This window comes from Phyllobates terribilis, unplaced genomic scaffold, assembly GCF_046119375.1.
Source record: "Phyllobates terribilis strain yellow unplaced genomic scaffold, ASM4611937v1 Scaffold_3__8_contigs__length_932513732, whole genome shotgun sequence".
In the NCBI taxonomy this organism is placed as follows: Eukaryota; Metazoa; Chordata; class Amphibia; order Anura; family Dendrobatidae; genus Phyllobates; species Phyllobates terribilis.
This window is the reverse complement of record NW_027362763.1, coordinates 330,908,161-331,196,518: the sequence shown is the minus strand read 5'-3', so window position 1 is coordinate 331,196,518 and position 288,358 is coordinate 330,908,161. Positions and strand designations below refer to the sequence as shown.

Sequence of the window (288,358 nt, the reverse complement as noted above, 5' to 3'; positions counted from 1 at the left end):
CAAAAGATACTGGCAAATTCCCCTGTCCAAAGAGGCCAAGGAGAAGACTGCTTTCTTGACGTCAGATGGATGTTATCAATACATCAGGATGCTGTTTGGGTTGCAGGGAGCTCCGGCCACCTTCCAGTGTGCCATGGACCGGATCTTAGCACTCCACAAAAAGTATGCATCTTGGCAAAGTTCAAGCCATACTTGATGCTCTAAGGAAGGCGGGCTTTACCATCAACCCAAAAAAATGTGCTATGGGGATGGAGGAAGAGAAAGTATCTGGGCTATGTGGTTGGTAGTGAGGAAATAAAACCACAAATAAATAAGGTCGAGGCGATCCTGAACTGGCCACAGCCCCTCTCGAAGAAGTAGGTAAGGGCATTTCTAGGCATCGTGGGCTACTATTGAAGATTTGTCCCTAACTTTGCCCTGATAGCAGCCCCGCTGATGGATCTTCTGAAAAGGACGAAGTCGGCTATGGCTAAGTGGTCCTCGGAAGCTGAGGCAGCCTTTCAGGAACTAAAACTGGCACTTTATAAACAGCCAGTCTTGATGGCGCCTAATTTCTCCAAAGAGTTTGTGGTCCAGACGGACGCATCGGTTGTAGGGCTGGGGGCAGTCTTGTCCCAGGAGATTAATGGAGAGGAACATCCTGTAATGTACCTCAGTCGGAAGCTGTCCATGTGTGAGAAGAACTACTCCATAGTGGAAAAAGAATGTTTGGCCATCAAGTGGGCGTTGGACACTGAGGTATTACCTGTTAGGTAGAAGGTTCAGGTTAGTTTTGGACTCTGCCCCACTGAGGTGAATGCGAGAAAAGAAGGTGAACAATGCCCGAGTAACAAGGTGGATCCTAGCCCTACAAGATTTTAGCTTTCAGTTGGAGCATAGGCCTGGGAAACAACATGGGAATGCTGATGCCCTATCAAGGGTCTATTGTATGTTGGCAGAAGGTGTCAAGCCCCTCGGCTTTGAGCAGAGGGGGGGTATGTAAGGTTGCAGCTGGAAAGGTTGTGGATGGGAGGTATGTGTCCCTGAGGTGCCAAGCTTCAGTGATGTAGGACCCGAAGAAGCAGGCTCCAGCACATAGTGCTGAGAGATAGTTAATGGGCCCAGATTATAGGGCCGGGTTTTACGAGCAGCTGAAAGAGCTGGGTGGGATCAGCTGCTCACTTACCTCCAGTCCAGGTTTTTGAATGTCCTGATTTAAGGCAGCTGGGTCTGTCCCAGTCTGTCTGTGTGTTGTGCAAGGTGAGCAGGCTTGCATGTGCTGCTCAGACCTTGCTGAAGGCAGAGAAAGGCATCAGCATTTAAATGGCTGAGGCCGTGCTGTATGTGGACTTGTTATTTTGTGTTTTGTTATACCTTTTTGGAACCTGAAAGAGGCTGTGATATTTTTGTTTCCTGCCTGGTTTATGGACATTTAATAAACCACCAGTTTGTTTGAACCTGCGGACTGCATCCCTGTGTGAGCCAGCACCTACCTCAGAGCTGACCCCTTACATATATATATATATATATATATATATATATATATTCAGTATATGTGGTACACATACATTTATATATATACATATGTATTTTCTTTCATCTGCAGAAAATTCAGTTAGAGACTATCAAATTAGAGTGACAAAATAAAATCTGTGTGCGTCATACCGGTAATATGTCAAGATGATGTCATTTGTTTGAGTTTATGTCAGCTGTAATATGAAGTGTTTCTAAGCATCTAGAAATAAATATCATTTTTTCTTCACTTTGAGCCTTCTGGATAGATAGGGCCAAAAGTGCATAGTTGTTCAAAGTGAAGTTACAGTACAAAACCACTCTGGTCCAGACATGTGTAGTAAGAGTACAGTGTACACCATATTCCCCTACTGTGTGTTACCAGGCATTGATAACTACTAGAGATGATCAAATTGATTCAATGTAAATCGAATTTGAGTTGAATTTTATGAAAATTTGCATGTCCCTCCAAATTCAAACAATTTGTAATTCTATTTGAGAAAATTGTCAAAAAATGTCTGCCGCTTTTTTACACATTGCAGAAGTTTGCATCAGATAAGGAAGGTTGACATGACCTTTGGTGTAACCAAATGAGCTTCCCCATAGTACCTTGACGCTATCATATCACATGGTATAACGCAGTAGGCACTATCTGCATAAAAGTCTTAGCAGCATGATTTTATCAGCCATTTTAGGATGTTTTTAAAATAGTGAGTTTGCCAGAGCATACAGCTCAACAATAAAGATAGTAAGTGAAAGCTAAAAATGTTGGATAAACAGTACAGACAATATGTTGAATAACTACAGCAGTGAAGAAGATGATAGAATAAATCCGCAAATAATACAGAGTGTCATAGATGAAATTGTAAAATCTATAAGCCATTTCATAGTTGAGAGTGAATATTGAAGCAAGGTTAAAGCACTCCTGATGATCCCAGTGCAGGGGGACCCCCCTGATGTGAACAGATAATTTAAGAGGATTATCTGATAGATCACAGACCAGGCACGGCTGACAAAAAGGAATTTTGGGATATGGCAGATTTATGGCCGGTAGCAATAACATGATGATGCTATCCATGCCATGTCTGCTATCTATAGAAAGGTAAACTCGTGATAATAAACATGACAGTAATATCTTTGGCCTGGGACTTCCTGGGCCGAAGATATTGTGGAAGTTGGGGATCCCATAATTCTCTAAAAGAACTAGCCACATCCCTGACCAGCCGTGCTATGAGTCACCGGAGGGGAGGAATGTGGTCGTGACTTGTCTTAATAAAATCAAATGCCAAACTATGATACTTGTCAGTCCTGGGAAACATAGTGCGCTGTGGTTCTGTACCATTAACCCCCCAAAAACGAAGAGCTCCCCTTCAAAAGAGATAGAGCCAACCCTGTGACATCAGGTTTAGTACATTTCTATCCTTTTTATTTTATATAATTGTATATACGGTATTGTTTTGTCCATTTTGTAACATCTTTGTATATTTTTATAAACACTGCCTACTTTTTGGATTAAATATGTAAAAATGTAATAGTTTCATTCCTCTTGCTTTATAAACCACATCCTTGAAGGAATATGCTCTCTCTGACAGGTGTCCAATCAGCCTTATAAATGATTGGTGGTGGCAGCTAGTTCCTTTGTTATTGTGCAGTTTGGCAGTTACTGTACTGGGGTATATAAATATATAGTCCATGCGCTGGAATCGGATGTGTATATACTATATGCTCACCGTGAGTTCCGCAATAACTTGCCTAGTAGTGAAAACAGCCGCGGCCTTGTCCATCACTCATCAGTCAATTGCATAATTGTCCTGACGATTGGGGCGACCGACTGTGTTCCCCTGACAAATTGGTACCAGCTGGGAGATCTATGTGATTCATCCTGGTGTGTCCTTGACACAGAGAGTTAATAGATAGCTGAATAGAGAAATATGAGAGGTGTTCGCTGCAGTAGGGCCAGAGTAAGTGTTGATCAGTGATATGGTATAGCTGGCATTTGTCCATCTGCATTTAAGTTACAATTGTACATTTTTTTCTTCATTCTTAAAGTGAGTCTGTCACCAGAATTTCATCACTAAACTACTGTATTTATATGAGCATGTAGCTCTTTCAAAGTCAAGTCCAGCAATACCTTTACATGGCCATTCCTCCATTACTAAGAAATCAGTGTATAAGTTAATATGCAAATGAAGCTGTACATCTGAAGCCTCTATCACTTCAGTTCCACCTCATTCTGCTTGTCTGATGGCTCCTTTGCTGAAGAGCATAGAGGCAGCATATCAATTTAAAAGCAGATTTTTCAGTAACAGGTGAACGGACTGGCCATTTAAAAGAATTGCTGGACTTTTCTCTGAAATAGCTACATGCACATATAGATAGTTTGGGGAGTGAAATCCTGATGACAAATCCTCTTTATACAATTAAAAGCAGAAGCAAGGCAGCACAATAGTCTATACAGAAAAAAATATCTGAAATCAGTGTCAGATGGTGTGCTTGCTTGTCACAAGTGACTGTACTGAGTTTTTGCACTTTTTGTGCAATCGTTTTTGTGAAGGAAGAATAATTGCTTTTAAAATGTAAAAACTAAACTCTCCAAAATTCAGACAATTGCAAACAATTATTAGGTGTTTTTGCACATCTGTTTTACTAGTCAAATTTTACATGTCACAGTAAGGCCATATTCACACGTTCAGTATTTGGTCAGTATGTTACATCAGTATTTGTAAACCGGAGGCAGCGCATGCGCAGATTGAGTTCTTGAGAGACGAGATCTCAACTCCCAAGATCTCAATCGGGAAAATGGCCACCAGAGCATGCGGCGCATGTGCAGAAGCCCTCCGCAGGACAATGTATGGGAGAGGGGACCTCCGCTCACCGCTGACTTCTTCGGAGAGGACGGGGCCCACAACATCGCTCCACTCCTGCTGCAGCCACCGTCAACCTCCTGAATCTGTGACCCTGCTCCACCGACGACCAGGTAAAATACCTTACCTCGCATTATAACTGGCACCCCCTTTTTCCTCCCAAATTTGGGGGGGAAGTGAGTCTTATAATCCAAAAAATACAGTATCTACCAGATCAGAAGTGATTAAGGGGGATAATTTTTGGATGATTTTTTAATTAAAAAAATGTCATAAATCTGTCAGTGTTCTGTTACTAACTTGTCTGTTAGCTACTACCAGATTACTATTCTCTTCTATGGTGAGGTCACTTTGACATTACCAAGGTTGTGTTTACATTAGAGATTGAAATGGGATGAATACAGTCCTAGAAGATTTCAGAGTGTTATACGCATCTCTTCATGGTAATTAGATTACTTGCAATTTCTGGTAAATCAAATGAAAAAAAAAATTATCAGAATCTGGCAAATTCAAATTTCCAAAGATTTGTCTTTCGGCATCTCTAATAACTACTATGGCTGTTTGTGTCAGGTAGAACAAAGGCAATTTTCTTTTTAAACGGCCTTCACCTCACCTGTTTCTTTACTGCTATCTAGTAAAATAAGCATCTTTTATTTAGAGGGTGAGGGACAGCATGCACATCCACACAGTCCCCGCGAAATGTAGTTTAGGGGACACTATAATACAGTAAACATGTAAGTTTTAATTACATCATGCAAGCATTCCATCAAAAGATACCGAGCCCTGGTGAAACAAAGGGTCCCAGTCTGGAATAATTCAAGGCTGTGAATATGTAATAAGACTCATTAATTCAATTGCAGAAAAATAATATTCCAATTTCATTTGGCAATTAGGGTGCCTTTTTGTGTTGCCATCAAATCATTTTCTTTTTGTCCTATCAGGGTATGTTCACATGATGTATTTTAAACTCTGGAGAACCAGTCGAGTTTTTCAAGCCGAAGCAACTTCAGGAAACTCTGGTATTTCTTTTGCTTTTTGTGTAGGCTTTTTTTTATCACTTCTTGAGCCATTTTCCAACAGTTTTGGCCACTAGCGATTATTTTGGAGGGCTTTATCTTATTTGGATTGTTTTTGTGATGTCTTTTTAACTGTTATTTTCCAGTTGTTTTTTTCACTCCATTGAATAATGAAGAAATTGGTAGTGTTTTTTTAAGCAAAAACGATGGCAAACTGCTCGAATATATGCCTAGGTATATTTTGAGCTTTCCCATGACTTGTATTGTAACGTAGAAAGCAGCTTCTGAGCAGAAAACGCCAGAAGAATGGAATATTTGCACTGTTAGTTGTTTTTACATAAAAAATTATGTTGATTCTTTTTAGCACTTTCTGATAGGATTTTCAGTACGTCTGCCTGAAAAAGTCGTTATGTGCACATACACTTACTGTAAAATTGTGTCAAAATGGCACGTTTTGGGGCAAATTGCAGCAAAATTCTGGCATTTCGGAGTTGAATCTGCTTCCTCACAATTTCATGGTAATTGCAGAAGAAAACCCAATTTAACTGCAGCATGTGAATGTATCCTCATAGCTTCACCTGCTGTACAGATGGGCATTGTATCTGATTTATAAATATTTAATAATAATAATAATAATTATGGTCTTTAGGGATTTATCATTTCTATATTAGAATGAAGTTGACCATAGTTACCTGTAATTTGGCTGATTTATAATAAACATGGACTCTGCTTCACTTCTTGGTTATTTTAACCGCTTCCCGACCGCCCACTGTAGATAAACGTCCGCGCTGCCTGGGCTCTGTGCAGCGCGGAAATTTAAAAACGGTGGGTGGTCTCGCAGTGCTCAGGACCCCCAGGGTCCTGCAAGCGCTGTGAGAGCGGTGCAGAGCGTTAGCTCTGACGGGGAACATCATTGGGACCTGATTAGATCAGGTCCCAGTGATGTTAACCCTTTGCTGTCTTCTATATGCCGCGATCTATAGTGATCGCGGCATATAGAAGACAGCAGGAGGAGAGGGGGTCGTCCACTTACCTCTCCGACGACCCCTTGATTGCTTTCAGGACCTGGGGTTGCTATGGCAGTTGGAGGTCACATGACCGCCTCCAGCTCTGCCATATATGGTGTCCTTCCTGTCTGGCTTCAGCCTGTAGCTGATGCCAGACAGGAGACTGTGAAACAGTCGGTGAAGATCTCATATAATGTAATACATGTCTATTACATTACATGAGATCAGGGATCAGAAAAATAAAAATTAATGTCCCATACAGGGACTAAGTAAAAATGTAAAAAAAAGTAAAAAAAAATGTTTGAAACTGTTAAAAAAAAAATACAAAATAAATAAAAATAAATAAATAAAATATTAAACCGATAAATCCATATATTTATGCAAAAATAAAAAAAAAGTACACATATTTGGTATTGCCGCGTCCGAAACAACCCGAGCTATAAAACTATCACACTAATTAACTCCTTATATGTACACCGTAATAAAATAAATAAAAAACGGAGCAAAAAACTATGCTTTTTCCTCATATCGCCAAACAAAAAGTGGAAAAAAATGCGACCAAAAAGGAAAATGGAAATAGAAATGGTACCGCTGAAAACGTCATCTTGTTCCGCAAAAATCAAGCCGCTATACAGCTCCATCAGCCAAAAAATAAAAAAGTTATACCTCTCAGAATAAAACAATGCAAAAAAAATATTTTTTCTATAAAATTGTTTTATTGTGTAAAAGCGCCAAAACATAAAAACATATACAGTAAGTGTAGTATCGCTGTAAACGTACTGACCCAAAGAATAAAGCTGCCTGATCACTTTTACCACACGCAGAACGGCATAAAAAAAAACCTCAAAAAACAATTCCTTAATTGTTGTTTTTTGTTAATTTAACCTCCCAAAAAACGGAATAGAAAGCGATCAAAAAATGTCACGTACCCACAAATGGTACCAATAAAAATGTCAACTCGTCCCGCAAAAAACAAGCCATCACATGACTCTGTCGGCCGAAATATGGAAAAATTATAGCTCTCAAAATATGGCGATGCAAAAACAAGATTTTGCAAAAAAAAAAGCGTCTTAGTGTGTGACTGCTGTCAGTCATAAAAACCCGATATAAATCTGGTATCTCTGTAATCGCACCGACCCGAAGAATAAAGTAATCTAATCAGTTATATCACACTAGGAACGGCGTAAAAAATAAATAAAACCAATTCTTCACCTGCTACTGATTTGTTTATTATGTCTCCCAAAGATCACAGTATGGCTCGGCACACATTTATCCTGCGCTCTGCGCTGAGCACTTACGCCAGAGTTTCCATGTAAATTTCTGAAATATGTGATTCAGCCGGAACCCATGACGGAAGATTCCCTGTAATGAGGCAGATATAGGCCACTGTGGATGCCGTCTGGCCTGTGATCCCACGGTGTAATTTGTTTTAGGCGTGCATAAAAGTGCGGTTGGCCACAGTTTTGTGCACTTCTGAAAAAAAGGACACCGCTAAACAGAGGCCAGACGGAGTCCAGAGTAACTCTGCTGCCTCATTACAGTGAATGGATCCTGCAGGGGTTTCATCTGAATTACATCACTTGGAAATTTAGATGTAAGTGCTCAGCCTAGAGCGCCGGATAAATGTTACGTAAAATGTTCCCAATAAAAGCTTCAACTCAGTCCTCAAAAAAAGCTAGTCCCCACTCAGGTCCGTCATCTGTTAAAAATATAAGGGACTTCCAAGTTACTGGTAGCAGAAAGGCTCTGGAAAAGCGAAATGGCCCTTGCCCCCCAAAAGAAATTCAAAAAATTTTGTGCTCCCAAATCCAAATGCCTATTATACAATAATTTGTTCTCCAATTGTCAAATAGCGCTCGGTCCCCCCCAGATCTCGCTGTATGGCTGAGCGGTACGATACAGCCACATATGGGGTATTGCCACTTTTAGAAGAAATTGTGTGACACATTTCGGCACCATTTTTACCCATTGCCCTGTGTGAAAATGTAAAATCTGAGGGTAAAACATTTTTTTGTGGTAAAAATATAATTATGCTTTTTTCACTGCCCAATGGTATAAATTTAAAAAATAAAAAATACTCACTACTTCCCTAGATGAATTCCTTGAGAGGTGTAGTTTACAAAATGGGGTCACTTGTGGGGGTTTCTGCTGTTTCGGCATGTCATAGACTCTTCAAATGTGACATGGTGTCTGCTGCCTATCCCAGCCAACATAGCGCTCCTTTATCTTCCGAACCCTGCCGTACACCAAAGCAGTGGTTTCCCCCCACATATGGGGTATCGGCGTGTTCAGGAGAAATTGAGCAACAAATTTCATGGTGCAATTTATCCTGTTACCCTTATGATAGTACAAAATTAGGGAAAGGAAAACATTTTTTGTGGGAAAAATGTGAAAATTTTATTTTTATGGCTCAATATTATAAACTTCTGTGAAGCAGCTGGGGGTGCAAGGTGCTCACCACATATCTAGATAAGTTCCCTAAGGGGTCTAGTTTCCAAAATGGTGTCACTTGTGGGGGGTTTCCACTGTTTAGGCACATCAGGGGCTCCCCAAATGCAACATGGCATCCGCTAATTATTCAAACAAATTTTACATTCAAAAAGTCAAATGGCGCTCCTTCCCTTCCGAGCCCCGCCGTGCGCCCAAACAGTGGTTTGCCTCCACATATGGGGTATCGGCGTGTTCAGGAGAAATTGCTCAACAAATTTCATGGTGCAATTTATCCTATTACCCTTATGATAATGCAAAATTAAGGGATGAAAAACGTTTTTGCGGGAAAAATGTGAAAATTTTATTTTTACAGCTGATTATTATAAACTTCTGTGAAGCACGTTGGGGTTCAAGGTGCTCACCACACATCTAGATATGTTCCCTAAGGGGTCTAGTTTCCAAAATGGTGTCACTTGTGGGGGGTTTCCACTGTTTAGTCACATCAGGAGCTCTCCAAACGCAACATGGTGTCTGCTAATTATTCAGACAAATTTTACATTCAAAAAGTCTAATGGCGCTCCTTCCTTTCCGAGCCCTGCCGTGCGCCCAAACAGTGGTTTTCCCTCACATATGGGGTATCAGCACGCTCAAGAGAAATTGCACAAAAAATTTTGGGGTCCATTTTTTCCTGTTACCCCTGTGAAAATAAAAAAAATTGGGTCTAAAGTAACATTTTTGTGAAAAAAGTTAAATGTTATTTTTTTTCTTCCACATTCCAAAAATTACTGTGAAGCACCTGAAGGGTTAATAAAGTTCTTCAATGTGGTTTTGGGCACCTTGAGGGGTGCAGTTTTTAGAACAGTGTCACTTTTGGGTATTTTCTGTCATAAAGACCCCTCAAAGTGACTTCAAATATGATGTGGTCCCTAAAAAAATGTTTTTGTAAATTTTGTTGGAAAAATGAGAAATCGCTGGTCAACTTTTAACCCTTATAGCTCCCTAACAAAAAAAAATTTTGGTTCCAAAATTGTGCTGATGTAAAGTAGACATGTGAGAAATGTTATTTATTAAGTATTTTGTGTGACATATCTCTCTGATTTAAGGGCATGAAAATTCAAAGTTTGAAAATTGCTAAATTTTCAAAATTTTCGCCAAATTCCCGATTTTTTTCACAAATAAACGCATGTGATATCAAAGAAATTTTACCACTATCATGAAGTACAATATGTCACGAAAAAACATTCTCAGAATCAGGGGGATCCGTTGAAGCGTTCCAGAGTAATTGCTTCATAAAGTGACAGTGGTCAGAATTGAAAAAATTGGCCCGGTCACGAAGGCAAAAACAGGCTCTGGCGCGAAGTGGTTAAGCAGTCCGGCTAAACACGGATTGATTTGATCTTGAACTGATCAGCAATCTGGTATGTTGCGGTGGAAGCTGTTTTATGAAGGGCAATACACTGAAAAGTGATTTCTCTTGTGGAAATAAGTAAATATTATTCTTGTACCTCGTGACTGTTTTTCTCACACTATATTTAGAAATTGAACAGCATTCCAGAGTCTTACAGGTTTGCCTCAAATACAGGTTTTTTTTTTAATATTCAAGATCCAAAAAACACTGTATAAACCTTATTCCTTGTAAGCAATGTTTAAGGTCAGGGATCCTTCATCAGGCAGGGAATCATGAGGGTCTTTGTGAGGAGGCGCCAAAGTGTTGTCCCCTGTGGCTTTAACATAAACCTACACTTGAGACAAACCTGTAAGACTCTGCAGTGCTGCTCAGTTTTTCTGTATATTTGGATACTTGGATGATCAGTAGCCAGCTCCCCGTGAAAGTACATCCATACCCTACAAGTATTCAGTAGGAGATGTGCTGTCTGGAATTGTGTTACATCAATCTGTTCTCGGATTGAACAGGCTCTTCAGAATGTTTGACCGGTAATTATAGGAAACCTTTTCCAGACCAATACACTATTGCCATAAGGGGCAAGATCCATAAAGACCAACGTCTTGAAATTCTAGTTCTTGGGTACCACAATATATCATGATTTGGGAGAATACATGGCATGAAGACATTGGCAGTAATAAGTGTCCCATCAAGGACTTGAGAACAATACGTATTCACCAGTATACAGAAAAAACTATAGCTATTATGGTAGGAACCTGATCAGCAACAACAATGCTTGAGGCTTTCAGGTTGCTAATATCAAAAGATTATTCTGTATATCATTTCTAAAATCTTCACATTTGTAACCTTTCCTTTCATCATCCTGAATACAATACTCAATCGTTTTGATTTTGTATGGACAGTAACAGTGGGTAAGTGAAGAGAACTTTTGGTACATCACTTCTTCTCTTAGCTAACAGGATTATTTATTTTACTCCCTTATATAGCGCCATTAATTCCACAGTGCTTTACAGACATTATCATCACTGTCCCCATTGGGGCTCACAATCTAAATTCCCTCTCAATATGTCTTTGGAGTGTGGGAGGAAACTGGAGAACCCAGAGGAAACGCACGCAAACACGGGGAGGACATACAAACTCCTTGTAGATGTTGTCCTTGGTGCGATTTGAGCTGAGGACCCCGGCGTTGCACAGCTATAGTATACTAACCACTGAGCCCCCGTGCTGCCCGGGAACACATTTGTGCAAATCCTAATCTAGTTGGACCAGCACTGACATCTAACATAGGGTGAACAAAGACATAAGTAATACTCCTAACACTATCTATATTTCTACCAAACTGTCTAATTTTTTGATCCATGATGATGTATTCAGCATATTACTGTATTCACTTTGTCTTTTTAAGATTTGTCAACTACATCCTGTAATTAAACACCAACAAAGGTAAAGAGGATAGTGAGTTACACAAAGGAAGTACAGTCTTAAAATAAAGATCAGTGGAAAATCTCTAAAAAATGATGTAAGAGAAACTTAGGCAGGGATTGGAGTGCGGAGGCTGGAGCAGGGTCTATAAAATCTCTCCCAGAACAAGCTCAAGAAGCAAGGATTAGACAGGAGGAGGAGGAGACAGAAACACACTGAACAGACAGAAACTTTCAATCAGTTAAATTCCATTCAAGGTAAGCAGAAGAGGGATTAGTAATATGCCACATGAGTTTATGTTCTTTATGACATGCCTGCCAAATGCCTGACTTTTCTTATCATTATTAAATTATATTATCATAATAAAAATAAATTATCTAAAAATAAAACTTAACTCACTCTGTATTATCGATTAGTTCAATTATTATGGCTATTCTGATAATCATTATCAAAAGCTATAAATAAATGAAATGAATAAAAATGAAAAATAATCGAATTACACAAAATGTATATGACATAATACATTTATATTAAAATTGTTGAAAAAATGAAAGCTATATATTAAAAAGCATACTATATTTGTAATTGATTTATGTTGCTTGTAAAAAATAAAAAAATGTTTTGCTTTGCTTATTGTAGATTCCTAGAAAGCGCAGGCTTCGGCATTTAGGTATAAATCCACATCTGTTAAGTGCTTGTAGTATTTATTCAAGTTTTTGTAAATCAATCTTAATAAGACACATATTCTCAATACAAAGTACACATAGAGAAAAATGTACAAATATAGTTTATGTATATTATAAATATATGTTCTACATATTCTAGTATATTCTTTTTTCACATAGCATAATATTCAATAAACATCTGATAACGGGCAATCTGCTGAATACCTGCGCAGGTATTTCTGTCTTGGGAACATAGAGATATTAAATGAAGCTCATAAAATATCAATAGTTTATGGAGAACACAAGATAGCAATGACTCCATCCTTCACTCTTTTAAATTCTACACCTTTTATATAAAATAAGTTATGATGAAAATAATTCATGTTGTTATAATAATTTGTTTTATTGTAGATACACTATAACATTGTATAGCACACTGAATGCATAGTTTTATTAAATACCTTGAAAACAATATATTTTATCTAAAGGAAAATTAACAGATGCATTTAGTGTAATATTTAAATGTAAGCATATTAAAAAAAATTAACATTACTATCTCACTTATTTTGTCATGCTTGTGTATTGTATGTCTAACAACCAAATTATTATTATATTTTTAATAATAATAATTTTAATTTGACATTTATAGTGATTATCAAAACAGTTATTGGGATATAAGTACTATTATTTTCCAACAACAGGGGTCATTTATTAATCTATTTTTCGTTCTGACAATTCTTCTTTATTGTGCTGCCTCTAAATGTGCAATGGGAGATTTGTCAATACATGTGCATTGGGAAGTGAAGTAAGTCTCCCCGACAATCAATCAGGATGCTGCTTTCATTTTACAGAGAGCATTTGGAAAATGAGTGCTGTGATCTGATTAGCTGCTATAAGTAACTGACTTTCATTTAGGCTACATTCATATCTGGCAGATATGCTGTGGATTTTACCTGTGGACATAGACAGGTAGAATCTACAGCAGATTTTTTAATATGTATCCTGTACATTCTGTTTTGGATTTTTTCCACTAACTTCAATGGGAAATAAAAATCTACAATTGAATCCATGAATAATCTTTTACTAATTGCTTTGGCTTAGGCTAGGGTCACACAAGCGTATATTCTCTCATCAGAGAGAATATCAGAGTTTGATCAGAGTATCAGCATAGTGTGATCCGATTGTCTCGGATGAGGAGTAGATGAAGAAAAAAAATTCTCAATCTTCTCCATTCTCCGTGGAAATCGGACTGCACTCAGATGTCATCTGAGTGCAGTCTGATGTTTTTCATTGACTCGCATGGCTGAGTGTGCTCTAAATATCGGATCAAACTTGAGCCTGCTGTGATTTTTTTCCCCAGACCGGCTCTGTTCAAGAAAAAAATCTAACATGTGCAAGGCCCCATAGTATAGCATTGGTCCGAGTGAGATTGAATGTTTTGTGGGATTGCACTCGCACCAATAATACAGACATCTGCACAAACCTTACCCTTGTATCCGTATATGCAAATGCAAATTAAATGCAGAGGCAACTCCACATTAAAATCTCTGACAATTCAGTGATGATTTTGACTTGATTTGTCTTGGAAATAATCTGCAGCCAATATATCTGAATTGACCACGTCTCTCCCATAATGAATTATTGTTTGTAGAACATCTCTAGGCTTTTACATATGTGCCCTTTTATTCTGGCAGAAAAACTGCTGTACATATGTTCTTGCAGGAGTGACTATAGGGTGCTAGTAGCATTCTTCATTTAGAAACACTGTAAGTATGACATACAACTGGTTAACTATAAATGATCAGAATATAATTTAATATTTTAATAAATAATTTGCATTAAAAACTTCAAGATATTTAAATGTGTGACAAATGTAAAACATTATGTCATTTTATTTTTCAAAGATGTGAGCAGGTAGAATGCTTTTTATGTCATATCAAAAACAGAATGATGTTAATGCCTAAGTAAAAAAATAAGTCAAATTGGAATTTGTTATGCCAGTAATCCAAATTTATGTCAGTGTACATATTAATTTAAATGGGTCAAGAGTAAAAGAATCAAGACCTGCAGTAAATCATCTGTAGTGGAAAAAAAAGTATAGGTTAAAATTATCCCAAGGACCAAGGATTTTTTTATTCTTGCTCTTTCATTTTTCCCTTCAATTCTTCCAAGATCCATAACTTTTTTATTTTTTGGTCAACATAGATGTATAAGGTCTTATTTTTTCTTTTGAATAACATCATCCATTTTACAATATAACATAATGAAAAAGTTGGAAACAACCCAAGTGGGATGAAATAGTGAAAAAAATACATTTCCACTATTTTCTGGTTTCATTTTTAAGGCACTGAATGTGTGGTCAAAATGAACTGGAAACATGATTGTCCAATGCAGTCCGATTATGATCATACTAAATAAGAATTGACTTTTTCCTGTTTAAGTAATGAAAAAAAAAATTCTGAATATTGTAGAAAAAAAATGTTTTGCTTTCTGTTGCCATTTTACAAAAACCCGTAATATTTTTATTTTGCTGTTGATAGAGATGAATGAGGGTTTGATGAGGTGACCAAAAAAAACACAATGGTGTTTTTATTTTATTTCTCTTTACTGCATTTATTGATCAGGTTAATTTATTCCATATTTTAAAAAATAGGACTTTTCTAGACTCAAATATACCAAATGTGTTCTTTTTATTTATTCTTAACAGGGGAAAAGGAGGGTGATTTTTATTTTTTTTATTTTTTAGTGTCACTAAATTGAACATGGTTTTAACACATTAATTGTTCTCATTGGTGCTGAAAAAAATAAATAATATATACATACATATATATATATATATATATGTATGTGTGTGTGTGTGTATATATATATATACGTATATGTACATATATAGAGTATATGTGTGTGTGTGTGTAGTGTATATATATATATATATATATAAATATATATATATATATATATATATATATATACACATGTACATAAACATCATGCAAATCTCTTCTCTGGCACTGTGGGTATAAGGGTGATACATAACATATAACATATATCCTAATCAGTGGTACTTGCAGGAATATTTACTGTTGCAGATATCATTAAGAAAAAGGTGCTGAGAAGCCACAAATTTCATCCTGGGTAAAATGTGCACCTATAGCCACAGAATAAATTGATATGCTCTGGATCTCAAATCCCCAACTCGTGTCCATTTACGCTGAAGATATTTGGCTGCGTGTGCATGACATTTCTTAAACTCTCATGCACTTTCCTAGCACTGCAAAATGCAGCGAACTTTTCAAAAGCAACTATGCAGTGGAAAATCCATTGTGTTTTTGCGCAGTGGGAACCTGGCTTTAAACTTTTTAAAAAGAAGGTCTGAAATGCTTAAGTTTTGCATTAAAGGTTCTGTTGCAGTTAGGGAGGCTGCAGGCGATCGTATGAGAAATAATCCGAGTTTCACCCAGAAAACTTGAATTTTTTGTAATTTACATGTGACATCCATGTGATGTCCGTGTGCGGTTTGTTTTCATACAACTACATTAAAAAATGTACATGATTAAATACCGTTTTAGTCTTGATGGCAGATTGATTTAGGGAAGTCTAATTACTAATGTTTAGGTAGAATTATGATCAGTACTCTGGATAAAAAATGACAGACAGATTATCCCAATCTTATTATATCAAGGATGCCGTCAGCCACATCAATGGGTGTTCCCCAACACTTTATAGGACCACGTCAACAAGGTCGACACATAGTGAAACATTTGGGCAGCCTGTAAAATGTTTTTTTTTTCTTGACCCTATTATGCTGATTCGATCTTCTTCACTGTAGTAAGGAGTCAGGTTATATTTGATATATTACACTATACCTTAGTATGCCTTTAATGTTCTAAGGAAAACATTATACAGAATACTAGTATACATTTGTTTTCCATGAGGTCATTAGTGGCCTCATTCAGATAAAGCCTTGTTTTAAAATGTTGTTTGTATAATAGAAAGCATAAATCTCTGTTAATGTTAAAGGGGTTTTCCAGGTACAACAATAATGTTTTTCTGTGCCTATAGTGAGGTCAGCAGCCCCATTATCTTTATTTTACAGACTACATTTACCATGATGCATTGCATCACATGCATCTCTATCTCCCATCCTCACTGCCTACCCACTGCATTTAGTTAGCTGTTTTTGAGACGGCTATACAGTCTAAACATGGGAAAACCAGAGTGTGAACCACTCTCACATGCCTGTGCCCTATCATCCTCCTTCACGGCCTCACTCAATTACAGCCCCCTCAGTGCTTTAGCACTGTTTCCATTCACCCTCTCATCTTCTGCAGTTTCCCCCTCTCTTTCTCAACTATGTACCCTAGTTGAGTTTTCACCAGCCTGCTCCAATCTCCACTGCATCCAGCCTTTCCCTATCCAGCAGCCAGCTCCGATCTCCTCTGCATAGAACCTCCCCCTCTTTTTCAGCAGCTAGCTCCAATCACTACTACGTCCAGCCTTATCCTTCTGCTCAGAAGCCAGTTCCAATCTCCTCTACATCCAACCTCCCCCTTACTCCTCAGCAGCCAGTTCCTATCTCCACTGCATCCAGCCTTCCCCTCCTTTTAAGCAGCCAGTTCCTATCTCCACTGCATCCAGCCTTATCCTTCTGCTCATCACCCAACTCTGATCTCCACTACATTCAACTTCTTCACTCCTAAGCAGCCTGCTCTGATCTCCTCTGTATCCAGCCACCCCCTCCTTCTAAGAAGGCAGCTCCGATCTCCTCTGTATCCAGCCACCCCCACCTTCTAAGAAGGCAGCTCCAATCTCCTCTGCATCCAGCCCCCCCTCCTCAGCAGCCAGCTACAATCTCCTCTGCATCCAGCCTCCCTCCCCTCCTTCTCAGCAGCCAGCTCTGATCTCTACATCCAGCCTCCTCCTTGCTCCTCAGCAACCAGCTCCGATCTCCTCTGCATCCAGTCTCCCACCTCATCTAAGCAGCCTGCTCCGATCTCCTCTGCATCCAGTCTCCCACCTCATTTAAGCAGCCTGCTCTGATCTCTGCATCCAGTCTCTCACCTCATCTAAGCAGCCTGCTCTGATCTCCTCTGCATCCAGCCTCCCCCTCCTTCTAAGTAGCCAGCTCTGATCTCATCTGCATCCAGCCTCCCCCTTCTACTCAGCAGCCAGCTTTGATCTCCACATCAAGGCCCCTCCCAGCAACTTCTCAGCAGCCTGCTCCAATCTCCTCTGCATCCAGTCTCCCCCTTCTTCTAAGCAGGCTGTATTGATCTCCTCTGCATTCAGCCTCCCCCTCCTTCTCAGCAGCCAGCTCCCATCTCCTCAGCATCCAGCCCCCCTCTTTCTCAGCAGATTTCGTCATTCTCCTCTACATCCAGACTCTACTTTTGTTCTCAGCAGTCTTCTCTGTCCTCTGCATCCAGCTTCCCACAACTCAGCAGCTTTTTCCGTTCTCCTCTATATCCAGCCTCCTCCTCAGCAGCTGGCTCCAATCTCCTGTAAATCCAGCCTTTCCCTTCCTTCCTTCTGCACCCAGCTTCCCACAACTCAGCAGCCTGCTTAATACTCCTCTAACCAGTCTCCTTCTCTTTCTCAGCATCCAGCTCTTATTTTTTCTGCATCCTGCTTCCCTTCCCTTCACTTTGTCAGTAGCCTGCTCCAATCTCCTCTGCAACCAGCCTCCCCCTCCTTCTCAGCAGCCTGCTCCGATCTCCTCTGCATCCCGCCTCCCCCTCCTTCTCAGCGGCCTGCTCCGATCTCCTCTGCATCCCGCCTCCCCCTCCTTCTCAGCGGCCTGCTCCGATCTCCTCTGCATCCAGCCTCCCCCTCCTTCTCAGCGGCCTGCTCCGATCTCTACTGCCTCCCGCCTCCCCCTCCTTCTCAGCAGCCTGCTCCGATCTCCTCTGCATCCCGCCTCCCCCTCCTTCTCAGCAGCCTGCTCCGATCTCTACTGCCTCCCGCCTCTCCCTCCTTCTCAGCGGCCTGCTCCGATCTCCTCTGCATCCCGCCTCCCCCTCCTTCTCAACAGCCAACTCCGATCTCCACTGCATCCAGCCTCCCCCTCCTTCTCAGCGGCCTGCTCCGATCTCCTCTGCATCCCGCCTCCCCCTCCTTCTCAACAGCCAACTCCGATCTCCACTGCATCCAGCCTCCCCCTCCTTCTCAGCTGCCTGCTCCGATCTCTACTGCCTCCCGCCTCCCCCTCCTTCTCAGCTGCCTGCTCCGATCTCCTCTGCATCCCGCCTCCCCCTCCTTCTCAGTGGCCTGCTCCGATCTCTACTGCCTCCCGCCTCCCCCTCCTCAGCGGCCTGCTCCGATCTCCTCTGCATCCCGCCTCCCCCTCCTTCTCAACAGCCAACTCCGATCTCCACTGCATCCAGCCTCCCCCTCCTTCTCAGCTGCCTGCTCCGATCTCTACTGCATCCAGCCTCCCCCTCCTTCTCAGCAGTCAACTTTGTTCTCCTCTGAATCCAGCTTCCCACAACTCAGGAGCCAGCTATGTTGCCTCTTCATCCAGCCTACTAGCTCCTTCTTATCAGCCAGTTCCAAACTGGAATAATGAGTCACATACTTATATGCTGATCTGATTCATGCTCCTATCTCTACTTGTCTCTCCCACTCTTGCATTTGTACACATGGAGATCAACCTATGTCATCACTGCTCTGAGAGCTCCTGGATAAGCCTCACCCCCTGTATTCTGAGCTGAGCATGAGTGATATACTATGTTCCCCTCAAAGCAGAGGCAGGGAATTTCTGTACTCTGAACAGTTTGTAGCAGTAAGTGAGCATCTACCACACGTGGCAGGTCAGGAACACGCGAGAACCTTAACAGCTGGTAAATTATGAAGTTTCTTTATTTGTCAGAGGCTTTGCAATAAACTGTGTCAGAATCATTAGGCGAGTGAGTATTATGACCATATTATCATTTTTATGTATATTTTCCAAATCCAATATGTATAAACTTGAATGCTTATTGGTTTGAAGCAGATCAGGTGATGTGTATTTGTGTAATGTGAGGCTGTGACCTAAAGTTATCAATGCCCTTTATCAAGTTGTGCAAAAAGAGTTACAAGAGGGATGCTGCACTCTTGAAATTGCTTAAATATTGGGGTGTGACCACAGAGCCATTAAAATGTTTGTTGCAAATATTCAACAGGGTCGTAAAAAATGTGTTGAGATAAAAAGACACACATTAAATGCCAAAGACTTGAGGAAAATCAAATGTGAAGTAACCAGGAGCCTATTATTCTTCAGTGCTGTCATATTCCAAGACTGCAATCTTCCTGGCGTGCCCATAAGTAGAAGGTGCTCTGTGCTTAGAGACATGGCCAAGGTAAGAAGGCTGAAACACAACCTCAACTCAACAAGACACAGAAGTTGAAACGTCAAGACTGAGCCAAGAAGTGGAGTACTTTGATGCATGCGATGGAGCATAGTCCTGCATAAGATCATGGTTGTCTTGAATGACTTTTTCCTGAACCACTGCTTGAAGAAAGTGTCTTCTAAAAACTGACAGTAGGTTTTTGGAGTTGATTTTGAGTCCATCTTGATTTTGAGTCCAGCTCAAGTTTAATAATACCAGCCCATAGAATGACACCATCTCCACCTTGCTAGCATCTGAGTCAAAGTGAAAGTCTGTGCCCCTTAGGCTATGTTCACACATCATGTTTTTTTCAGCGTTCATTTTCTGCAGCAAAACCTGATCTCTTGCCAGGAGGTTGTTCAGGATTTTTGTTGCTGTTGTTTTGCTTTTTTGTGGTGCGTTTTTTCATTATTTTTCTCACTGTCCTTTTGTCTCTGTTATGCATGTACATAAAGTTCAGTAGAAAAAAAAAATCTCATTCCTGAATATTTTCATAAAAAAAGGCATCGAAAACCGCTGAAAAAAACATAATGTGTGAACATAGGTCAGATATTTTTTTGCCCAGTCTTGACATTTTAATTTATGTGTCTTGTTCAGTGGTGAAATTTCAGCCTCCTTACCATGACCATGTATCTGAGCACTGAGCACCTCGTACTTCTGAACATTCCAGGGAGGTTGCAGTTCTGGAATAGGACAGCACTGGAGGATAATGGCTTCCTGGTCGCTTCACATTTGATTCTACTTAAAGGAGTATTCCAGGGTGATAAAAAAAATTGTACTGCCTCTGCCTTCATACACTATGAAGATGAGATTGTCAGTGTAATTCCATGTTACAGAATCTGCTCCTTCACTGCTCATCCCTCCTGTCTGGGTCATTATATCATACACACAGCTCCCCCCCCCCCGCCCTGTAAGGAACATCCAGCCTGAGAAGAGGTGGTGTGGCCTGCTCCCTGCTAGTAGCCCTGCAGACAGGGAAACATTAGCAGCTGGCTACTAAAAGCCAGGAGACGGAGGCCACACCCCCACCGCATCCCCTCACCTTGGACTGCAGAGAGCCATTATTAGGGGGCTGGTGTGACAGAAGCTACTTTTCACTGCACCCCTCCTTCTGGGACATTATTATTACTATGCATCTCCCCGCTGTTATCAGCCAGTCTCCTGATAATAGCTGTTTCTCTGCAGAGAACAGGGAGAGTGTTCACTCCCCCTCTTCTCAGACTGGCTGTTCCTATCAGGAACACTTGTATATGATGTAATGACCAAGACGGAAGGGGGAGCGCTGAGGGAGCAGATCCTGTCACACGGAATTACAAGGGTTATAAAGATCATAAAACTGCACTGACCATCTCATCTTTATAGTATATGAGTGCAGGGACAGTACAATAATCTCCCTGGATTACCCTTTTAAGTCTTTAGCAATTGTAAAGTACTGCCGAGTGGTAGTTATGACTGAGCTGTTGTCCCATCATGCTCTGGCACTTTACAGTACAAATGTGTGGGATCTGGCTGGGTGTTGATGTTGTTGTGTGGGCCTTGTGCCCGTGCAGGCCACCTTTAGCCAATGGTATTGGTTGGCCATGACTTCCACAGATCAATGAAGGAGACTTCTGTGCAAACATGGGAACTTTACTGAACTTAATAAGGGTTATGTACAAGGAATAGCGAGTACACAGTCTTAAGCACGTTTCATTCACAGCAAGAAGCCTTTTCACAGACAGGAAGTCGGAAGGCCACTCTGTCTTTCCTGTGAGTTCCTGTCTCCTTCTAGCTATGGATCACCCTTTGGCAGCACTGCACACTTGATGCTCTCCAACTTCTAACTGACTCTATTCAGGAAGTAATCTGTTTTCCTGGCATTAGCCCCTTCCACTGTGGGCCAGTCCCAATCATTAACTGTATCATAAGTCTCCCTGTCTCTGCCAGCAGCTACCTGTGTCTGGGCAGACTACAGCTTCATTCTAAAAATATAAAACATCTCTATACACTAAGCCTATTACACTTATAATGCTTATCCTATACTAGCACATCCTGTACTGTACATTGCTTACATTACTACATACATTACATAGGCAAACATCTTACACTTCACATGACACAATATGTACACAAGACGCAGGACATTGTTCAGATTAAATTTCACATTATACACAGCACTCATGTCATCAAGGGGGAGCAGGGCAATATGTCCATCTCCTTACACAATTAATGTTTTTTTTTCTCAATATGGCTTTTTCGACCCTGTTAACTATTTGCTGCAAAACTTTTGATGGTTCTATGATCACGTCCCCATATCTTAGCAATTTAAGAGTGCAGCATCCCTCTGTAAAAACTTGTAACAATTTTTTACTTTTCAGAGTCGGTTAAATCTCTTTTTTGGCTTTAGCTGAGGAGAATAAGCTGCCTAACAATTCTGCACACCTTGATAAAACGTATTGTCTCCTTAGGCCTCACCCTCCCTCATTGCACAAATACACATCACCTGATCTGCTTCAAATCAATAGGCATTCAGGTTTATACTGCTGGGAGTTGGAAAATGATGATGTGGTCAAAATACTCACTTGCCAAATAATTCTGCACACAATGTAGTTTAATAATCTACACACCCAGACATCCCATTTAAAACCCTCGTCTCACATAGCGAGATCGCTAGCGAGATCGCTGCTGTGTCACGGTTTTGGTGACGCAACAGCGACCTCACCAGCGATGTTGCTGTGTGTGACACTTTGCAGCGATCAGGCCCCTGCTGTGAGGTCGCTGATCGCTGCAAAGTGTCCTGGACCATTTTTTGGTCGTTGCCCTCCCGCTGGTCAGCACACATCACTGTGTGTGACCAGTGGGACCAGCGATCAGGCTGGTAACCATGATAAACAGAGGGTTACTAGGGGCACACGCGCACTTAGTAACCCGCTGTTTATCATGGTTACCACTCTGCTACGGTGAGGGGTAACCTCCCGCTCCCCGTAGCAGAGTGGTAACCATGATAAACAGCGGGTTACTAGGTGCACGTGTGCCCCTAGTAACCCGCTGTTTATCATGGTTACCAGCCTGCTCCTGCTTAAGCTGCAGGCTGGTAACCCGGAGCAGGACATCGTGGAAAGATGTCCTGCCAGCTCACCAGCGATCACTTAGCGATACACCTGCGATACTGGCCAGGTCACATCGTTGTCGGGATCGCTGGTGCATCGTTATGTGAGACGGTACCTTAAGAGACTATGTGGAGATAGAGAACTGCCATACTTAATGTGAGGGGAGTGAAGTGATAAATACTAAACACATTGAATGCACTTCTTAACCCCTTAGTGACCAAGCTAATTTTGACCTTAATGACCAGGCCATGACATCTTGTGCTCCATGATAGTGGTAAAATTTGTTAAATATGACTTGCGTTTATTTGTGAAAATATTGCAATTTCGACTACAATGTAAAAAAAAAAATCACAATTTTCAAACTTTCAATCTTTATATCCTTAAATCAATTAGTCATGCTGTAAAAACAATTAAAAACATTTCCCATATGTCTATTTTACATCTGCATCATTTTTCAAATGTCATTTTATTTTGTTAGGATGTTAGAGGGTTTAAAAGTTTAGCAGCAATTTTTCATTTTTTCAACAAATTTACAAAAACTGTTTCTTTATGAACCTATTCAGATTTCAATGGACATTGAGGGGCCTATATATTGGAAATTCCTCAAAAGTGATACCATTTTAAAAACCGCACCCCTCAAATACTTAAAAAAAAAACAGTTGTCAGGAAAAAAAATTTGACCAAGTGGAATGAAAAAAAAAATAAATAAAATTTTTACCTCTAAAATGTTGCTTTTGTCCCAATTTTTTCACCTTTGCAAGAGGTAACATCAAAAAGTGGACCCCACAGTTTGTTATCCACTTTCTTTCGAGCACAGCGATACCCTACATGTAGTCAAAAAGTTTTGTTTGGACAAACGGCATGGCTCGGAGCGGAAGGAGCACCATTTGAATTTTGGAACACAAATTGGCTGCCTAAGGTGCTTAAACAGCAAGATACCCCCCACAATTTACCCTATTTTGGTAAATACACCCCTCAAGGATTTAATTCAGGGGTATAGTGAGGATTTTAAACCCAAAGCTACTACACAGAATTTGATAACGCTAGGTCGTCATATTTAATATGTTGTCATTAGTCTTGAGCGCAAGTGCTCGCTGCTCGAGTTTGTATCTGGTATTCGGGAATGCACCAAGTATAGCGGGTGCTCGAGTGACATGCTCGAATCCCCACCCCGCATGTTTTGTGGCTGTTAGACACCCAAAAAAAACATGCAGGGATTACCCATGTATGGCAGGCAATCCCTGCAAGTATTCTTTGGCTGTCTAACAGCCACAAAACATGCGGGGTGGGTCTTGAGCATGTCACTCTAGCAGCAAGCACTTGCTCTCAACACTAGTCGTCATGTTGTCATGATTTTTTTTTAACTTTTGAAAAAATCCTAGGCCAAATCCTAACCCTAAGACCAACCCTAATCCTAAGGCTGTGTGCCCACAATCTGGAGCAACTGTGGGTTTGATGCTGCAGATTTATGCAGCGTCAAACCGGCAGCGGGCAGATGTTACAGAATAGTGGATGGAATTTGTAGAAATCCCATGTCCACTATGCGTCTGCGGCAGATCGCAGTATGTCAATCTCTCCTGCGGGTCCGCATGTGGGCTTTCCCCATAGACCTAACCTCTATGAGGAAAGTCTGTATGTGAAAAAAAAAATATTCATTGAATAATGGCGATCACATGATTGGGGACTGTAAAAACTGGCTTTGATCATGTTCTCCAGGGTCTCAGCTACCACTGAACTCTGGGGGGTGCTATTCCCTTATTCCTGATCACCATTTTAAAACAGCGATGAGGGAATAAGGCCCCTTAGCGGCCACCGTTTTAATGCGTATCGGCGGTTGTTAAGTTGTTGATGGGGTTGTCCAGTGAAAACAAGTTATCAGTTACCCACAGGATAGTTGTTGACTTACTGATCATAGGGGTCTAACCTTTTGTACCCAAACTAGTTAACAGAATGGGGAATTTGTATCCCTGACTGTGAATTTTCATCCCCGTTACAATATGAAGCAGCAGGTCAGGTATCCAGCAACAGCTCCATTCATTCTCTAAGGTGCTGCCGGAAAAAGCCGAGCACAGCCCTTGACAGCCCTATAGGAAATGAGTGGAACAGTGGTCGAACGTGCACACTGCTCCTTTCAAAAGGAAAGTGCCCCATTCTGCCACTTGGTGCGGGACCCGGTGGTCGGACCCCACTGATCAATAAGTTATCACCTAACTTGTGAATAGTTGGTAACTTTATTTCACTAGACACACACATATGTACAGTATATACAGTGGGGAAAATAAATATTTCATACACTGCCGATTTTGCAAGTTTTCCCACCTACAAAGAATTGAGAGGTCTGTAATTTTTATCTTAGGTGCACTTCAACTGTGAGAGCCAGAATTCTAAAAACAAATCTGGAAAATCACATTTTTACATACTTAATTTGCATTTTATTGCATGAAATAAGTATTTGATACAATAGAAAAACAGAAGTTAACATTTGGTACAGAAACCTTTGTTTGCAATTACAGAGGTCAGATCTTTCTTGTAGTTCTTGACCACATTTGCACACACTGCAGCAGGGATTTTGGCCCACTCCTCCATGCAGATTTTCTTCCGATCTTTCAGGTTTCAGGGCTGTCGTTGGGCAACATTGAGTTTCAGCTTTCTCAAAATATTTTCTATTGAGTTCAGGTCTGGAGACTGGCTAGGTCACTCCATGACCTTGAAATGCTTCTTACGGAACCACTACTTAGTTGCCCTGGCTGAGTGTTTCGGGTCAATGTCAAGCTGGAATACCCAGCCCAACCCATCTTTCATGCTCTTACTGAGGGAAGTCCAATGCAGTGCACCTTCAAAACAGTGTAGTCGTCCTGACCCGTTTGCAGAAAAGCACCCCCACAGTGTGACGTTTCCCCCACCATGCTTCATGGTTGTGATGGTGTTCTTGGGGTTATACTCATCCTTCTTCTTCCTCCAAACACGATGAGTGGAGTTGATACCAAAAGTTCTATTTTGGTCTAATCTGACCACATGACCTTCTTCTGTGCCTCCTTTGGACATTCAAGATGGTCATTGGTGAACTTCAAACTGACCTGGATAGAGTGTTACTAACGATAATGTTTGAGCCTTTGATTCCAGCTCTCTTCAGGTCATTGACTAGGCCCTCCCATGTATTTCTGGGCTGATTCCTGAATTTCTCAAAATCATCCTTACCACACGAGGCAAGATCTTGCGTGGAGCCCCAGACCAAGCAAGATTGACAGTCATCTTCTGTTTCTTCCATTTCCTACTAATTGTGCCAATAGTTGTTACCTTCTCACCAAGCTGCTTGCCTATAGTTCTGTAGGCCATCCCAGCCTTGTGCATGTCTACAATTTTGTTCCTGGTGTCCTCAGACAACTCTTTGGTCTTGGCCTTGGTGGAGAGGTAGGAGTGTGATTGATGGAGTGTGCGGACAGGTGTCTTTTATACAGGTAGCAAGTGCAAACAGGTGCAATTAATACAGGTAATGAGTGCAGAGTAGGAGGGCTTCTTAAAGAAAAACTAACAAATCTGTGAGAGCTAGAATTCTTGCTGGTTGGTAGGCGATCCAATACTTATTTCATGTAAAAAAATGCATTTTAATTATTTAAAAATCATACAATGTGATTTTCTGTTTTTTATTTTTAGATTCTGTCTCTCGCAGTTGAAGTATAACTACGATAAAAATTACAGACTTCTCCATTCTTTGTACAGTGGGGAAAAAAAGTATTTAGTCAGCCACCAATTGTGCAAGTTCTACCACTTTAAAAAATTTCTTTCCAAATCAGACAATGTGATTTTCCAGATTTGTTTTCTCATATTGTCTCTCATAGTTGATGTCTACCTATGATGTCAATTACAGGCCTCTCTCATCTTTTTAAGTGGGAGAACTTGCACAATTGGTGGCTGACTAAATACTTTTTTGCCCCACTGTAGGTGGGAAAACTTGCAAAATCAGCAGTGTATCAAATATTTATTTTCCCCATGTGTGGGTATATGTATATATATACTGTGTGTATATATATATATATATATATATATATATATATATATTGTAAGGTAGCACTAGTCATCATAATGGGGGATACTCGCTGCACCGGGTAAATTAAGCACACGTGCAATGTCCTTCCGGTATTTTCTCAATACAGCAGTTTATTGCACTTCATAAACCGCATATCACACAGTCCTTCTTAGTTTATCACCGGCATGTTTACACACTTAACATCCGGGAGTCTCTCAAATAGCAGACAGGCCCAATTGGCCCAAGTTACAGCCTTCAGCAAGGTAATACTATAGCAATGTCTATATAAGTGTCCATATAACAAAGTGTAACCTTTGCCGGGTTTAGTTGCTGCAGTCCATTTAATCTGCCATCACTGTGGCTTTAAGACTTTCCCAGGTGGGGGTCTCTAGCCGTCGTCCCGTCTAAGGCTACTGGAATGTTTCACTCACACACATCCAGTCTGCGCCTTTCCGGACTCTTCACCAAGCCGCTGCCTTCCAAGGCCACTGGCATCTACACAAGATCCAGCCTCGACCTTTCAAGCTGCCAGGCTTCACTGTATCACGGTGTCCCACACACATGGGGAACAGGCCTCATGCCTCTCACCGAACACACCTGTCTCCCATCAAGCAGGGTTTATATATCCATCCCGTGCACACACACACACACAGACAGGACCTTGCCGATGTCACAGTCATGTGATCAGACAGACATTCTGTGCGCGCAGGACCTGTGCTATGTCACAGTCATGTGACCAGTCACCTGAGGGGGAAGGTACATGGTCAGGTAAAACACATCCTGGACCATTACCGTAATGCCAGCAAGTCGCTGCATTACAATATATATATATATATATATATATATATATATACACACACTGGGTGAAATAAGTATTGAACACGTCACCAGTTACCTTAATAAATATATTTCTAAAGGTGCTATTGCAAGGAAATTATCGCCAGATGTTGGTAACATCCCATCAAATACACACAGGCAAAGAAGTCATACCATAGATGTCTATAAATTAAGTTATGTGTATGAATAGCCAGGGTCTCTCCCATTTAGCTAGTGACTTGACAAGGCTAGGGCTTTCTGTTCATGAGTTTAGTTTGGTGCTGTACAACATGTGGAAAGCAATAAAAACTGTACGTGTTTGGACGTTGCCTGTGTAAACACTACCTAATGCCTAATGTCTACCAGAGAGAGTGAACTCCTACTATATATACAGTACAGACCAAAAGTTTGGACACACCTTCTCATTTTAAGATTTTTCTGTATTTTCATGACTGAAAATTGCATATTCACACTGAAGGCATCAGAACTACGAATTAACACATGTGGAATTATATACTTAATAAAAAAGTGTGAAACAACTGAAAAATATGTCTTATATTCTAGGTTCTTCAAAGTAGCCACCTTTTGCTTTGATGACTGCTTTGCACACTCTTGGCATTCTGTTGATGAGCTTCAAGAGGTAGTCAACAGAAATGGTCTTCCAACAATCTTGAAGGAGTTCCCAGAGATGCTTAGCACTTTTTGACCCTTTTGCCTTCACTCTGCTTTCTAGCTCACCCCAAACCATCTCGATTGGGTTCAGGTCTGGTGACTGTGGAGGCCAGGTCATCTGGCGTAGCACCCCACAACTCTCACTCTTGGTCAAATAGCCCTTGCATACCCTGGAGGTGTGTTTGGGGTCATTGTCCTGTTGAAAAATGAATGATGATCCAACTAAACGCAAACTGGATGGAATAGCATGCCGCTGCAAGATGCTGTGGTAGCCATGCTGGTTCAGTATGCCTTCAATTTTGAATAAATTCCCAACAGTGTCACCAGCAAAGCACCCCACCATCACACCTCCTCCTCCATGCTTCACGGTGGGAACCAGGCATGTAGAATCCATCCGTTCACCTTTTCTGCGTCGCACAAAGACACGGTGGTTGGAAAAAAAGATCTCAAATTTGGACTCATCAGACCAAAGCACAGATTTCCACTGGTCTAATGTTCATTCCTTGTGTTCTTTAGCCCAAACAAGTCTCTTCTGCTTGTTGCCTGTCCTTAGCAGTGGTTTCCTAGCAGCTATTTTACCATGAAGGCCTGCTGCACAAAGTCTCCTCTTAACAGTTGTTGTAGAGATGTGTCTGCTGCTAGAACTCTGTGTGGCATTGACCTGGTCTTTAATCTGAGCTGCTGTTAACCTGCAATTTCTGAGGCTGGTGACTCGGATAAACTTATCCTCAGAAGCAGAGGTGACTCTTGGTCTTCCTTTCCTGGGGCAGTTCTCATGTGAACCAGTTTCTTTGTAGTGCTTGATGGTTTTTGCAACTGCACTTGGGGACACTTTCAAAGTTTGCCCAATTTTTTGGACTGACTGACCTTCATTTCTTAAAGTAATGATGGCCACTCATTTTTCTTTACTTAGCTGCTTTTTTCTTGCCATAATACAAATTCTAACAGTCTATTCAGTAGGACTATCAGCTGTGTATCCACCAGACTTCTGCACAACACAACTGATGGTCCCAACCCCATTTATAAGGCAAGAAATCACACTTATTAAACCTGACAGGGCACACCTGTGAAGTGAAAACCATTTCCGGTGACTACCTCTTGAAGCTCATCAAGAGAATGCCAAGAGTGTACAAAGCAGTTATCAAAGCAAAAGGTGGCTACTTTGAAGAACCTAGAATATAAGACATATTTTCAGTTGTTTCACTTTTTTGTTAAGTATATAATTCCACATGTGTTAATTCATAGTTTTGATGCCTTCAGTGTGAATGTACAATTTTCATAATCATGAAAATACATAAAAATCTTTAAATAAGAAGGTGTGTCCAAACTTTTGGTCTGTACTGTATATATATATATATATATATACATATATATATATATATATATATATATATATGTGTAATACATGACGCTCTATTTTTTTCCTTTTTTTAGGCGAAAATGTACCTATTTAATTTTCTCCATACATATAAGAATCACCTTACTTCTCCAATGCATCATTTAAGCCATTATAACTAAATAAAAGGACAGGCGCTACTTATCAGTTGCTTAAGTATTTTGTTTTTCTCCTTGACTGCCCTTGATTTTGACATCTTTGGAAGCCCTCTGGTTCTGGCTGACACATTGAATTGGATTTTCAAATTCTGCTTTGTACTATTTTCATCAGAGTATTTAAAATCCTAGCAGTCTGAAATAAGCTATCCAGAGATCCTAGCAGCAAAGGCCAATCGTCCCTACAGGTTTCACAGATAAAGAAACAGGGCTTTTGGGGCTTTGGTTTCACTTTTTTTTTTTGCTTGTACTTTATATGACTAAAAGTTTAAAAATAGTCTTTAGCAGAAAAATATCATTAATTGTGTTGCAGTAAAAATAACCAGCAAGTTATGTATGAAATGTGTACCTTTTTATTAGCCATTACTGATTTCCAGACATAGAGAATAAATATTTTGTGGTCTGCTCACCTCACTGTGACTCATTCCTTTACAGTAAATGGAAACATGGTAGGTACATCACTCGGAAGGACTTTAGGGCTTTTTTCTGTTTCTCTTGTAAATGTTGCGTATTATAGAAAGCTATTTCCATTAAACTAGTTTCCCAAATGTTCCATTTGTTTAGCTGTTGCAAAATTATCAAGAAATTATAATAAGGACATATTGAAAGATCATCCTAAATATTTTATACCAAATGGTAATGTTTAACTTGAAAAATTTTAAAAATATGCAAATAAGTTTAATAACATATATTTCGATTTATTTTCTTTCCACTATATTGTATTTGGTTACGCTTCATAAGTAGTAGCATCAGCTTGATTTTTCAAAATTATTGAAAATTCTTACATATACTGTAGCACAACTTAAGAATAGGTTATTGTAGGTACATCTTTGTGTTGTTAAAATAAGCAATACATATTGTCAGTGATACATATACTGTCGACTAATATATCTCCTGACCATAAGCACAAACTTAAACACTCGGCTAAGAATGCATGTTCATTTTCATAATGCCGGTCAAAGCCAGCTTCAAATACAATTACCTGCAACAGTGGTAGAAGATTTCAGTTTCAGTAGTTCCCAAACATGGAGCTCTCCATGTAAATGTTAAAAGCAAAAATGTACTCTAAAACTATTAATTTTTTTTATGATAGGTCATACCTAAAATGTAAAAGCAGATTGATGGGGTTTGGGGTTCTATGAACCCCACAGATCACTCAAAAATGTTGAGCTTCTGCCTGAGTGTGTGCACAAAGTGATGTATGGGCTCATTATAAAATCTTTGAGCCTGTACTCCACTCTGCACAGGCTCATATACTTTCTAACAATCTTTCTAGCGAGCTCTATGTGCTCACTTATTGGAGATCAGAGCATTTTTGCCTGCTGAGTAGCACACTGCAATGCAGCTTTTAAGTGACCTGTGGGGGGTTTCAGGTCCCACACCCCACCAATCTGCTAGACATTAGGTAGTACCTATCATTTAAAAAAATAAATGATAGGTACGTCTTAAAAATCCTGTATATGCTACATATGCAGGATTTTTTTTTTATTTGAGATATAGACCTTTGTGAAATATTTAGAAAAATAACTTCTTGTTAAGGAAAAGGAAATTTCTTGGAAACAGGGAACAGATAAGTAAAAGGTTTGCATTGTGTACAACCTATACCACTTTGCAAACATCTTAAAGGGTAACCATACATTCAAGTAACTTTTTAAAATAAACTGTCCTGTGTGAGAGTACATGAGGAATTGTATTATATCTGGCCATTATATGACTTATAAGCTGCATTTTTACCAGTTTTCTCCTCTGCAGGCTCTTTTTCTAATGTGCAATCCACTCTGAGCTAGTGGGTGTAGAATAACAGCTATGATGTCTGCCATTCACAGTACGCAGTCAGGAATTCTTGCTCTTCATTCCTTTTTTAGTACAGAAAGCAGCAGAGGCATTAAAAAACTACACAGCAGAACTGATCAGTGTAGATACAAATTCAACATTGGGGTGAGGGAAAAGACTTGTTGTTTTTTGTGTTTGACTTTGTGCTTGTTTTTTCACTCTGCTCCTTTCTCCTCCTCCCTCCTCCCCTCTCCATAGAGTATCAAGGGCTTTGGCACATAATACCACAGTGAGATGGTAGTCTGTCTTGTCTGAGCAATGCAAATTTGAGCTGTTGTTTTAGAGCGGATGGTGAGTTCAGGGGAAGGAGGGAGAACAAGAAATGTCATAATTGTGTAAGGAAGCAGATTTTTCTGATAAGATATATTACAAGTCGTTATATTTGTCTGTCCAATTAATTTATACAAAGTTTATAGAAAGTACAATTCCCATTTAATATGCAGAGTTCAGTTGACTGAGGAATAGACAATAGATGTTCACTCTTTTGCGCAAATGGATTTTTTCTTCAGATGTTAATATCTTCATCTTTGAGAGTCCTATAATATGCAACTATGCCTGTTACCATTACATATTGAAATCATAAAATTTATTATATCACAATTAGGCTTCTATATTTTATTACTAACATCAAATCCTTTTACAGTGCTGTCATTTATCTTGATATTCATATTTTTTCTGCCTTGCTATGGAAGAAGTATGTAACCCAGTCTGTTTGCTAATGTTTCTGTTTTAGTTGGAAAAGCAACAAAGGTTTAACACATTGTAAATGATGATTAGGACTCGGAGGACAGATCCATAAATGGTTTTGCTCTTAACAGGAACATAATCACGTGTAATATACACAGGAGCAAAATTCTGTAATATAAACTGACTTGTGGCATTCTCTGAAACATCCTATTCTTGTGGATATTTTATCTTTCATGCTACACCTTATTGATATATATATCCAGAACTTCATTAGGTACATTGTAATGAAAAAAACATCCCAACCCATCTAGGGTCCCAAATATAGGGAAAGTCATTGTTTGTGCCACTCTATAAGATATGAATGCAAAAACGAGCCGAAACAGGAGTTTTGTGGCAAAAAAAGTAACAATACAGTTTATTAAACACATATGACAGATGACATGATAAAAAAGGACGACGAGACAGCCAAACTGGGCAGCTTTATAATACAAAGCTGATATAATATCCAATATAAATAACAATATGGCTAAGGTGCGATTGTGCCAATCTCAAATGAGATAAAGTGTATGCATTGCACAGAACATTTGTCAAAAAGTAAACGGCTTAATAACCATAAGAAATAGTCATGTGGTACGCATAACACAGGAATTGAAGAAAACTACAATTCATTGTTCGACATCCTAATATTGCACTCTTACCCATTAGCAGTAATAAAGGTGCCCAGCAGAAAAGATCCCCAACGCGCGTTTCACTTGGTGTTTTTACAGCTTTCTCAGGAGGAATGCTTATAGGACCTTCCATGCCCATTTAAATACCTTCTAAGACCTGCAGTCATGTGACCAGAATGCATCAATGATGCCCCGGTCTATCAGCGCATGCGTATTGAGCCGTGTGCGTCAACCACATCCCCCACGGCCGTCAAGTCGAACCCCGCATGTCAGGTAGACCAGAACGCGTTGCATGACTCCCAGATGCCAGGGGTGATGCGTGAACGCCGGACAGCCCAGCACACACGCGCACACTGAGAGAAGTAACAGTATAATATTTATTAGTACATATGAAAACATAATATTCACATAGAGTAGTATTCTTCAATCCAGACATAATGATGTAGATTTGTAGCTTGAATGATAGTAATATTAATCACAGTGCACATAGATATCGAGGCTATGTAAGAAAGGATACACAACAAGACAAGGACCACATTAGTTAAAAAATAAACCATAAAATGATATAAAAATGCCAAGGGGTCAAGCCTATTACAGAAACGGGGTGAAATTTAGTGCGTCATTAAGGCCATCTAGGGTCATAGTTTATCATGTCATCTGTCATATGTGTTTAATAAAGTGTTTTGTTACTTTTTTTGCCACAAAACCTTATTGTTATATTTATATGCCCAAAAATAATAAATTATACTTAATAGAAAAAATAGATATAATTACAGTAACTTTTTTTATCTGATCAAATGCTTTAACACTTTAACTGGAGACTCAAAAGTCAGATTGACATAGTGATCAGATTCTTAAGAGGTTTCTTTTGAATCGAATCTCAATTTTTGGTGCAACAATTTGACCAGTCACGTCATCACAAATGAATGATGTGAACCAGACCTAAATCTTGTTGAACTTCTTTATAGTCATTGTAATTTACACTGTTCACTATAGTTCTGGAGAACTTCTTGTGTGAGCAGCAAATTGCAAAAAGCAAAGGGCTAATACATCGCTCCATCTAAAGTCAGAACAGGTCACACGGTAGGATCTCCCCAAAAATCCTGAAATAGCCTTAAAGTCCTAAAATATTTTTCCCCTAAATCACCTTTAACCTCAGCATTTTGTTTTGGGCGCCAGGGTGAGGAAAAAGGAGGCAGCAAATGATACCACTTCCAAATTCTGCACGAGTCTAATTTCAACCACTTAATCAAGTGTCTTTTGTAAGGCAGGTGCTATGGTTTATTTTTGTTAGTATACCATATCCTATTTTTAGAAATTCAGTCTTTTGGATGAATAAACCCAAGCAAGCACATTAAGCCATATTAAATGTGTGTATTTAGGCAGCCCGTTTATTTTTATATCCTCACGTCCAAATAATCAGGATGTGGTCATCGAAGGGACGATAGAGTCTCTTTATACTTGCATGCATACAGACATATTCTAAAGCTATTCATGGTTTCTCTATTGTAGGAGGAAAGAGAGCATTTGTAAGAATCAGACACACCAAAGCTAAATACATAGCAAAGGCATGCTTTAATGTGGCATTCCTAATGATCATTCACATGCTGGTTAATATTTGTTTTATAATACACAGAGTGAGCTATATAATAAGCCAAACAGTTATTTTATTAAAAAAAAACTATGTACAATTGTTACAAGCTCAAGCTATTTAATTAAAGGTAATTTGTTGCGGTAAAAGAATCAACCATCCTTAGCCGTCTACATGGGCATGCATAGAAACAAAATACACATACTTGGTATTGTTACATCACTAATAGTGATGAGCGAGCACTGAAATGCTCGGGTACTCGTTGCTCGAGTTGAGAATATTGGAATGCTCGAGTGCTCGACCCGAGCAACGAGCCCAATGTAAGTCTATGGGAAACTCGAACATTTTTCCCGGCGCCCCCCCGGAGGTCTGCAGGGGGCCTAGAAATTGCCGAAATTGATGGGAACAGTGCTCAAATGACATGGGATCAGCATGGGGAAGACTGGATGCATTTCTGACTCCCAGGTCACTGCTGTGAATAATGTTGTCAGAGTATTACACCACTTTTACAGACTCACCATAAAACATACAAAAACAAACCAAAATTGATTTTCCTGGGAAAAATGTTAAGGAACATCCTTTCCAGGGTAATGACTTGTATATAAGGCAAAATAAATAACCAAAAACAAAAATGCTCCTCCACACCTTGGGATATGTTCACACGTAGCGTTTGTGATGCGTTTTTGCACTTTTGCATTGCTTTCAACAGCGAAAAATACATTCACCAGTAAATGTCATTTTAACATTTTACTACCTTATCTTCCCATGTGGTGTGCGAGACATGATCAGACACATCCTGTTTCATTTATGAAGGAGGGACTCTGGAAGTCACAAAGACTATTTTTATAGGGCCATCATGCGGTCCTTACTATTCTTAAAGGGCCAGCAGTCGGCCCTCACTATTGTTAGAGAGTCATCAGCCAGCTATGCTTTGTTGTTCCCATTATTAAAGAGTGGGTCTCCTATACTGTTATTGCATATGCAGTGCCTGCAAGGGCTGCCAAAAATTTGGACGCACCCCAATACACCTTTGAAGAGACAGAGGAGAGCCTCAGTAAAAAAAATGTTCCCATTTATAAACGAGTGGGCCTCCTATAGTGGTAATGCCCAGGCAGTGACTGAAAGGGCTGCACAAATTTGGGAAAATTATCAATACCAATTTAAAGACACATAGAGGTGTGCCTTTGTAATAAAATGTTCCCATTAGAAAGGAGCAGTTCTGCTATACAGTTATTGCGTATGAAGTGACTACAACGGCTGCCTAAATTTGGGAAAAACCCCAATACCAATTTAAAGACACATAGAGGAGGGCCTCCGCAACAGCATATTCCTATTAGAAAGGAGCATTTCTGCTATACAGTTTAGCGTATGCAGTGAGTACAACGGCTGCCTAAATTTGGGAAATACCCCAATACCCCTTTGAAGACACATAGAGGTGGGTCTTAGTAACAAAATGTTCTCATTAGAAAGGAGCGGTTCTGCTATACAGTTATTGCGTATGCAGTGACTACAAAGGCTGCCTAAATTTTGGAACTATCCCAATACCAATTTAAAGACACATAGCGGTGGGCCTCAGTAACAAAATGTTCCCATTATACAGGAGCGGGTCTCCTATACTGTTCTTGCGTATGCAGTGACTGCAACGGCTGCCAAAAATTTGGACGCACTCCAATGCCCCTTGGAAGAGACGTAGAGGAGGGCCTTATTAAAAAAAAATTCCCATTATTAGGAAGTGGGTCTCCCATACTGTTATTGCCAATGCAGCGAATGCAAGGGTTGCCAAAGATTTGGAGGCACTCCAATGCCCCTTTCAAGAGATGTAGATATGGTAGATATAGTGGCGATATGGTGGTGGAGGATGAGGAGAAGGAGGAGGACAACAGCAAATAGACAAAATCAGGAAGCGTATACCCATGTATGGGAGTGAAGAGGTGCATAGGAATAGAGCTCCCAAAAAAAAGACACTGGATTTGAGTTTATGTTACGCTGCTATCATTCTGTGGTGTTGAGAAGTCTGGCCCAATCCAGCCCTTGTTCATTTTGATAAGAGTCAGCCTGTCAGCAATATCTGTTGATAGGCGGATGAGCCTATCAGTTATAATTCCCCCGGCGGCGCTAAAAACCCCCTCTGACAAAACGCTAGCGGAAGGGCAGGCCAGGACCTCCAAGACGTAGAGAGCCAGTTCATGCCATGTGTCCATCTTGAAGACCCAATAATTATAACGCGCAGAGGAATCATGGAGGACATTGGTACGGTTGGCAAGGTACTCCTTCAGCATCTTCGTAAAATTATCACTCCTTGTGAGACTACCCCGCGCATCAGGGCCTGTGTGATGGGAGGGTCTGAGAAAACTGTCCCAGAACCTTGACAGTGTTCCCCTGCCTCTGCTGGATCGTATTTGTGTCTCTCTCTCCTGTACTCCTTGGTTGTTCAAGGACGTGCGACCAGTGCCGCCAGCATTTTCAGATGGGAATTTTTTTAATAATTCCGCAACAAGGACCTTCTGGTACTGCCCCATTTTTGTAGACCTTTCCGCCTCAGGAATAAGAGATATAAAGTTCTCCTTGTAGCGTGGGTCTAGAAGTGTCACCAAGCAGTAATGTCTGTCACCCAAAATTTGGAGAACGCGAGGGTCACTGGAAAGGCAGCGTAACATAAACTCAGCCATGTGTGCCAAACTGCTAACAAGCAAGACTTCTGTGTCCCCACCAAAAGGACATGCTCTCCTCCTCATCCTCCTCATTCTCCCTCTCCTCAGGGAGGTACTCAGTAAGGGTAATTTTTTTCAGACCAAGCAGAGGGAAAAATTATGGAATCACTCAATTCTGAGGAAAAAAATATGGAATCACCCAGTAAATTTTCATTTCCAAAACTAACACCTGCATCAAATTAGATCTGCTCGTTAGTCTTCATCTAAAAAGGAGTGATCACACCTTGGAGAGCTGTTGCACAAAGTGGACTGACATGAATCATGGCTCCAACACGAGAGATGTCAATTGAAACAAAGGAGAGGATTATCAAACTCTTAAAAGAAGGTAAATCATCACGCAATGTTGCAAAAGATGTTGGTTGTTCACAGTCAGCTGTGTCTAAAATCTGGACCAAATACAAACAACATGGGAAGGTTGTTAAAGGCAAACATGCTGGTAGACCAAGGAAGACATCAAAGCTTTAAGACCGGAAACTTAAAGCAATATGTCTCCAAAACAGGAAATGCACAACAAAACAAATGAGGAACGAATGGGAGGAAACTGGAGTCAATGTCTGTGACCAAACTGTAAGAAACCGCCTAAAGGAAATGGGATTTACATACAGAAAAGCTAAACATAGGCCATCATCAACACCTAAACAGAAAAAACAAGGTTACAATGGGCTAAGGAAAAGCAATCGTGGACTGTGGATGACTGGATGAAAGTCATATTCAGTGATGAATCGCGAATCTGCATTGGGCAAGGTGATGATGCTGGAACTTTTGTTTGGTGCCGTTCCAATGAGATTTATAAAGATGACTGCATGAAGAGAACATGCAAATTTCCACAGTCATTGATGATATGGGGCTGCATGTCAGGTAAAGGCACTGGGGAGATGGCTGTCATTACATCTTCAATAAATGCCCAAGTTTACATTGATATTTTGGACAGTTTTCTTATCCCATGAATTGAAAGGATGTTTGGGGATGATGACATCATTTTTCAAGATGATAATGCATCCTGCCATGGAGCAAAAACTGTGAAAACATTCCTTGAAAGAAGACACATAAGGTCAATGTCATGGCCTGCAAATAGTCCGAATCTCAATCCAATTGAAATCTTTGGTGGAAGTTGAAGAAAATGATCCATGACAAGGCTCCAACCTGCAAAGCTGATCTGGCAACAGTAATCAGAGAAAGTTGGAGCCAGATTGATGAAGAGTACTGTTTGTCAATCATTAAGTCCATGCCTCAGAGACTGCAAGCTGTTATTAAAGCCAGAGGTGGTGCAACAAAATACTAATGATATATTGGTGTGTTCTTTTGTGTGTTTGCTTTTCATGATTCCATAATTTTTTCCTCAGAATTGAGTGATTCCATATTTTTTTCACTCTGCTTGGTCTGAAAAAAATTACCCTTTCTGAGTACCACATTTTTAATTTTGATTTCTTTTAGTGTTTCTTAAAGCCCTAAAGTTGCCATTTGAAATGACTTTAGTTTTGTGCCATGTCTGTGATCTGCTTTTTTTCAACAACATTAAACAACTGAATGAACATCCTCCGAGCCCGGTGATTCCATAATTTTTGCCAGGGGTTGTAGTACTAATAAAAGCTTCATCTCAACCCACAGAAGACAGCACCAACTCAGGTCTATCATCTGTCAATGGAAAAATAGGCAGTTTCCATGTTCTTGGTGGCACAAAGGCTCTGGAAAAGGGACATGGATCCAACCCAAAAAATCCAGCAAATTCTGCTCTCCCAAATCCAAATGCACCCATCTCTTCTAAAACCTACAGTATGCCTAAACCACAGTGAGAATCCACATGTTTGACATTAATGTAAAAGCCACTGCACAGTTAAATATGTGGGGTGCATATTTCCAGAAGTAAAAACTGGACACAATATATTGGACACTAAGCTGGGATATTTGCAATTTTAACACTGCAACAAATTGCATGCTTACTTCTGAAAAACACCGGTAAAGTCAAAATAGTGACTTCCCCCTATATGAATTCCCAGAGTGGTGCAATTTCCTAATGGGGTCACTAAATGGAGGGTTTGTTATGTTATGGCATCTAAAGGAAGCCTTCAAACTTTTCCAGGAAAATTTTTGCTTCAAAAGTTAAATAGCTCTACTTTCTAATGGGCCCTGCCTTGTACCCAAAACAGTACCGTACAACCATGTATGGAGTATTGCTGCATTTGGCAAAAAATGCTTAATAAAATAGGACCCCAATTTCATGTATACCCTTTGTAAAAATGAAAAATGTAATGTTAAAATAACATTCTATCGGTAAACTATTTATTTTCATGGCCCAATGGTACAAAATTCTGTGAAATACCTGTCATGTCAACATGGTCACTACACCCCTAGATGAGTTCTTTGCAGGTTGTAGTTTGTAGAATTTGGTCAGTTTTGGGGGTTTTATTACTTTGGCACTACTGTCAATGTGCCATGGCACCCACAAACCATTATAGCAAAATTTGCACTCAAATGGCACTCCTTTCTAATCACACTAATAATGAATATGAAAAATGTGGGTCATAAACAACATTTTGGTGGAAAAAATGCATTTTTTTATTTTTTTATTTCCATGAATCACCTATGAGTTCAAAATTCTCACCCCACCCTTAGGTAAATTCCTTGAGAGGTGCAGTTTCCAAAATGGGGTTACATGTAGGGTTTTTTCTGTCTTTTACCCTAGGAGCTCTACAAATGCAACATGGTGCCCAAAATATATTACATGCAAATTTGCACCCCAGAAATCAAATAGCACTCCTTGCCTTCCAAGCTCTGTCATGTTCCCAAACAGTAGTTTCTGACCAGATATGAGACATCAGCATACTCAGGAGAATTTGCACAACAATTTGTAATGTCGATTTTCTACTATTAACACTTGTGAAAATTAAACATTTGAGACCAAAGCAACATTTTAATAGAAAACAAATATAATTTTTAATTTCTTCCTTCCATTTTATGCTAATTCACGTGAAGCACATGAAGGGTTAACAAACTTCCTAAATGCTTTGATGGGTGCAGTTTTAAAATGAGGTCTTGTTCGGGTGTTTTTTTTTTACATAAAGGCCCCTCAAAATCACTTCAAAAGTGAAGTGGCCCCTAAAAAATAGGTTTTGTAAATGTCACTTAAAAAATGAAAAATTTCTGCAAAACTTTGAAGCCTTCCGACATTTAAAAAAAAAAAGAATTTAAAAGATGATGCTGATATGAAGTAGACATATAATAAATATTACTTATTAACTATTTTGTTATGAATTTACTATCTGTTTTGTGGCAATAAAAAGTAAGAGTTCAAAAATTGCTAATTTTTCTACATTTTCCTCAAATTTCAGATATTTTAAAAATAAAAATCATATCAACCCAAAATTCCCACTAAATAAAGTAGAAAATTAGTCAGAGAAGGAGGACCATGTTTTATAGATATTAATAGAGATAGCTGTGGTCCGAACAGCCCACAGTGTGAGTATTAGGTTAAAGATGATAGATTGTAAAGTACATAATTCTTAGAGCGCACCTGTCAGCAGGATTGTGCTTTGTAAACCACATACACTGTCAGCTGGGTGACATTACGCTGAGTAAAATGATACCTTTGTTGATTAAATCCGTCGAGTGGTTCTTTTATAATCTTTATTTTCATTTCTGGCATAATGATACGCTGGTGCACTGGTGCTCTCATTATGTATTCATGTATTCCTATCTCTGCCTTGTGACAGGTCACTGTGCTTTCAGTGACCTGCCTACTATTTTAAATACTGACTTTGCGTGACCAAGTGAAATTTACATTTCCCAAAATGGCCGCCGCCGCTAGCACATGCGTAGTAGCATATCTCGTTTTCCAAGAAATGCTACTGCACACGGGCATGTGCCATTTTGCTGGAGGAAAATGACTTTGTCTACAGCAATATGACGCCACGCGTGTGCAGTAGCATCTCTTGGCAACGAAGAAATGCTACTGCACAAGCAAGGGCAGCAGTGGGCATATTGCTGCAGGCAAATTTCTTTTTCCTCCAGCAACATGGCGTCTCTAGCGGTGCATTGCTACTGTGCACTGCTTGGCTGATTTATGGACAAACGGTGGATACCGTGTCCCTAGTCCCACACTTACCTGTATCCATGCTGTACTTCTGATGCTCCTGGACCTTTTCTGGTGAGCCTGATAAGGGACTCCTCTCCCTAGTCCACATATGTCTCTTTCACGCAGTCTACACATACTGAGGAAGGTCTGCCGACCAAAACGTCTTTATGATTGAGTTGAAACTGCCATTAAAAATCATATAAAATTGATCTTATCTGAGTGCCCAGTTTTGCTTGTCATTACAATTGGGTTTGGACCCTACTGGTGCACCATACCAGCAGTGCTATGGTTTTCTTTGATTCCACTGAAAGCACAGTGATCTGTCACAAGGCAGAGATAGGAATACATGAATACATAATGAGAGCATGAGTGCACCAGCATATCATTATGTCAGAAATGAAAATAAAGATTATAAAAGAACCACTGGACGGATTTAATCAACAAAGGTATCATTTTACTCAGTATAACGGCACCCAGCTGACAGTGTATGTGGTTTACTGCGCAATATCATGCTGATAGGAGCACTTTAACTCTTATTAAAGAGTTTGTCCACTACTTTATCACTGATGATCTATCCGTAGGTCATAGGCTCGGGTGTTTTCCGAGTATCTTCAGTGTGCTCAGCTGTTATGTTTTAGTCACGCCGTGCGCATGATTTGCTACTGTTTGACAGCTTTAATACATGTGAGGAATACTTATTTTTTAGGCATTCCTCACATGTATTAAAGCTGTCAAACAGTCGCAAATCATGCGCACGGCGTGACTAAAACATAACGTCTGAGCACGCTGAAGATACTCGGCGAGCACCCCAGCATGGGGTTGACAGAACATAGTCACTCATCACTAATAGGTCATTAATAATAAAGTAGTGGACAACCACTTTAAATCATTAAAATAGTGAATAAAGTGTGCAAAACAAAGGACAGTTGAGTCTAGTGCCTTGTGGGTGATGTTTAATTACCACTCTTAGTATGAGTGTTGTCAATTCCATATCTTATTATAAATCATGGTTGGTTCTACAACTATCCATGGGAAACATAAACCATAGATGGTACTTGGAATTATGTATCCTGAGAAGGATGATTGAATAGGTGCCCTTAATTCAGATGTTTGATCACTTTGTCATTAAGGGGTATCATCAACGCTCAGTCCAAGTAAGGGCCAGATAGTCATTTAGTTACACCCCAATAGATGTAACATATGGAACATAGTTAAGGAACAGCATGGCGAATAGTGTAAAATTGTTATTTTGTTTAAATTCCTTCCCATAAAGAGGAAATAATCTCTGTCAATAAGTAATATGTACCCCAAAATGATGCCACTGACAAATACAACTCATTCTATGATATTTTATTACTTATTTACTAAGTCACAACTTTGCAGTTGTAAAACCAAATATCTTACACTCTTATTCCAGACCTACAGTGTATGCCAGTGCCACTGTATGCTATGAAAATTTGAAGATGTGTGATTATGCTTGTAAAATCTATTACAGCAAATTCATTCCTCACATTTGAGACTATAATTTCATTTTATGTGGATTTGGAGGCAGTAACGAAAAAAATGTGTTACTATAAATTATTTTTCCAAAATTAACAACATTTTTGACAAAAAAAAAAAACAAGCTCCAATTCATCAATGTCATGGTGTCTTTTTTTTCTGGAGTTAGAAAGGATCTAGCAGTAACTTTTTTTATTTGCACTTTATTCATTATTTAATTTGCAGGTTTAACCTGACTTTTTTTTTTTATTTATTCAACAATGGGGGCATGGTTTTCCTCATCTGGATGTTTTAGCCTAATTCATCACCACTTTTTGAATTGCAAAACATTTTTGTGCAATTGTACTGCAGGTACTCAAATAGAGTGCAAAATGTATTTTTGCATACTTGAAGACGATCATGTGACATTTTAAAGGATCATGATAGTTTATGTTCTAAAAGATGCAAACAATTTAAAATGCAAGAAGAAAAAGCAGCCTTGATTTTGCACCAATTTCATCAACACACGTACAGCATTTTGAAGAATTTGGCATGACAGACAGCATTGGTACAAGCTGTTTTATACAGCTTATACCCAATAAAAGTTTCTGCAATCAGAGCTAGCTCTGATCTCTCCAGGTTAACCTCTTAGATGCAGCTAACAATTTTACCACAGCAAAGTGCATTGACGCCATCGTAGCTGGAGACCTACTCATGGCACCTGTGTATGATATGTTTGTACACCTACGAAATTTAGCCTGTGGCTGGGCTTCACAAGAGATTAGTAATTCATCAATAGATCGGTAATTTGTCAAAAGACTGCAATACTTCAATGTGACTGTGTTTTATATAAGCAGATTCAAAACTAAAACTAATAAATGTTAAAACATAAAAAATAAAAAAGAGATAGATAGATAAATAGATAGATAAAGTAAAAATGGAGGCAGGATGTCCTTCATTAAAACTCAAAAAAATACTTATTCCATGCCAAAGGTATGTAACCTTGCAAGGCTCAGCATTAGAGCCGAAACGTCGCGTACCTTGGGCGTGGAATAAATATTTTTCTGAGTTTTATTAAAGGACATGATGCCTCAATTTTTGTTACTTGCATTTTGGGATCTGATTGTTTGTGGATTAGGAGGTTTGCACCCACATTGGCAGATTGGTGCTGCTTTGTTGTGTTCTTTTGCCTTCCCCAAATAATAGATTAGAAAGTCAAATAATCCCCATATAAAATACACAGCTTGTTCCACGAAAAACAAGTCCACGTACAACTCTATTGATGGTAAACAAAAAAAGGTATGGCTTTCAGAATAAGGCGATTAATATGTAAAAAAATACATATAAATTTTGTTTCATCATAACCATACTGACCCCAAGAACATAATTACTAGGTCCTTTTTCACCTAAAGTGAACATCGTAAAGACAAAAACTAAAAAAGTGGCATAATTGTTATTTCATTCAATTTTACCTACCCACGTAGATTTTTTTTTACATTTTCAGAACATTATATGGTAAAATGAAAGTCTTACTATGGCTATATCAACAGAAAAAAGGATGGTTCTTGTAAAGCAAAGAGGAAAAACTGAAGCAAAAAATGTAAAAAGAAAACTGTCTCGTTCTCCAAGGGGTTAGGGGTTGTCTTTTTTTTATATATTTTAGCAAAAAATTTTTGGTATCATTTTTTCGGTTCTTACTAATATATGATTATTAATATAATTTCTCCTCCTTTATGAAGCACAGTCATTGTAGCCTTCCTCACAGATTACACAGCGTTTTTGTTCTTAAAATGGCAGTTGATGGAGGAGGATGTGATCAGATCCAGAAAACCTGCTTTTCCATCGGAAGAGGTTGATTGACAGGTCTGGTCACATACTCCTCCACCACCTGCCATATTGGGAACAGGAACGCTCTACAGTTTGTGAGGAAAGCTGCACTAACAAATGCAAGATAAGAACCTGTAACACTTATATATTAGTAAAAGCCACAAAATTATGTCCCTAACACCTAAAGATAAAGTGGCCAACTCCTTTAAACCATATTTCTACTGACGATAACATGTATTCCCTTATCCGTTAGCTTTATGAAACAGGATATATTATTTATTAGTAATATTGGCCTTTTCTTTACAGATGCTGGACTGGAGCAATGTGAGTGTCTACCTTTTCCTTGCTGTTGCTATCCTGAAGTGGACTGGTCTCACTGAGGCATCTTCAGAGGTAGGGGAGTAAGTACTGTAGAATTATTTTACTTATTATTCATTGAAATCTGCCTCCAATGGGGGTCATTTAGCAAATAAGAGTACACTGACTTTAATATTTTGTGCTGGGTTAGAAAGAAAAAGATATATATTGTTTCAAATAATAAATGTATCAGTATAAATATATCATACATGTTCTCTCTGTTCCTTAAATGTAAAAACATATCTTTGTAACGTATTAGCCAGTAGATAAAAAATATTAAAACTTGAGAGTTCTGAGTGGTTGATTGTTTGGCTACCTTTTTAATTTTTTAATGTTTTGATGGTTAACTGAAAAGATGGTAAAAAATTGCAAGCTTTTTAGACTACTTAGACTACTCTTCATCAGGCATACTTTAAAACCCCGTCATGACATATGACGTAACTGTATGTCATGATCTGGGAGGGGTTCCCGCAAACTGACATACAGTCACATCATGGGAGCCTCTGGTCACCATGTCTGTCAGGTCACCATGTCCCTGAAGCAGGGCACCTGTACTCTTTACCCTTGGGGAGTTTCGCCGATTCCCCCCCACACCTGTAATCTGTAATAATTGGCTGTTCAATTCTGTGATTGGCTGTTCAGTTCTGCAATTTGAATGGTTCAGCAAATAAAAATGTCCAAAACATTGATGTTCAGCTGTGATCGGTGCAGCACCGATCATAGGCTGGTGCTAGGCTACAGTAGTGTCATTGCCCGCAGTGCTGTTTAGTGCAATTGGACGATGACTTCTGACGGTTCAATCAGTGATGAAGAGGGCAGTTTAACCTCTCAAAGACCACTGTGCACCACCTCATTCCAGTTTGGAGTATTGTGTAGAGCAGAGCATGATTGCGCCGATATGCTGCTCTCCTGCTGGGACTTGTGGTGCTTTAAGGGAGTGGAGGTGTTGCCCACTTTCCCCCTTGAAGACATGTGTATTGATATAATGCACTATGATGTTTGTATGTGTGATAATTTGTATTGTTAGCAAGGAAGTGGTATTCTGCTTAGCCACTGTAGTTAATAGTGATCGTTAGAGTTAAAAGCTGGGACTAGTCTAGAGAGGAGGAGCTAAGTGAGGGCACACCAAAGAGCTTCCTGGAAAAAATGTCACATAGAGATGAGCCTGCAGTAGAAGCAGACTTCATGTCTGGCTAGTAAGCGGAACTGTATGAAGTGGGTGCTTTTGTAGCAAGAGGGAGACGACTGAGGCAGGTAGTTAGCTCCTACGAGGGAAGGCTAATGGGACGGTACAGAGTTGTCTATCAGCTGGGTAAAAGGACAGAATAAGAAGGATAAGCAAGACGAAGAGGAAATGCCCCACTTGGTAGTCCTAAGGCGTCAATAAAGCAGCCATATTGGCATAGAAAACTCCTCTAAGGGGAGGAGTACCTGCTGAACCGCGGGTGGAAGCATAAGACTCTTGCTTGTTAGACTGTAGTGCCTTATTGGGGATGAGGAGGTTCTGGAATAGTATACTGGGCTGTGTTGAGACGGAGAAGCTAAGCGAAGTAGAAATTGACCGTGACTCTAGAAAAGAGAAGAGAAAGTGCGCGATGATGTTCCATGTCAAAACAAAAATGGCCATGAAGATGAATGCCTACTAGTTCCTCATGAGTTATTCTTCAGTGAAAGTACATTTATTTTTGAACTATGGTCTCCCACTCTGAACTCAGTTACATCTGGTGCTGGCCGGCCGAAAACTATGGCACCATGCGGTAGGCAAAGGGTGTATCGCCATCACAGCTAAAGCCCACACACCCAGCCAGGACCCCTATTTCCATGTAGCATCCCAGGGCATGAAGCACGAGTACCTCACCCACGGCAACTACCCCGTGCCACGTTACAGTGCCACAGACTGCGCCATCACTGCTGCTGCTGCCGATTCTTCAACCGAAGAATTGAAGAGCTGAAGATAGAAGTTCCTGACCTGTTTCTTTCTCCAGTCTTCTTCTAATCCACTCTAATCCCTCTCTCCCCACCCTTCTGCTCCTTCCAACACCTCCCAAACCCCTTCCCCAAAACCCTTTCTGCTCCTGAGCACTGTTCAGTTCTTGATCACTCAATTTTTGCCATTTTTTTCTTTTGCACCACCTCCATGCGTGTGTCCTGCAGCCACTGAGCGCTGATCAGTGACGCACATCACTGGTTGGCATCCATGCCTGACTTTTAGCTTAGGACTTTTTTCCTGTCCAGTTTTTCTTTTTTTTTCTTTTGCACCACTTCCATGCGTGCATCCTGCAGCCACTGAGCACTGATCAGTGATGTACATCACTGATTGGCATCTGGCTTTTTTCAAAAGGTGTAAAAAAATGTAGATTAGTTGATAGGGCTAGATATAAGGACACTGTAATCTATAAAAAAAATTCTGTAGTAATTCACTTATACTGCAGTATTTTTACTAAAACATAATTACAATTAGCATCAGATAGTCATGGTTGTTCAGTAATTGTTTTTACTGGCGTCTGTTTAATAATTGTAGTGTAGTTTCATAATTTTAGTGGAAAATTATTGTAGTAATTATACTACAGTTTTTTTCTACTACAGAGAATTAAATTATGGTTAGCATAATTTAGTTGCGAGCAGTCAGTAATTGTTTTTACTGTCATCTGTTTAATACATTTTTTTATTTTACCAAGTTTTTATATTCTCCATTTTATTTTATTTTTACCTTTTTATTTCTAGATTATTTTCTTCTATTGTTTTTTTTTATTTCTTCTATTCTAATCTAATTAATAAATAAATAAAAGTTTTTGTACCAAATACACATCTGAATAAAATTTGGTTATCAAATATATCTGAAAAACATTACAGACATACACCACCCAAGTGAAAAATAAAATGTCCTGCTCTTCGCAAAGATTATATTAAGCTGAGGAGGCATACACCTTCCTTGCCTCTGATAGTGAGGGATAGGATGCCACATTTCTCTATATTTTTACTCCTTCTATTCTTCATCCAGTGATAATGAACCCCCATGTAGGCGCCACAGGACTGCAAATGAGACAGCGTACACCGTGTAAGGTACTCGCTTCACCGGATCAATTAAAGCACACATGCAACGTTTTCCGGTAATATGAAGACCACCAGTTTATTACACATCATAAACCGCTCATAACATAGTCCATCTCAGTGGCTCGCAGGAATGTTACACATGTGTCCTAGAGCCTTTTCAGTGGCAGCTATGTCCGCTTGGCTTCAAATACAGACTTCAGCAAGGTACAGCAACAATATTCACTTAAAGCGCCGATTTACCTTTGCAGAGTCTCAGCTGCTTCTATCAGCTCGGTTCTGCCACAGCTGTGGCTTTAAGGCTTCCCAGACGTAGTCTCCAGGCCATGTGCCTTCCAAGGCTACTGGTATCCCAGACACAGGGATCCAGCCTCTGCCTTCCAGGCTAGTGGAGTACCAGACACAGGGACCAGGCTTCTTGTCTCACCAGGCCTCTCCAGGCCTCTCTCTCTATGTTTCAAAACCACCAGGATTTATATATCCTTCTGTGCACACAGGACCTGTGATGATGTCACAGTCATGTGATCAGTCACCTGAGGGGGAGGTAAATGGTCAGCCAGAACACACCCCCTGGACATTTTAGCAATGCAGCAAGACGCTGCATTACAACCGTTAATGACCACTTGTGGATAATGCCCCCCCAAAGATTATGAACCTCATATTCCTGATGAATTGTGCCTGCAAACTATACAAGAAAATTCTGCTTTCCAAAATAGCTCTTCTTTCTTCTTTCTTTTGTAGCTCTCCTGTGTGCCTGAACAATGTTTTTCCCCACATATGGGGCATCTGCATGCTCAGGATTAATTGTACAAAAAATTGGGTGACCCATTTTTTCCAATTTACCTTTGTGAAAATGAAATGAAAAATTTGAGGCTAAAAGAACATTTTGGGGGAAAGCACCTGAATTCAACATGGTCACCACACCCGTAAATAAATTCTTTGAGTGGTGTAGTTTCCAAAATGGGGTCACTTTTGGCTGGTTTATGCTTTTTTGGCACCTCAAAGGCTCTGCAAATGCGACATGGTGCCATAAGACCATTCCATCAAACCTGCGCCCCAAAACATTGCGCCTTCCTTTTGGAGTTTGACAGTGTGACCAAAGTTTTCCAGCACACATGACATCCGCTATCTATTCCAGACAATTTTGTGCTCCAGAAGTCAAACACTGCTCCTTCCCTTCTGAGGCCAAACAGTCATTTTTCACCATAAATAGGTATCGATGTACTCAGGAGAAATTGTACAACATATTTTGGGGTCTATTTTGTCTTGTTACCCTTGTGAAAATGAAAAATGTTAGGCTAAAGCTACATTTTTGTGGGAAAAATGTAATTTTTCATTTTCACGGCTCAGTGTTATAAAATTCTGTGAAGCACCTGTGGGTTCAAGGTGCTCACCACCCCTCTAAGTAAATTCCTTGAGGGGTGAAGTTTCCAAATTGGGGTCACTTGTGAGGGGTTTCTACTGTTTAGGCACATCAGGGGCTCTCCAATTTCCGCCCGCTTTCTATTCCAACCACAGCAATTGTAAAAATTACAAAGTCCTTTATTAATGAATCAATACTCAAATAACATAATAAAAAACAATAGTAGAAAAAAAGAGCCTCACACTGTGAAGAACATCAGGAATGAATCAGTTTATGATGGTAAGTATGTACTCAAAAAAGATCTCTGAAGGAGATAATGCTACACAAACTGGTAAAACAACCTAGTTGTAAGCACACATGTGCCAGGTGCTAAGACTAGCAGCTATCTATACAGAATAAGGAATTGTCATTCATATATAACCATAATAAAGCTTATCTCCAATATAAGGTGCTAAGTGCTTAAGCATGTGCTAACAGGAAAAAAGCAGATTTCATCACATATACAGTACCCCAAAAATAGCTGCTAGGGGGCTAGTGCATATGAAGCCAGATGTCCCTACACCCCAACGCACGTTTTGTGTGTAACTTCATAGTGACACTAGTCAGAATTGAAAAATTTGTCTTGGTCAGGAAGGTGAAAACAGGCTTTGGCTTGAAGGGGTTAACTATAGTCACTGTCATGGAAATAGATTAAACTATCCCTAGTGAAGAGACCTGAGTAGTCTGGAAAACTGTCTATTTGTTACCATCTCTTCAGTTAGCCATTAAAAGGTATCAACCACTGATTATTAAATGGTCTTTGGTTGTTTAGGGGGGTTTTTTACCATTCACGTTGAATTTTATTAAACAGAGGTTTGACTCTCCAATTGTTTTGGATGTTGGTCAGCGATCAATTTCGAATGAAGAGAAGTCAGCAGATCTGGCAGCTAAACTCTTACTTCTGGATGAACTTGTCTCTCTGGAAAATGATGTGATTGAGACCAAGAAGAAAAGAAGTTTTCCAGGATTTGGATCTCCACTAGACAGAATTTCTGCAAGCACCACTGAAATTAAGGGAAAACAAAGGTGAATATACCTGTATAGGAGAACATTTACTGCATATTTCAATCTATATGACCCCGCCTATTTGCCCCACGACAGGAAAATGAGTCTATTTGTGGACCTGGAGCGCATTCTGTTCATACATATTTCATAGAAAGGATAAAAACATACCAGGCACAAGACAATTAATTTCATAAAATTCAAAGCTGTACTTGTACAATTCAGCCAGAAGAGGGAGCCAAGAAACTGTTAATGTTAATGATAACATAAGCTATTTTTAAATAAAGTGTGTATTCAACTTATGAACATATCTCCATTCCAATAAAAAAATATATATATAAATTATATAAGGCATAATATAATAATAGAAAAACAAATTCTATATGTGTGTAGAGAACTATCCTCATACATCTGACGTGTGAATGCACCCTTAAATAATATGGGGTGAACAGTGTAGTTTGGGCTCAGGCTTTTTTTTTATTTTGTAAATCATGGATAATTCAACAAACCATAGTAAATGTCAATGGAAATAACTACAGGTCAAAAATGCATAGATGAAATCTAGCCTAAAACAGTAGAGGTAATGACTTCTTATCAAGCAGTACAGCTACATTTTGCCTTCTTAGCCTTGAGTGCCAGAACTTGTTCTTCTACTGACATGATGATTAATATTTTAGTTAAAAGCAAATGTGGGGTCCTATATAAGACTTTTTTTTACTGCAAAAATTCCATAATTACTTTATTATTGCCCAAAAATAAACAGCCTGCGGATGCCTATGTTTATGTTACCTATAATTAACTACATACGCTTTGCTTTTAGACACAACTAGTATTCTGCAATTCACACCTAAGTCAAAAGTCATCAAACACGAGGAAGCCGATACATAGAATGGAATAGCTACTGTACCTACATAAGATGTTTGATAATGCAGTCTTCTTATGAATTCTGAAGATACAATTCCTGTAAGCTAAAACCCTTAAATGACCCTTCAAAGTTACTTATAAAATACAAATTCCCTTTAAGCAAAAACCCCTGAGTCATCTCCATGTTATCTTTTTCATGGTTTATTTCTTGATTGGAATTCTGGGTGTCATTACTGTTACCCATCTTTCCTAGAGTCTTAGGCCTGGGTCACACAGCGACATTGAGATTGCGGTGTCCAATTGTAACGTCACATCTAACAATTTTCTATGGTCTCACATGGTGACATGCGACCTGACACACAGTCACAGGTTGCATGCGATTCACTTCTCACAGACTTCAATACAAGTCACATGCGACTGCAACTTTGCTCACAACAATGTATTTTTGATCCTTTTGATGCCAGTATGTAAAACAGACTGCACATTGACCCATTGCTAGCCTATGAGGCCAAGCAGTTAAAAGAAGTCAGCTAACCATGTTCTGCCCTCAAGAACTTCTATATTTTATAATATAAGTCAGTGAGAAGGGTCAAAAGTCAACTGGGCATCTTTTGAGCGATTTTGCCAGCATTTTTGCTTTACTTCATTATTGAATAGAGTTAAAGACAAAAATAGCCAAGAAAAATCAATAAAAGAGTCGCCACAAAAATCCTGGAAAAACACTCAAAAACGTCAGAATAGTGCTCAGACAACTACCCAAAAAGAAGCTAAAAATTATGCTTCAGGAAAAAAAAAATCGCCAGTATTTCCTGAAGCGTCTGTCTCTTGACAAACTCTGCAGGTTCGCCCAAATGAAAAAGATGTTATGTGCACATACCCTAAGAAGGAGGAACTCCTACTCTACCAGACTTAATCCATCCATTTTTTGCATTGTTTTCTATGCATTGGATTAGGGTAAATGTAGATGTACATTTCTCCTACAGTTGCCCCCCCAGTCAGCGTTCCCCTTATTAGAAGAATCGATCACTGGAGATTAGACCATCCAGCACTAGGATAATCAGTTTGTTTCCGGGCAGCTTCACTTTGAAATGGAGATCACCAGTTGGGACAAACTCTTTAAACAAGTTTGAATGCTTAATGTAACAGCTAATGGACTGTCCTAAGTGATGTTATTAATATTATATTTACTATTATTTACATTTTTATATTGTATAGTGAAATACTCTCGATGTTGAGTGCATTGCTGTAAGTACTTGATTAATAATCCATAATGAACATTTCCTTACGCATCAGATTTACATAAATATCGGTAGGCAATATCACAGTTGACTAATTTAAAAAAATAATACAAATAGAATAATAAAGGCTTTTTTAGATTTAGTTTCATACAGGATAATAGTTAAAGTGAATCAATGTTGAAGCCAAATTTCCTTTTAAAAGCTGATTCATTTACAAGCTTATGCATTTGCTTTTGTCCTTGCAGGAAAGTAGTAGATCTTACAAAAAGAAGATTTGGGATTCCCATTGACAGGATTGGCATGAACCGCCTCGCTAATACTAGGGGCTAAAAGGAATTTATAGTGAGTAATGCATTATCTGCAAATCTCTTTAGTTTTTTTGTTAAATCTTTATCTTAAAAGGGTTGTTTAGGACTGCGATATTGATGACCTGTTCGTAGTATAGGAAGGTCATCATCGTCATATTGAAGAAGATCCAACACTCAACACCTACACTGAACTTGCTTGAAGTACATGGTGTATGGAGCTGGAACACTGCAGCCTGTGAAATGGCTGTTCTCGTATACTGAAGCTCAGCTCCCATTTAAAGGAATGTTAGCTGAGCTGCAGTACCCGAGAACATCCAGTACACAGTATATGGAGTTGTGCTGTTCCAGCTCCATACCCTGGTTACTTCTGGCCACTGTGGTATCTGGTAATAGCTGATTTGTGGGGTGTCTATTTTCACTGTTGGTCATCAATATAGTTGTTATGGACAGGGTTTTTTTCCATGTTAGGCAGTTATGGTACCACTAGAGGGACATGTCATATATACCTGATAGATGCAGGACTCACGTCTGCTAGTACTCCTGACAGGTTCTCATCTGATAGGTCCGAGTCCTACTAATGTACTCTTCACCTATCAAGCTTTTATGGCATACGGTCAGAATATAAAAAGGTAGAGAAAATTACAGCACTCCGAGAGGTGAAGTGTATCAAAAAAATAGTTCTTTATTCATCAAATGCCATAACAAGTAGCAGTATTTTTCCCTACAAGTATACACTGAGAATATGCTATTAAGCTAGGAATAGTTAAAAAAAAAATTCACAGCAATTGCTTCAAAATTGCAGCAAAATACTAGTCTTCCTGCAATTTAGTAACCAGTGTTCATTGTGATTTTGTAGTAATCAAAGCACAGAACCACAATTTCTCCTCATTGTCTGGATACTTCCTTAATGTATAGTCATGAAGTGTGAATTTACTATAGCCTCTAATCTGCATGTAAATTGCAAAAATCACAAGTTTATGAAAAGTAGTAGTCACTTAAATGCTAGAAGTTCTTATAAAGACTAGATGAGAATTACTAATATTCTTGAATATCTAGCTTTCTATAGTTGTTTAGTGTAGCACCAGAATAACTATTTTTTTCTGTTATGTATTAATTTCCTTGAAGTAAGTGAGGTTTAGTAGGCAGCTGTTCAATTCTTGGTGAGCAGATGGGAATATATATTGTACAATCTTTTACTAAATATTCCAATGGCTTTCTCAACCACAGTCACATAGTAAAACATACAATGCTTTCAACTGTGTGCCAATAATTTGTGGAAAGCTTATTTCTGTGTTAGGCCACGGCCCCACTATCAGTATTTGGTCAGTATTTGGTCAGTATATTTTCTCAGGAGTGGGAGCCAAAACCAGGAGTGGGTGATAAATGCAGAATTGGTGACTTGTTTCTATTATACCTTTTCTCTGATTGTTCCTCACCTGGTTTTGGCTCCCACTCCTAAGAAAAAATAGTGACCGAATACTGATAGTGGGGCTGTGGCCTTAGAATGAGAATTTCTCTATATATATAAAGTGTGAACTCCAAAATAGAAAAAGTTGCTGATTTTGGTACATTTTCTCAGACCCATGGCAAAGATCAATTCAAACACCCAACGAGATGAACTCTGGTGACAACTTTGAGTTAAGCCTACCAGAATTTCAGAGGATCCTCTATTGTGCCCATGTCTTAAAAAAGCTCCATTTGTAGCTTACTTTGGAGCTAATCACCTACTACTAGGGCCTGTGTTCTATTACTGAATTCATAAATTAAACTTTTTAAACATTGTGGTTGCATTATAACTAAAAGTGGACACATATTTGTTCCGTATAGGAGAGGGTAGACTTTTTGAATTATTGTCTCTACTGGGTCCAAGGAAAGTTCCTGCAGGAAAAGCTCATGTGGCTGAATACTCACAGTATTCTTAAAGGTGGTTAGCCCATAAACATTTATCACCTATCCATAAGATGAATCAGAAATCTATGATAGATTGATGTTTGACTACTTGGACCTCCACTAGACCCCGCACTGAAGTGGAGTCCCTAAGATTCAGTAAGCTTGGAATGTGTGAGCACCAATTCATCCACTTGATGAAACTTGAGCAATATTGTGCATGGATGTTCACGCATATGCACTACTGATAAATTCATACAAAGGACACTGGACCCCTATTCTCATAATATAGGGGTGCACATCTTGCATCCAGGGGGCAACATACGGCCAATGATGGACTTCTGTGTGGCCCTCCACCATCTGCTTACAGATCTGATAGTGTCTGGGCTCAATGACACGAAGAAGACCAGTGGTGCATAGTGTTAAGAGGACGGTTGCAAACAACTTTATTATAATGGAACGCAACCGACCCCGGGGTCCACAATGCAGCCTGGTGGACTGCTGCTGAACACTTTCCGTGTGAGAAGGAAAGCAACCAACTTAAATGATAAACCCTTCCGTGTTACTGCACACGGGAACGGGTATAGCGGTTCGCTCAATCTCCGTTAACAGCACAGGAGATGTGCGACCGGGGAAGTAGCTGTAGCCCTGTTAACTACACAGGGACTATGCAGTGGGCGCTAGGATGCGTGTGTGACTCACGCCGGCGTGTAAGTGCTCTCAGCCGGCGTGCTACCGGACTGAGGAGAATCACACCACGTGGCTCACAGGCTGTACCGAGAATACGGCATCTGCAGACTGCTCAGGGTGTATGGCGACCCCCTAGTCGGAGCCAGTATGTACGGCCAAGCTACCTGCCTATTTCCACTAGCCTGTCTATTGCCACTACACCTGCCTATTTCAACTAAAGCACACGTGGAGCTCTATAGGCCAAGCGTCCACACAACAGCATCACTGCTCAATGATTAGAGCGCACCGCCATGTTTGTGGGCGGGCCTTTTAAACATTAAGCCCTGCCCACCGTCGCACTATTGGTGACGTCACCCGCGACCAATCAGGCGGTGCCTGGTCACTGGACCAGCTGACTCCCAAACCACCAATCACGGTCCGCCATGTCACGGGCATGCTCAGTACAGAAAAACCTGGACTTAGACTTTAACAGCCCTGTCTCCCTCCGCAACCTATGCTTCCTGTTGCTAGGCACAAAGGCCCAAGAGACAACCTGTACTTCTCATGGACCAGCTAGGCTTTGGGACTAATGAAGATGCTGAGCAGCATCAGCCCTGGCTGGACCAGAATGGGAGACCACAGAAGGTTCTGGACCCATTTCAAATCCAGCAAACACCTAACACATAGGGTGCTGTGTGGTCATTTTCGGGACAGCCATATTTTGACTCCTGTTGCCTATAAAGGAGTAGGTGAGATTAGGAAGTGTATATTCATTGTAGTTTATGGGAAAAAGAAAACACATTCGACTGTTTAGTGTCTGACATATACTACAAAGGAGAAATCTGAATGCATGGTCTCATTCCTTTCTGGATATCAACCTCTTGAGAAGGGTACCTCTACTTTTCTGATAGGTGGAAGTCCTAATAATGGAACGGACACTTATTAGGTATTTATGACACATACTTTCAATATGCAAGAAATGTTTCAGAAGGTAATATTGTGGCAGTTGGGGTTGGTTCAATCAATGTGGCCATCGGACCCAAAATGGTTGTGCAACTTTGTCATAATTAGGTCCCAGCAATCAGACCCCCAGTGATCATACATTTGTCATCTATCCTGTAGATAGGTAATGCTAGTTGTTTATATGAATCCCTTTTATTCTAGTGGATTATGATCTCAGAACAGTGTGAGCTGTTGTTGAAGCCAAAGGAGAACAGATTCTATATTAATACCAATAGACATGTGAGAAGATGTTAAGCAAGCACCTAGGGTTCATATACTTTTCTCTAAAGTATATACCGTACATGCATTGCTTTTTACGGATATTGGCAGTTTATAGAATGTTCAATAAGTTGTAAAACCTTTGATGTACAGTAGCTGGTCAGCATTTTACACCATTACCTGTGTCTAGTTCATTTAGTAAAGTAGAAACAGGATTTTGTTTAGGAAATGTCTTGTCTTACACAACATTTTCTGTATCTTTGCAGGAATATACACCCTGGATGATATATAATACATCTCAGAAGTCACCAAAACGTGCTTATACCTTACAGAACTCCAGATCCTGATTTATATTACATTGATTAATGATCTAACCATCTATCAATTTATTTCATGTCCACTGTCAAAACAATAATAGATTTCATCCATCAGATGAAATTTCCACAGCCTGGTGGCAGGGTGTATGTATAATCCTACACTGAATTGTGATCCTAGGTTGTGTGTTTTGTCGTGAAATAGAAGCATTTTGTACTGAAGAGAAGAAATGTATCCTGCATATAAATTTACTGCACTTTTTAATAGCATAAAATTTACCAAAATAATGCATTTATTGTCACAATCTCCATTCATATTAATTGTACAGTCTATTAGTCTACGCATGGAGCCTTATCCTAGACAACACCTGTACACCTACATATTTCTTAGGTCCCGGGAGAGCATTACACGACACAGGGACTCACAAAAAAATTACTTTATCATACGCCACCATCAACATGCAGTGTTCTTTTATGGACATATTTAAAAGCAGCAGATTTGGGGTTGCAACAGGGTTGTGTCAGTGCCAAGTACATGGATTTCTGCAAGCCTCATACACATGAATGGAACAGTAGCAGAAATTTCTGCAACAAATTTAGCATTTGTAAATATACCTTGTGAACATTTTGCAACAAGATGTTTCACAGATTCAAATAAGTTTTATGAAATTTGATTAATGTAATACTGGAATATTAAAATAAGAATCCCCGTTGTTATTGAATGGTACTGATGGAGAAAAGGTTACCCTAACACAGTTAACACCGCACTGGGATATCATGGTGCAAAAAAAAATTTAATTTGACACATAACTAGACATCAGTCAATGGTTTGTGTAATGTTAAGTTATCTGGATCCTCTTAAAGGGGTTTTTCGGATCTATTTTATTTCTTTACTATGTGCCTAAGAACAAACAGGCAGGTAGTTGTTCTCTACCTGCCTGCTCGATCCAGGTCAGTGCTGTCACAGACCCACGCCTGCTGGCGATTATGTTGCTCATGTCTACAGAGCAGCTCTTCCTCTTCTAGGCTGCTCTGTAGATGGGCTGTAACTGCAGGCATCATGCTGATTGAGAGCTTGCTTCCCGCAATTAGGTAGCAGGGAGCCAGCTGTCAATCAGCATGACACTGGCAGTAAAGCCCCATCAACAGAGCAGAGAAGAAGACAAGCAGCTGCTCTGCTGACGTGACATCAGCAGAAGCCACAGAATTGCTGGTAGGAGCGCTCTGTGATGCCTCGGAGCCAGAAGAGATTGTGGTGGGCAGAACGGGCAAGTAATTAGCAATTATCTGCCTGTTCGTTCTTAGAAACATAATAAAATAAATAAATTTGTCTCTTTTAATTGAGGTAACCTTCTGTCACAAGTTATCAGTAGTGCTGAGCGGGCATGCTCGTTACTCGAGATTTACGAGCATGCTCGGGTGGTTTCCGAGTATCTTCGGCGTGCTCGAATGTTATGTGTGAGTCACTCTGTGTGCATGATTTGTGACTGTTTGACAGCTTTAATACATGTGAGGAATGCCTATTTGTTAGGCATGCCTCACATGTATTAAAGCTGTCAAATAGTCGCAATTCATGCACACACAGTGACTAAAACATGACATTCACATACGACGCAAATACTCGGCAAGCACCTGAGCATGCTCGCCGAAAGGATTAACAGAACACGCTCACTCATCACTAGTTATCAGGTGTACGCACTAAAACATTCATCTTTATTTGATTTTGAATTTTGAAAATGTAAAATTAAAAAAAAGTTCAAAGAAATAGTTCAAGACTGCGATTCACAGAACCCAGGTTTTATTGTGACTTTATGTACCTCTAGAGCAGGGGTCCCCAACCTGTAGCTTGAGAGCCACATGTTACTTGTGGGCCCATGATGTGTGGCTTGCTGCTGTTTGCTAGCTTGGTGCATTAGCAATAAAGGGTAGCAAACAGCTATTAAGAGTAGATCTCTAGATGGGGGCTTTTGTGTGTAGCCCTGCACAGAAGAGAAGATCTGAATGGGGGTAAGATAGGAAACCCTGGAGCTTGGCATACTGCCTTGGTGTGATTTCAGTGGCAAAGCTTTGGCTGTCATTATACCGGTAATAGGCGGCTCTGGGTGTCTCTACTGTGAGTGGGGCAGGAGCTGGATGTGGCTCGTGACCCTCTCTCAGAGGTGAATGTAGCTCTCAAGGTCAGAAAAGTTGGGGACCTCTGCTCTAGAGAATCATGCAGCATTGTATGAATAACTGCATAAATGTCATCCCCTATAAGTGGAGTAACTCATCTATATAATGCGTGTAGAATTACTGGGTGTTAAATGTGTATAATGCCTAACCATGAAATCTTTGCCAAAAATATGTAAAAGCTTCAACTCCACAGTGTCACAAAGTCACCTCTCCCACCCAACCCAACCCAAATACCCCCTTACATGGTCATAAGATTGCACTGTAGCCCAATTGTATTTTCACTTTCTAAAATTATGATGATGTAAGAGGATTTACAGAACTGAAATAATTATATTATTGAACATTGTAAAAGAAAATGGCACCAATGCATAGTGGAGATTGGATATACAAGCCTAATTGCTGCGAATGATGTCCCTGTGTCATAGCATTAATGTGTTACATGACTTTTTTCTTTTATAAGTTATAACCCAGGGTGGGTGACTGAGCACACAGAGTGGCTGGACCACGCTCATGTCGTGAACATTGATTTTAGTTTATTATCACACCTATGCAGCAGATCACTGGCTTCAGTCATTCTAGGTCATTTTTAGGGAGATTCATAAAAACTACCACAAATGGAAACCAGAGATGTATCCATTCATATCACTGGTGTCACATTGCATCCTATTTCCTCAATATGTATAGTAAGTGTTTCTAGTTACATTTTTGCAGTCCCTGATTGTAAAGGAAACTTTTTCTTCTACCAAAATCTTTTAATTCTGTTAACCAGCGACATTGAGCAATCCCTTCAGGTTCTGTTGCTGTGGATCTTCATTTATTTCAATGATAACTGCATGTTACATCCCAGGCGTCTTAAAGTACTGCATATACTGTATGTCAGGATTTATAGACTGATAGACAGAGCAGATATTGCATGGTCGATGGACTGTAAAAAAGATCAATTCCAAAGTGCATTATATACTATAAGATACTATACACATTCATTGCTTTTGATAAGCTGTGTGTCCCTTGAAACCTGCTCTCAGTCTATTTTTGTAGCCAAATTAGAAATGGATCTGGAAGTCTAAAAAAAATATTCCTGTGCTGAGATAATCTTATAAATGTGCCCCTGCTGTGTACTGTGTAATGGCCGACTGTGCAGGAACACTGTCTGATCATACCACAGCTCCTGGTTAGGGGAGGAAGCAAAAGAGTATACAGACATTACAGCAGGGGATCACAGCTGATTCTTTCTTTGAGGTAAAACAAGTTTTTAAACAGACAGGAAAATGTTTTACCTCACAGAAAGCAGCAGCTGTGATCCCATGCTGTAATGTCTGTATACTCTTTTGCTTCCCCCCAGCCCAGGAGATGTGGTATGATCAGACCATGTTTCTGTATGGTCAGACGCAGCCATTACACAGTACACAGCAGGAGCACATTTATAAGATTATCTCAGCACAGGAACATTTTATTTAATCACATCCACTTGTGGAACTTATTATTATTCCAAGATCTATTGATTATAGTGTACTTTGTTCATGGAACAACCCCTTTAAAGCTTCCATGTGTGTGTGATACCATCTGAGAGAAACAGAGGGACATTTTCTCAGGTGTCATTCTAGTTGCGTCCACTTTTTTTTTTTTAGCAATTTTTTTTTCAGTCAAGCAGGTAGACTGTCTGAACTTTCATTTATCCGCTGACTCAATGGATCAGTTAAAAATTGATGGAACTCTGAAGTATATAGTATGCCTTCTGCATTTCATCTGTTTTAGACTGATCCCCATTGACTTTAGTAGCTGAGACTCAGGCGCAAAACGAATGAGAATAGGACATGCAGCCCGTGGATATGGATCCATTTTTAGGATGGATGTGTGTATGGATCAAAGAATCACTATGGGTCAGTGGTCTGTCTGAGAGAAAAATGGACAGCACACGAACGTGTGACACGGATGTGTGAACATAGCCTAAGTAGCCCTGTATTGTCACCTCTGAAGATCAGTGGAGCCTATCAAAGGTCACATTTGTAGTGCATTTGAACTTTCTATAACAGTTTATCTAGGGTGCACATAAGCAAAACTTTAATTTCTGAACTATTATACAATTATTTAATTTTTTTGGTCCTCTAAACTGAAGAGATGTATTATATCTATACCCACCCATCCTTCCTAGATTAGAGGGGTTGTCCGACCTTAGTGTACAAGGTGCAGCGGACATGTGACCGCTAGTATGCAATTTGCATAAATGCGGTCATGTGCTGACTGAATGGGCATGTCATCACTCAATACAAGTGTACTGATCGAGGCAAAATGCGTCAAGTCGGAATGTGGTCAGAAGAAGACAAATCGCATGCTTGCAGTAACATGACCGTCAGCTGCCGGCGCCGGAGAATCTTCACAGCGCACAGTGCGCGCGCTGTGAGGATTCACAAGTCTGCAGTCACTTAGAGTGACTACAGACTTGTACTCTAAGGCCGGACAACCCTTTAACTAATTAATATACGAAATATTTAGAATTTTAAAGACATCTTAAACTGTGCAATATTTAGGTACAACACGCATGGTTCAGTACAAGAAGTGTGGCCCAACTTCATCAAATGTTTCTAAGGCAACTCATTTCTTTGTGTAGAATTACCATAGATTTATCTATGCTTTCATGTAGCATCTTACAACATATTTGACTACTTATTCCCCATCAGGAATGAATCATAGTTGTAGTAGTTACTAATATTTTTGACACTCATTCTTGCTGAATGCTAGATGAAAGCTATATTAATAATGATTTACCACTATATTTTGGTGTATGTAACAGATTTGTAGATGAGTATTTATGCAGATAGATTGCTGTATTGTTATTTCCTTTGTCATAAAAGACCAGAAATACGAGGGTGAGAGGGTGGTTACAATGGACACATTGCAGGGCAATGTAATTCAACTGTATTTACACTGTTCACAGTAATATGTGACAGAATTGACTATATCATGCTTTACCAGGGACATTTATGGTTAAGATACAGTACATCTTCAGATTTTTTTTTTGATTTTATGGGTTTTTTATAGGTTACACAGAGGAATATCCTATATGAATGAATCATATTCTAAAATATGTTCTAAAAAAAAAAAGCAATATAGGGCTTCAATGTGTATGAGAATATATGTAAACCAAGAAAAAATCTGAAGATGGATAAAAAATAGGCAAAGCAAAACAAAAACACTACAATATAGATACTGTATGTGCTTAGGTTAGGGAAATGAGATTTTCAGTTTGACATTTGCTGTTATTTTTTGTGATAGTTTCTTCATTGAAATATTTACTCAGTTTTAATACCACTGTTATAAAACCACAGTCCCAATATCATTATTTGTTGTAACTTGTTACGTGCTGGCAGTATATTATGGAAGCACTGTTCATTTTTTCTATTAATGTTTCTTACGCATATACTGGCACACCCTCCACACTCTTTACTACTGTAGACGAATTCACTAAATGTTTTTTGTTTGCAATAAAATCTAATTCTAAAAATCATTTTGTTGTTTGTTCTTTTTCAGACTAAGTATTTGCTCACTTCAAAAAGCCCAAAACTTAAAGAGACCCTCTGTCCACCATGTTATATGTGACTATTTATTGCTAATGTATAGTCTCTATAGCTAATGGTCTCTGGCAGTGGTGTAACTAGAGTCTGATGGGCCCTGGTGAAAAATTTGGACCTGGGCCCTCCCTCATGTTGGTCAGATATATGGGCCATTGAAGCTTTCTAAATCCTATAAGGACATACGAGTTGCAGCCCTCCACCATTATGTAGTAATGTCCCCCCATCTTGGGCTCCTTCCTGGTATTTATGTCTATTATCCTGGGCCCCATCCTGGTATACATGGCCCAGATCCTGGGCCCCATTCTGGTATATATATCCATTATCCTGGTACATATATCCCCCTTCTTGGTATATATACACCTTATCCTGGTGTGTATGTTCCCCATACTGGTATGTATGTTCAACATCCTGGTATATATGTCCTCAATTCTGCCTCTGTTCTTTAATATATAGAAAAATAACAAATGATTCTACTCACCCTCCCTCTGCTCCTCCATCGCGCAGCGTCCTATTCTGAAGCCGGCAGCTGACTTCAGTGTGCAAATGACGGGAGCGCATGATGTCACTGCTATGCACCCTCAGTCACGTGCACGCTGACGTCAGCTGCTGGCCTCTGATTGGCTGACAGTGTGTATTGCAGCGACTTCTGTGATCGCGATTGTTATGCCCCTGGTCTCTGGTTCTTCTGTCGATAAGATCAGTGCCCTTTTTCTACATGTCCCAAATGGCCACTACAGAGGCATAGGCAGTGTTGTGGAAAGTCTCAGCCTCCGCTCCCTGTAGTGTATGAACGCCATGAATCTACAACAATAGCTCTTTGCTCATAAAGGGTGGACCTGAGTAGCAATCTGCTGCAATGATATACATAGCCAAAAAAATTTTTTTTCTGAAATGCAGTTGAGAGAAACCAGCTTTACTCAGCTTTGTATCCCCTTCAGAAAAAAAATTGTCCTAAAGGGAATTTAGCTGAAGATTCATGCAGCCTGAACCAGACACTGGATAAATGATTACAGCCATGTATATTTTACTCTGAAATGCTGCGGCTTTTAAGATAGAACATACTATAAAAAGCCAGCAAAGAATATACATCTCAGATGACCAGCCTAAGAGGTAGGTTCCTGGAGGCTTCTACTCCACTTAACTCTCTTAGACTGACAAACCTCCCTCCATGTGTGTATAAGGAGAAACCTGTCAGTCTAAGGCAATGATGGTGAACCTTTTAGAGACTGAGTGCCCAAACTGCTATCCAAAACCCACTTATTTATCACAAAGTGCCAACACAGCAATTTAACCTAAATACGGAGGTTTTAGTTTTGAAAAACAACTCATACCTTAGCGCACTATAGAGTCTATAGCGAAGAGCTTGTAAGCACTGCACTCCAAGCTTGCACTCCCAACCTTGATATTTGTTAAAAAAAATGACAATTGAGGAAGTTTTTCCTTACCAAATAAAACTATTAACTTTTGGAATTATAGTGTAATAATGTAATATGTTATGTAAGAGCAGTAAAATATATATGACCCAATGGCCTACATTTATATATGTGATAACAAATGATAAAAATCCTTTAATAAGAGATAATACAGTATGATGCAAGCAAAAGTGCCCACAAACACAGTATGATACCCCCACAGTGAATTCCTCCACACGCACGGTATGATGACCCTACTGTACCCCTCTCCCTCAATCCCCCCAACAAAGAATGGTGACCCCATCACAGTATGATTCTCGAACTGTAATCTCCACACAGCCCTCCATACAGTATAATGGGCACAAAAAGTCCTCCATACAGTATAATGGGCACAAAAAGTGGTCCATACAGTATAATGTGTAATGGGTCTGGGAGGCGGAACCTCTGAGCAACTTATACAAGGGGGCGGTCCTTGTAAGGAAGCGGGTGGCGACCAGGGAAGACAGGCAGGCAGTCACAGCAGGTGACCGGGACAGTCTCTGGGTAAACGGGCAGGAGGTCACGGCAAGTGACCGGGACAGTCTCTGGGTAAACGGGCAGGAGGTCACGGCAAGTGACCGGGACAGTCTCTGGGTAAACGGGCAGGAGGTCACAGCAAGTGACCGGGACAGTCTCTGGGTAAACGGGCAGGTACAACCTGTGACGGCTGAGCCTCCAGGTAGGCTAGCAGGCAGATGGCAGATGAGTGCTCCCAGGTGAGCAGGCGAGAGTCTCTGGATAAGCAGGTGGTCACAGCATGTGACGGCGGAGCCTCCAGGTAGGCTAACAGGCAGGTAGCAGATGAGCGCTCCCAGGTGAGCGGGCAAGAGTCTCTGGACTGGCAGGTGGTCACGGCACGTGACGGCGGAGCCTCCAGGTAGGCTAACAGGCAGGTAGCAGATGAGCGCTCCCAGGTGAGCGGGCAAGAGTCTCTGGACTGGCAGGTGGTCACACCACGTGACGGCGGAGCCTCCAGGTAGGCTAACAGGCAGGTAGCAGATGAGCGCTCCCAGGTGAGCGGGCAAGAGTCTCTGGACTGGCAGGTGGTCACAGCACGTGACGGCGGAGCCTCCAGGTAGGCTAACAGGCAGGTAGCAGATGAGCGCTCCCAGGTGAGCGGGCAAGAGTCTCTGGACTGGCAGGTGGTCACAGCACGTGACGGCGGAGCCTCCAGGTAGGCTAACAGGCAGGTAGCAGATGAGTGCTCCCAGGTGAGCGGGTTAGCTGGTCCATAGACAGACTGACAGGAGTCGGAAGGCAGACCGTCGGACCTCAGGCTAGCAAATGGGTAAGCGGATAACAGGCAGGAATCAGACAGCAAACTGGCAGGAAACTGGCAGGAAACTGGCAGGTAACTGGAAACGGGACCTGAGGGCTGAAGCAGAGTAGTGAACAGTGCAACAACATTGCTCGGGCACCTCCATTTTGGAGGAGGTGCCTTATATATGGAGGGATCCTCCGGCCATTGGCCGGGGACTCCTTAGGGCGACGCGCGCGGCCCCTGTAAGAGAGGGGGAGCGCGCGCGCGCGCGCCCTAAGCACAGTGACCGGAGGAGAGCGGGCGCTGCAAGCAGAGCGGGAGGAAGCCGCCGGGCACGGAGCAGAGAGGTGAGGGGAACAGCGTCCCTGCCTAGCAGGAGGCAGGGACGCCGACGCTACAGTACCCTCCCTTTAGGCCCCCCCTTTTTTAGGCCAGACAGAAATTTAGCAAGGATGAGAGGGGCATGGATGTTCTCCCGGGGCTCCCATGTTCTCTCCTCAGGACCAAACCCCTTCCAATCCACTAGAAAAAAGGTCTTTCCTCTTACCCTTTTGGTGGCCAGAATGTTCTCTACCTCAAACTCGTCTTCAGCAGAAACCGGAGCAGGAGGCATACCTGTAGACTTGGAAAAGGAGTTAAGTACCACGGGTTTGAGAAGAGATAAATGGAAGGAGTTAGGGATCCGTAAGTTGGCCGGGAGTTTCAATTTATAGGCCACCGGGTTGATCTGTTTGATAACCTCCAGTGGGCCGATGAACCGAGGCCCTAACTTATAGGAAGGAATCTTGAGCCGGACATATTTGGATGAGAGCCAGACTTTATCTCCGGGACGAAATTGTGGGGAATCCAGGCGTTTTTTGTCGGCGTGTCTCTTCATCCGCTCGGACGACTGAAGGAGTGCGGATCGGGTACACTCCCAAATGGAGGAAAATTTGCTAACGAGAGATTCCGCGGCCGGGTTGTCCACAGAGGTGGAGACAGGAAAAGGGATCCGAGGATGTTGATCAAAGACTACAAAAAACGGGGATTTAGAAGAAGATTCGCTCTCGTGATTGTTGTAAGAGAACTCGGCCCATGGTAGGAGATCCACCCAGTCTGAATGGTGGGCATTAACGAAGTGCCGGAGGTAACTGGACAAATTCTGATTGATCCGCTCCACTTGACCATTGGACTGTGGGTGGTAAGCGGAGGAGAAGTCCAAGGTGACGTCGAGCAGTTTACATGTGGCTCTCCAGAAGCGTGAGGTGAACTGAACCCCACGATCCGATACGATGTGGAGAAGCAGACCATGGAGACGGAAGATGTGGCGGATAAAGTCTTTAGCTAGCTCGGGAGCAGACGGGAGGCCTGGCAGGGGAATAAAATGAGCCATTTTGGAAAAGCGGTCAGCGACCACCCAAATGACCGTACAACCGGCAGAGACGGGGAGATCTGTTATGAAGTCCATAGCTATATGTTGCCACAGGGCAGCAGGCACAGGCAGAGGAAGAAGGCGGCCGGCAGGCAGGTGTCTCAGAACTTTGTTGCGGGCGCAGGACACACAGGCAGAAACAAAGTCAATTACATCCTTGTGCAGGGTAGGCCACCAGTAGTGCCGGGTAATAAGCTGGAGGGTCTTTTTCTGACCAGCGTGCCCAGCTAGCTTAGACGAGTGACCCCAGTGTAGAATCTTCTCCCGATCGGACTCCGTTACAAACGTCTTACCGGGAGGGAGACGATTTAGGCCCACGGGGGCTACCTGCATTACTCTGGCGGGATCGATGATGTGTTTAGGCTCCTCCTCAAGACCAGACACCAGAAAGGATCGGGACAGGGCATCAGCTTTGATGTTTTTGTCAGCCGGACGAAAATGAAGAATGAAATCAAAGCGGGCAAAAAACAAAGACCACCGGGCTTGGCGCGGGTTAAGTCTCTGGGCGCTCTGGAGATATGCCAAGTTCTTGTGGTCAGTGTAAATTATTACCGGGTGGAGAGCCCCCTCGAGCAGGTAACGCCACTCCTCCAGTGCCATCTTAATGGCCAACAATTCTCGGTCTCCTATAGAATAATTGCGCTCAGAAGAGGAGAAAAGTTTGGAGAAAAAGCCGCAGGTTACCTTTCTTCCGGAAGAAGATTTTTGGGTAAGTACCGCCCCAGCTCCGGAGGAGGAGGCGTCAACTTCTAGGAAGAATTGTTTGTTGCCGTCCGGACGATGCAGCACCGAGGCAGAGAGGAAGGCCTGTTTTAAGGAAAGAAATGCCTCCTCTGCTTCGGGCGGCCATTCTCTGGGGTTCGTACCTTTACGGGTGAGAGCAGAGATAGGGGCGGTCCGGGAAGAGAAGTGCGGTATGAACAGGCGGTAATAGTTGGCGAAGCCCAGGAACCGCTGAATAGCCTTCAACCCCTCTGGTCAGGGCCACTTCTGGATGGCAGACAGTTTCTCAGGATCCATTTGTAGACCTGTCTGAGAGATTATGTAGCCCAGAAATGGAAGAGAGGTCTGCTCAAAGATGCACTTCTCATATTTAGCGTAGAGGTGGTTCTGCCTGAGCCTGAGCAGGACCTGACGAACGTCCCTCCGGTGAGTAGGAAGATCCGGAGAGAAGACCAAGATATCGTCCAGGTACACCACCACGCAGGAGTAGAGAAGATCACGGAAGATGTCATTGACCAACTCTTGAAAGACGGCAGGAGCGTTACAGAGACCGAAGGGCATCACAAGGTACTCATAGTGGCCGTCCCGGGTATTGAATGCCGTCTTCCACTCATCCCCCTGACGGATACGGACCAGGTTATACGCCCCACGGAGATCCAGTTTGGTGAAGATTCTAGCCCCCCTCAGACGGTCAAATAATTCAGGAATAAGCGGAAGGGGGTATTTATTCTTCACAGTAATCTGGTTTAGGCCTCTATAGTCTATACATGGACGGAGTGAGCCGTCCTTCTTTTTGACAAAGAAGAAGCCTGCTCCCGCCGGGGAGGTAGATTTCCAGATAAATCCCCGGGCCAGGTTCTCCTCAATATATTCAGACATGGACCGGGTTTCAGCAGCGGACAAAGGGTAGATTCGCCCACGGGGAGGAGTAGAGCCGGGCATCAGGTCGATTGGGCAGTCGTATGGTCTATGAGGAGGTAAAGTCTCTGCCTCTTTTTTATTGAAGACATCCGCATAAGACCAATAGGGAACCGGAAGACCGGGCAGATTGGCTGGGGTAGGAGAAGGACGGGCGGGACGAACGGGAACTAGACAAGTCTTATGGCAGTCCTGTCCCCAGCGAAGGACCTCTCCGGTCTGCCAGTCAAGCACGGGTGCATGTTTCTGGAGCCAAGGCAGGCCAAGCAATAGTGCGTGAGAGAGTCCAGGCAGAACATGAAAGGAGATGCTCTCAGAATGCAGCATTCCCACCTGTAGAGTCAGAGATTCGGTGATGAGTTGGATGGGATGTGGTAAGAGACCCCCATCCACGGCGGCGACAGATAAAGGTACGGCCAGAGGTTTGGTGGGAATGTGGTATTTTTCTACCAGGGATTGAGAGATGAGATTTCCAGCAGCTCCAGAGTCAAGTTGAGCCAGTTCAAAATAGCGGTTCTCTCTGCAGAAGATAGAAATAGACAGCATCAGGGATGGAGAGGGTTTACTTTTGTCTAGGGCGACCTCTCTGAGCGATCCTAGACACAGGCGTTTCCCGACCTCTCAGGGCAGGAACGGATCCGGAGCTCCTTACTGCCACAGTAGAAACAGCTCCCCTCGGCACGACGTAAGTCTTGACGGGTCTTGACCATCTTGGTCTGGTCGACCTGCATAGGCTCAGGTGAGTGTGCCTGGGGAGTAACAGAGGGAGTGACTGGTCTCTGGAAGGTAGGGACTAGACGTGGAATCCTCCTCTCACGGGTGACCTCCCTAGCGCGCTCCTGGAACCGGATGTCAATCCGGGTGGCAAGTGTAATCAAGTCGTCGAGAGTGGTAGGAATGTCCCGACCGGCGAGTTCATCTTTAATACGGCCGGACAGACCCTCCCAGAAGACGGACACCAGGGCGTCGTTATCCCAGGCCAGCTCCGAAGCAAGGGTACGGAACCGTATGGCATATTGGCCCACGGTGAGACTCCCTTGACGGAGGCGTAGCAGAGATGAGGCGGATGAGGTCTTCCGTCCGGGTTCGTCGAAGACCTTCCGGAAAGCCGTGAGAAAGGCTGGCAGGTCGGACACCAGAGGGTCTCCTCTCTCCCATAGAGGATTTAGCCAAGCCAGTGCCTCTCCCGTGAGATGGGACATGATGAAGGCTACTTTGGCCCGGTCGGAATTAAACTGGTGGGACTGGTGTTCAAAGTGCAGGGTGCACTGGTTAATGAAGCCCCGAGCTTGAGCGGAGTCGCCTCCGAAGCGAGGAGGTGCAGAAAGCCGGATTCCAGAGCAGAATACTATGGTATTGGTGGGCAGCGGAGCAGCCGGGCTGCGAGTCATGACACTAGCGGTGGTTGCTGGTGGGGCAGTCAAAGTGTCCAGGCGAGTATTGACATTCCGCAGGTGACCCAGGATGGACTCCTGTTGGGACCTCTGTCGGGACAGTTCATGACAAAGGTCCGAGAGCGAGGGAGCTTGGGTGCCACCGGGTTCCATGGCCCGAGCAAACTGTAACGGGTCTGGGAGGCGGAACCTCTGAGCAACTTATACAAGGGGGCGGTCCTTGTAAGGAAGCGGGTGGTGACCAGGGAAGACAGGCAGGCAGTCACAGCAGGTGTCCGGGACAGTCTCTGGGTAAACGGGCAGGAGGTCACGGCAAGTGACCGGGACAGTCTCTGGGTAAACGGGCAGGAGGTCACAGCAAGAGACCGGGACAGTCTCTAGGTAAACGGGCAGGAGGTCACGGCAAGTGACCGGGACAGTCTCTGGGTAAACGGGCAGGAGGTCACAGCAAGTGACCGGGACAGTCTCTGGGTAAACGGGCAGGTACGACCTGTGACGGCTGAGCCTCCAGGTAGGCTAGCAGGCAGATGGCAGATGAGTGCTCCCAGGTGAGCAGGCGAGAGTCTCTGGATAAGCAGGTGGTCACAGCATGTGACGGCGGAGCCTCCAGGTAGGCTAACAGGCAGGTAGCAGATGAGGGCTCCCAGGTGAGCGGGCAAGAGTCTCTGGACTGGCAGGTGGTCACGGCACGTGACGGCGGAGCCTCCAGGTAGGCTAACAGGCAGGTAGCAGATGAGCACTCCCAGGTGAGCGGGCAAGAGTCTCTGGACTGGCAGGTGGTCACAGCACGTGACGGCGGAGCCTCCAGGTAGGCTAACAGGCAGGTAGCAGATGAGCGCTCCCAGGTGAGCGGGCAAGAGTCTCTGGACTGGCAGGTGGTCACAGCACGTGACGGCGGAGCCTCCAGGTAGGCTAACAGGCAGGTAGCAGGTGAGCGCTCCCAGGTGAGCGGGCAAGAGTCTCTGGACTGGCAGGTGGTCACAGCACGTGACGGTGGAGCCTCCAGGTAGGCTAACAGGCAGGTAGCAGATGAGCGCTCCCAGGTGAGCGGGTTAGCTGGTCCATAGACAGACTGACAGGAGTCGGAAGGCAGACCGTCGGACCTCAGGCTAGCAAATGGGTAAGCGGATAACAGGCAGGAATCAGACAGCAAACTGGCAGGAAACTGGCAGGTAACTGGAAACGGGACCTGAGGGCTGAAGCAGAGTAGTGAACAGTGCAACAACATTGCTCGGGCACCTCCATTTTGGAGGAGGTGCCTTATATATGGAGGGATCCTCCGGCCATTGGCCGGGGACTCCTTAGGGCGACGCGCGCGGCCCCTTTAAGAGAGGGGGAGCGCGCGCGCGCCCTAAGCACAGTGACTGGGGGAGAGCGGGCTCTGCAAGCAGAGCGGGAGGAAGCCGCCGGGCACGGAGCAGAGAGGTGAGGGGAACGGCGTCCCTGCCTAGCAGGAGGCAGGGACGCCGACGCTACATAATGGCCCACATAGTCCTCCATACAGTGTAATGGGCCCCACATAGTCCTCCATACAGAATAATGGGCCCCACATAAGGCACCTTACAGTGTAATGGGCCCCACATAATGCTTCATACAGTATAATGGCCCCACATAGTCCTCCATACAGTGTAATGGGCCCCACATAGTGCTCCATACAGAGTAACGGGCCCCACATAGTGCTCCATACTGTAAAATGGCCCCACATAGTCCTCCATACTGTATAATGGCCCCTCATAGTGCTCCATATAGTATAATGACTGCACATAGCCTTAAGGGTTGCAGAGCATAGATGGAAAAGGTCCCAATCCAATGAGCACTTCATCGCATTCAAACAGTCCCTCACTACCTTCAAGTCTACACTCACTGCAGCAAAACAAACATACTTCTCATCTCTCATATCCTCCCTGTCTCACAACCCTAAACAGCTATTCAACACCTTCAATTCTCTCCTCCGCCCCCCAGCACCTCCTCCCTCTCCTCTCATCTCAGCTGAAGACCTTGCCTCATTCTTCAAGCAGAAGATTGACACCATTAGACAAAGTTTTTGCCTAAAGTCTCCCCAGCCCCTCCTCACACCTACTCAATCCTCCTCCTCCAAAACCAGCTTCTCCACCATTACGGAAGATCAACTTTCCTCTTTACTCTCAAAATCACACCTCATCACCTGTGAACTTGACCCAATGCTGTCCCACCTCATCCCCAACCTTACCACTATCTTCATCCCAACCCTAACCAACCTTTTCAACCTGTCACTAACAACCTGTCACTAACAATAGTGTCTTCCACTCATGCTTCAAACATGTCTCTATCACACCCATCGTCAAAACGCCCTCCCTCGACCTATGCTCTCTGATAAGCTACCACCCCATATCACTTCTCCCCTATGCCTCAAAACTACTGGAACAATATGTCCACTTTGAACTGTCCTCGCACCTCTCCTCCTGCTCGCTCTTTGACCGCCTCCAATCTGGCTTCCAACTGCACCATTCTAGTGAAACTGCCCTAAGTCACCAACGACCTACTAACCAAATCCAAGTGACACTACTCTGTCCTCCTCCTAGACCTGTCATCTGCATTCGACACAGTGGACCATTCACTCTTACTACAGACTCTCTCATCTCATGCTCCATGCTGTATAATGGACCCACATAGTACTGCATATTGTATAATGGCCCCACATAGTGCTCCATACTGTATAATGGCCCCACATGATGCTACATACTATATAATGGCTCCACACGATGCTCCATACTGTATGATGGCCCCACATAATGCTCCATAAAGTATAATGGCCCCACATGATACTCCATACATGGTAATGGGCCCCACATAGTGCTCCATACAGTGTAATGGCCCCACATAGTGCTCCATACTGTATAATGGCCCCACATGATGATCCATACATGATAATGGGCATCACATAGTGCTACATACAGTATAATGGCCCCATATGATGCTCCATACAGTGTAATGGCACCACATTCTGCTACATACTGTATAATGGCCCAACATAGTCCTCCATACTGTATAATGGCCCCAAATGATGCTCTATACTGTATAATGGCCCTACATAGTGCTCCAAACTGTATAATGGCCCCACATAGTGCTCCATACTGTATAATGGCCCCACATAGTGCTCCATACTGTATAATGGCCAGACACGATGCTCCATACTGTATAATGGCGCCACATGATTCTTTATACAGTGTAATGGCCCAACGTGATGCTCCATATCGTATAATGATTTCACATAATGCTCCATACTGTATAATGGCCCCACATAGTGCTCCATACATGATAATGGGCCCCACATAGTGCTCCATACAGTGTAATGGCCCCACATAGTCCTCCATACAGAATAATGGCCCCACATAGTGCTCCATACAGTATAATGACTAGAGATGAGCGTTGTTCGACTCGAACTGTTCGCCAATCTCAAATTCGAGCTGTTTTGGGCGGTGTTTGAGCCGTTCGGCGAACACGAACGATTTGAGAAAAATTTGGCTGTTTGAGGTTATGTTCGATAACTGTTCGTGCACCAAAATCATAACTGGATTTTTTCTCAGTAATGATGAAAATTAATGTTAATACGCAGTTTGAGTGTACAGTGGGGTGGGGGGAGGAGCAGGGGATGGATCTCTGCAGGAATAATGAAGATCTCCATTTTTTTTTCTCTTTCCCGCATTTACAGTGGGGAGGTGCAATCTGTCAGCCTATCAGCAGCGCACACACGGAGCGAAGTGCTTTTTTTCACACAAGCAAGGGCATGTGTCATTGGCAGTGTATGTCACATGTCCTTGCCCTATAAGACCAAGCCATTTTCCCCGTCGCCACCATTTTCTCACTGCTGCAGCTGCGTGTTAGACGGCACCGCTGTTGCTGTGTGCGCTATACCTTGTTAATTTCAAGCCAATTTTCGTACAAATCTACAGATAGCTTGGGAGTAGGGAATAGTTGTGATTGCAGTCCTTTTAAGGACTAGGTTACAGCATTTCCTACGACTTTTATCAGGCAGGTCTGTGCTCTTAAATAGATAGATTGTGGGAGTAAAGACTAATTGTAATTGCAGTCCTTTTCAGGACTAGGCTACATCAGTTCCTATCAGTTTTTGCCAGGCAGGTCTGTGCCAGTGCTGTGCAAGTTTTTTTCACAGCATTTGGCTGAATCTAGCAAAGCTAATCCTTTTTGGCCTATTGCAGAGTGTGTTAGTCAGTGGAGTAGCCTATCTGTGTTGCAAGATATACCACCTGTGTATAGAATACCAATTTTTTTACTGCACCTAGTGAAGTAAAATCTTTTGGGCATAGCATCATTCTATTAGTCCATCTATACTGACCTCCATCAGGTTGCAAATTGAATATATTTTTTTTCTGCATCTACCTCTGAAAAAATATTGGGCTTCTAGCAGTGTGTGGGACTTTCTCTATTAGTCCATCTATACTGACCTCCATCACGCTGCAAATTCAAAATAATTTTTTGTCTGCATCTAGCTCTGAAAAAATATTTGGCCTTCTAGCAGTGTGTGGGACTTTTTTCTATTAGTCCATCTATACTGAACTCCATCAGGTTGCAAATTAAAAATAATTTTTATCTGCATCTACCTCTGAAAAAATATTTGGGCTTCTAGCTGTGTGTGGGACTTGTTCTATTAGTCCATCTATACTGACCTCCATCAGGTTGCAAACTGAATATAATTTTTTTCTGCATCTAGCTCTGAAAAAATATTTGGCCTTCTAGCAGTGTGTGGGACTTTATCTATTAGTCCATCTATACTGACCTCCATCAGGTTGCAAATTAAAAATAATTTATATCTGCATCTAGCTCTGAAAAAATATTTGGCCTTCTAGCAGTGTGTGGGACTTTCTCTGTTAGTCCATCTATACTGACCTCCATCAGGTTGCAAATTAAAAATAATTTTTTGTCTGCATCTAGCTCTGAAAAAATATTTGGCCTTCTAGCAGTGTGTGGGACTTTCTCTATTAGTCCATCTATACTGACCTCCATCAGGTTGCAAACTGAATATATTTTTTTTCTGCATCTACCTCTGACAAAATATTGGTCTTCTAGCTGTGTGTGGGACTTGTTCTATTAATCCATCTATACAGACCTCCATCAGGTTGCAAACTGAATATAATTTTTTTCTGCATCTACCTCTGAAAAAATATTTGGGCTTCTAGCTGTGTGTGGGACTTGTTCTATTAGTCCATCTGTAACATACCTGGCGGCGTTCTTGCATGGTGGTCCATCTCCCACTGTGCAAGAGCGCGCACTTGATCTCCAGTCCAGAATGTCTCTCTGGCTTCCCTCCTTGCTGTCTGTTTGTCTGTTTTGGCTACATAGGGCGACGCCCGCTGAACTTCCTGTTTCTTGTACCTGCTGCGGACACGCCCCTGTTGCACCTTCAGCCTATTGCTGTCCATCTTTGGGTATTTGTACCACCTTCTTCCTCAAGATGGCGCCTGAGCATTGTTTCTTGTCAGTTGGCTTTTTGTCGCTGACATGCCAGGTCCTATCCTGTTTTCCTGCCTGTTTTCCAGTTCTGTGTCTGAACTGTGGTCTGTTCTTGTGAACACGCTTCTTGCCTGTTCTTTCGCCTTCTAGGGTTCGTATTCCTAGATCTGCCTGTCTGTGCCTTGCGGTATCTGTTCCCGTCTGAACAGAGTCCTGTTTGTGTCTCTGCCTTGTGGTATCTGTTCCCGTCTGAACAGAGTCCTGTTTGTGTCTCTGCCTTGCGGTATCTGTTCCCGTCTGAACAGAGTCCTGTTTGTGTCCCTGCCTTGCGGTATCTGTTCCTGTCTGAACAGAGTCCTGTTTGTGTCTCTGCCTTTCGGTATCTGTTCCCGTCTGAACAGAGTCCTGTTTGTGTCTCTGCCTTGTGGTATCTGTTCCCGTCTGAACAGAGTCCTGTTTGTGTCCCTGCCTTGCGGTATCTGTTCCCGTCTGAACAGAGTCCTGTTTGTGTCCCTGCCTTGCGGTATCTGTTCCCGTCTGAACAGAGTCCTGTTTGTGTTCCTGCCTTGCGGTATCTGTTCCCGTCTGAACAGAGTCCTGTTTGTGTTCCTGCCTTGCTGTCTCTGTTCCCGTTCCTCTGTTCCCTGTTGTCTGTGCCTCGTTTCTACTTTAACCTTGTCTCCCTTTTCCCTCTATGTCTGTTTTCTGCGTCTTTCTGCAGAGTCTGAACTCGCTCCTAAATTCCTTCTCGTCGTCTCTGTACCTCTGTTGTGAATTTAGTGTACGCTCGCTACTTCTATGTAAGTACTGTGCGTGCTTCTGGTTCTGCCTTTCCTTCTCCGTCTGTTCTTTGTGAACAGAGTCCTATCCCCTTGCCTTGTTTACCGCTCTGCGGTGTCCGCTCTGCTCCTGCTTAGCTTGCCGCTCTTGCGGTTTCTGCTCTGCTCCTGCCTTGTTTACCGCTCTGCGGTGTCCGCTCTGCTCCTGCTTAGCTTGCCGCTCTTGCGGTTTCTGCTCTGCTCCTGCCTTGTTTACCGCTCTGCGGTGTCCGCTCTGCTCCTGCTTAGCTTGCCGCTCTTGCGGTTTCTGCTCTGCTCCTGCCTTGTTTACCGCTCTGCGGTGTCCGCTCTGCTCCTGCTTAGCTTGCCGCTCTTGCGGTTTCTGCTCTGCTCCTGCCTTGTTTACCGCTCTGCGGTGTCCGCTCTGCTCCTGCTTAGCTTGCCGCTCTTGCAGTTTCTGCTCTGCTCCTGCCTTGTTTACCGCTCTGCGGTGTCCGCTCTGCTCTTGCTTAGCTTGCCGCTCTTGCGGTTTTCACTCTGCTCTTGCCTTGCTTGCCGCTCCTGCGGTTTCTGCTCTGCTCTTATCTTGCTTACTGCTTCTGCGGTTTCCGCCCTGCCCTGCTTCTGCCCGCTGCTCCGGCAGTCCTGTCCTGCCCTGCTTGTGCTCGCTGCTCCTGCAGCCCCGTCCTGCTCTGTTCTTGCCCACCGCTTCGGGCGTTCCCTCTCTGCTGTGGTTGTCTACCGCATCTGCGGTTCTGTGACCCAGTCTGTACTGGGTCTTAACCTCTCTGTGCTCCAGCCCGTCCTTTCGGCCAGTACCTCCCTGCCTGCATACTCGCCTGTATCCACCCATCTGCATACCTGCCGTGTTTGCTTACATCCACCAGTCTGTGCCAGCCTAACCTGCCTGTTCCAGTAATCCCAGCGTGGGTCAACCCCTGTGTCCGGAGTTTGACCTGGAGTAGCACCTGGTCCCTCTGCCCGGTTTCTCCCTGGTGCACTGGCGTCGTATGCCGTCGTGCCACCTTGGTCGGATCGGCCAGATACTTAGTCACGCCCCTCCAGGCACTCTCCGGTCCATGGTCCAGTGGAACCACAACACCCGCACACGCCAGTCAGTCCGGGCGTGTGCATAACAGCATGCTCAGGCCATGGTTCCCGTTGAGCCCCACGGCCTTCGCTCTCTGAGAAGTTTTACAGCGAATACATGCATTAAAAATAAATAAATAATTTTTTTTTTTTCAGCTGAGTTCCAGGCGAATTACGCACCCGTCCAGATGGATCTATCTGCTCTCGTTCCAGCGGATCCGCCATGTTACTATGGGGATCCAAGACAAAGTCGTGCATTTGTGGAGCAATGCATGCTACACTTCAAGTTCTACCCTCTATGTTTTCCCACCGATCGGGTTAAGGTGGCATTCATTATGTCTTACCTGGCGGGTGAAGCCTTGGAATGGATCAACCCCCTATATGAAACACAGGATCCGATCCTCCTGGACCTAATGGCCTTCCTGGTGGCCTTTCTAATGGTCTTCGATGATCCTAACCCGGAGGCTCCTGCTGAAGCTTCACCTCCCAATATCCCGGAGCAGCCCCGATGGGTAATGTGTGTGGGTAGCGCAATAGTCCTCCAGCCCAATGAGACTACTGCCCACCCAGAATCCTCACAGGGTGACTACGCTTTCCGGAATACTTCTCCCAACCTCAAGAGGCAGTCCAGACGTGCTAGACGTAGAGGCAAGCCGTCACGCCAGGGTCTGTCCTCCCTGAGACCTCCTGACCCCAACCTTGAAGTCCCTACTGAAGCTTCATCTCCCTGTATCCCGGAGAAGCCCCAACGGGTAATGTGCGTGGGTAGTGCTCCGGTTCTCCTGCCCGAAGAGACTTCTGCCCATCCAGACTCCACACAGGAGAACTTCCTGCACCCGGCATCAGATGCTTCACCCACTTTAACCGGTGTGCATGTCCAAGGATGCTCCAAAGCTGTGGTTACCTCTGAGTCTGTGCACCTCTACTACCTGGCGGAGGACCCCCTGTTGCCTCCTGAATCCTCCGGGATACCACTCGATGACAAATGGAGAGAGACTTCTCTACACTCGGTACTCGATACTTTGTCCGCTTCGTCCTGTGAGCCTGACAATGGGTACCCCAAAGTGGTAGTTACCCCCGAGTCTCTACACCCCTCCGACCAGGCGGAGGACCTCCAGTTGTCTCCAGAACCCTTCGGGGTGCTACCTGGTAGCGAAAGGACAGAGACTCTCCTATACTCTGTACCTGATACCTCGCTCGCTTCGTCCAGTGAGTTCGACCTTGTGTACTCTGAAGCAGAGGTTACCCTTGAGTCTCTACACCCCTCTGACCAGGCGGAGGACCTCCAGTTGTCTCCAGAACCCTTCGGGGTGCCACCTGGTGGTGAATGGACAGAGACTTTCCTATACTCGGTACCCGATACCTCGCCTGCTTCCTCCAGTGAGTCCGACCTAGTGTACTCTGAAGCAGATGTTTTCTCTGAGCCTCTGCACTCTTCTGACCCGGCGGAGGACCTCCAGTTGTTTCCTGAATTCTCCGGGGTACCACCAGATAACAAAGAGACAGTGACTTTTCCTCATTATGTACCTGATAACCCGTCTATTTCTTCCTGTGAGCTTGACAAGATGTACCTCGAAGCAGAGATTACCCCCAAGTCTCTGTCCCCCTCCAACCCGGTGAAGGACTTCCAGTTGTCTCCTGTACCCTCTGGGGTGCCACCTGAAAATATGTGGAGAGAGACTTCCTTGTGTGCTGTTCCTGGTACTCCACCCGTTTCGTCTGTTGCTAAGGATGGCTGGATAGGAGGTAGCATCCTAGCTAACCAGATGAGATCAATTTTTCCTGTGGACAGTGGAAGTGATCTCCTTGAAGTGAACGACTGGTCCTCGAATTCCCTGCGGAAGATTCTCGCAGGCCTGAAGAAGAGGGGGCGTAAGGGGGGGGGTACTGTAACATACCTGGCGGCGTCCTTGCATGGTGGTCCATCTCCCACTGTGCAAGAGCGCGCACTTGATCTCCAGTCCAGAATGTCTCTCTGGCTTCCCTCCTTGCTGTCTGTCTGTTTTGGCTGCATAGGGCGACACCCGCTGAACTTCCTGTTTCTTGTACCTGCTGCGGACACGCCCCTGTTGCACCTTCAGCCTATTGCTGTCCATCTTTGGGTATTTATAGCACCTTCTTCCTCAAGATGGCGCCTGAGCATTGTTTCTTGTCAGTTGGCTTTTTGTCTCTGACATGCCAGGTCCTATACTGTTTTCCTGCCTGTTTTCCAGTTCTGTGTCTGAACTGTGGTCTGTTCTTGTGAACACGCTTCTTGCCTGTTCTTTCGCCTTCTAGGGGCCGTATTCCTAGATCTGCCTGTCTGTGCCTTGCGGTATCTGTTCCCGTCTGAACAGAGTCCTGTTTGTGTCTCTGCCTTTCGGTATCTGTTCCCGTCTGAACAGAGTCCTGTTTGTGTCTCTGCCTTGCGGTATCTGTTCCCGTCTGAACAGAGTCCTGTTTGTGTCCCTGCCTTGCGGTATCTGTTCCTGTCTGAACAGAGTCCTGTTTGTGTCTCTGCCTTTCGGTATCTGTTCCCGTCTGAACAGAGTCCTGTTTGTGTCTCTGCCTTGTGGTATCTGTTCCCGTCTGAACAGAGTCCTGTTTGTGTCCCTGCCTTGCGGTATCTGTTCCCGTCTGAACAGAGTCCTGTTTGTGTCCCTGCCTTGCGGTATCTGTTCCCGTCTGAACAGAGTCCTGTTTGTGTTCCTGCCTTGCGGTATCTGTTCCTGTCTGAACAGAGTCCTGTTTGTGTTCCTGCCTTGTTGTCTCTGTTCCCGTTCCTCTGTTCCCTGTTGTCTGTGCCTCGTTTCTACTTTAACCTTGTCTCCCTTTTCCCTCTATGTCTGTTTTCTGCGTCTTTCTGCAGAGTCTGAACTCGCTCCTAAATTCCTTCTCGTCGTCTCTGTACCTCTGTTGTGAATTTAGTGTACGCTCGCTACTTCTATGTAAGTACTGTGCGTGCTTCTGGTTCTGCCTTTCCTTCTCCGTCTGTTCTTTGTGAACAGAGTCCTATCCCCTTGCCTTGTTTACCGCTCTGCGGTGTCCGCTCTGCTCCTGCTTAGCTTGCCGCTCTTGCGGTTTCTGCTCTGCTCCTGCCTTGTTTACCGCTCTGCGGTGTCCGCTCTGCTCCTGCTTAGCTTGCCGCTCTTGCGGTTTCTGCTCTGCTCCTGCCTTGTTTACCGCTCTGCGGTGTCCGCTCTGCTCCTGCTTAGCTTGCCGCTCTTGTGGTTTCTGCTCTGCTCCTGCCTTGTTGACCGCTCTGCAGTGTCCGCTCTGCTCCTGCTTAGCTTGCCGCTCTTGCGGTTTCTGCTCTGCTCCTGCCTTGTTTACCGCTCTGCGGTGTCCGCTCTGCACCTGCTTAGCTTGCCGCTCTTGCGGTTTCTGCTCTGCTCCTGCCTTGTTTACCGCTCTGCGGTGTCCGCTCTGCTCCTGCTTAGCTTGCCGCTCTTGCGGTTTTCACTCTGCTCTTGCCTTGCTTGCCGCTCCTGCGGTTTCTGCTCTGCTCTTATCTTGCTTACTGCTTCTGCGGTTTCTGCCCTGCCCTGCTTCTGCCCGCTGCTCCGGCAGTCCTGTCCTGCCCTGCTTGTGCTCGCTGCTCCTGCAGCCCCGTCCTGCTCTGTTCTTGCCCACCGCTTCGGGCGTTCCCTCTCTGCTGTGGTTGTCTACCGCATCTGCGGTTCTGTGACCCAGTCTGTACTGGGTCTTAACCTCTCTGTGCTCCAGCCCGTCCTTTCGGCCAGTACCTCCCTGCCTGCATACTCGCCTGTATCCACCCATCTGCATACCTGCCGTGTTTGCTTACATCCACCAGTCTGTGCCAGCCTAACCTGCCTGTTCCAGTACTCCCAGCGTGGGTCAACCCCTGTGTCCGGAGTTTGACCTGGAGTAGCACCTGGTCCCTCTGCCCGGTTTCTCCCTGGTGCACTGGCGTCGTATGCCGTCGTGCCACCTTGGTCGGATCGGCCAGATACTTAGTCACGCCCCTCCAGGCACTCTCCGGTCCATGGTCCAGTGGAACCACAACACCCGCACACGCCAGTCAGTACGGGCGTGTGCATAACACCATCTATACTGACCTCCATCAGTTTGCAAACTGAATATAATTTTTTTCTGCATCTAGCTCTGAAAAAATATTTGGCCTTCTAGCAGTGTGTGGGACTTTCTCTATTAGTCCATCTATACTGACCTCCATCAGGTTGCAAATTAAAAATAATTTTTATCTGCATCTAGCTCTGAAAAAATATTTGGCCTTCTAGCAGTGTGTGGGACTTTCTCTATTAGTCCATCTATACTGACCTCCATCAGGTTGCAAATTAAAAATAATTTTTTGTCTGCATCTAGCTCTGAAAAAATATTTGGCCTTCTAGCAGTGTGTGGGACTTTCTCTATTAGTCCATCTATACTGACCTCCATCAGGTTGCAAATTCAAACTAATTTTTTTTCTGCATCTACCTCTGAAAAAATATTGGGCTTCTAGCTGTGTGTGGGACTTGTTCTATTAATCCATCTATACAGACCTCCATCAGGTTGCAAACTGAATATAATTTTTTTCTGCATCTACCTCTGAAAAAATATTTGGGCTTCTAGCTGTGTGTGGGACTGGTTCTATTAGTCCATCTATACTGACCTCCATCAGTTTGCAAACTGAATATAATTTTTTTCTGCATCTAGCTCTGAAAAAATATTTGGCCTTCTAGCAGTGTGTGGGACATTCTCTATTAGTCCATCTATACTGACCTCCATCAGGTTGCAAATTAAAAATAATTTTTATCTGCATCTAGCTCTGAAAAAATATTTGGCCTTCTAGCAGTGTGTGGGACTTTCTCTATTAGTCCATCTATACTGACCTCCATCAGGTTGCAAATTAAAAATAATTTTTTGTCTGCATCTAGCTCTGAAAAAATATTTGGCCTTCTAGCAGTGTGTGGGACTTTCTCTATTAGTCCATCTATACTGACCTCCATCAGGTTGCAAATTCAAACTAATTTTTTGTCTGCATCTAGCTCTGAAAAAATATTTGGCCTTCTAGCAGTGTGTGGGACTTTCTCTATTAGTCCATCTATACTGACCTCCATCAGGCTGCAAATTAAAAATAATTTTTATCTGCATCTACCTCTGAAAAAATATTTGGCCTTCTAGCTGTGTGTGGGACTTGTTCTATTAGTCCATCTATACTGACCTCCATCAGGTTGCAAACTGAATATAATTTTTTTCTGCATCTAGCTCTGAAAAAATATTTGGCCTTCTAGCAGTGTGTGGGACTTTCTCTATTAGTCCATCTATACTGACCTCCATCAGGTTGCAAATTAAAAATAATTTATATCTGCATCTAGCTCTGAAAAAATATTTGGCCTTCTAGCAGTGTGTGGGACTTTCTCTATTAGTACATCTATACTGACCTCCATCAGGTTGCAAATTAAAAATAATTTTTTGTCTGCATCTAGCTCTGAAAAAATATTTGGCCTTCTAGCAGTGTGTGGGACTTTTTCTATTAGTCCTTCTATACTGACCTCCATCAGGTTGCAAACTGAATATATTTTTTTCTGCATCTACCTCTGAAAAAATATTTGGGCTTCTAGCTGTGTATAGGACTTGTTCTATTAGTCCATCTATACTGACCTCCATCAGGTTGCAAACTGAATACAATTTTTTTCTGCATCTACCTCTGAAAAAATATTTGGGCTTCTAGCTGTGTGTGGGACTTGTTCTATTAGTCCATCTATACTGACCTCCATCAGGTTGCAAATTGAATATAATTTTTTTCTGCATCTAACCCAGCCAATAGTTTTGGCCTAATACCACAGTTTGGCCACTCAGCTCTGCTCGGTTCCCATCCATTGTTTTTTTGTGCAAACAACTCCAGAGTTGTGAATTAGTTAACCACCAAAATGAGTGGAAAAAGGCCTGCTGCTGGTGGAAAGGGGAATAGGCGTGTTGGGAAGGGGAAAAAAGGTTGTGTCCGTGGGGTAGGTGTTAAAGCAACAGTAACATCTGCAGAAGAAAGACCATCTTCCAGCCAAACTAAAATGTCTACTTCTTTTAGCGGACAATGTGATAAGATCCCTTTCTTACGGCCACGCCAATCGCTACAAATTCCAGATGAGGCACAAAAACAGCAGGTGCTTCAACGGATATCAAGTGCTCCTTTAAGTGGGCTCTCCTCCACATCAACTTCAACATCACAAATACTCCAGTCCTCAAAGGTGTCACCCCAATCGCACTTGCTTCCTCACAGCTCCCAAATCTCCAGCTGCCCGTCTGAGTATGAGGTAGAACAGATGGTTGAGTCTGCAGAGCTGTTTACTCATACTATAGCCTGGGAATCAGAGGTCGACTCCAGCGCTTCTGTGAATCCAGACGAGGAAATGATCTGCACTGATGCCCAGAATCTTTATGAGTCGGATCCAGGACCAGACGCAGAAGGTTCTGACCATAATGTAGACCCTCATTCCCAAACTGTAACTCCTGTTGGTGGAGACAATGAGGAAGACGATGATGAGACTCAAATACCTGATTGGAGCGACAACTTTAGTTTTTTGTCAGGGCAGGAACAGGTTGGCTCTGAGGACGACAGGTGTGATAACGCACAGGGTGATGATGATGAGGTTGGAGATCCCACTTACTGTCAACCCACAGTCAGCCAAGAGATGAGGTCAGCAGAGGAGGTTGAGGAAGATGCTAGTGACGACGAGGTCAGGTTGCGCCTTCCTGGACAGAGACGTAGTACTGGAAGCACGTCAACAACTGCATCCTCAAACACAACTCTGCCTCTCACCACAAGTCGTGGTGGCTCTTTAGGTCGCATGGGTGCTAAGCCTTGCATAGCCTGGGCATTTTTTCAGATCGATAAAGATGACCCAACTCGTGTTATCTGTAACATTTGTCAGCAAAAGCTAAGTAGAGGCCAAAAAATACATAGTTTGAGTACTTCATGCATGAACCGGCACATGGACATGAAGCATAAGTTGCAGTGGGAAGCTCAGTGTGCTACAATGCGGCTTAGCCGGCCGGGCCAACCACCGTCTGCCATATCTTGTGCATCCGCGGCCTCTTCATCCTCTGTGACTGGGGGGACAGCAGTCACACCTGTTTTGGGGCGCAGACCTGCCACCTCTTTACCCTCAACAGCCAGCGTGATTGGCAGGTCATCATTTTCTTTGGAGGTGGTAACACCAGCTGGTGTTGAGCGCTGTCCGACATCGATAGCACCACCTTTGGATCAAGGCAACCTAACATGTCCGCCTGCATCTTCCTCACAGACCGGCAGTTTGCCGGGGACACCCTTATCAACCCCGTCTAAGCACAATAGCCAGCCCTCGGTCCCTCAGATGTGGACAAGTAAAAGACCATTTCCTCCTAGCCATGAGAAAGCTAAGAGTATGAATTTCACCATCTGCAAGCTCTTGGCTACAGAAATGCTGCCTTTCCGCCTGGTGGACACAGAGGATTTTCGAGACCTTATGTCCGTCGCAGTGCCCCAGTACCAGATGCCCAGTCGGCACTACTTCTCAAAGAAAGGTGTGCCTGCGCTCCACCAGCATGTCGCACACAACATCACCGCTTCTTTGAGAAACTCTGTGTGTGACAGGGTGCATTTCACCATAGACACTTGGACGAGTAGGCATGGACAGGGGCGTTACATGTCGCTGACTGGGCACTGGGTAACTATGGGTACAGCAGGACAAGGGGCTGCTGTCCAAGTCTTGCCGTCCCCACGAGTTGTGCGTCAATCCTCTTTATGTCAAAGTTCCTCCACTGCTTCTGCCTCCTCAACCTCCTCTCGGTCTTCCACCTGCACCCAAAGTCTGTCTGGTCATGCCACAAGCTTTCTAACTACGCAGAAGGGATCCTGCACACCTCCTTACTATGCTGGCAGTAGGGCTCAACGTCATCAGGCGGTTTTTACTTTGAAATGTCTGGGAAATGTGAGTCACACAGCTGAGGAATTGTGGTCAGCTCTGGAGAACCAATTTCATGAATGGTTGTCTCCACTGGACCTGAAACCAGGGAAGGCCGTGTGCGACAATGCTGCAAACCTGGGTGCGGCCCTTCGCCGGGGCAATGTCACACACGTGCCTTGTATGGCTCACGTGTTGAACCTAGTTGTCCAGCAATTTTTAGCCCACTATCCCAGACTAGATGGCCTTCTGCAGAGGGCACGGTCGCTGTGTGCTCACTTCCGCCGTTCGCATCCCGCAGCTCAGCGACTTACATCTCTACAGAAGTCGTTGGGCCTGCCACTTCACCGGCTAAAATGCGATGTGCCTACCCGGTGGAATTCAACTCTGCACATGTTGCAGCGACTGTGGCAACACCGACAAGCCCTGGTGCAATACGTTCTGACGTATAGCCTGGGCCAACGAGATCCAGAGGTGGGGCAAATCACGCTGGAGGAGTGGTCTCAGATCAGGGACCTATGCACCCTTCTGCACAGTTTTGAAATGGCGACGAAGATGTTTAGTGCTGACGATGCCATTATCAGCATGACTATTCCGGTGATTCACATGCTGGAGCACATGTTAAACAGAATTCGGAGTCAGGTGGTGGCACAAGAGGAGGTGGAGGAAGTAGAGGAGGAGGAGTTGTATGCGGAAGGGCTAACATCTGCAAGGTCCAGACGGTCGGCAGCACCAAGGCGGCAGGCATGTGAGGGTGGGGGAGATGGTTTTACCAGGGCGCATGGTAGCAGGCAAACTAGTGAGGAAGCTGCAGGAGCCCAGGAAGAAGTGGAGGACGAACTGATGGAAGACTCATCAGATGAGGGAGACCTTGATCACATTTCTGTTGTGCGAGGTTGGGGGGAGAGGACAGAGGAAGGAAGCATGATTGTTACCTCGCCACCAACACAACAGGGACTTGGTGCTCCTGGATGCGCAACACACATGAGTGCCTTCTTGCTTCACTACCTGCAACATGACCCTCGAATTGGGAGAATTAGAAATAATCCTGACTACTGGGTTGCCACACTGTTAGATCCCCGATACAAAAGTAAATTTGCAGAAATTATTCCTGCCATAGAAAGGGATGCACGCATGCAGGAGTATCAGCAGAGACTGTTGCAGAATCTTACATGTGCTTTTCCACAAAACACCAGTGGTGCACGTAGTGAATCTCACAGTTCCAACTTGCCAACCGTGGGACCGTCAAGTGTTCAGCACTCAAACCGTAACAGAACCACAGTATCTGCTGGTAACATCAATTTTGCAGAATCATTTCACCACTTTTTTAGCCCATCCTTTGCAAGGCCACAGGAGACAAGAAGTCTGACACATAGTCAACGCCTAGAGACGATGGTACAGGAGTATCTCCAAGTAAACATTGAAGCCATGACTGTGTCACTGGACCCTTGCTCTTTTTGGGCTTCCAATCTGGATAAATGGCCGGGGCTAGCCACTTACGCCTTGGAGATCTTGTCATGCCCCGCAGCCAGCGTTCTGTCTGAACGTGTGTTCAGCGCTGCTGGTGGGGTGCTGACAGATAAGCGCACGCGGCTCTCCACTGATAATGTAGACAGACTCACGTTCATAAAGATGAACAAATCATGGATCCGAAACGACTTTTCTACCCCTGTGTCATCCTGGGGAGAGTAAAAGCTTGATGATTGGTTAAAATCACCCTACCAACCGTTTTAAGCTTTCAAATTACTAATCATGTTTATCTGTATCTTGGCTGGAAAATAATTTGGGCTTTGTAGCAGTGTGCAGCACTGATTCTATTAGGCCATCTATAATAAGCTCCACCAGATTTAAAATTACTAATCATGTTTATCTGTATCTTGACTGGAAAATAATTTGGGCTTTGTAGCAGTGTGCAGCACTGATCCTATTAGGCCATCTATACTAAGCTCCACCAGATTTAAAATTAATAATAATTTTTAGCTGCATCTAGCCCGGAAAATAATTTTGGGGCTCGGAGATGCGCAAGACACATAAGTGCCTTCTTGCTGCACTACCTGCAACATAACCCTCATATTGTCAGAATTCGAAGTAATCATGACTACTGGGTTGCCACACTCTTAGATCCCCCAAACTTTTCGATCAACCTTTTCATTTTAATAAAGACCAAAAAAATGGTCATTTTTGAAATTATAAGCATTAGCAGGTTATTAGAAACTGAAATCAAACAGTTTTCAACTCAAAACTTTATTCTAGGTGATGTTACATTTTCACATAGGACCCCTTGTTCGAAAGGAGCTTCTGAACTCTCTCGTCCATTGAATTTGTCAGGTTTTGGATGGTTTCTGCTTCAATTGTTTTGCATGAGGACAGAATACCCTCCCAGAGCTGTTGCTTAGATGTGAACTGCCTCCCGCCATCATAGACACTCCTTTTGATGATGCTCCAGAGGTTCTGAATGGGGTAGAGGTCAGGGGAGCATGGGGGTCACACCATAAGTTTGTCCCCTTTGATGCCCATATCAGCCAGAGATGCAGATGTTTTATGTGCAGCATGAGATGGTGCATTATCATGCAAAAAATGATCTTGCTGTGAAATACACGGTTCTTCTTCTTGAACCATGGCAGGAAGTGCTGTTTGAGAAAATCCACATACATTATGGAGTTCATCTTTAGCGCCTTCAGGGATCCTAAAGGGGCCGACAATCTCTCTCCCCATGATTCCAGCCCAAAACATTACTCCACCTCCTCCTTGTTGGCGCTGTAGCCGTGTTTGCGTGTGGTGTCCATCAACCAGCCATCCTCCACTCCATTCATCTGGACCATCGAGCGCTGCACGGCACTCATCCGTGAACAAAACAGTTTTGAAATCAGTCTTCATGTAATGTTTGGCCCACTGGAGCCGTTTCTGCTTGTGTGAAGTGGATAGAGGAGGTCGACAGGATGGCGTATGCACAGCTGCAAACCTCTGAAGGACCCTGCATCTTGTTGTTCGGGGGACGTTGGAGGCACCAGCAGCTTCAAAAACTTGTCTGCTGCTATGACAAGGCTCTTTTAACCTGACGTAATTGCCTGTAGGAAAGAGTCCTCAATTTGCCCTTATCAGCACGCACACGTGTGTACTGTGAATCAGCTACATACTTCTTGATTGCCAAGACACTTCATCCTGATCATCGCACAATGTTGATTGTAGTCATGCCTTGACCTAAACACTCCACAATTTGTTGCTTCTCAGCAGCCGACACATCCTTTTTCTTTCCCATTTTGGCAGAAAATGTAGGCTGCTTAATAATGTGAGACAGCCTTCTTAAGTAGTCTTGCCTTTCATTGGATACACCTGCCAAACTAATTAGCACAGGTGTCTGCAATTGCTTACAGTGATATAAAGAGCCCTGACACACATCACCATCAATGAGTTTAACTGACAAACAAACAAATTCTTCCCTTATCACTCCTAAACACTTTTTGCATAATAATTTGGAACACAGTGTACATGTGCTTTTCCACAAAACACCAGTGGTTCACATAGTGAATCTTACAGTTCTAACTGGCCAACCGTGGTCTGAATGGAGTTGTTCAATAAAGGGCCCAAAATTAAGATAACATAGATGGGAGAGGTCTCTATGAATAGGAATTCCTAAGAATTTGATACCCTGTGAGGGCCAGGCAAAGGGAAAGTTGGACTGGATGGAATCCTATATGGATTTGGGGAGGGAGACATCGAGGGCCTCAGACTTCGCTGCATTGATTTTAAAATTTGACCATGTAACAAAGTGATCTATTTCAGCCATAACAGCATGGATGGATATATGTGATTGAGTGATATATACTAGGACATCATCAGCAAATAGAGAGCACTTGTACTCGGTGCCTCCCACCTCAATCCACCTAATATTGTGGTTATGGCAAATTGATGAGAGCAGGTGCTCCGTCACTAGGATGTATAAGAGAGGGGACAGAGGACATCCCTGCCTTGTCGCATTGGTGATTGTGAAAGGTGATAAAAATGTTCTGATGCACCCCCTGGGCCTTGGGACACCCGGAGCCGGACCCTTTTTGGTGGATGCTGGTGGTTGTAGTCTTCGTGGCGGCGACCCGGTTCCGTGGCTCAGGGTGGTCAAACCAGTGGTGGAACTATTTATGTGGTTTTGATGTTTAAATGTCCGACTACGCCACCCGTGGATTGCGGTCAGAGTGAACCGCCGCTGCAGGGCAGACCGCTGACGCTGGTGTTGTGGGTGCAGCAGAGCGTAGCATAACTCCCCACGGGAGGAGTATAGCCTCAGGGCAGTGTATGCGGAGGATGGAGGTGATGGTGCAGGGCAGCAGCTGTAACGACACGGAGTCAGTGATGCAGTCCAGGGCCTTTACTCACAGTTCTTATTATCCAGACCACGTCTGCAGGTAACGGCTGCCCACGTCGTACTGTGCTCACCAGGTGAGGGACTCAGACAACTCCCAGATAACTTTGGAGCGCTTCACAGGACCCCCTTTGTGTGTCCTTTGTCTGGCCTTTCTTACCAACCCTTCTGTCCGGCTGCTTCGGGCCTCCTCTTGGTAAACTTGGCGCCAGTTTCCCTGACCCTATGTGGTGCCTTCCTAGCGGGTGTAGCGAGGGGCTGCGCCACATAAAATGTCACAGCCTCCGGTTTGTAGCTGAGGGTCGTTTCCTGCCTCCACTAGTTTCGGGGACCGGTCTCCCCCTTTGGCCTGACCCCTCCACGCAGGTGGATTCGGGCGTGCGGTGGCGACTCGCCCCTCCGCACCCCTGGGATCCCTTCATTCCTCGTTCCTGGAGCCTTCTCCGCTCCTCTTCCTTCCTTCTCCCTCTTTCAGGCCTGGGCCTCTGTTACTAGGCCCGCCTCCGGAGCAGAGCTCATGCAGAGCCCCTGCTCCCTGCCACTTCTGCTCAGACTTCTCTGCACTGAACTAAGATGGTGCCCACCTTTTATACTCCCTTCTCAATGCACCCAGGAACTGCTTCCTCCCTGCTCCTGCACTACAGGGTTCCCCTTCCTCAGTGTTCCCTCCCCCCACTCCAGCCAGGGACAGGGACTGTCGTGCCCATCTCAGAGACATATTGGTCGCCCTGCCCCACGGCAATGTGGTGTAATGCATGCAGGTGTCGGGTCCTGATCCACACTCCATCCTTACCTGAGAGTGAGATATCACACCTCTGGGTGAGGTGCAATACCTCTGTAGCAACCGAGCCCTCAGGGTGCTACAGTTCCATTTATCTTCAGCCTAGGTGACGTATTGTGATACAGGGCCGTGATTTTGGCTATAAAAGGGTCCCCTAGACCCCTACCCCAAGCTTTTTAAGAGAATCATATATGGCGTGCCAGGAGACTCTATGGAATGCTTTCTCAGCATCCAACGAGAGTATCTAATTACAAATTTTTAACTGCATCTAGCCCAGGAAATACTTTGTGCCTAGTAGCAGTGTCTGCTAGTCAGCGGATTATCCCGGCTGTTAAGCAAGCTACACCACCTGTAGTTTGGACACTTAATTTTTTCAAAGGAAATGCTTCGGGACCACGGGATACTCAGTGAAGAGCATCAGGAGGCACCCCAAGGCATAGGGGCTGGGACTGGCAGTAGGATGCCTTGCGGTGGACAGCCGAGCTCGATCCTTATAAAAGCTTTTTAACTGCAGCAGCTTTAGTGGACGCTACTGGAGCTGGAATTACGCAGCTGCTGGCATGAGACTTGCCCTCCAATAGATCCTTGTAAATGGATTTAAAGTGTATTCATCCAAATTAGAGAGACAATTTAAATTAAAAAGCTTAGAGCTGCCTCCACCACAAGGGGGCTCGCTCGACCCACCAGCGGACAGGCACCAGTATTGGGAGAGGGGGGCTGGCCGTCAGGGTTCACCGCGGCTCTGGCACAAACCCGGCGACACGGAGGTGGCACGGGCAGGAGTGGACTGAACGTGTCGGCTTCTCACTTTTTGGATTTTAGAAGGGCATGACATGCCTATATCTGTGTCTCCCCCTCCTTTTACTCCTCCACCTCTTTTGTTTTCGCATGACTATATGTACTTGTCACTTTTCCATGTGTTAGTTGTGTCTTCTGAGCAGTTTGTCAGCTTTTGGACACCTTTGAAGGTATTTTCTATGTGTTTCTATGTGTTTTTGTTTGCCTGCCATTGGTTTTAACGGTGTTCGAAGGTGTTCGACGAACAGTTCGAACACACGGGTGTTCGACGAACCGAACCGAACTCGAACACTACGGAGGTGGCTCAACACTAATAATGACCCTATATGATGCGCCATACAGTATAATGGTCCCACATGGTGCTCCACACTGTATAATGGCCCCACATAGTGCTCCATACTGTATAATAACTACTCACCTCTGCCCGTTCCAACACTGATCTGGTCCCTTCATATATCACAGTTCTACCTGTGGGAGCACGCCATCTCCACATCACTGCCACTACTCTCCTCATCCCCTCAACACTAGTGCCGCCACCCTCACCCTCCTCAGCACACGGAGTGTGATACAGCAAAACATTGATCACATTCGGACCAATATTATTGTATAGTGCCATGCACATGTCCATTTTTTGTCTGAGGAAAAAAATCACAGCATTTACAATTTGCATCCTTAAATTGGATCACACTTGGCCATGCAAGTCAATGAGCCTGTGGAAAAAAATCGGACCACACTTGGAAGAGATCTGAGAGCAGTCCAATTTTCACTAACTGACAGAATGGAGAGTATGGGTAGCATGATGGCTTGGTGATTAGCACTGTAGCCTTGCAGCGCTGGGTTCCTGAGTTAAAATCCCACCAAGGACAACATCTGCAAGGAGTTTGTATGTTCTCCACACATTTTTTGTGGGTTTCCTCCAGGTTCTCTGGTTTTTTCTCGCACTCCAAAGACATACTGATAGGGAATTAAGATTGTGAGTCTCAATGGGGGCAGTGACGATGTCTGTAAAGCATTGTATAATATGATGGTGCTATATAACTAACAAATAACAAGATGGAGACATTTTTTCACATCTCTTCTTCAACCAAGAAAATCGGATCACACTCTGATCATACTCTAGTCAGAGTTTGATCAGAGTGTGATTAGCATATTCGGGCTGATTCTCTAGGATGAGAGAAAATACATGTCGTGTAACCCTAGCAGAGCAGGGAGGACCACCGGTGACCTGCTTCTAAGGGTAGCCAGCTGAGATAGTCCACTCTCTGAAAATCAAAGATGTTGTATGTGAACTACTTATAATTGAGTAATCAATGAGACATGATTGACATATGTAGTGTCTTTGACACGACTATCTTCCTATATGTATTGTCGTAATTTTTTAAGTTTTCCTTTTGAGTCACCTTTTGGTCACATATACCTGTTTGTTGTTATCTAATTATTCACAGTGGTGCTACTTCTTTGCAGGGTATAGCAGGGTCATTGAGGGCTAGCCAACGTCGAGCAGGGGCGCCATATCGCTCTTTAGGGTGCCAGACTCTGCGGCAAGGTAGGGAAACCATCAGGCCAAACTTAGGGCTAGAATCCTTATTGCTCATTTTTGTGACCTACCCCTGTCTGACAAAAGCCCCCCGTTTATAATATTGATCAATTAAAGTGGTTGTAAATAGTAGAAGGATCTTTTTTGGAGGTGCGGTCAATACTCTTTTTGGCATTGCATATTCTTTCCCTGTTCTTGGACCAGCACTCCTCCCATTCGGCACAGGTAACTTTAAATTAGCAGGAGACTGCAAAGAGGGTCTAGCCTATTTTTGCTCTCACTTGAGAGCTTGAGAAAGGTGAGTTGAAATGCTTCTTTAATGTGGTGTTGTTGCAGTGTGTCGGCCATTGTTGCTGTGGTTTTGTGCTTGTGGGGCAGCGCTTCCTGGAGTCATGGGGACTCAGTCTTGCAGCATGGGTGCTGTGAGGCACCAGGCCGCTCGCCCTGCTGGTGCAACGTCGCTGCAGTGGTGGAAGGCGCACTGCGCCGTTCCTTTTAGGCAGGAAATGTTAAGACCCACTAAGAGGTTTGCTGTGACGTGGCAGCGGGCTTCAAACAGTCAAAAATACTGTGAGACATTTAGATATAATTGATACATCTTTATTCAATCAATGCAAAAAAAAATGAGATTCTGGCTCTTTTAACAAGTAATAATGGAAGGAATGAAATACATTAGTCTAATAAAGATGAAAGAAGTTAATGGATTGCAGCTGACATTTGAAAACACAATAGTAAATTCAGCTCATAACGTCTAATGAGTAATGAGTCAAGTGATGCAATATTCTTAATGCATTGTGGTCTTGTAAAGCTCAGGGGAATCAATGGCTCAGTAGTGTCTCATATGTAGCCTTCCATTGAGGTGAACACTAAACACAAATAAATTACAAATGTTGCAGAAAAATATAACCTCACAGTTTTTCATTGTTGCTAAATTTTTGGTCTATGCGCCAAAGCTTTGGTCAGTTCGCAATGAATATGCTCTTTCCTGCAGAGTCATCTTCAAACACAGTATTTCCAGAAACACGCTGTGAAAGGAAAGTAAAGACACTTAAAAAGGTCAAAATTCTCATCAATGATATTTTTTTTTTCTCACAGAAACCCAGTGCGAATTGCCAGATATGGTATCTTTTACTAGAGAGATTCAACAAAATCCATACAATGCTGAAAAGACCTAAGGCTGTGTGCCCACTATGCATTTTTCAAGCGTTTTTGATGTGGAATTTCCGCAGCGTAAACGCTTGCAAAACGCTTGGTAATACGTGCCCCATGGTTCCCAATGAAAATCTGCATGTTCTGTGCCCATGCTGCGGAATTTTCCGCAGCGGATTTTCCTTGCGGAAAAATCTGCAGCATGTCCATTATTTGTGCGTTTCCGCATGCGGATTTGAGGTCACAATGCATTTAAAAAACGCCAGTCAAATCCGCATGTAAAATCGCTGCAAAAACACGTGTAAAATCCACAAGCATTTTTACTGCCAAGAACATGCAGAAACGCTGTGGAAATTTTCTGCTTCAATTCTGCATCGTGGGCACATAGCCTTATCCATGACTTTGAAAGAGCCCCATTGTCAGCATAACACCTGTGCAAACAGCAAGCTTTTGGTGCAGTTGCAGTTGAAGGGGTTGCCTCCTCTTTTTCATCAGCACACTGCTCTCCACCCTCCCAGATTATTATTATTATTATTTATTATTATTATAGCGCCATTAATTCCATGGCACTTTACATGTTTAAAAGGGGTATACATAGCAAACAACAAGTACAATCATTTTAACAAAAACGAATCAGCGACTGGTACAGGAGGAGAGAGCTTCCTGCTTCCTGGGGGCTGCATTCTCCTAATTGATTGATAGTTTGGAGAGTTTGATGCATTGTTTCACCACTTGCCTGAACTGTACGCTCTCCAATGTGGCAAGCAGAGGCCATTTTGCCTTTACAGGAGCAGCGCAGGGGCACTGAAGCTGACTGGATCAGAGACTAACAGTGCGTTTTAGCGATCTGACCAGCATCAGAGCAGTGAGCGCTACGCTCCTTGCCTAGAAGACTAACCACCGCCAATTGACTGCAGTATGGACCAGTAGCCTATGCAACAAGCAGTAAAATACAATACAATTAAAAATCCCTCTATTCTTGTGAACCGAGAGGATTTTTAAAAGTATGAAGATTTCAAAGTTATTTTTACAAACACTTTTCAATTATATCCATTTATTATAAGGAGAATAATCTTTTAAACTCTGGATGCCCTACCACTACAGAAACTAACTAGCTTTAGATTAAAAGGCATATGTTAGCAGATTTGAAATGTAATCTGACAGCAGCATGATGTAGGGGCAGAGACCCTGATTCCAGTGAGGTGTCACTTAGTTTACTAGGTACAGCAGTTATGATAGAATCCCAGTTTTCTCTGTTGCAGATTTAGCAGAGCTTGTAATGCTGAGCTGTGTGTAACTCTGTCCACACCACTGGTTAGCAGCTTTCTGTAATCAATGTATAGTGACAGAAAGCTGCAAATCATTTCAAGGGGCATGGTTAGACTAGGAGGCAGAAGGCCAGCTTGTCCTGTAGTGATAATCTCCTGCTGATAAAACACTGATTTTATTGAAACAGTAAAACACAGTCCAGTAAGTGACACATCGCTGGAATCTAGCTCTCTTCACCTACATCATGGTGCTCTCAGATTACATAAATCTGTTGACAGATTCCCTTTAAAACTGATGACAAGGAGATTGTAAGATGCCAGGACTAATTAGCCTCTAGTGTGCAACTCAACTCTATTATGCTCTATGGCAGTTATGGAGCAAGATCACATTTCTATAATGTATACCTCTTTTGTTTGGATGTGAAGGTGGGAGCCTGTCCATGGCAAATGACACATCACCCGACTTCTCTTCCAAAATCTGTTCCTTCAGTTTTTCTAGCTGATTGGAAAAAAATATATATTTTTAGTACAACTGTAATTGTGATGAATACGTTGATAGCTTTGAATACATTATGAATAATTAAATAATCATCTGGTTATATTGGCAAGACAGAGACATAAAAGCCTTATTTTACTTTACTACTCTGACTGCAGCACAGATTTGTGTCTTCTCTACTGCTGACACAATAGCAGGTGATAGATGGATACCGTAGTTGAATGAGTTTCCAGGCTTGGACTAAAGCATGCAGTCACTCTATTTGACTGTAGACTGCAAATTGTGACAGCATATGATATGCAGGCTTTCATGATTCCATGTATTTACGATGCAAGCAGGCGGTCACGTGACCTCTTGTATGCGATTTTTGCATACTTGCGGTCACGTGCCAACTAGACTTGTGAAGTCAATTGAGGGAAGCCAGATGAGTCTAGTCAGCATGTTACTACAAGTATGTAAATTGCATACATATATTTTATTTTGCTCACTTATATAGCGCCATTAATTCCACTGTCCCCATTGGGGCTCAACAAAAACATGGGAAGAACATACAAACTCCTTGTAGATGTTGTACTTGGTGGGATTTCAACCTAGAACCCAAGGCTGCAGCCTTGAGTCACCGTGCTTGAGAAAAAGAGCCACCGTGCTGAACAACCATGTGGTCAAGTGACCTCTGACTAGCACGGGGAATAGCAGAAAATCATGTGTATCACACAGTGTCACAATTCAGCAGCCTATACTCACATAGAGCAGACTTTTGTCCCAAGCCTAGGCGACTCCTTTAAACAGATCTGAAGCACTAATTGAACATCTTATAGCTATGTTTTGTGCTGTTCTCCTGTTAGTCAAAATAGAAATAAACAAGTAAGTCTGACAGTTTAGAGACGCACCCCCAAAGGATAGCACTGTAGTCAGTTTTTCAGGAAGTTTCTAAGTTCTAAGAAATAAGCTGATGGGGAAATATTTACATAACAGGGGAGCAGATAGTCTCTCTTCGAATTCATTGAATTTTATTTCTTAATCCTAACCATGTGGGGAATTTTTTAATAAAAATCAAGAATAGAGTAGTATTATGTTTGTGAACACTTATCATTAAGCAATGTCAATATACAAAGGTACTGTCTGATACTAGAAAAATGAGCTGTATTTTTTCCAAAACTAGTACCACAATTATCTGAGGGCCGTGTCTGGTACTGCATTTCAGCCCCATTGAAGTAAAGATTGCTGAGCTACAATACAAAAAACAGCCCATATACAGGATTGGAACTGTTTCTGCAATTAAGTCAGATTCTTTTCTCTAATCTCATACTTGTGCTTTCGAAATGGGTCATACTGTATCCACATGTCAATGAAGATGGGTGCCATGCTTGGAAACTTTCAGTTTTTATTGTCCTGACTCAAAATCCACCACAAAAAAATAGCTCCATGTAAACATGGTGTAATGTAATGCTGCTTTTCTCATGCAGGAAATGAGTAAAATGTCATTTCATTTTTTTAATTTTTCATCTCTGTTGCAAAGATATTAGCTTGTAAACTTTCATTTCTAATTTTCGTTAAGACCAAGGAGGCATTAGTAGAGATCTATCTCTGAGGACATTGATGCCCCCAGGGAATGTCAGACTCAGCTTTTTTGTGTGAGACATGTAACGACACAGCCCTCCTCTCCTCACTAATCTTACTGCCAGCATCTACTGTGATTTCAAGCAGGTGAGGAGAGGAGAGCAGAGCTGTGTGTCATTACAAACACCTCTGCATATGCAGCTCTTACGCCACAACACTGTCAGTGTGGGGAAAGATAAAACAAAGCTAACAGTACTGTAGGATGAGAAGTGCAGATGAAGAGGGGATTGTAATGGTACACAGATCTGCTCTCCTCACTAAACTTACTGCTGGCATCTATTGTGAATTCAAGCAGGTGAGAAGAGTAGAGCAGAGCTGTGAGTCATTAAAACACCTGTACATATGCAGCTCTCATACCATTGCACTGACAGCATGGGGGAGGGAGGGTAAAGCAGAGCTGATAGTACCATGGGATAAAAAAAAATGCAGTTGCAGAGGTGATTGCAATGACACACAGCTCTGCTCTCCTCACTAATTTTACTTCCGGCACCAACTGTGATTTCAAGCAGGTGAGGAGAGAAGAGCAGACCTTTATATATGTGGTTCTCATCACACGGCACTGTCAGTGTGGGGAAGGAAGGGTAAAGCAGAGTTGACTGTAGCATGGGATGAGAAATGCAGATGCAGAGTTGATGGTAATAACACACAGCTCTGCTATATTTCCCTCCACCTCTTGTAATCACAGTAGATGCCAGCAGTAAGATTAGCGAGGAGAGAAGAGCTCACATAGAGAAAGCCTCATCACTTCCCAGATTAACCTAGTATTGTTTTCCATTTCTTTTGTAAGTTCTGGTGATCCCTTTTAGTTATTACTATTTAGTTTTGAAAGATCAACAAATCATATCACAGACCATAATTATGCAGCTATTTCAAAATAACTGTTTGCGTAACTAAATAATAATGGAAAGCAATGTATTGTGAAACAAACATGTTTAAAAATTGCTTGTGTTGCAAAACATACCTGTTCCAGTTCTTCTAACTTGTTCTCCAGCTCCAACTCTAATAGAATATTTAGCAATCATTAAAAACATCACCCATTTATTGATAGTAAAACTTAATCTTACTTATAGAAAAAAAAAATCCTAAAGGTGAGGTTCCAACATGCGTGCGTAAAATGGTTTGTTTTTCTTCCAAAAAAAAACCAGACAATTTTTTTATCTGTGTTTCCATCATTATGCCATGAATAGGTCATCCATATGTCCGGTTTTTACATCTGCATGACTTCCCAATGGCATCACTTTTACACATCAACAATTTAACATAGAATAATAGTCCAAATATAGTTTACTATTTTAATAATGGCAAAGGATCCATAAAAAACGGATTCCATACTGAAGATGTCCATATGGCAACTCATCTATTTTTTAAACTCACCCATTGAATTTAATGGTTGATTCTGATCCAAAAATCAGACCAGATTAGTGCATGCTGCAATTCCTTACATGCCGACCATGAAAAGCATTCATGTGAACTACATCATAGACTTACATTGGTCCGTGTGCTGTCCATATGCTATCTATTTTGCATATGGTCAGCATACAAACATATAATATTCTTGTCTGAACGAGACCTCATATGAATGTAGCCATTTTGAAGAAAACACACATGTAGAGCCCAAGATGTCAGAATAGTAAACACCAGCTGCTTGCTTCACATTTTAAAACTTAAGGGCAAAAAAGCCTGAAGAATTTAGCTTATACCAGATTTTATAACAATGTTTTCTTGTTTGTCTAGGACTACTATTTTTAGGGGAAGAAATTCATTTCTGACTACAATTCTTTACTACATGTGACTTACAGAGATAGCTAGTCAGACCTTCTTGACATTTTCATGGTTTATGTTGAGTTAAGCCTTGCAATAAAAATCAAAGACAGAAACATGAAATGCAAATACCCTTCAATAAATAAATAAACAGCGATAGTGCATGAAATGCACTATTTGATCACTTTGATCAAAATAATGCAAAAGCCATCCCACCACGTCATAGTGACCTTATTTGGGACAGTCTTAATTCTAATATTTAAAGCCTTACTGTTTGTCAAGTGACATGCATGTAGATAAGGGCTGAGAGACTGAGCCCAGCTAGTGGACACAGCCGTGGGGAGCAAGATGAATAGACTTTCCAGATCAAGGAAAAGGCAGGCCACACCTTTATATCCACTTGTGCACACTTAACTAAGTACTCTATATTATTTTCATGCACTATTGCTGTTTATTTATTTATTTGTTGCAGGGTATTCGCGTATTATGTTTCTGTCTTTGTTTTCTTCTGTTTAGTGGCCATGTGTGAACATGCTCTTACATGATGAATGCACACCAATTTATATACCAGTTCATTTCTTTAGGTTTTTTTTAGTTAAGTGTGCACAAGTGCATATAAAGGTCTGGCTTGCCTTTTCCTTGAGCTGGAAAGTCTATTCTTCTAGCTCTCCATGTCTGTATGTCCACTAGCTGGGCTCAGTCTCTTAGCCCTTTTATCACATGCATTTCACTTTATAAATGGTAAGGTTATAAATATTAGAGTTAGGACTGTCCCAAATAGGGTCACCGTGATGAGGTGTGATGACTTTTGCATTAGTTTGATCAAAATTATGTTAACTAAGTACCCTATATTATTTTCATGCACTATTGCTGTTTATTTATTTAATGCAGGGTATTTGCGTATTATGTTTCTGTCTTTGGTTTTGTCTGTTTAGTGGCCGTGTGTGAACATGCTCTTACATGCTGCATGCACACCAATTTATATTCCAGTTCCTTTCTTTAGTTTTTTTAACCTTTACAATAGTCTAATCACTAGTAACTTACAAGTTTTTGATAAAATCACGTCTATAAAGAGCAGAAATATATTGGCCTCAATGGTATACCATACTTCTTGTATGGCTGCATGGCTGTAAGGGATTACTGTACATTAAGTCTCCAATCTAAGTGCTGTTTAATCAACCTAAGAGCTCCTTGTGAGCTACAAGAATATGGGACTGACAATAACAGTTATAGGGGGTTTATCCATTGGAAAAAATCTATAGCTATTATCTAAAAATAAATAATAAATAGTGGAGCAGTACTTCAATCTAGTAAAAAGAAAATAATCCTTTTTTTCACCACAGATCCTTTTTTTTCTCCATGGTTTGAAATGTTGTCTCGCTCTTTATTTTTTCTTATATCTGTTAAGTGTTACCCTTCAGCCCTTAGAGGACAGTTCACTGAACCGGCCGTGCTGCCATTTTTGGTTTTCTGTCATAGCTCTTACCTAAGTGTGAGGGTCTTCTTATGGGCAAGTGCTTATTTAGAAGAAGCGTGAGGAGCATATCTTGGTGGTTGACATCTTTTTCTGGATACAATTCATTTTCTGTAATGGTCCAAAGAAAACGTTAAGACAATGGAAAATGGGTTCACAGTATGTTCCAAAGATGCAAATCGAGCAAAAGGATTGTAAAAAAATTGGCAAAATTGTCAATTTGTTATCATTATGCTTTCCCTTTTTTTATTTATTGACTGAAATGTTAATTTATCATGACATTCGGAATAAAAGTACTCGTTAAAACTCACTTTAACACAGCAATGCAGATACAACTTGTTACCGCTTTATTAAAAACATGTAAATGTGAGACAATGACAGTCAGAAAAAATTTAGCAATATTGATACCATAATCCAAATGTAGATAGTCAGTAGCCACATAGCTTTTGTGCCAATGACTACCAAACTGAGCTGGTAATTTCCGAAACATGTGAACTAGTGTCACACACAGAAGCCATGACTGTCAGATCTCGTTCTACATCATGCCCAGTCTCGCCTGGCATATGTCATAAAATATAAATAACATTTTCATAGTAAAGTCCAAAAAAATTATTATAAAGCTCTTGTTCCTACAAAGGATGTAAAGATTACAAAGAATTAGATCGAGTTTAGTTGTCAACTGAAAGCATTATCTTGTTCCAGCTGCTTGTCTGGTTTAGACAATGTAGATTTGTGGCATGTTATTTGCAGAGCTAACCACTATGGATGCAGAATACACAGCCTTCATCTGTCTGATACAATGTGTGTGATCAATGAGCTGCAACTACATGTGCAATTAGTGCAGATAGGCGAGTAAGTAGAGTATAAGGAAATAATTCTAAAGTCTAAATGCTGAGGTCTGGCTGGGACTAGGGCAATAACGCAAGAGAAATAACAGTGGGTGAGAGCGATGGTAGTGCTCACCGTGGGGGCGTTGTGTAGCTGCAGACCCTAAAATCTTCCAGATAGCAATTCACTTCAGTGGAGATATCATGGTACCTAGGTTGCGCTTGCGGGAATGTAGAATCCTCAATGATATAAAGTTAAGGTATTTATTCAACCAACACATTTTGGCGACAAACTGGTGCCTTTTTTCAATGTAAGAAAAACAAATGTTAAAAACTTTAATTTTATATCATTGAGGATTCTTCTTTCCTGCAATCGCAACCCAGGTACCGTGATATTTCCACTGAAGTGAAAGTCTTAATAAAATATCAATTATTAAAGGCACCAGATATACACCTTCATGAAACAGCAGCATAAGTAAAGATTATTTTAGACACATTGTTCGAAAAGTTCCAAAAATAAAGTCTGACTTTAAAGTTGGACACAATAACTATGCATCGGAATATTGTTAGATAACACACATAAAAAAAAATGTATATATGTTTTTAAAATATTGAACACTCTTGGATCTAATTGAGAAAAAACATATCATCTATACTGAGAATATAAATTATATATATTCTGTACAATATCTTCATCTACTATCAATATCAATAATATTGTGTTGGGTTCTCCTTATGTATAATGAATTTGAAAAGTATAGCATGGGAAAATATATATTTCTACCTCCTGCAAAATGTTTGAATACTGATACAGTTTTATGGTTAAAAGTACAGGCCTGGATGAAGTATAATATGATGACATAAAATATGCAATTCAAAAAAAACTCACCTTGCAACAGATAAGGTTTGCCTTCAGCTGACTGAATGGAGATCATAAAAAGGAAAGTTAAAGTCCCAAGGCAAAGATGTACAGAAGAAGCTTTAGGCAACATTTCTTCACTATTGATGGATCCTTGTAGATTATTTGAGGCTTCAATGCGTTCATCCTCTAAGTCAGCTCACTTTTAAATAGTGCCCATAGTCGTCACTGAGTGATATTCCAAAAACCCCCCAATAAAAATCATTCATCCTGTCAATGGCGTTCAATTCTTGGAATACTGACAAATGAACTGCGTGAATTTCTTGACGTCAAACCTAGATCAATCTATCCAGAATATGACCAATAAAGTAGAGCTGGGATACACATGCTAAATACAAAGAAGGAATCAGTGGCTGGCTCATGGTAATTTATAGTTGCATTTCCATGCTCTCATTTTAATTACTCTGAGATCTCTGTAATGAATGCCAAAATGAAGGCAGAAGAATCACTAACTGAATTGATTTCAGGTCCTTGATCTTTAAAATGACTTCTATGGGTTACAATATAACTACAGGATTAGTTCAGAAGGGAAGATGATGAAATGGGGAAGAAGAGAAGACTGAAGATAAATATGAAATTTATCAAAGAGACATAGCAGGTCTTCAGAAGTGTCAGGAGAAGTTGTAATACATTGTGTTCCGTAAGAGAATACAAGGCAGAAATTGACCAGTGGTTTGATTAATTTTAGATGAATGGATGTCATCCGCTCCTGATGACTTCAGGTGTGACTTTTCCATGGCTATCTTTCAATGTCACATTTTTCATTTACTCTGCCAAAGTTTCCAATCTCGGCAAGGATGACACAATCTTTTGGTCTGAATTCAAAAAGCTAGAAGAACAAACTGTGCGTGTCTTAAAACTAATTTATATGACTGAGCTCTTGGTTGCTGTTTGTACGTCAGAATATAGGTAATCTTAGTTCAATTTATTAAATTATCACAATTTATATTTTGTCCAAGGAGATGCTTACAACACCTTACATCTGAGAATAGGAACGTTATGGGAGTAATGAGACAGCCATTCTTTCGTGGGCACTGATTTGCCAGGGCTATGTCTGAGCACTGTAACTTCTGCTATTCTATTATTTAAAAAAACTATTTATTTAAAAAACTATTAATTTTGTACTGTATGGTGGTACTATTTAGAAACATATGGTAAAATGTTGTCATTGACTGGAAGTATTCATTTAGAAATTATGGCACAAATTGCTGCAAAAGCATGGCACTGTTTATTTGATACTATAAAGTTACGCCCCTCACCAATGAAGTTGCAACAATATGGAGGAAAAGTCATGGAATTATGGAAATCACAGGATCGACAGACATGTTAATGATATGCAAATGATGAAAAACTGGAAATAAAGTTTTCAAATAATCTTGAATAATATAATATCTTTACAATAGCTGACCAATAGCATCCCAGAAGAAGATAACTCAAGAGCATAGGTTTTTTTTTTGAAGATAAATGGTTTTTTTTCAATTTTTAAGTCAAAGCTCATATGATACTCAAAATGTTTCTTTGTAATTAGTATAAAATCTATGTTTTTTTGTTTAAGTGTGAAGTTGATCAGAAAGCCTTTTACGGAGATTTGCATCTCTTGGCTGCGGTTCAAATACTTTGAGCCACTTATATAATGGACAATACAGTGAATCAGGCAGAGTACCAAGTATAGAAGTATACAACAGATCAATTATGGAAATGACTAATGAAAGATGCAGGAGCTGAGTGATATAATTAATTGTTCCTTAATCACTTTAGAAATTCATAAGACTGTAAATCAGCTATTCATCTTCCTGTGCGACCTCTGTATGATTTATATTACTAGGCAGAGTAGATTATGTGTTGCACTGTATATTGCAGCTCCACTAATACAATATTTTCCTTCATTTCAGGCATTACCATTTGAATATCTATGCTAACTCTAACCAATACACTGAACCCCAAGAATCTTGTGGAACTATTTCACCCAAACCTGAGGATCATTAACAGAATACTATAAGCCCTGGCAATAGACAAGGTGGAGGAATGGGTCTTTTCCTTTATACAACTGTACTTTCAACCCTATCCCTCATTCTCACTTCTTTTGAAGTGCATTCTATCTGTATATACCCTCCCTATAACCTCCAAGTGGGTATTATATACCAGCCCCCGGGCCCAGCCACTGCCTTTATTGACCACTTCTCCACCTGACTTCTACTCTTTCTCTTCGCTGACATCCCCACCAACATCCCCACTGACACCCGCCAGTCGGCAGCCTCCAAACTCCTGTCGCTTGCTTCATCCTTTGGTCTAACTCAGTGGTCCTCCACAGCCACCTACACAGACAAACATACATTCGTCCTTATCTTCACCCACCTCTGCTCCCCATTTAACCTCAGAACCTCACCTCTCCCCCTATATGACTACCATCTTCTCACTTTCTCATCCCTGTCCCCCTCACCTGCCCACTTGTCCAACAACTAGCGCAGCCCACATAAACCTTGCAAACCTAGACATTCACAAACACTCTTTGACTCTATTCTACTGCTGTCATCCATATCTTCACTCCACAAGTGCCATCGTTCTCTACAACGCCACACTCTCATAAGTTACTGACTTGGTCACCCCTCTCGTGTATGGCAGAGTGCGACAAATCAATAGACAACCCTGGCACAACAACCTAACTAAAAAGCTTCGGTAAGTGCCAGTGTTGCGGCATAGCATTGGAAGAAAACACACTAGCAAGAAGAAAAAAAAGCAACTTTCACATTCAAGCCAGTCCTCACCTCTGCTAAATAGATATACTTCATAACCCTCATATCTTCTCTGTCCCATAACCCCAAACAGTTAATCAACACTTTTAACTCCCTCCTCCACCCTCCACTGCCCCCTCCAACCTCCCTCATCTCTGCAGAAGGTTTTGCCACACATTTGAAATATAAGATCGAACAAGGCAAGTCTTTACTGCCCATCCACCGAAACTTCTATGTACAACAGATCACTGGCTCTCTCCCATAACATTCCTCCCCACCATCACTGAAGGAGAACTTACTCATATCCTCTAGAAATCACACCTCACCACTTGCTCACTTGACCCTATCCCATCCCACCTCCTCTCCAACCTCACCACCACGCCTATCCCGGCCCTAACCTAACTCTTAAACCTATCGCTAACTTCTGGTACCTTTCCTTCTTCTTTGAAACATGCCACAATCACGCCTATCCTGATGAAATCATCTCTCAACCCAACCTCTACATCCAGATACCATCCCATATTGCTACTCTAGTTCGTCTACAAACTCCTTGAACTGCATGTCCATGCTGAACTCTCCTCCTTCCTCTCATCTAACTCACTCTTTGACAACCTACAATCCGGCTTCCATCCACACCATTACGCTGAAACTGCTCTGATCAAAATTACTAACGACTTGCTAACAGACAATTCTCTATACTCCTCCTTCTAGATCTGTCCTCTGCCTTTGACACAGTCAACCACACCTTCCAACTACAAATGTCTCCTTTTAATGTCAAAGATCTTGCCCTCTCCTGGATCTACTCATAAACATTTCTAAATGCACATTTAGCGTCTCCCACACTACCTCCTTATCTCACCCTCTTTCTGTTGGTGTCCTTCAAGGCTCTGTCCTGGGACCCCTACTCTTCTCAATCTATACCTTTGGCCTGGGACAACTCATAAAGTCCCATGGCTTGCAGTACCATCTATATGGTGATGACACTCATATCTATCTCTCTGACTCAGACATAACCTCTCTACTGTCCAGAATCCCAGAGTTTTTATCAGCCATATCCTACTTCTTCTCATCAGGTTTCCTAAAGAACAAAACTGAACTCATCATCTTTCCTCTATTGCACCTACCTACACTACCAGACCTATCTTTCACAATTAATGACACCACGCTTTAATCAGTACTGGAAATCTGCTGCCTCAGAGTAACCCTCGACTCTGCCCTGTCCTTCAAACTGCACTTTCAAGCTCTTGTGATCTCCTGTCGCCTCCAAATCAAAAATATTTCCAGAATCTGTCCTTTCCTCAATTCTGAATCTATTAAAATGTTAGTGAATGCCCTCATCATCTCCCGCCTTGACTACTGCAATATCCTCCTCTGTGATCTTCCTGCTAACACTCTTGCACCTCTCTAGTCCATCCATAACTCTGCTGCCTGACTAATCCACCTCTCTCCATGCTACTCCTCTGCTTCTTCCCTCTGCAAATCTTTTCATTGGCTGCCAATTCCCCAACGTATCCAGTTAAAACTAACACTGACCTACAAAGCAGTCTAAAATCTGTCTCCTCCATATATCTACAAACTAAGCAAGTTTTTTTCATGTGACACCCATATTGCTTTTGTTTTGCATACTTTATTTCTAATCCATTTTTAAATACTGAAGTGAGTAAACTGTCAGAATTTTTATTTTTAGATTTATCCTTTGACGGTTAATAATGGGTCAATGAAAAACGGATGAAACACGGATGGAAGACTGAGGTACAAAAGATGTGTTCAATGTTTTATATGTCTTATACTTATCCCCATAGACTTTGAAAGCCAAGTCTGATCCGGAAAACAGAGAAGCTTTAAGTCAAAATGGTCAGAAGCAAACTGAGTCTACGTGATAAACAGTAAGGAACTAGGGGAAAGTACCTATTAAAAGCACAATTTTCACATTTATTTAAGGAGATGCAATAGTCACAGAAATGTACATAGAAATCATAGGGCCCCATAGCAGAAGTCCTAATTGTCCTTCCTCCCTACAGAAAACAAACTTAAATAATAATGGGCAGTGTCACAGAAGAGCAAATCCCACAACTTTTCAGCCCTTACAAAGTAATTTGGCCTCTATTGGAGCCCCTTAGCATTCCCACACACTAACATACCCCTTTCTTGGCCCCCATTGTTATGATCTGCTACAGAGACTAAGGAAAGAGAGGAGATCTGTCCCTACAATAGAACTAAACTAGATCCCTACGATGTAACGGGGAACCTGATCCTGCGATCAGACCCGCTAAAGTCCTCGGCTAGTCTGAACGCAGACCTATAGATGTGAGGGAGGGATCCCTACAAGATCTAGGGACTGGGAAAAGTTGGACACCTCCTAGCAGAAATAGTAGCAGTCAAAGACAAACACACAACAAAAAGGCATAGGGGTCAGAAGACCTAGCAAAACTAACAGAGAACGGCAACAGAGCAACAAGCTAGCTCAACAGTAGTAAATACAAATGAAGTCCAGCAAAGCCAGGAGGGCGGAGCCGGATTAAATAGGCAAAATGGTCATGTGACCAGCAAACTAAAAAAAAACTAACAGGGGAGTTGTAACAGTACCCCCTCTTCTAAGAGGATCCTCCGGATCCCCTAGGCCCAGGCTTAACAGGAAACCTCCTGTGAAACGCTCAGACAAGTCTGGGAGCAGAAACATCATCCGCCCTCACCCATGAGTTATCCTCAGGTCCGAAACCCTTCCAAGCAACGAGATACTGCAAACTACCTCTATACCGTCTAGAATTTAGGATGCAAGAAATTTCATATTCCCCGTCCTCCACCACCGGAGGAACAGTGGCAGAGGCGTCACCATCCGACACATCAGCTTTTTTCAACAGAGAAACATGAAACACCGGATTAATCCTCCAGGACGTAGGAACCTCCAGCCTAACAGCAGATTGGTTAACTATCTGAAGTACCTTAAAGGGCCCTACGAACTTGGGACCCAATTTTTTAGAAGGAATCCTCAATCGTAGATTCTTAGAGGACAACCAAACCATGTCACCAACAGCAAACAAAACCTCTTGCCGTTTCCTATCAAAGTACCTCTTAGATTTCTTGCTAGCCTCCTGAAGATTACCACGCACATCCGTCCAAACTCTCTCCAAATCACCGGAAAAACTCTCCTCCTCAGGCACAGCCGAAACCAATTTGGAAAATGACCCAAAAGACGGATGTCTCCCAGAACAACAAAAAAAAGGCGAACACCCAGCAGAAGAGGATGTATGGTTGTTAAGAGCAAATTCAGCAAGTGGCAGAAACTCAGACCACCCCTCTTGATTGTCTGCCACAAAACAACGCAAGAACTGCTCAACATCCTGGTTCTTCCTTTCTGTCTGGCCATTAGACTCAGGATGATATCCGGATGAAAACGACAAATGAACTCCCAACCTGTCACAAAAGGCACGCCAAAAACGAGCCACGAACTGAGGTCCCCTATCAGAAACAATGTCAGTAGGAACACCATGTAGTCTGACAATTTCCTTGACAAAGGCCTTGGCGAGTGTCTTAGCGCAAGGCAGTTTGATGAAGGGAACCAAGTGACACATCTTGCTAAAACGGTCCACGACCACCCAGATGACCGTGAAACCTTCAGAGGGAGGAAGGTCAGTAATAAAGTCCATAGCCAGATGTGTCCAAGGTGCACTAGGGACCTCCAGAGGGCAAAGCAACCCCGCAGCAGGAGCATGCGAAGACTTGGATCTTGCACACACAGTACATTAGCGCACCCACTTAATGACTTCCTTCTGCCATCCAGGCCACCAAAAACTGCGACCCACAAGTCTCTTGGTCTCAGAAATTCCTGGATGACCTGCCAACCGAGACTCATGACACTCAACAAACAAATCTCTCCTAAAGGTCCTAGGCACAAACAACCTCCCATCGGGAGTGTTAGATGGGGCATTCTCCTGTGCTTTAAGAATCTCATCCTCCAAAACGGAGTCCAAAGCAGCAATCACAACACCTTCTTGTAAAATGGTCTCCTCTTCCTCCTCAAGACCGACCATGGGAGAAAAGCTGCGAGACAAAGCATCCGCTTTAACATTCTTGGTACCCGGGATGTAAGTAACGGAAAAATTAAACCGCGAGAAAAAAAGTGCCCACCTAGCCTGACGGGCATTCAAGCGCTTGGCAGCATCAAGATAGATCAGATTTTTATGATCAGTGAAAACCTGAATGGGAAATTCAGCACCTTCCAAGAGATGACGCCAGTGTTCAAATGCAAGTTTAATCGCCAGCAATTCCCGATTACCAATATCGTAATTAAGTTCAGTCTCGGAAAAATTTTTTGAAAAAAAGGCACAGGGATGTACTCCATCCTTGTTTTCCTGAGACAACACCGCACCAACCCCCACCGAAGAAGCATCAACCTCAACCAAAAACGGCTTAGTCACATCAGGCTGCATAAGGATGGGAGCAGAGGTGAACCTCTCCTTTAGAAACACAAAAGCTTCAATGGCCTCAGAAGTCCACTGAACCACATTAGCACCTTTCCTGGTGAGATCGGTCAGCGGTTTGACAATAATAGAAAAATTTTTTATGAATTTTCTGTAATAATTGGCGAAACCCAAAAACCTCTGTATCGATTTCAAACCAATAGGCCTAGGCCATTCCTGCACAGCTTGAACTTTAACCGGGTCCATCTCAAAACCTTCACTGGAGATAATGTAGACCAAAAAACTAATTCTCTGTACAGCGAACTCACATTTCTCCAGCTTAGCAAAAAGCGAATTGTCCATTAATAACTGTAATACCTCACGTACGCTCCGCCAATGAGACTCCAGATTCGGCGAATAAATCAAAATGTCATCCAAATACACAACCACATTTTTGCCGATTAAAGGTCTAAGGATATCATTAATAAGATTCTGAAAAAATGCTGGAGCATTGGTGAGACCAAAAGGCATAACCAGATTCTCAAAATGAACCACAGGAGTGTTAAAAGCAGTCTTCCATTCATCACCCTCCTTCATGCGCAACAAATTGTATGCCCCCCGGAGATCAATTTTAGAGAACCACTTGGCCCCCACTAACTGGTTAAATAAATCAGGAATCAATGGCAGTGGGTAAGGATTGCGTACAGTAATTTTATTAATCTCACGAAAATCCAGACAAGGACGTAAACCGCCATCTTTTTTTTTTGCAAAAAAAAATCCAACAGCCACAGGAGACTTGGAAGGCCTAATGTGACCGGCGGCCAAGCTTGTCTGTATGTATTCTTCCAAAGCCTTTCTCTCAGGAATAGTAAGATTAAATAAACGACTCTTAGGAAGAGTCACGCCAGGGACAAATTCAATGGTACAATCATAGTCTCTATGGGGAGGCAAAACCTGCGACTCCTCCTCAGAAAAAACTCTCCAAAAATCCTGAATAGGTACAGGCAATTCCCCTCTATCCACAGCAGCAATGCGCCCGTTACAACACTTGTCATAACACTTAGGGCTCCAGGACTTAATTTCATTGGTAGACCAATCCAGTACAGGATTGTGCAATTTTAACCAGGGTAACCCCAATATTACTGGAGAAGGCAAATTATCCAATACCACCAAATCCAAATTCTCTTGATGAATACCATTAATAGTGAGGGGAAATTCACAGACCTTGTGAGTAACACTCTTCAAGGGAGAGCCATCGACAGAAACCACAGCAATAGGGGATGACAAAGTTTTAGGTTCTAATCTAAGTTTTTCCAAGAATCCCCCATCAATCACATTCAGAGTAGATCCACAATCCACAAATACCCGAAATTCAATTAATTCATCCTGAGCAGCAGTAGTGGCAGATAGGAATACTCCCTTAGAATTTAAACAGGCAATACGAGCATGACTGACCATTTTTTTTTCTTTCTTCTTACGAAGCACACAGCTCTTAATAAAATGACCAGAATTTCCGCAATAGAAACACAAGCCTTCAGAAAGTCGGCGGTCTTTTTCCTGAGAGCGGGGTGCCATCGCCCCAATTTCCATCGGCTCTCCATTGTCAGCACAGAACCTCTCAGGACTAGAAGCTGACATAGCAGAGGATTTGCTCTCATTAACCCTTTCACGCAGTCTCCTGTCTACCCGTATAGCTAATTGCATTGCCTCCTGCAAGTTTCCAGGTGTGGGATAAGCAATCAGTAAATCCTTTACCCTTTCACATAGCCCTGCAAGAAACAAGCTTTTCAAAGCAGAATCGTTCCACCCCACCTGGGCAGACCACCAACGGAAGTGAGAACAATATTTTTCCACATTACCTGATCCCTGCCTCAAACGTCTTAATTCAGACTCAGCAGATGAGACACGATCAGGATCATCGTACAACAAACCCAAAGCAGAAAAAAAACTATCCACTGATCTAAAGCACGGATCACTAGGTTGGAGAGAGAAGGCCCATCCCTGAGGATCTTTGCGCAAAAGTGACATTATGATCCCTATGCGCTGTGATTCATCACCAGAGGATCCGGGTCTCAAACGAAAATATAATAGACAAGCATTTTTAAAAGAAAAAAAATCTTGTTGTTCGCCAAAAAATAAATCAGGCAGACGTACCTTAGGTTCCACAAAATGCGCTCCAGAACAGCTACTCACGTGTTGTTGGAGCTTGGTCACCTCCAGAGAGAGTCCCTGCAAGGGTTGAGCCAAATCTTGCACCGAGACCATGATGGAAAACTGGAGGTCTTTCCTTAGAGAAAAATTTTTTTTTTAAGGCTGGACTTACTGTTATGATCTGCTACAGAGACTAAGGAAAGAGAGGAGATCTGTCCCTACAATAGAACTAAACTAGATCCCTACGATGTAACGGGGAACCTGATCCTGCGATCAGACCCGCTAAAGTCCTCGGCTAGTCTGAACGCAGACCTATAGATGTGAGGGAGGGATCCCTACAAGATCTAGGGACTGGGAAAAGTTGGACACCTCCTAGCAGAAATAGTAGCAGTCAAAGACAAACACACAACAAAAAGGCATAGGGGTCAGAAGACCTAGCAAAACTAACAGAGAACGGCAACAGAGCAACAAGCTAGCTGAACAGTAGTAAATACAAATGAAGTCCAGCAAAGCCAGGAGGGCGGAGCCGGATTAAATAGGCAAAATGGTCATGTGACCAGCAAACTAAAAAAAAACTAACAGGGGAGTTGTAACACCCATAAAGTATGATGCCAACAAATGTGACCCCCAAACACAGTAAGATACCCCACAGTAAATTCCTCCACAGTACCCTCCATACGCACGGTATGATGACCCTACAGTAGCCCCTGCAATATTGGCCCTCATAGTCCTCCACACACAGTATAATAGCCCTGACCCAGCCCTTTACACAATATGATGACCCCTAGACAGCCTCCATACAGTATAGTGGCCCTCAATTCAGTATAGTAGCCCCCACACAACCCTCCACACTGTATAATAGATTCACCACCTTCCATCTACACGGGTCCCTGTCCATCTTTCACTGTACGCCAGAGGACAGGATGTGTCCAGACTTTGGGCTCCGGATGTGACAGGGGCATCCGCTTGGGATTACAGTATGGTTTCTCACTGCTTTGATCGACTGGTACATGCTAGCCCTAGCAGCCCACTATTCTTGAACTTGACCTTGTTATGGTACTTCCCTATCTGACTCACTATCAGGAAAGGCCCAAGGCCCACTCTTCACTACCACTAGACCCACTCCCTGGGCCAGTTCTATCCCTTATCTACATCCTATCTATAGACTGAACATATTATCCTTATTTTATGTCATATACCGTTTCTAAGCCACTTAACTATATGAACAGTACTTATACTATCCCAAGTCTAATCCTTTGCTTATCCTGCACTAAGAACTACTCACATTGTGCATTAACACTTTACATTACGAATACGCTGTACAATATACAAGACTCACATCACTATTCACATTCCACGTAAAACCGCATGACACTGTACACAGAGCGATTGTTGTCTTCAGGAGCAGGAATGCAGCAGAACAGTCCACCACTCTTACACCAGCGCATACACCGGGCCCCCCAGACTCACGGGCCGCATGGTCTGCTGCTGTTAGCGGTATGCCACTGAATGATCAACCTGCTGAACTGCTTCAGTTTCTTGAATATTACTAACAGGAGTTGCCAAATGTCCACCCATTTCATGTTGCACTGAATCATACGGGGAAACAGGTTCAAAAACATTTAATTTGGTGTAATACCTTTAAATCACAAAAGCAAATCACAGATTGGACCTCACCTTTCATCCTTTTACAAACCTTGGACAGATGTAAAGCATCTAGAACACAGGACAATGCCAGAGTAGATGTGTCTTTCTAGGCACTGTAAAATAATGACCTGAAATAAAAATAATGCTTTAATTCGGATTTGTCCAGAAGACTGATGTACACATATCTTCTATCACTCAGAAATAGTAATATGATTTCATAAGTCTGTCTATTTTCAAGGGGCTAGTTTCCTGTTGCTACCAAATATTGTATTATACAGAACTGAACCACCTCTTGACAAATTTAGTTTTCATGGAAAAGTAAATTAAATCATGCAAACACATTAAAGTGAATACAGATATGGTAGAAGGAGGAACCGAAAATAAAAATATACAGAAAGAGGCATTTAGGACAGAACACATTTCAGTAGACAGGAAGCACGACTGCTGTTCAGTCATATGTGTAATGTAAAACTGTACCAGATGCACTATGCACTGTGCCACTGTGAGATAGTTTATCAGAGAGTTTATTTTCATTCCAAATACATACACATTAATAAGGAGTTGGTCACTTCATTGCGACATTAACAGCTTCCACTCTTCTGTGAAGTCTTTCTATTAGATTTTGGAGTGTGTCTGTAGGCATTTTTGCCCATTCATTCAGAAGACAATTTCTATGGTCAGACAATAATGTTAAACAATAGGGCCTGGCTTGCAATCTCCACTCTACTTGAGTACATAGGTGTTTGATGAGTTCAGGGCCATACGAAACTCACCCAACTATGTCTTTAGGGACCCTGATATGTGCACTGGGGCACAGTCCTGCTGGAACAGAAAATCGCCTTCCCTAAACTGTTCCCACTAAATTGAAAGCATACAATTGTCTAAAATGTCTTGGTATATTGATAAAGGAAAAATATATATCTTTGTTCCGTGTTAGCCAGTAGATAGAAAAATAATAAGATTTGAAGGTCCTCAGTGGTTGATACCTTTTAATGGCTAACTGAGGAGATGGTAACAAATTGCAAGCTTTCAAGACTACTCAGGTCTCTTCATCAGGCATAGAATAACACAAAATCTGAAGAATCACATATTTATTCACAGCAGGGCACAAGAATAATGCAATAGATGAGACAAGTGACGTGAAGTAGAACTATGAGTATGGGATGGGGGTGGGGGGGTGGGAGAAAGAGTTGTGGCCATAAATATTGGAGCAGTTCATAGATAAGAAGTGTGGAGTTTTTACTGTCTTGTGATTGAAGTCTTGTCCATGGTTGTGATGACCCCACAGGTCTGAGGAGCACATTCCTAAGTTGATGTAGAATGACATAAATACATACGGCACATTCATTCCTGCACTGAGAGTGTCAAAGGTTGTCATGAGTTTGTATTCCCAAATTTTTCTGTCTGTAGTGTACTTAATTATATGTCCCAAATGTCCAGCTGGGGGTCTGTATGTTGGGGAGACAGGACAAAATCTTAGAACAAGGATGAATTCTCATCGCCACACCATAAAAGAAAAAAAGAATAGATCTACCTGTGGCAAAACATTTTTGTATCCCTGATAGTGTTGAGCGAGCATGATCAGTTACCATTTCACCGAGCACGCTCGATTGCTGCCCGAGTATTTTTGGCGTGCTCGACAACTATGTTCGAGCCGCTGCGGCTGCATGTGTTGCGGCTGTTAGACAGCTGCGACACCTGCAGGGATTGCCTGTTTGTTAGGATTGCATGTGAAAGGGTTAACCGAACACGCTCGCTCAACACTAATCCCTGATCACAGCATCATGGACACGAAGTTACTGGTGTTAAAAGGTAACTTCAAATCCCAGAGAGACAGAAAAATTTGGGAATACAAACTCATGACAACCCTTGACACTCTCAGTGCAGGAATCAACGTGTCGCATGGATTTATGTCTTTCTACATCAACTAAGGAATGTGCTCCTCAGACCTGTGGGGTCATCACAGCCATGGACCAGACTTCAATCATGGGACAATAAAACTTTCACACTCCTTATCTGTGAACTACTCCAATATTTACAGCCACAAATCTTTCTCCCCCCTCCCATACTCATAGTTCTGCTTCACGTCACTAGTCTCATCTATTACATTATTCTTGTGCCCTTGTGTCCTGCTGTGTATAAATATGTGAGTCTTCAGATTTTGTGTTATTCTATGCCTGATGAAGAGACCTGAGTAGTTTTGAAAGCTTGCAATTTGTTACAATCTTTTCAGTTAGCTATTAAAAGGTATCAACTACTTTGAGGACTCTCAAATCTTAATATTTTGGTATATTGAAGCATTAAGATTTCTCTTTATTGGAGCTAAGGGACCTAGGCCAACCCCTGAAAAATAATCCTATAGCATAATCCTTCTTTCACCAAGCTTTATAATTGACACAATGCAGTCAGGCATGTAACACTCTACTTCCATTCGCCAAACCCAGACTCATCCATTAGACTGCCTGATACAGAAGTATAATTTTTCACTACACAGAGCTTATTTATGGAGTGCAGTGGCAGCGTGTTTTACACCACTCCATCTGATGCTTAAAGTGGTCCAGAACAAAAATTAATTTTACTCCTAAATGTCATAATTTAATCTCTTTTCTAATATGCTTTATCTAAAAAGTCCCCACCATTCCCTCACTGCTCTAACTGCTTTATTTTTTTTTCAATTACTTCATCTTTGATGATGCTTGGTTTGAGACGCCCATTTCAGGGGTTGGGCTAGTGTTTGTTTACTGAATACTGCATCTGCAGTACTCACATGCTGCACCCACAACCACATAGCACACAAGCATTAATCAATGATCACTCACATGCTAGACATTTATCACACACCACTTACTCTGCACATCAATCAATTACATTTACCAAGTGTCTTTTTTTAAACTGTTGGATCCTGGTAGGATGAAGAGATGTGTCTGCTGCTAGAACTCTGTGTGGCATTGACCTGGTTTCTAATCTGAGCTGCTGTTAACCTGCGATTTCTGAGGCTGGTGACTCGGATAAACTTATCCTCAGAAGCAGAGGTGACTCTTGGTCTTCCATTCCTGGGGCGGTCCTCATGTGAGCCAGTTTCTTTGCAGCGCTTGATGATTTTTGCAACTGCACTTGGGGACACTTTCAAAGTTTTCCCAATTTTTCAGACTGACTGACCTTCATTTCTTAAAGTAATGATGGCCACTCGTTTTTCTTTACTTAGCTGCTTTTTTCTTGCCATAATACAAATTCTAACAGTCTATTCAGTAGGACTATCAGCTGTGTATCCACCAGACTTCTGCACAACACAACTGATGGTCCCAACCCCATTTATAAGGCAAGAAAGCCCACTTACTAAACCTGACAGGGCACACCTGTAAAGTGAAAACCATTTCCGGTGACTACCTCTTGAAGCTCATCAAGAGAATGCCAAGAGTGTGCAAAGCAGTCATCAAAGCAAAAGGTGGCTACTTTGAAGAACCTAGAATATAAGACATATTTTCAGTTGTTTCACACTTTTTTTGTTAAGTATATAATTCCACATGTGTTAATTCATAGTTTTGATGCCTTCAGTGTGAATGTACAATTTTCATAGTCATGAAAATACAGAAAAATCTTTAAATGAGAAGGTGTGTCCAAACTTTTGGTCTGTACTGTATTTATATATATACAGTATATATATATATATAACCCTTGTGCATATAGTGTATTGTCTAGTGTGCCCTTAAGGCGATTAAATATATATTTTAACCTTGGGCTGCTCTTTTATCTCGATCCACGAATCCTCACCTCCGTTTCACGGTTTAATCTCCCATGCTACTGGGGCTGGTTTCTGGCCCGATATAATTCCCGTTAATGAACCGGCTTATATTGAATTGGAATTGGTGGCAGCTCTACCGGGCTGATAAGGTTCTGTTTCACTAGGGCTAGTGAAATGGGCCTCTCAGCCTGTCAGTGGTGTGAGCGAGTGAGCTGACACGTCAGAGACTGAGTGGACCACCTCTTTTCACTCCATGTACCTTCCTGGGCCCATGAGGGTGTAAAACTGTACCAATCTGACTTTACGTGTCCTCAAGAGGTGTGGAACGTCACGTTGGTGTAAAGTGCGGATCTGTATCACGTGATCTGTCTGACGTAATGGTGACATCAGGCGAGGTGACGAGGTGCGGTTCGTCACAATATGTTATACAGTATTAAACTGTGGAAGTCTGATTAAGCCTAGTCAACTAAAAGCTTGCCGATATATAGAATATTAAACAAAACTGCAACTCACCCTCCTCATCTCCACTGCTGTCTCTTCACCTCCAGCATTTTTTGATAAGCTGCAGAGTGACATCATGAAGACAGCATGAGCTACTGATCCCAGAAACCACTCTATAATTTTACAAATTTACATGCCTTTGGTTAACCCCTTTACCTCGCAAGCTTGTTTTCACCTTCATGACCATGCCAAATTTTAGAATTCTGTCCAGTGTCCCTTTATGTGTTAATAACTCTGGAACGCTTCAATGGATCCTAGTGATTCTGAGATTGTTTAATCGTGACATATTGTACTTCATGACAGTAGTAACATTTGTTACATATGACTTGCGTTTAATCGTGAAAAAATGGAAATTTGGTAAAAAAGTTAGAGAATTTTGCAATTTTTTAATTTAAATTTTTATGCCCTTAAACCAGACAGTTATGTCACACAAAATAGTTTATAAATAACATTTCCTACATGCATACTTTACATCAACACAATTTTTGAAGATTTTTTTTGTTAGGGAGTTAGAAGGGTTAAAATTTGACCAATGATTTCTCATTTTTCCAACCAAATTTGCAAAAATCATTTTTTAGGGACCACATCACATTTGAAGTGACTTTGATGAGGCTATAGGATAGAAAATATCCAAATTTGACATAATTCTAAAAACTGTACTCCTCAAGGTGCTGAAAACCATATTCAAGAAGCTTATTTCAGGTGCTTCAAAAGGAACTGAAGCAATGTGGAAGGAAAAATGAACTTTTAACATTTTTTCACTAAAATTTCAATTTTCACCCAATTTTTCTTATTTTCACAAGGGTAACAGAAGAAAATATACCCCAAAATTTGTTGTGCAATTTCTCCTAAGCACACTGATACCCTATATGCTGTGGAAAACTACTTTTTGGGTGCATGGTAGGGCTTTTTGAATGCAAAATGGCTGGGATAGAGAGCTGATGCCATGTCGCGTTTGGAGAGCTCCTGATGTGCCTAAACAGTGGAAACCCCCCCATAAGTGAGCCCATTTTAGAAACTAGACCCCTCAAGGAATGGATCTAAGTGTGTAATGAGCACCTTGAACCCTCAGGTGCTTCACAGAAGTTTGTAACGTTGAGCTGTGAAAATAAAAAAAAATCACATTTTTCCCACAAACATGTTCCTTTAGCCCCAATTTTTTTTTTTCACAAGGGTAACAAGAGAAATTTCACAATACAATTTGTTGTGCAATTTCATCTGAGTACTCCGAAATCCCATATGTGGGGGAAAACTACTGTCAGATCTTGGAAAGGAAGGAGCGCCATTTGACTTTTGGAACGCAAAATTGGCTGGAATCGTTAGCGAACGCCACGTTGGGATTGGAGAACCCCTGATATGCATAAACAGTGGAAAGCCCCCACAAGTGATGTCATTTTGGAAACTAGACCCCTCAGGGAATGTATCTAGATGTGTAGTGAGCACCTTGAACCCCCAGATGCGTCGCAAAAGTTTAGAATGTTGAGCTGTGAAAATAAAAAATCTAATTTTTCTCACAAAAATGTTCTGTTAGCCCCAATTTTTTTTATTTTCACAAGAGTAACAAGAGAAATTGCAACATACAATTTGTTGTGCAATTTCTCCTGAGTACACCAATACCCCATATGTGGTCAAAAACTACTTTTGAGGCACAGTGCAAAGCTCAGAAGGGAACAAGCACCATATTGGAGTTCAGATTTTGTTGGAATGGTTTGAGAGTGCCATGTCACATTGACAGAGCCCCTGAGGTGCCAGACCAGAAGAAAAACCCCATAAGTAATGTCATTTTACAAAGTTCACTTCTCAATGAATTCATCTAGGCGTGCAGTGAGCATGTTGACACCACATGTGCCTCACACAAATTTATACCATTGGGCGGTGAAGAAAAAATAATTACATTTTTACCACTAAAATGTTGTTTTAGCTCCAAAGTTTTAGTTTTCGGGCACATGACAGACATTTTTTGATCGCTTTCTATTCTGATTTTTGGGAGGCAGAATGAACAAAAATCAGCAATTCAGGAATTGTTTTTTTATGCTCTTCCGAGTGTGGTAAAATTGATAAGAAAGTTTTATTCTTAGGGTCAGTACAATTACAGCGATACCACATTTATATAATTTTTTTATGTTTTGGCACTTTTACTCAAAAAACTATTTTATAGAAAAAAAGAATAATTTTTGCATTGCTTTATCCTGAGAGCTATAACTTTTTATTTTTCCACTGATGGAGCAGTATAGTGGCTTGTTTATTGCAGGACAAGATGGCATTTTAAGCTATACCATTTTTATTTACATTTGTCATTTTGATCGCGTTTTACTCGACTTTTTGTTTGGCAGTTTAGTGAAAAAGCATAGTTTTTTGCCTCGTTTTATATTTTTTTACAGTTCTCATTAGAGGGGTTAACTAGTGGGACAATTTTATAGGTCGGGTCTCCGGATGCAGCAATATTAAATATGTGTACTTTTTTTTTTTTTAATAAAATTACTTATTTACGGGTACAGTATATGTATATTTTTTATTATTATTTAAAAAATATTTTTACAATTTTTTTTTACTTTTTTTAACTTTTTTACTTATTCCCAATATGAGACTTTCACTTTTTTGCAGTATTGCAATGCTTTATAAGCTGTAACTGCTGCACTGATAAAAACTGGTTAGATCATACACTGCGCATAATCTAACTAGCTTGCTAGCCCTGGTGACCCGGTTAACAACGATCGGCCCCTCGCGATGACGTCGTGGGGGCACTGATCGGAAGGCAGAGAGAGGTTAAACTGCTGGGTGTCAGCCGGCACCTAGCGCTGAGTGTCAGCTGTCATGTCAGCTGAACACCCGGAGGCGATCACGAGCTCGCAGCTCCTGTGATCGCAAAATCACCATGACGTATTCATATGTCTAAGGTCGGGAAGTACTTCCCAACCTGAACTCATGAATACGTCTAAAGTCATGAAGGGGTTAAAGCATGCCTGTCATTTAAATTTTTATTTCATAAATCAAAAGTACACATGAAAATAAGAAACTCTGTAATAAATCTTATCAGAGAAATCTACTTCTTTCTCTGCCAGAATTGATCAGTCATTATCAAAATTCTCAATTCTGGGGTAAAATCTGTATTCAGTGAAGACAGACCTTCCTATTATTGAGATAGGAGATGGCAGTTATTAGAGATTCAATTCTATGTAGATGGGTGGAGGGAGGAGCTAGAGACAGACACCACACAATTTCTGTCCTGACCTCTCCTGCTTCCACTACATCAACTTCACTCAGGAGTAATCATTAGATCATTTAGACTTTACTGTAGCAATTTAGATCTCCATTGGTTACTAATCAATTGCAGTGTTATTTTGGTATATTTAGACTGGTATACTGTATATGATATGCTCCACTTTATTTTGTCATTTTTTGTACTCCTGCAGTCAGGACTAGAGTGTTAGTATTTACTGTCGTAGTTCTATTCTCTCTAACTATTGCTCAAATTATTGTTGAATTCTCATTGACTAGATTATTTATTGCATGATTGGATATCTAGTATAGGACTTTTTGATCAGTATGGGGTGTTATCGGACTATGTTTAACTAACATCCCCGCTGTTGAATAAATTTATATGGCAGTAATTTGTTTCAGATAGTGTGGTGTCCCCTCAGACTAGGCCCTCTGTGATTTTTATAATTGTTTTAGTAAATTTATATCCAATAAAGATTAATTTTATTATGATAGTTCTCTCTTATTCACTCTGGATGATACATTCTAACTAGAGTGTGTGCTTGTAGTCTAAAGTCTAGACAGTAGCATTTCCTCATGATTTGGGTGTTCCTAACGTGAAAGGAGACCATGACAGAGGATAGGCAGATCCTAGAGGAAAGAAGCAGAGAAGTGACCGAAAGGCAGAGTGATCGACCAGAGATGGGTCCAGGGCCTAGCAGTACGACCCAGAGTTTATAACTCCGAGAGAAAACGGGCCAAGACGAGACAGAGAACATGAGATGAAGAGAGTGCCCAGGGCAGGCGCTCCAAAGCGTTAGGGACAGAGAAGCCATACTGGCAATATAGTTCTCTTGAGCAGAAAGAAGACACAGAACCGCGGGTTGAGTAAAGGACTCTTGCTAACTGGACTGTAGTACTGAGCAGGGCTGTGATGAAGTAGAGAGGAATGGTGAAGATAGAGAACAAGCAAGTAAAGAGGAAGGAATTGAAACTGTGTCTAGAAAATACTCCGCATTGTGAAGGAAACATTCATTAAGTAGTTTACCCGCTATCTACTGTATATAATCCTCACCAAGTTATTGTTTAGTAAAAAGTTTATTTTTGACTGGCGGTCTCCCTCATTGAACTGTCAAACATTCGGTAGTAGCAAGTCAAATTCAAAGGCATAATGCAGCTTGCAAGGGCATAACGCTCCCGTAGAAAAAGTCCTTACACCCAGCCAGGACCCCCACCTTCATGTAATGTGTTGGGGGGTAAGAGGTGATTACTTCAGCCACGGCTACCAAAGTAGCAATCCTAAAAGTCACTATTGACCATTTAATGAGCCTTGCCATATGACTTAGTATAAAAGCCAAATCAGAATCTCAATTTGCAGACGATGTTTTGTGGTATTGCCAATCATCAGTACAAAGTATGAGATCTGATTTGGCTTTATTTCTCCATACATGAAAGTCATTGAAGGGAATCTGTCAGAAGGTTTGTGTTACCTCATCTGAGAGCAGCATGATGTAGGCAAAGAGAAACTGAATAATATGATGTATCATTTAGATTACTGGGTGCAGTGGTTGTTACACAATCAGACATTTTTAGATTTAGCAATGAAGCAGAGCTGAGGAACCTAACCCCACCCACACCAGGATCTGTATGTTCAAACTCCTTAGACAGTAAGCTGCCTATTGTAGCATCGGCGTCTCTGCCTCCTGCCGGGCAGAGACGCCGTTCCCCTCACGGCCGCGGTCCAGGTCCGGCGTCGTCCCGCTCCCCTGCTGCTGTGGCACTCACCGCGCGCTGCTTCCCGGGCACTCTGCTTAGGGTGCGCCAATGACCGGAGGACTTCCCCTATATAAAGCACCTCCTCCAAAATGGAGGTGCCTGTGCAAGGTTGTTGTTCCGTGTGCTAAACACTTGCTCCAGCCCTCAGGTCCCGCTGCCTGTCAGTCCTGCCTGCCAGCCTGTCTAACAGTTCTGTCCTCCAGTCTGTCTACAGTTGTGCCTGCCAGTCTGCTTACCTGGAGCACCTGCCTGTTACCTGTCGTGCCCACCTGCCAGCCTACCTGGAGCACCTGCCTGTTACCTGTTGTGCCCGCCTGCTCACCTACCCGAAGTACCCGTCTGGCTATCTGCCGAACCAGCCCGCTTATCAACATGGTCCACCCGTCAGCCTTCCTGCCGTGCTCATCCGCTGTACCGGTCAGTTCCTGCCATCTGACCCATGGGAGTCACCTGCTCTCACACAAGGTCGGTCCCAGAGTGGCACCTGGTCCACCTACCTGGTTCATGGAGTCGACTAAGCTGCCGTGTGACCTTGGTCGGGCCGAGTAGGCACTTAGTCACCCCCCTCTGGTCCCTCCTTGTACCGAAGCACAGAGGTTCCACCACCCTGACTCGTACCCGGACTCGTAACAGTTTGCACAGGCCATGGAACCCGGTGGCCCCCAGGCTCCTTCGCTCTCTGACCTGTACCAGGAGGTCTCACGTCAGAGATCCCAACAGGAAACTATCCTGTCCTATCTGCGGACTGTCAACTCCCACATGGACACGCTGTCCACCCGTCTGTGTCCGTCTCTAGTCGAGCAGCACCCGCTCCTGCGGCACCTCAACCCACTGGCTCTGTGGCACCCAGCTCCGGACCCCGGCTCTCAGCACCTCCACGTTTTGGTGGTGACCGCGTCTTATGTCGGGGCTTCTTAAATCAGTGCACGCTACACTTTGAACTCCTGGCACATCAGTTCCCCTCTGACTGGGCCAAGGTGGCGTTCATCATGTCTCACCTCACCAGGGAGGAATTAGCATGGCTAAACCTTCTGTGGGAGAGAGGGGATCCCCTGGTGTCCGTCCGATCTTCTGGCTTTACTCACTGCCTTTCGGAAGGTCTTCGATGAGCCCGGGCGAAAATCTTCTACTGCCTCCTCACTTCTCCGTTTCCGCCAAGAGAGTCTCTCCGTGGGCCTGTATGCCATATGTTTCCGAACCGTCACATCTGAGCTTGCCTGGAACAACGAGTCCCTGGTGTTCACCTTTTGGGAGGGTCTTTCCGGACGGATCAAGGATGAACTAGCCGGTTGTGACATCCCTTCCACCCTAGACGACCTGGTGTCATTAGCTACCCGGATTGACATCTGTTTTCTTGAACGTGCTAAGGAGACTACCCGGGAGAGAAGATTTCCGCGTCTCGCTCCTGTATTCCAAAAGCCAGCCTCGCAACCAGCAAATCCCCGGGAATGTTCGCCTGAACCTATGCAAATTGACCAAACCAAGATGGTCCAGTCTCGCCAGGAGACGCGCCGAGCCGAGGGGAGTTGCTTCTACTGTGGCAGTAAAGAGCATCTGATCCGTTCCTGCCCGATGAGGTCGGGAAACTCCAGTGTTTAGGACCGCTCGGAGAGGTCATCCTAGGCAAGAGTAAATCCTCTCCGTCCTTGACTCTATCTGTTTCTATTTCCAGTGGTGTGACCCGCTTCTTCGAGATTGCCCATCTGGATTTCGGAAGCTGGGAATCTCATTCAACAGGTTGTTGTGGAGCGGTATCAGATTCCTACTGTACGTCTGGCTGAACCATTGGCGGTTGCCTCCATGGATGAGAGGCTTCTTCCGGAGACCATCTTGCTCGTCACAGAGCCTGTAACCCTTCAGGTGGGAAGGCTGCACTCGGAGAGGATCTCCTTTCATGTGCTGTCTGGTCTCTCTCACCCCCTCTTGCTTGGTCTACCCTGGTCACAAAGACATGAACCTGTCCTGAATTGGAGATCTGGTGAAGTGCTTCGTTGGGGTCAGGAATGCCATGAGTTCTGTCTGGTTCTGGTTCGTCCAGCTCAACCACCGTCTACTCCGGCTAATCTATATGGTCTGCCGGCACCCTACTGGTCCTATGCGGACGTCTTCAACAAAAAGGAAGCAGAGACACTACCACCTCATAGGCCGTATGATTGCCCCATCGACCTGGTGCTTGGTGCTTCTCCTCCCTACGGGCATATCTACCCCTTGTCGCTGGCTGAGACCCGGGCCATGTCAGAGTACATAGAGGAGAATCTTGCTAGGGGATTTATCCAGAAATCCACCTCTCCGGCTGGAGCAGGATTCTTCTTCGTCAAGAAGAAAGACGGCTCTCTACGTCCCTGTATCGATTACAGGGGTCTTAACCAGATTACCATCAAGAATAAGTATCCCCTGCCTCTCGTCTCGGAGCTGTTCGACCGCCTTAAAGGCGCGAAGGTCTTCACCAAGCTCGATCTTCGTGGGGCGTACAATTTGGTCCGGATCCGCCAGGGAGACGAATGGAAGATGGCATTCAACACCCGGGACGGTCACTACGAATACCGCGTGATGCCCTTTGGTCTCTGTAATGCTCCAGCCGTCTTCAAGGAGCTGGCTAACGACATCTTCCATGATCTCCTGTAATCTTGCGTGGTGGTGTACCTGGACGATATCTTGGTCTTCTCTCCGCATCTGCCCTCGCACCGGAGGGATGTTCGTCTGGTTCTGCTACGGCTCCGGCAGAATTGCCTATACGCTAAATTCGAGAAATGCCTCTTTGAGCAGACCTCCCAACCGTTCCTGGGCTATATTATCTCTGAGACTGGTCTGCGGATGGATCCTGGAAAGGTCTCTTCCGTCTTAAAGTGGCCCCGACCGGAGGGTTTGAAGGTGATTCAGCGATTCCTGGGCTTCGCTAATTATTACCACCTCTTCTTTCCTCATTTCTCCTCCCGGACTTCTCCCATCTCCGCGCTCACCCGTAAAGGAGCAAATACCAGGGAATGGACTTCCGAAGTGGACGAAGCCTTCATCTCCCTAAAACAAGCCTTCTCCTCCGCTCCTGTGCTACACCGTCCGGATTGCAACAAGCAGTTCTTCCTGGAGGTTGATGCATCCTCCTCCGGAGCCGGAGCGGTGCTCACCCAGAAATCCTCGTCCGGGAGAATGGTAACCTGCGGCTTCATCTCCAAGCTCTTCTCTTCGTCCTAGCGCAACTACTCCTTAGGAGATCGTGAGCTGCTGGCCATCAAATTAGTGCTGGAGGAGTGGCGCTACTTGCTGGAAGGGGCCCTGCACCCAGTGGTCATCTACACAGACCACAAAAACCTTGCTTATTTACAAAACGCCCAAAGACCAAATCTGCGCCAGGCCAGGTGGTCTCTATTCTTTGCCCGATTCTGCTTCACTCTGCATTACCGCCCGGCGGACAGGAACATTAAGGCTGACGCTCTATCCTGCTCATTCCTGTCTTCTGACCAAGAGGAGAAGCCTCTATATATCATTGACCCCTCCAAAGTAATGACTGTGGCTCCGTTTGACCTGTCTCATCTTCTACCCGGTAAGACCTTTGTAGCGGTTCCGGATCATAAGAGTGTTCTACTCTGGGGCCATTCATCCAAACTAGCCAGTCATGCCAGCCAGAGGAAGACCTTTCTGCTCATCGCCCGACATTACTGGTGGCCTTTCCTGCACAAGGATGTTGCGGACTTCGTCACGGCTTGTTCCTCCTGTGCCCGTAACAAGGTTCCCAGGCACCTGCCATCCGGCCTTCTCCTTCCTCTTCCCGTGCCTTCCGCTCTGTGGCAACACATTGCAATGGACTTCATTATGGATCTCCCTGTTTCTGTCGGTTGTACTGTCATTTGGGTGGTCGCTGACCGCTTTTCTAAAATGGCCCACTTCATCCCTCTGCCTGGTCTTCCGTCTGTATCTGTGCTGGCTAAGAACTTCATCCATCACATCTTTCGTCTTCACGGCCTACCCCTCCACATTGTCTCTGATCGCTGGGTTCAGTTCACTTCACGCTTTCGGAGAGCTACGTCTAAAATGCTGGATGTCTCCTTGGATTTCTCCCCTGTTTATCATCCTCAATCCAATGATCAAGTGGAACGTATCAACCAGGTCCTTACCAGCTTTCTTCGGCACTTTGTCAACGCTCACCATAACGATTGGGTTGAGCTCCTGCCCTGGGCTGAGTTCTCCTATAACAACCAAACCATGAGAGCGAGTCTTCTTCTAAATCCCCGTTCTTTGTGGTCTACGGTCAACATCCCCGGATTCCGTTTCCCATCTACTCTTCAGTGGACAATCCTACCACGGAGTCTCTGGTCAGCGAATTTTCGACTATTTGGGAAGACACTAGATCTGCACTTCTTCAGTCCTCCGAGCGGATGAAGAGATATGCTGATAAGAGACGTCTGGATCCACCTCAATTCCGTCAGGGAGACAAGGTCTGGCTTTCCTCCAAATATGTTCGTCTCAAGATACCTTCCTATAAGTTGGGTCCGCGGTTCAGCGGCCTGTTCGAGGTTCTGAACCAAATCAATCCCGTGGCTTACAAGCTGAAACTCCTTACGGATTCCCAACTCCTTTCATGTATCCCTCCTGAAACCTGTTGTCCTTAATTCTTTCTCTGACGATCCAGGTACCGCTCTAGCTCCAGTCTCTGCTGAGGATGTATTTGAAGTAGAAAACATTTTAGCCACCAAGAGGGTAAGAGGAAAATCTTTCTTTCTTGTGGATTGGAAGGGGTTTGGCCCTGAGGAGAGGTCTTGGGAACCCAGGGAGAACATTCATGACCCTCATCTTCTTAAAAAATTTTGTGCGGGCCTAAAGAAGAGGGGGCGTAAAGGGGGGAGTACTGTAGCATCGGCGTCTCTGCCTCCTGCGGGGCAGTGACGCCGCTCCCCTCACCGCCGCGGTCCAGGTCCGGCATCGTCCCTCTCCCCTGCTGCTGTGGTGCGCACCGCATGCAGCTTCCTGGGCACTCTGCTTAGGGCACACGCGCGCTCCCTCCCTTTTAAAGGGGCTGTGCGCGCTGTCCTATAGAGTCCCCGGCCAATGGCCGGAGGACTTCCCCTATATAAGGCACCTCTTCCAAAATGGAGGTGCCTGTACAAGGTTGTTGTTCCGTGTGCTAAACACTTGCTCCAGCCTTCAGGTCCCGCTGCCTGTCAGTCCTGCCTGCCAGTCTGTCTGTCAGTCCAGCCCGACAGTCTATCTAACAGTTCTGTCCTCCTGTCTGTCTACAGTTGTGCCCGCCAGCCTGCTTACCGGGAGCACCTGCCTGTTAACTGTCGTGCCCACCTGCCAGCCTACCTGGAGCACCTGCCTGTTACCTGTCGTGCCCGCCAGCCAGTCTACCCGGAGCACCTGCCAGTTACCTGCCGTGCCCGCCTGCTCGCCTACCCGGAGCACCCGCCTGGCTATCTGCCGAACCAGCCTGCTTATCTACCCGGTCCACCCGTCAGCCTTCCTGCCATGCTCATCCACTATACCGGTCAGTTCCTGCCATCTGACCCGTGGGAGTCACCTGCTCTCACACAAGGTCGGTCCCAGAGTGGCACCTGGCCCACCTGCCATGTTCCTCCCTGGTTCACGGAGTCAACTAAGCCGCCGTGTAAACTTGGTCGGGTCGAGTAGGCACTTAGTCACGCCCCTCTGGTCCCTCCTTGCACAGAGGTTCCACCACCCAGACTCGTAACACCTATCACAGGAGGGGGTGTACACGCTGCTGTGTCCCAACAATGATAAGCTCCTAGTACTAAAACAGTGATTGCAAGCAAACAACAGCACAGACCCTGAAATCTGTGTTTTATCCCCTAAAACATGCTGTCTTCAGCTTACATAGCAAGAACCTGCTGACAGATTCCCATTGAGGAAACATTGGTGGTAAAAATTGATACTGACCAAACAATGATGAAACTCGAATCCAAACACTGAAGACCCAAGAACCATTTTTTTGCTTACATGAACAAATGCGGACATCTATGGACTAATGGTTTTAAACACTGTTTGCACCTCACTAGACTCTTTTAGAAAGTGTCTGCAAAATAAGCATGGTTATGGCTAAGTACACACTGCGGTTCTCGTTTATCAAAACTGTCTAAAACAACTGTTTGTTTTTTCTTAGGAACTAATCAAAGCTCAGGTTTCATTTTATAAACAGCTGTGATCAAATGAAGGCTATGCTGTGATTTGCACTTAGCCAAAAGTATGCATAAAGGGCACGATTTATTTTAGAGTTTTTTTTAAATGGGTAGACTAGAGCAGGAGATGGCATGATCGAGCATGCCCAACTAATTCATGTTAAAGGGAACCTGTCACCAGAAAAAAATGCTATTAACCTGGGCAGGAGCTTTCATGAAATCACATCCACTTTGCTTGGACAGTTAAATGTAGCAGAATTAACATTACGTGTGAACCCCAACTGTCCAAGCAAAGTGGATGTGATTTCATGAAAGCCCCAGCCCACTTTAGACGCTGCTAAACTGTGCAGCTTCGGTGCATTTTTTCCATATAAGCTTCTATGTTGAGCCTGAAAAAAACCACATCTAAATAAAATGTTGATGGTACATTTTTAAGCGTAAAATCAAAGCTTTTCTGTGCTATTAAAAAAGCATTAAAACATAATAAAAATGGTAATACATTGTGAGGCCTAGTTCCAGTAAGTTAGTAAGTTAGTGTAGAGAGTACAATTGGGGGAGGAAGGTTGAACTTGATGGACCTAGGTCTTTATTCAACCTACGTTACTATGTTACTACTTCAAATGTGCATCAAAAACACATCCAATAAAGGGGAAAATGCATGAAAAAATAATATAGCAAAAACGCTATAAACTGAGAAGATTGTTATTGTGTCATGTGGTGCGGACATCTGCAGAAAATGTGCAGGCAAAAAGCAGCAGCAAAAATGCAGCATTTACGTTACATGTAAACATGGCATTATAAGTAGGGCAGAAAGATGCCGGCCCAACCCCCGCTGAGGAAGAGCTACGGAGCAATGAAGAAAGCAAGAGAGAAGATATGCATGTGACTCGCCCCCTGGGCCTAGTGTGGACGTGTGTGGGATACCCGGAGCCGGGTCTCTGGGGGTTGTAGAATCCGTGGCGGTGACCCGGTCCCGTGGCTCAGGGTGGTCAGGCCGATGGCGGTATTTTGTGGGGGTTTTAGGTTAATTGTCCGACTACGCCACCCGTGGATTGCGGTCAGCGCGGACCGCCGCTGCAAGGCAGACCGCTGGGGCTGATGGTGTGTGCAGCTGAGGTAGTGTGACTCCCCACGGGAAGAGTGGAGCCCCAGGGCAGTGTAGTTGATGGTGAGGGTGATAGTGCACTGGAGTCCCAGCACTAGTAGTGCTGGTGCGGCGATGAAGCAGGAACGACTCAGAGTCTTTGCAGTGCAGTTCGGGGTCTTTACTGGTGATATTAAGGCAGACCCTCCCGGGAGTACTGGCTAACATAAGGGGCCTGGTCAGTCTGCGAGCAAACAGGAGTTCCACTGGCCAGGTGGAGTTGTAGGCCTCCCGTCTATCTGCACTCTTTCTGGCTACCTTGCTGTAAGCAGGTAGAAGTAGTGCTCACCCGTATGGCTGGTGACTTGGGGCCTTCTGTTAGCCTCCGCTCCTGGATGGCGGTGCTGGTCCCTTCTGTTAGAACTGTCCTGTTAGGTTTTTTCTATCTTGCTGGTCACATGACCTTTTTTGCCTATTTAATTCTGCTCCGCCCTCCTGGTCTTGCTGGACTTCATTATAATTTCTATTCTGAAGCTAGCCTGGTGCTTAGTTTCCTTTCTCAGTCAGTTTAGCTAGGTCTTCGGACCTTTATGTTCTATGTTGTGTGTTTGTCTTTTACTGCTACAATTTCTGCTAGGAGGTGTCCAACTTTATCCCAGTCCCTAGTTCTTGTAGGGATCCCTCCCTTGCATCTATAGGTCTTCGTACAGACTAGCCGAGGACTTTAGCGGGTCTGATCGCAGGATCAGGTTCCCCGTTACATCGTAGGGATCTAGCTTAGTTCTATTGTAGGGACAGATCTCCTTTCTTTCCTTAGTGCTTGTAGCAGATCATAACAGTAAGTCCAGCCAAAAAATATCTCTAAGGAAAGACCTCCAGTTTCCATCATGGTGTCGGTTCAGGATTTGGCTCAACGCCTGCAGGGACTCTCTCTGGAGGTGGCCGAGCTCCAACAACACGTGAGTAGCTGTTCTGGAGCACATTTTGTGGAGCCAAAGGTACGTTTGCCTGATTTATTTTTTGGCGATCAACAAGAATTTTTTTCCTTTAAAAATGCTTGTTTGTTGTATTTTCGTTTGAGACCCAGATCCTCTGGTGATGAATCACAGCGCATAGGGTTCATAATGTCACTTTTGCGCAAAGAACCTCAGGGATGGGCCTTTTCTCTCCAACCTAGTGATCTATGCTTTAGATCAGTGGATAGTTTTTTTTCTGCTTTAGGTTTATTGTATGATGATCCTGATCGTGTCTCATCAGCTGAGACTGAATTGAGACGTTTGAGGCAGGGATCAGGTAATGTGGAAAAATATTGTTCTCATTTCCGTCGGTGGTCTGCCCAGGTGGGGTGGAACGATTCAGCTTTGAAAAGTTTGTTTCTTGCGGGGCTAGGTGAAAGGGTTAAGGATTTGCTGATTGCTTATCCCACACCTGGAAACTTGCAGGAGGCAATGCAATTAGCTATACGGGTGGACAGGAGACTGCGTGCAAGGGTTAATGAGAGTAAATCCTCTGCCATGTCAGCTCCGAGTCTTGAGAGGGTCTGTACTGACATTGGAGAGCCGATGGAGATTTTGGCGATTGCACCCCGCTCTCAGGAAAAAGACCGCAGGTCTTCTGAAGGTTTGTGCTTTTATTGCGGGAAATCTGACCATTTTATTAAGAACTGTGTGCTTCGTATGAACAAAGAAAAAAAAAAGGTCAGTTACGCCCGTATAGCCTGTTTAAATACTAAGGGGGTATTTTTTTCTGCTACTACTGCTGCTCAGGAAGAATTAATTGAATTTCGGGTATTTGTGGATTGTGGTTCTACTCTGAATGTGATTGATGGGGGATTCTTGGAAAAACTTAAATTAAAACCCAAACCTTTGTCATCCCCTATTGCTGTGGTTTCTGTCGATGGCTCCCCCTTGAAGAGTGTTACTCACAAGGTCTGTGAATTTCCCCTCACTATTAATGGTATTCACCAAGAAAATTTGGATTTAGTAGTATTAAATAATTTGCCTTCTCCAGTAGTTTGGGGGTTACCCTGGTTAAAATTGCACAATCCTGTACTGGATTGGTCTACCAATGAAATTAAGTCCTGGAGCCCTAAGTGTTATGACAAGTGTTGTAACGGACGTATTGCTGCGGTGGAAAAAGGGGAATTACCTGTACCTATTCAGGATTTTTGGAGAGTTTTTTCTGAGGAGGAGTCACAAATTTTGCCTCCCCATAGAGACTATGATTGTACCATTGAATTTGTCCCTGGAGCGACTCTTCCTAAAAGTCGTTTATTTAATCTTACTATTCCTGAGAGAAAGGCTTTGGAGGAATACATACAGACAAGCTTGGCAGCCGGTCACATTAGGCCTTCCAAGTCTCCTGTGGCTGTTGGATTTTTTTTTGTTAAAAAAAAGGACGGCGGTTTACGTCCTTGTCTGGATTTTCGTGAGATTAATAAAATTACTGTAGGCAATCCTTACCCACTGCTATTGATTCCTGATTTGTTTAACCAGTTAGTGGGGGCCAAGTGGTTCTCTAAAAGTGATCTCCGGGGGGCATACAATTTGTTGCGCATGAAGGAGGGTGATGAATGGAAGACTGCTTTTAACACTCCTGTGGGTCATTTTGAGAATCTGGTTATGCCTTTTGGTCTTACCAATGCTCCAGCATTTTTTCAGAATCTTATTAATGACATCCTTAGACCTTTGATCGGCAAAAATGTGGTTGTGTATTTGGATGACATTTTGATTTATTCACCGGATCTGGAGTCTCATTGGCGGAGCGTACGTGAGGTATTACAGTTATTAATTGACAATTCGCTTTTTGCTAAGCTGGAGAAATGTGAGTTCGCTGTACAGAGAATTAGTTTTTTGGGCTACATTATCTCCAGCGAGGGCTTTGAGATGGACCCGGTGAAAGTTCAAGCTGTGCAGGAATGGCCTAGGCCTATTGGTTTGAAATCGATACAGAGGTTTTTGGGTTTTGCCAATTATTACAGGAAATTCATTAAAAATGTTTCTATTATTGTCAAATTACTGACCAATCTCACCAGGAAAGGTGCTAATGCGGTTCAGTGGACTACTGAGGCCATTGAAGCTTTTGTGTTTCTAAAGGAGAGGTTCAGCTCTGCTCCCATCCTTATGCAGCCTGATGTGACTAAGCCGTTGTTGGTTGAGGTTGATGCTTCTTTGGTGCGGTGTTGTCTCAGAAAAACAAGGATGGAGTACATCCCTGTGCTTTTTTTTAAAAAAAATTTTCTGAGACTGAACATAATTACGATATTGGTAATCGGGAATTGCTGGCTATTAAACTCGCATTTGAACACTGGCGTCATCTCTTGGAAGGTGCTGAATTTCCCATTCAGGTTTTCACTGATCATAAAAATCTGATCTATCTTGATGCTGCCAAGCGCTTGAATGCCCGTCAGGCTAGGTGGGCACTTTTTTTCTCGCGGTTTAATTTTTCCGTTACTTACATCCCGGGTACCAAGAATGTTAAAGCTGATGCTTTGTCTCGCAGCTTTTCTCCCATGGTCGGTGCTGAGGAGGAGGGGAGCATTTTACAAGAAGGTGTTGTGATTGCTGCATTGGACTCCGTTTTGGAAGATGAGATTCTTAAATCACAGGAGAATGCCCCATCTAACACTCCCCATGGGAGGTTGTTTGTGCCTAGGACCTTTAGGAGAGATTTGTTTGTTGAGTGTCATGAGTCTCGGTTGGCAGGTCATTCAGGAATTTCTGAGACCAAGAGACTTGTGGGTCGCAGTTTTTGGTGGCCTGGATGGCAGAAGGAAGTCATTAAGTGGGTGCGTCAATGTACGGTGTGTGCTAGATCTAAGTCTTCACATACTCCTGCAGCGGGGTTGCTTTGCCCTCTGGAGGTTCCTAGTGCACCTTGGACACATCTGGCTATGGACTTTATTACTGATCTTCCCCCCTCTGAGGGTGTCACAGTCATCTGGGTGGTCGTGGACCGTTTCAGCAAGATGTGTCACTTGGTTCCTTTCATCAAACTGCCCTGCACTAAGACACTCGCTAAGGCCTTTGTCAAGGAAATTGTCAGACTACATGGCGTTCCTACTGACATTGTTTCGGATAGGGGACCTCAGTTTGTGGCTCGTTTTTGGCGTGCTTTTTGTGACAGGTTGGGAGTTCATTTGTCGTTTTCATCCGGATATCATCCAGAGTCTAATGGCCAGACAGAAAGGAAGAATCAGGATGTTGAGCAGTTCTTGCGTTGTTTTGTGGCGGACAATCAGGAGGGGTGGTCTGAGTTTCTGCCACTTGCTGAGTTTGCTCTTAACAACCATACATCCTCTTCTGCTGGTTGTTCGACTTTTTTGTTGTTGCTGTGGGAGACATCCGTCTTTTGGGTCATTCTCCAAATTGGTATCGGCTGTACCTGAGGAGGAGAGTTTTTCCGGTGATTTGGAGAGAGTTTGGACGGATGTGCGTGGTAATCTTCAGGAGGCTAACAAAAAATCTAAGAGGTACTTTGATAGGAAACGGCAAGAGGTTTTGTTTGCCATTGGTGACATGGTTTGGTTGTCCTCTAAGAATCTGCGGTTGAGGATTCCTTCTAAAAAATTGGGTCCCAAGTTTGTAGGGCCCTTTAAGGTGCTTCAGGTAGTTAACCAATCTGCTGTTAGGTTGGAGGTTCCTACCTCCTGGAAGATTAATCCGGTGTTTCATGTTTCTCTGTTGAAAAGAGCTTATGTGTCGGATGGAGACGCCTCTGCCACTGTTCCTCCGGTGGTGGAGGACGGAGAATACGAAATTTCCCGCATCCTAAATTCTAGACGGTATAGAGGGAGTTTGCAGTATCTCGTCGCTTGGAAGGGGTTCGGACCCGAGGATAACTCATGGGTAAGGGCGGATGATGTTTCTGCTTCCAGACTTGTCAGAGCGTTTCACAAGAGGTTTCCTGATAAGCCTGGGCCTAGGGGATCCGGAGGATCCTCATAGAACATATAGTTTGCAAAGCCGAATAAAGACTTGCGTCCATCAAGTTCGACCTGTTAGTTCTGTAATTGCTAAAGTTGATCCAGAGGAGGGCAAAAACCCCAAATGATTTGGCCAATCTTCACCTGAGGAAAAATTCCCTCCCGACTCTGAAACCAGCAGTCAGAATAAATCCTTGTATCAACCTACTATTTTATTTTATTTTTAAGTATATGCTGAAATCTGCCTGGTATCTAGAAATGCATCCAGTCCCCGCTTGAACTGGTGTAGTGAATCCGACATTACCGTCTCCTCACTCAGTGAATTCCATATTCTCACTGCTCTTACCGTAAAGAACCCCTTCCTATGCTGGTGCTGAAACCTTTTCTCTTCCAGTCTTAGTGAGTGCCCTCTTGTTACCGTAATATCCCTCCTTTTGAACAAATCCCGGGCAAGATCTCTATACTGTCCCCTAACATATTTGTACACATTTATTATGTCCCCCCTCAACCTTCTCTTTTCCAGGCTGAATAGTCCTAGTTTTGCCAACCTCTCTGGGTATTGCAGTCCCTCCATTCCCTTTATTAATTTTGTTGCCCTCCTTTGTACCTTTTCAAGCTCATTTATATCCTTTCTATATATTGGGGCCCATAACTGAGCACAGTATTCCAAGTGTGGTCTGACCAGTGCTTTGTACAGTGGAAGAACAATGTTCTCATCCTTTGCAGCTATACCTCTTCTGATACATCCCATTACCCTGTTTGCCCTTACAGCAGCGGCCTGACTTTGGGCACTCCAATTTAGTTTGCTATCAATCAAGATGCCCAAGTCCTTCTCCATCTCTGAATTCCCCAATGATTTCCCATTCAGTGAGTACTGGTGACTTCCATTTTTCCTTCCCATATGTATGACCTTACATTTCTCCTCGTTAAACCTGATTTGCCATTTAATGCTCCACCTACCCAGCTTATCCAAATCCCTCTGTAGGTCTGCACTGTCCTCTTTTGTATTAACTGTTTTACATAACTTTGTGTCATCTGCAAATATTGATATTTTACTATTTATCCCGTTGACTATGTCGTTAATAAAGATATTAAATAACATTGGGCCTAGTACAGACCCCTGTGGTACCCCACTAGTGACGCTTACCCAATCTGAGTATATTCCATTTATAACCACCCTCTGCCTTCTATCCTTTAGCCAGTTAGCTACCCACTTGCAGACATTTTCCCCCAGCCCCATCATTCTCATTTTGTATATCAACCTATTATGTGGCACGCTATCGAACGCTTTTGAGAAGTCGAGATACACGACATCCACTGGTTCCCCCTGATCTACTCGAGAGCTAACCTCCTCGTAGAAGTCAATCAGGTTTGTTTGGCAGGAGCGATTCCTCATGAATCCATGTTGGTTCGGGATTAAAAGATTATTAGCATCAAGATGCTCCGTAATTGCCTCTTTAATGAAGCTTTCAAAAATTTTGCCCACAACGGACGTCAGACTCACCGGCCGATAGTTTCCGGCGTCACTTTTCGCTCCCTTTTTGAATATTGGCACTACATTCGCCTGTCGCCAATCAAGTGGCACAGACCCAGTCTCAACAGAGTCCTTAAATATAAGATATAACGGTATGTCTATCACATTACTTAGTTCCCTTAGTACCTGTGGGTGTATGCCATCAGGTCCTGGTGATTTGTTTATTTTAATGTTACTGAGGCGTTTCTGTACCCCAGCTTGGGTTAGATTTGTCATACTTAGTGGAGGAAAAAAACAGGCAATGTGAACTGAGGTCTAAGATGGTAGACATGCAAGAAATAGGAGCATGTTCACACTAGCAAAAAAGAAACAAAACCTACAAAAGACAAAAGACAAAAATATATCTCATACCCTACCATCATTATATATAAATGTAAAGCAAAGTTGCATAATAAATATAGGGTACTTAGTGAACTATTTTTGATCAAAAAAAGTATACAAGCCGTCCCACCAGCGGCAAGGTGACCCTAAATTGGAACGGTACCTATACTGCCTATATTAAAAACCTTACTGTATATCAAAGTTGAAGCAATGCATATAAAAGGGTAGACAAATAGGACCGGGTCCCAACTCCAGACCACCCAGGCCCGTGGTAAGCTACATATATACCAGTCAGCTCAACAAAGGGGATGCCACACCCTTAAATTGCACAGAATGCAAACAAGACAAAAAAACAGGCAATGTGAACTGAGGTCTAAGATGGTAGACATGCAAGAAATAGGAGCATGTTCACACTAGCAAAAAAGAAACAAAACCTACAAAAGACAAAAGACAAAAATATATCTCATACCCTACCATCATTATATATAAATGTAAAGCAAAGTTGCATAATAAATATAGGGTACTTAGTGAACTATTTTTGATCAAAAAAAGTATACAAGCCGTCCCACCAGCGGCAAGGTGACCCTAAATTGGAACGGTACCTATACTGCCTATATTAAAAACCTTACTGTATATCAAAGTTGAAGCAATGCATATAAAAGGGTAGACAAATAGGACCGGGTCCCAACTCCAGACCACCCAGGCCCGTGGTAAGCTACATATATACCAGTCAGCTCAACAAAGGGGATGCCACACCCTTAAATTGCACAGAATGCAAACAAGACAAAAAAACAGGCAATGTGAACTGAGGTCTAAGATGGTAGACATGCAAGAAATAGGAGCATGTTCACACTAGCAAAAAAGAAACAAAACCTACAAAAGACAAAAGACAAAAATATATCTCATACCCTACCATCATTATATATAAATGTAAAGCAAAGTTGCATAATAAATATAGGGTACTTAGTGAACTATTTTTGATCAAAAAAAGTATACAAGCCGTCCCATCAGCGGCAAGGTGACCCTAAATTGGAACGGTACCTATACTGCCTATATTAAAAACCTTACTGTATATCAAAGTTGAAGCAATGCATATAAAAGGGTAGACAAATAGGACCGGGTCCCAACTCCAGACCACCCAGGCCCGTGGTAAGCTACATATATACCAGTCAGCTCAACAAAGGGGATGCCACACCCTTAAATTGCACAGAATGCAAACAAGACAAAAAAACAGGCAATGTGAACTGAGGTCTAAGATGGTAGACATGCAAGAAATAGGAGCATGTTCACACTAGCAAAAAAGAAACAAAACCTACAAAAGACAAAAGACAAAAATATATCTCATACCCTACCATCATTATATATAAATGTAAAGCAAAGTTGCATAATAAATATAGGGTACTTAGTGAACTATTTTTGATCAAAAAAAGTATACAAGCCGTCCCACCAGCGGCAAGGTGACCCTAAATTGGAACGGTACCTATACTGCCTATATTAAAAACCTTACTGTATATCAAAGTTGAAGCAATGCATATAAAAGGGTAGACAAATAGGACCGGGTCCCAACTCCAGACCACCCAGGCCCGTGGTAAGCTACATATATACCAGTCAGCTCAACAAAGGGGATGCCACACCCTTAAATTGCACAGAATGCAAACAAGACAAAAAAACAGGCAATGTGAACTGAGGTCTAAGATGGTAGACATGCAAGAAATAGGAGCATGTTCACACTAGCAAAAAAGAAACAAAACCTACAAAAGACAAAAGACAAAAATATATCTCATACCCTACCATCATTATATATAAATGTAAAGCAAAGTTGCATAATAAATATAGGGTACTTAGTGAACTATTTTTGATCAAAAAAAGTATACAAGCCGTCCCACCAGCGGCAAGGTGACCCTAAATTGGAACGGTACCTATACTGCCTATATTAAAAACCTTACTGTATATCAAAGTTGAAGCAATGCATATAAAAGGGTAGACAAATAGGACCGGGTCCCAACTCCAGACCACCCAGGCCCGTGGTAAGCTACATATATACCAGTCAGCTCAACAAAGGGGATGCCACACCCTTAAATTGCACAGAATGCAAACAAGACAAAAAAACAGGCAATGTGAACTGAGGTCTAAGATGGTAGACATGCAAGAAATAGGAGCATGTTCACACTAGCAAAAAAGAAACAAAACCTACAAAAGACAAAAGACAAAAATATATCTCATACCCTACCATCATTATATATAAATGTAAAGCAAAGTTGCATAATAAATATAGGGTACTTAGTGAACTATTTTTGATCAAAAAAAGTATACAAGCCGTCCCACCAGCGGCAAGGTGACCCTAAATTGGAACGGTACCTATACTGCCTATATTAAAAACCTTACTGTATATCAAAGTTGAAGCAATGCATATAAAAGGGTAGACAAATAGGACCGGGTCCCAACTCCAGACCACCCAGGCCCGTGGTAAGCTACATATATACCAGTCAGCTCAACAAAGGGGATGCCACACCCTTAAATTGCACAGAATGCAAACAAGACAAAAAAACAGGCAATGTGAACTGAGGTCTAAGATGGTAGACATGCAAGAAATAGGAGCATGTTCACATTAGCAAAAAAGAAACAAAACCTACAAAAGACAAAAGACAAAAATATATCTCATACCCTACCATCATTATATATAAATGTAAAGCAAAGTTGCATAATAAATATAGGGTACTTAGTGAACTATTTTTGATCAAAAAAAGTATACAAGCCGTCCCACCAGCGGCAAGGTGACCCTAAATTGGAACGGTACCTATACTGCCTATATTAAAAACCTTACTGTATATCAAAGTTGAAGCAATGCATATAAAAGGGTAGACAAATAGGACCGGGTCCCAACTCCAGACCACCCAGGCCCGTGGTAAGCTACATATATACCAGTCAGCTCAACAAAGGGGATGCCACACCCTTAAATTGCACAGAATGCAAACAAGACAAAAAAACAGGCAATGTGAACTGAGGTCTAAGATGGTAGACATGCAAGAAATAGGAGCATGTTCACACTAGCAAAAAAGAAACAAAACCTACAAAAGACAAAAGACAAAAATATATCTCATACCCTACCATCATTATATATAAATGTAAAGCAAAGTTGCATAATAAATATAGGGTACTTAGTGAACTATTTTTGATCAAAAAAAGTATACAAGCCGTCCCACCAGCGGCAAGGTGACCCTAAATTGGAACGGTACCTATACTGCCTATATTAAAAACCTTACTGTATATCAAAGTTGAAGCAATGCATATAAAAGGGTAGACAAATAGGACCGGGTCCCAACTCCAGACCACCCAGGCCCGTGGTAAGCTACATATATACCAGTCAGCTCAACAAAGGGGATGCCACACCCTTAAATTGCACAGAATGCAAACAAGACAAAAAAACAGGCAATGTGAACTGAGGTCTAAGATGGTAGACATGCAAGAAATAGGAGCATGTTCACACTAGCAAAAAAGAAACAAAACCTACAAAAGACAAAAGACAAAAATATATCTCATACCCTACCATCATTATATATAAATGTAAAGCAAAGTTGCATAATAAATATAGGGTACTTAGTGAACTATTTTTGATCAAAAAAAGTATACAAGCCGTCCCACCAGCGGCAAGGTGACCCTAAATTGGAACGGTACCTATACTGCCTATATTAAAAACCTTACTGTATATCAAAGTTGAAGCAATGCATATAAAAGGGTAGACAAATAGGACCGGGTCCCAACTCCAGACCACCCAGGCCCGTGGTAAGCTACATATATACCAGTCAGCTCAACAAAGGGGATGCCACACCCTTAAATTGCACAGAATGCAAACAAGACAAAAAAACAGGCAATGTGAACTGAGGTCTAAGATGGTAGACATGCAAGAAATAGGAGCATGTTCACACTAGCAAAAAAGAAACAAAACCTACAAAAGACAAAAGACAAAAATATATCTCATACCCTACCATCATTATATATAAATGTAAAGCAAAGTTGCATAATAAATATAGGGTACTTAGTGAATTTGCCCACAACGGACGTCAGACTCACCGGCCGATAGTTTCCGGCGTCACTTTTCGCTCCCTTTTTGAATATTGGCACTACATTCGCCTGTCGCCAATCAAGTGGCACAGACCCAGTCTCAACAGAGTCCTTAAATATAAGATATAACGGTATGTCTATCACATTACTTAGTTCCCTTAGTACCTGTGGGTGTATGCCATCAGGTCCTGGTGATTTGTTTATTTTAATGTTACTGAGGCGTTTCTGTACCCCAGCTTGGGTTAGATTTGTCATACTTAGTGGAGGATTAAGTTTGTCACTTCTCATTTCGCCTGTTAGTTCTATTTCCTTTGTGAAAGTTGTCGAAAAAAAATTATTTAATAGATTAGCTTTATCCTCATCTTTCTCTATGATTTTGCCTTCCTCACTTTTTATCGGTCCAACATTATCCGATTTAATCCTTTTACTATTAATATACGTAAAGAACAGTTTGGGATTTGATCTACTTTCCCTAGCAATACGTCTCTCTGTTTCCTCCTTCGCTATTTTTATTTGTTTTTTACAGGTTCTCGTTTTTTCCTTGTAACACATTAGTGCCTCCTTACTGTTTTCCTGTTTTAATCTCTTGAATGCCTCTTTTTTGCTATTTAACGCCCCTTTTACGTTCTTGTTCAACCATATTGGTTTCCTCTTATTTCTGGCCCTTTTATTCCCATACGGTATATACCTCTCGCACTGAGTATTCACAATTCTTTTGAAGGTTTCCCATTTACTATTCGTATTCCTTTGATTAAGAACTTTGTCCCAGTCAATAAGTTGAAGGCTTTCTTTCAGCTGATCAAACTTCGCCCTCCTAAAGTTTAATGTTTTTGTTGTTCCCTTATTGATAACCCTACTGAAGGGCATTTTGAAATCGATAATATTATGATCGCTATTACCTAGGTGCCCCCCTATCTGTACCTCAGTTATTCTATCAGGCCTATTAGTCAATATTAAGTCCAACACGGCCTTCCCTCTCGTTGGTTCCTGCACTAGTTGGGAGAGATAATTATCCTTAATATTTGTCAAGAACCTTTTTCCTTTCTGAGATCTACAGGTTTCTGTTTCCCAGTCAATATCCGGGTAGTTGAAATCCCCCATTACAATCACTTCATTATGTTTTGCTACTTTGTCTATTTGTCCTAATAGCAGATTCTCATTCTCCTCTGTTATATTTGGTGGCTTATAGCAGACCCCCAGTAATATTTTATTATTATTTTTAGTTCCCTCTATCTCTACCCACATGGACTCGACCCCCTCTTCTCCCTCTCCTATATCTTCCCTTAGTCTGGGTTTTAGACATGACTTTACATATAAGCAGACTCCTCCGCCTTTCCCCTGTTTCCGGTCCCTTCTAAATAAACTATAATCTAATAAATTTACCGCACAGTCGTAGCTATCGTCTAGCCAAGTCTCTGTTATACCTACGATGTCATACCTCTCCTCCGATATAAGCGTCTGCAGTTCATCCGCCTTATTGGTCAGGCTTCTTGCGTTGGTCAGCATGCAAGATAAAACTTTGGGGTTATTTAGCATCCAATTCTTCTCTAACGATCTAACTGTACTATCCCCACCCCCCTCTCCACCCTCATTATATTCACTTCTCCCCTTCCCCCTTGCTTGCCTCACATCCCACCTATTTCCTTGGTTCCCCCCCCCCCCCGTCTCTAGTTTAAAAACTCCTCCAACCATAGAAGAGGGGGTACTGTTAGAACTGTCCTGTTAGGTTTTTTCTATCTTGCTGGTCACATGACCTTTTTTGCCTATTTAATCCTGCTCCGCCCTCCTGGCCTTGCTGGACTTCATTGTAATTTCTATTCTGAAGCTAGCCTGGTGCTTAGTTTCCTTTCTCAGTCAGTTTAGCTAGGTCTTCGGACCTTTATGTTCTATGTTGTGTGTTTGTCTTTTACTGCTACAATTTCTGCTAGGAGGTGTCCAACTTTATCCCAGTCCCTAGTTCTTGTAGGGATCCCTCCCTTGCATCTATAGGTCTTCGTACAGACTAGCCGAGGACTTTAGCGGGTCTGATCGCAGGATCAGGTTCCCCGTTACATCGTAGGGATCTAGCTTAGTTCTATTGTAGGGACAGATCTCCTTTCTTTCCTTAGTGCTTGTAGCACCTTCCTTGTGACTGAGCCTCCGGGCTTCTATGGCCAGAGGACCTGGAATCCCCTGCCGGCTGGTTTCTGCTGCTGGGTGGATATCAGTCCCCACAGCCTCGGACTCCGGTGTCCGGTACTTGGTTTCTTCTGCCAGGGCGAGCTCTGCTCAGCTCCAGCCCCTGGTCTTCATCTACTGCTCCTACAGAGCTCCTGCTGTAACTCTCCCTGTGTCTGGAACTGTCTCCAGGCTCTGACTGAACTCACTAATCCCGCCCCAGACCCAGTTTATAAGGGCAGATTCCTCCCCTCACAGGTGTGGGCAGGAAGTGTTGCATGCTTAAGGGCTCCTGACCAGAGAAATCTCCCACTTGCTCTGAGACGTAATATTTCTATTACTGTGGCAACCAGACCCCTTGGGTGCCACACATGAGTTAGCGGAAGTCAGGACACAGCCTTGACCTAGTGGGATAGCGCCCTCAAATCGAGACAGCCCCACTTTATCCGGGACGGCTGGGAGCTATGGTTAATATTCCCATAGGTCTCCATTTACCAGAAGGAGGACTTGCTACTGTTATAACCCTCCTGTTAGTTGTTTCTAACTTGTGTTTTGCGGTCACGTGACCATCTGCCTATATATTCCAGCTCCGCCCTTATGGCTTTGCTGGACTTCAGTGTTGTTTGACTGTTTCTCTAGCCTGGTGCTTCGGTGCCTATCTCTGTCAGTTTGCTTGGTCCTCTGGGACCTCTAGTACTTTTTGTAAGTTTGTCTTTTGTGTTCTACAACAATTTCTGTTTAGTAGGTGTCCCATTTTTGTCCCAGACCTTAGTTCTTTTAGGGACCCCTCCCTTATTTCTATAGGTCTTCATTCAGACTAGCCGAGGACTAGGCTGGTCTGTTCACAAGGAACAGGTTGCCCGCTACATCGTAGGGATTCAGCTTAGTCTTACTGTAGGGACAGCTTTCCCCTATCTTTCCTTAGTTCTTGTTGCAGATCATAACAGCTACTGTGCTGCGAATTTCTTGCATGAGAGGATTGCAGCGCAGCTGCGGAGGAGAAGGAGAAAGTAATTTCTCCTTCTCCTCCATGGCCTGACTCGGCGAACATGGACTGCACCAGGCTGACATCCGTGTGCAGACCGCTGTTTCACTCACACCCATAGGCTTGCATGGGTGCAAGTGAGCCGAGTCTTGCTGCAAATCGCAGCATGCTGTGCTTGTTCTCTCATGCCGAATTGGCATGAGAAAATAATCGCTGATCTGAGCTGGCCCATAATACAACCCCTGGCAAAAATTATGGAATCACCGTGCTCGGAGGATGTTCATTCAGTTGTTTAATGTTGATGAAAAAAAGCAGATCACAGACATGGCACGAAACTGGTCATTTCAAATGGCAACTTTAGGGCTTTAAGAAACACTAAAAGAAATCAAGATTAAAAATGTGGTACTCAGTAAGGGTAATTTTTTTCAGACCAAGCAGAGGGAAAAAATTATGGAATCACTCAATTCTGAGGAAAAAATTATGGAATCATGAAAAACAAACACACAAAAGAACACTCCAATACATCACTAGTATTTTGTTGCACCACCTCTGGCTTTAATAGCAGCTTGCAGTCTCTGAGGCATGGACTTAATGAGTGACAAACAGTTCTCTTCATCAATCTGGCTCCAACTTTCTCTGATTGCTGTTGCCAGATTAGCTTTGCAGGTTGGAGCCTTGTTATGGACCATTTTCTTCAACGTCCACCAAAGATTTTCAATTGGATTGAGATCCGGACTATTTGCAGGCCATGACATTGACCTTATGTGTCTTCTTTCAAGGAATGTTTTCACAGTTTTTGCTCTGGCAGGATGCATTATCATCTTGAAAAATGATGTCATCATTCCCAAACATCCTTTTAATTGATGAGATAAGAAAACTCTCAAAAATATCAATGTAAACTTGGGCATTTATTGAAGATGTAATGACAGCCATCTCCCCAGTGCCTTTACCTGACATGCAGCCCCATATCATCAATGACTGTGGAAATTTGCATGTTCTCTTCATGCAGTCATCTTTATAAATCTCATTGGAACGGCACCAAACAAAAGTTCCAACATCATCTCCTTGCCCAATGCAGATTCACGATTCATCACTGAATATGACTTTCATCCAGTCATCCACAGTCCACGATTGCTTTTCCTTAGCCCATTGTAACCTTGTTTTTTTTCTGTTTAGGTGTTAATGATGGCTTATGTTTAGCTTTTCTGTATGTAAATCCCATTTCCTTTAGGCGGTTTCTTACAGTTCAGTCACAGACATTGACTCCCGTTTCCTCCCATTCGTTCCTCATTTGTTTTATTGTGCATTTCCTGTTTTGGAGACATATTGCTTTAAGTTTCCGGTCTTGACGCTTTGATGTCTTCCTTGGTCTGCCAGTATGTTTGGCTTTAACAACCTTCCCATGTTGTTTGTATTTTGTCCAGATTTTAGACATAGCTGACTGTGAACAACCAACATCTTTTGCAACATTGCATGATGATTTACCTTCTTTTAAGAGTATGATAATCCTCTCCTTTGTTTCAATTGACATCTCTCATGTTGGAGCCATGATTCATGTCAGTCCACTTTGTGCAACAGCTCTCCAAGGTGTGATCACTCCTTTTTAGATGCAGACTAACGAGCAGATCTAATTTGATGCAGGTGTTAGTTTTGGAAATGAAAATTTACAGGGTGATTCCATAATTTTTTCCTCAAAATGGGGTGATTCCTTAATTTTTTCCCTCTGCTTGGTCTGAAAAAAATTACCCTGAGTACCACATTTTGTATCTTGATTTCTTATAGTGTTTCTTAAAGCCCTAAAGTTGCCATTTGAAATGACTTTAGTTTTGTGCCATGTCTGTGATCTGCTTTTTTTCAACAACATTTAACAACTGAATGATCATCCTCCGAGCCTGGTGATTCCATAATTTTTGCCAGGGGTTGTATAACACTGGGCGGAGTGCTATGTAATGTTTTATCGCATAAGCACTCGGCCGTGTTATATGATAAAGTGACTCCGGCCTAACAGTCAATATGGTCTTTTTAACAATCATTGCCACATGACTTTGGTAAACACCTTAACGACCGCCGATATGCATTATAAAACGGTGGTCGTTAAAGGGCCTTATTCCCTCATCGCTGTTTTAAAACGGCAATCGGGAATAAGGGAATAGCCCGGCGGCGGGAATTTCCGCAGTTGTCAGCTGTATCGGCCCTTGTACGGTGGCCTGTGAGATCCATCTATAAGCTGGGTCTTACAGGCACAGTCAGTGTATAAAAATTATACATGTCCCACAGTGGGACTTAGTGAAAAAGTGTACAATAAAATATGTAAAAAAGTAAAAAAAAAAAAACGCACACAAATCACTAAAATCCATTTCGCCACTCAAAAAGCAGCGTTTGTGATAAACAAAAAAAGTACACATAATTGGTATTGCTGCAAAATAAAAAAGAAAAGTTACAACTCTCAAAATGTGGCGAAATTCATTTTTGTACAATATTGCTTTTAGTCTCTAAAAATAGCAAATCATAAAAAAAACAATAAAAATCTGGTATCGCTGTAATAGTACTGACCCGACGAACAATTTGGTCTTATCACTTTTACAGCACGGTGAAAGGTGCAAAAAGGAAAAATAAAAACAATAACGGAATTGCTGGTTTTTGTTCATTCTGTATCTGAAAAATCATGTGCTCCAAAATGGTACCAAAAAAATTTACAACTTGTCCCGCAAAAAATAAGCAATCATACAGCTCTGTTTGCAAAAAAAAGTCAAAAGTTACTGCTCTCAGAATATGTTGACGAAAAAAACTACTTTTTGTAAAAAAGCATTTTTACTGTCTGATAGCATAAAAACCTAAAAAAAAAACATATAAAGCTGGTATCGTTGGAATCGCACCGACCCGAAGAATAAACCCACCTTATTACTTATACTGCATGGTGAACTGCGCAAAAATAAAAATAAGGACTATTATTGTACTGCTGTCTATACTGTATGTGCATTCTGCCTCCCAAAAATCAGAACAAGGCTCATGTCACATTTATCCTATGTTCTCTGCTGAGCGCTTACGTCGGGGTTTCCGTGTAAATTCTCCACAACTGCGATTCAGACAAAACCCCAGATGGAACCACTCATTTTTGAGGGAGATGGAGTCACTTTGGACTAGTCTGTGTTCCGGGGGTGTCCCATCATTTTAGGTATCTTTTTAGCGCACAAGTGTGGACGATCACTGTTCTGTGCACGCCTAAAAAGATGGATACCACCGGAGCAGACGCCAAACAGAATCCAAAGTGTCTCCATCTGCCTCTTTGTGGTGGGTGGTTCCATCGGGGGGGTTTTGTCTGAATCACATTTTTGTGGAATTTACTCTGAAACGCTGACGTAAATGCACATCATAGAACACAAGATTGTGATCCCAGCCTTATTCTGTAAGCGATCAAAAGATTTTATGTACCCCAAAATGTTACCAATAAAAACCTTAAATTATCCCTTGCAAAACCTGCCCCCATTCAAATCCGTCATCTGTCACTGGAACTATAGGGGATCCCCAAGGGGTCACATGTTTGGTATTATTGTAGTGGGGAGAGAGAGCTTAACAATTTACGGGGTGCGTATCACCAGAACCATAAGCTGGGTGCAATGTATGGGGGCACGATGTATGGGCACTAAACTGGCATATTTGCAGTTCTCCAGAAAAAAAGCCTGGCGTGCATGTTACAAAATAGACGCTGCAGAAGTACAATTTCTGCAATGGGATAAATTTTGTGGGTTTTATGCTGTTCGGGGGCCGCTCGCTGTAGGAGTCCTTCTCCCCGGCTCCTCTGCTGATCGGTCACCTGGATTACAGCGGGGGACACTCAGGACAGGTGAGTATAAGGATTTTTTATTTTATTCTTATTTTTACACAGGTGGACACTGCAGGAGCAGACACTACTACCCTCATCACTGTCCCTGCTGGTGCTGATCGCAGCGCCGGCAGGGAACCATGATGAGGGCAGCGTTCAGCACAGGCGCTTGGGAACAGCGCTAACTGTACACTAATTCCCAGGTGCTGGTACGCGTCACGCGGATGGCATCCGTGTGCGGCAAGTGTTTACACGGACCCATTGACTTGAATGGGTCTGTGTGATCCGTGCTGTCGTCCAAAAACTGCCATATCTCCATGTGGAGCACACGGACACACGGTCCGTGAAAACACACTGAGATGTGCACAGACCCATTCTGTCAGTGTCTCTGGTACGTGTGGAAACCGTCACCACACGTACCAGAGATACTGATGTGTGAAAGAGCCCTGACAGTAATTTCTGACGACATATGGGGCATCACCGAGTTCAGGAGAAATTGCGCAATAAATGATGGGACCCAGTTTCACCTATTAACCCTTGTATACGTGAAAAATTTGCAGCAAATGCAATAATTAAATTTTTACCACTAAAATGTCATATTTCCATGTCTCAATGTTATAAAATTCTGTGAGGCACCTATGGGTTCAAAATGCTCATTACACCCCTAGATGAATTCCTTAGGCAGTGGAGTTTTCAATATGGGGTCATCTGGGGGGGTTCTGCTGTTCTGGCACCTAAGGGGCTCGGCTAATGGAGCCCACAATCTATTAAAACGGAATCTGTATTATAAAAGCCAAGTAGTGCTCCTTCCCATCTGATCCCTGCCCAGTGCTCAAACAGTAGTGTACAACCACATATTGGGTACTACCACATTCAGGAGAAATTGCATACCAAATTGTTGGGTCCAATTTCTCACATTACCCCTCATGTAAATTATACATTTGGTGCTAAAACAGTATTTTAGTGGAAAAAAAAATACTTTTTGTTCTCACATCTAAATGTTATAAAGTTTTGTGAATCACCTGTAGGTTAAAAATGCTCAGTCTAACCCTAGATGAATTCCTTGAGTGGTCTAGTTTCCAAAATGGGGTCTTTGTGGGGGATTTCTGCTGTTTTCGCATGTCAGGGGCTCTCCAAGTGTGATATGGCACTCACAATTTATTCCAGACAAATAGCGCTCTTTCCTTTCCTAGCCCTGCCATGTGCCCAAACAAAAGTTTTTGACCACATATGGGGTATCATCGCACTCGGGAGAAATTGCGTAACAAGTTATGGAGAAAGATTTCACCTATTATCTATTGTGAAAATTACAAATTTGGGGCTATAACAACATTTTCGTGAAGAAAATGAAAATTTTCCACATGACGACCAAATTCTGTGTAGTACCTCTGGGTTCAAAATGCTCACTTTACCTCTGGATAGAATCCTTTAGATGTCTAGTTTCCAAAATGGGGTCACTTGTGGGGGTTTCCATTGTTTAGGCACATCACAGGCTCTCCAAATGCGACATGGCGTCCGCTCTCATTCGTCATTTTTGCATTCACATAGTTAAATGGTGCTCCTTCCCTTCCCAGCCCTGCCATGCACCCAAACAATAGTTTTCCCATACATATCGGGTATCAGTGTACTCAGCAGAAATTGCACAACAAATTTTGTGGTCCATTTTCTCCTGTTGCCCTTGTGAAAATAAAAAATGTGGGCTAAAAGAACATTTTTGTGGGAAAAATGTGATTTTTTATTTTCACCGCTCTACGTTGTAAACTTCTGTAAAGTAGCGGGGGTTCAAGGTGCTCACCACACATCTAGATACATTCATTGAGGGGTCTAGTTTCCAAAATGGGGTCACTTGTGGGGGGTTTCCACTGTTTAGGCACATCAGGGACTCTCCAAACGCGACATGGCGTCTGCTCTCGATTCCAGCCATTTTTGCGTTCAGAAAGTCAAAACAGTCCTCCTTCCCTTCCAAGCCCTGCCATGCACCCAAACAATAGTTTTCCCCCACATAAGGGGCATCGGCGTACTCAGGAGAAATTGCACAATGAATTCTGTTGTCCATTTTCTCCTGCTGTGAAAATAAAAAAATTGGGTCTAAATTAAAATTTTTGTGAAAAAAAGTAAAATGTTCATTTTTTCCTTCCACATTGCTTTAGTTCCTGTGAAGCACCTGAAGGGGTGCAGTTTTTAGAATGATGTCACTTTTGGGCATTTTTTGTCATATCGGCCTCCCAAAGTCACTTCAAATGTGATGTGGTCCCTAAAAAAATGGTTTTGTAAATTTTGTTGGAAAAATGGGAAATCGCTGGTCAATTTTAACCCTTCTAACTTCCTAACAAAAAAATAATTGTTTAAAAAATGATGCAGATGTAAAGTAGACATACAGGAAATGTTATTTATTAACTATTTTGTGTGACATTTCTGATTTAAGGGCATAAGAATTCAAAGTTTGAAAATTGCGACATTTTCAAAATTTTTGCCAAATTTCTGATATTTTCACAAATAAACCCAAGTAATATCAAACAAATTTTACCACTATCCTGAAGTACAATATTTTACGAAAAAACAATCTCAGGAACACTTGGATCTGTTGAAGCGTTCCAGAGTTATTATCACATAGGCTACGGGCCCACTATTAGTATTTGGTCATTATTTTCCACAGTATTTGTAAGCCAAGGCCAGGTGAGTTACAATCAGAGAAAAGCTATAGTAGAAACAAGTGCACCATTTTTGACCCACTCCTGGTTTTCGCTTACAAATACTGAGGAAAAATACTGCCAAATAATGATAGTGGGGCCGTAGCCATAATGTGACACTGGTCAGATTTCAAAAATTTGGACTGGTCATTAAGATCAAAATTGGCTCAGTCACTAAGGGGTTAAGAAACCAAACCAAAAATTATATTCACTTACATGTGTTTTAGGGTGTTGCCCCTCCTCAGTGCAAAGCAGGAAACCTGATTTGGCTAAGTGAGATTCCTCTGACTGGCGATGTATGAAGGAATATTTCTCCTTGCGGAGAGTGAAAAACCGGTGAAAGGAAACTTAGAAGCCATGCAATGCTTCTATGGGAATTTAAAAATGCAAATTCCCTTTCCATTCCTCCATTCATTCACCATTCCTGAGCTTTCCCGAACCCCCCTCCATTTCTTCATTCATTATTCCCCAGTTTTCCTGAATTTCCCCTCCATTCCCCCTTTCAATATCTTTGCCAGTTTTCCTATGTCTTCCCTCCATTACTGCCATTCATTCATGCCCAGCTTTCCTGTATATCCCCTCCATTCATTCATCATTCCCCAGCTTTCCCGTGTCTCCTCGCCATTCCTCCAATGATTTATCATTTCCCAGCTTTCCCGTGTCTCCCCTCCATTCCCCTAATTCATTCATCATTCCCCAACTTTCCCGTATCTCCCCTCCATTCCCCTCATTCATTCATCATTCCCCAGCTTTCCTGTATCTCTCCTCCATTCCCCCCATTCAGTCATCATTCCCCAGCTTTCCTGTATCTCCCCTTCATTCCCTCCATTCATTCACCATTCCCCAGCTTTCCTGTATCTCTCCTCCATTCCCTCCATTCAGTCATCATTCCCCAGCTTTCCTGTATCTCTTCTCCATTCCCCCCATTCATCAATCATTCCCCAGCTTTCCTGTATCTGCCCTCCATACCCCATCCATTCATCAATCATTCCCCAGCTTTCCTGTATCTCCCCTCCATACCCTCCATTCATCAATCATTCCCCAGCTTTCCTGTATCTCTCCTCCATTCCCTCCATTCAGTCATCATTCCCCAGCTTTCCTGTATCTCTCCTCCATTCCCTCCATTCAGTCATCATTCCCCAGCTTTCCTGTATCTCTCCTCCATTCCCCCCATTCAGTCATCATTCCCCAGCTTTCCTGTATCTCCCCTCCATACCCCATCCATTCATCAATCATTCCCCAGCTTTCCTGTATCTCCCCTCCATACCCCATCCATTCATCAATCATTCCCCAGCTTTCCTGTATCTCTCCTCCATTCCCTCCATTCATTCATCATTCCCCAGCTTTCCTGTATCTCTCCTCCATTCCCCCCATCCATTCATCATTCCCCAGCTTTCCTGTATCTCCCCACCATTCATTCATCATTCCCCAGCTTTCCTGTATCTCTCCTCCATTCCCCCCATCCATTCATCATTCCCCAATCGTCTTTCTATGATGCAGATAATACCTTTCGCTCCTGTCCAGCCTTTCACCACGTTGTGATGTTTGCTTCTTGTCGCCTGACGTCACCAGTCTCCTGTATATGTATCTCTAGCAGAGGAAGGGGTTATACACCTGACACCAGTCACACTGGGCTGTATACAGGGACCTCTGCTTTGCACAGTGCAGTGCTGGGATATACTCCATGGATAGCATCACCATTCAACCACGGAAAAATAAAATTAAAAAACTGATAAAAAACACAAAACCGTCCATGGCCTCAGTGATTTTATTACTATACAGAGTAAAGCAGATGATTGTACAGATGATCCAGCAGCGGAGGAGTTACAGCTCCAGCTGCCCGGGCACATGATGTCATGCGATTGTTTGAATAGCCCAGCCCTGAACGTATTTTGTCCTCTCCCCTCCACCATACAATCCTAGTAGTACGGCTGCACTGATTGCATCGTATTCTTCCTGCACACATCGCGGTCATCGTGCGATCTGGTCAGTCTCAGCGATCCCCCCGCCGATGACATCGCCCCGGCCATTACACCCGTCAGTGTGCGGCCTCAGGGCTGACTGACCTCCCCGTCACCCAGGAGAGTGACAGCACCCGGCAGACATGACCGAAGTCACTATCGACAGCTCCAAGCTGCCTGGAGTCAAGGAAGGTAACTGCACGTACAGTGTGTTCTGCACTGCGCCCCCTGCCCTCAGGCTTAGGGACACGGGGCGCGCAAGGGTTAACCGGCGCCGATTAACCCCCTCCTGTGCGCAGGCAGAGCAGAGCTGCTGACACTGGGCCTGGTGTAGTGACAGGGGCACCTGTGGGGGCCGAGCCCAGCCCCTGCTCTGTGTACTGTGGGGACTCTCACCCTCTCTGTCACCACAGGTGTCCCTGCTGGATGCAGTCATGGCACTGTCCTGCTGTAGGACCAGGGTAGCCATATTTATAGCCATATGGCGGAGTCTCTGGCTCATGGGAAAGCAGATTTAAAGGCGTTTTCAAGTTTCATAAAAACCCCAACCTTTTTCTTTACTCACCCTCCCCAGGTCCAGTCCGGAGTGTCAGCCCCTGCTCCCCGTGTCTGTTATTGTCTGCAGCGCTGATGCCACGCCGACAGCGCTGCAGCCAATTGGTTAACTCTGCAGATTGTGTCGCCAACTTAGTCATAGCCGCTGAGCGCAATTATTGGCTGCAGCGCTGTCGACGTGGTATCAGCGCTGCAGATGAACACACACACACCCCCTTTAAAAGTTGATGGGTATAGAAAAAAGTGGGGGAGGAAAAGTTTTTATCTATATTTTTCTTCTCTGTGGCCACCTGTGTATCTACTACACCTGCCAATGTTTTGCCCGTGGTGACATAACATGTTCCTCACCGTCCGTCTTATAGGCCTCTATTACTGAGGAACACTTCACAAATGTTCAGAAGCTAAGGGGTAACGTTTCTCATTGTGGAGAGTGACATGCCTGACATGCCGGGGTAACGTTTCTCCTTGTGGAGAGTGACATGCCTGACATGCCAGGGTATGGAGGCTTATTCATTGTGCTGTGCTCCTCTGAAGAGGCAATTTCCATATTAAATTTCCCAGACAGGAAGAGGACTAGAATTCTATAGCGCCACCTGTTGGACCGACTTCCAACAGGTGGTGATATAGAGTTGAAATCCTCTTCCTCTCAGAAGAGGCAAGTTGCAGATGCTAATAATAATTCAGTGTTTCTAGTGGTAACGGTAGTCGGGTGAAATGAAAGTTTAGGTGTGACTTTTTTTTTTTTTTCTATTCCCCGTGCAGATTGTATATCACAGTATCAGATTTACAGTGTCTATATTGTATTTATGTACCAATGAACTAGTTCTTTAGACCACGTTCACACGTTCAGTATTTGTAAGCCAAAACCAGGAGTGGGTGATAAATACAGAAGTGGTGACGTGTTTCTAGTATACTTTTCCTCTGATTGTCTCACTCCTGATTTTGGCTACCAAATACGGAGGTAAAATACTGAACGTGGCCTAACAGGTACACATATATATTATCTGCTGGGGTCCCGTTCACACTGGTGTCTGGAGTTCTGGTTCCGTTAACAGAACGCCTTGAAAAAACTGATCTCTCCTATGATGGACAAAAACAACGACGGGCTGACTTCATTGATTAATGAGGTCCATTTGGTTTCTGATTGGGTGCTCATTGTCTTAATTAAAAAAACAACAAAAAAACCCCACAATAGTGGTAGCAGCTTTTTGTTCTCCTGGTAAAAATAATGGCACTTGGGTTTGACGTCTATTACTCCGTAGTATATAGCTGTATTGTCCAACACATGGCTCTATAGCTGTTGTAAGAGCATGCTGGGAGTTGTAGTTTTACAGCAGCAGACTTGATTATTGAAAATCTCTGGTACATAGATTTATAAGGAAGTTTCAATATTAAGGCAGAAGTCTGTATATACCACAATATATACAGGAATTTCCTCCTTATTACTAAGCGTGCTGCTCTGATATTATGTAAGGCCTCCGTCACATGATGCCACATGTGCCTATTGTAACCTATGGTGCTGCACACATGGTTTGATACGGAGACATGTCCGTTTTTTACCGGCAGCACGGATGACAAAGGGACAATACAGGTCTATGGGTCTGTGAAAATCACATACAGTACACAGATGGCATCAGTGTATAGTCTGTGTGCTCTCCTTGTTTACTACTACAAAGTATTGGAGAAGTTTTGTCATTTCTTCTTTAGCCATACCGGAAAAACACTGACAACACTTCCGGTTTATATGGATGTATGAAGGGGGCCTAATGTATAGTATGCAGGTAGGACGGGGGCAGAGGTGAGGGGGCCGGGCTGTCGGTCTCCAAATGTTCCATGGTGAAGATTTTACTGTACATTATGTTATCTACCCATTATTGTAATCAGGGGACCTCAAAAGAAGGGGTCATCAATGGAGAGACTTTTTACACTGAGAGCCCTACAAAAGGTACATGTTCAGGGCTATAAGATTTGAGCTACACCATGAATAAATCGCCATCTTAAAAAAAACAAAACTTGAAACCGTCTATAGAAGTGATGTCAGACTTACGGATAGGACAAAATATAACCTAAATCAATGGCAGAATCCGTGCAGTATATTCCTCCACTCTGTTCTGACGCCTGGTGTGTAGTGATGGGTTCAGGAACATCGATCAGGAACCCATCTGTGACTTGTGGGGCTGTGGTATAAAAATAGCCGTATATTGATGTGGTGCTATCACTGTGCACGTCAGAGCAAACCTACAGATCCAGTTATTCCAGGCATCTTGTATCTTGCTGGTCTAGAAATCTCCTCCTTGTACACCTGCTCCACCAGGTCCTGTGTCATACTGGACGAAACATTCCCAAAATACCCAACCAGCTTCACGAAAACCTCCCCCTTCTCTTCCTCCGCGAGCTTGACCCCAGCATGGCTCACAGCAGTCAACCTTCCTGCTTAGCTTAAAGTTAATAAAATGTATAGACTCTTTGTAGCCTTTACTTATGCTGGTCAGATAGTCCGTCATTAATAGTCTTCCTTTTTTGTTAACCCACATAGTTGAAGATTTGTGATTATAATCTAGTAATTAGGTTACTTATTTGTAAATCCTTTTCTTGTCTTGTACTGATAGTTTTTATTACAACCAAGAGCTGCATTTACAAGTCTACTATTAGTAAGTGGAGTCTATCCGCACGCTTGTAGGACTTATCGCACTTTTCCATAATCACAGTATCGATGGTGTATCCCTAAGGCCACGTTCACACATTCAGTATTTTACATCAGTATGTGTAAGCCAAAACCAGGAGTGGGTGATAGAATCACGTCACCACTTCTGTATTTATTATACTTTTTCCTCTGATCGTTCCTCTCCTGGTTTTGGCTTATAAATATTGAACGTGGCTTACGACAGGCAATTAATGAGATCAGTGGGGATCTGGCTCTTCTAATCCCCGCCAATATGTAATTCAAAGACTGCGGCCTTTTCATTGTATACCTGCACACCGACACGGCACAGGCACTACAAAATGTACAGAGTATTACAGCATTCAGTTGAAAGGGGTAACAAATGAACCCAACATGACTATTAAGAAATGCTAATGTATGAACCAATGTAAGCAAATAAAGAGGCCTCCGTGCTTGGGTGGTCATAAGGGTGCAGGGAATTTGGCCCAAGGACTGATCTTCTATTAAAGAGGTTGTCCGGGCTTGGGATGAAATGTGACTGTCATGTGCATAGACTATACTAGGTATCAATTCTATACGGTAAATACACAGAATTGAACTTGTACATGAAAAACGACGTCTAAATGAGCCCATACAGGGGTTCTCCACCCACCAAAAAATATACCTAATGTTTGCTAAATAGTAAGGTAAGACTACTACATCTAATTACTCCTGATGTGGTGATCGTTGCTCCATCCCAATACACTGCTGTAGGAATGTGTGGGCACATGAGCAGACCTTGACTTCTTATTTTAATAAGTAAACTGGCCCCCTTCTCCAATGATTAATAGATGGCGTATTCTTGCTGTTGTCTCCCTGCCCCCACTCCACCTCCTCACTGTATCAGGTTTGCCTTAGTGTCAGTTTTTACCATGAGTATTTCATCAATTATTTTTCTTTCACACAAGAAAGAGGGGGGGGGGGGGGGAGAAGAGAGAGCCCCCTGTCTGCAAAAGGAAACCAGACGTGGCCATGTGAACAGCACCATAGACCATAATGGCTATGGGATTTATCTGTGAAACAGGTCTGAGCAAGGGGGCATTTACACTACTAGATAACAGTCACTGAGGGTTTAATGGTGATCTTCTCATGAGAGGCCTACAAAAAATGGATAGTCAATAATGACAAATTCAATGTTATTAAGGTATTGCATATTATACGAAGTGTTTAAAATATGTGGGGAGCATCACACAAAAGAAAGTTGGTACTTTGGAGTTCAGGGGTGACCACTCCTCTGGTCAGTCTTTGTATATGGTATGTTTGCATTTGACATTGATATTACTGCTATTCTATTTCATCACACTATATTGCATACGTCTAGTTTTTTACTTGTTCATGATTATTCCTCGTGTTTGTCAATACCATGTGTGTAATGTACAATACTGACCATTTGCATTATACCCATATCTGATACACTTTCCACTCACTTTCTTTTGTGTGACACTCTCACGTGTTTTTAAATTTAATAGTTAAATATAACTTCAATGTTTTTTTTTTTTGGTCTCTCTATCTGAATATTCATTCGTTATTTACATATACACATATTAGTGTTTTTTTTTTTTTGTTGTAGATGTTTATCTCCTCATGTAACATGCTGCTGATCACCCGATAAACAAGCACAAAAGATCACTTTACTTTATGAACGACCATTTTGCAACATAAAAAGAAACAAAATCTTTGGCAGTCTAGGCGCACTGATCGATCCCGTATTGATCGCTGAATGCACATCTTTCACTTCGGTCTCCCCGTGTAAACAGGCGTTCAAGAATACTCTGATCGGTAAACCTTTACTGATCGCGGTCACATCGTGCCACAGGGTGATCTTTGTAAATGGACCCTAAGGCTATGTGCCCACGATGCAGAAATGCACGTGGAATTTCACTTGCGTTTTTTGCGCGGTTTGGACATGCGGAATTGCCTTGCGTTTTTCTAATGCATTGAAGAAGGCAATTCCGCATGCGTAAGCGCACAAATAATGGACATGCTGCAGATTTTTCCGCACATCAAAAACGCTGCAGAAAAATCCGCAGCATGGGCATTGAACTTGCGGAATGTCATTGGGGACCATGGGGGACAGATTACCAAGTGTTTCACAAGCGCTTACGCTGCGCAAATTCCACAGCAAAAATGCTTGGAAAACGCATCGTGGGCACGGACCCTAAGACTTCAGAATTCCATAAGTATGTTTTGTGTTATTCCGCTATCTGGTAAAAGGTAACGTTTGTCATTCTGGGATGATGTAGCCTCTGCCTTGTGTTTAATTGATAGGGAAAGTTGTGATGTGACCTCTTCATGATTTGTGGTGGTTTAAGGATATGCAATTATTGGGATACTACACCAAGATTCCTCCTGTTTCTACCCATCTGTACAGTGTTGTTGCTGCTTATGGAGTGACGCAATTGTTCAGATAACAAAAATTTTGTGATGCAGGCCGGGGACCTAAGAACCCGATTCAAAGAGAGGGGTTATCCAGAGAAGGTACTGGATAGTGCCTTCTTATACGCAAGAAGTCAGGACAGACATGTCCTCTTAAGCCCGAGGAATAGGGAGGATGGAAATGGGTCAATGAGGATTGTAGGCACATTTGACAACAGATCAAATGAAGTATACAGTACAGACCAAAAGTTTGGACACACCTTCTAATTTTAAAGATTTGTCTGTATTTTCATGACTATGACAATTGTACATTCACACTGAAGGCATCAAAACTATGAATTAACACATGTGGAATTATATACTTAACAAAAAAGTGTGAAACAACTGAAAATATGTCTTATATTCTAGGTTCTTCAAAGTAGCCACCTTTTGCTTTGATGACTGCTTTGCACACTATTGGTATTCTCTTGATGAGCTTCAAGAGGTAGTCACTGGAAATGGTCTTCCAACAATCTTGAAGGAGTTCCCAGAGATGCTTAGCACTTGTTGACCCTTTTGCCTTCACTCTGCGGTCCAGCTCACCCCAAACCATCTCGATTGGGTTCAGGTCTGGTGATTATGGAGGCCAGGTCATCTGGCTTAGCACCCCATCACTCTCCTTGGTCAAATAGCCCTTAAACAGCCTGGAGGTGTGTATGGGGTCATTGTCCTGTTGAAAAATAAATGATGGTCCAACTAAACGCCAATCGGATGGAATAGCATGCCGCTGCAAGATGCTGTGGTAGCCATGCTGGTTCAGTATGCCTTCAATCCCCAACAGTGTCACCAGCAAAGCACCATCACACCTCCTCCTCCATGCTTCACGGTGGGAACCAGGCATGTAGAGTCCATCCGTTCACCTTTTCTGCATCGGACAAAGACACGGTGGTTGGAAACAAAGATCTTAAATTTGGACTCATCAGACCAAAGCACAGATTTCCACTGGTCTAATGTCCATTCCTTGTGTTCTTTAGCCCAAACAAGTCTCTTCTGCTTGTTGCCTGTCCTTACCAGTGGTTTCCTAGCAGCTATTTTACCATGAAGGCCTGCTGCACAAAGTCTCCTCTTAACAGTTGTTGTAGAGAGGTGTCTGCTGCTAGAACTCTGTGTGGCATTGACCTGGTCTCTAATCTGAGCTGCTGTTAACCTGCGATTTCTGAGGCTGGTGACTCAGATAAACTTATCCTCAGAAGCGGAGGTGACTCTTGGTCTTCCTTTCCTGGGGTGGTCCTCATGTGAGCCAGTTTCTTTGTAGCGCTCGATGGTTTTTGCAACTGCACTTGGGGACACTTTCAAAGTTTGCCCAATTTTTCGGAATGACTGACCTTCATTTCTTAAAGTAATGATGGGCACTCATTTTTCTTTACTTAGCTGCTTTTTTCTTGTCCTAATACAAATTCTAACAGTCTATTCAGTAGGATAATCAGCTGTGTATCCACCAGACTTCTGCACAACACAACTGATGGTCCCAACCCCATTTATAAGGTAAGAAATCCAACTTATTAAACCTGACAGGGAACACCTGTGAAGTGAAAACCATTTCCGGTGACTACCACTTGAAGCTCATCAAGAGAATGCCAAGAGTGTGCAAAGCAGTCATCAAAGCAAAAGGTGGCTACTTTGAAGAACCTAGAATATAAGAAATATTTTCAGTTATTTCACACTTTTTTGTTACGTTTATAATTCCACATGTGTTAATTCATAGTTTTGATGCCTTCAGTGTGACTGTACAATTTTCATAGTCATGAAAATACAGAAAAATCTTTAAAATGAGAAGGTGTGTCCAAACTTTTGGTCTGTACTGTATAACATCATAAAAAGACATTGGGGGATCCTAATGGCAGATCTGGATCTTAAAGGATATGTGCCCCCATACCCAAGAATCACATATAGAAAGGGGCGCTTAATCAGGGACAGGCTTGTACACAATTTGTATAAACAGTTGCAAATCATGCACACGGGAGCGATTTAACCTTATCACCGAGCAGCTATAAATACTCGGAGCTCGACCCGAGCATACTCGGCAAAAAGGTTAATAGAACATACTCGCTCAACACTAAAGGGGATGTGATGGAGTATAGCTCTCTGCAGGATGACTGGATCTTCTCCCAATGAACTAATTCCTAATGGGGAAACGCGTCGGAGTACTTGGGGCAACCTAATATCTTTGCAAGATAAGATCTTATTTGTTTTTGTATATGTTATGTAACGATAGATGTGGCAGAAATATCTGTCTGCCACTCTAAAGCAATAACTGTGGGTCTATCAGCATTAAGAACCACAGGGGCACTGCATTCAGAATAGTGTATACTGATAGTGTTTTGGCTTATCTTGCTGGTTGTATCCTTGATTTGTTTTTTGTGTCATCTATTTATTGAATGTAGTTTGGGGGATTGGATTAGTATGATCCATCAATATCAAACATAAGCATGTATCCCCTGGCTACATTTTATGTTTTTAAGACAAGTGATTTGTTGCATATAAGGTGTTTTTTTTTTTTTTTTTTTTTTTTTGATTAACCTCACACTAAGGCTATGTGCCCACGATGCAGAAATGAAGCAGAAAATTTCTGCAGCATTTCTGCATCTCCCTGGCAGAAAAAACGCATGCCGATTGTGCATGCGTTTTTCCTGCAGAATACATGCAGATCCACATGCGGATTCACATGCGTTTCTGCATGCAGATTGACAAGCGCTTTCCAGGCGATAGCATCACTTGGAAAGTGCTTGACAACTAGGTCACACTGTATAAATCCATGCAAACAGCATGGATTTATACAGTGTGAACCGTAAAAATTAAAACAAATAAAGCTATACTCACCCCCGAGGCCCCGGTGTGTGCAGCAGCGCTCGTTCCTGTCTGGTTCCCGGCTGCCGGCATATCGCGAGACAGAGCTTTGAAGGGCCTGCGGTCACACGACTGTGACGTCACCGAAGGTCCTTCAGCGCTGCCGGCATGCAGAGAGAGCCGTCGGAAAGGTGAATATAAACTTTATTTATTTTATTATTTTTTTTTTTACAGGTACAATGGTACCCAGGTCTGGATGAGAGTCTCCTCTCCTCCAGAACTGGGTACCATCCGCACATAGAGACGCATAGAATTCGCTTGTACAAATGTACAGACGCGCATTCTGTGCGTCTCGATGCAAGTCAATGGCGGGAGTTCCGCTGCACTTCCACAAAATTAAATGACATGCTGCGGATTTTTGTACGCAGCATAAACTCTGCGGAAAAATCCGCAGCATGTGCATAGAACATGCGGAATCCCCTTGGGGACCATGGGGTGCGGATTACCTAGAAATTCCTCAGCATAAACGCTTGAAAAATGCTACGTGGGCACACAGCCTAACACATTGTATCTCCAGTGGTAAAAAACATTTTTTCATTTCCTCTTGTGGGGGTGTGAGGGAAGTGACCGCATAGGGTCAATATCTATAGAACTACCTGCACTGTCACTTTTTTATGGGCACTTTATTCATGTTGTGATTATTAAAGATTATCTTTTTATGAAAAAGGGTTTATTCGCGTCAGATGTTAGTTTATTTTCAACTAGGTCCGTGTGATCTGCTTATGGAGTGACCTATTCGAGTTGTCTGGAGACGTGTTAATTCTCCACCATATCCTAATGAACTGTGGCTTTTGGAGATTCCATTTCCATTACTCACAGAACAGAGCTGTTGTGTAACGTCTTGTTAATTATTAACCCGCTGGTACTAGGGACTGCTGATTGTTGACCAGAAAGCTGCTGTCACTTATAACCTTTATTTTTGAAAATTTGCAGGAAGTTTTGTGTCACTTCTGTCCCTAGTCACAAGTAATTTCCAGTGGTTGTGTCTTTGCTGGCACTACTTACTAGAATCACCCAGATACCAAGTGTTTGAAATGGTTCAATGTACATATATGGGTGGTGTCTCTGAATTTTTGACGCTGCATATTTTCTCTGTGCAAAAAAAAAAAAGTAAGTAACATGTTACAGCTCTAGCAACATGGATGGGATTTCTTATGCCCACTGCGTGTTTCTTTTGTTTTTACACACTGTGTAAAGTGACCTGCCGTGCTTATTTGAAATCTGCAACATGTCAGTTTCTATTGCAAGTACCCTGAGTTTTCTCTGCGGATTTTCACAACAGAATTGCATTAAACATGGGGGGGGGGGGGAATCTGGTAACGGTCTAAAAAAATGCATGTAATCCCCCACATGAGTGAATCGATAACATTTTTCTCAAAGCCAAATACCAGGAAAAATCTATAGTGGATGGGAAAGGTGTGTGTGTGTGTGTGTGTGTGTGTGTGTGTGTTTGCTTGAGGCTTTCGGTAACATTGTGGTTTTACCTTAGTGGATATTTTTTAAACACCATTTAATTTACGGCGTAGACCTGATCTAAAGCAGCAGTGTGGAATTTCTGGCCGTGTGTTTTTAAAATGTTTGCATTGTTCTCAGTGGAAATCATTCAACAAACAGATTTGCAGGAAACGGCTTAGTCAGAATAAATGGTTGTTGCATTGAGGTGTTACATTGTGTTTACACTGTTATGTGATTTGTTTGGCTCTTCCAGAGCTTTGATGACTCCGTGACGTGTTCTATGAATGTACCACATGCCTTATCTGTGTACAGTGGAGTTAGATGTTACCATACATCTCTATTATGGAAAGTAAGAGGTTACAAGAAACCCTTTATATTTATGCCTTTTCTATAGGGTGTGTGGACACTGAGGATTTATTTATTTGTTTCTGGATGGCACTCAACCCTATGGTGCGGTTAACACGTCCGTTTTTTTTTTTTTTTTGGACTATGTGGTCCATGCAAAATCGCAGAGAAGTGTCAGATCCAAATTGGCAATGCAAGTCTATAACTTGGTAAAAAAATTGGACAGCGGGGACCCCAGGGCTGAGTCACGCCTCACTTGTCGTGATGCTTGTGAGCGGCCACCGATAGCGCCACTCACAGGCATGATCAACAACACAAGGTATTTACAAATATACTCATGCCCACATGCTGATTACATTGGCCAATTTAAAGAAAAAAAAGTACAGGACAACTTCTTTAAACATGAGCCATGTATGAGGGAGTCAGTCAGTGTCATGAAACTTGAGGAGTCTGAGTCGGAGGTTTGGCTTACCGAATCCACAGCCCTGGATACAAGTGTTCCTAGAACCGCTCATTCATATGATGGGCCAATATAAATGTATCCTTCTGCTGGTTTCACACTTCTGTTGGGCTGGGTGTTCTGATCAAAACATGGTCCTTGTTTCACAGATGTGTGAGACCGGCCTTAGCTTCATCCTCTCAGTATATCTGGGCCTATCACCTGATAATTGTCAATTTGTTCTCACTGTTGGTTTAATAAATTTTATGTTATGATTATCCTACCTTTTACATTAACTCAGGAGAAAAAACATCAACAGCCTAAGCCAATGAGCCAGAAGGTGCATTGTGCCTCTGTCTACCTGTAGGCGCTGTGGTCACAGATCACAGCTCAGTTATATGGATGGATTCACACTCGCCATATCAGCCGCAAAATCTGGCTGCACCCTAAGACCTACAGACAGCCGTATAAATCTGAACGCAGTGCGCGGACTTGCCGGCAGCTCTCCCGACCGGATCATGACAGCTTCATGTATTTCTATACTGAAATGCTCTGATCAGGAATGCCTCTGGCCAGTCTGTGCACTGCTTTCCGATCTTCTTCCGATTTATATGGCCGTCTGACTGCGCCCTAACATGCAGCGTTTGCTGTGAAAATCTTCAGAATTTCTGCAGATTTCCCTCATGGTAAATAATAATCCATTAAAATCCATGCAGATTAAAAATTACAGCCCTAAATCAACCGTTCTGAAAAACTGCCAAAAAAGCAAGATCCGAGAAAAATAAGAGGGTAGTAAAGAAATACTGTCTTGTATATGACTAGTGATGTGTCAGTGTGTGGTTATCTATTATTTCTCATGATTTTTTACTCTATGAAATGAGCAACCTCTACAGTGACCTCTCCCTTATGTTCTAAATGGCTACTATTTGTTTTGGTGGTAGATTGTCCTAGTATGTGTAATGCAGTACATGGGCCGAAGCTGAGAATTGTGAACTAAATTACTCTGTCATCTCATATATTTGCAGCGTTTCAAACGTAGTTTGAAAAGCTGGCCGCGACCCATAGGTAAAGACTAATTGACAGGTGTGTCGGTCACACGGAGTGGGGCAGATAAAGGGAGGCCGGGGGCTGCACTGGACAAGTGTATTTTCTGTCTATGGTCCAAAGCTGGCTAAGAAGAACACTATACTCTGAAATGCCACAGCATCTCGCAGCATATCCTACCTTACTGCAATTGTTCAGCCAGGCTCTGATTTTAGTGCATGTGGTTCAGACAGCATGAATCTAGTGACAGGTTCCCTTTAAGCCCTACTCACCAAGGCCTAATTTCATTCTTGCAATTTTTTTTTTTTTTTTTACTCCCACTTCTTCCAAGAGCCATAACATATTTTTCTGTCAACAAAGCCATATGAGGGCTTATATATATATATATATTTTTTTTCCTTGAAGATTTGTGGTTGCACAAGAGTTCTAGTCCTCTTCCTCTGTGAAGAAACAATAAGCATATTTAATTTCCCAGAGGAGCATGCAAGGCTTAAGTCTCCTCACCTTGGCTCAGGCTTGGCTTGTCACGCTCCACAAGGAGAAACATTACCCCTTGGATCCCGGTCAGACTCCTCTCACACTTTAAACTGTCGAAAGGCAGTACCCCGAAACAGTGTCTGCAAATTGAGATTCTGATTTGGCATTTATCCTAAGTCATGTGGCAAGGCTCGTTAAAGGGTCCATATTGGCTTTCAGATTGCTACTTCCAATAGGTGGTGTTAAGGATCTGCCTTGAATGTTTCAACTCTTTTTTTTTTTTTTTTTTTTTTTTTTTCCCATGTTACACCCACAAACTTAAATGTATTTTATGTGATATACTAACATGAAGTAGCGAATATTTGTGAAGTGTAAAGGAAATTTATACATGGGTTTCTAATTATTTAAAAAAAAAAAAAAAAAAAAGGCCCAAGCTCTAAACGTTTAACGGAGCACTGTTCGATTCCTCATCAAAAAATAGAAGTAGTATGGCACAACTGCAAACCTACCAAGATATGGCCGTCCACCTAAACTGACATCCCAAGCAGGGAAAACACTAATTGGAGTAGCAGCGAAGAGGCTCATGGTCACTCTGGACAAGCTGCAGACATCCACAGCTCGGGTGGAAGAATCTGTCCACAGGATAAACCACTGGTCGTATGCTCCACAAATCTTCCCTTTTATGGAAGAGAGACGAGAAGAAAGCCATTCTTGACAGAAAGCCATAAGTCCAGTTTGCAAAAAGCCATGTAGGGGACACAGCGAGCATGTGGAAGCGGGTGCTCTGGTCAAATTAGATGAAAAGTAGAACTTCTTGGGTTAAATGCAAAACTCTGTGTGGCGGAAAACGTACACTGCACATCACCCTGAAAACACCACTCCTGCCGACAAACATGGTGGTGGCAGCATCATGCTGTGGGGAACCTTTCTCCAGCAGGGACAGGGAAGCTGGTCAGAGTTGATGGGAAGATGAATGTAGCTAAATACAGAGCAATCATGGAGGAAAACCTCTTAGTCTGCAAAAGACTTGAACGTAGGTTCACCTTCCAGCAGGACAATAATCCTAAACATACTGCCATAGCAACAATGGAATGGTTTAGATCAAAGCATAGCCATTCAAACACATGACTAAGTCACAGTCCAGACCTAAATTCTATTGAGAATCTGTGGCAAGACTTGATGATTGCTGCTCACGGATGCTTTACATCCAATCTCACTGAGCTAGAGCTAGTTTGCCAAGAAGAATGGGCAAAAACTTCAGCCTCTAGATGTTCAGAGCTGGTATTTTCATACCCCAAAAGACTTTCAGCAGTAATTTCAGCAAAAGGTGGTCCTACAAAGTATTGATTCAGGGGGCTGAATACAAGTGCATGTTAGAAATTTTCAGCTTTATCTTTAACCCCTTTCTAACATTGTCGTACGTCCCTGGGCCTTATGGACCAGGTGATCCTGACATCTGACACCCGGTACTATGTGCCAGGGGCAGTCCTACACCTCTCCCAGTACATTAACCCCCAAAATGCTGCAATCAAAGTCGATCGCAGCATTTCCGGGGTAGGCAGGATCGGTCATCCGGGTCACCAGGCATCAGGAAGTTGGATAGATTGTGCGCAGTGCCAGTGCATATCTGACAGCTTGCATAGCACAAGGATGCTGCTGCATGCTTATGCTATACAAGCGATCAGCCTGCAAAAATGAAAGTCCCATAGTGGGACAAAGTGTAAAAGTGTCAAAGTCGGGGGAAAAAAAAAAAAAAAAATTGTATAAATAATAAAATTAATTAAAAAAATTGTAAAAATTTATAATAATCCAAAAAAAATTAATATACTGTAGTCATAAATTATGAAAAAAAACAATATAAGTACATATATTTGGTATCTCCGCTACCGAAACGACCTGATCTATAAAACTGTCCCACTAGTTAACCCGTTTAGTGAACACAGTAAAAAAAATAAATAAAAAAGAAGCTAAAAAAGATGCTTTATCATACCGCCAAACAAAAAATAGAATAAAACGTGATCAAAAAGACGAATGTAAATAAAAATGGTCCCTCAAAAAAACAAGCCGCAATACAGCTCCGTCAGCAGAAAATTAAAAAGTTATAGCTCTCAGAATAAAGTGATGCAAAAAATTTTTTTTCTATAATATGGTTTTTAGTGTCAAAGCGCCAAAACATTCAACAATATAAATGTAGTATCTCTGTAATCGTAGTGACCCGAAGAATAAAGCTGCCTTATCAATTTTACCACACGCGGAACGGCATACAAAAAAAACAATTCCTGAATTGTTGGTTTTGGTTTGTTCTGCCTCCCAAAAATCGGAATAGAATGCGATAAAAAAAATGTCATTTGCCCGATAATGGTACCAATAAAAACGTCAACTTGTCCTGCAAAAAACAAGCCCTTGCATGAATGTCGGCCGAAATGTGGAAAAAATGATTTAAAAAACAAGTCTTTGCAAGCAAAAGAGTCTTTTAGTGTGTGACAGCTGCCAAACATAAAAACCTGATATGAATCTGGTATCGCTGTAATCGCACCGACCCGAAGAATAAAGTCGTCTAATCACTTATACCACATGAGGAACGGCGTAAAAAATAAACTCTAGGGTTAGGGTTGTGCTAGGGTTATGGTTTGGGTTGTATTAGGGTTTGGGTTGTATTAGGGTTTGGGTTGTATTAGGGTTTGGGTTGTATTAGGGTTTGGGTTGTATTAGGGTTTGGGTTGTATTAGGGTTTGGGTTGTATTAGGGTTTGGGTTGTATTAGGGTTTGGGTTGTATTAGGGTTTGGGTTGTATTAGGGTTTGGGTTGTATTAGGGTTTGGATTAGAGTCGTGTTAGGGTTGGGATTTTTTTCAAAAGTAAAGTAAAAAAAGATGACAATATGGCGACTAGTGTTGAGTGCAAGTGCTCGCTACTTGAGTTTGCATCGGGTGCTTGGGTATGCACCGAGTACCGCAGGTGCTCGAGTGACATGCTCGAGTCTCCGCTCCATATGTTTCGCGGCTGTTATACAGCCAAAAAAACCTCACGGGGATTGCCTGCCATGCACGAGTGTTCCCAACATGTTTTTTTTGGGTATCTAACAACTGTGAAACATGTGGGGCGGGGACTCGAGCATGTCACTCGAGCAGCCGCGATACATGGTGCATACCCGAGTACCCGATGCAAACTCAAGTAGCGAGCACTTGCTCAAGACTAATGAGAACTTATTCAATATGATGACCTAATGTTATCAAATTCTGTGTCATACCTCTGGGTTCAAAATGTTTACTATACCCCTTGATAAAATCCTTGAGGTGTCTAGTATCCAAAATGGAATCACTTGTGGGGGGGTTTCCACTGTTTAGACATATCAGGGGCTCCCCAAACGCGACATGGCCTCCGCTCTCGATGCCAGCCAATTTTGCGTTCAAAAAGTCACACAGTGCTCCCTTCTGAACCCTACCGTGCACCCAAGCAGTGTATTTTCCCCACATATGGGGTATCAGCATACTCAGGAGAAATTGCACAACAGTTTTTAGCATCCACTTTCTCCTCTTACCCTTGTGAAAATAAAAAAATTGGGGCTAAAAGATCATTTTTGTGGAAAAAGAAGGGTTGGGGTTAGGATTGTGTTGGTTGGGATTTTTTCAAAAGTAAAGGGAAAAAAAATGATGATATGGCGACTAGTGTTGAGTGAAAGTGCTTGCTCCTTGAGTTTTCATTGGGTGCTCGGGTATGCACTGAGTATCACGGATTCTTGAGTGACATGCTTGAGTCTCCACCCCATATGTTTCGCGGGCGTTATACAGCCAAAAAAGCACGTTGGGGGCTGCCTGCCATGCACGGGCAATCTCCGCATGTGTTTTTTTTTTTTGGATGTCTAATAACCGTGAAACATGCGGGGCGAGGACCTGAGCATGTCACTTGAGAACCTGCAATACTTGGTGCATACCCGTGTACCCGATGCAAACTCAAGTAGCGAGCACTTGTGCTCAAAACTAATGACAACTTATTCAATATGATGACCTAATGTTATCAAATTCTGTTTGTATCTCTGGGTTCAAAATGTTCATTATAACCCTTAATAAAATCCTTGAGGGGTCTAGTTTCCAAAATGGGGTCACTTGTGGGAGGTGCACCCAAACAGTGTATTTTCCCCATATATGTGGTATCTGAGAATTTGCACAACAATTTTTGGGTACCTTTTCTCATCTTACCCTTTGGGGGCTGAAAGATCTTTTTTGTGGAAAGTTTTATTTGTTTATTTTTTTAATTTTCACGGCTTTACGTTACAAACTTCTGTGAAGCACCTGGGGGTTCAGGGTGCTCACCACACATCTAGAGAAGTTCCTTGAGGGGTCTAGTTTCCAAAATGGTGTCACTTTTTGGGGGGTTTCCACTGTTTAGGCACATCAGGGGCTCTTCAAACGTGGACATGGCATCCGCTAATTATTCAAGCAAATTTTACATTCAAAAAGTCAAATGGCGCTCCTTCCCATCCAAGCCCTGCCTTGTGCCCAAACAGTGGTTTTCCCCCACACATGGGGTATCGGCGTTCTCAGAAGAAATTGCACAACAAATTTCGGGGTCCATTTTTTTCCTGTTACCCTTGCGAAAATAAAAAAAAATTAGGGTCTAAAGGAACATTTTTGTTAAAACGTTAAATGTTCATTGTTTTCTTCTAAATTACAAAACTTCCTGTGAAGCACGTGAAGGGTTAATAAACTTCTTGAATGTGGTTTTGAGCACGTTGAAGGGTACAGTATTTAGAATAGTGTCACTTTTGGGTATTTTCTGTCATAAAGGCCCCTCACGGTCGCTTCAAATGTGATGTGGTCCCTAAAAAAAATAAAAATAAAAGAAAATTGTAAATTTTGTTAGAAAAATTAGAAATGACTGGTCAACTAGAAGCAATGGGATGAAACTAAATGGGAGGAGACACAGATTAGATATTAGAAAAAACTTTTTGACAGTTAGGGTGATTAATGAGTGGAACAGGCTGCCACGAGAGGTGGTGAGTTCCCCTTCAATGGACGTCTTCAAACAGAGGCTGGACAGACATCTGTCTGAGATGATCTAGTGAATCCTGCTTTGAGCAGGGGGTTGGACCAGATGACCCAGGAGGTCCCTTCCAACTCTACCATTCTATGATTCTATGAACTCTTAACCCTTATTACTTCCAACAACAACAAAAATTTTGGTTTATAAATTGTGCTGAAGTAATGGGAAATGTTATTTATTAACTATTGTGTGTCATAACTCCTTGATTTAAGGGCATAAAAATTGAAAGTTTGAAATTTGCAAAATTTTCGCAAAAATGTCCGTTTTTTTTTTTTTTCACAAAGTAACACAAGTCATATCGAAGAAATGTTACCACTATCATGAAGTACAATATGTTACGAGAAAACAATCTCAGAATCAGTGGGATCCATTGAAGCGTTCGAGGTATTACCTCATAAGGTGACAGTGGTCAGAATTGTAAAAATTGGCCTAATCATTAACGTGCAAACCACCTTCAGGGTTAAAGTAATTCAGTAACCATATATCCTTTCCTTCACACTTCACAAATACATTTAAGTTTGTGAGTGTAACATGAAAAAATGTGGAAAAGTTCATGGGGTATGAATACTTTTTCAAGGCACTGTATGAAGCCCAGCCTATGGGCTCCACAGGAATACAAGCATATCAGCGACGGGTCTTCAGCTACAATAACAAGCAATCGGCATCATTGGATGATAGGGAAGTTATGGTGCCGAAACGCACTGCAATAGTGGAACTTTAAATGCTGCCATCGGTGATTGTCGGTGGCATTTATGCGGTTAAGCCTGTAACATTCACATCATGTTTATTTATAGTGTGGTATAGAAACAATGGATCTGGATATAATTAAAATAACGGGAATCTAAGCTTTGTCTGCTATTGTTTATACCAGATGGTCTTCATACAATGTCTAATTTTGTATTCTTGTTTCTCTGGAAGAATTTTACCCTTTCCCTGTTGATGCGGAGCATGCTGGGTCAGACAGCAGTTGGAAGACTTGCATAGATACCTTGTTTTGTGCAGTTTGATTATTATGCTTGCTTAAATAATACAATCATATTCCATAGTATTTACAGGTACTATCATCACTGTCCCCATTGGGGCTTACAATCTACATTCCTTATCAGTATGTCTTTGGAGCGTGGAAGGAAACCTGAGAACCCGGAGGAAACCCACACAAACACGGGGAGAACATACAAACTCCTTGCAGATGTTTTCCTGGGTTTAAATCCCACCAAGGACCTTAGCACTGCAAAGCAACAGTTCCAACCACTGAGCCACCATGCTGTCCCAGTGATTTAGAGGACCTTTCTTCAATATTTCTTTTTTTTTTTTTTTGGATGATCAAAGTATTTGGCACCTAATGAGTTAATTTTCATTAAAAAGACTCCGTTTGAACAGTCACTCTGTGCTGAGAGATCACACTTGGACCTAAAAGGGACTATCAGATTGTTCACTGTGGGTTGTACTTCTACCCCGCATGATATTGCTTGCCAATCATAATCGGGCAGCAATACACAGGAGAAAAAGCACACTGCCTAGAGCAGGTTTCTCAGTCTGAGATGTAATGACAGACAGCCCTCATCTGATCTGACCTCCTACATGACCAGAAAGTTCTAGGAGTAAAGCACAGATGAGAAACTCCTTTCAAATAAGGTCATGGCAGTCAGTCAGTGTGAGGGGAGGAGCAGCATAGCTGAGTTTAGCTGTGTCTGTTTACAAACCCTTCTATCATCTCTCTTCCACCATCAGTACTGTCTCCTCCCCCCACACTAGATGACAGCTCAAAGGTGTCAGTAATCACACTTATGTTTGCTGTGCCCACTTGTAATGGCTCTGCAGTGAGATCAGGCTGTTTGTCATTACTATGGCTTACCTGGAGACCTGCTGTCAGCTATGGAAGACAATAATATTATTTATTATTAATAATAATAATAATAATAATAATCATCTTTATATAGCGCCAACATATTCCGCAGCGCTTTCCAACTCAGAGGTTCATATATAGGTCATAAGTAACATAGCTAAAGATAATACAATAATTAAAGAAAAAATAATGACTACCCTGCTCTTAAGAGCTTGCGATCTACAATGAGGAGGGGGTGACACAAAGTACAGGGGCTTGTATACAATGATGGTCCAGCCATCTTGATGGAATGAGGGATAGTTAAAGGCTGCATGAGCTCCTCACCAGACAGTATTTGTAGTTCTTTTGGGTTCGGTGGAGACTTATGTTTGTAGAAATAATGAATGGGCTATAAAAATAAAGGACTTTTATTAGGGAATGTGATAGGCTGCCCTAAACAGCTGTGTTTTTAGGGAGTACCTAAAACTGTGTAAATTGTGGTTCATTCTAATTTCTTGGGGTAGAGCATTCTAAAGAATAGGTGCAGCTTGGGAGAAGTCTTGGAGTCGGGAGTGGGAGGTACGGATTAGTGGGGATGTTAGTTGAAAGTTGCTTGCGGAGCATGGAGAACGGGTAGGCCGATAAACAGAAATGAGGGAAGAGATGTAGGGGTGCCGCACTCTAAAGAGCTTTGTGGGTGCGAACAAGCAATTTAAATTGGATCCTATAATTCATGGGCAGCCAGTGCAATGACTGGCATAGAGCGGAACCGTCTGAGTAACGATTAGCCAGATAAATGACCCTGGCTGCAGCATTAAAGATGGACTGGAGAGGGGAAAGTCGAGTGAGGGGGAGGCCAATTAATAGAGAGTTACCCTGATCCACTCCCACCTTGACTACTGTAACAGTGAGTGTTTTTATTTCCAAGGTGAGAAAGGGGCAGATTCTAGAGATATTCTTCAGGTGCAAGCGACAATAGCGGGCAAGAGATTGTATATGGAAGGTGAAGGAAAGATTGGTGTCAAACACAACGCCCAGACATCGCGCCTGCTGGCTCGGCGTTATTGTGGTGCCACACACGGAGAGGGAGATGTCAGATTTAGGGAAGTGAGTAGACGGCGGGAGCAGAAGTAGTTCAGTTTTGGAAAGGTTGAGTTTCAGATAGAGAGCGGACATGATGTTGGAAACTGCGGCCAGACAGTCACTGGTGTTCTGTAGTACAGCGGGCGTGAGGTCGGGGGATGACGTATATAGTTGTGTGTCAGCATAAAGATGGTACTGAAAGCTAAATTTGCTGATGGTCTGTCCAATTGGGGTCGTGTAGAGAGAGAGAAGAGGGCCAATGACTGAACCCTGATGAACCCCAATAGTGAGAGGAAGGGGGGAAGAAGTGGAGCCAGCGAACGATACACAGAGCGGTCAGATAGGTAGGAAGAGAATCAGGAGAGAGCAGTGTCCTTTATGCTGACTGAGTGGAGCATAGAGTAGGAGGTGGTGGTCAGTGGTGTCGAAAGCTGAGAGTAGTCACCATTACGTTTTGCTGTCAGGTCATTGGTTACTTTGAGTGCAGTTTCTGTAGAATGTAGGGGGCGGAAGCCGGACTGTGATGGGTCTAGAAGAGGGTTAATGGAGAGGTAACGGGTAAGGCGGGAGTAGACCAGGCGCTTCAAGAGTTGAGATGAAGGGCAGATTGGAGACTGGTCTGTAGTTGTTTGTGCAGGAAGGGCCAAGAGAGGGCTTTTTAAATAATGGAGTAATGGAGTGTTTGAAGGAGGAGGGGAAGATACCAGAAGAGAGGGAGAGGTTGAAGATTTTAGTTAAGTGAGTAGTGAGGACTGGAGTAGATGTGAGGGAATGGGATCAGTGGTGCATGTAGTGGGATGAGGAGCCTGGAGACTTCTCCTCTGGATCACTCTCCACATTTGACCCAGTCACAGAAGAAGATGTGGGGAGGTTTGGGAGTCAGGGCACTTGGTGGCTGGGAGCTGATTTCCTGACTGATGGTGTCTATTTTCTCTGTGAAGGAGGCCAAGTCCTCAGCACAAATGTTTGTGATGGGGGGGGGGGGCTGCTTTAGGACTGAGGAGGGAGTGAAAGGTGTCAGTTTTTTTGGGGGGCTGTTGGATAATGAGGAGATCAGGGTGGTGAAGTAGGACTGTTTGGCGAGGTGAAGGGCAGAGTTATAGGTTTTTAACATAAATTTATAGTGGATTAAGTTTTCTAGTGTGCAAGTGTTCCTCCATAGGTGTTTGGCACTTCTAGAGCATCGCTGGAGAAATCGGGTTTGTGGTGTGAGCCAGGGCTGTTTTACTCTGTGCTTATAGGCTATGAGGGTGAGGGGCGCTGCTTGGTCCAGCGTGCTTCTGAGAGTGTCATTGTAGTGGTTTACAGCGAGATCAGGACAGGAAAAAGAGGAGATTGGGGACAGTGATGAGTGAAGGGAGTCTGTAAGTGTATGAGGGTTAATGGCATGTTTGTTTTTTTGTTTTTCCTCTCCTGTGTGTCACTGCCTGCTCTTTATTTTTGTCTTTTACGACAAATCAAAAACTCCTCCAGAAGCCTTACTACAAGGGTGAACTGGAGTGAAATGTGCCCCAAAAAAGCAACATAATATTATTAATATTTCTATTTGGCACATCTGGATAAGTGCAGGGGACTTAAAGATAACTTTAAAAAGTGACACACAATGTATAGAGGATAAGGTGCAAATACTAAAGTCACTATAAAGGAGGAAACTACTCCAGAATCGTTGAGAAATGGTAATGGTTAATCAGGGCCATAATCTTCACTTCAATCAAGGAGACATGATTGTCGCTTGATCTGGACAGGAAACCTTCACCAAAGCTTTAGGCAAATATCTCGCCCAGGAAACTGCTCTGCCTGGATGAGTTTAGTTAGTGCTTATAAACACACATACTGTCATCTTGATCTGTAATGAGAAAATATGAAAAGGAGTCAATTGGAGAGAAGTCTGTCTTTCTATGCATTTCTGAGACTTGGGGTTCGTTCACATATGCTCATAAAATCGGCGAGTGATAAAAAATCGTATTGCACTCGCACTAATGTTATTCAATGAGGTAGTGTTCATCTGCAAGTTTTTCATGAGCTGGAAAAAAAAAAATCGCAGCATTCTGCGTATGGCTGTATATATATATATATATATATATATATATATATATATATATATATATATATATATATATATATATATATATATACGAGACTCGCCAATGCAATTCGATGGGTGCGAGAATAAAAAAACGGACAGCACACGGACCATGCGTGTGCCATCTGTTTTTTTTCTCGCGCACATCTCAAAGGAACCACAATTTCTTCACCAAAGTTCAGTAAATTCGCAGCCAAAACCCTGAGGATGGATGAATAGATGGATGTTTTGTAGCTATATAATTTAACAAGCCCCCTACATATTATAAACTTGCCACATGAAAGGCACTAAAGTGTTTTAGCTTTGTTTAACCAAATAAAAAAAAAAAAAAAAAAAAAAAAAAGACGTGGGGTCCCCCGTGTTTTTAATAACCAGCAGAGGTAAAACAGACCTCTTCGGGCTGATATTATCAGGCTGGAAAGGTTCATGATTATTTGGCCCTTTCGAGCCTAAAACTACAAGCCTGCTTCAACCCCAGAAGTGGTGCATCACATTAGATGCGCCAATTCTGGCGCTTTGCATCGCTGTTCCTGATTGCCCTGTTGCGTTGGTAATTGGGCTTGGGGCAGATGTCAGCCGTGATTTATTTATTTTTTACAAAATCACAGCTGACATCAATCCCTGGTGTTAGTAATGGAGACGTGTCCATCAGAAACCCCCATTACTAACCCAGTAATCAAAAGTAAAACACACACCCTTTCCCTGGTTCACTAATTCATTAAAAAGAAAACACTCATGCAGGTCCACTGTAGTCCTGGGAATCCAACGTAGTCCACAAATGGATACCTGAAAAAAACATAAATTGAGAGAGAGAGGGGAAAAAAAAAACAAGACCCTGTCTCTTGTTCACTAATTTATTAGAAAATAAGGGTCCCACACAGGTCTGATGTAGTCCAGCACTTCCAACAACGTTCCCCAAATCTGTCGATAAATGCCTTTTGGAGACTCCTTCTGAGTCATAGTTAAAGGGACTTGTAATTGTAGGCGTTCGATCCCCAGTTTAATCAATTCAGAACCCTATATGAAACCAAAACTGTGTATAATCGCCACCTGCAGCAGTGCCGTTCCAGAGATGTTGGTGCTTCTGTTCCCTGAGGGTGATGGGACGTTGGCTGCGGCTGACACGTGGCGCCACAATGAGCGGCCGCTGATCAGCTGTAGCGCATCACTATTTTGTCACAGTGGACGTCTGCTCTGACAAAATATTGAAGGTTGCAGCTGACAAGCATCCGTGTAACATCCCTGTCGGCGTGCTGGCATGGCTTACCACCTCCCACCATGCAAGACCGCCATCTTACCTATCAATCCAGGCTGCACACTTTGCTCTAGTACCTGCTGTGTCTCTTGTCTGATTGCTTAGGGTGGCGGCACGGCTACTGCCTGATTCTTAGTTACTGTGTGCGCACTCCTAATGCCTCCCCAGCCTATTGCTGTGAGTCACTGGATTCTTAAACCCCCTCCACCCAGTAGGGGGTGCCTGAGTAACACTTTCATTCAGTGTGTTCTGTGCAACTGAGTTGCCAGGTCCTGTCCTGTATCTTGTCTGTCTCCGCCACCCTGGGGGCTGAGTTCCCAGGCTCGTTCCTGTATCTTATTCCTGGTTCAGTTCCTGTCTGAACTGTGTCCTAGCCCGTTACCTGTTTCTCTCTATGTCCGAACCTTCCCTTTTCCTGCAGTGTCTGAACCTGCACCTAACTCCAACTCGTTGTCTCTGAACTTCTGTTTGTGAGTTTTGTGTACACTCGCTACTTCATTGTAAGTACCTTGTGTGTATCTGGTTCTGCTTGTTCACCGCACCTGCGGGTTTTGCTCTGCTCTGCTTGTCTACCGCTCATCTGCGGGTTTTGCTCTGCTCTGCTTGTCTACCGCTCCTGCGGCTCTGTTCCTGTGTCCCAGTCTGGGCTGGTCCCTATCCTGCCTGTGTTCCTGCCTGCCAGTGTCCACCTGTCTGCATGCCAGCCGTGCCTGCCAGTGTCCACCTGTCTGTATGCCAGCCTAACCTGCTTGTTCCTGCATTCCCTGGTGTGGGTCAACAGCAGTGACCGGGGTCTGACCTGGAGTAGCACCTGGTCCCTCTGCTCGGTTCCTCCCTGGTTCATGGAGTCTACTGAGCCGCAGTGTGACCTTGGTCGGACAGAGTTGATACTTAGTTACGCCCCTCCAGGCACTCCTTGGTTCATGGTCCAGTGGGATCACTAACCATGCTCACGCCAGTCAGTCCAGGCGTGTGCGTAACAATCCGCTCATTGGCTATAGCTATCAAGTGACACAACAATGTCACGTCACCCTTCAGGAGCAATGGTACCGACATCACTGGAACAGCGCTGCTACAGGGGTGAGCATACACTGTTTTTATACTATGAAGAATCCCAAAATGATTAAACTATGGTTGTGAAAACCCGTTTAAGAATCCAGCATGTCTGGTTTCGGATAGCCGGTCCAGTTTTCAGCATACTTGAGGACTGGAGTTGGGGAAACGCTGCTCTACAGATTGTCTGACAGAAGACCTCTCATAGAGAGCACGAGGGCTCCTGTGCCATGGGAGAGTCGGCAGAGATAGATGCCGGCTAAACCATCGTCCAGCTGACCGCTATCTAATGCTTAAGCCTTAGTACACATTAGACTAATCTCAGCTGAACTTGCTGATAACGATGGGTTTGGCCCACAGGTCTAATGTGTATGCGAGCCCCGGACATATCGGAGGGAATAAGGATCTAGAATATTTTATTTCGGACAGCTGCTTCTCTTATTCTCCCTTAGATAAGTTCCCTCATTTTCTGGCAGTTGCTCTCACATAGAGAATGCAGGAGCATTAGGCTATGTGCCCACGATGCAGAAATGCTGCATATTTTTTATGCTTCTCCTTGGCAGGAAAAACGCATGCGGATCTTAAATGCGTTTTTCCTGCCAGGTAGAAGCGTTTGTCAAGCGTTTTTGCATGCATTTCCGCATGCGGGTTGTCAAGCGCTTTTCCAAGCGATTTTAGCATCACTTGGAAAAGTGCTTGACAACTTGTTCACACTATATAAATCCATGCAACCGGCATGGATTTATAGTAGTGTGACCAAGTTAGTTAAAAAAAAGAATAAGAATGGTAAAAAATACAAAAAATAAAGTTTATACTCACCTTCCGATGTCCTCCCGGTGTTTTGTCTGCTCCGTCTGGTGTCTTGCACTGCTCGCAGTGGTGTGAAGGACCTGCGGTGATGTCATTGAGCCATGTGATGGGTCACATGACTCAGTGACGTCATGGCAGGTCCTTCACAACGCGAAGATTGCAAGACGCTGGACGGAGCAGATAAAACACCGGGAGGACATCGGAAGGTAAGTATAAACTTTATTTTTTATTTTAAATTCTTTTTTTTTACAGGTACAATGGTACCCAGGTCTGGATGAGAGTCTCTTCTTCTCCTCCAGACTTGGGTACCATCCGCACATTGAAACGCATATAATCTGTGAGTACAAATGTACTGACACGGATTATATGTGTCTCAATGCAAGTGAATGGCGGCGATTACGCCGCGCTTCCGCAAAATTAATGGACATGCTGCGGATTTTTGACCGCAGCATAAACGCTGCGGAAAAAAAAACGCGGCATGGGCATTGAAAGTGCGGCTTGTCATTGGGGACCATGGGGGGCGGATTACCAAGCGTTTATGCTGCGGAAATTCCGCAGCATAAACGCTTGAAAAACGCATCGTGGGCACACAGCCCACAGCAGACTAATATTCCTTATATCCATAAAGCAGTTAAAAGTAAATGTGCTGCAGGAACACAACCGGAAAATAAAGTGTATTTTAGTTGGCAAATTAGAAGCAAATAGAACTTATAGAAAGCAGCATGCAAAACTGCGCTTAGAGCCCTAGCTCTTGCCATGCCTCCATGTGTGGGACAGATGGGCTCCAGCTGCTACGTCCCACTCTGCTAACAGCAAAGTAGACGACGTTATTGGCACAATATTGGTAGAAAAAAAATACAAGTTTTCATCCGCATATGGAAAGGCTGAGCACTTTGCGTTAAATTGTTTTATAATACTTAGCTGAGTATTTCACATGAACAGTTTGAATGTACCCATCTATCTGTTGTTGCAGGTTATCTATGACCACACACTTCATGGCCTATACTGTAACCGATCAGTGGGGGGTCTAACTCTTCCCCGTTAGTCAGCTTATTGACGGGACCGCCGTGTGCCAGCTAGTGCCACATTCCCTCCATTGCCAGGCGTGCGTCCGTACCTTAGTATTCTAGCCACTAAAGTGAATGGGATTGAGCGGTTAAACGTACCACAGCTGCTATGGACTATGCAAAGTTGTCTGATCTGAGGTTGTTGGCCTTTGCTTTGGGCAGCCTGCCAGTCCTGTAGGACCGGAGAGACTCTCTTAAAGGGAATCTGTTAGGAACTTTAACCCCTTAGTGACCAAGCCAAATTTTTGAAATCTGACGTGCCACTTTGTGACAATTGGTAATGAGCACAGATGCTCGTTACTCAAGTTTGCCAAGGGTGCTAGGGTATGCGCAGAGTATTGCGGGTGCTCGAGTGACATGTTTGTGTCCCGACGGCGGCACGTTTCGCAGCTGTTAGACAGTCACAAAACATGCGGGGATTGCCTGTGTTTGTCTATCGGCCGCATGGACGCGAACTTCTCACTCAAGCACCCGCGATACTCTGTGCATACCCAAGTAATAAGCACTTGCTCTCATCACTAGTGACAAGAACTCGGATGTTTCAACTTATCCCAATGATTGAGTCTTTTTTTTATTTTTTTTTTTTTTTGTGGCCCGTTACTGTATACTTTGTCTAGTGGTAAATTTAGGTTATGTTTTTTTACATTTATTTCTAAAAATATTAGATATTTGCCACATTTTTTAAAATATTATCAATTGTTTAAACTTTTGATTGTTTTATACAGTTACACCAGTATGTCCTCTTTATATCAGCACAATTTCTAAAATGTCCTTTTTAGTTGGGATGTTAGAAGGTTCAACACTTTAGCAGTAACTTTTTCATTTTGTCTATGAAATGTATAAATCCTATAGATATAGTTTTTTTTTTTTTTTTTTTTTTTGTGGCCTATTTCAAAAAATGCCTTTGGGGATCCTATATATTAGAAAACCGCCGAAAGTGATATCATTTTAAAAATCGCACCCCTCAACATAGTTTATCAACTCTTCATGTACTTTTCAGGAATTAACGCAATGTGCAATGACGAGAATGAAAAATATTATTTTTACCACTAAAATCTTGCTAACATCTGAACAGGTCCCTATTGCTGGCAGACTCCAAGGCCACTACCTGGCCATAGATTGCCATGTCAATCATCTGGACCACACAATCACTATCTCAGGATGCCGATGGGCTTAAAGAGGGAGCCTTTATGCTTTGTTAACCATCTAGATACCGTTATCCTTGTTGACAGCTGCATCTTGGGGGTTAAACGGACGTGGTCGGTGCCAAAACAGATTGTGGTTGATGCAGTAGAGTGTCAGCTATAGTGTACAGCTGCTGCATTTTCACCCATCGGCGGATGCTATTCTGTTAGCTTAGTAAAAAAAAAAAAAAACACATTGGAGGTCACTAGAGGGGTAAGTTGGCCAAACAAAGTACATTGTAGGGTAAAGTTCAATCTCTTTCCCATGTGCAAATGGATATTCCATCAATGAGAACAAACTGAATCTTTATACAAATGCAATGCACTCGGTGTACACAGAACAGGCAGGTTCCCAGCTAGTGCATCCATTTCCCCACAATATTCCCTGTTTAGCGCCACACCTAGGGCTTGATTCTGTACTGCATATTAACCCTTTAGTGATCGGCTTTTTTTTTTTTCTTCAATACTTGCAAAAGCCATAACTTTTGACTTCTTTTTTTTTTGCACGAAATTTCAAGAAAATGTGCAATTCCATAATTTTTGTTTTGTGGGTTTAGTTTTACAGTGTTCATTATACTGCAATAATCACCTACAATTATGGTGATTCCGAAGATGCATAGTGTGTGTGTGGGGTGTTTTTTTTTCTGCTTTAAGTTGTCACCATTTTCTAAGACCAGAAATGTTTCTTAATTTTCGGTCTATGGAGCTGTGTGGATACCAGTGGAGATGTCCCCTTCCTAATATAGAGCTTTTTTTATAGACAGGCGGTGCTGGTTGGGGAAAAAAGTATGCAAATTGGCTCTCCTCTAGAAGAAGCAAGCTGTCTGTAATGCTTCTGATTACTTTACTTTAATAATTTGTTTCCCTGGAAACCCCATTTTAAAGCACTGTGAAGCTTATGAGAATTGAAGAAACTTGATGATTTAATTGCTGTTAAAATTCTGCTGTGTTCCTGAGCTGCCACATCTGGTTCCTTGACCTCCTGCTCCATACTTCCTGCTACTGTCCCACCTAAGTGCAGAGATTTCCTGTGTGTGCTTTGATAAGAACTTGGTGTGTCAGTCAAGCACAGCCCCCCATGCTCAGCCGGAAGTTCTCAGAGAAGTGTAATCTGGACGATGATGATGATGGGTGGAGTGTCAGCGATCCTGGCCTTTCAGTGTCTAGGATGTGTAAAGAGGGGGAGAGCAGAACCTGCAGAGGCAGTGCAGACTCTACAGACAACCAGTAGTCTTATCAACTAGTGACCTGAGGAGATGGTGCTGGGAATTCAAGAGTGCTAGATTACAAAATAATAAATTATTCCATTAGATGACTCATTGCTCCCCAAAAGTCTATAGAGTCTTTGTGGTACCAGCACCTGTAGCATTGGCTGCAGCAGAGTGTCAGGAAAGGACATACTAGGAGTTTTAGTAGAATCTGTGTGATGAGTGATATATCCATCTTGAGACTGTATTTGAGTCTCAGGAAGGTGCTTTGTAGGTGTAGTGGGTGGGCACTGAGGGTGGGAGTGTGTTGGCTGTGGGATGGACACAACCTTAGAGAAATGTTGTTAAGAGGCACAGGGAAACGTCAGCATGTTCGGGATGTAAAAAATAGCAGATGACTGAAAAGGGGTAGAAGGTGAACTGAAAAAAGGAAAATGAAGGGAATGGTGATTTTTAGGGACCCCTAAAAAGGGAATTTTTTTATTTCCACAGAACCCCCCCCCCCTTGATATGCCTTGCAGCATGACTAAGGCTATAAGCCAAACTAAAGTCTCCTAAAAAGGATGAGCAAGAAACTCTTCTGTAGACGGAAAGTTTGACGTCCCCCTGTTTTTGTCTTCTAGTTTTTCTGGAAGTCTCTGGGTTCAGTCGTGCTTGTAAACTTATGCAACTGAATGGGTCAGCACAGAGGAGCATCATTAATCCTGATAGTAGTTAGTAGTTTTTATGCTTTGCAAGCAGTTGTTGGATTGTTCTAATTGCAGTTGATGCATTTACGAGTTTATGGCATCTTTCAGGCAACACATTTCTGTGGACATATCTTGCCTTGACTTCATTTTCTCTTCAATTTTGCTTCCATCACTGTCAGCTTGTATAATTGCTAATCATTTAGTGTGAGTGCTGTCATAGATCTTACTAACCACAAATGTCAAGAAAGAGGATATAGGGCTTAGCTGCAGTATATAAGATGATGTACAGGTGCATCTCACTAAATTAGAATATCATCAAAAAGTTAAATTTATTTTAGTTCTTCAATATAAAAAGTGTAACTGATATTATATAGAGTCATTACAGAGTGATCTATTGCAAGTGTTTATTTCTGTTAATGTTGATGATTATGGCTTACAGCCAATGAAAACACAAGTCATTTTATCAGTAAATTAAAATAATTAACAAAATACACCTGGAACCTTGTGGAGTGTGTCAATGACTGCCTTCTGGACATCTGTCAAGTCAGCAGTCTTCCTCATGATTGTAGAGCCTACTGAAACAGGCTAAGGGACTTTTTTAAATGCTTAGGAAACCTTTGCAGGTGTATTTTGTTAATTATTTTAATTTACTGAGAAAATGACTTTTGTGTTTTCATTAGCTGTAAGCCATAATCATCAACATTAACAGAAATAAACACTTGCAATAGATCACTCTGTAATGACTCTATATAATATCAGTTACACTTTTTATATTGAAGAACTAAAATAAATTTAACTTTTTGATGATCTTCTAATTTATTGAGATGCACCTGTATATAGCGCCCACTTAATACACTTTAGACTGTATAGATATTTCTATAAATGGAATCTTTTTCCTCGTCATTAGGCTGGTTCCTTTCAGCAAAAGCATCTTGAGCCAAAATGGAACTAGCTAAATCATTTCCCAGGTTGAAAGCTAATCATTTTTCGCAGTAATATCATCTGATATTGGTGGTGCACAGTATGATCGATTGTTTGGTTAGCGCCTCCTAGCTATGTATTACTCTATCACACCTGAGATTGGCACCAATAAAGCTCATATAGTGTATCTAAAACTTGTACATGTCATGAGTCTTTCTAAATCTTCCTTGACAAATTCTGGAGAACACTATAGCTCTTGTCCCTCTATGGCACTGGCTACAGTGGTAACGTGTTGGAAACTGTTGCAGCGCTCAGATGCTTATCCCCAAAGGCTGATATTGGGATTCAGTTGGGGTGTGTGTGTGTTGCCTAGAGTTCCTTAAAGGGAATCTGTCAGTAGGATCAACCCTTCAAAGCCATCTATATAGGCATGCAGGTCAGAGGAAGCTGAATAAATTGATATTTTTTTATATCTGTCATCTGATGCCTTATTCCAGAGTAATCCACATCTTTCTTTAATATGTAAATGAGCTGCTAAAGATTTATGAGCAGAACACTGATCTCCCCAAGAATCAGCCCCCAGAGCTTATTGTAAAAGATGGGCGATGTTACCAGTGTGAGAGTTGATCTGGAGAGCAGACTGTCAGTCATTACATGTCTCACACTGGTAATGCTCCCTTTCAATTACAATAAACTCTGGGGGCAGATTCTCAGGGAGATCTATGTCCGGCCCACAGATCTTAACAGCTCATTTATATATAAGAAAAATGTGGATTTCTCTGCAGATATCAATTGATTCAACTTTCTATGATCTGCGCGCCCATATAGACTGCTTAGGAGGGTTGATCCTACTGACAGATTTCCTGTAATCTCTTTGCTCACAGGTTTATTTACTCATTGTTAATCTGGCATGACAAAGCATTAACGCATAATGACCCTTGGCTTAGAAAGTTGTTCTTCCTTTTTTTTTTTTCTTTTTTTTTTTTTTTTGTTACTTACACTTTTTTGGGACTAGTCATAGATTTAAGTATGTATGCAGTTGTGTGGTTTCCTCCTTATCTGGACATCTGTGATGGTTCTACATCCGACTCTAGCAACAAATTCCTCGCCCTCAGATGATATCAGAAGATGTACGGTATAATATAGATCTTTTGACTTTTCTGGGCGGCATGGTGGCTCAGTGGTTAGCAGTGCAGCCTTGCAGCGCTGGGGTCCTGGATTCAAATCCCACCAAGGACAACATCTGCAAGGAGTTTGTATGTTCTCTCCTTGTTTGCGTGGGTTTCCTCCAGGTTCTCCGGTTTCCTCCCACACTCCAAAAGACACACTGATAGGGAATCTAGATTGTAAGCCCCGATGGGGACAGCGACGATAATGTATGTAAAGCGCTGCGGAATATGTTAGCGCTATATAAAAGTAAAGATTATTATTTATTATTATTCTGGGTTATTCTCTTTTTAAAATGTTCTCAACCCGTTTTGTGTGTTTTTTTTTTGTCTGTTTTCACAGTATGTAGAGATTTTGCCGTGCTAGAAGATCATAGTCTTGCACACTCCCTACAAGAACAGGAAAGTAAGTGATTTTCAATAACTATATTATTGGTTGCATCCTATTTCTAAGCATACCTGTGATTATTTCTAGAATTAAAGGGGCTGTTCACTAATTTTTTTTAAAATGCTGTAATATGAGACAAAAACAAACCCCTATACTCTCCTCCTGCATCAGCGCCGCTCAATCAGCATTGGCGCCGAGTCTCTCAGCACACGCGTGACATTATGCCACTGATGGGTTGCTTTGCTAAAGCTTGCCTTGAACGTCCAAGATACGTCGAAAGGAAGTGTGAGAACTGCAGTTCATTGGCAGCCACTGATGGGTTGCAGCACTCGCATGGCATAACAATGTCATGTGAGCATTGGGAGGTGCGGTGCCAATGAAGAGGGGAGTATAAGGGGTGTGTGTGGGGTTTTGTTTTTATTTTACATGGGGCACTACAGCATTTAAGGGGGGTTTGTCTAGGTCACCCACCTCTTAAAACGCATGGGATTTCTAGATGTTCTAATGTGGTTGTATTTATTAACAGTATATTTTTATAACAGATGTTTAAGATGATATGCAATGCTGGTGTGATTTGGTAGTACATTTTATTTTTACTTTTTTTTTTTAAAATATATTTTCTATGTATTAATCTTTAATTTGTTTTTACTCTAGCTTTATAGAACCAATTTATGATAGAACCGTTACGATATTGTGTTTTTTTTTGTTGTTTTTTTTTTTTTTTTAGAACATTTTTAAGTGACTCCTGTCAGAGCTTATTGACTTTAATGTTGTCCATCAAGGTTACGGTAATGTTTTTGGAAAGGATAATGCAGCAGGTTTCATTATTCGTAATAATGTAAAATCCAACAGAAGGTATGACCTGACCAACTCCTAATGTGGGCAGCACTTTAAAGGGGTATTCCCATCTCTAAGATACTACCCCAATATGCAGTATGTGTAATAATATCAGCAAGTGCCTACAATTAGTGAATCAGAAGAACTATACTAAAATTTCTGTCATTTACCCCATGTGCAGCGCATTGCAGTATCTGAGGTATCCATGGTTACAACCACTAACAGCTAACGAACTGTCGCTATAGAAGTGGTCGTAACCATGGATACCTAAGCTACTGTAATGCCCTGCACATGGGATAAATGACCGTGAATCAGAAGAACTATGCTACATTTCTAATTGTAGGTATTTGCGGATTTTATTACACCTACTGCATATTGGGATAGGATGATGGGAATGCCCCTTTAAGTGCTGCCCACATTAGGAGTTAGTCAGGTCCAACACGCCTTATGTTGGATTTTATGTTGTGAATAATGAAACCTGCTGGGCTAGTATTTCCAAAAAAATTATCGTAACCTTGACTGATCGCATTAAAGTCAAAAAGCTCTTTACCCCTTTAAGTCAAAGGCAAATCTTTTTATCTAGTTTCATTCGTATTCCTCCCGCGCTTACTTTGTCCCCAGGATTGTTGTGCCTCAGTAGCAGAGCAATAGGAAGAAGTAAGTACATACTTAAGGGGTGTAACGTCAGGAGATTTGACCTAATTATAGCATAGTATTCATTGTAGTATCAAGTTTGACAGTCGGTATGCTATTTATCATGCATAAGATTAGAAACCGGTTACATGAGGAAAATAAATGCAATATTATCAATGCATGAGGTAAAGGGAATCGGTCACCAGGTTTTGCCACTTATTCTTAGAACATATAAGGGCAGAGACCCTGTTTCCTGCAATGTGTCACTTACTAGTCTACTTGCTGTAGTTTTGATAAAACAGCAGGAGATTATCACAAGAGGACTAGTTAACCTGCTGCCATGTAGTCTTCCGGACTCGGGGAGCTTTATATAACCCTGCTCCCACTACCGATTGACAGCTTTCTGCCTATTCACAGTGTACACAGAAAGCTGTCGATCAGTAGTTTGGGCAGGGTTAGCATTGAGAGAACTGGTAGGTCAGTGGCAGATAAAACAGGGATTTTTATCTAAACTGCAGCAAGCAGCCCAGTAATTGACTCATCTCTGGAATCAGGGTCTCTGCCCTACATCATGCTGTTCTCAGAATACATAGAAATAGCGTGGTGACAGATTCTCTTTTAAGTGGGTTGCCCTCTTTCAGAAAATCTTAGTCTCCAGCTACATTTTGTTTATACAAAAATACTCATTTTTCACCATTCCTGGGTCCACCGTTTATCCTCTGAAGCTACTTCATGTGTCCGGTAACTGCTGCAGTGCTGATGTCACATTAACAGCGCTGCAGCCAATCGGTGAGCTCAGCGGCTCTGAAGTGGGTGTTTTATCTACAGCCACTGAACTCACTAATTGGCTGTTGATGGGATGTCAACTCCGCAGCCAATATCAAACACCGGGAGCGGCACCAGAGACTCGGTGATGGGCCCAAGGATGGTGAATAAAGTACGGTTTCTTATTTTAGAACAAACTGCATCCAGAGACACAGGTTTTATAAAAAAATAAAATAAAAAAAAAATTTAAAATTTAAATGTTAATTGTTTCCAGTTGAACATCATCTTGCCACAAACGTACAGAGGAACCGCTTGGTGAAACATGACCTACAAGTGGCCAAACAGCTTCAGGAAGAAGAGGACATCAGAGCACAAGTGAAGACTAAACACCGTCACGATGAACTGTGCGTAAACCATAGCTGGATCTGCTACTAGATTCAATTTCTGACATTTTTTTTGTATCCACAGAATATGACAAACTGACACCCGTCTAAAAAATGGGCTTAATCTGGATTAGATAGGTGGGCACACATGTGGCTCTCGACAGTCGCTTCTATGGGAGTTCCTGATATGGCAGAGCTGGCACGATCAGCAATTTTCAGAACTGCAATAGAAGTGAATAAAGTTTCCAGTTTTTTTTTTTTTTTTTCTCCATTTTTAGCAGCATACCATAACCATGTTTTGCGATAGCTGCAGGTCCCGAGAGTACAACCTACAACTACTAGACATTTATGGACTTTATCAAGGATTTGCTACTTTTTGCGTCCTGTGTTTTCTGAAACTGAAGTAACTTTTTTGTACTATTTGTTCTTATGGTAGTATAAGAAATCTAACAGTTTCAGGATAAATGTCCTTATAAATACTGATGCAAATCGAATCACACGACCCCATCCGTCAGCCACGACTGTAATCTCTGGCAGCTGGATGGGAGAGAAGAGAACTGCCTTTTATTTCCTGATGGATCCGCAGCTCTTCTTTTTTGATCTTCTGGCCTGGTGCCACATCCTCGTTGTCGCATGGCTAATATGTGACGTTGTGCCAGGTCCGCTAATCAAAAGAACAGCTGCAGATTTCATTAGCTAAGACATGGCATCCCAGCACCCATCCACCCATCACTATTGTGGCCGATGGTTTGGGTTGTGCAAATCTATTAACCACTCTTACTTGTACTATATCTTTAATCAGATTTCCAAATCACATGTTGGCCCAAAGAAGGCTGGGGAAACATTTGGAATTAATTTATGTTCAGCTTTCTTGGCATATTCTCCAAAGTCTGAACAGCCGAAAGTATAACGGTTTATTAGAACGTGTTTTTTTTTTTTTTTTTGTCTTGGGCTATGTTCACATGTAGTGTTTTTGCAGCGTTTTTTTTCTGCGGTAAAACCTGCTCTCTTGCCATTTAAACAAGCAACCTCAAAAAAGCAGGTTTTGCTGCGTTTTTCTCAGGTTATATTTGTCTCTTGTGCATGCTGATAAAGTTTTAGTGCATAAAAAAAACAACTTAATTCAACGTCCTCAGGTTTTGGCACTAAAAACGCAGCAAAACCTGATACCTGCGTTTTTTGCTGCGTTTTTGCACTACCAAAGCAATGGGTGAAAAATGCTGAAAGAAGTGACGTGGGGCATTTTTCAAAAACGCAGGTATTTGACAAATCAGTCAGGAAAAACCCCAAGGTGTATACATGAGATTTCTGAAATCTGCGACTTTGCTGGTACTATGCAGCTGAAAATTTGCATGTTAATGTCACTGAAAAGGGTTGAAATTATATAGACTCAACAGGGTGGAGAAAGTCGGGGACCACGATCTATTTGCTTTCCCTCCTTTTCTTCCCTAGTAGACATCCCGGCCTTGTCGCGGAGGTTGACACCCTAGAGGCACTTCAAGTTTATGGCGCCCCTGCTCACCGTCGTCTTGCCTTAATTTATCCCTAGTGACCCTAGATGGTAGACACCCCTCATAAGAAGAAATACTCCAGCGAGCACCAGACAGTAATCCCTATGTAGGATAATAAAGCCATTATATCAGCTCAAAGGGTAAATCACAATCAGAATGCCACATATATGCTCAGGACAAATTAGGGCAAGACAACGGGTGACGTAACTATGCTCTTCAACTGCTGCTATATAGCTGCCTCTACCATTGAGGACTGCTGATCGGTGGGGGTGCCATGTGTCAGACCCCCAGTGATCTGATAGGCGCCTATACGAAGGATAAGTCCTCAATAGAAAAGTAGTGGACCAGCTCTCCTATCATTTTAACATTCAACATTGACACCTGCCATCAAAATAGGTAAAAACAGAAGTGCTATTGTTGAGTTGATTTAACTCGGATTCATTAATTTTGTTATCTAATTTCTTTATAAAAAAATATAAATCTCTACTCTCCTCTTGAATCTCGCCAGTCCTGCAATGAGGCTCCGACAGGTCTGCTATCCCCCTTCTTTGGCAGCAGTGGTCTTTGGCGGCACTTGGCATCCCTTAGATGCAAAAAAGACAGCCGAAGCATCACATTTGGATTGAAGAAGCAATTAAGAGGGGAATAATGTTTTTATTATCAAAAACTAGAGTAAACCCCCATAAGCCCCCCGAAAACGTTTATTATAGAAGTCCTTGCATACATACACCTATAGGTTTCCATCTTGGCTGGCTGATATGGCCTAATATGAAGGTAACAATGGTCGAGTCTCATGAGTTCTGTTACTAGTCCATATAATAGTATAGGACAGCATGGTCGCCAGTAGTAATCTCCATCTTCAACCACGTTTTGTGTATTTACTGGATTAATGCCTTTAAAACTTTGACATTTAATATTTTTTGGTGTCTCAGTGAACTTCTAGATGGTGAAATTGCTCAGGAAATTCAAGAAAAGCTGGTGATTGAAGCAGAACGCAAGCGTCTTCAGGAGGAGAAGGATGAGGTAAGTGCGCTCCAAATTCTTAGACTGCTAAAGAACAGAAAGGAAGTTTGCTTCATTGTCCAATCGGATGTTATTGGGAAATTCCAAGAAAGAAGGAAACTAATTTACAAGGAATGATGAGGTGGTTGTGGGACACCAGGCGCCTCTGCCAATCAGCAGTTCCTGGTGGCGGCCATTAGAGATCAATTGCTGAGCTGCACAGCTCTGTCAACTGGAATTCATTCAAATAGGGTCAGATGTGCAATACCCAGCCGCGGCCACTATACAGTTGATGGAGCTGTGCTGCTCAGCAACTGATTACAACTGGCCAAGGCCAGCACTGGGAGCCGCTGTGACATGCATTTATTGCAATCAATACTGTAGGTCGTTAGTTCTGTTTGCATGTGAACGAAACCAATGGATCACAACAACCATTAACATCTTTTTTCCATAGAGTGGTTACAATGAGCCTAATGGTATAGGTGGAGTGCCCCAGGGATCTCTATGGTGACCATTACTGGGTAACCTTTTTTATAAAAGAGGCAGGGGCATTTCTCTTTATCCCCAAAGGACACAAAGCTCAGTGGTGTATAGATGTGGAAAGCACCTAACGAATGTTTGGATCGCGACTCCACTATTTTCATAGCTTGGATACCCATCAATGTTTACATTAAAATGTATTTTAGTGGACAATTTAAACACCCCCAAGACGTACGATTAAGTCATGCAGCATGTCAGGCTCTTTGGAATTGGAGCAGGCTCAGGAACTGAGCCTGCTCCACACAAGTTAAGGCAGATGCCAGCTAACAGCATAGATCAGCACTGAAATGCAGCCGTCAATCACTGACAGCAGCATTTAAGCCCCATGATGCAGCCTGGGTGTTCGACCGAACCACTATCCCCAACCTCCTCCCTCACATGATGCAGAGAGCTGAACGCTTGCTTTGACAGTTGGGGACTTTGTTTTTCCCTCAAAAAAAACAAAAACAAACATGCTCTGCAGGAAGAGAGGAGTAAACAGATTTTTATATAGTTTTCTTAGATAATTCAGTATAACCTGGGTTTTATATAAACCCCTTATCATTCTGGGATTTTTGGTCCAGTGGGCGGTCTTATCAGTGACTGACAGCAATCTGTATGCATATTTATATAAAGAAAGCTGTCAGTCACTGATGAGACAGCCCACTGGACCAGAGATCCCAGAAAGAGCAGAGGATTAAATGATTGACACGGGTTGTACTGAATCTCTTCTCACAAAACTACATATCAATCTACTCTGCTTCCCCTTCTGTAACATGATGCTGCAGATTGAACGGCATTTTCCTGGTGACTGAATCTTAAGTTAAAAAATTAAATAAATTAAAATTGTCCACATAATGACATCAGCCACAGGTTTGGCCTCATGGGAGACATTGATTTTTACTGTATACAACAATACTATAATATTGCTTTATAGGGTACAATCGATTGCAGGTTGAAGTCCCCTAAGGGGAATAAAAAAATACATTTGAAAAAATGTTTGGAAAATTAAAAAAAAACCAAAACACAAATTTGAACACCCCCTTTTTTCCCAGTTAAACATAAGGAAATGTAAGAAATACGGTACATATTTAGTATCTGTCTGTGGTGGTCCAATCTATTAAAAAAAAAAAAAAAGTAGAATTAACCTGATCAAAAAAACTAAATTCTGGTGCTTTGAATTTTATCCCACTTTACTGGTCAAAGCAAAACCATGCAGTCAGAATCAGTTTTTTTTTTCTCCCGCGCTCCTCCACCCCCCCACCCCAAAAAAAAGGAAAAAATTAAAGGGAAAGTTTTGTGTCCTTAAGTGACTCTCCATTTTTCTGATGGCTCGATAAGAAGAGAGCTCCTAGTAACCAACCTGAGAATCCTTTTGTCTGAAATAAATCTTTGACCAAGGCATGTGTGCTTGGTATCTTGCCATGTATTTGTACCTGGGCAGTGTGCCATGTATCTATTACTTTGTTAGGTTGCTGCCCTGCCATTAGAAAATGACTTCATGACCTTCTCCAAAAGCACCTGGTATTTCTCTTTTTGAATTAATTATTCTCCACTATTAATGGCTTCTGAATGCAGAAGCACAGAGGCCTATGTGTCAGCTAGTGATCGGCTGTCATCAGTATAACACAACTGATTGGCAGTGATCAATGGACCATCCCGTGTATGGAAGTTTCATTCGTTAGATTGATTTATAAATGTAGAGGAGAAGTTATGCATTTATGATATAAACGTGTTCTAGGACGACATACTGTATTACATTATATTATATACTTTCTTTAGGCAGCCATATTGGAGATGCATCCTTCCTGTACTATCCGTAGTCATAAAACAGGAGGGTGTGGTTTTCTTTATGGCAGCTGCAAAGAATTAACATTATGGCAAAAGAAATGTCAGGAGACTGTCACTAGTGATGTTATGATGTTTTGCCATTGCTAAAATTTGTACATTGATTGGTGTTTCACACACGCATAGGAAAACTAAGGTTATATTCACATTGCGTTTTTGTTGCTTTTTTTTTTTTTTAATGCAAATTGACAACTGCTTTTGACAGTACCAGCAAAAGTTCTACGATTTTTAGAAATCTCATGCATACATACGCTTGTTTTTTTGTTTTTTTTTCATGATTGAATTGGCAAACTACTACTTTTTTTTAAATCTGCAGCATATCCGTTCTTTCAGCGTTTTTTCTCCCATGGAAACCAATGAGTAAGTGCAAAAAAGCAGCAAAAACGTTGCCATCAGCTTTTGCAGCATTTTTATTGACAAAAAGCATGTACAGCACTATGTGAAACTCATTTATTTTTGTGATATATATATATATATATATATATATATATATATATATATATATATATATATATATATATATATATATATATATATATATATATATATATATATATATATATATATATATATATATATATATATATATATTTTACAAGTTTAAACCAAAATATCTTTGTCTCCTGACCCGAGAATGGCAGTTAGGATTAGTACAGTTTAATTAAATTAGTGATATGAGTCAAAGTAAACAAAGTCTGACTATTTCAATGTGTGAAAATAAACCATGCCTGACCAACTCTATGCACTGCCAATGTCTTGGGTAAACTATACCAAACCAATTGAACTCCCCCCTCCACTGTTTTTACATTTGCAATTGAGTATTTTTTTCATTAACTTTTTTGTTGAGTATAGTCACGAATTATTTTTTTTTTCAGGCATAAAAATCTTTTTCCACTAAATTTGATCACACTGAATTGCCCTTTTGTCCAAAATGTTTTTGTGGTTTCATATACATCTTTCATTGGTTGCCTAACACCTTGTATGGTGGAAGCAAGATAAACTTGGAGATCCTGAAAAATGTAGCAAAAATACATAGCAAGAAAAGCAGCAAAAAAGCCAGCAAAACCTGATTTTTGTAGCTTTTATTTTTTTTTTACTGCCAATGGATCATGTTTTGGCTGCAGCAAAAAAAGCAACATTTGAACATAGCCTAAGCTAACCTGAAAGGTTTTGATTTCCAGGATATTGCTCGAATATTGCAGGAAAGAGAAGAAAAAAGGAGAAAGAAACATTATCCGCCGCGGAGCCCAGAAGACCCTTCTTATCTAGACCATGAAGGTACAATGCTCTATATTCATAACAGTATTAAAAGGGCTAACAAACAAATGTCCATTTCAAGCAACATACCAAAAGAATATATAACCAATCTAGTGGAGGCATATCACCAGAAAACACAGACCAGCGGGGACCAGTAAGTACTGGAACAGGAGCTGCAGGAGGTTGCTGAGGCTAAGTTTTGTTATCCGGTCTGAGTTGAACCCTTGATCAGCTAGAATTCCCCTTTAAGCTGTACATGCATTATTAGCCGCACTTTAGATGGTGGCTGCACTGCTAAGATCCAGCTTAAAGTTGAATTTTCAACCTTTTAAATATAATTCTAGCCACACAATCAGTACAGATGCAGGTCTAATGCAGCTTCTCTACCACGCCACACTATATGATGTGTACATTGCAGGCGGAAGGAGAGGAGCATTTATATACATAAATAAATACTCCTGTACTATCTAATTAGTTGGCACCAGCAGCTTGTTAGGATTCCACATAACCTTAGGAGATGGATTCGTAACAGCTTGAAGTTATAGGAAGCTGTAATAGAACCATCCTGTGCCTCTTAGGTTTAGGCTGGAGTCCCACTAGCGTATAACATCTGATGCTATCTGCTAATGACACTCGGCTCCTGCTCTGCTGCAAGCTGGAGCCGAGTGTCAGTGCTCCGATCTTCTCGCCTGAGAGGATCACAGCACAGCTGCAGAGGGGACGGAGAAATTAATTTCTCCATCTCCTATATAAAATAAATGAATAAATCTCCTATGTTGCCAGCGTCAGCGGGAATCCCACTGCACTCAGGTGATATGTGAGTGCAGTGCGATGTTTCACATGCACTTTTGGCTCATATGGGTGTGTGCGATCCGATTTACACTGACCCATAGGTTAACATTGCGGCGAGAACAATCTGATTTTTTTTTTATCATATTGCACTCGTCCGTTTGCATCGCAAGTGGAAGCGAGCCCCACAGTCACCACCAGATAATGTCTTACAAAGGTATGGAGATACCATCTGATATGGTGGTATGTAGTAGATGGTTATGGGAACTTTGTGCTGACGTTCAGGCTCGGTCATGTGCCGAATGCCTAATTTTGACCTTTTACAAATGTAATAAAGGTAAATTAAAAGACACTAAATTTTTCATTTGACTAGAAGTGTGAATTCAGTGTAAACTCCAAACCTCTGAAAGGGTAAGCAATTCAAACTGCATGCATTAATAGATTTGTTAGAACTGATGAGGCTGGTGAGCTTACTTCAAAGATTCATATGGCTGCATAATCCTGTCTGAAAGTTTTCCCACTTGATGCACATCTTCATATGGACCCTGGACTCCTAAAGTGGGCATTTTAAAATCTTTCTGAGCGGATTATACAGCCATTCTGACTTTTAATTATGTCTGCAGTTTGTATTGTGAAATCTGGTGACAGATTCCTTTTGAAAACACCTGGAAGCCAAGCATTTTGTGTATAATAAAATCAATTTTGCAGAAGTTTAATTGTGAAGTTGTATCAATGAGGGAGATGATGAAATCTTTTCTCTTAAATACCAGTCTCTTCTTCTGCTCACATACACCATGCTGTAGTAAGAATGGCCTCGGTCCTTACCCAGCCCTGACTGCCCTAGATGTATGTTAGTTGTAGAGCTGTGTGTTATTTCCTGTTCAGATCTGCTGTGGTTTTTCTAGTAAGCTATGGCCGGTACTTCGCTTTGGTTATTTTTTTTTTTTAATAAGCTGGTGTAGACATGCCCTAACCGCTGCACATGATGTGGAGGTCCCCTCGCAGGTGTTAACCGGTTAAAAGCGGCACATGAAGGGTGGCGCGTTTTTCTACATGCCATTTGATGTCCCTGATACAATCATGGGGCACCAATAGGTTGTCATGACGGCCAGTGGACTACTGAAGACCCATGTGACTGTAGTGCTGGTACTCCTGTGAATTCCAGATTCTGGCGGCTGTTCATAGGAGACTGATTTTTACTACAGTTGTGCTCAAAAGTTTACATACCCCGGCAGAATTTTTCCTTTCTTGGCCTCGTTTCAGAAAATATGAATGATAGCAAAAACCTTTTTCTTCACTCATAGTTATTGGTTGGGTGAAGCCATTTATTGTCAAACTACTGTGTTTTCTCTTTTTAAATCTTAATGACAACCAAAAACATCCAAATGACCCTGATCAAAAGTTCACATACCCTGGTGATTTTGGCCTGATAACATGCACAGAATTTGACTCAAATGGGTTTGAATGGCTACTAAAGGTAACCTCCTCACCTGTGACCTGTTTGCTTGTAATCATTGTGTGTGCATAAAAGCTGAGTGAGTTTCTGGGATCCAGACAGACTTTCATCTTTCATCCAGCCACTGACGTTTCTGGATTGTGAGTCATGGGGAAAGCAAAAGAATTGTCGATGGATCTACAGGAAAAGGTAGTTGAACTGTATAACACAGGAAAGGGATACAAAAAAAACTGTGAATAACAAATGGAAAATCAGGGGCTCTGTGAAAACCAAACCTTGGTCAGGTAGACCAACAAAAATTTCGGCCACAACTGCCAGAAAAATTGTTCTGGATGCAAAGAAAAATCCACAAGTAACATCAGCTGAAATTCAGGACTCTCTGAAAACTAGCCGTGTGACTGTTTCAAGATGCACAATAAGGAGGCACTTGAAGAAAAATGGACTACATGGTCCAGTCGCCAGAAGAAAACCATTACTGCACAAATGCCACAAAGTATCTCGCCTACATTACTCCAAACAGCACAGAGACAAGCCTCAAAACTTCTGGGACAAGGTAATTTGGAGTGATGAGACCAAAATGTAACTATTTGGCTACAACCATAAACGTTTCATTTGGCGATAGGTCAACAAGGCCCATGATGAAAGGAACACCATTCCTACAGTAAAGCACGGAGGTGGATCGCTGGTATTTTGGGATGTGTGAGCTACAAAGGAACAGGAAACTTGGTAAAAGTTGAAGGAAAGATGAATGCAGCACGTTATCGGCAATTACTCGAGGTAAATTTGCACTCATCAGCCCGGAAGCTGCGCATGGGACGTACTTGGATGTTCCAACATGACAACAATCCAAAACACAAAGCCAAGTCGACCTGTCATTGTGCTGCTGTAGCCAAAGTGAAGGTTCTGGAGTGGCCATCTCAGTCTCCTGACCTCAATATCACTGAGCCATTCTGGGGAGATCTCAAGCGCGCAGTTCATGCTAGACAGCCCAGGAATTTACAGGAACTGGAGGCTTTTTGCCAAGAAGAATGGGCAGCTTTACCATTTGAGAATTTAAAGAACCTCCTCCACAACTACCACAAAAGACTTCAAGCAGTCATTGATGTTAGAGGGGGCAATGCACAGTATTAAGAACTGGGGTATGTGACCTTTTGATCAGGGTCATTTGGATGTTTTTGGTTGTCATTAAAATTTAAAAAGAGAAAACACAGTAGTTTGACAATAAATGGCTTCACCCAACCAATAACCATGAGTGGAGAAAAAGTTTTGTTAGCATTCATTCTCTGAAACAAGGCCAAGAAAGGAAAAATTCTGCCGGAGTATGTAAACTTTTGAGCACAACTGTATATACAGCAATACTGTGGTATTGCTGTATATTGTACAAGTGATTGCAAGGTCAAGTTACCTAAGGGGACAAATACAGTGAGAAGTATATTTGAAAATAAGTAAAAAAAAAAAATTACCTCCCCCATTTAAAAATGAAAACTATACACACGTGATATCGCTACATTCGTAAAAGTCCAATCAAAATATGAAATTAATTAACGCAATGGGTAAACTGTGAAATCAGAAAATGATCTAAACTCCGGTATTACAATTTTTTAGCAGCAACAACACTGCAAAAATATCCAGTAAGAGGTTATCAAAACCATTGTATTTACCCAGGGGTGGGCATTTAGTTTTCCCAAGGGACCACATGAGACCATGACTGTTCTGAAGGGCTGAACCAATAGGCTGAAATTAATTCTGCTCAATATTAATATTAACATATTACAATTAATATAAGATAATTATATCACTTAATATTGAGGAGAATTAAGTATGCTAAGCCCCCCACCTCTATATACCGTATGGGCCTACACACAGCCCCCTATATACAGTGTGGGCCTCCACACAGCCCCTCGTATACAGTATGAGCCCCCGCATAGCTTTATATACAGTATGAGTGCCATACATACATAAATGCATGCATACAAACGTATGTGTGAGCACCCACATAGCATTCTATATACAGCATGAACCCCCTAAATACAGTATCAGACCCAACATAGCCGCTATATACAGGAAAACCTCCCATACACATGTTAAAAAATACATACACACAATTACACTGCTGGTCTCCTTTGCAGTCTCGATGGACATCATTGTCACACGCTGATTGATAGGAAGAGCCGCCAGTTCTGTCCTCCACCAATGTATTCACCGCTGTCTGTATCCTGAGGATGCGGATAGTGCGGACGGTGGGCAAAGGCATGGTGCGGCTCGTGGGCCTCTGGTTCAGCCCTTCTGCTGTCTCCATCCGAGGGCTGGATGTGGCCCGTGGGTAGCAGCTTATCCAGTTCTGTATTTAGCCCAATATGGTATCAATGAAAATGTCTGCTCAGGGTGAAAAAAAACAAGCTCTCGTACAGCTCCATCAATCAAAAAATGAAACCGTTACTGGTCTTGGAATATGGTGACACAAGCGAATATAATTTTACAAAATTTTGTTTACCATTTGCATAAAAAAACTATGCATGTTTTGATATCTACGTGATCATCCTAACCTTTAGAATCATATTGCCAGGTAATTTTTACCATATAGTGAACACTAAATAAAAAAAAAAAAATTGTGGAATTGTGCTTTTTTTTTTTTTTTTTTTTTTTTTTTTTTTTCCCCAATTTTCGCTTGCACTTGGATTTTTTCCCCTGTGTTCCAGTACGTCACATGATGAATTGAATGGCGTCATTAAAAAGTACAACTTGTCCCACAAAAAATGGCAATAGAAAAATAAAAGTTATGGCTCTTGGAAGAAGGAGAGGGGAAAAAGGGCAATTATTTATCGGGAAGGGGTTAAAAATAATTTGACCCATCCAGTTTTCAGTAGTATTCCACTTTTACCTGTTTGTTTATGCTCACACTGTCTTTATCCAGCATCTTTGAGAGTCTCCACTCGGGGGTGGGGGGGAACCCCAAAAACCTCAAGCCAAGAAAATGTTGTGAAAACATCACTTAGTTGACAGGTCTCTCCAATAATTAGAATAGAGAGCACGCCTGTGCTAAATAGTATAAAATCCCACCAGCACACAGTCCTCTGGAAGAAGACTAAAAAAAATATAGTAGAAAGTTTCCAGTTCACAAAGTGTTGCAAGAATATATATTTAAAGGTGTTATCCTATTATTTTTATAAAAATTAATAGGCAGGTGGTTGTTAACTACCTGTCATTTCTATGCAGCTCGGAACGGTCACGGACCACTCCTGCTGGAGCTGCAGCTGCTCCTTGTCAACAGAGCTGCTCTTCCTCTTCCGGGCTGCTCTTCCGACGGGGTGTGACTGCCAGCGTCTTGCAGTTAAACAGCGGGGAGCTGGCTGTCAATCAGCGCCGACGGTCGGACACCATCAACAGAGCAGAGCGGAATAGAATCTGCTGCGGTGTTGACGTGACCTCAGCGAAAGCAGCTTAACCGCTGGCAGGAGTGGTCCGTGACCGCCCTTTGCTGGCAGAGGTTGGTGCCGGGTGCAACAAGCAAGTACTTAGCGACCATCTGCCTGTTAGTCTTTAAGCCAAAGTAAAAAAAAATGAAATAGTTCTGGATAACTTTTAATGTACCACCAAATACGATAAAATAACTCTTAAGGAGGCTATTGTGAAGAATAGTACACTATGAAAATGTACAAAATGAGATCTAACCTGAATCTGGTCCAAGAAAAAAAAAATATGGATGTATTAAAAAAAATCGTGGGGCACTTGCAAAAATACATTAATATTCCAGCCAACTAGGCACAATAAGGAATATTGTTGATGGACATTGATGTTGTTAACAATCCTATATGGCAAGGATGTAATTTGATGATGGATTCATATAGAAGGTATATTGATCTACTATTTCATAAACTGTGAGCCACACTGTTGTTTTGATGTGATGTACTCACATGAGAGAATCTCCCGGAGTAGCCGGTTGAGGACCGTGATGGACATCTCTCCCCATAAGCCGGGCAGGGGTGACAACAGACTAACCACATCTCTTCCTATCATCACAGCAGGCTTTTAAAATGGTTTTCTGTGAAATTAGAGTTTCAGATTAATCTATATCTGACTGTAGTCATGCAGCTAGGCTCCAAATCACGTTGCCTGTGGCTTGGGCAGCACAAATCTAGTAACCTGTTCCATTTAAGCTCAAAATGGTGATTATTTTTAATACAGAATAAAAGTAAAAAGTCCTGAAATAAACTCCTATTATTGGTTTCTTATTTATTTATTTTACTCCCTTATATAGCGCCATTAATTCCGCAGCGCTTTACAGACATTATCATCACTGTCCCCATTGGGGCTCACAATCTACATTCCTATCAGTGTGTCTTTGGAGTGTGGGAGGAAACCGGAGGAAACCCACGCAAACATGGGGAGAACATACAAACTCCTTGCAGATGTTGTCCTTGGTGGGATTAGAACCCAGGACCCAGCGCTGCAAGACTACAGTGCTAACCACTGAGCCACCATGCCCATATTAAGGGAACAAGGCTTTTTTCCCCTAAAGGCAAATCTTGGTAGTTAAATCTGTCATAACTTTTTTTTTTTTTTTTTTTTTCAGAAAACCCTCATTTTTAAAGTCATCAAACACAACGTTAAAAAACATTTGCTAATGTATTTAAAAGCAAAAAACACTATCCCAACTCCTCCCCCACACCCACCCGTAGATCCGTCACTGATGCTCCTGGTCTTTGTTTACATGATCCTTGCCTCGAATCTGGCTGCTGAGGTCAAGGTCACATGCGGTAGTGCCCGCATCCCCTCTCGGCATTGGCTGTCATGATGCACATAGTACAGCATATGACCGCTGCATGGCAGGGGGGTGAGCACTGGGAGGGTTGCAGGAACAGTCCCACCACCCATAAGCAGACCCTTATAAGGCTGTGTGCCCACGTAGCATTTTTCAAGCGTATATGCTGCGGAATTTCCGCAGCGTAAACGCTTGAAAAACGCATGTATATCCGCACCCCATGGTCCCCAATGGGATTCCGCAAGTTCTATGCACATGCTGCGGATTTTTCCGCAGCGTTTATGCCGCGTTCAAAAATCCGCAGCATGTCACTTAATTTTGTGTTTCCGCAAGCGGAATTGCCCTAGTCCAATCCATAAAAAACGCAAGGCAATTCCGCATGTGGAAAACGCGTGATAAACGCGTGCGGAATTCCGCATGCGTTTTTCCGGGAGAGGACTTGCATTTATGCAGCAGAAATTTTCTGCTGCATAAATGCAACGTGGGCACATAGCCTTACAGCTGTTAGTTTACAGTGTTTAAAGATGACAATTGCCACTAGACTGTAGTTGACCTCTTCTCTGGATATCCGGTTGTCCGCCCCGTATGTCAGCTCCTGCTCATTTGCATGTACATTTAGGTACTTGTCAAAGGATTCAATGACAAAATAATGCGAATTTCCTTTTGTTCAGACATCCAAACCCTATAAGCACCTTAAGAAAATCAGTGGGGAATTTATTTAGACCATCCCTGCATGCTATCTAGATTCCTTGTTTTAGTGAATAGTTATTGAATTCACACTAAATCTACACTTTAATTACAGTAACGTGCGAAGATGAATTTTACCTAATTGTTTCTTTGTGCCATTCCTCCATTACTCAGGCCATCATAGAGGTAGGCGTAAAGAATATATTTCTGAATATGATAGTCCTCAAAGGCATGAAAGGTCTAAGCGAAATCGGAAAGAAAGGGGTGCACCTAAATCTGAGCGGTCTTCATACTATGATGATGATAGAAAACGAGGACGATCAGCTGAACCAAGGTCAATTCCCAGAGATAACTCTGACTTACAAAGGCATGAAAATCATATCAGTAAGACACCTGCCAAAAAGGACATACCTGAGAGGCCACCACCTCCCAGAACAAGTAAACATAAGGATTTTGAATACGAAAATGCAAAGGAAATTGATTCTTTTGAAAACTTGCCACGAAGGGTGAGATCTCAGAGTCATGACCTGAGCACAAAACATTCGGGTATTAGAGAACATGAGGACAGTTTGTATTCAAAAGCTCCAAAAAGAGGTACTGGGGGTGACCACGAGTATGAAAGGCGCAGGCAGAGAACCCCCTCTCCACAAGATGAAAGGCATTACAGAGAATCAGGTATTCGTAAACTGGTGGTGGTGGTGGTGATTTCCAGTAGTGACGTAATTAATTTTTCCCAATCAATGTCGTGTGTGTTTTTTTTTTTTTTTTTATTCAGAGTGTGTGTGTGTGTATATAATCATAAGCTCACATTTGATCTCGTTCAGGTCTGTATTTATCAGTTTTTCTCATCATGGCCTTTCTATCTTTTAATATTTGATAGTTAGTATCAGCTCATCTTGACTTGCATGTGTGTTTTTTAATCTTTCTGGTTTTACATTCTACAGAATAACAATTGCTTTGCCCCCTCCCCCCATGATATTCTGTAACACATTCAAATGATTAAAGGCATTGTCAAGGTTTAGAAAAAAAGTCAACAGTTAGTCTGTGATTGTAGACTGTCGAATCGTGACAGCATGCGTTGCGCACACTGTCACGATTCCCTAGTATTCCCATAGCGGGTAGTCGCATGTATGTGATATATGTTAATTTTTCTTTTTTTCATTTTGCGTACTTGTGGACACATGTTGACTAGACTCCTCTGACATCTCTAAAATCACTTATTGAGAAAAGCCAAACTTGTCTAGTCGGCATGTGACCGAGAGTATGCAAATTACATAGATGATGTCTTGTGACCTCCCGCTTGCATCTGAAATACAGGGGAATCATGACAACATGCGCCCCACACTTTGCAGCCACTCAGAATACAGACTTCCCAAGGCTGGACAACCCCTTAATCTATTTCAAGAGTAGGAACTGGTTTACCATACTAGAACCACTCTCGGAATAAGGCCTCATTCAGACTTCCGATTTCTCACATATGAGAAAAACTGACCGATAATTTTGGTCAGAGTTTGGTCCGAGTGTCACCAGTTTTTTTTTTTTTTTAGTACGTGGAGGAAAAAAAAATTCTCAAGCTTCTCCTTTGCGACAGTCCGTAAAAAGCAGATCACACTCGGATCTCATCTCGATTTTGTTTCATGGACTTGCATTGCCGATTTCCATCCAGCCCTTGGATCAAAATTGGACATGTCTCCATGACTTTCCATTCACTGCTCGGTCTGCGAAAAATCATGGACATGTGAATAACTTTCTAGACTGACAGGTATGAGTGCTATCCATCCGTGAAACCAGAGATAGCAGTCATACGCGAAAATTGGATGTCCGAATAAAGCCTAACTGTTCCGTCTTATTGCCTCTGTTACATAGTGTCCATGCTGTTAAATTGGGCAAAGCATTTGTTATATGTAATTTTATATTCATGTCGCAGTTTTTGTATTGTAATCCATTGACTGTGGCGCACAGGTCATCGCTCAAAAGGACACAGAGAGAGCCCTCCAACTAAACCTGGATCAGGTGTTAAAAATCGAGATGTTCGGGACGCTCAGATTGCTAGGAGACTTCAGGAAGAAGAAATAAGGGTAAGGTGAATTACTTCAATGTGGTTGTTTTTTTTTTTTTTTTATAATTTTTCCATTTTTAAAATCTACATTTTTTTTTTTTTTGACATTTTTATTTTTTTTATTTTTATCTTTCCATAATCTAATGTTATATATAATTAGAAGATATAAAATACAATACAATTATCTATAATACTGCCATTATACCTGTTGCTGGTACAGTGCCTGAAAAAATAACTTTTTTAATTTGTGTGCAAATGACGGGGCTTCGGTGCACCATTGGCGTGGCCAAGAGTTCTGTGCATGGTTGGGGCTTTTCCCGATTCTTGTCGACAGCGTTTGCTTCCCATAGCACGCGATGCCTTAAGTACGCTAACGTGTGTACGGGTGCATTGGCCAGTCGTGTACACCTGGAAGCGTTAGTGAATGACGTCTGCAGAAAAAAATTATGAAAAATAATTGTTTTGTTTTATTTTTTTGCCTTTTCTTGTCCAGTATGAGTTTGATAAAAGTGGTTGTTCTTGTTCATAAAATGAAAAAAAAAAAAAAAAATTATATATATATATATATATATATATATATATATATATATATATATATATATATATATATATATATATATATATATATATATATATATATATATATATATATATATATATATATATATATATATATATATATATATATATATATAAATATAATTTTTTTTTTTTTTTACTCTCCCTTGCTCCAGCTCTTGGTCAATGCTCTGGTTTCTGTTTGGCTGCAGCACTGTTTATATGATGGCAGCGCTGAAGCCAATCTGTGAACTAGGTGTCTCTGACTTTGTAGATGGTATGAGCCACTGAACTCACTGACTATGCTATTGACGTGAAGTCAGTGCTGCTGACAATCTGTGACCAGGGCCGTGGCGGGGCCTCAGCGATGGGCTCGAAGAGCTCTAAAAAACAAAACTAATGTAAGAAGATTTAGTAGTAACAAATAATACATAATCCTAAACAACGACTAGAAGTTACCAAATATTTTCCTATATTTTGTATAGAATTTAAAGCTACATATAAACTTTCCTTTCGCCCACATTCCCTCAATTATTCTGATACATTCAGGCATGAACATTTTGTCTAGTAAATGCAGTCAGAACAACGATTGTTAGTGTCATATATTAGTGTATTTTGCTACATCCATAGGCACTTTGAGATGGGATGATGGAAACTTGGCGTCCATCTAACTTTTCATTATTCTAGATTACATGCTTGTTGACGTCTGATTCAGTGAAGAGAATCTGTGTTTTCTGTGCCTTTTTAAAGGGAATCTGTCAGCAGGTTTTTGCTATCTCACCTGGGAGCAGCATGGTGTAGGCAAAGAGAAACTGAATCCAACGATGTATCCCTTATATTACAGGGTGCGGCTGTTCTCACACAATCAGAGCTTTTAGATTTCAAATGAAGCAGAGCTGAGAAAGCTAACCCCGCCCCCACCAGGCTCTCAATGTACAATGTCTTTAGACAGTGAGGTGCTTATCACAGGAGGGGCGTTGTCGTGTTACTCTCTTAGTAGTAATAAATCCTTCACAGTTAATAAAGAACAGCACGCAGTTTGACAAGTGACACATCTCTGGATTCTGTGTTTCAGCCTCTATCTCCGGCTGTCCTCAGTTACATAGCAGAATCCTGCTGACAGATTCCCTTTTATTAAAATGTAACTCTTTTGATTTATAATTTTTGTACTAGGTGAACACTGAGGATTTTAAAGCGGCACAATTGGCACAAGATGAGGTGGGGACTGTTTTATAATTTTCAGTTAACTTTAATGTTTGCTGTTTTTAAGAGAACCGCTTTTAATAGAATTTAAAAAAAAAATACTTGATACCTTCCATAGTGGACAATCCCTTTTTTTTTTTAGTGCTGAAGACAAAGGCTATTAAGAAGGGTTTGTCCAGTAATGGACACCCCTGTAACGCAAACCTATCTGAGAACAAACTTTGAAGGAATATATGCTGAGCTGCATGATTAAATGCATGTATTCGATTTGGAGCAGGATTTCAGAATGAAACATAAAGTAAATCATGGCAGGACTCCATTGGGAGGCCATGAAAGTCTTACATACCCTGCCCCCACACACAGCGATTGACAACCTTTCCTATACACACGGATACTGGCAGTGATCAGTCAGTCTGTGGGGGCAGGGTAAGTCTGGAGTAGGAGCTGTATCATTGTTTGTTCTGTTTCTTACACAGAAATCCTGTGTAATATGACTAGTGTTTGACACTTCTATTGTTCTTGGTACATTTAATGATACATTTTCATTTTTTTTTTTAACCTTTTATATTGACAGTGCCAGTGTATTTGCATAATTTTGGTCCTGTTTTTTAGTAAAACAAATGAATATAAAAGTGACATTAAAAAAGCGAAACATTGTTGGTTTATATTCGAATAATACTTAATCCCAGGTATATTGTGCACTGAAATGGTTAGGCATTTTAGAGAACATTTACTTTACAGATCTGGTAGGGGACCATAGCCCTTGATCAGCCAGGTTCTGGGCCACCCGTGGCCGGCTCTTCTTGGCGCCGCTCAAGGTGCTGGGGAAAGATCTGTCAATCACCTGCAGAGACTCTGGTAACAGATGAGTGTCGGCACCAGCCATGGTCCCTGACCAGATCCTCTAAAGTATTTTTTTTTTTCTCCCTGCGTTTCAGAGAATAATATAGTTGACTGCAACTCTGGCTACCCGTAGATTGGGTGTTTATGAATCACCTGACAGGTTTCCTTTAATGGTATAGACTAGAACAAGCAGCCGTGCAGCCCAAAGTTTCCACGGCATATGTGCCCCAAATCATGGTAAATCTACTTGTAAAATTTATGTGGATTGCAGTGTGTGACATTTTGTGGTAAAAATTCAAAGCATAAATTGATATTCAGGCTTAAAGGGGTTTTCCTACGAACAAGGTTATTATTCAAAAGATAATATAGATTTACAATTAAGTTCCAGAATTGGATGTGTTTAAAAAAAAAAAAAAAAAAATATGTTCCTGTGCTGAGATAATCTTATAAATGTGCCCCTGCTGTGTACTGTGTAATGGCTGTGTCTGACCGGGCAGGAACATGGTCTGATCATACCACAGCTCCTGGATAAGGAGGGAAGCAAAAGAGTATACAGACAGAACAGCAGGGGATCACAGCTGATTCTTTCTTTGAGGTAAAACATTGTTTAAAAACAGACAGTGAAATGTTTTACCTCACAGAAAGAATCAGCTGTGATCCCCTGCTGTAATGTCTGTATACTCTTTTGCTTCCTCCCCTGCCCAGGAGCTGTGGTATGATCAGACAGTGTTCCTGCACAGTCGGCCATTACACAGTATACAGCAGGGGCGCATTTATAAGATTATCTCAGCACAGGAACATTTTATTTAAACACATCCAATTGTAGAATTTATTATTATTCCAAGGTCTGTTGATTAACCCCTTTAGAGCCCATGCCGTATTAGTACGCACATTTGCGTACCGCCGGTTCAGTGAGGGCTGCTGCGCTGAGCCCTCACTGAACCGAGCACATGTCAGCTGATTCTTACAGCTGACATGTGCCCGCAACAGCCGCGGGTGGAATCGCGATCCACCCGCGGCTGTTAACATGTTAAATGCCGCTGTCAATCTCCGACAGCGACATTTAACTCGCGCTTCCGGGTTGCGCGTCATAAGCCCCGGCGACCCCGTCACGTGATCGCGGGTCACCGATGGGCGTGCATGACAACCCAGGGTCTGCAGCAGACGCCTGTGGTTGTCATGATCTCGTCGCTATGAGCGCCACCTAGTGGTCGGCGCTCATAGCACAGGACCATTTCTGCTATATGCAGGGGATCTGCTGATCCCCTGTATGTAGCAGAGACGATCAGACAACTGCTGCTTCTAGTCTCCTATGGAGACTATTGAAGCTTGCAGTAAGTGAAAAAAAAAAACTTTTTTTTTTTTTTTTTAATATTTTTAAAAACTTAAGTCACCCCCCTTTTGCCCCATTCAAAATAAAATATAAAAAAAAAAAAACCCACATACACATTTGGTATCGCCGCGTTCAGAATCGCCCCATCTATCAATATAAAAAAAGAATTAATCCGATCGGTAAACGGTGTAACGAGAAAAAAATTCTAAACGCCAGAATTACGTTTTTTGGTCGCCGCAAAATTGCAATAAAATGCAATAACGGGCGATCAAAACATTGGATCTACCCCAAAAAATATGCCCTCACCCAGCCCCAGATCCCGAAAAATGGAGACGCTACAGGTCTCGGAAAATGGCGCTATTTTTTTTTCGTTTTTTTTTTTTACCAAATTTTGGAATTTTTTTTCACCACTTAAATATAAAATAACCTATACATGTTTGGTGTCTACGAACTCGTAATGACCTGGAGAATAAGAATGGCAAGTTAGTTTTAGCATTCAGTGAACGTGGTAAAAAAATAAATAAACTGTGGTATTGCACTTTTTTTGCAATTTTACCGCACTTGGAATTTTTGTCCCGTTTTCCCGTACACGATATGGTAAAACTAGTAATGGCGTTGAAAAGTACTACTTGTCCCGCTAAAAATAAGCCCTCACACGGCCATATTGTCCAAAAAATAAAGACGCTATGGCTCTGGGAACAAGGGGAGTAAAAAACGAAAAAGCAAAAACGACAAAACCCAAGGTTGCGAAGGGGTTAAAATATACTTTTGTTTGTGGGAAAACCTTTTTAATATCCACATCACAGGTTAATTTACACTGCAGATTCTTTTCATAGCGCGTGGTAAAAAGCTTTTGTAAAACGACATTGGCATTTGCTACTACTTTAATACACTGCAGATTTTTCTACCACAAATCCAGACCCTGAATCCACAGCTTTTTCTGCCCATGTGAACGTGCCATAAGTTGCCTCTCTGTAGATGACAATGGGGGTTTACTCATTGCGGAAATTTCCCAGGAATGCTTTGTAATGCAGTAGGGCTGTGTTAATATTGCATTATCTGCACTGAAGACCCTCTAAATGGCAAATATATGTTTACGTCCCTCTAGGAGCTGGCACGGTGGCTAATGGAGAAAGAGCAACAATCGTATAAAAAGTCCAAAGGACGGGAAAAGATGTCAGACAGAAAGAGGCCAGATGAGCGGGAGGTACGTGTGAGCTGTGATCTGTGGCTCAAATGACTGTGTTCTCCGATATAGCTGGCTGTTCAAGGGGAGCCGTTGTCTCCATCCATGCTCATGTATAATGCACTATAAAACTATTAGTGAAACTTGTTCATACTAGTCATGACAAATAACACATTGTCTGGGAGGGGGGCACATACAGTTAATGGTCATAAGTAAAAAATACAAAATATTTTACAATATTTATTTATTTTTTTTTTTCTTTGCTCCAGCCTATAATACATTAGAAAGTTATTCAAATTGCATCCAAACACACAGCGTACAATAAAAGGCACATTGGTAAAACTGCTGAAGAGAATATTCTGCATCACATCTCTGCTTTCATTTTGTAGCTTGTACCAAAAAATATTACTACCATAACCTCTATCACTGCTGGTTTAACAAACTGAGCCCAATCTACTAACCCCATTGAGTATAGTACTGTGACAAGACCCAACTTCTGAACTATTGTGTACCCAACATATCCTTCTGAGATGACTTTTAAGGCCATTCCATACCTTATTTAAAAATTGTCTGAACCCGCTGACCCAATGGCCATGTAAATTGTAAGGGGCATCCTGACTTCCCCCTAAAGTGATCTAATTTAATAACCAAGCCAATACTCTATTATAGTCAGAAGTGTTGTCCTGCTTTCTGAAACTGATGGTCTATCTAAAGATGGGCCATCAATATCAGATCGGGGTGTCCATCATCAGCTCTTTTTAGCACCGGCCAGATGTTGGCTGTATACGGAGCCAGAACAGTGCAGCTCCATTCTGTGTAGTGGCTCTGATCCTATTCAATTGAATACTGTTTGATTGCATATGTCTCCCACTGACTTCAACTAAAAAATAAAAAAAATGTGTATGTGGAGTCGGGAAAGAATTTTCCCCTTTAATATGGGGCAATTGGCATCTGCCTCATGGGGTTTTGCCTTACTCTGGATCAACATGTTTGGGTATTGGTTGAACTCTGTGCGGTGGAATTGCCGTGTGTGTGTGTGTCCCCACACTCCCAACCTCGAAAATACATTTTTGGATACTATTCAGTATATGTCTCAATACCACACATTTTGGGTCCAAACATCTTCAATTCTATGGAGAAACATAATGTGAATTAAGCCTTGCCCAAAGTTTGAAAGCAAGCTGCATTGGAGAACAAATGACAGATGTAACCATCAAATGAATAATATAATGTGCCATAGAATGGCACTGTGCAATGATTGTGTTATAGTTACTATATGCAGTGTGTTACTTGTCATTATTAGTGTTCTACTGGTACTAATTATACCCGGATAATAGAATAAAATACAAAAGACAGTAGTGAAAGCGCTTTGAGATTGAGAACTGGTTGAATATTTTGGACTTTACCTTCTTGGCATTCACTATGTTTGTGTTTTGTTTCTCCACTTGTATATTCATTACCAATTCTTTTTGTGTTTTAGTTAACTTCACATGAGCATGTTAGGCCACGATCAAGAGATGACCAGCACCGATCGCGGAGTGATAAACCATACAGGTAAATTTATATGAAATCACCTGTTCAAAATTCTGTTACGGGTTTTTTTTTTTCCCTTCTATGCCTTCCTCTGCTACAACTTTCCAGCTGCTAAAATGTACAAGTGATGGATTATTCCATGCATCTGAGTATGTGGTAACATTGTGCTGTTCTTCTCGCGCATGTACAGTACATGGCTTCAAAAGGCACAGAGCTCTTATACACATATTGTACCTAATCCATCCTGCCCGGCGTGTCCATCTCATGATCATAGACAGACAGATTTTATCCTATAAAGGGAAACAATGACACTTATAATTAAATGACTCCAAATAAATATTTTACAAAATTTTGAGAATTTGATAAAGGGAGAGGGGAAGAATATTGCATTATGTTTCCTTGTATAATAGATAATCTTTTATTTGCTGAAACTAAAATACCAGTTTAAAGGGTTGATGGAATTCCTCCTTGCCTGATTCCGTAAGGTTGACCCATGTAGAAGACAGAATTTTAATTTTTTTTTCCATCCTTATCAATTTTGACAGGTCTTTTGCTGTTGATGGATTGATTCTTTTGACACTTGACACATTCCAGCATTAAGTTTTGCTTTCATTATACAGGCCGCTTCCTCCAGCACCAGATGAAGATCACAGTGACGATTATGGTCATGGTTACACTAACCATAATCCTCATAACTCTCCAAGATCTGGATCAAAGTCACATTCCTCCCATAAAGGTAACTTCAAAAAAAAAAGTTTTTGAATTATATAATGAAAAAAATCTGTAGAAATTTTTGGATCTTTGGGATATAATTTTTTTTTTTTTTTTAATCCACGTGAGGACTTGCATATGCTGTCCTTTGATCCCTTACATCAGGGATGGGGAACCTCAGGCCCGTGGGATATATATTTATGTATGTATGTATGGTCGAAATTGTTGGTACCCCTCGTTTAATGAAAAAAACAAAAACACAATGGTCACAGAAATAACTTGAATCTGACAAAAGTAATAATAAATTAAAAATCTATGAAAATGAACAAATGAAAGTCAGTCATTGCTTTTCAACCCTGCTTCCATAGAATCTTTAAAAAAAATTTAACTCATGAAATAGGCCTGGACAGAAATGATGGTACTCTTACCTTAATATTTTGTTGAACAACCTTTTGAGGCAATCATTGCAATCAAACGATTCCTGTAACTGTCGGGCTAAGTGCCCACGATGCAGAAATGCTGCATATTTTTTTTCAGCTTCTCCCTGGCAGGAAAAACGCATTTGGATTTTGTGTTTTTTCCTGCCAGGTAGAAGCGTTGGTGAAGCGTTTTTGCATGCATTTCTGCATGCAGGTTATCAAGCGCTTTTCCAAGCGATTTTTAGCATCAATTGTAAAAGTGCTTGACAACTTGGTCACACTATATAAATCCATGCAACCGGCATGGATTTATATAGTGTGACCAAGTAAATAGTTAAAGAATAAGAATGGTAAAAAATAAAAGATCATACTTACCTTCCGATATCCCTGGTCTCCTCAGCGATGCGTCCAGTCTGTTGTATGGGTCGCAGTGGTGTGAAAGGACCTGCCATGACAACATTTAGTCATTTGACAGGTCACGCGACCGCTGACGGCGGTCGCGGGACCTGTCACATGACTAAATGATGTCATGGCAGGTACTTTCACACCACTGCGACCCATACAACAGACCGGACGCATCGCTGAAGACCGGGGGACATCGGAAGGTAAGTACAATCTTTTATTTTTTATTTAAAATTTTTTTTTTTTTTTACAGGTTCTATGGTACCTGGGTCTGGAGGAGAGTCTCCTTCTCCAGACCCGGGTACCATCTGCACATTGAACCGTATGATATCCGCTTGTGCAAATGTGTTCATACGGATATTTTGCGGTTCAGTGCAAGTCAATGGCTGCAATTACGCTGTGTGTCCTCAAAATTAATGGACATGCTGCGTATTTTTCTGCAATGATAATCCGCAGCGGAAACTTCCGCAGCATGTGCACAGCACATGCAGAATATCATTGGGGGACCATGGGGCACATATTACCAAGCATTTTTTAAGCGTTTTCGCTGCGGAAATTCCACTGCAAAAAAAAACCGCTTGAAAAACGCATAGTGGGCACGCAGCCTAAATGAGTCTTCTGCACTTCTCGATAGTTATATTGGCCTACTCCTCATGAGAAAACTGCTCCAGTTGTCTCGTGTTTGAAGGTTGCCTTTTTCAGAGGGCATGTTTCAGCTCTTTCCGAAGATGCTCAATAGGATTTAGGTCAAGGCTTATAGAAGGCCACAGAATAGTCCAATGTTTTCCTCTTAGCCATTCTTGGGTGGTTTTAGCTGTGTGTTTTGGGTCATTATCCTGTTGCAAGATCCATGACCTGCGACTGAGACCAAGCTTTCTGACACTGGGCAGCACATTTCTCTCTAGAATCCCTTGATAGTCTTGAGATTTCATTGTACCCTGCACAGATTCAAGACACCCTGTGCCAGATGCAGCCAAGCAGCCCCAGAACATAACAGAGCCTCCTCCATGTTTCACAGTAGGGACAACGTTATTTTCTTGATTTATGCTTCATTTTTCCGTCTGTGAACATAGAGCTGATGTGCCTTGCCAAAAACTTCCATTTTTGTCTCCTCTGTCAATAGGACATTCACCCAGAAGCTTTGTGGCTTGTCAACATGTAGTTTGGCAACTTCCAGTCTGGCTTTTTAGGTTTTTTTTTTTTTTTTCAACAATGGTGTTTTCCTTGGTAGTCTCCCATGAAGTCCACTTTGCATCAAACCACAACGGATGGTGCGAGCTGACACTGATGTTCCTTGAGCTTGAAGTTCATCTTTTTAATCTCTTTAGAAGTTATCCTGGGCTCTTGCGTTACCATTCATATTACCCGTCTCTTTGATTTGTCATCCGTTTTCCTCCTGCGGCCACGTCCAGGGAGGTTGGCTACAGTCCCATGGATCATAAATTTCTAAATAATATGTGCAACTGTAGTCACAGGAACATCAAGCTGCTTGGAGATGGTCTTATAACCTTGACCTTTAAAATGCTTGTCTATAATTTTCTTTCTAATCTCCTGAGACAACTCTTTCCTTTGCTTCCTCTGGTCCATGTTCAGTGTGGTACACACCATGTCACCAAATAGCACAGTGAGTATCTGTAGCCCTATATACAGGCCCACTGACTGATTACAAGATTGTAGACACCTGTGATGCTAATTAGTGGACACAACTTGATTAAACATGTCCCTTTTGTCACATTATTTTCAGGGGTACCATCATTTCTGTCCAGGTGTCTGACTTTCATTTTGTTCATTTTCATAGATTTTTAGTTTATTACTTTTGTCAGGATCAAGTTATCTCTGTTCTGTGACCATTGTGGGAATTTTGACTATATATATATATATATATATATATATATATATATATATATATATATATATATATATATATATATATATATATATATATATATATATATATATATATATATATATATATATATATATATATATATATATATATATATATATATATATATACACCGTATATTCCGGCGTATAAGACGACCCCCCTACTTTCCTGTTAAAATATAGAGTTTAGGATATATTCACCGTATAAGACTACCCCTTTTCCAACGCATACCAAACACCGGTAAAAATTAAAAAAAAACAGATTTGAATTTAACATGGTCCTTTTTTAATTTAAATTCTTATGACATGCAGGTATATAGCAGGAAAACTGTCACTCATAAACATATTAAAATAGGGGGGACCCCACGTCATTTTTTGGGGGGGTCCCCCATTCTAATAGCTAGTAAAGGCTAGGTATTCAGCTGGGGGCTGATATTAGTAGCCTGGGAAGCTCCGTGGGTATTACCCCCTTCCCAGACTTCAAACATCTGCCCCAGCCGTCTGCTTAACCTCCGCTAGAGACTATAATGATGGTGGATCCCACGCCAATTTTCTTTTTAAAAAATCCTTTATTTTAACACTAAATGACAATTGAGGGGTTAATAAAGATGCAGTCCCTAAATTATTATTAATTTTGTAATTAATTTTTCCCAAAAATGTTGACGTGGGCTTCGCCATATTTTTGTGTCCAGCCAGGTACAGCAGGCAGGAACGGGCTGCCCCCAACCACCAGCTGCCTATTTGTACCTGGCCGGACACAACAATATAGGGAAGCCCTTTTTTTTTTAATTATTTCATGAAATAATTAAAAAAAAAAGACGTGGGGCTTCGCCCTATTTTTGTGTCCAGCCAGGTACAACTAGGCAGCTGGGGGCTGGAATCTGCAGCGCAGGGAGACCCAAGCTTTCTGGGCCCCCCCCGCTGCAAATTGCAGTCCGCTGCCACCCCGGAAAATGGCGCGTTCATAGAAGCGCCATCTTCTGGCGCTGTACCCAACTCATCCAGGGCCCTGGTGCGGTGGCTCACTGGGTAATAAAGGGGTTAGGGCCAGCTTGGCATTATCAGCTGGCCCTAAGCCCGAAATTCATGGGGTCACGCCAATATTAGACATGACCACCATGAATTTCTAGTAAAGTAATTAAAAAAAACACAACACCCAGAATAAAGTCCTTTAATTGAAATAAAGACACAATTTTTTAATGTTCTAAATTAAACCATACTTACCATCACGCCCATTCCAGCTGAAGCCAACGATCTCCTGCAATAAAAGTAAAATAATAAAGCAACCTCATCCTTACCTTTCCATGGTTCCCAGGACCGGTCCAGCTCTGCTACATTCACATGACAGGCTGGACCGCAGCAGAACGCTGCCGTTCAGCTTGCCATGCGGCAGACACTGAGAAGCGCAGGCATGCTTGCGCTCCTCGGTGTCTGACTGTGACGGCATCCAGATGAGCCGAGATCATGTCCAATGAACTCGGCTCACCTCATGCACGTCACTGACAGCGTGGGAAAATTCTCCTGCTCCCCGCATGCGCAGTAGAAGTTTCCCACGCTGTCAGTGACGGACGTCCAGGAGGTGAGCTGAGTTCATTGTCGGCTCATCTGGATGCCGTCACAGCCAGACACTGCAGAGCGCAAGCAAGCCTGCGCTTCTCAGTGTCTGCGGGATGAGAGGCTGGATGGCAGCGTTCTGCTGTGGTCCAGCCAGTCATCTCGATGTAGCAGAGCTGGACCGGTCCTGGGAGCCATGGAAAGGTAAGGATGAGGTTGGTTTATTATTTTTCTTTTATTGCAGGAGATCGTTGGCTTCAGCTGGAATGGGCGTGACGGTAAGTATGGTTTAATTTAGAACAATAAAGAATTGTGTGTTTATTTCAATTAAAGGACTTTATTCTGGGTGTTTGTGTTTTTTTTAACTTTGACTATGGGGTTAGTAATGGGGGTGTCTTATAGACGCCTCTCCATTACTAACCTGGGCTTGATGTCAGCTGGCATTATAAGCTGACATCAACCCCAACCCTATTACCCCCTGCCACCGCACCAGGGCAGCGTGGAAGAGCGAGGCTAAGTGCCAGAATTGGCGCATCCTATGAATGCGCCATTTCTGGGGCGGCTGACGGCTGGTGTTTCTAGCCTGGGAGGGGGCCAATATTCATGGCTCCCTTCCTGGGCTATTAATATCAGCCCCCAGCTGTCTGCCTAGCCTTTGCTAGCTATTAAATTAGGGGGGACCCCACGTCATTTTTTTGGGGGGGTCCCCCATTTTAATAGCTAGTAAAGGCTATGTATTCAGCTGGGGGCTGATATTAGTAGCCTGGGAAGCTCCGTGGGTATTACCCCCTTCCCAGGCTTCAAACATCTGCCCCAGCCGTCTGCTTAACCTCCGCTAGAGCCTAAAATTAAGGGGAACCCCACGCCAATTTTTTTAATAATAAATCCTTTATTTTAATACTAAATGACAAGTACAGTAACCAACACTATCACTGTACTTCATATATATTTGACTGACATGTTTCTATCTATCTAATCTATGTGTGAAGCTCTATTCTGTCTGTTATAAATTGTCGGGTACCGATGCTGAATTGCCGGCCGGCTTTTTTAAAGAGACGGTGCACGAAAACACTATTATTTGTTTTAATAAATCCTTTACACTAAATGACAAGTACAGTAAGCAATACTGTCACTGTACTTCATATATATGTGACTGACATGTTTCTATCTATCTAATCTATGTGTGAAGCTCTATTCTTTCTATTCTAAATTGTCGGGTGCCGGCTTATGCCGCTGCTGAATTGCCGGCTTTTCATATATTGTCACAGAAGTGATGCGAACTTCCCTGCCCCGGACACAGCGCAGCGCTTCTGTGACAAGTGAAAGCTGTCAGCACAGAAGCCCTGCGCTGTGTCCGGAGCTGGGAATACGCAGCGATGTGTCCGTTTCAGCACAGAAGCGCTGACTGTCTGGACCTACCGCCGCCGTATTTTAACTCCCTCCACCTTATATTAACTCCGACATGGCAGGGATACGGCCACGGCAGCTTATTAACACCCCCAGAGTATCCCCGCATGTCAATTTCTGAAAGTTTAAAAGCATTACCGGCGTATAAGACGACCCCAGACTAGACAGAAGATTTTTCAGTCTTCAAAAGTCGTCTTATACGCCGGAATATACGGTATATATATGTGTATATGTATATGTGTATATATATATATATATATATATATATATATATATATATATATATATATATATATATATATATATATATATATATATATATATATATATATATATATATATATATATATATATATATATATATATATATATATATATATATATATATATATATATATATTACACTTATTTGTGCACCTTAACCTAAGAATATCTATCTATACCAATTATTTATTTTTAATTTACAGGATCCTACTATAAGCAATGAAAAATGGAAAAATGGATCAGTTTTCCCATTGATGCTCACAAGACTAAAGAAACCACATTGTTGATGTATCGAGGAACTGATCAGACATTTGTCTGCTCGCTTGTGACAAACTGCAGCATTTTATGGCTTCAAGCAGCTAGTCAAGCTTATATTGCACAAGGTTTCTGCTAAAAGCATAGGAAAGGACTGCATATTACAGTTCTGTGTCTTTCAAAAGTGACTTTGCCAGGGACAAATGTAGTTTTGATTGCCACAGATATTAGCTAAATTAATTTATACCAGTGTGAACAAGCAGAGGTACATACAGTAAACCTCTTACTATGTATGTGACAAAATCCCAGTGTTTACAATGCTTACATTTTATCACGCCATAAAGGTCTCGGCTTTCTCTGAATTAATAACCAAACTAACGGTATCACGATCTTGTTTGAATCGGCACTTATTCTCATAAATTTTTATCTCAACAAACTAAGAATTAGTATCAGAGCCTTAAAGGGGTATTCTCATCTCCAAGATCCTATCCCAATATGTAGTAGGTGTAATAATATTAGCAAATACCTCCAATTAGAAATGTAGTATAGTTTTTGATTTGCCATGTCTCTTTCCTCATGTGCAGACATTGCAGGACGTTGGGTATCCATGGTTACAACCACTAGCAACTAGCTAACGAACTGTCACTGTATCAGTGGACGTAACCATGGATACCTAAGGTCCTGCAATGCCCTACATGGGGTAAGTGACATAACGAATCAGAAAAGCTATGCTACATTTCCTTTTAAAAGGTATTTGCTATTATTATTAATAATAATAATAATATTATTATTACACCTATTACATATTGGGATAGGATCTTGAAGATGGGAATACCCCTTTAAGGACTCCTGCAGGTGCTCGTGGTTCTCAGTCCGATCACTGTCCGCAGTTCATAGACTGGCCGCAGTTCTACAACCCAAGTGTGACAGCCTCATAGAAATATATGAATCTGTTAAGCTTTGGTCGGGTGACCTGTGGCCAGTCCGTGATCGGACCCAGATCCATGGACGTCTGCATGAGCCTTAAAGGAGAATTTTATGTAGACCTTTTTAAAGAAATTTGACAAATGTAACCCTTTTTATGGCAAGGGAGTCCCAAAACATAACCTATTGCTTAAATGGAGTTTTAATTTCTGTATAAAAAATTCCTGAAATATTGCAGTTTTTGTTCCTTAGAACAGGCTGACCCTCCCTTCTCTGCTGAGATCACTTCTCTGCAGTCATCGAATGATCGGGATTACAATGGCAGTTAATAACATCATTCTAAAGCTGTAGGCAGATAATTCAGGATCTCCCATTGACAACAGGTGATGTAACGGCTCACATCTTGGCTCTCCCTGCACAGTGACCCTGTACAGGCCACAGAGCACGCCTAGAAAAGTGAATGGGTCTTCTGTAGATACCAGTTTCCTATTGTCAAACTGCTGTAAAGCTCTTCTCTTAACTTGTGTATAAGGAGCTGAGCAGCATCTCCTGCAAATTATCAAGAGGATGGCCATCTTATCGAATATAAATTAAAACCTAAAGTAAAAAAATATATATTAAAAAAGCCTAGGGGATACAAGGCCTCGCTCATCTGTGTCCATGGAAATGCTGTCTTGGAGTTGCTGACCCTCCTGTACAAGTGCTCTCCTCTGGATCCTGTGACCATTCTTCCTGTCAGAGGGAACCTACTTTTAGATTAGTATAGTTCGGTAGGCTTTGTTATGGCTTTGTACACATTTGCTTCAGAGTCAACAGCACAGATCAGTAAAAAATGATATATATATATATATATATATATATATATATATATATATATATATATATATATATATATATATATATATATATATATATATATATATATATATATATATAATCTTTATAATTATGGAGTTATATTAAGATTAAATAATTTAGACAACAACAGTAGAGCAGGGTAACAAGTTCAATAGAACTGGAAATGAGCAATGATATCTAAAGACCCCGATCAGGTCCTTTAAAAAACGAATCCCTGCCCAACCGCCGAGGTTGGCGCCCTAATAAATGATATCCGCCCCACTCAACGACATCTGCCCCTGAGAATCCCCAAGATATTCCCAATCACTAAACCCACTAATATAAAACAGTAAAGGAGAGTGTTTCTGTTAGATTTCACAAGAGTCCCTTTTATTCTTGAATGAAAGACAAAAAAAAGCCCCATCAGAAAGATGGCAGTCAGTCCATGTCAGAGATCCCAAGCTCAACACCTTTTCCCCTACAGTACAAGGGTTCCTCAGGAGACATGGATCCTTATTGGGGCACAATCGCCCATAGCACAAAGGAAGGAGTAGGAGGAGGTCCTGGCATCACGCTCCCTTTGTGCTATGGATGATTGTGCCCTAAAGACGGTGCCTCTTTATTTTGAATTATCTTATGTTTTTATTATAAATTGTAGTCTATTAAATCTTAAAATAACCCCATAAATATATAAAGATTGTACATTTTTAATGTTTTTTTTCTGGACTCAAAACAGAAATGCTCTAGAAACCCTATAGCAGTCAGTGGGTCCGTTGGGAGGCACTAGTGAGAGATTCAGTGCTCCTGTTAATTTAGATGGAGCAGAACTATATAACCCTGATTTTGCTGAAGCTATACCGAGACTCGGCCTGATGTACATTGTAAATGCATCAAGTAACATCACGTCACACAAAAGGAACCAATATATGGCGCATCTAAAAACATTCTCTGTCTGCTCATTGCAACCAATCACAGCATAGCTTTCATTTTGAAAGAGCAGAATATGAAATGAAAGCAACCGCGTGATTAGTGGCGAAGGGCTGAAAAGACTGCTTCTTTCAGAAATGTGCTCCATTGTTCTCGTGGATTAGTCACGACTTCTGGTTTCACAATGAAACTAGGGGTGTCCTTGATAAAATCCCAATTGTATTTCCTCAGGAAAAACTGCTTGTTCCACCTATTCAATGCTGTGCCATGTTTGTCATTGTTTCTCATCCTTCCATAAGCCAATATCCAGTGTTATGACTAAAATTGCACAATGTATGTACAGGAAAAGAAAAATCAAAGTGCCATTTTTTGATTATTAATTTTGTACACTCTCTTGAGTTTGTGTCCTCTGAGCGGCCAGATTTTGCTGCAGAATATCATGTATTTTATATTTTTATTCATATTTATTGTTATAATGTCAGCCTGTCTGGTGTCGAGGTTAGGTATTTTTAACCAGCATGACTGTTTTAGGACTCTGAAGACTACATAGATGCTGCAACATGTAAATAGCTTCCATCTGCTATGTACTTATTTTAGACCTCACTTTCTTTACTGGTTCAAAATTGGACCCTAAAGTGATGACATTTTCATTATCTTTTTATATATATATTTTTTAATATTTCAGTATGCCAAGTTTTATTTCCCTATTTCATGTCCCATTTTACCAGAAGCTGTGGTCTAAAACCAGATTCCATGAAACAAGGGTGTTGAAGTTTTCCATAGCAAACGCTTATATCATGTTTTTACTTTAACTTTTTGCTATTTAAATGTCCGATGGAATCTGCCTGGTTGTGAAGAGTAGCCACTAGTCTTTTTATTTCTACTTCCTACATGCTGTTTGTTGGTGTCGTCCCAAGGGAAAAGATGACATCACTGATATTGCTTGTGAAACTGATCAGAAAGGTACAGATTGTGATAATGACCTTCATTAATCTGTATTTTAGAAGTTTTATATAGCTAATAAATCTGCTTAAAAAATTAAATAGCAAATTTAGTTGCATTACGCGTCTTGTACTGGTTCTGAGATATAGGCAATATTTATACTCCAGAGCTTCAGCCCCAATCGCCACTGTTTGCCCATGGAACCAAGGTGCTTCACAGACACATTACCATCAGCTAATGTAAGCCACTATAGTGCAGAGGTATAATTGGGTCCTTTCTTTAGATAGCGTTGGCCTTTTACATAAAGCCCCTGCCCTCCCCAAATACACATTGGGTAGCTGTCGTTTGGCCTACAGCTGTCTTGCCCAAATCTGTCATACAGGACAGGACAGTTCGCTCTCCCTGTGCTCGGTGTGAAAGCTTTGCCAGACATTTTTGGCAGTGGCTTATGTCTAGAGAACAAAATGATCAGCATTCCTAAATTACATGACAGATTCTTAACTACCCTGACATCACCAGTCGATATTAGCAGGTTTGGCTGACATTAGTCTAAAGTATATGGGGCCTTAAGTCTTTTAGACCTGCCAGATTCTGTGAAATTGGCCAACTATCTAATGTAAAGAGAGCTCTACCAACCTCAACTAACAGCTGTTATGTGAAATGAAAGATTAGCCTTTTTGAAGGGGTTGTTCTGTTTTTTTTTTTCCTGTTCTGACAAAATGTGTAGGCTGCAGCCGATCAGCTTGACACTCCCCACCAGATGTTGATGCCATGATGCTAACTTTTGTGCACAGTACAGCGTAGGGAAGAGTGAAACTAGACCAAGAGATGAGTAAAGGCTTTTGTTTTCTTGCACCATCTTGGGGTTCATTAAGATTGACTTTTATAATGGTGGAGAACTTCTTTACATTTTCACATACCTAGTCCATTGTTCCTGCATGCGCAAAGCTGCTTGAAGAGTAGTCTGCCAATAGCCTGTTCTCTGATCTCCACCAAATTTTTAGCATGAGTTCTGGAGACATGGCAGTTTGCTGAATGACCGCTTGGTTGAGCGTTGTCTCAAGTTTACACCGAGCACACTTCGGTAAAGTTGGCAATTAAAGAATGAATGCCTCCAAAGCAAGGTCTGTGCTCATTTTGAATCAGGCTCAGTGTGTCTGTTTCCATAGACCCCCTTTGCTGCCCATTTTACAGAGTGAGCCCAAATGAGTTCCACTTGGCCTCAGCATCCATTGAACCTGTGGCCACTCTGATATATACCTCTTAAGTGTAAATGTCCCACAATAGGCACAAGTCTAAGAAATTCTGGAGGTTTCTGAATCCTACATAATTGAATGTAACTCCGCACCAGTACCAGACAGGCAACGCTTATATGTTCTTCATGAGTAGTCTTTTTTTAAAGTGATGATGAAATGTGTATGCTCCTTTTTAAGGAAGCAAATAGTCTTCACTAGCATATCAATATGATCACTAAACCATGGATTGTAATCTCAGGGCACTAAATGTCACCTGTAATGATCTTAAGACCAAGAATGTTTTACATTGAATGCCTTTCTATACTTTGCTGTTAATCATTTCATAAGTTTTTGATTTTGTGAATACATTTTATAATTGGTCCTGTTTGTATGATTAATTGCACTTGAGTTCTGTAATTACAGAGCAAATGTAATGGGGGTAGTATTTTTTTTTTTTTTTAAATGCCCAAAGTAATTTTGGGTTGTGCCAAACATGTCTTTGCACTACATGGATGAAAGAGCACTTCGACCTATAGCAGAGACATTGAAGTGGATGTAAAACATTTTTCCCTGCATTGATTAATATTTAGAAAAAAAAACAAAGAAATGTATGTTGGGCTTTAAAAAGTTAAACCCCTTTATTGTCAAACTGTTTAAATAATTTTTTTTCTAATAGCTAGTATACTATTAAATGCATAGAAGTAGATGCTATTGACCTCACAGACCAATCTTACCAGTCTTATTTCTAAGAACTAGTGCAGAAGAAAGTAGATGAGTTGCCTATAGCCTTCTGGTCACCTTTTTCATCTTTCTGCCTATACCGAAGATGATGGCTGGAAACTAATTGGTCTTCTCTCTCGAAAGCAAGTGGTCAGAATTTGGTGCCACAGAAGCTACCAACCAAAGTGTTGGCATAAACTGAGTTGCATTCTCACTACTATGGGTATATATTGCGCAGTAGCCAATTTGGTTGGATATATATCTTCAGTGATGGCTGGAAAATACCCACCTTTTTAAGGATTCATCTGTTGACTAGATAAAGCTATGAATCTTCTTGCTCACTGTAACTGTCTTTTCACATGCTGCAATAGATGGGTTTTTACTTCCTCTTGCTACTTTTGACTTTTTTGTGGACCTTAATTGTGGGTGTTTTTCCTCCACTAATATTTCTGGCTGGTGATGCCATGCGTTTTTATTGCTTGCTTTTTATGCCAATTGCACCCTTTTTTTTTCTTTTTTTTAATATTTCTACGTGGCTAGAAATCGTCATTCAGCTTTCAGTGAACCCAAAACTATCGTGTGCATGGATAACCACTCTAGGAAGAGAAAAACCTCTTCTGCCTCCTGACAACTGTTCAGTTCTACTTCAGTATTGATCAATGTACTAAATCAATGGTTAACATGGAATGAGAGCAATGTAACTGTACAAGAAATGTTATCTACTAATACTTTCTAAATATGTACAGTACAGACCAAAAGTTTGGACACACCTCATTTAAAGATTTTTCTGTATTTTCATGACTATGAAAATTATACATTCACACTGAAGGCATCAAAACTATGAATTAACACATGTGGAATTATATACTTAACAAAAAAGTGTGAAACAACTGAAAATATGTCTTATATTCTAGGTTCTTCAAAGTAGCCACCTTTTTGCTTTGACTGGTTTGCACACTCTTGGCATTCTCTTGATGAGCTTCAAGAGGTAGTCACTGGAAATGGTCTTCCAACAATCTTGAAGGAGTTCCCAGAGATGCTTAGCACTTGTTGGCCCTTTTGCCTTCATTCTGTGCTCCAGCTCACCCCAAACCATCTCGATTGGGTTCAGATCTGGTGACTATGGAGGCCAGGTCATCTGCCATAGCACCCCATCACTCTCCTTCTTGGTCAAATAGCCCTTACACAGCCTGGACGCAAACCGGATGGAATAGCATGCTGCTGCAAGATGCTGTGGTAGCCATGCTGGTTCAGTATGCTTTTAATTTTGAATAAATCCCCAACTGTCACCAGCAAAGCACCCCACACCATCACACCTCCTCCTCCATGCTTCACGGTGGGAACCAGGCATGTAGAGTCCATCTGTTCACCTTTTCTGCGTCACACAAAGACACGGTGGTTGGAACCAAAGATCTCAAATTTGGACTCATCAAACCAAAGCACAGATTTCCACTGGTCTAATGTCCATTCCTTGTGTTCTTTAGCCCAAACAAGTCTCTTCTGCTTGTTGCCTGTCCTTACCAGTGGTTTCCTAGCAGCTATTTTACCATGAAGGCCTGCTGCACAAAGTCTCCTCTTAACAGTTGTTGTAGAGATGTGTCTGCTGCTAGAACTGTGTGGCATTGACCTGGTCTCTAATCTGAGCTGCTGTTAACTTGCGATTTCTGAGTCTGGTGACTCGGATAAACTTATCCTCAGAAGCAGATGTGACTCTTGGTCTTCCTTTCCTGGGGCGGCCCTCATGTGATCCAGTTTCTTTGTAGCGCTTGATGGTTTTTGCAACTGCACTTGGGGACACTTTCAAAGTTTTCCCAATTTTTCGCACTGACTGACCTTCATTTCTTAAAGTAATGATGGCCACTCGTTTTTCTTTACTTAGCTGATTTTTTCTTGTCATAATACAAATTCTAACAGTCTATTCAGTAGGATAATCAGCTGTGTATCCACCAGACTTCTGCACAACACAACTGATGGTCCCAACCCCATTTATAAGGCAAGAAATCCCACTTATTAAACCTGACAGGGCACACCTGTGAAGTGAAAACCATTTCCGGTGACTACCTCTTGAAGCTCATCAAGAGAATGCCAAGAGTGTGCAAAGCAGTCATCAAAGCAAAAGGTCGCTACTTTGAAGAACCTAGAACATAAGACATATTTTCAGTTGTTTCACACTTTTTTGTTAAGTATATAATTCCACATGTGTTAATTCATAGTTTTGATGCCTTCAGTGTGAATGTACAATTTTCATAGTCATGAAAATACAGAAAAATCTTTAAATGAGAAGGTGTGTCCAAACTTTTGGTCTGTACTGTATGTAATATATTTACACTACATTAATGTCCTTACTTGTAACTGTGTTTCCCTGTTTCTAGCATTGTTCCGGTCCTTTTCTGGAGCACATGAGCAATCCTCCTCTTTGCTGGCTCACACTGAAACTGCTGTGTGGTGTGGTGCTACTTCCACTAATGTAATCTTATGAGACTGGGAACAAGGATCTATAATCTTACACTGTGAAGGCGACTTCAAGTCCATACAAAAACCCCTGTGTGATCCAGAAGAGGAGCTGCTCTGGAAACTAGGGAAGATGATAATGGGTGTTTTAATGCATCTACACTGTTTCACATACTTAATAAGACAGGATTAGGGGGATAAAATTTCTGCTGCAAAAGCTTCTTAAAAGGACCTTTCACCAAATTTTTCGTGTTGAATTGGACAAGCCATGTAATTGCGGCTTCAAAGTGACCTTTTTTCTTTTTAATTTAACCTCTCCATTGAGGCGATATTAGCGATCAATAATTGCTAATAAATTAAGTCCAAGTGGTAATTATTTAATATTTTTTCCTGGGGAGGGGTGGGGTTTGCCTCCTTTTATGACACTGACCAATCATAAGCTGGCACAAATAGAAGTGCAGAAGGACTGGTGATGTCATCTGGGTCAAATGACCAGAGTCTCAGGTCATGCCAGCTGTAGTGTGCAGCTTAAATTAGCACTGAAGGTACACGGCACAGAATTGTGGAGCTATCAACTCCAGTTAATATTTCCACACTTCTGTGCTAGGAAATATATCTTCAGTGCTTATTTAGGCTGCACACTCCAGCTGACAGGACCTGTGTAATTTGGTCATGTGGCCCTGATTACTTCATCACTAGTGCTTCGGCACTTCTACATTGCTTCTTGCTTCTGATTGGTCAGCGTCATAAAGGAGGCTGAGCACACGCCCCCATTGACAACTTTCTAATAACACCTATTTGTCTTAACTTTTAATTGTTAGTTTAGTTGGGTGTCAAGTCCTTGATTGCTAATATCTCTGCAACTGTGGGGTGAAAAAAAAAAAAAAAGCAGCCACTATTACATTTAGTGGGCCATTTTGTTTTGCAGAATGTCTAAGATTTCCATATGTATTTTGCAAGTTTGTTTATTGATTTGTCACTCTGGACTAATTAGAAAATATATATAATATATAAATATATATATATATTTTATATTACACTGTGTGCAGAATTATTTGGCATGTTGTATTTTAGAGGATTATTTTTATTATTGATTAACAACTATGTTCTCAATCAACCCAAAAGACTCATAAATATCCAAGCTTAATATTTTTGGAAGTTGGAGTGGGATTTTTTTAGATTTGGCTATTTTAGGAGGATATCTGTTTGTGCAGGTAACGATTGCTGTGCACAATTATTAGGCAACTTTAATAAAATCCAAATAGAATCCCCATCTCACTTGTTTATTTTCACCAGGTAAACCAATATCATTGCACAAAACTTAGAAATAAACATTTTTGACATGCAAAAACAAAAAAATTATTGATCAATATAGCCACCTTTCTTTATGACTCTCAACAGCCTTCCATCCATAGATTCTGTCAGTTGCTTGATCTGTTTTCAATCAACATTGCGTGCAGCAGCCACCACAGCCTCCCAGACACTGTTCCGAGAGGTGTACTGTTTTCCCTCCCTGTAGATCTTACGTTTTATGATGGACCACAGGTTCTCTATGGGGTTCAGATCAGGTGAACAAGGGGGCCATGTCATTATTTTTTCTTCTTTTAGACCTTTACTGGCCAGCCACGCTGTGAAGTAGTTGGATGCATGTGATGGAGCATTGTCCTGCATGAAAATCATCTTTTTCTTGAACGATACCGACTTCTTCCTGTACCACTGCTTGAAGAAGTTGTTTTCCAGAAACTGGCAGTAGGTCTGGGAGATGAGCTTCACTCCATCCTCAACCTGAAAAGGTCCCACAAGTTCATCTTTGATACCAGTACCCCACCTCCACCTTGCTGGCGTCTGAGTCGGAGTGGAGCTCTCTGCCCTTTACGGATCCAGCCTCTGGCCCATCAAGAGTTACTCTCATTTCATCGGTCCATAAAACCTTTGAAAAATCAGTCTTAAGATATTTCTTGGCCCATTCTTGACGTTTTAGCTTATGTTTCTTGTTCAAAGGTGGTCGTTTTTCAGCCTTCCTTACCTTGGCCATGTCCCTGAGTATCGCACACCTTGTGCTTTTTGATACTCCAGTAACGTTGCAGCTCTGAAATATGGCAAAACTGGTGGCAAATGGCATCTTGGCAGCTTCACGCTTGATTTTCCTCAATTCATGGGCAGTTATTTTGCGCCTTTTTTGGCCAACACGCTTCTTGCGACCCTGTTGGCTATTTGCCATGAAACGCTTGATTGTTCGGTGATCACGCTTCAAAAGTTTGGAAATTTCAAGACTGCTGCTTCCCTCTGCAAGACATCTCACAATTTTGGACTTTTCAGAGCCAGTCAAATCTCTCTTCTGACCCATTTTGCCAAAGGAAAGGAAGTTGCCTAATAATTAAGCACACCTTATATAGGGTGTTGATGTCATTAGTCAACACCCCTCCTCATTACAGAGATGCACATCACCAGATTTACTTAATTGGTAGTTGGCTCTCAAGCCTATGCAGCTTGGAGTAGGACAACATGTATAAAAAGTATCATGTGATCAAAATACTCATTTGCATATAAATTCTGTATGTGTGTGTGTGTGTGTGTGTGTGTATGTATATATATATGTATGTATATGTACATATACATATACGTATAATAATAAATATATATTGCACGCTGGTGTTTGGAGATTAAAAATGAGCAAATCCAGTTAAAAACAATTAAAAACCCTTCTAAGAAACTTACAAAAAAATAAGTCTTTGATGCAGTTTTCATATTTTATTTCCTAACTCTTAGTAGTTTTAAGCAGATAATGACAATCAATGTAGAACTTCGCTTAGTATTTTAATAATTAGAATGCAATAGCAGCATGGTAATTCAAGGAGGGTTTAGCCGTATTGTGAGCCATACAAGTTTGAGCTGCCCATCTAATTGTCCAAAAAAAAAGAAACGTGGTGGCTTATAAAATCTCAGTAACAGTGAAATGTTGAATTACAATATTGTGTAGAAAAATTGTCCTCCTGTGAGATCCATGTATGTTAGTGGTTCAGACCAGTGCTTCTTCAGCTCTTGTAATATTGTGGCGCATGTTCTATGGCCAACAAGGCATGCTGTGATCTATGGCTAAGCATCAGCTGGAAAGCCATATATTGAAGACCACTGTTAAGAAGAGGATAGCATATCTCTTTGAACTGTTATCTATAGACTGTAAAATATTTTTTGTATATTTTTATTTTTTTTTACTTCGGTGAGGACAGGTTTGTTATAGATGAGCTACAGAGTAACCGTTTGAACAAGGTTCTTTTATGTTTGCCTGTTTATAATCTGCTTAGAAATGCCTTTTAGCAATAAACATTACCGAGTGGCTCCTGTAGAGGAGCAAATAATATTACTTGGATTTCACATTTGTTTTCTTATTTTACTAACTTGTTCTGTTTTTATATTATGCTGGTTTTGAAAATGTAAAGCTTGAGGGGAAACTTGATTTATGCTACACTTGTATACTGACTGCGTGCCGAAAAGGTCCATCAATATCCATAATCTAAAAGCTTATTCACAGGGAAGAAGACTGAAATAGGACTGCTGTTCTAATAGTACTAATATTGTGAGAATATTCAATAAAGCTCTAATAATGGCTTATTGCACAGTGGGCACATTTAGGTTGTTAAATGCATACCATCATTTAAATGCACACTTCCTATAATTCATCTATGCAATTCCTTTTCGACTGTTCATGCTGTATGTAACAGGTTTTAATGTCAAAATATATTTTGAACAAAGCATCATCATATATTGACTGTATTCATTTACTTATACTGAACTCATGAATGTTTATTGAATGTTATCTGTAGCTTGTCTTGTTCAATAAATCTAATTGAATATACGATGTTAGTCACTCTGCTATTTTTTACTAGGTCATCTACTGATTGTGTAACTTAAATGAAACATTTGACAATATTTTTTTAATAATTAGTATGCGTGCATATACACCATAGTTGGGGCCAGTGTTAAAGGAAATATATTGTGTGTGCTTAGATAACGATATCTCAATGGTTGATTTTAACGTGTGTGTGTGTGTGTGTGTGTGTGTGTGTGTGTGTGTGTGTGTGTGTGTGTGTGTGGAGCCCAATGCAATTTTATTGTACCTTATGACTATGCGCCAGGTTCTAAAAATCCTTTGGTCACCATTACCTGTTTTGTTAACACAGTACGTTTTCTAACATTACTATCTGTTCATCCTGGACTAGCCCTACGTTGGCTATTCCTGTCTGCCACAGGGATTTCCTGTCCAGTCCCGCAGTGCACCTGGGATCCACTACCTTCCCTTCTTGTGGTTCTGCGTCCATCGTTCCCTGTATGCTAGAAGATAGGGAACTCCGCCTAAAGCTACGGAGGTTGCAGGAATTTCTGCAAGGGATTCTAGTAAGACCTCCCTCTGGCATAAATTATAGTTCCTCGCTGCCACCAGCAGCTCACTGCATTTGAAATTGACCTTGGTTACTGCATTTACCTATATCACTAACTATCAGGAACTGTCTGCTTTATACTGGCTTTATCCCCATCCCATTGTGGGCTAGTCCCAAACATTAACTATACCTTATCCTGTGTTCCCAGCTAACTACAGTTACTGTCCAATATCAGTATATACTAAGTCTATTGTCATAAATCCTAATCTAGATCATAACCTATGCTGTACACTACCATAGCACAGTCTATTCACAATATACATGTTACACTAATGTATTACCTCTATATAACTCAAGCAATATACATTATCAAGATACACCTACCTTACTCTCTCACATCCTATAATACTGTACATTACTTATGCATTACAATCCCTTTCATTACCTAGTGACTGGAAATGAACAAACATGTTCAGAAAACATTTGCTTCTCCTTTCCCCATGACGGCACCATGGAGAGAGGGGATCCGCCCTTCAAGGACAGGAAACACAAATAAAAAGGGCGGTACCTCTCTCCCGCATTAGTTGGTTTTCTGTCCTTGAGGAGATCCTACAGAACCTAGAGGAGATGCCAGAAGACTGAGATAGTCGTTGGAGCCAGGTCCGACCCAGGCAGCAGGGGTTCCCTGCCTCGGCTGGTGCGGTGTCCTGAAGCACCACCGCTGGGGTCAGAGGCCTTTAAGGTGTGCGGATGGGGGGTCCAGACGAAGAGAAGCGTTGCCTGTCGGGGCCCGCCGAAGCTTGCTGTGCTGGACCCCCCTGCATGCAGCAAGCGTAATTGTGGCGCTGCCCGGTGGCAGTCTGGGCAGAACTTCCGGGTTCTAACGCAGATGCGTGGGCACACCGGCGCCTCCGGATGACGTAGCGCCGCAAGGCATGACTGTGAAAACAGTCTGCGCAGGCGCGAGGGGCGCATCGGATCTTCGCAGGCGCTATGGAGTACGGCTAGCTGGAGGGGGAGGACTCCCAGGGCTTTAAAAGACAGCTGGGAACACCAGTAAGTGCTTCTCTGAAGCTCTGGCACGCTGTCTGAGGCATGAGTTACCAGGAGTTACTTGAGGTGCAGGTGCTGCATCCTCAGTCGCCACCATCACCGCCACCAGCTTAGCACAAAAAGAAACAGGAAGAGACGGGATACCAGGAATCGGGCCGTCACCGAGAACGGGATAACAGTGGAAGCGGGCACTCCGGCAGGTCATCCCAGCGCAGCAAGGACTCGATTACAGCATCTACCAGGAGGGAAACCCTGTCTACAAAGATGACTCCACCTCCTGACCCGGTACCCTCTCTTCCGTCAGATTGGGAAGTGATCTTCGTGAAAGTTCACCTTGTAACTAGGGCCCCCCTCTCTCTCCTTCTCTTATTAGGGGAAAAAAAAAAGAGTACAGGCAAAACTAAGAATAGGACCTGTGCACTGTGCACAGAAGTTTTACCCGCTACTTGGGATAAGACTGCAGTTCCTGTATAGAGCAGACCATATGCGAGGAAACTCTGAAATTTGCCTCAGAACTTAGATACCTGATAATAGTATCTTCAACCTGTGATTTTTTAAGTCGCTTCGGGGGGAGGGGAACTTAAAAAAAAAACAAAAAAAAAAAACATATCCCCCGAGTCCAGGTCTAACCGTTCGCAGAACGGCGGAAATTCGGACGCATCCGATTCTTCGTCATCCTCTTCATCTACGGATTGGGGAGGACGGAGCTGTTTTCCTTTCGAGGAAACAGTCTCATTAAGGCCGTCAGATCCACCATGGGGTTAGCAGACCCTCGGCCCAAAATATCTATCCAGGATGTGATGTTCATCGGATTAGAACAAAAAAAGAGAAGATCTTTTCCACTTAATGAGCAAGTTCACTCTTTAAAAAGGAGTGGAAAAGTCGGGAAAGAAAGGGCCTCCTTTCCCCAAAAAGAAAGTACCCGTTCGATGACCCGGCGTGTTCCTTTTGGGAGAAAGTGCCAAAACTGGATGTTGCTCAAGCCTCAAAGTTCTCCCTCCCATTTGAGGACATAGGTGTGTTGAAAGAACCCATGGACAAAAAAGCAGACACCTTCCTAAAGGGTTCCTGAGAAACCGCTGGAGGGGGTTAAAATCTGCGGTAGCAGCTACATGTACGGCCAGGTCATTAATGGTCTGGCTAGACCCGCTTGAAACGCAACTGCGAGAGAAAACGTCTAGAGACACAATACTAGAATCCATCCCGGTAATGAAAGGGGCGGCTGCCTTCCTAGCGGACTCCTCTGAGGACTGTCAGATTAGGAGCTAGGGCGACAGGGCTCGCTAATGCAGCCAGGCGAGCCCTCTGGCTTAAATGTTGGCCAGGGGATTTACAAACGAAATCAAGATTATTCTCCATCCCCTGTGAGGGCGAATTTTTATTTGGGCCCACCCTTGATGACATCCTAGAGAAAGCTGGGGACAATAAAAAGTGTTTCCTTATCCTATCTAACACTGCTTACAGGAGGCCCTTTCGGAGCAAAAGGTTTATCTGCAGGAAACTCCCTAAAGACCAGGAGAAGGGAAAACCAAAGGGTTCCTGTTCAACAAATCCCCCAATGCCAGCAGAAAGCCCTCCCAATGAGGGTTTTCCCCGGGTGGGGGGGTGGCTATCAGAATTTCAAAAAGACAAGAGTGTCATCTCCCCACAGGAAAAATTCACAAGATCATAGACCAAATATCGCAGGCAAGAACCCGTCCGTCTATGACTTTACGGAAAGCCATGTCCCTTCTAGGCTCCCTGACTTTGTGTTTCCCGGCCGTCCAATGGGCTCAAACACATACCAAGGCCCTGCAGTGGGAAATTTAAAGGTAGAAAAATCTCTAAAAGGGCTTTTAGAAGGGCAGCTAATGCTATCAGCAGAGACCACACTTTCCCTATGTTGGAGGGGAAAGATAGACAATCTAGCCCGGGGTATTCCATGGGCATTCCCCACACCTCAAATCCTAACCATAGACGCAAGCCCAGGGGGCTGGGGGGCTCACCTCAACAATCTTGTAGCTCAGGGGGTCTGGACAGAGCACCTAAAGCCAGTTTCCTCAAACATGAAGGAGCTTCTAGCCGTAGAATTTGCACTCCGGGAGTTCATACACACACACTTAAAGGTCACCACGTGAGGGTGTTCTCGGACAACCGAGTAGTAGTAGCGTACCTGAACCACCAGGGGGTTACCCAATCCCATTCTCTGATGCAAGCAACGGAGGTCATCTTTCAATTAGCCGAAGAAAAATTACAATCCCTATCAGCCCTACACATAAAAGGGATAGAAAATCGCACGACAGACTTCCTGATCCGGACACGGCTAAGACAGGGCGAGTGCGAGTTAAATCAGTCAGTTTTCAGTCAGATTGTACAAATGTGGGGATGTCCTTCCATAGACCTGTTCGCCAACAGTCAGAACAAGAAAACACACATTCTGCTCTCTAGACCCCAAAGGGAACCCCAAAGCTTTAGATGCCTTCATGATCTCATGGAGTCCCCTTCTAGCTTATGCTTTTCCTCCAACTGCCCGGATTCTGGCTGTTCTGAGGAAAATCCGGAAAGCAAGAATAATCTTGATGGCCCCCTCCTGGCCAAAGAGGGCATGGTTTTCTTGGCTGAGGATGATGTCAATCTCCGACTCATGGGTGCTTCCGGACCTTCTTTCGCAGGGGCCGGTACTTTATCCTCAGGTAACAAACGTGCACTTGACAGTTGGAATTTGAAAGGGCTCTTCTGAGGGACAAAGGATTTTCCCCAAATCTCATCACCACACTACTTCAAAGTAGGAAACCCATGACCACCAAATTTTACGGGAAAACTTGGAGGAAGTTCCTGTCAGTCTCAGGTTCCAGGTTAGGAGGGGAGGTTCCATTAACAGCTATCCTATAATTCTTAGAGGGGTTTGGAACAGGGCCTGGCCAAAAGTACCTTGAAAGTCCAAGTTGTGGCGCTGGGAGCCATATACAACTTTGATCTGGCCAGGGATAGATGGGTATCTAAGTTCATTAAGGCATCATCCAGATCCTGACCCATCCCATCTCGAAATACTACCCCTTGGGATTTAAACTTGGTCTTTTCAGCTTTAACAAAGGCCTCTTTTGAACCTCTGTCAGGGGCGTCCCTAAAAATCCTATCCCTCAAGACAGCGCTTTTAGTAGCTCTCACATCTGCACGTAGGGTCAGTGATATTCAGGCTCTATCTGCAGGCCCTCCCTTCACACAAATCTTGGAGGATAGGGTTACTCTGAGAACCGACCCTGCCTACCTGCCAAAAGTGACGTTGAGATTCCATAGGTCTCAGGAAATCACCCTCCCTTCTTTCTGCCACAATCCTAGGAACAAGAAAGAGAGAGACTTGCATACGCTAGATGTCAGAAGGTGCCTAATCCGTTACCTAGAGGCGACACGAGTGTAGGGAGGATAGTTCTCTGTTTGCTTTCAGGGCCCTCGTAAGGAGAAAAAAAGCTTCTAAGGGCATGCTGGCCATATGGATAAGGGAAGCCATCACACTGTCGTACTGCTCACGTGGGGAAGCCGCCCCAGAGAAACTGAAGGCCCACTCAACAAGAGCGGTGGCAGCCTCCTGGTCGGAAAAGGCCAGTGCCACGATAGAGCAGATATGTAGAGCGGCAACCTGGTCTTTCCCCTCTACTTTCTTCAATCACTACTGGCTAGACTTAACCTCTTCCTCAGACCTTACTTTCGGGAGAAGGGTTCTGGAAGCTGTGGTCCCCCCCCCCCCCCCCCCCCCTAATGTTTCACATCTCTGTAATTCTCTCCGTGGTGCCATCATGGGGGAAGTAGAAAGACGTAGTTACTTATCGGCAATGGGATTTCTCAGAGCCCATGACTGCACGCATACATTCCCTCCCTTCACGTGTGGGTGCACACACTTATTAGCTGCCTATATGTAGTCACATAGTGTTTGACAAGTTTCTTAAAAATGTTACATTTTGTGTTATTAATCTCGTGTTCTGTAAAGAACTGATGCTGGAGAGAGGTACCGCCCTTTTTCTCTGTAGGTTTCCTGTCCTTGAAGGGTGGATCCCCTCTCTCCGTGGTGCCGTCATGGGCTCTGAGAAATCCTGTTACCGTTAAGTAACTACGTCTTTTTTTTCCATTTCGGCACGAACATTGCACATTCGGATTCGTAATAGGACCCCCAAGCGTTTTTACTGAAATTTGGCAAAAGTGCGGTAAATGATCGTTTCCAATACTGTATTTTTTAGGACTTTGGCTAGGATAGTGGTGCTATATGTTGAGCTGGGAGGATGTGTTTGATGAGGGCAGGAGGTGAGTAGTGTTGAGCGAGTATGTTCTATTAACCCTTTCGCCGAGTATGCTCGGGCCGAACTTCGAGTATTTATTGCTGCTCGGTGATATGGTTGAATCGCTTCCGTGTGCATGATTTGCAACTGTTTGACAGCTTTATTACATGGGAGGAATGTGTAAGAAATAGACATTCCTCACATGTAATAAAACTGTCAAACAGTTGCAAATCATGCACACGGGAGCGATTCAACCATATGACCGAGCAGCTATAAATACTCGAAGCTCGGCCCGAGCATACTCGGACAGAACATACTCGCTCAACCCTAGAGGTGAGGAAAGGTCAGAGTAGCGGCGGACTGTTAATCTTATTTTTTTTTTTTCTTAACTTAATGTGTGCAGATTCTAGCAAGCCAATCGGGACGTAGGAACTATCCACAATGTCCAGACACAAGGGCTTCTGTCATTGGCTGCTGAAGTTACATGTCCCTCTCCATATAAAGAGCAGACATGCTGTTTTAGCGCCATTTTGTCAGTGTAACAGCGCAAAGAGGCTGCTCCTGGATACTGAGAGATTTGAGATAGCTAGGCGATTGCTTGTAAGTTAGATAGTTTAGATAGATAGGATCCTGTGTGGCTGTGAAATCAACCTTCCAGCAGATCAATCGTTTTTGCTATTAGTGTGGTCGAGACAGACACCAGGCCACATTTCAGCATAGAACTCTGTTGTGCTAATATTGTGCTCCATGCAGGAGTACACCTTTGAAACTCAATTTTTTTTCTGTTACTAGCGTGCTACATCAAGCATGCCACATCTCATCTCAGCTTGTAATTGTAAGCCATCCCACCAGTGCCAAGTCGGGGCAGTCTTAATCTCTAGTACACTGCTCAAAAAAATAAAGGGAACACTTAAACAACACAATGGAACTCCAAGTCAATAACACTTCTGTGAAATCTACCTGTCCAGTTATGAAGCAACACTGATTGTGAATCAATTTCTCCTGCTGTTGTGCAAATGGAACAGACAACTGGTAGAAATGATAGGCAATTAGCAAGATACCCCCTATAAAGGAGTGGTTCTGCAGATGGTGACCACAGACCATTTCTCTGTTCTCTTCCTTTTTGGCTGTTTTGGTCACTTTTTCATTTTACTAGGGGTGAGACCAATGGCACAGTAGCATGAGGCGGTGTCTACAGTACAACCCACAGAAGTTGCTCAGGTAGTGCAGTTCATCCAGGATGGCACATCAGTGCGAGCTGTGGCAAGAAGGGTAGCTGTGTCTGTCGGCACAGTGTCCAGAGCATGGAGCAGATACCAGGAGATGTGGAGGGAGCCATAGGAGGGCAACAACCCAGCAGCAGGACCGTTACCTCCTCCTTTGTGCAAGGAGGAACAGGAGGAGCACTGCCAGAGCCCTGCAAAATGACCTACAGCAGGCCACAAATGTGCATGTGTCTGCGCAAACGGTTAGAAACCGACTCCATGAGGGTGGTATGAGGGCCCGACGTCCACAGATGGGTGTTGTGCTCACAGCCCAACACCGTGCAGGATGCTTGGCATTTGCCACAGAACACCAGGATTGGCAAAGTCGCCACTGGCGTCCTGTGCTCTTCACAGATGAAAGCAGGTTCACACTGAGCACATGTGACAGACGTGAGAGTCTGGAGACGCCGTGGAGAGTGATCTGCTGCCTACAATATCCTTCAGCATGACCGGTTTGGCAGTGGGTCAATAATGGTGTGGGGTGGCATTTCTTTGGAGGGCCGCACAGCCATCCATGTGCTCGCCAGAGGTAGCCTGACTGCCATTAGGTACCGAGATGAGATCCTCAGACCCCTTGTGAGACCATATGCTGGTGCGGTTGGCCCTGGGTTCCTCCTAATGCAGGACAATGCCAGACCTCATGTGGCTGTAGTGTGTCAGCAGTTCCGTCAAAATGAAAGCATTGAAGCTATGGACTGGCCCGCCCATTCCCCAGACCTGAGTCCGATTGAGCACATCTGGGACATCATGTCTCGCTCCATACACCAACGTCACGTTGCACCACAGACTGTCCAGGAGTTGGCGGTTGCTTTAGTCCAGGTCTGGGAGGAGATCCCACAGGAGACCATCCGCAACCTCATCAGGAACATGCCCAGGCGTTGTAGGGAGGTCATACAGGCACGTGGAGGCCACACACAATACTGAGCCTCATTTTGACTTGTTTTAAGGACATTACATCAAAGTTGGATCAGCCTGTAGTGTGTTTTTCCACTTTAATTTTGGCAGTGACTCCAAATCCAGGCCTCCATTGGTTAATAAATTTGATTTCCATTAATGATTTTTGTGTGATTTTGTTGTCAGCTAGTGTTGAGCGAGCACTAAAATGCTCGGGTGCTCGAAGCTCGGGCCGAGCTCACCGTGATACTCGGGTGCTCGACCTGAGCAACGAGCCCACTGTTAGTCTATGGGAGACCCGAGCATTTTTGCGGCGGCACCCCCGGCAGTCTGTAGAAAGCCTAAAAAGTGCCCAAAACGATAGTGACAGTGCTCAAAAGACACGGGGACAGCATGGGCATTGCCCCAGGAAGCATTTCTGACCCCCAGGTCACTGCTGTCAACAACGTGGTCAGAGGCATTAAGCCACTTTTACGGGCTCACAAGAAAACTTTCAAAAACGAAACAAAGTGCTTTCCTGTTAAATATGTTAAGGGACTTCCTTTCCAGGGTAAAGACTTGTGTATAAGGTAAAATAAATAACCAAAAACAAAAATACTCCTCCACACCTTGGGCTATGTTCACAAGTAGCATTTTTTATGCGTTTTTGCGCTTTTGTATTGCTTTCAACCGTGACAAATGCATTCACCGGGAAATGTCATTTTAACATTTTACAACCTTATCTGGCCATGTGCTGTGTGACACATGCATACAGTGCTGAAAAGACATGGGAACAGCATGGGGAAGACCCCTGTAAGCATCTCTGACACCCAGGTCACTGCTTAAAAGTGTGCCCATCAGAAGTGATCCTTGCCGCATCAAAAGATGCAGACTTGCAACTATCCCCGTGCAAGTCCTTCTCCCAGAGCAGTGTTCAATTGTACCTCCCCCATTCCTTGCAATGCAAGCGCAAGTATGCAGCCTGCCACCCACCCACCCGCAAGCTGCAATACCATACTGCTAGCTTGCACTTGAAATGGGGCCTTTTAGTTTGGAGGAGGCCGAAGCTGGCCACTACTTCATGGCTGCTTTGGCAGCGAGGTATCCATACTCAGTCCCGAGTCGCCCGGAGACCGGGTGTCCACGCTCGGTCCCCAGCCGCCAGGAGCCGGCCGGGTGTCCACACACGGTCCCCAGCCACCTGTGGGCGGCCGGGTGTCCATAAACGGTCCCCAGCCACCCCTATTTCTCCTTGGAACTTCCCCCACACTTTTCTTAGCCTGGCCTGCTTTAGGGCAGCATTGGACAAGCCCACCAGAGAACCAGACTCCTCCGGTGGGCCCTGGCTTCTCCATCAGGGGAGTTGAGAGTGCCAAGGTGAGGAGCATGATGATGATGATAGAAGTTAGCATCTGCATTGTTTTATTGGAATGCAAGGGCATGTATGTAGTAGCGGCTAGGCCTCAGGTGGTCAGCGTTTTGGTGCATATCCTATCTCCTCCGAGGATTGCTGGATGTTTTCCTGCTACTATCCCAGTTCTATGACTCCCGTTAAAACAAAGCTTCAGGTGATGAATGATGGATGAGGTGGTGGCAAAGGAGAGAGCAGGAGGAACAGGGACCATTCACATCAATATCAGGCCAGTCAAACACACATGTCTTGGAGGATATGTTTCTGTACCAAAAGGAGCGGTTCGGCTACACAGTTATAGGGCATGCAGTGAGTGCTATGCCTAACAAAAATTTTGAGGCACTCCAATGCCCCTTGGAAGTGACATGGCGGTCAGAGGGCCTTAACTAAACCGTTTTTTCCATTTATAGCAACTGGGTCTCCTGTGTACTGTTGGCCTAAGCAGTGAATGGAAGGCTTTCCAAAATTATGAGGAACTGCAATGCCCCTTGAAACAGACGTGGATTACAGCTTACTAAAAACCTTCTACCCATTATTGGGGAGTGGGTCTCCCTTAGTGTTCGCCTATGCATTGAAAAGCAAAAGCTGACTAAAATTAGGAGGAAATGCAATGCCTCTTGGAAAAGTGGAGGAGGTCGCAGTAGCTTAACAAGACCGTTTTAATGCCCCTTGGAAGAGACGTGGAGGTTGCAGTAGCTTAACAAGATGGTTTAAATGCCCCTTGGAAGAGCCATGCAGTACAGCATCTTAAAAACATTATTCCCATTATTGGGGAGTTGGTCTCCCACAGTCTTTGCCTATGCCTTCCAAGCAAAAGCTGCCAAAAATTAGGACGGAGGAGCATGCAATGCTGGCAACACGGACCAAGGTCACCCTGGTGGTATAGTGGTGGTCGAGGCTGAGGATAAGGAGAAGAGCAAAATACAGCCGAAATGAAGAAGCGTATACCCATGTGTGGGTGTGAAGCGGTGCATGGGAATACACCTCCTGAAATAACACAGTGAATTTAACTTTATGTTACTCTGCTGTCATTTGGTGGTGATGAGAAGTCTGGCCCAATCCAGCCCTTGTTCATTTTGATAAGGGTCAACTTATCAGCATTCTCAGTTGACAGGCGAGTGCGCTTATCAGTTATAATTCCCCCAGCGGCACTAAAAACACGCTCCGATAACACGCTAGCGGCAGGGCAGGCCAGGACCTCCAAGGCGTACAGAGCGAGTTCATTCCAGCTTGGATACCCAAAAATTAAAAGGCACAGAGGAATCATGAAGGACGCTGGTACGGTCGGCAAGGTACTCCCTCACCATCTTTTGAAATTTTCCACTCCTTGTGAGAGTACCACGCGCCTCAGGGCCTGTAAGCTGGGCGGGTCTCAGAAAACTGTCCCAGAACGATGATAGTGTTCCCCTGCCTCTGCTGGATTGGAGTTGCGTCTCTCTCGCCTGTACGCCTTGGTTGGGCAACGAACTGTGACCTCTGCTGCTAGCGTGTTCAGATGGGAATTTTTTTAACAGTTCTGCAGCAAGGGCCTTCTAGTACTGCCCCATTTTTGTAGACCTCTCCACCTCAGGAATAAGAGAGTGAAACTTCTCCTTGTAGCGGGGGTCTAAAAGTGTCACCAACCAGTAATGACTGTCACCCAACATTTTGACAAAGCGAGGGTCACGGTTAAGGCAGCGTAACATAAAGTCAGCCATGCGTGCCAGACTGGTAACGGGCAAGACTTCCGTGTCCTCACCAAGATGATGACTGACCATGCTCTCCTCTTCCTCCTCCTCCTCCTCCCCCCTATCCTCAGGCCACCCACGCTGAACCGACGGTATGACAGTTTTACAGGTACTACCGTCTACAGCGCATGATACCAGCTCCTGTTCTTCCTCCTCCTCCTCCTCTCCCTCATTGTCCCCCAATGCACGTTGGGATGCGATGAGACTGGGCTGTATGTAATCGCCCGCTACGGCTTCTTGATCCATCTCGTCATACTCTGGCTGCAATGCCTCCTCTTTAATTCTCTGCAGAGTGTGTTGCAAAAGACAGACAAGTGGGATGCTGACGCTAATGATGGCGTCATCGCCACTCACCATCTTGGTGGAATCCTCAAAGTTTGTCAGGATGGTACAGATGTCAGACATCCAGTTCCACTCCTGAGGTCTTATGTGTGGAGTCTGACCTGAATATCGACGGCCTTGTTGCAGCTGGTACTCCACAACTGCTTTCTTCTGCTCACAAATCCTTTGCAACATGTGGAGGGTAGAGTTCCAACATGTGGGGACATCACACACCAGTCGGTGTTTCCCGGAAGCTGCAAACACTGCTGCAACACAGCAAGGTCGGCGGAAGCTGTAGCCGACTTGCGAAAATGAGCTGACAGGCGGCGTACTTTCACGAGCAGATCTGTCAACTCGGGGTACGATTTAAGAAACTGCTGAACCACGAGGTTAAGCACATGAGCCAGGCATGGTACGTGTGTGATCTCGCCTCGCCTCAGAGCCGCCACCAGGTTACGGCCATTGTCACACACGATCATGCCTCATGCCTGGATGTAGGTTCAGCGGTCTCTGCCACAGATCTGCCTGCTCTTTCACAGCTGTCCACAACTCACAAGCAGTGTGAGGTTTATCACCTACAGTGCTGGCTAAAAGTATTGGCACCCCTGCAATTCTGTCAGATAATACTCAGTTTCTTTCTGAAAATGATTGCAATCACAAATTCTTTGGTATTATTCTCTTCATTTAATTTGCTTGCAAGGAAAAAAGACAAAAGAGAATGAAGCAAAAATCAAATCATTGATCATTTCACACAAAACTCCAAAAAAGGACCAGACAAAAGTATTGGCACCCTCAGCCTAATACTTGGTGGCACAACCTTTAGCCAAAATAACTGCGAACAACCGCTTCCAGTAACCATCAATAAGTTTCTTACAATGCTCTGCTGGAATTGTAGACCATTCTTCTTTAGCAAACTGCTCCAGGTCCCTGATATTTGAAGGGTGCCTTCTCCAAACTGCCATTTTGAGATCTCTCCATAGGTGTTCTATGGGATTCAGGTCTGGACTCATTGCTGGCCACCTTAGAAGTCTCCAGTGCTTTCTCTCAAACCATTTTATAGTTCTTTTGGAAGTGTGCTTTGGGTCATTGTCCTGCTGGAAGACCTATGACCTCTGAGGGAGACCCAGCTTTCTCACACTGGGCCCTACATTATGCTGCAAAATTTGTTGGTAGTCTTCAGACTTCATAATGCCATGCACACGGTCAAGCAGTCCAGTGCCAGAGGCAGCAAAGCAACCCCAAAACATCAAGGAACCTCCGCCATGTTTGACTGTAGGGACCGTGTTCTTTTCTTTGAATGCCTCTTTTTTTTTCCTGTACACTCTATGTTGATGCTTTTTCCCAAAAAGCTCTACTTTTGTCTCATCTGACCAGAGAACATTCTTCCAAAACGTTTTAGGCTTTCTCAGGTAAGTTTTGGCAAACTCCAGCCTGGCTTTTTTTATGTCTCGGGGTAAGAAGTGGGGTCTTCCTGGGTATCCTACCATACAGTCCCTTTTCATTCAGACGCCGACGGATAGTACGGGTTGACACTGTTGTACCCTCGGAGTGCAGGGCAGCTTGAACTTGTTTGGATGTTAGTCGAGGTTCTTTATCCACCATCCGCACAATCTTGCTTTGAAATCTCTCGTCAATTTTTCTTTTCCGTCCACATCTAGGGAGGTTAGCCACAGTGCCATGGGCTTTAAACTTCTTGATGACACTGCGCACGGAAGACACAGGAACATTCAGGTCTTTGGAGATGGACTTGTAGCCTTGAGATTGCTCATGCTTCCTCACAATTTGGTTTCTCAAGTCCTCAGACAGTTCTTTGGTCTTCTTTCTTTTCTCCATGCTCAATGTGGTACACACAAGGACACAGGACAGAGGTTGAGTCAACTTTAATCCATGTTAACTGGCTGCAAGTGTGATTTAGTTATTGCCAACACCTGTTAGGTGCCACAGGTAAGTTACAGGTGCTGTTAATTACACGAATTAGAGAAGCATCACATGATTTTTCAAAGGGTGCCAATACTTTTGTCCACCCCCTTTTTTAGGTTTGGTGTGGAATTATATCCAATTTGGCTTTAGGACAATTCTTTTTGTGTTTTTTTCATTGAAGACAAATTAAATGAAGATAATAATACCAAAGAATTTGTGATTGCAATCATTTTCAGGAAGAAGCTGAATATTATCTGACAGAATTGCAGGGGTGCCAATACTTTTGGCCAGCACTGTAAGCTTATGAGTTTCAGCACAGCCTGTTACCGCTTGGCTGAGGCAGTACTACAGTGCTTCCAGCTTGTAACTGATGTGGTGATATCTGAGATGGAGGCTGAACATGAGGAGGAGGAGGAGGATGATGTGCAGGAGCTGTACACTGTGGGGGCAACTCTGACTGACATAGGGCCTGCAATCCTCGGTGTGGGGAGGATGTGTTCCGTAGCAAGGTCTGACTGGGTCCCGGCTTCCACTATGTTTACCCAGTGTGCCGTCAGGGAGATGTACCGTCCCTGGCCACAAGCACTTGTCCACGTGTCCGTTGTTAGGTGGACTCTCCCAGTAAATGCGTTGTTGAGGGTACTGCAGATGTTTTGGGACACGTGCTTGTGTAGTGCGGGGATGGCACACCGGGCAAAATAGTGTCGGCTGGGTACCGAGGGACGGCCACTGCCATAAGGTTGCGGAAGGATTCCGTCTCCACCAGCCTAAAAGGCAGCATTTCCAATGCAAGCAGTCATGAAATGTGCGAATTTAGGACTGCGTTGGCTGCGAATTTGCGCTTTCGTTCAAAGCTCTGGGATATGGACAATTGAAAGCTGTGGTGGGACGTGGACGAGGACGTTGATGCTATTTCTTGAGAAACTGCCATAACAAGTGAAGACTGAGAGGAGGGGGCATCTTTGCATGCAGTATGGACAGGGGATTGCCTTGCATGCACAACAGGGGGTTCTATCACACGCACAACAGCGGAAGAAGCACTGGTGACACCCGCTGACACTGGTCATGGACCCTGGGGTTCGCCCCACAAAGTCGGGTGCTTTGCTGCCATGTGCCTGATCATGCTGGTGGTGGTCAGGCTCATAGTTTTGTCACCCCTGCTGATGCTGGCATGGCAGGTGGTACAAATGGCCTTTTTGGGGTTATCAGCAGAGTCTTTAAAAAAATTCCAGACTCTAGAAGACCTACCGGTTGTACTGGCAATGTCCCTCGTGTTGGTGTTACGGGGAACTGTTGCCCGCCTTCAGTGTGTGGCCACCACACTGCTTCTTCCTGCCTGTTGGAGTACTCTGCCTCCCTCCCCCTGTGTGCTGCTGGCCTCGCTCTGCGTGTCCTCCTGCCACGTTGGGTCAGTTACTAGATCATCCACCACCTCCTCCTCTTCCACTTGCGCACCACGATCCTCCTCCTCACTTCGTGGCATTTGTGTCTCGTCATCGTCCACCTCTTGTGACAAATTGTGAGCGTTGACTTCCTGTGGCCGTGGCAGTTCAAATATTTGGGCATCGCTACATGGGATCTCCTTCCACCACTTCAAGCGGAGCAGGCGAGGGGCACAAATATGGAAATGGACCAGTGAACAGCTCTTCTGAGTGTCCAACTGTGGGATCAGTTGCTGTCTGACCACACTCGGCATCGTGGGAGGAAGGAGCATCAGGGTGAGGAGGAGTATGCGGTCGAGACTCACGGCTACTAAAACTTGACCGTATGGAAGACAGACCGGAGGTGGTGGTGCCCAGGTAACTGGAAGTATTATCTGCTATCCAATTAATAACCTGTTCACACTGATCAGTTCGCAATACTGGTGTTGTAGTGTGCTTCCGTAGTAATTCGGTCAAGAAGTGGGAGCGAGAAGATGCGACTGTTGGTTGTGGCACATTTTCACCTTGGGCACGGCCCCGTCCTCTACACGCACCATCACAAGAGCGTCCAGTTCCACGTCTCTTGCCACGCGCCTTGCCCATTGTAAATGAAGTAAAATAGTTTACACTCGCACTATCGATGGAAAAAGGGTAATAAAAAGTAGATTAGAACCGTGTAAGAGGAAAACCACAGTTCTATTTGTCTGGCCTACACCAGAATCTTTTAAACAGATATATTGGTGTCTGAACAGTCAGGGAGACACTATTACTGTTTTTTTTACGGCAAAAAATGCCAAAAACAGGATAATACAGAGATTTGACCCCTGGAACTGCAAAACAACAGTTCTATTTTTCTGGCTACCAGACTCTTTTAAACAGATATATTGGTGTCTGAACAGTCACAGACACACTCAATTTTTTTTTTGGGGGGGGGGGGGGGATACCAAAAGGTTAATAAGACGCGTATTTGGACAGTCTGACTGAGGGGAAAAAAAAAATACAGGATTTAGATGAAAAAAATAATTTTTCCTGGCCCCTGAGACCGGGGGATAAGTCTAGCAATTTGACTAACTGTAGCACACAGGACTGTAATGCAGCGCTTGATGATATAACCACTGTGTCTCCTATACAGCCTGCCTGCCTGATATCTGGGATGGATATTAGTTCTGAGAAGGACTGTTTGTTTGATTTGGCAGCCTTTAGAGACCCTACACTACCTATTTCGCACTATATATCTCTCCCTAACTCAGCAGCACTGACCCTACACTGGCTGATCCGGAGCGACTGTGTCCAAGATGGCGGCGCCCGGTTTTAAATACTCGAGGTGACGCTGTGTGGCCAGCCAATCACTGTAATGCCCACAAACAACATGGCTGCGGCATTACAGTAACTGGCTGGCAATCCCTGCATGTTCATTGGCTCTGTAAAGAGCGCCAAAATTGCAGGGCGGAGACCCGAGCTCCCGCCCGAGTAATCCAGAAATGCTCGGTGCTCGCCGAACATCCCGAGTAGCGTGATGTTCGGGCGAGTAACGAGCAGTGTCGAGCATGCTCGCTCAACACTATTGTCAGCACATTCAACTTTGTACAGAACAAAGTATTTAATGAGAATATTTCATTCATTCCGATCTAGGATGTGTTATTTGATTGTTCCCTTTATTTTTTTGAGCAGTGTATTAAAAGCTTACCATGTGTCAAAAATGACCTCACTGTGAATAAGGGCTCAGCTGGACTGGGACGCAACTATGGACACCCAGTAATGGGAATCTATATAAACGTATATGTAATTCAATGTTTTGTTGGATTGCACTCGGTCTGAAAATACTGTCGTCTGCACGAGCCCTAACTGAGACTACATTATAGGAGTACTAGGCTAAGAAATGTTCAAAAACTTTGTCCTAAAATAAAGAGGTCTGGAGACAAATGGCCTTTACTCATTAACATTGATTTCATTGAGTGGTATACTGTATGTCAAGATTCACAGTGTATTTAATGGCACATTCCACCAATCTCCTTTGTTTTACGTCTTATAAGTTTGGGAAGCTTCCATATTTTTATACCCTTTGTATGTTTTCATTTAAGTGTGGCTGTATGAATATCCATTAATTGAGAGATGAATTAAGGTCTTGATCTGTTGGTTCTTTTCTCTTGGAATATTCTATATCAGTGCAGTGTACATGATGTGTTTTTAACTGAAGTTCTTCTCTGTACAGCTTGGGGGTTTGTCATGTAATTGAACTCGGCTGAGGAAGTGCTTTGCTTTTAAAAAACCCATGATTTACATTATCCTGCTGCACATAACTGCTAAACAAACCTGATGTAATGTGTTTACTGAGGAGCCGATAAATGAATTATGGTGCATTCAAAGATTTGCAGAGCTGGCATTCAGCAAGTTTATCTCAATTACCGGGCTAAGGTTGTTATGTTGTGCTTCAATTTAAATTCATAGTATAAGCAAAATGTAAACATTGAAGCTTGTCGCATGATATAATTACACAGTGCTACAAAAATGTTGGGAACCAATAGACCAGCATAAACTTGTCAGTCTTGTATCATAAATAGTCAGCAGTCTTCTAACATACAAACAGATTTTTAGAAAAGCCATAATGTACAGGCTTTGTTCCAATTCAATATACAACATAGCATGAGTAATTTGTTTAACCTGTCTCACTATAGTCTGTCACATTATATAATGTATGAAAAGGTCATTAAATCAATCACAGGGTTATGGGCGTTTATGCAGGATCAAAACGTAAGCCCAAATACTGCTCCAGGCCTTGTTTAATGAAAAGTAAGCAGACATCTGTTAAAATGTTTATGCCTTTTACCATATATTGAGATCCTTGAATACAGGCAGTCCCCGACTTATGAATATCCAACTTATGTACAACTCCTAGTTACGAATGTAAGATGTTAGAAAAACAAAATAATACCTCATTGCTCACCTCTCAAGCCGCCCGCCCCACTGGCTGCAGTCTGGTCTTCTTCTTTCATTGTGGGCCTCATATCCAGCTTCTTCACTATAGGCCAGGACGTCTGGCTGCGTCCAGGCCCCAGATGCAGAGGTGTAAAGTGCTCCAGAGTGTTAGTTGTGACCGATCCATGGTACCTGGCCCGAGCCCTAGGCTCTAGACTCTGCTGGAATATACATCAGGAATATCCATTTGGCCACCCACTGCCCTTAACATTTGGCCCATGCTGCTCCTAGCAACCCATCACCGCACCTGAACTTGAACTCACTCCACACTTCACTGGCTAACACTGAACTCTCTCTAACAAGGAAGTGCCCCCTTCTTATGGCTACTAGTGACCTCCCACCATTTCCTATCTACATGTTATCCTGTTCTATATCCTATACTGTCCTAAGCTTATCCTTATGCTATATTCACATTATGCTTTAACACTTGATATTCTGTACATCACCATAATACATTATATTACATTAGACACACGTTACTTCACATATAAAACCACAGGACAGTATCCACAGTGCATCTGTTGTCTTCAGGGTCAGGAACGGGGTAAGATAGTCCACATCCCTACATTTCTCCTCTCTTTTAACCCCTTTCTGACGTGTGTGGTAATAGTACGTCCTTGTGCTCTGGGCCTATTGGGCCAGGGATGTACTACTACTGCATATTGTTTAACCCCTTTATGACAACATCAGTAATAGTACGTAGCTGCACCCTGGGCCTTATGGACCAGCTACGTAGTCACGGTGATCGCATTAAGTTTCCGGCGCTATCTTACCTCCGGGTAGATGGCTCTGTCATCCCAGGGGGGTGGAACTGCCCCCCGCTACCACGATCGCTGTGATTGGCTGTTCAATTCTGAACAGCCAATCACAGCATTTCTCACTGTTCCTGGCAATCAGATTGTCGGAAACAGTGATGTGCAGCCTAGGATCAGTACTCCTAAGAGCACCGATCCTAGGCTGTTGCCTAGGAACCCCAGCCCTGGCCCCAACCCGCTATGATCGGTGCGATCGCCAATCACATTGATCACACCGATCATAGCGGGACCGCGCGGTGACAGGGTGGCAACCGGCTTGTGACCTGCTGGTCACCTCCCTGTGACCCCCTGTGATGTGCTCAGAGGCCCCAGACAGCTCTGATTGGAGCGATCGATGATGACATCGATGGTTCCGATCAGAGTACCTGAACACAGGTGACAGGGCAGTGTCACCTCCCTGTGACCCCCTGTGATGTTGCCCAGGCCCCAGCCATCTCCGATTTCATCGATCGATCGCACCAATCAGAGTACCTGACTGGTTGGTGACCTGGCTGTCACCACCGTATCACCCCCCAGTGACAGCCCTGCAGATCCTCACACTTGGTGAGGATTTCTACAGAGCGGTCACACTGCTAATCTCTCTGCTGGGCTTTGTAGTGCCACAGCATTTGTGACACCACAAGACCTTCTCCTACCTGCTCCAAGCTTCGGTCTCCAGTCTCCTGCTTCGGTCTCCAGGCTCCGGCTTCGGTCTCCAGGCTCCTGCTCCAGTCTCCAGGCTTTGGTCTCCAGGCTCCGCTCTCCAGGCTCCGCTCTCCAGGCTCCTGCTCCAGGCTCCAGTCCCCAGGCTCCGGGCTCCTGCTTGGGTCTCCAGGCTCCGGTCTCCTGCTCGGCTCTCCAGCTCCTGCTCAGGTCTGCTGCTGATCCTGCTGCTGAAAGAAGGACAGAGAAGACTTTGGTAAGTCCATCTCTGATCTCCCCTCATGCACCCCAGTCCCCCTCTTTTTACCCCTCTCCCCACCCCAATCCCTCTCCCCCCAGGTTTTTTTTTTTGTGCATCATGCAGCGGCCGAGCGCTGACCAGTGACTACGTCACTGATCAACGTCCGTACTCACTGCTTTTCAGGATTTTATTTTGTCCCTGTCAATTCTTTCCCCCCCACTTTGCACCACCTCCGTGCGTGCATCAAACAGCCGCCGAGCATTGATCGGTGACGCAAATCAGCGCTTGCCACTTTTTTTTCCACAAACCTTTTTTCTTTTCTAGAGGGCAGTCACGCTGTCCGATTGTGCGCCGTGCTGGGCCTTGCGGTGCCATAGAAGTCTGTGACACCACAATCGCCGCTCTTGATCCTGCTACAGACATCTGACAGAAGACATCTGACAAAAGACATCTGAAAGACGACAACTGTAAGTAGGATTTTTTTATTCCTCCTCATCCACCCCAATCCCCCTCTCCCCCTTCCCCGCCCTTCTCACTCCCCTTTCTGCTACCAAGTGCTGATCATTACTTGATCAGTATTTGATCGCTCGACTGTTGTCCTTTTTTTCCTTTGTGCTTCCTGCAGCGGCCGAGCGCTGATCAGTGACCACAGATCACTGATCCGCACTTGTGCTCGCTGTTTTGCACCACATCCGCGCGCACATCCAGCAGCCGCCGAACGTTAATCGGTGACATAGTTCACCGATCCGCACTCGCTGTTTGCACCAACTACGGTTTTTCCTTTTTTTTCTCTTAACTTTTTTTTTCTGAAAAAAAAAATAAAAAATACACCCAAGCACACTGACACACACACTCTAAATAAAGTACTGACACACACGCACCACATACATAACAAAAAAATGTCCCACTCATCCCAAACTCGCTATTCAGCGGAGGAGGCATATGCTTTCCTTGCCTCCTACACTGACAGCGAGGGAGAGGATCCCACATTTCTTTATTTTTCCGACTCATCGACGTCTTCCTCCTCCTCTTCCTCCTCAGGTGCTGCTGGACAGTCACGCAGTCGCCTCAGGAGAGAAGATGAACCAGCGCCCCCCTCTACTGACCCCATAAGAACCTCGCTCCCCGAAAATTATGAGCCACTGATTCCTGATTTTGTGGTGGAATCAGGAATCAAGTTTGACACCACTGGCCTCACAGAAATAGAGTTTTTCAAAGTCTTTTTCTGTGAAGATTTTATAAACCTCATGGTGGACCAAACTAATTTATATGCTAATCTGACGCACCCCCTGGGCCGTGGGGTACCCGGTGCCGGGCCGGTAAATGCTGGGGGATGTCACAGTGGCGGTGACCCGGTCCGTGACCCAGGGCGGTCAATAAAAAGGGGTTATTGATAGGGGATTTATAGTGATTGTATAAAGTTCGTGACGCCACCTGTGGTATGCGGCTAAGGGAGCCGCCACTGCGGAGCAGTCCTCTGAAGCTGATGTTACTGCAGCAGGGATGGTGTGGCTCTCCACAGGAAGAGCTAGCTCCAGGGCAGTGTAGATGTTGTAGGTTGTGCTGGGCATTGTAGTGCAGGAGTTGATGGCGCAGCAAGAAACACAGAGACAAGGAAGTGCAGTCCCAGGGTCTTGACTCACAGTTGTTGCAGTCCAGATTACAGGGATCCATGTAACTGCCCTCGTCGTCCTGTGTTTACTCAGGGAGGGGTTCGGTCTACCCCCAGGTAACTCCGGAGTACTTAGCAGGACCCCCTTCTGTGTGTCCTCACTCTCTGGCCTTCATCCTGCACCTCACACCTAGTATCTCCAATCCGGTTCCCGCGGGCCTTGGCGGGCGACGTCTGTTCCGTCCCCTGGGTCCTATGTGGCTACCTTCTCGGTGAGACTGGCGTGGACTTGTGGCTACAGGACATAAAGTTCTGCAGCCTCCGGTTTCTAGTTGGGCATAAAGTCCTCCGCTAGTTGAGGGACCGGTTCCCTTTAGATGGCCTGACCCCTCCACCGCCTGGCAGATGCGGGCGTACGGGTGGCCTTCGGCACGGCCCGTACCCCTGGGGTCTTTTCCTGATTCCTGGAGCCTTTCTCCTGCTCCCTCTCCTCTCTTCTCTCCTTCTCTTCAGACTTGCGCCTCACTGACTAGGCCCGCCTCTGGAGCAGAGCTCCTGCAGAGCCTCTGCTCCTCCACTTCTCCTCCTCTGACTGGCTGAACACTCTTTCTAAGATGGCTTCCCAATTTATATCTTCCTCTCATGTGCTCCCCTAAGCTGCTTCCTCCACCCACACCCACTACATGGTCCCCCCCTCTCTGGGTTCCCCTCACTTAAGCCAGGAAAGGGGCTCAGCAAGGACCAGAGACATCTTGCCCCTCCTGCTGGCCTGGAGTGATGTGTTGGATGCAGGTGTTAGGGTCCTGAGCTGTACTCCTTCCTTACCTGAGAGTGAGATGCCACATCTCTGGCTGAGATGCAACACCTCTGTGGCGACCGAACCCTCAGGGGCGCCACATATAAATTTTTGGAACAAAACCCCTCTTCATCAATTTCTAACTGGTCTCCTGTAGATGCAGAAGAAATTAAGTTTTGGGGCCTGGTCCTTCATATGGGGATCCTGAAGAAGCCAGAAGTTCGGCAATACTGGAGCGTTGACATTTTGTATAACACTCCAGTGTTCCGAATGGTCATGTCCCGGACACGTTTTGAGGCCATCCACAAGTTCTTGCATTACAACGATAATGCAAGGTGTCCTGCAAGCGATGACTGGAACTTTGATCGTCTTTTCAAAGTTCGGCCGGTCATCGAACACTTCAACAACAATTTTGCTGAAGTGTATGTGCCCCAAAGGGACATCTGTGTTGATGAGTCCTTAATCGCTTTTAAGAAGCGGCTTGAATTCTGGCAGTACCTGCCCAGTAAGAGGGCCAGGTACGGAATCAAGCTGTGGAAACTTTGTGAGAGTACCTCAGGGTACACTCACAAGTTTAGAGATTATAAAGGGAAGGACTCCCGGATTGAAAGCCGCCCTGTTCTGGGAGTGAGTGGGAAAATTGGGTGGGATTTGGCGCACCCACTGCTAGATAAAGGTTATCACCTGTACGTGGATAACTTTTATTCCAGTGTCCCTCTCTTTAAGTCCCTCTCTGCGCGAGGTACCGCAGCCTGCAGTACAGTCATGGCCAAAAGTATTGAGAATGAGACAAATAGTAATTTTTCCAAAGTTTACTGCTTCATTTTTTGTAATGGCAATTTGCATATACTCCTGAATGTCAAAGAGTGATCAGCTTAACAGCAATTACTGTACTTGCAAAGTCAATATTTGCCCAGAAAATGAACTTTAACCCCCAAAACAAATTTCAACATCATTGCAGTCCTGCCTTAAAAGGAGCAGCTAACATCGTTTTAGTGATTGATCCATTAACACAGGTGTGGGTGTTGATGAGGACAGGGCTGGCGATCAATCAGTCATGATTAAGTAAGAATGACATCACTGGACACTTTAAAAGGAGGCTGGTTCTTGGTATCATTGTTTCTCTTCAGTTAACCATGGTTATCTCTAAAGAAACACGTGCAGCCATCATTGCACTGCACAAAAATGGCCTAACAGGGAAGAGTATCGCAGCTACAAAGATTGCACCTCAGTCAACAATCTATCGCATCATCAAGAACTTCAAGGAGAGAGCTTCCATTGTTGTCAAAAAGGCTCCAGGGCGCCCAAGAAAGACCAGCAAGCGCCAGGACCGTATCTTAAAACTGTTTCAGCTGTGGGATCGGACTACCAGCAGTGCCGAGCTTGCTCAGGCATGGCAGCAGGCTGGTGTGAGTGCTTCTGCACGCACTGTGAGGCGGAGACTTTTTGAGCAAGGGCTGGTTTCAAGGAGGGCAGCAAAGAAGCCACTTCTCTCCAGAAAAAACATCAGGGACCGACTGATATTCTGCAAAAGGTACAGGGAGTGGACTGCTGAGGACTGGGGCAAAGTCATTTTCTCTGATGAATCCCCTTTTCGATTGTTTGGGACATCTGGAAAACAGCTTATTCGGAGAAGAAGAGGTGAGTGCTACCACCAGTCATGTCTCATGCCAACTGTAAAGCATCCTGAAACCATTCATGTGTGGAGTTGCTTCTCAGCCAAGGGAATCGGCTCACTCACAGTCTTGCCTAAAAACACAGCCATAAATAAAGAATGGTACCAGAATGTCCTCCAAGAGCAACTTCTCCCAACCGTCCAAGAGCAGTTTGGCGCCCAACAATGCCTTTTCCAGCATGATGGAGCACCTTGCCATAAAGCAAAGGTGATAACTAAATGGCTCATGGAACAAAACATAGAGATTTTGGGTCCATGGCCTGGAAACTCCCCAGATCTTAATCCCATTGAGAACTTGTGGTCAATCATCAAGAGACGGGTGGACAAACAAAAACCAACAAATTCTGGCAAAATGCAAGCATTGATTATGCAAGAATGGACCGCTATCAGTCAGGATTTGGTCCAAAAGTTGATTGAGAGCATGCCAGGGAGAATTACAGAGGTCTTTAAGAAGAAGGGGCAACACTGCAAATATTGACTTGCTGCAGTAACTCATTCTAACTGTAAATATAACCTATTGGTACTCATAATATGATTGCAATTATATTTCTGTATGTGATATAAACATCAGACAAACACTAATAAAAACCAGAGGCCAGCAGATCATGTGAAAATATAATTTTGGTGTCATTCTCAAAACTTTTGGCCATGACTGTACTGTCCGCAAAACTCAGAGAAGCCTCCCAAAGACGCTAATTGGGCAGCTGCTCAGAAGAGGTTAAAACAGAGCCCAATGTAGCGACCACCTTCTGGCGGTGAAGTACAAGGACAAGAGGGATGTCCTTTTCTTGACCACCATACATGGTGATGGCAGTACCCTCAGCACTGTACGAGGTTCCACTACACAGGTCGTCAAACCAGACTGTGTAGTGGGGTACAACAAGTACATGGGGGAAGTTGATCTCTCTGATCAAGTCCTCCAGCCGTACAGTGCTTTGAGAAATGTCAAGGTATGGTATAAGAAGCGGGCCGTGCACATTATACAGATGGCAATGCACAACGCTTTCCTTCTGTCACAATGTGCAGGCCAGACTTCTACATCGTATCTTCACTTCCAGGAGGTAGTTATCAAGGCCCTGATATTTGGCAGCAGTGACAGAGCGGGCCCCAGTACTTCCGGAACTGAAGGACCTCGAATTGTACCAGGCCAGCATTTCTGACGTATGACAACCTGACAAACACTACACAACTGACGTAGTGTTCGTCAGGTTGTCCTACCCAACTGATGTATAACACTACATTATAAAATTCACAAATCAGGTATCCGTTCCAAAAAGGGGGGGGCACTTGTTGGGCATTTCCACTGTTTTGGCACATCAGGGCCTCTAAGAACGTGACATGACACCCACAGACCATTCCATCAAAGTCTGCATTCCAAAGAGTTACTCCTTCCCTTCCGAGCCCTGACATGCGCCCAAACAGTAGTTTTCTCCAACACATGGGGTATCAGCGTACTCAGGAGAAATTGGACAACAGATTTGAGGTCCACTTTTTCCTGTTACCCCTGTGAAAATATTTTTTTTAACATTTTTGTGGAAAAAATGTTTGTTTTTTATTTTCACAAGACAACATTATAATTTTCTGTGCAGCACCTGGGGTTCAAGGTGCTCACAAAACATCTAGATAAATTCAATGGGCGGTCTAGTTTCCAAAAAGAGGGCACTTGTTGGGCATTTCCACTGTTTAGGCACATCAGGGACTCTGCAAACGCGACATGATGCCCACAGACAATTCCATCAAAGTCTGCATTCCAAAGTGTCACTCCTTCCCTTCCGAGCCCTGCCGTGTGCCCAAACAATGGCTTTCCCCCACATATGGGGTATCAGCGTACTCAGGACAAATTGAACAACAACTTTCAGGGTCCAATTTCTCTTGTTCCCTCATGGAAATAAAAAAATTGCAGCTAAAATATCGTTTTTGTGGAAAAAAAATGATTTTTTTTTTTTTTCATGGCTCTACTTTATAAGCTTTTGCGAAACACTCGGGGGTTCAAACTGCTCACCACACATCTAAATAAGTTCCTTAAGGGGTCTAGTTTCCAAAATAGGGTCACTTGTGGGGGGTTTCCACTGTTTAGGCACATCAGGGGCTCTCCAAACGCGACATGGAGTCCGCTGTCAATTCCAGCGAGCTTTGCGTTGAAAACATCAAAGGGTTCTCCTTCCCTTCCGAGCCCTGCCATGTGCCCAAACAATGGCTTTCCCCCACATATGGGGTATCAGAGTACTCAGGAGAAATAGCACAACAACTTTCGGGGTCCAATTTCTCCTGTTACCCTCGTGAAAATGAAAAAAATTGTAGTTAAAATATCGTTTTTGTGGAATTTTTTTTTTTTTTCACTGCTCTACGTTATAAACTTTTGAGAAATACTTGGGGGTTCAAAGTGCTCACCACACATCTAAATAAGTTTTTTAAGGGGTCTAGTTTCCAAAATGATGTCACTTGTGGGGGGTTTCCCCTGTTTAGGCACATCAGGGACTCTCCAAACGCGACAATGTCAATTTCAGCGAGTTTTGCATTGAAAACGTCAAAGGGTGCTCCTTCCCTTCCAAGCCCTGCTGTGCGCCTAAATAGCTTTTCCCCACATATGTGTTATTAGTGTACTCAGGAAAAATTGCACAACAACTTCTAGGGTTCAATTTCTCCTGTTACCTTTGTAAAAATAAAAAAATTGGGGTCTAAAGTAAAATTTTAGTGAAAAAAAGTTAAATGTTCATTTTTTCCTTTCACGTTCGATTAATTGCTGTGAAGCACGTAAAGGGTTAATAAACTTCTTGAATGTCGTTTTGAGCACGTTGAGGGGTGCAGTTTTTAGAATGGTGTCAGTTTTTGGTATTTTCTGTCATATAGACCCCTCAAAGTGAATTCAAATGTGGTGTGGTCCCCAAAAAAATGGTTTTGTAAATTTTGCTGTAAAAATGAGAAATCGCTGGTCAACTTTTAACTTATAACTCCCTAAAAAAAAAAAATTTGGGTTCCAAAATTGTGCTGATGTAAAGTAGACATGTGGGAAATGTTATTTATTAACTATTTTGTGTAACATAGCTCTGTGATTTAAGGGCATGAAAATTCAAATTTTGAAAATTGTGAAATTTTCTCCAAATTTCCGATTTTTTTCACAAATAAATGCAAGTTCTATCAAATAAATTTTACCACTATCATGAAGTACAATATTTCACACAAAAAAAAATCAGAATCAGGGGGATCCATTGATGCGTTCCAGAAATATTACCTCATAAAGTGACAGTGGTCAGAATTGTCAAAATTGGCCTGGTCATTAACGTGCAAACCACCCTCGGGGGTAAAGGGGTTAAACATGGTCACCCTCAACAATTCTGGGACCTGGAAGAGAACACAAAGCATGCAACAATCACATAAAACATTTAAACTGTTAGTCTCCTCTCTTCTGGGGTATAGAGTGCCCATTGCCAATGAGTGTACTGACACCAAAATCAAAGAGCACAAGTTCCTGGACCCGTAGACCAACTTAACAACGACCCAACAGTCCATGGTCGCATGCCACTTCCTTCTCCTGCACAAAACTTTCAATAAGCGGTCCTCTCGGTCAGAACCGCAGGCCAATTTCCATCTGAGTCCACGTTCCAGAAAACAATGGCCCTTATGCCCACACTTTACCAGTTGCCCAGCAGTCAATGGTCATAGCCTAGCTATTTAATCAGTCCGGATGACCATGGTCTAACCAGCTTGGAGACCTTGACACCGTGTGTCTAACTTCTTTGCACTCACAGGCCCGTTAGCCAACACAGCGAAAGCTCCAGTAGTTCTGGAGCACTGTCCTGACCCAGCTCGATCCTCTGGTCTTCTTTTTCGATTCCTCCCCTCCCCCTTTTGTGAAAAACAGTCCCTTTTCAATTGCACAGTCTATAAGGGTCGAAAAGGGTTCCTGTCCCTTTAAGAGTCCACAGTCTTGCAGTCCAGCAGGGGGGTACCCAACAGGCATAAAACAAACTTGGAGGGTGGGGAGAAAAACAAACAAAAACTCTTTGGCTATCCCAGCCAGCATCCTCGGGCTCCCAGTACACTTTAGGACCTCCTACCCTCAGGAACGTGGAACAGTTCCTTCTGAGTGGCTCTTTTCTGGTGCAACGAGCACAACTGAGCCTTTTCCTTTTTTGGGCCACATTTTCACTTACAGCCGCCTTACACCAGGGTGTCTCTTGCTCCAGCCTGCCCATCATCGGTCATTGAGTGAGGGCCCTGGGAAACAATCATGGTGGCCGGAATACTAGCCGTCTCAGTCACAGCCTAGACCCTTGGTACTGATGGTGAAGGACACGTTGCTGGACCCCGATACCCCACTATTATTCCGGTTCAGAATGGTGGTGCTGGAAAGTGCGGGGCTAGGGGGCATTGGAGCATGGGATGTGGGCTGGTCATAGATGAACGGCCACCTGGGGCTTGTCTTCCCCGGCTGCATTACCCGGAGGTCTCCTTCCTTCAGAGGGATCACAGTCACCGTGACCGCATACCACCCTCATGGTCCGTTCTCCTTGATGAAACTAAGGCAGTCCCCTGTGCAAACATTTCCCATGCGGCAAGGACCCAACATTTACATAAACTTTATTTCCAGTGACTGACTCCTGGATGAACCTGTAGCCCTTCCTGGAATCATAATGCCGCATGATCCCTTGCGTTAATCGGTGGCCAACTACACCGCCTCCGGGGAGCTGTAACTGGGTCTGTACCCATTTTTCTGGAGCTCTCATTCCCTGGATCACCCAGGACACCCATCGGGTCTTCTTGGGGTCTGGGGCTGGGCTTTCCTCCATGTAAATCCGTGTCAAGGGGGTAGGGGCTGCCTTTGGGACTGGGGCTTTGGTAGGGCGTCAAGGTGTACTTACAGCGGCTGCCACAGGGCCTTTATTCTCACTGCTCAGCCGCAGGGCTTTGGCTACATGGACATGGCTACTTCCATCTGTAGTTCAGGCTTGGGTTTGGGTGACGACCAGAAAACTTCGCCCTTGAGGTCCAGTTCTGGGTGCTGAAGTCTCAACAGGCTCGGTCAGATCCATCAGCGGCTGAAGTCTTCCCAGCCGCATCTCCTACTCCTGTTCCCACAGCTTTTGCTGCCATTTGGCATGTCCGGGCCCACCCAGAAGCGCAGCATTGTAGAATTTTTCCATGTTGAATTATCTGTCTCCTCTCTCAACAAGAATGGCACCGGGCTGTTCTCTTCAGGGTGTACTTTTCAGGAATCCGCCCTTCTTTGGGTGGGGCCACTTCCAGCTGTCCTGCCCATTTTCCGGCACTCCCTGCCCAATCACTTTTGACTGGCTGTGACGGGCGTGTTTTTTTTTCTTTCATCTAGCCCATTGGGGGCGGGTACTGCTCACCATGGGCCAGCCTCTCGTGACAAGCGTTTGCACAGTTTTTCTTTGGGTATGCCCACGATGGGCAGGTCCATCTAGCCATTTCGCGCCACTCACTGCCATCTTGTCATCGGTGTTCAGCACCATCTTTCTCTGGATACTTCCCTGTATCTTTCAAGTTTTCTTGATGCATGGATCGATCCTGCCGACTAAGCCAAATGTAACATGCTCCAAAGCGGTAGTTGCGATCGAGCTGCACTATGCAGACAATGGGTGTCCCAGTCCTAGTGTGCTGTAGGGTGAGGGGTGCATCACACTCCCTTTTAGGCCACAGGTCCCCGCTGCCTCCAGGCCTCCGTCCCCGGGAGCCGCCGCACACAATGCATGGGACATCTAGTTTTTTGAAACAGTCAAACTTTTACTAAGCACTCCAAGTTCATCAGGTGGATACAGATTGGATAGGTCACAGCAATGCAGACTTCAATCCTCCTTAGCACAACTCCTCTTCTGTTCGGCCACAAGTTCATTTTGGACTACCCCCAATACCGCTGACTCCATCAGCCCAAAGAATTTGTTGTCCACTCCGGCAGTGCACCCAGGTCCGGCCACTTGCTCCTCATGTAACTCCATGTCCACCGACCTTGTGATACCGGAAGGCCAGGCCCACTCCATGGTACCTGGCCCAAGCCCTAGGCTCCAGACTCTGCTGGAATATACATCAGGGATATCCATTTGGCAGCCCACTGCCTTGAACATTTGGCCCATGCTGCCTCTAGCAATCCACCACCGCACCTGAACTTGAAATCACTCCACACTTCACTGGCTGACACTGAACTCTCTCTAACCAGGAAGTGCCCCCATTCTTATCAGCACTAGCACCCTCCCACTGGGCTAATCCTAACTTTTGCCATTTCCTATCTACATTTTAACCTGTTCTATATCCTATACTGTCCTAAGCTTATCCTTATGCTATATTCACATTATGCTCTAACACTTTATATTCTGTACATCACCATAATACATTATATTACATTACGTTAGACACACGTTACTTCACTTATAAAACCGCATGATGGTATTCACATAGTGAGTCTGTTGTCTTCAGGGTCAGGAACAAGGTAAGACAGTCCACATCCCTTCAGAGGCGTAGCTAGAGTTTTGGTTCAGGGGTGTGTGAAACTTCTGAGTGGGCCCCTAACCAGGTAACCCTGATTACAACTATGGTGGTGCATCCTAATAGTTGATGTAGGAGTTCCTCAGCAAATGACTGTGCTGACTTAAAAAAAATCTCTATACAAAGGTCAACACTGATATTACTGCCATATGGTGACCATATAGTGGTAGATACCAGCTGCAGAACATGTAAGAGATTACAGCACATTTACAGATAATGACTTACAGCTGACGTTCTGTCTGGTGGAGTCATTCACTTTTCCCATCTTTTCCATTTGGCTCAGACCAGCATGACAACTGCTTCCTGCCAGGACTTGGCTGTAGAGACTACAACAAAGGCATACCGTATATACTCAAGTATAAGCCGACCTGAGTATAAGCCAAGGTACCTAGTTTTACCACACAAAACTGTGAAAACGTATTGATTTAAGCATAACCCTAGGGTAGAAAATGCAGCAGCTACTGGTAAATTTCCCCATTCTGGTACGCATTGCCCCCTCATCCCCAATCCTGGTATGCATGGCCTCTTCATCCCCAATCCTGGTATGCATGGCACCCTCATCCCCAATCCTGGTATGTATGACACCCCTCATCCCCAATCCTGCTATGTATGGCACCCTGTTATGATCTGCAACATGAACTAAGGAAAGATAAGGGAAAACTGTCCCTACAGTAAAACTAAGCTGAATCCCTACGATGTAGCGGGCTGCCTATTCCTAGCGAACAGACCCGCCTTAGTCCTCGGCTAGTCTGAACGAAGACCTATAACATAAGGGGAGGGGTCCCTAAAAGAACTAAGGACTGGGACAAAAATGGGCCACCTCCTAAATAGAGAAGTTGTTGCAGAACACAAAAAGACAAACAGACAAAAAAGTACTAGAGGTCCCAGAAGGACCAAACGAACTGACAGAGAAAGGCACAGAAGCACCTGGCTAGAGAAACAGTCAAACACTGAAGTCCAGCACAGCCAAAAGGACGGAGCTGGAATATAAAGGCAGATGGTCACGTGACCGCAAAATACAAGATGGAAAAAACAAACAGGAGGGTTCTAACAGTATCCCCTCTTTTATGAGGATCCTCCGCATCCTCCAGGCCCAGGCCTATCTGGAAACCTCTTGTGGAAAGCTTTAACAAGCCTAGGAGCAGAGACATCATCCGTCCTTACCCAGGAGTTGTCTTCGGGACCGAGACCCTTCCAGGAGACAAGATACAGTAATCTCCCTCTATGCCATCTAGAATTCAAGATACGAGAAATTTCATATTCGCCATCTTCCACCACAGGAGGAACTGAGACAGTGGCATCCCTATCTGATACATCAGCCTTTTTCAACAAGGAAACATGAAACACAGCATTAATCTTCCAGAAAGTAGGGACATCTATCCTAGCAACAGACGGGTTAACAACCTGAAGCACTTTAAATGGACCCACAAACTTAGGACCCAGTTTTTAGAGGGAATCCTCAACCGCAAGTTCTTTGAGGACAACCAAACAATGTCACCCACAGTAAACAAAACCTCTTTATGTTTCCTGTCAAAATACTTCTTGGACTTCTTGTTAGCCTCTTGAAGGTTGCAACGTACATTAGTCCAAACTCTCTCCAAATCATCGGAAAAATTCTCCTCCTCCAGCACCGCCGACCCCAATTTGGAGAACGAACCAAAAGACGGATGTCTCCCAGTACAGCAAAAAAAGGAGAACACCCAGCAGAGGAGGATGTCTGATTGTTAAGAGCAAATTCTGCGAGAGGCAGAAACTCAGACCACACCTCTTGATTGTCCGCCACAAAACAACGCAAAAACTGTTCAACATCCTGGTCCTTTCTTTTAGTCTGTCCATTAGACTCAGGATGATAACCAGACGAAAATAACAAATGGACTCCCAACCTATCACGAAAAGCACGTCAAAAGCAAGCCACAAACTGAGGTCCTCTATCAGAAACAATATCCGTGGGAACAGCATGGAGCTTGACAATCTCCTTAACAAACGCCTTAGTGAGTGTCTTGGAGCAGGGCAACTTAATGAATGGAACCAAATGACACATCTTACTAAAACGGTCCACGACCACCCAGATGACAGTAAAACCCTCGAACACAGGAAGATCAGTAATAAAATCCATTGTGAGATGTGTCCAAGGCGCACTAGGAACCTCCAGAGGGCAAAGCAGGAGTATGTGAAGCCTTTGACCTAGCACACCCTGTACATTGACGCACCCACTTGATGACTTCCTTCTGCCATCCAGGCCACCAAAAACTGCGACTGATAAGTAGTGTTGAGCCACCCCCATAGTGTTCGAGTTCGGTTCGTTTCGTTGAACACCCGTATGTTCGCCGAACTGTTCGTCAACTGTTCGTCGAACACCTTCGAACACCGTTAAAACCAATGGCAGGCAAACAAAAACACATATAAACACATAGAAAACACCTTCAAAGGTGTCCAAAAGCTGACAAACTGCTCAGAAGACACAACTAACACATGGAAAAGTGACAAGTACATATAGTCATGCGAAAAGAAAAGAGGTGGAGGAGTAAAAGGAGGGGGAGACACAGATATAGGCATGTCATGCCCTTCTAAAACCAAAAAACTGTGAAGCCGACACAGCCAGTCCGTTCCTGCCCGTGCGACCTCCGTGTTGCCGGGTTTGTGCCAGAGCCGCAGTGGACTCTGACGGCCAGTCCTCTTCTCCCAATACTGGTGCCTGTCCGCTGGTGGGTCAAGCGAGCCCCCCTGCGGTGGAAGCAGGTCTAATCTTTTTAATTTAAATTGTCTCTCTAATTTGAATGAGTACACTTTAAATCCTTTTACAAGGATCTATTGAAGGACAAGTCTCATGCCATCAGCCGCGGTAATTCCAGCTCCAGTAGCGTCCACTAAAGCTGCTGCAGTTAAAAAGCTTTTATAAGGATCGAGCTTGGCGGTCCACCGCAAGGCGTCCTACCGCCAGTCCAGCCCCTGTGCCTTGGGGTGCCTCCCCGATGCTCTTCACTGAGTGTCCCGGGGGCCCGAAGCATTTCCTTTGAAAAAATTAAGTGTCCAAACTACAGGTGGTGTAGCTAGCATAACAGCTGGGATAATCCGCTGACTAGCAGACACTGCTACTAGGCACAAAGTATTTCCTGGACTAGATGCAGTTAAAAATTTGAGTTAGATACTCTCGTTGGATGCTGAGAAAGCATTCCATAGAGTCTCCTGGCACGCCATATATTATTCTCTTAAAAAGCTTGGGGTAGGGGTCTAGGGACCCTTTTATAGGCAAAATCACGGCCCTGTATCGCAATACATCACCTAGGCTGAAGATAAATGGAACATTTTTATCACCTTTCATAATCACCAATGGGACAAGGCAGGGATGTCCTCTGTCCCCTCTCTTATACATCCTAGTGACGGAGCACCTGCTCTCATAAATTCGCCATAACCCCAATATTAGGTGGATTGAGGTGGGAGGCACCGAGTACAAGTGCTCTGCATTTGCTGATAATGTCTTAGTATATATCACTCAATCACATATATCCATCCTTGCTGTTATGGCTGAAATAGATCACTTTGTTACATGGTCAAATTTTAAAATCAATGCAGCGAAGTCTGAGCCCTCGATGTCTCCCTCCCCAAATCCATACAGGATTCCATACAGTCCAACTGTCCCTTTGCCTGGCCCTCACAGGGTATCAAATACTTAGAAATTCCTATTCATAGAGACCTCTCCTGTCTATGTTATCTTAATTTTGGGCCCTTTATTGAACAACTCCATACAGACCACGGTTGGCAAGTTAGAACTGTAAGATTCACTACGTGAACCACTGGTGTTTTGTGGAAAAGCACATGTACACTGTGTTCCAAACTATTATGCAAAAAATGTTTAGGAGTGATAAGGGAAGAATTTGTTTGTTTGTCAGTTAAACTCATTGATGGTGATGTGTGTCAGGGCTCTTTATATCACTGTAAGCAATTGCAGACACCTGTGCTAATTAATTTGGCAGGTGTGTCCAATGAAAGGCAAGACTTCTTAAGAAGCCTGTCCCACATTATTAAGCAGCCTACATTTTCTGCCAAAATGGGAAAGAAAAAGGATGTGTCGGCTGCTGAGAAGCAACAAATTGTGGAGTGTTTAGGTCAAGGCATGACTACAATCAACATTGCCAAGACCCTTCATCCTGATCATCGCACAATCAAGAAGTATGTAGCTGATTTCACAGTACACACGTGTGCGTGCTGATAAGGGAAAATTGAGGACTCTTTCCTACAGGCAATTACGTCAGGTTAAAAGAGCAGCGGCAAAAAAACCTTGTCATAGCAGCAGACAAGTTTTTGCAGCTGCTGGTGCCTCCAACGTCCCCCGAACAACAAGATGCAGGGTCCTTCAGAGGTTTGCAGCTGTGCGTAAGCCATCCTGTCGACCTCCTCTATCCACTGCACACAAGCAAAAACGGCTCCAGTGGGCCAAACAATACATGAAGACTGACTTCAAAACTGTTTTGTTCACCGATGAGTGCCGTGCAACGCTCGATGGTCCAGAGGGATGGAGTGGAGCATGGCTGGTTGATGGACACCCCACGCAAACACGGCTACGGCGCCAACAAGGAGGAGGTGGAGTAATGTTTTGGGCTGGAGTCATGGGGAGAGAGATTGTCGGCCCCTTTAGGATCCCTGAAGGGGTAAAGATGAACTCTATAATGTATGTGGAGTTTCTCAAACAGCACTTCCTGCCATGGTTCAAGAAGAAGAACCGTGTATTCTGCAGCAAGATCATTTTCATGCATGATAATGCACCGTCTCATGCTGCACATAACACATCTGCATCTCTGGCTGATATGGGCATAAAAGGGGACAAACTTATGGTGTGACCCCCATGCTCCCCTGACCTCAACCCCATTGAGAACCTCTGGAGCATCATCAAAAGGAGTGTCTATGATGGCAGAAGGCAGTTCACATCTAAGCAACAGCTCTGGGAGGGTATTCTGTCCTCATGCAAAACAATTGAAGCAGAAACCATCCAAAACCTGACAAATTCAATGGACGAAAGAGTTCAGAAGCTCCTTTCGAACAAGTCCTATTTGCAAATGTAACATCATCTAGAATAAAGTTTTGAGTTGAAAACTGTTTGATTTCAGTTTCTAATAACCTGCTAATGCTTATAATTTCAAAAATGACCATTTTTGGGTTCTTTATTAAAATTAAAAGGTTGATCGAAGAGTGTGGGGGATCTAAGAGTGTGGCAACCCAGTTGTCAGGATTATTTCGAATTCTGACAATCTGAGGGTCATGTTGCAGGTAGTGCAGCAAGAAGGCACTTATGTGTCTTGCGCATCTAGGAGCCCCAAAATTATTTTCCGGGCTAGATGCAGCTAAAAATTATTATTAATTTGAACGCTGGTGGAGCTTAGTATAGATGGCCTAATAGAATCAGTACTGCAAACTGCTACAACGCCCAAATTATTTTTCAGCCAAGATACAGATAAACATGATTACTAATTTTAAATCTGGTGGAGTTTAGTATAGATGGCCTAATAGAATCAGTACTGCACACTGCTACAAGGCCCAAATAATTTTCCAGCCAAGATACAGATAAACATGATTAGTAATTTGAAAGCTTAAAACAGTTGGTGAGGTGATTTTAACAAATCATCAAGCTTTTACTCTCCCCAGGATGACACAGGGGTAGAAAAGTCGTTTCGGATCCATGATTTGTTCATCTTTATGAACGTGAGTCTGTCTACATTATCAGTGGAGAGCGGCGTGCGCTTATCTGTTAGCACACCACCAGCTTGTAGCAATTGGCGTGGCCGTAAGAAAGGGATCTTATCACATTGTCCGCTAAAAGAAGTAGACTTCTTAATTTGGCTGGAAGATGGTCTTTCTTCTGCAGATGTTACTGTTGCTTTAACACCTACCCCACGGACACAACTTTTTTTCCCTTCCCAACACGCCTATTCCCCTTTTCACCAGCAGCAGGCCTTTTTCTACTCATTTTGGTGGTTAACTAATTCACAACTCTGGAGTTGTTTGCACAAAAAACAATGGATGGGAACCGTGCAGAGCTGAGTGGCCAAACTGTGGTATAAGCCCAAAAGAATTGGCTGGGTTATATGCAGATAAAAATTATTTTGAATTTGCAACCTGGTGGAGGTTAGTATAGATGGACTAATAGAACAAGTCCCACACACTGCTACAAGCCGAAATATTTTTTCAGAACTAGATGCAGATAAAAATTATTTTCAATTTGCAACCTGGTGGAGGTTAGTATAGATGGACTAATAGAACAAGTCCCACACACTGCTACAAGCCGAAAAATATTTTCAGAGCTAGATGCAGATAAAAATTATTTTGAATTTGCAACCTGGTGGAGGTTAGTATAGATGGACTAATAGAACAAGTCCCACACACTGCTACAAGCCGAAATATTTTTTCAGAGCTAGATGCAGAAAAAAATTATATTGAATTTGCAACCTGGTGGAGGTTAGTATAGATAAACTAATAGAACAAGTCCCACACACTGCTACAAGCCGAAATATTTTTTCTGAGCTAGATGCAGATAAAAATTATTTTGAATTTGCAACCTGGTGGAGGTAGGTATAGATGGACTAATAGAACAAGTCCCACACACTGCTACAAGCCGAAATATTTTTTCAGAGCTAGATGCAGAAAAAAATTATATTGAATTTGCAACCTGGTGGAGGTTAGTATAGATGGACTAATAGAACAAGTTCCACACACTGCTACAAGCTGAAATATTTTCTCAGAGCTAGATGCAGATAAAAATTATTTTGAATTTGCAACCTGGTGGAGGTTAGTATAGATGAACTAATAGAACAAGTCCCACACACTGCTACAAGCCGAAATATTTTTTCAGAGCTAGATGCAGATAAAAATTATTTTGAATTTGCAACCTGGTGGAGGTTAGTATAGATGGACTAATAGAACAAGTCCCACACACTGCTACAAGTCGAAATATTTTTTCATAGCTAGATGCAGAAAAAAATTATTTTGAATTTGCAACCTGGTGGAGGTTAGTATAGATGGACTAATAGAACAAGTCCCACACACTGCTACAAGCCAAAATATTTTTTCAGAGCTAGATGCAGATAAAAATTATTTTGAATTTGCAACCTGGTGGAGGTTAGTATAGATGGACTAATAGAACAAGTCCCACACACTGCTACAAGCCCAAGCCCAAATATTTTTTCTGAGCTAAATGCAGATAAAAATTATTTTGAATTTGCAACCTGGTGGAGGTTAGTATAGATGGACTAATAGAACAAGTCCCACACACCGCTACAAGCCCAAGCCCAAACATTTTTTCAGAGCTAGATGCAGATAAAAATTATTTTGAATTTGCAACCTGGTGGAGGTTAGTATAGATGGACTAATAGAACAAGTCCCACACACTGCTACAAGCCCAAGCCCAAATATTTTTTCTGAGCTAAATGCAGATAAAAATTATTTTGAATTTGCAATCTGGTGGAGGTTAGTATAGATGGACTAATAGAACAAGTCCCACACACCGCTACAAGCCCAAGCCCAAACATTTTTTCAGAGCTAGATGCAGATAAAAATTATTTTGAATTTGCAACCTGGTGGAGGTTAGTATAGATGGACTAATAGAACAAGTCCCACACACTGTTACAAGCCCAAGCCCAAATATTTTTTCTGAGCTAGATGCAGATAAAAATTACTTTGAATATGCAACCTAGTGGAGGTTAGTATAGATGGACTAATAGAACAAGTCCCACACACCGCTACAAGCCCAAGCCCAAATATTTTTTCAGAGCTAGATGCAGATAAAAATTATTTTGAATTTGTAACCTGGTGGAGGTTAGTATAGATGGACTAATAGAACAAGTCCCACACACTGCTACAAGCCCAAGAGCAAATATTTTTTCAGAGCTAGATGCAGATAAAAATTATTTTTAATTTGCAACCTGGTGGAGGTTAGTATAGATGGACTAATAGAATGATGCTATGCCCAAAAGGTTTTACTTCACTAGGTGCAGTAAAAAAATTTGTATTCTATACACAGGTGGTGTAGCTTGCAGCACAGATAGGCTACTCCACTGACTAACACACACTGCAAGAAGCCAAAAAGGATTTGCTTTGCTAGATTTAGCCAAATGCTGTGAAAAAAACTTGCACAGCACTGGCACAGACCTGCCTGGCAAAAAGTGATAGGAACTGATGTAACCTAGCCCTCAAAAGGACTGCAATTACAATTAGTCTTTACTCCCAACCTATCTATTTAAGAGCACAGACCTGCCTGATAAAAGTCGTAGGAAATGATGTAACCTAGTCCTCAAAAGGACTGCAATTACAATTAGTCTTTACTCCCAACCTATCTATTTAAGAGCACAGACCTGCCTGACAAAAAGTGATAGGAACTGATGTAACCTAGCCCTGAAAAGGACTGCAATTACAATTAGTCTTTACTCCCAACCTATCTATTTAAGAGCACAGACCTGCCTGATAAAAGTCGTAGGAAATAATGTAACCTAGTCCTTAAAAGGACTGCAATCACAACTATTCCCTACCCCCAAGCTATCTGTAGATTTGTGCGAAAATTGGCTTGAAATTAACACTGAAAGTATAGCGCACACTGCAACAGTGGTGCCGTCTAACACGCAGCTGCAGCAGTGAGAAAATGGTGGCGACGGGGAAAATGGCTGGGTCTTATAGGGCAAGGACATGTGACATACACTGCCAATGACACATGCCCTTGCTTGTGTGAAAAAAAGCACTTCGCTCCTTGTGCACGCTGCTGATAGGCTGACAGATTGCACCTCCCCACTGTAAATGCGGGAAAGAGAAAAAAAAATGGAGATCTTCATTATTTCTGCAGAGATCCATCCCCTGCCCCTCCCCCTGCCCCGCTGTACACTCAAACTGCGTATTAACATTCATTTTCAGCATTACTGAGAAAAAATCCAGTTATGATTTTGGTGCACGAACAGTTATCGAACATAACCTCGAACAGCCAAATTTTTTTCAAATTGTTCGTGTTCGCCGAACGGCTCGAACACCGAGCAAAACAGCTCGAATTTGAGATTGGCGAACAGTTCGAGTCGAACACCTCTCATCTCTACTGATAAGTCTCTTAGTCTCCGAAATTCCTGGATGACCTGCCAACTGAGACTCATGACACTCCACAAACAAATCTCTCCTAAAGGCTCTAGGCACGAACAACCTCCCATGGGGAGTGTTAGATGGAGCATCATCTTGAGCTTTCAGAATCTCATTCTCCAAAATGGAGTCCAATGCCGCCACCACAACTCCTTTCTGTAAAATGCTCTCCTCCTCCTCGGCACCGACCGTAGGAGAGAAGTTGCGAGATAAAGCATCGGCTTTAACATTCTTAGTACCAGGGATATAGGTAACAGAAAAATGAAACCAAGAAAAAAAAAGTGCCCACCTAGCTTGACGGGCATTAAAGCGCTTGGCAGCATCCAGATAGATCAAATTCTTATGATCTGTGAAAACCTGAATAGGAAATCTAGCGCATTCCAAAAAATGACGCCAATGTTCAAACGCGAGTTTAATAGCCAGCAACTCCCAATTTCCAACATCATAATTCAGTTCGGTTTCCGAAATTTTTTTCGAAAAGAAGGCACAAGGATGTACTCCATCCTTGTTCTCCTGAGACAAAATTGCTCCGACCCCCACCGATGAAGCCTCGACCTCGACCAAAAAAGGCTTGGTCTCATCAGGCTGCATAAGAATAGGGGCAAAACTGAACCTGTCTTTGAGATACTCAAATGCTTCAATGGCCTCAGTAGTCCACTGGACCGTATTGGCACCTTTCCTGGTGACATCGGTCAGAGGCTTAACAATTACAGAAAAATTCTTAATGAATTTCCTGTAATAATTGGCAAAACCTAAAAATCTCTGTATAGATTTCAAACCAATAGGCCTAAGCCATTCCTACACAGCCTAAACCTTCACCGGGTCCATCTCAAAGCCCTCTCTGGAGACAATGTAGCCCAAAACATTTATTTTCTGCACAGAGAACTCACATTTCTCCAGCTTAGCAAAGAGTGAATTATCACTCAATAACTGCAAAACTTCACGTACACTCTGCCAATGGGACTCTAGATCTGGTGAATAAATCAAAATGTCATCCAAATACACAACCACATTCTTACCAATCAAAGGTTTCAGGATGTCATTAATAAGGTTCTGAAAAAATGTAAGTGCATTGGTAAGACCAAAAGACATCACCAGATTCTCAAAATGACCTACCGGAGTGTTAAAAGCAGTTTTCCATTCATCACCCTCCTTCACTCTTAACAAATTGTATGCCCTCCGGAGATCAATTTTAGAGAACAACTTGGCCCCAACCAACCGGTTAAACAAGTCAGGAATTAACGGCAATGGGTAGGAATTACGTACGGTAATCTAATTAATTTCACGAAAATCCAGACATGGACGTAAACCCCCGTCCTTTTTTTTTAACAAAGAAAAATCCAACTGCCACAAGCGACTTAGAAGGTCTAATGTGACCAGCAGCCAGGCTAGTCTCTATGTACTCCTCCAAGGCCTTTCTTTCAGGGATAGTCAGATTAAACAAGCGACTCTTGGGAAGAGTAGCTCCAGGAACAAACTCAATGGCGCAATCATAATCCCTATGAGGAGGTAAAACTTGCGACTCCTCCTCTGGAAAAACCCTCCAAAAATCTTGAATAGGTACAGGTAATTCCCCTTTTTCCTCAGCCGCAATGCGACCATTACAACATTTATCATAGCACTTCGGACTCCAAGACTTAATCACATTAGTAGACCAGTCCAGCAAAGGTTTGTGCTGTTTTAACCAAGGCAATCCTAGAACGACCGGAGAGGGTAAATTATCTAATACAACCAAGTCCAAAATTTCTTGGTGAACTCCATTGATAGTGAGGGGAAATGCAGCAACCTTGAGAGTAATACATTTCAAGGGAGTGTTATCAATTGCAATCACAGAAATAGGTGATGACAAAGGTTTGGATTTCAATTTAAGGTTTTCCAAAAACCCTTTATCAATCACATTAAGTGTTGAACCACAATCCACAAATACCTGAAATTCAATCAAATTTTCCTGCAAAGTAGTACTCCCAGAAAGAAATACTTCTGCAGAGCGTAAACAAGCTATACGGGCATAACTGACCTTTTTTTTTCTTTGCTTAAACGAAGCTCACAATACTTAATCAAATGGTCAGCTTTACCACAATAAAGACACAATCCCTCGGTGAACCTCCGGTCTCTTTCCTGAGAGGGGAGCGACTTCGCCCCAACCTCCATCGGTTCTCCGCCGTCAGAGCAGATTTTCTGGGGACTAGGACCTGACATTACAGGAGTCTTTACCTCATTCAGCCTGAACCTCAGCCTCCTGTCCACACGAACAGCTAATTGCATGGCATCTTGCAGAGTCTCTGGTGCGGGGATTGCAATTAGCAAGTCCTTAACCCTTTCACTCAGACCAGCAAGAAATAGACATTTCAGAGCTGGATCATTCCATTTAACTTCTGAGGCCCATCTTCTGAAGTGTGTGCAATAATTTTCAACATCACCTGACCCCTGATTCAAACGCCTGAGTTCTGCCTCAGCAGATGAGATTCGATCAGGATCATCATATAATAGCCCCATAGCAGAAAAAAAATTCTTCTATAGACCTTAAACATGGATCATTAGGTTGGAGAGAAAAGGCCCACCCCTGTGGTTCTTTACGCGAAAGTGACATAATAAAACCAATGCGCTGTGATTCATTCCCAGAGGACCTTGGTCTCAAACAAAAATATAACAAGCATTTTTAAAGGAAAAAAAATCTTGATGTTTGCCATAAAAAAACATCAGGCATTCCTACCTTGGGTTCCACAAAATGCACTTCAGAACAGCTTCTCACGTGTTGCTGGAGCTCGGCCACCTCCAGAGACAATCCCTGCAGGCGTTGAGCCAAATCCTGGACGGAAACAATACTGATCCCAGAATTTCTTTCCTTTTAGTTTTTTTGGGCTGGACTTACTGTTATGATCTGCAACATAAACTAAGGAAAGATAAGGAAAAACTGTCCCTACAGTAAAACTAAGCTGAATCCCTACGATGTAGCGGGCTGCCTGTTCCTAGCGAACAGACCCGCCTTAGTACTCGGCTAGTCTGAACGAAGACCTATAGCATAAGGGGAGGGGTCCCTTAAAGAACTAAGGACTGGGACAAAAATGGGACACCTCCTAAACAGAGAAGTTGTTGAAGAACACGAAAAGACAAACAGACAAAAAAGTACTAGAGGTCCCAGAAGGACCAAATAAACTGACAGAGAAAGACACAGAAGCACCTGGCTAGAGAAAGAGTCAAACACTGAAGTCCAGCACACCCAAAAGGGTGGAGCTGGAATATAAAGGCAGATGGTCACGTGACAGCAAAACACAAGATGGAAAACACAAACAGGAGGGTTATAACACACCCCTCATCCCCAATCCTGGTATGTATGGCACCCCTCTTCCCCAATCCTGGTATTCATGGCGCCCCTCTTCCTCAACCCTGGTATGCATGGCACCCCTTATCCCCAATACTGGTATGCATGGCACCCCTCATCCCCAGTACTGGTATGCATGGCAACCCTCATCCCCAATACTGGTATGCATGGCACCCCTCATCCCCAATACTGATATGCATGGCACCCCTCATCCCCAAACCTGGTATGCATGGCACCCTCATCCCCAATCCTGGTATGCATGGTACCCTCATCCCCAATCCTGGTATGTATGGCATGCCTCATCCCCAATCCTGGTATGCATGGCACCCCTCATCCCCAATCCTGGTATGTACGGCGCCCCTCATCCCCAATCCTGGTATGCATGGCATCCTCATCCCCAATCCTGGTATGTATGGCGCCCCTCTTCCCCAATCCTGGTATGTATGGCACCCCTCTTCCCCAATCCTGGTATTCATGGCACCCCTCTTCCCCAACCCTGGTATGCATGGCACCCCTTATCCCCAATACTGGTATGCATAGCACCCCTCATCTCCAATCCTGGTATGCATGGCACCCCTCATCCCCAATCCTGGTATGCATGGCACTCTTATCCCCAATCCTGGTATGTATGGCACCCCTCACCCCCAATCCTGGTATGTATGGCACCCCTCATCCCCAATCCTGGTATGCATGGCACCCCTCATCCAAAATCCTGGTATGCATGGCACCCCTCATCCCCAATTCTGGTATGCATGGCACCCCTCATTCCCCAATCCAGGTATGTATGGCACCCCTCATCCCCAATCCTGGTATGTATTGCACCCCTCATCCCTAATCCTGGTATGTATGGCACCCCTCATCCCCAATCCTGTAATGATGGCACCCCTCATCCCCAATCCTGTTATGTATGGCGCCCCTCATCCCCAATCCTGGTATGTACGACACCCCTCATCCCCAGTCCTGGTATGCATGGCGCCCCTCATCCCCAATCCTGGTATGCATGGCACCCCTCATTCCCCAATCCTGGTATGTATGGCACCCCTAATCCCCAATCCTGGTATGTATTGCTCCCCTCATCCCCAATCCTGGTATGTATGGCACCCCTCATCCCCAATCCTGTTATGCATGGCACCCCTCATCCCCAATCCTGTTATGTATGGCACCCCTCATCCCCAATCCTGGTATGTATGGCACCCCTCATCCCCAATCATGTTATGCATGGCACCCCTCATCCCCAATCCTGTTATGTATGGCGCCCCTCATCCCCAATCCTGCTATGTACGGCGCCCCTCATCCCCAATCCTGCTATGCATGGCACCCCTCTTCCCCAATCCTGGTATGCATGGCACTCTCATCCCCAATCCTGGTATGTATGGCACCCCTCATCCCCAATCCTGGTATGTATGGCACCCCTCATCCCCAATCCTGGTATGCATGGCACCTCTCATCCTCAATCCTGGTTTGCATGGCACCCCTCATCCCCAATCCTGGTATGCATGGCACCCCTCATTTCCCAATCCTGGTATGTATGGCACCCCTCATCCCCAATCCTGGTATGCATTGCACCCCTCATCCCCAATCCTGGTATGTATGGCACCCCTCATCCCCAATCCTGTTATGCATGGCAGCCCTCATCCCCAATCCTGTTATGTATGGCGCCCCTCATCCCCAATCCTGGTATGTACGGCGCCCCTCATCCCCAATCCTGGTATGCATGGCACCCCTCATTCCCCAATCCTGGTATGTATGGCACCCCTCATCCTCAATCCTGGTATGTATGGCACCCCTCATCCTTAATACTGTTATGCATGGCACCCCTCATCCCAAATCCTGGTATGTACGGTGCCCCTCATCCCCAATCCTGGTATTCATGGCATCCCTCATCCCCAATCCTGGTATGCATGGCACCCCTCATCCCCAATCCTGGTATGCATGGCACCCTCATCCCCAATCCTGGTATGCATGGCACCCTCATCTCCAATCCTGGTATGCATGGCACCCTCATCCCCAATCCTGGTATGCATGGCACCCTCATCCCCAATCCTGGTATATATGGCACCCCTCATCCCCAATCCTGGTATGTTTGGCACCCCTCTTCCCCAATCCTGGTATTCATGGCACCCCTCTTCCCCAACCCTGGTATGCATGGCACCCCTCATCCCCAATACTGATATGCATGGCACCCCTCATTCCCCAATCCTAATATGTATGGCACCCCTCATCCCCAATCCTGGTATGCATGGCACTCTTATCCCCAATCCTGGTATGTATGGCACCCCTCACCCCCAATCCTGGTATGTATGGCACCCCTAATCCCCAATCCTGGTATGCATGGCGCCCCTCGTCCAAAATCCTGGTATGCATGGCACCCCTCATTCCCCAATCCTGGTATGTATGGCACCCCTCATCCCCAATCCTGGTATGTATTGAACCCCTCATCCCCAATCCTGGTATGTATGGCACCCCTCATCCCCAATCCTGTTATGCATGGCACTCCTCATCCCCAATCCTGGTATGCATGGCACCCCTCATCCCCAATCCTGGTATGCATGGCACCCCTCATTCCCCAATCCTGGTATGTATGGCACCTCTAATCCCCAATCCTGGTATGTATTGCTCCCCTCATCCCCAATCCTGGTATGTATGGCACCCCTCATCCCCAATCCTGTTATGCATGGCACCCCTCATCCCCAATCCTGTTATGTATGGCACCCCTCATCCCCAATCCTGGTATGTATGGCACCCCTCATCCCCAATCATGTTATGCATGGCACCCCTCATCCCCAATCCTGTTATGTATGGCGCCCCTCATCCCCAATCCTGGTATGTACGGCGCCCCTCATCCCCAATCCTGGTATGCATGGCGCCCCTCTTCCCCAATCCTGGTATGCATGGCACTCTCATCCCCAATCCTGGTATGTATGGCACCCCTCATCCCCAATCCTGGTATGTATGGCACCCCTCATTCCCAATCCTGGTATGCATGGCACCCCTCATCCCCAATCTTGGTTTGCATGGCACCCCTCATCCCCAATCCTGGTTTGCATGGCACCCCTCATTTCCCAATCCTGGTATGTATGGCACCCCTCATCCCCAATCCTGGTATGTATTGCACCCCTCATCCCCAATCCTGGTATGTATGGTACCCCTCATCCCCAATCCTGTTTTGCATGGCAGCCCTCATCCCCAATCCTGTTATGTATGGCGCCCCTCATCCCCAATCCTGGTATGTACGGCGCCCCTCATCCCCAATCCTGGTATGCATGGCACCCCTCATCCCCAATCCTGGTATGTATGGCACCCCTCATCCCCAATCCTGTTATGCATGGCACTCCTCATCCCCAATCCTGGTTTGTACGGTGCCCCTCATCCCCAATCCTGGTATGCATGGCACCCCTCATCCCCAATCCTGGTATGCATGGCACCCCTCATCCCCAATCCTGGTATGCATGGCACCCTCATCCCCAATCCTGGTGCGCATGGCACCCTCATCCCCAATCCTGGTATGCATGGCACCCTCATCCCCAATCCTGGTATATATGGCACCCCTCATCCCCAATCCTGGTATGTTTGCCACCCCTCTTCCCCAACCCTGGTATGCATGGCACCCCTCATCCCCAATACTGAAATGCATGGCACCCCTCATTCCCCAATCCTAGTATGTATGGCACCCCTCATCCCCAATCCTGGTATGTATGGCACCCCTCATCCCCAATCCTGGTATCTATTGCACCCCTCATCCCCAATCCTGGTATGTATGGCACCCCTCATCCCCAATCCTGTTATGTATGGCACCCCTCATCCCCAATCCTGGTATGTATGGCACCCCTCATCCCCAATCCTGGTATGTACGGCGGCCCTCATCCTCAATCCTGGTATGTACTGCGTCCCTAATCCCCAATCCTGGTATGTATGGTGCCCCTCATCCCCAATCCTGGTATGCATGGCGCCCCTCATCCCCAATCCTGGTATGCATGGCACCCTCATCCCCAATCCTGGTATGCATGGCACCCTCACCCCAATCCTGGTAAGTATGGCACCCCTCGTCCCCAAACCTGGTATGTATGGCACCCCTCTTCCCCAATCCTGGTATTCATGGCACCCCTCTTCCCCAACCCTGTTATGCATGGCACCCCTCATCCCCAATACTGATATGCATGGCACCCCTCATCCCCAATACTGGTATGCATGGCACCCCTCATCCCCAATCCTGGTATGCATTGCACTCTCATCCCCAATCCTGGTATGTATGGCGCCCCTCTTCCCCAATCCTGGTATTCATGGCGCCCCTCTTCCCCAAACCTGGTATGCATGGCGCCCCTCATCCCCAATCCTGGTATGCATGGCACCCCTCATCCCCAATCCAGGTATGCATGGCACCGTCATCCCCAATCCTGGTATGCATGGTACCCTCATCCCCAATCCTAGTTTGTACGCCACCCCTCATCCCCAATCCTGGTATGTATGGCACCCCTATTCCCCAATCCTGGTATTCATGGCACCCCTCTTCCCCAACCCTGGTATGCATGGCACCACTCATCCCCAATACGGATATGCATGGCACCCCTCATCCCCAATCCTGGTATGCATGGCATCCCTCATCCCCAATCCTGGTATTCATGGCACCCCTCATCCACAATCCTAGTATGTATGGCACCCCTCATCCCCAATCCTGGTATGTATTGCACGCCTCATCCCCAATACTGGTATGTATGGCACCCCTCATCCCCAATCCTGGTATGCATAGCCCCCCTATCCTGGTATACATGGCCTCCCCATCACTGCACATATAAAATAATAAACTCTTCTACTCAACTTCCTTCCTTCCTCCCCTCTGCTCCAGCGCTGCATCCTGTCTGCCAACAGCTCATGTCAGCATCTGAGCAGCGCATGACATCACTGCCATGTGCCCTCAGACACCGAGGTGTGCTGCCAGCATATTCACTCCTCTCCACGCCAGGACTATGTGGAGAAGAGTGAATATGCATTTTCTTTAGTAGCGGGCATTGTCCGCAGGAGCTGCGGCTCAGCGCTCCTCAATGCCCGCTACTAAAGAGAATGAATATTCACTCCTCTCCACTCCCATGGGCGTGGAGAAGAGTGAATATTAATTTCCCTTTCCAGCGGGCACACGTGGTATCTGCAGCAGCCGGCTACTGCGTGTTCTCCGCTCCTCCGCTGCCGCAACCCCCCCGACCATCACTATCCACCACCGGAATATGTATTGTAATGCAGCGAGTTGCTGGCATTACGGTAATAGTCCAGGATGTGTTTTACCTGACCATGTACCTTCCCCCTCAGGTGACCGGTCACATGACTGTGACATAGCACAGGTCTTGCGCGCACAGAATGTCTGTCTGATCACATGACTGTGACATCAGCAAGGTCCTGTCAGTATGTGTGTGTGTGTGCACGGGATGCATATATAAACCCTGCTTGATGGGAGACAGGTGTGTTCTGTGAGAGAGGCGTAAGGCCTGTTCCCGTGTGTGTGGGACACCGACCGTGTGAGGCCTAGTGAGGCCGAGTGAAGCCTGGCAACCTGAAAGGTCAAGACTGGATCCTGTGTGGATGCTAGTGGGAGAGGTTTGAGGAAGAGTCCTGAAAAAGGCAGAGCCTGGATCCTGTGTGGATGTCAGTGGCCTTTGAGGTAACGACGGCTGGAGACCCCCACCTGGGAAGCCGCAAAGCCACAGTGGTGGCAGAGTAATGGACTGAGACAGCTAAACCCGGCAAAGGTAATACCCTGTGTTATATGGACATTAATATGGACATTGCTATGTTATTACCTTGCTGAAGGCAGTACCTGGAGCAAGTGGGCCGGTGTGTCACTTGGCTCGTGAATATTATATATGTGTGTCAGCGTGCCACTGAGTTGGACCCGGTCATATGCGGTTTATGAAGTAATAAACTGCTGAGCATTGTGAAATAACGGAAAGACATTGCACGTGTGCTTAATTTACCCGGTGAAGCGAGTATCCCCCATTATGATGTCTAGTGCTGCCTTACAGTATATACTCTAGTATATACTCGAGTATAAGCCAAGGATGTCTTTTTCAGCAAAAAAAATATGCTGAAAAACTCAGCTTATACTCAAGTATGCACAGTACATGACTTTTCACAGTTCCAGCACCGTCTAGATGGTAAAACAAACCTCTAGAATATATTAATGCCTTGTGAAAGTGCCCTAGAAAACAATGCCCACAAGTTGCCCCGTAGAAAGTAATACTGCCCTCATTGTGCCCCTTTTGCAGTCACAATAACCTGAGTTCCCCTATAACAATAAGTACCCACTTAACATTAAAAAGGTCCTGAGTCCCCCCCTTGTACAGCTCCCCTCTACACAATATGATGCTCTCCTATACACGGTATAATGACTCCTGCACTGTATCGTACCCCCACACAGTATACTGACCCGTTAGTAGCCTCCAAACTGTTTTATGGCCCCAACACTGTATAATGGCCCCTACACTGAACAAAGACCCCACATTAGTTCCCACACTGTATGATAGACCCCTCCCCATAGGCCTCCATATACTATAATGCATCCAATAGTCCTCTATATAGTATAATGCACTCCCCATAAAAAAATATAATACTCACCTCTCCTCCTCATTCCCCCTGCTGCTCTGGTCTTGGCAGCGAGCACCCTGAGAGCCCACACATCTCAGCACAGCGGACGCCATGTAGTGATGTCATCGCGCCTGCTATTGTCACGCAACGTGAGGGAAGGAATAAGTGTACAACAATGGGAAGAGTGGGAAGGGAGCCCATCAACTAGGGAAAGGGGGAGTGGAGACTCCTTGGCAGATCTAATATCACCCTGGCTACCCTACCGTCCCTACATAGGTTTTGCACCTATCACCAAACAGGAACCTAAACCCTGAATGTCCCTAGAGCTAGACCCTAGATAGGGAAGGGACGGGGTGAGCACTAGTCAGGCCCCACTACAAACTAAAGACAGCAACTTGAGCAGACACCAGAGCGATAACGCCAACTGTCCTCCAAGGGCATCAAAGCGAGACTAGCCAACTACCAGTACTCCAAGTCTGTATAGAGGTACATACAATTATCACCGGTGACTCTCTGGAGAAACAGAGTTTTTAGCTACCAAACAAGGGTGTATGAATCAGCAGCAGAAGATGGAGGTCGCTGCTGGAATCTAAAGGAAGAAGGATATAACTATACTACAGAGATGAGAGAATCAAGAAGGCGTCTGCAATGTCAAGTGCAATGACCTTCTACAGCCGGATCCAGAGTGACTGTCTGTCAAACCTGATGCACCCGTGACAGCTGTGCTAAGATGTTAGACGCACAAGGGAGATGATGGGAGTGGGAGCGTCCGCTGACGCTCCCTCTCTCATCATTGCTTTCAACTATATCAGTATGCAGGATGGTGATATAGTTGAATTTGCGATGACAGGCAGGGGGACCAGTGCTGGCACCAGGCACCCCCCCAGCTCACGGGCCCTATAGTGTCTGCAAGGCAGTGCAAGTAGATCATGTCTCCCTGCTCTGCCGGAGAGTTTAACTGTATACAGTTAAAAGTAGTGTATCTCCGGGTGGCCCCCTCAGAGCGTGGGGCCCACGGCTAACACCCTCTTCCTCCCCTTCCCCCCGGTAGCTACACTACTGCTCAGAGGTCACTGCATGTTGTAAGGTTGCGATGTCATGAAGTCAATAAGTCCACTGTGACCTTATGATGGCCTGGACATGGCTGGAAATTCTGACTGATAGTGAAGAGGCAATGCTCGAGGGCGGAAGGAAGAGGACCTGGCACTAGGTAGGAGAGATAATGAGGTGAGTACTAGTTAAAAAAAAGAAAAAACAAACAAAATGAATGCTCATCTCTTCGGCCACCCCTCTGCTCTCTTCCCGTCTCATCCTTTTCTTTTTGCTGTCATGCATCGCATCTTCGGCTTCTTGATAGAGGCCCGGACTTGTGTGTTGTAAGGTAATGATGTAGTGACATAGACGTATACCACAACCTTATGATGTGCTGTGATCTCAGAGACCTAGATGCGGCCAGAGAAGTCCTAGTCTACAGTGAATAAGCTGGATGGCGGGCAGTGAGCAGCAAGGCGGGCTGAGAAGTCAACAATTATGTGACTACTAGTTTCTTTTTTGTTTTTTTTTGTTGGCCCTATTCCAACTTAAATACCAATTTGGGTTATGAACAAACCTACAGAACCTACCTAGTTTGTAACCTTCGACTGCCTGTGTGGCGCCCCTGAGGGTTCGACCACCACAGGGATGCTGCACTTCTCTAATGGAGTGTAGTGTTCCTCCTCTGAGGTAAGAACAGTGCGATGGTCAGGACCCTTCCTTCACATCCAACACCACACTCCTCCCACCAGAGGGGGCTAGAATGCACTAGGTGCTGCCCTCCTGGTTATCGGGAGACTGGGGAACCAAGAGATAGGGGAACCATTTAGTGGGTGAGGGTGGAGGACTCACATTTTAGTGACACTGTAAAATTTCATATTTAAGACACAGCCATCTTGGCTCATGGTCTTTGGTCTTTTGTCTTTTGATGGGCGTGGATCCTGTGTGGACCTGCAGCGGATGGAGTCACAGCCCTCGTACCCTGGCCTTGGGTTGAGGGGCAGGCTGCAGATAATGAATGTCTCAGCCCGGTCACGGACCATGACCAAGAAGGCCCGGAGCTTAAGAGTGAAGCTCCATAGCAAATGGATCCCAGGGAGGATGCAGATGGAGCGGTATACGCCACCTGTCCTCGCCAACTGATATATTCAGAGGGAGTCCGGCTGCAAGAGGGGTACCGGCCCCCGACACCCGACCTTGCTACTCCATATCCTGGTCTGGAAAGCCCGGTAGGCCCTGAGGATCCCACCGGGTATCGGAAAGAGCGGAGCTGCCACCCGTGCCCTTTTTCTGAGAGGAGTTCAGAGGGAGACCCGGCCTATCTACACACACACCGACAGGAAAGAATCCGGTCTGTAGTTTAGGAACACTCTGGTGCGGGGTCCTGATTGAACACTGGACTTACTCGGAGGTTGTCGGACCCCCTTCGTCTCTGGTGACTGCAGAACTCCGTGAGGAGCAGGGAGTTGCCTTCCCTCTGCCATCTCTTATGTGAGTAAAGCCTTGGAAGTTCACCCCTATGGCCTCCGGGCTCTTTATTATGCATTACACCGCACTACCCAGCACCAGACCACCTGGACTACTACCCCCCCTCCATCCTGTCCCTCTGCCCCGAGGCCCTGCTCCACCTGTGGGGAGTAGTAACAACTTCGACTGCCATAACACCATGCCTCGGCGGACTGCAGCAGCGCTGGTGGCCTTCACCAGGTGCCACAGGTGGCGTAGTCGTAAATCAGCCACTCAACCCGCATAAGCCCATACCATCTTTTTTTTTAATGTGACGGCCCTGGGCACGGAGCGGGTCCGGGCCACGGCTGCACCCCATCTCTCCATCACAAGACCCGACTCAGAGTCCACCATCTCTCAGGGTAAAGGGCTTACAGAAGGCTTTAAGGCGTCACACCTGTACATAAAAGAAAGGGATACATGAGTATGCGTCTTCAGAGCGAAGTGTGAAGTATTAAGTCTTTAAGTCCTCCTTTGGTGTAAGAAAAATGACCCTTCATTGTGTAGTTTACCAGTTTTCTGGTTTTATTATAATGGTTTTATCATTTAGATTTTTCTTTTTTATTATACGATATTGGTGCACTTACCATTGTGAGTCTGCCAAGAGGACAAAAATGGTTTTAATGAAACAAGACTATCCAGATATGACTAAGCCTGCTTATGAATTGGGTTCAACTCCTTTCCCACCGGCTCATTTAATTCACATTTCCATGATCTATAATCTACGATATATAAGGCATTTTGTTTATTGGACATGGAAAGCTAATCCAACCTATGCACGATAAATTCACATAATTTTCTCCAAAACTGGTATCTACCATTACCAAGAATATGATGACATAACAGTTACTTTTCAGGACGTCATGAAATCATTCAGTTCATTGTTGTCGTGATTTTTAATAACACTTTTAAATCATGTTCTTAGGTAATAGAAAAAAAAACAAACTACTGTTCTGATCAGGTGCTCACATCAATGACAGGTTGCTTTTTCTCTCTCAGTCCCGTACAAACTGGCTTTGTAAATATGACCCACCTTTCTCCCTGGAGCAGTATAGCACAGAAATTTAAAGACTGAATGTGTATTTGACAGAATGTGTATTTCAAACATCTACATTTCAGGGTATAAGAATGGGCCATAGTGTCTAGACTGGTTGTTGGCCTCCTGATCCAAACTCAACAGCTTCATATATGCTTAAGAGGCTATTGAATTCAGAGCAGGAGACTTGTGGCCAGTCTGGATATTCCAATACATACTCAGGCAGTGAAAGTTGGATGTGTAAAAACTGGCCTTAGTTAGTATGCAGGTCTTTAAATGTTTTCCATGTCTTGTTTGCTCCCTATTTTTCTTCCATTGGAAGTCTTATTTTTAATAAACAGTAACATTTCTCCAGTCTTAATATCCAATATCCCGTCTTAAAATCCAATAAATCTGATCTAAACTCTACTCATGTCACTTTTCCATGAGGGCTCAGCAGTCAATGACTTTTGGGCTCCTAGGCTCACTCTGTCTACTTCTAAAGTGATCATCATTACCGTATGTAAAGACAAACCCAAAAATACTGAAAAAAAACCCCACAGACTTTTTGAAGTTTTATTAAAAATTGTGGAAAATCACTAACAATGTTATGTACTATTAGTGGAGGTCATGTTGATATCTAACTAACTTGACAAGCTCCATTTTGCTACATGTAAATGTTTATATGGATATAATCTTCCTGCCTCCCGAACAGTGGATACATATGAGGGCACAATAAAAGCACACATTGTTTTACAGTAATTTATTTTATTTTTCTTAGGTTTTAAAATGCATCATGTCTCAATATTTTGTTTCTCTTACTGAGAGCAATATAATTTAAGTCATCTCTCAAACAATCAGCAACCCTAACACAAGAAAGAATATATATATATTGGATATTCAGAAAAAAACAATTTGCAGATTCGGATCCATGACCCCTACCAATATGGTAACAAGCGTTGTAATGCACATTGAGCAGCACCTTACCTGTGCGTCACACTGCTTCTCACAATACTGAATAGGGACTCATCTATTGATAATAGTTCAGATCTTATACACATTCCTGTAGATATGAGATCCACACTCCACCAGAAACAATGACTGAAATGTATTTGTGTCATTACAGGCAAAGTTTCAAGCGGAATGTAGAATCCATTCCATCCTCTCTTAGAGGCAGATGAATGAAATAACATCGTGGGCAGCTTGATCAATATATTCATTTACAAAGCTTATCTATGTACAGGATCTAAAAAGAATAATTCATTTTCGTATGTACACTCAAGAGTTTTTTGAGTCTGATCCAAAAAGATGTGTGAAAATCGCTCAAAAAAAGCTTGAACGACTCTTCCTATACATTTCTATTGCAAAGCAGCTTTTCTTTTTTACATGTTCAGCCTTTTGAGTGTTTTTCTTCTGCTTCAGGTATTGAAAAATGCCTGGGAAAAAAAAAAAAAGAAAATGAATGTCAATACTTTCAAGTGGCTTCTGATGTGAAAAGCTCCAAACTAGGCACTGTCCAATTAAAAGGATGCAAAAACTAATACAGTAAAAACCTCCCACCAAAAAACTTCAAAAACTTTTCAAATCGTTTTAGGAAAAAGAAAAACTCCTCTAAAAACTTTCCAAAGAAAGAGCTTTTCCTGAAGCAATTTCCACTAGAAAACCTTATTTGTGATTATCTAAAAATCTAAAAAAAACATACAAACCACAGTGTGCACATAGCCTAACAGTCATTCTTTCCCTAGTAATAATTCAGCACATCTCTTGTACATGGGCTACATAAGCATAAAATTGAGTGGGCTAAGTTGTAGTTCGATTAAAACAAAACTAATCAAAGCTGCAGCACTTTTCACATCAAAAGTGGATGTATTCTTATTATCGCTGGGCCCGATAAATCATTTGGGTGCAGGCTATTCAAAACAAAAAAGGAAGAGCATACAGACTTCACTTACATCAGGGGTGGGCAACCTCAGGCCCGAGGGCCATTTACGGCCCGCAATGACCTTTTCTCCGGCCCCCGGGCAGATTCCTGGGAACCTCAGTGCTTGGGCCGGCAGCTGCGTTTTGATGGCCAGTGGCCTATTAATTTCTTCTTGGTCTATGAGCTCACGCATGCAGCGTTCACTACTAAGTGCTGAGGCGCGTGCAATGAAAGATTACGTCCTGACACCAGCGCCAGCGTCAAGACTTACTTTGTGGGTGGATTTAGTGTGCAATTTGTATGGCCCCCGAAGGATGGTATAATTATCCAAATGGCCCTCGGCAGAAAGAAGATTCCTCAACCCTGACTTACATGAATAGCAATGGGAATCCCCTTTGAAACATATTATTGCAATTATTACAGCTTGGACGTGAAAAGCTACCTTCTGTAGGTATTCTGTATTCTGTAAGATATATTAGCATAATACTTCAGGACCAAAGTCTGAACATAATCACATTTCCGAATTCAGCAGCTTTTTCAACTTTTTCTTTGGAAATGTTGGTGGAGACATTAATTTCTTATATGCTGCCTGCAGTCCTGCCTCCTGTACTTAGCAATAGAAGATTACTGTGGCTGCATAGTACTAGAGTAGGGGCATTCAGTTTTTCCAGTGCCGTGTGGTAGGGCATAGGGGGTAAGTGGCAGAGGGGGGGCAGACTAAAATCTGAAGAATAGAATGGTACAGGTAAGTGAATTTTCTAGGTGTACTCATTTCAGTGGTAGTGTATGATATACAGTGTTCCTTGTAACAAGCTGGGTCTTCTGTTGTGCATTATTTGCACTACAGTTAGGGTTTTCTTTTGCTTATCCCAAACAAGTCTTCAAGGTTACGATACAGATATAACATGTGAATTTATTAGCAACACCACCTTCCAATGGCAAGTGTAATATATAGGGACAAGAAAAATGGCACTATACACCTATAAGATTTAAATGCTGATTATAGCAAATATTACTAGAATGTTTAATATAACACAATGTTTAAAACCATATTTTGGTTAAAATTTCATAATACAAGAAAAGGATATCTGTTAATCATTTACAATGAATTGTGACATTAATTTTGCATAATCAAATGTAATTATCTAGGAAGTACAACAACATAAAAACATCAGAAGAACAAGTAAAATTGAATATGCAAGAATTAGAGTGGTGGCTATCTTGGGGCAAAGTCCCCCCACAATTGAATCTATCTATTTATCTATGTATCTATACTATCTATCTGTCAGTCTTTGTCTGTCCTTCTGTCAGACAAACTGTCCTGATTCATATGTAAGGCCACATTCACACGGTCAGTATTTGTAAGCAAATATCAGAAGTGGAACAATCAGAGGAAAATTATTATAGAAACACGTCACCACTTCTGTATTTATCACCCACTCCTGATTTTGGCTTACAAATACTGATGTAAAATACTGACCAAATACTGAACGTGGCCTAAAGCCCCCACTCCCCTTACATTCACAGTCTTTATCTTTCATCTTAGACCAACCTTCCTGTCCCTATTACTGAACACAGTGAAACAATTCTGCACTGAGTGTAACCAAATATTTAACGAAGAAATAAACTCACCGTCCCCTATATAACATCATTTGTATCACATTGTGTGGCTGATGATATCACATACCTCCAGTTTAAGGAAAAGCCAATATTAGAGACGACCCAATGATCATTCCCAGTAAATTCACATTATAGCTGCCACAGCCACTAAGAAACTCATTTGAAGACCTCTTGCCTTATTTTGTGTAACTGATGAAACGATACAAAGCATTCAGGAAAAACCAGTTTGAGGAATGAGTGCACTGTCATACTTGGGTTTCAATTATGTGAGTAAAATACATTTTTGCAGATGAAAGTACATACTTTGCTACTAGGTATAGGCATTCCATGGTACATTTGTCACTAACATTTTTGTTGAGAAACTTGGCTGTTTTTAGATTCTGATAAGACCTGAGGCTCCATACTGAGCTGTTGGTGTGGGACATAAAGTGCATTGCATGAAAAGTGCTCGGTTCTTATGTAGTGCCATATTTGATCTACCTAAAAATAATTTACCCCATCTCAGACATTATAATCAATATATAATAGAAAGGGAATGTGATAACAACACTACCCCTGCTCAAGCAAAGGTAGTGCGGTATAAGGCAGGATAAAACATAATGAAAGAAGCCAATTACAGTACCACCTGCTATACTCAAATTCAGCTTTTGATATGCAAATTAGATCCACAAGTGCACTGTATCAATGAACTTGAAGTTGTTGGCAGATCTTCACTTCTTCCCATCAGTATACTCCCACTTCTTGATTAGCAACACAGACAAAGGGTCTGAACGTCACCTCTGCTCTCCACTATCAGTCAAGAAGTGGGGAGGTGCTTGTGGGGAAAAGTGAAGAGGAGACGAGGACTGCAAGTGTACTTATACATCCACTAGTATACTTGCAAACCTAATTTACATGTCAAAAGCCACATTTTAATGCAGTGGAAGGCGCTGTAATAGGCTTATTATATAATGCTTTACACTGACTATCCCACATGACGTCTCTTTGTCTAGGAGCAACACTACTGACAGATTTCCTTTAAATTATAGACTTACCATGATCAAAGGATACCACCACATCACACTCTGCAAAAACTAAAATCATTTCTTCTTTTATTGCTTGATGCTTTCATAGTGTTGTACAGAGATTATCGCTCAAACATACAAAATGTAAATTCTTAGAAAACCAATTCACTTATTAGTGTGTTTTGGACATCATTCTATAACTCTATAGTGATAAAACACTAGTGTTATGGCAAAAAAAGCACATATGAATGGGTTACCTGGCAAGGTTTATAGAGAATATGGGATAATATGTTGAAATAACTATTCTCAGCTTTTAGATTCTGTTCTCCTATGACCCTAAGTATACCAAAGTTTATTACATAAGCATTAATTACATCTTTCTGCAATGCAATAGAGACCCCAAAAAGGTGGAGTCATATCATCCCATATCTCTCCTTAGTGCTTGCCCACCTGTAGGTATACATTAGACAAGTGTTATCTGATGTGCTATCGGATAGCACTCGGACCAATGTTATGCTATATTCAGCAGTGCTGATTAATGTTTTTTACTGATTCTGCATGAGAAAAATAATCGCAGTGCAAATTGGATGACACATGCCCATTCAAGTCTATAGGTGCATGGAAATCATCAGACTGCACTCAGTTGACATTCGAGTGCAGTCTGATTTCCACAAACTCTCAGAATGGAAAAGATTGAGAAATTATGGTCTCAATCTTCTCCTCACGTGTGCTACGATTCTCCCATCAGATCACACTAAGCTGACGACCTGATCAAACTCGGAGTGTCATTATCATAATCGATCCCATTCCCTCGCATGAGAGAATCTATGCCCGTGTGACCCCAGCCTTCAAGAGGTTGTTCATGTTATCTTTATTTTATCCAATGTGCAATTTATGACATTTATTTGTTCTTAATACATATACATCCAGTGACCTGTTGTAAGTTTAGCTTTCGCTAACTTTGATTTTTTATTATTATATATTTGATTCTTTTTCTCTTCTCTATTATCTAATTAAGCAGGAGGGCATATAATATGACTGTACTAATATACAGTATATATTATATATGACATAATATTATTGATGCTTTGCACAAAAGTAACAAACAAAAAAAAACAGTTCTACACAGGCAGTCTGCAGGGCACCATCATGCTGTAGAGAGGGCAATGGTATATAATACTTATCAGGTGCAGTAAAAAAATGCAATAAACCTTTAAATCCACTTGATATCACCTTTGATTGAAATTTGTTCACTTTGCTATTTTGCATACCAGGCATAGACTGACCTCATATGAATACATATGAAAGGCCGAATGGAATATCAGAGACCACCTAACAAATGATACAATGATATAATTTTTATTAGAATATGATTAAAAAAGATATATAATAATGCGAGGTCAATAAGGAGTGGATCAAGACAAAAAGGAGGGAAATTGTTATCACGGCAAAAACTTGGATTACATCCAGAGGTGTAGCTAGGAGTTCAGCTCAGAGAAGGGGGGGGCGAAACTTTTTAGTGGGCCCTGGTTACAACTAGGGTGATGGACCCTAATTGTGGTGTAGGGATCGTATTTACTTGGGTGCGATGGGAGGCAAACAGGAGGCATGTTCCTTTAAATGTCCATAACAGTTTTTGGGATTCATAAACCGATCAAAAGCAAAATGCAAACAAACAGCCTTTAGTGCAGGCAAAAACAAAGAAAACAGTCTGTGTAGCAAATACTCTGGTTAACCAGCACTGTGGTCACACAGGCTAGCAAGTATCCAGTACACGGCTTCTCCCTCTAGACACACAGGCCATGTGCCAAACAACAGCCTCCATTTTATAGACTGGTATCCACACCCAGAGGTGAGGTATGTGGGTAGTTAGACCCGCCAAACTCTCTCAGCTACCCGTAACCCGGTCCCAGGTGCACCAAGCAAACCTCTTAGTGCTTACATGAACTAGAGAAACACTCCGGGTTACATCACAGAGGACAGACATCTCTGTGACACATATCTCCCATCGACTATGCGACCATTAGCCACTTTACTTACCTCCCCCCTCTGCCTAAAGCCATAGGGCTTGGCACTTTCTACTACCAGACAGGGGATTCTCGAGAGAGCATCAGCATTACCATGTAACTTCCCTGCTCTGTGCTCTGCATGGAAGTTGAAATCTTGTAGGGCTAAGAACTAGTGTTGAGCCACCCCCGTAGTGTTCGAGTTCGGTTCGGTTCGTCGAACACCCGTGTGTTCGCCGAACTGTTCGTCGAACTGTTCATCGAACACCTTCGAACACCGTTAAAACCAATGGCAGGCAAACAAAAACACATAGAAACACATAGAAAACACCTTCAAAGGTGTCCAAAAGCTGACAAACTGCTCAGAAGACACAACTAACACATGGAAAAGTGACAAGTACATATAGTCATGAGAAAAGAAAAGAGGTGGAGGAGTAAAAGGAGGGGGAGACACAGATATAGGCATGTCATGCCCTTCTAAAATCCAAAAAGTGAGAAGCCGACACGTTCAGTCCGCTCCTGCCCGTGCCACCTCCGTGTCGCCGGGTTTGTGCCAGAGCCGCGGTGAACCCTGACGGCCAGCCCCCCTCTCCCAATACTGGTGCCTGTCCGCTGGTGGGTCGAGCGAGCCCCCCTGTGGTGGAGGCAGCTCTAAGCTTTTTAATTTAAATTGTCTCTCTAATTTGAATGAATACACTTTAAATCCATTTACAAGGATCTATTGGAGGGCAAGTCTCATGCCAGCAGCCGCGTAATTCCAGCTCCAGTAGCGTCCACTAAAGCTGCTGCAGTTAAAAAGCTTTTATAAGGATCGAGCTCGGCTGTCCACCGCAAGGCATCCTACTGCCAGTCCCAGCCCCTATGCCTTGGGGTGCCTCCTGATGCTCTTCACTGAGTATCCCGTGGTCCCGAAGCATTTCCTTTGAAAAAATTAAGCGTCCAAACTACAGGTGGTGTAGCTTGCTTAACAGTCGGGATAATCCGCTGACTAGCAGACACTGCTACTAGGCACAAAGTATTTCCTGGGCTAGATGCAGTTAAAAATTTGTAATTAGATACTCTCGTTGGATGCTGAGAAAGCATTCCATAGAGTCTCCTGGCACGCCATATATGATTCTCTTAAAAATCTTGGGATAGGGGTCTAGGGGACCCTTTTATAGCCAAAATCACGGCCCTGTATCGCAATACGTCACCTAGGCTGAAGATAAATGGAACTGTAGCACCCTGAGGGCTCGGTTGCTACAGAGGTATTGCACCTCACCCAGAGGTGTGATATCTCACTCTCAGGTAAGGATGGAGTGTGGATCAGGACCCG

General features: G+C 43.0%; 3 protein-coding genes across 6 annotated transcripts; 2 read left to right on the top strand and 1 right to left on the bottom strand.

The window, feature by feature from the left end:
• The first annotated feature begins 11,793 nt into the window (after positions 1-11,793).
• OSTN (osteocrin) lies at positions 11,794-60,254 on the top strand. The gene is made up of 5 exons (XM_073673099.1): positions 11,794-11,889; positions 44,994-45,080; positions 50,345-50,523; positions 52,847-52,943; positions 56,953-60,254. The coding sequence occupies exons 2-4, from the start codon at positions 44,994-44,996 to the stop codon at positions 52,929-52,931; spliced, it is 351 nt and encodes a 116-aa protein (XP_073529200.1). The 5' UTR covers positions 11,794-11,889; the 3' UTR covers positions 52,932-52,943; positions 56,953-60,254.
• Positions 60,255-93,191: 32,937 nt separating this feature from the next.
• On the bottom strand, positions 93,192-151,757 carry UTS2B (urotensin 2B). 3 transcript variants are annotated; one of them, XM_073675161.1, is made up of 8 exons: positions 151,454-151,757; positions 150,163-150,234; positions 117,274-117,322; positions 113,068-113,146; positions 100,355-100,453; positions 98,069-98,106; positions 95,397-95,490; positions 93,192-93,599 (listed from the first exon to the last, which is right to left on the bottom strand). In XM_073675161.1, exons 3-8 carry the CDS (start codon positions 117,280-117,282, stop codon positions 93,574-93,576), a joined length of 345 nt encoding a protein of 114 aa, XP_073531262.1. In that variant the 5' UTR covers positions 117,283-117,322; positions 150,163-150,234; positions 151,454-151,757; the 3' UTR covers positions 93,192-93,573. The 3 variants fall into 3 exon arrangements, with proteins under 3 accessions (XP_073531262.1, XP_073531261.1, XP_073531260.1); XM_073675160.1 differs by lacking the exon at positions 150,163-150,234 and having other exon boundaries at positions 151,454-151,756; XM_073675159.1 differs by lacking the exons at positions 113,068-113,146; positions 117,274-117,322; positions 150,163-150,234; positions 151,454-151,757 and adding an exon at positions 102,059-102,633.
• A 61-nt stretch (positions 151,758-151,818) lies between these two features.
• Positions 151,819-220,312, top strand: CCDC50 (coiled-coil domain containing 50). 2 transcript variants are annotated; one of them, XM_073675157.1, is made up of 12 exons: positions 151,819-152,099; positions 183,915-183,977; positions 186,469-186,598; positions 189,021-189,111; positions 192,639-192,735; positions 200,583-201,083; positions 202,371-202,486; positions 204,199-204,243; positions 207,513-207,611; positions 209,071-209,144; positions 209,744-209,859; positions 215,971-220,312. In XM_073675157.1, the coding sequence occupies exons 1-12, from the start codon at positions 152,051-152,053 to the stop codon at positions 215,988-215,990; spliced, it is 1,401 nt and encodes a 466-aa protein (XP_073531258.1). In that variant the 5' UTR covers positions 151,819-152,050; the 3' UTR covers positions 215,991-220,312. The 2 variants fall into 2 exon arrangements, with proteins under 2 accessions (XP_073531258.1, XP_073531259.1); XM_073675158.1 differs by lacking the exon at positions 200,583-201,083.
• The last annotated feature ends 68,046 nt before the right edge of the window (positions 220,313-288,358 follow it).

Coding starts and splice junctions, on each gene's coding strand:
- CCDC50 (XM_073675157.1), top strand. CDS start 152,051: ATGACCGAAGTCACTATCGACAGCTCCAAGCTGCCTGGAGTCAAGGAA. Junction 183,978..186,468: donor CTCCCTACAAGAACAGGAAA/GTAAGTGATTTT, acceptor AATTGTTTCCAG/TTGAACATCATCTTGCCACA. Junction 192,736..200,582: donor TTCTTATCTAGACCATGAAG/GTACAATGCTCT, acceptor TCCATTACTCAG/GCCATCATAGAGGTAGGCGT.
- OSTN (XM_073673099.1), top strand. CDS start 44,994: ATGCTGGACTGGAGCAATGTGAGTGTCTACCTTTTCCTTGCTGTTGCT. Junction 45,081..50,344: donor TCACTGAGGCATCTTCAGAG/GTAGGGGAGTAA, acceptor GATGTTGGTCAG/CGATCAATTTCGAATGAAGA. Junction 50,524..52,846: donor GAAATTAAGGGAAAACAAAG/GTGAATATACCT, acceptor TTGTCCTTGCAG/GAAAGTAGTAGATCTTACAA.
- UTS2B (XM_073675159.1), bottom strand. CDS start 102,161: ATGTTGCCTAAAGCTTCTTCTGTACATCTTTGCCTTGGGACTTTAACT. Junction 100,454..102,058: donor CAAACCTTATCTGTTGCAAG/GTGAGTTTTTTT, acceptor GGACCATTACAG/AAAATGAATTGTATCCAGAA. Junction 98,107..100,354: donor AAGAAGACCCTCACACTTAG/GTAAGAGCTATG, acceptor ATATTCTATTAG/AGTTGGAGCTGGAGAACAAG.